Source organism: Protopterus annectens, chromosome 8.part0 (assembly GCF_019279795.1).
Source record: "Protopterus annectens isolate FY-2018-M chromosome 8.part0, PAN1.0, whole genome shotgun sequence".
NCBI classification, from domain to species: domain Eukaryota; kingdom Metazoa; phylum Chordata; order Ceratodontiformes; family Protopteridae; genus Protopterus; species Protopterus annectens.
This window is the reverse complement of record NC_056741.1, coordinates 507,513,910-507,802,267: the sequence shown is the minus strand read 5'-3', so window position 1 is coordinate 507,802,267 and position 288,358 is coordinate 507,513,910. Positions and strand designations below refer to the sequence as shown.

Sequence of the window (288,358 nt, the reverse complement as noted above, 5' to 3'; positions counted from 1 at the left end):
GACTCCACAGAGAAGGCTGCCTAGCTGAGAATCAAACCAGGAAACCTCTTGTTGTGAGGTGACAACACTACTGCTGCACCACTGCACGGTCCAAGGTTGGAAATATTCACACATTAGACCACTTGGCAATCAAAAAAAATTATATACTGGCATCCAGAAAAAATACATTGTCCAAAACACGGGCCAGGATTCAATAAACTCTATGTAGGCTCCATGCAGAGCCTATACAAATTGCATCATTGTACATGACCACAATCAGCGCCCGGCAGCATACAATGCATATTAATAAGGCACTGTGCATTCAAACAGGGTTTCGCAGCATGCACTAGCATATCTTGCCACAAAACTTCTCAGTGAATGTGGATAGCACTTCTGCATATTTCTCAAATATACAGATTTTTGCAGAATGTCCAGATGTTTGCTTCATATTTGTGGCCTGTAATCCTCATAAAATCTTGGAGGACTGAATTCAGAAAATAATGACAGACATTTGAGAGTCAGATTTCATATTCCTCAGAAATGTCATGCTAATGCAACACCTATTATTCCATTAATTGTCTATGTTTGTTAGAGCAATATGTAAAATTTGTCCCTGTATTCTGACATTTCTTCCCCCATTATTTATTGCTTGGTCCTGATGTCTTACTCTAACAGGTTGAGAGCTATACACTTCTGTATGTTTGCTGCCTGCAACAGCTTGATTGCAGGGCAAGTTCTTTTCCCTTGTTACACACACACACACACACACACACACACACACACATATATATATATATATATATATATATATATATATATATATATATATCTTAGGATTATGCTTAATATTGTATGTGTAATTCTTTACTGTTCTCTTTTTCTTTTTTTTTTAATTTCCCACTTTTGCGCAATGCGCAGCTCATTTGCATGACTGGACCACCCATGTAGTGGACATGACTCAGACATCCAGAAACTGGATGCATTCAGTTAATAGTGGCGTGCATCGCAAGAACCCAGTAAGTGAGGTTGTGCTAAGCTAATACCATGAAGTTAATAATGAATAATAGTATAGAAGACTTAATGTAACTAATCTTGTGGTAACAACTGATGTCTCAGATTGAAGTGCATATGGTCCTGGGTTCTACTATGGGGCATGCAAACCTTTCTTATACTGTTGTGACATTACAACTTGTACAAATAAAATAGCTACATAGACAAGTGTTACCTCAACATCCTTGTGACAAGAGCTGTAAGTATAGGACTGCTGTACAAATGGTCCTGTGGTCAAATACTGCATATTCCAAACAAATCTTTCACTTGTTCCACATTAAATCATATTTACTCTCACTTAAAATACCTGACATAGTTTTGCTGACATGACAAAATGTTGATGAATGAATATTTCTGCTTTACTTCCACTTATAATACCTGACATAGTTTTGCTGACATGACAAAATGTTGATGAATGTATAGTTATGCTCCTTCAGTTGAATACCAGATTTGCATAAGTGGTTGGACATAAACTAAGGTTGGAATTGCATTGTTTGAAAGTACGCACTATAAACTGTTTGCTACATTTGAAAAAGCTGACGTCCACTTATCATCATACATACAAATGCACGTTTTACCATGTTTGCATAAGGATAAGCAGAGTGCAGCTTTTACAAATGTAGCAAAATGCAGACAGTGTGCACTTTCAGTAAGTGCAATTGCAGGAAAACATGCTATTTCAAGTGGAATTCTTGGGAAATGCACATTAGATATTGAGATTGATCTTGTGCAGACACGGCTGGTGTCATTGGTAAGGGTGCTCACTTCCAGGTGCAATGCTGGGGTGTGCAGGAGTCCAAGGTCTTATTGGGCTCCTGATTAAAGAACATGGCCCCCTACTCCTGCAGGGAAATTATGCAGGCTCGCAATACAAATCTGAAGCCTGATATAGTTTAACAAGTGCTCTGTCATGTGACACTGGTATCCCATGCACTGGGGAACAATGTCATCGCCATTTTGATGACCTCCAATGGAGGAAACAGGAAAGCCTTGATCATTGGATCAGGGACTGTCAGATAGGGAACACCCCACAGATATGAAAGTATTCATGGCATTATTAATTGTAAATATTAAAGTTGAAAATGGGAAAAATTGACATTCATAATACATTTTTTCTCTTTCCACAGCTGCAGAACAGAGGGCCTCAAATACGCGGTGTCATGCCAAGTGAATGGCCAGGATAAGAGAAGCTTTTGGTATGTATATATTGTTTCACTTCATAATCTCGAAATGCTGAAATCTTGAATTTCAGCATTTCAAGACCATGAAGCTGAAAGCATCACAACACTGAAACTTACAAATCCGAAATCAGAACACCGAACACACAGTACAAACCACACCATACACAAACCAAAACACCCACACCACAAAACAAATAAACACACCAAAACACTGCACAGGCACACACCTACAATACAGAAATGTAATTCAAGATTTCAGCATTTTGAAATTATGAAGTGAAACCGTATATAGACACTTATAAAAGTACAACATACACCTGTTTTCAAACCCAGTACCATCAACCTCCAACAACACCTTAACACCTGCTGCCACAGATTCAATAAGTAGCATGTCTATTTCATAAAATTAATAGGCAATGCACACATTTTCTGCAAGATTTGAATATGTTTGTCCCCCTGCTTGCACTACATGTAAACACAGTCCTATATTCCACATTTACTTTCATGTTTAGAAAGCAATATTTACAAAGTGTCCATATTTGGTGCATTTACCATCCATTATTTATGACCTTCTACAGATTAAGTATTGGGACATCTCAAGTTCACTGTGCTTTCTCTCCATGTTACCATTGTCATATCTTCCCCATTTATTTTCATTAATGAATTGTTGCATGCTGGTGTGCTTCATGCCACAATGCACAAAATTAATAATGCAGCTATAATCAAAGCCAGTACCATTTGGTAAAAAAAAAAAAAAAAAAAAGGACTTATCACTGTTTTAACACACGGTGCCACACAGTCAGTTGAACAGCAACTATTTTCTAGGATACTCAATACAAACTGTTAATTGGTATATAATCAAATACATACATATATATATATATATATATATATATATATATATATATATATATATATTTATATATATATATGTGTGTGTGTGTGTGTGTATGTGTGTGTGTGCGTGTGTGTGTGTGTGTGTGTGTGTGTATGTGTGTGTGTACCTTTTGCTTCATTAACTCTGTTGTGGGGTGTGCTCATGCATTTAGCTCATTAATGCATGATCACACTCCATTTTTTGGTATAGATTGTACCAGGTTTGATATTAACATCATGTAATGATGTACATTTTTTTTTTGCATATGTGTAGGTGGGTTGAAATAGTGGTGCACGTAGTACTTTTACAAGTGCATATGAGCATCTAAAGTACACCAACAAACATTATCGCATTTGAGTATTGACGCACATGGTTGGGCAATGTACATCATCAAGTGGTAATGCTATACAGAAAAGAAAGGTGGAGATAGGAAAGTAGTGAAATGTAGATCAAGTAGGGTGAAAAATATACTGAAATTTTGTAGAAAATATGTGACGTTGCCTATTAAGTGTATGAAATACACATGCTTCATAACTGAATCTGTGACAGCAGGTGTTAAGGCATTGTTGTTGGAGGCTGATGGTACTGGGTTGGAATACAAGTGTATATTGAACTTTTTGAAGTGTCTATAAGTAGACTTAAATGTTTTGTTGATTTTCAACATTGCTGCGCATTGTGGCATGATGCACAGCATTGTGTAATCTTTCTTTAAAGAAAGGAAATGGGGCAGATAGGAAAGTGGTGAAATGGGGAGCAAGCAGGGTAAAAACAAATTGATAGGAAGGTAGGAATGTTCAGGAACGGTGTAGGAAAGAACCATAGCTATCCATTTCTTCAACAGTAACAAATGAGCACATGTACACATTAGCTGAATTTGGACTGCCACCTCCAGAGACAAGTGTGACAACAACATAAATATGTAGTGAGGCCAACTGGACCAAATAAAGTGTGTCAGGTAGACACATGTGTGAAATGGAGAGCTATGTATGGGACTTTTTTTGTGGTGGGACAGGTGCCCTTTTTTTTTAAGGAGAGAATGAAGTATTGCAGAAAGGACATAGGCATGTCTGGAGCAGACAATTTGAGAAGGTGAGGAAGCATTTGCTGACAGACAAGACATACAAGACAAGAGACAGGGTTGGTGATGGACACAAAATGGGGGTGAATATCATGGTTGGGGTGACGGTGAGGGTATCGCAAACTTATGAACGTCAAGTTTGGTGACACTGAAAACTGAGTCCTCATCCACTGGACTGTCATCACTGTCACCTCACTGCTCCAATGGCTGCAGTGTCTGACATCTGCATATCATTGTGTTGTTCAGGATGATGATGGAGAGCAATGTCTCCACTCGACCTAGGCATGCACCAAATGTTTGGTGCACAATCCTATGAACCAGACCTTGCAGTTCAGCTTGGGTGACAAAATCACCCCAATTGACTCACAAATCCCAGGCCAAAGTATTCCATGTACCTGATTTGTAATGGGATGCATGATAGCACTCCTGCAACAGTCAGGGACCATACTCATTTACTGGGAGTCCAACAAACACTTTGGACTCCTGCACACCTCACCTTTGAGACCAAAATCTCTCCATGAACGCCAGCCATGTCTAATGCAGGTGAATACCAATCTGTAATGATGTTTCCTGCCAATTCCAGTTATAATAGATACTGAGAGCATGCACTTTTGGATTTTACAACATTTGAAAATGGTGCGTGATGCTTAGCATTGTGCAAACACAGGTAACTTGCTTGCAAAATGGTAACCAATAAAGTGATGTTAACAATACAGATATTAATACATAAGTACATAACTGACAATATTAGTGTTTTAGCAATCAGGAAAGTAATTATGATATAAGAAATACTAGGTCAAGTAATATAATTGAGGGCAACTATAATGTGAAGAGGGAACCATTGAAAAAAGACAGATGTCTGCTGTATTAGAAAGCTGGAGCTTATTTATGAAAACCCTATACTCCCAACAGTTGCCAGTAGAAGAATGAAAGAATATAAGTCTATGTTTAATTTCATTGCTATGTAATGCAGTCACATTAGTAAAATACAAGCTGCAATCCTTGTATTCAAACACAGAACCATGTGAACTTCAGCCCAACACTTAACATTTGCAGCCACAGGACAAGTTACAAGATCATCTAATACAGTGGTATTCATCCTGACATTCACGCTGTTAAACACAATGCAACAGCATCTAGCAGGTATGCTGTGTGCAGACTTATTTTAATAGAATGCATCCCAGGTTTATTTTTAGATGTTTGAGTCCTGTCTTCTACCTGGGTGGTCCAATTGTGCAGTTTGGGCACTGCTGCTGTGTGTGCAAACCAGGTGAGCTAAGTGCAGCACCATGCAAACAGTGGCCCAAAGATTAAGAGAAAAAAAAATTAAGTAATATCAGGTAGAAACATAAGTCAATGTATGACATACACAGTATACTATCTTACTACACAGGAAGTATGTCTACATAGGTCTAGAATCCTATTTACCATCCAATGCACATTCAGAACACAGGATGGGTGCCTTAACCTTATTTTCCACACTTACACCTTTGTAGCAAGCATCAACAGTCATGCAGCATACAAACAAAATGAACAGAATGCACAGTTTTATTAAAATATTACATGTCACCTGCACACGCAGTGAAGTAGCTCTGTTTTAAAATACTGCACTTAGTGATGGCACACTCTGTTATTATTTTTGGTTGCAAATATATGCAGTGTTTTACCTGTCTGTGTTCCTTGGTCATTCAGCAGTTACCTGCCCAGTACTCTGGGATATACAGTGTGTACAACATTCTATATCATTGCATTTACAATGTCAAATGATACTAATTGTGAATAATATGACAAGCAGTTGCCAAATTAGGAAAGCCAGTTTGGGTGTCACATACAAGCACTGACTGTTCGTATGAGTTTGTGGGAGCAAAGTTGTGTTCCTGCTATAGCACTAACAAGACTGTTGGTCTGTCTGTTTGACATCCTGCCTGTTGTCTGATTTAGGCAGGGTTGTGAAGTCCAAAACTGCAATGTTTGCTCTTACTGTTGAACTGTTATCTCTAACGCTTCCCTAGTACTATAGTATAGTGATGTAGAAGGATGGTTTTAGGCTCCTAGGTGGTGAGTCAGTGTACTATGGCTTGTCTCATAGCCAAGGCAAGGACATACAGAGCATGCCTATGTCTGCCTACAGCAACACCTGCTGCTAGGTCCTCCTCTGAATTATAATCGGCCTGTGGATGTGCTGACCATGACATTTTGGTAGGATTTGTTCTTCTTCCCCTTGCTCATCCTGCTGCAGCTGTTTCCTCTAGATTAACTTGGGTAGCAAAACACATCTTGTGAACACTGAGGGACATGTCAGTAGACTGTAATGGTTCTCTTGGCCAGAGGTATGTAGACACTGGTACTGTGAGTGCAGTAGCTGAAAAACAGGCTCTATGACATTACAGTTTGGACTGTGTGTCTCATTAAGGTGTTCCTCTGTGTGTGTGCATTTCTGATGGGTTTCATCAGCCATTACTAGAGTGCATAGCATGCATCTACCCTAATTGAGCCTGTGAGATATTACCCATAGCAAACTTCTGATGCAGTTTGCAGATGTGGCATATATGGAAATCATGTAAATTGAAAGGGTTGCCAGCACACATGTTCCATATGATTCCCATGCCATTGCATATGGCTTGGAAGTTGTTCAAGTGATTTATGTAGACCCTACCCTGTTCCTCGGGTGTTTGTTTCATGTGTACATGACAGTGATGTATGACACACATCACTTAAGGGTAGTGTGATACAGGGTACAATTGTAGCATTTTTGTCACCATCTCCAAAGGACTAATGATAAAATATATGTGCTGTCTGTCTTGTTGTAGTATAATATGCAAGATTGTTTGGAACATCCTGGATGTTGATGCTTATTACACACCAAACATGTCCCCTGGTAGTCTATGAAAGTTACCTATGCTAAGATTCTAAGTTCAACACATATCTTACTTTCCATTGTGATAGGTTTCCTGCATTTGGCTCTGGCTGTGAGTCAAGGTTGTCAGAGGTTGCACACTTCCTGTACTGTGTCCTTGGCATTCAAATTCTTCACCATCTTTGTCTATGGCTATTGGCAGCAGCAGCAACAGCATTGTCTTCAGCCGGTTGCACAGACAAATGTATTAGAAAAGCATCAGCCACTAACAAGCTGTCAGCGATTACTTTGTGTCTGCATGCCATTATTTTTACAATACTCATAAAAAGCCAACATGGAGTCTATATGGATGCTTTATATCTTGTTGACTAGCTCCAGAAGATTGGTTAATTAGCATGCAGTTCAGGTGTGTATGCTGTAATTAGCATTTCTGAACCACAGACTAGGACAGATGATGCAATAAATTACTAATCTACTCCATTATAAAAAGCCAAATGTGTAGGTAGGCAAATTGATGTGGATGAGAGTTATTGTATTGTTGAACTCAGTGACGCATTCATTTTGAATATTAAATCTCATCAGGGGGTATTGTACTCCGGCAGGTACACATCCAATTTGCTATGTAATGTGTATGCTGGAATGTAGTTAAGGATAATGTGCCGTAAATCTGTATGCATGTCTTTGAACTGTAATCATGGCATGGCTTTGTTTTTCAGGCCATATCAGAGGTATGCTAGATGTAGAGTAGGCTGAAAATATAATGCTGTGTGATAACAATGTACACATGTTTCAGTGAAATTATCCTTGATAGCACTTTTAGCATGTCACAGTTGTTTGGTTAGCAAAATTGTATCTAAGTCTGTTTTTTTTTTTTTCTTTGCTTGTGGGTGGGGACAACAATGAGTTCCTGCTATGGCACAAACTACAATGGACTGTTATTTTGGGTAGGTGAGCATAGTTGAGCATCTGTTATGGCACAAACAATGATATGTTTTTCTTGTTACTCTCCTTGTTTTGTACCCTCCATCATTATTTTTTACCCCTATTGAATATTTATAATTTACCAAGTGGGAAATACTAATAGCCTTCATTTACTGCTGTATCTGTAAATGGTTTATTTTTAGTTATGTAATCCTTATATGTGTCATTATTTTAATGTTTTTCAGGACACATAATGCCTGTTAGATGTAGGCTCTCATTTACAGAGGTTGAGAATGACTTCATTATCGAGGGACTACATCAAATTTATGCAATACTGCTCTCCAGAGGGCAGGCCAATATGGCACAGCGGACAGCCCTGTGGGAAGAATTGGTACCCAATATTAATGATGTTGGGTGACAAAGTCCCACCGATGAGCAGATTTGTCACTGAGCAACAGGCATGATGACAACTGCAAGAAGGCATGTGGCTGCAGTGGCACATGAGCGTCAGAAAAATGGTAGTGGATCTGCTGCATGACCCCCTCTCACTGTCAAACAGGAATTCCTGGCAAACATTGCCACACAGAACAACTCCCAACATTCAATGACATGGTACATGCTTGATGTGGGTGCTACTTCTGTGTCTCAAGAGGAGCTTCCAGGTATACTTTGTTAGATCATCATTAGGGCACTGTGGCATTCTGACATGGTGTCAATAGTTTATCTGTGTGTGCAATTTATTTATTTATTTTTGGTGGGGCTATTTAAGATAGTTGCAGTTTTATGCTTATTATGCCACCTTTTTGTTAGCAGTTGTGTTAGTGGAGATATATGAGTAAACCTGTTAACCTCTATTATACTGTTAAATGTGGTTCTGTTGCCATCACCTCTTTTTTTACTTATTTCATGACCAGCATGGATTCAGAGACATAGGGCTCCTGCAGTTGGTAAGCATAGTAAATTTATATCATTACTATTGATAAACACCAATATATCTGCTAATGTGTCCTCTCAGGCTTGCTGTATGCATTGCTGTACTGTCTGCATTGCTGTCAACTGTACACAATTTTGCTGAATGTCCAGAATTTTGACTCATATTTCTGGCCTGTAGTTCATATAACAGTGATTTCCTGCAAAATTATTTACAAATCATGAAGGATTGCAGACATAAAATGATTTACTTATTTTGACTTTTGTTAACTGTTTATGTCTGCCTGAGCTAAACCCATTTTCAGTAGATGCCTGGGTGAAATTAATTACACTGGTAGGAAAATAATATACCAAGGTTTTAAAGTGCATGTATGAGACATTTAATTGTGATTAACTCCATGACAAGATATATGACACACATAGCATTTTATGGTGATCCATCAGTGGGAGGAGAGGAGGGTGCAAGTAGCAGTTTAATGGTGGTAAAAAAGAGAAAATATCAGGTATAGAGCTGAAGTAGGAGAAGTGCAGGTAGGAGGTAGAAGGGCAAGACTAATTGTGTAGAGAGTAGTAGACAGTGGACACAAAGATAGAGCAAGGGAGAGTGGATGGAGAGGTGGAGTTAGTGTTAGTTAGGGTTTTGCATGTACAGACCCTAGTTTTTAGTTGCGTTTTTGTTAATGCTGTTTTGAAGCTTTGAGTGTGGGGCAGATTTCTGATGTCCACTGAGAGTTTGTTCCAGGCTAGGGCAACTGAGTGGCTATATAAACTTTATTCAATTTTTATTTTTGGCTTATGGATTGCTAAGATAAACCTGTCAGTGATTCTAAGAGAGCAGGTGGGGGTGTATTGGGATACAAGAAAAGATGTGACAGGGCAGAAGGGATTGTTTAGGAAGGAGTGAATAAGAGACAGTTGGGAGAGTAAGAATAGTTGGTAAATTCTAGCCAGTATGAAGTTAGTAGAGAAAGGCCATGGCGAGAGTTGTAGGGTTGGTTTGCAGAAAATCTGACAACTTTGTTTAAGTGAGTTCAAGCTTAGCCTTGACAGGGGATTGTAGGTTTGTTATGACTGGAGAGGCATAGAGAAGGATCGGTAGAAGATAGGCATAGGCTAGAGAAAGTCTAGAGTCTTTTGTGAGGTATTTTTAGTTCTATAAAGTAGCCTTAGTTTTTGGTGTATCTTCTTTATAGAGTTTAGTATGTGCAGATTGAATTTAAGTTGGTCATCAATGAGTGTGCCCAATAATTTAATGCGTGAGTCAATGTTTATGACAGTGTTGTTGAATGATATGATGGTGAATGATGATTTGTGATGAGAAAGGGGCTTAGGTAGAAAAAGGAGAAGTTTTTTTTGATTGAGTATGAGTTGATTGTTGCTGAGCCAATTTTCTACTGCATGAAAGGAGTTTTGGATTAGGAAGTGGAAGTCAGAGAGGTTGTCTCAAATGGATATGATAGTACGATCATTAGCATATTGTATGAATGAGGAGTGAATGCAGGAAGTCTGAAAAGAGTTAGTGAAGATATGGAATAGTATGGGGTCCATGGATAGAGCCATGCGGTACACCTGTATTGACTGGGAGAAAGGGGGGGCATGTGACAGATTTTTGCCTATTGGAGAGGTAGGTAGAGAACCATGTCAGGATAGGGTAGAGATATTAAGGTTGGGCAATTTGGTAAGGAGCTGTGGATGGGAGACAGAGTCAAAGGCCTTGAAGTGGTCTAAGAATAGAGTGGACATGAATTTATTATCTTTGGCTTGTGCGATAGTATGTGTGAAGGAAATTAGAGCAGTAGTAGTGCTATGGTAAGGGCTGAAACCATGCTTGTGGGGTGTGAGTAGATTTTCCTGTGAGAGGTAGTCAAGGAGTTGTTTATGAGTACATTTTTCTAGTAACTTAGAGAGAGGGGATATAATGGCTATGAGGCGGTAGTTAAAGAGGTCTGTGGAGTGACCTCTGATGTGGATAGGAATAGTCTAAATTTGTTTCCATATAGAGGGAACACTGGATTCTTGGATAGATTGGTCATTAAGGATGGAGATGGCATAGGCTAAAGAGCTAGCTGTGAGTGTTAAGAAGTAGGGAGGTAGGTTGTCTACTAAGGGAGAGCATGGCATGAGTTTGCTGACAAGATATTTTATGTAGGAAGTGGAGATGGGTGTGAGTGAGAAGGTGGCAGTATTGGCAGAGGGAGGAGGTATAGGAGAGGTTAGTGGTGTTACTATTGAGGGTTTGTTTGCAGATGGTCTCTATGAAGTAGGAGTAAAAAATGTTGGCTGTTTCCAGAGGACAGCTGTTAGGACAAGGGTTTGGTGAAGTAGGGTTGCCAGAATGGAGAATTTTATTAATACTATTCTAAACTTTTTGGGGTTTCCTGTGATGATTAGATTGTGGTTTAAGACAGTATTTTTTTTGTCTGTGGTGATCTGCCTTTTAGTGAGGTTACAGCTTTTCTTGTAGTTTTGGAGGTGGATCTGGGATTTAGCTTTTAACCAGTTTTACCAGGTGTTGTCTCTTTCAAGCATTAGGGACTGGGTGGACTTTGATAGCTAAGGTTCAGGGTGAGATTTTATTCTAATTTTCTTGGAGGTAGCCAGGGAGTGGAACTTCATCAAGGGGTAGGTAAATAAGGAAAGGCCAGTTAATGACAGAGAGGCAGTCACTTAATTGCACAGGGTCAAAACTGTCCATGAAACATTGTTCTCTGTATTAATATGTTTTGCAGTGTTGTAGTGTAAGTCTTTGGATACATATGGGTAAATGTTCACTTAGAGAGTCTGGTAGTTTTTGGGGTTATGGTATAGGTTAGGATTGAAGACAAGGATCCAGTCCAAGATAGTGCCATATTTGTTTGGCTTACTTAAATAGGTAGGGGGCAGTGATGAGTTGAGTGAAGCCATGAAGGTTTATAGCACAGTTAGGAGATTCAGGTGTGATGGCTTGCCAGTTGATGTTGATGTCACCTAGTATCATATTTTCTTGAGGTGTAGAATGAATTAGCTAGGAGAGAAACTGTTCAAGTATGGGTATAGTGTTGCCTGGGGGAATGTAGATAGCATAAATGGTAAAGTTTTTGTGGCTGTTGAGTTTGCAGTTGACCATTAGGAGTTGTGCTGGTTGAAAGTTAGAGAGGTCGAGTTTGATAGGGGATATGTTGAGTTGTTCAGAATAAAGGTATAGCTATGTCTCCGCCTTTTTTATGGAACTTGTCTAGGTGGAAGATATTGTATCCAGGTGGAATAATTTCATTATCAGTTTTGTGGAGTTTAAACCATGTTTCTGTAAGAGTTACTATATCAGGTGAGTAATGGGCAATCCAGGAGTGGAATTCACTGACTTTATTGAGAATGCTGTGTATGCCCAGGGAGTATAATGTTAAGAATTTGGAGGGGGACATGGGGGATGGGAGAGTGTTATGGGAGGTGCTATTGATAAGGCAGGGTTTGTGTAGATATCGCTTGATAGAAATAATCTTTTAGAATTTAGAGTTAAAGTAAGGAGTTTGGGGCATATGATAATAATGACACAGATCTGAGTTTCACACTTCATATCCTGCAGAGATGTCACACTAAAGCAATACCTGTTGTCCTATCAACTTTCAGGGTTTGAAAGAGTAATATTTCTAAATTGTCCCTATTCTTGGGCCTTTGGCCAGCCATTACTGATGGTTTTGTCTAGACACCTTACTCTAGGAGCTTGAGAGATATGACTGTCTGTAATAGTGACAGCAGTGTAAATTGTTTAGCATATATTGCAGCATAGTAGTGCAGGTATTAATGTATTCCTGTGTTTCTTCCTTTTATCACAGGTAATCATGGACGTGGATCTGTGTAACCTGCACCACCTGATATCAGTGTCTTATCTGACTCTGATGATGATGCTTGCCAAGGTGAGGCACAGCCAGGGGTTGCAGAGTCAGAATCTGACACAGGGGTTGACACTCAGTGACCACCCTCATTGTCCTCATACATAGCCAGTATGGCTATGCATTCCTAGTCCACTAAGGCCAAAGGTATTGGACAGGTGGAGGGCAAGGACATTGTCAAAGGAAGTGTGGCTACCGCTGCTTCAGAACCACACAGGGGACTCAATAGGGGTGCTCAGAGGAGGCCTATTGTCCATCATGCACTTGGTGCAGGTGTATCTTCATATGAAGTCCAATGTATGAGTAGGGTCATCATGGAGGCACATGCATGTTCAGAAAGGCGTTCTAGAGAAATGCTCAGGGTTCTAGATGTGGGGCAGTCTGACATCCATGATTGCCTCCACTGTGTTGTTAAGTCCATGCATTGGATAAATAGCACATTGGAACAAGGTGTGTCTGTGATGTAGTGAAGAGTATCTGTCATGGAATGCACATTTTCTGTGATGTAGCATCTTCTGTAAGGGGTATGTTGGCCTGGTGGTCATAGGTCAGCAACTACATCTGCTGAGAACCAGCATGGCCATATCCGATCATGCTCCCATAGTGGCAGTACTTTAACTGCTTCATAGGGAGTGTGCTGTCCTCACCCAGGCTTGGCAAGTCATGGGGTCATGGTCCTGGGTGTTCCAGTGAAGGGAGCAGACATCTGTCAACTGCACATAGTAGCCCCGGGTCTGACCTTGGGCATGGAGCTGCCACTGGTTTTGTGGTTCTGCAACTCCCGTCTGTGGCAGTTCTCATGGTCGTGGACAACAAAAATGAACTGTCAACTTACTATGCATGGCTGACATCTATTCAACATACAGACATGTAGAGCTAGCACTGAGCTTGGCTGTGTGCATGCAAACACTCACACATCGATGTTACCTTGAGGGCACCTACAAATATGCACACAACATTTTCATGGTCCATCTTGCCTGCTTTGCTTCCTTACTGACATACAGTCACACACCTTATGTGTCAGCCTATGTCTCCTGCAGCCCCACATAACATCCTGTGTAAGTGATGATAACTGTGCCATATCCCTGTTTTCTATCTTTTGGATTTGGGGATAGTAAAGCTATGTGTCTGATGCACAGGGTGAACATTTACGTAAAGGATGATTACATGTGCATGTGTGGTGTTGAACTGATGATTGCACCTGTCAGTTATATAGCACTTGGCCAGTTAGAGGGATGCTACCATTATTCTTTCACTACTGTACAGTGGATGCCCTCATAAGGGTTGCAAAGGTAACAACTGAAATATGTAACATACAAGCTGAAATATCCCCTGTACTTATTTTAATTACTGAGCTTTGGTGCACATTAGATGTCACAACATCAGATTGAGTGATCAGGATTTTAGGTATGCATTGTACTCAACTCTCATCTAAACAAGTAATACAGTATATCATTATTTCTGGCATGTACATCAACATAGATTCTAAGGTGCATAGGATGTTGCAAGGCTAATGAGCTGATGGTGTTTTGAAGCCTAGCCATGAAATCACAATATAAAAGTCGATGTTAGACATCATGTATGGGCAAGATTTGTCTAGGAAGGACTACACATGTCCATGTGAGATGCAGGGGTACTGCAGGGCAGAGATTGACAGTTTCACATCAGCTCATCCAGGCTGTGATAAAACAGTGGTATGGAGGTGCTCGGCATGACATGGTTTTGGACACTACTGCAGAGGAGTGGCAACTCATGGGAGATGTAGCTATCTCTTGGGCATGTTTATATAGCTACATTGATGGCCTTTTAACAGCTGACTGTATTCTCAAATAACACATGTAGGGGCATCATTTCTATCACATGTGGGTCACAGATGAGACCGCAAGGCACTGTAATCTTGAAACAGTCCATATCATACTGAGGAGAGTGACATCTACATCAGTTTGTTCATATTAGATACCTGTTTGATAGCCTTATGTATATTACTTGTAAATCTCTGATGTCTGTCAAGTTTCTTAAGATATCTGTTACAATACATAGCAAATGGAGCATTATATTCAAGATTAGGATGAGGAAGGATGGCTATAGGGGATACAAAAATGAATGTGATACTGCTGCAATGGCTTTGCTGATCTGATGAAATATGTATAAAACCTTCCTCCCAACAGTGGAAACATGTTGCAGTCTACTTGTGTTCCAAGGTCTATCAATACAGATTTGGTGATTAGGGTATTCAGGGTTATGTCATAATAATAATCCAAAATATTGTTACTACCAATAGAAATGATGATGCATTTATCTGACAGTCATTTAACAGCACAGAGTTGTCATCATTCATTGGTCTGTGTAAGCCCTTTTTGAACAGCACTCATATTGTTAGGGGATAAAATGATAGTACCTTGGTGTCACTCAACGTCAAACCTGGCTAGCCACAGACACTCAGTTTTGGTCTGAACTTCTGAGATGTACACGGTGAACAGGAATGGACACAGCAGTGACAGTTGTGGTGACCCATGAGTGATGGTTCTGCTCCTGCAGGTCAACTCTCCCACTTTGAATGAATATTGCCTGTGAACCAGTTTGAAATCCACTAGACAACATATCACTTGATAGTTGCCTGGCTTCACTTCTCACTGATGCACAAATGTGAAATTGTGTGGAAGGCCTTGGCCAAGTCGAGTGACAATATCATTGATGTGCACACATGCAATGTCTCCGGTCAAAAAATTGAATACCAACAGTTTTAACATGAACAACCTTTCCTAGGGAAAGCCATGCTGGAACAGATGTAATGTTTGGATGTCAACTTTTGTTGTTGTATCTGGCATCCATGAAAATCCTTTCCATTGTCTTACAGCTGAGGCTTGTGAATTTTAAGGGACTATAAGTACACATGTATGTTGCTTATCCACCCTTGTGTAGGGTGAAATAGGTTTCTGATTTCAAATCAAAGTGGATAAAGGTAGTACTCTGACTGTGATTGAATAGGGTGCCTAGTGCAGTAGTTTGTTGGTTAAGAACAATAAGAAGGCATGTTGAAATGCCATCTTGTCACATGGATGCTGTGCTCCTGCTCTTGGAGAAAGCAGTGCTCACTTGCTTGTAGAGGGAGGTTGGAGGCGATATTAAAGATGTATGTGTGTTAAGCTTGTGGGTGTGGGTGTGTGGAGGGATATTTTTTCTGTTGGCATGTCTGCTAACTGGTTTTCAGTTTATACAGATTCAGTGTATGCAATACCATCCACAATTAATTCAGTACAGATTCGAGTTATACCTTTGATGTTGCAGATGTAGCAGAAGAAAGCTTTATTGTTATCCTTGGCTAAAGTTTGATATATTTTTCATAGTTGTGTGAGGATTTTGCAAGGTGTCTTATTGTCTTGTTTAGGCTGGGGATGTTAGTCTTCCAGTTTGGGATTTACACTTTTGTATTTGTATACATCAGCCTCCTTTGCTTACTGTATACTGTAAGCAATGTCAGTCATCCATTAGCATGGTTATGATTTTACTAAGGACCGTTGTTTGATCCTATCAGTTACATCTCTGTCTATACATTTGTGTAGATGTTTATACAGGCCATCATTGCATACTTTACTAAAATAGTCAATGTTTTCTGTGGAAACTGGAGTGTGGAAGATGATTACACCATCCCTTAGCATGGTGAATTTTCATTGGAATATTATGTTCTTTTGACCTATCATTTTTAATTCTGCATATATTACAAATCATTAATAAATACTTTATGGCTGGATTGAAACAGTACAGCTGCTACACATGAGTGTACATGAGTGGTTGCATTGGTCAATACTATTTGTGAAGGCTAGATCTAGAATATTACAGACACTTGTGGAGTGCCACAGTCTTAGTTCCATGGCATATGAGTTATCAAAGTCCAGGAATTTTTGTGCAAATGTATTTTGCCTCATATAAGCTGCACAATAAATGTAGTTGAGTTATCATAGCTGAGTAGGTTGTTGTGTTCAAATTTGTTACAAGTACTTATAACTTTGCTGTGTGTCCTTTACTGTTCATGGAAGTGGACATAGCTGTTGATAACATTTATGGTTTCTTAGCCACAATAAGTTGGAGTCACATTCACTCCATAGACTTATGTTGTCTAAGGAGATAACTCACCTCCTGTGGTTCCCAGAGATTCAAATTGTAGCCTTGCAAGCCCAGGTTACCTTTTTCAGCCTCGAATCAGGTATCTGTGACTGGGCAGACATCCACCACTTTCATTGCAACAAATTCTGACAGAGGGTACAGTTTCTGATGTGAACGCCTACAGTTTAGCAGCATGAGCCGTACGTTGTGGTAGTTACATATTTTCACATAGTAACCACTGTTTTAGTGACATTGCCTAATGAAGGCATTATGGATAAGGCACATGCCACAGTCAGCAAACAAAAGCCTATAGGTTCCAGGTGAAGTCCCTGTCTTGCAATAGCAGCATGGTCTATCAGCAATGTCATTCCACATTGACAGGAACTGGAGCCCCTTAGAATGACACCAGATGCAACCAATTTCAGATGACTGTTTGTTCTTGATACTGCTGTGTTATCCTAGGTGAGCTTGTAATGATGTTCACACATAGTAACATACATGGCTCGGCAGACATTTAGTGAGATCAGTCATGCCTGCCTCCAAATAATCCCTAAAGATGCATCTCAAGTTGTGCATACCAACAACAACTATGATGGATTAATAGTGGGACTTGTTGTGGAGAGGCTTGACATGTTTGGTGTGACAATTACTTGTGATACACAGCTGACTCTACATTCCTCCTTTTTTAAGCTGAAGAGTGGGGAAGGTGTACATCACATTGTAGAGTTAACTGGAAGGACAACCTTTGCAATAGATAACTATTGTCTCAGGCACATCCTTGTTGATACACTGCTGCTCCTTTTTTATGTGTATTGTGTATTCTGGGTTTAGTGTTGGGTGTCCTATGCTTGTGTTTTGGATGTCTCTGCTATTTCTGTAGGGTGCTGGAGACTACCTTTGCACATCAGGGTACTTCATTGATGTTGTAGTACAGGCCTGAGGCATTATCTGCCCTAACTCAATAAAGACATGTCAGCTAGGCTATCACATGAAAAAGTGGGACACAGCTTATGATATGAGATGTGGCCCTGGTATCTGCATAATGAATGAGCAAAGGATGGTTGTATGTGGTATTTTGCTAATTTGTGGGGACTAACATATGTGGTGAACAGTAAGAAAGCTATCAAAAGTGTGATCTATACTTCTGTTGTGGATAGATTAGGTGTGACACTGCTGCTTGTTTAACTGATATTTGGCCTGCTATGTTGAGTTGTAGAAAACCTGCTCTGCTAGATAGCATCAGACAGTTGTAAGGTAAAATAATTTAATTGTTGTTTCTGCATCTATAACTTCAAGGAGTTAAGCTCTCTGTACACACAAGAAAAGAGGACAGCAGCTAAGACAATGAAATAGTGTTAAAGCTCAACCATATTCCAGAAACAGTTACCTTAAATATATAGTCCTACTGTACACACAGGCACAAGGGCACAGGGACGTATTCTCAAAAATCATGTGTCATGATTTTTACTTATCAATAGGTGAACTGAACTGGGTTCAGGAAGTGTGAATCCAATGTATAGTCTGGGCAAAACAACTGCAACAGAACAAAAGCAACAAATGATTATTTGTTTGCTCATAATATTACATAGGCAATGGAGTCAAAAGCAGCACAGTTTTTTAAAGTAATCATAGTAACACAAAGAACACTAACTAAAATTTTTATTACATAACTAACAGCAGAAACTGCTCATACTGCATGGCTTTCATGTCATAACAATCAGTAAATAAAACAGCATGATGACTGTGCATGGAACAGTGTTCCATAGGGTGCTACAGGACACTCTCTGTGCAATGTCCAAAACAGTCCTGACATACACACACACACACACACACACACACACACACACACACACACACACACACACACACACACACACACACCACATCCCCACAGTTGACTGCTTTTAGAATTAAACCCCTACTTATCCATGTACAAGACTACAGAACACAATACTTAATGCACACACTGCAGCACGTCTGTTTTTAACAGGACTATCAATGATCTTATAGCAGATGACATCAGCAGGCCATGTGGTTGACAAGAGGTTGGAGGCCTGCTAGAAATGGATGCTTGCACAAGCACACAAACAGTGCAAAACAATGCCATTGAAGACATCATTTTAGGATACACACTTCCACTCTCTTTTGTACACACACACACACACACACACACACACACACACACACACACACACACACACACACACACACACACACACACACACACACACGCACACACACACACACACACGCGCACACACACACACACACACACACACACACACAGTTGACTGCAGTGAGGATAGAACCCCTATTTATCTAAATACAGAGACTACAGAACACAGTACTTAATGCATGCATGAAGGCACAAGTTTGATTTTAACAGGACTGCAAGTGTTCTTATAGTAGATGGCACCAGCAGGCCATGTGAGAGACAAGAGGTCAGAGGTCTGCTAGAAATGGATGTTTGTACAAGTACAGAAACACTGCAAAAGCATGCCTTTGGGGATGTCAAATTGAGATACACAATTCCACTCTCTTTTATGGACATACACATACATATGCCCACTTGACTGCAGTGAGAATTGAACCCCTATCTATCTAAATACAGAGACTACAAAACAAAGTACTTAATAAATGCATAATGCACAAGTCTAATTTTAACAGGGCTGAAAGTATTCTTATAGTAGATGACATCAGCAGGCTATGTGGGTTAAAGAGTTTGGAGGCCTGCTAGCAATGGATGTTAACAATGTCATTGGAGATGTCAGTTTGGGATACACACTTCGACTCTCTTTTATGGACACACAAACAACCATATGACTGCAGTGAGAAAAAACTCCCTATCTATCTAAGTACAGAGACTACAGAATACTACTTAATGCATGCACCATGGCACAAGTTTGATTTTAACAGGACTACAGGTGTTCTATAGTAGATGACATCAACAGGCTATGTAGGGACAAGAGGTTGGAGGATGCTAGAAATGGATGCTTGTGCAAGCACAAAAACACTGCAAAACCATGCTATTGGAGATGCCAGTTTGGGATACCCACTTCCACACTCTTTTATGGACACACACACAGTTGACTATAGTGAGAATAGAACCCCTACCTATCTAGATACAGACACTACGGAACACAGTACTTAATGCACATGCTATGGCACAAGTCAAATTTGAACAGGACTGCAGGTGTTCCTATAGGAGATTACATCAGCAGGTCATGTGGGGGGTCAAGAGATTGGGGGCCTGCTAGAAATGGATTTTTGTGCAAGCACAAAACCACTGCAAAATCATGCCATAGGGCATCTCAGTTTGGGATACACACTTCCACTTTTCATTATGGGCACAAGCACACTATCACACAGTCTACTGCAGTTACCTATCCAAACATAAAGACTACAGGACACAGTATTTAACTCATTACAGCCGAGTGACGTCTCCAGGCATTTCTGCAGTTACTGCCTACTGCGCCTCTAGGCATCAAATATTGCCTGTTCATATTTGCATTAATAATTCCAAAACCATGCTACATACAAGGTATCAGAATATTTTATCTTGAAGCATACATGATGGCAAACACAACTGTACTGCTATATGGCCTCTGTCAATGACTGTTTGTTAGAACTCTAAGGTAATAACTTCATTTTTAAAGGCTGAAGCCACACCCACTGGGAGTTAAAGGTACACACTCCAAAGGGCTGTACTGGAGGGAATGGGTTAACCCAAGCACCACAGCACAAGTCTGATTTATATGAGACTGCAGGTGAACTTATAGCAGGTGAACTTATAATAGATGACATCAGCAAGCCATGTGGGGAACAACAATTTGGGAGGCCTGCATAGGCACATAGCTCCTTAGTTTCATGGTGAGGCTAATACTCTAGTAGTAGTATACTGTTTAGAAACCTATCTGTGTAACAACACAAGTCCCCTTATTGAGCATATTTGACTGTTTAAGTTCGGCAGTGCACGCCTGTGTGCACCATTAAATTACTCTGTCCATGAGGGAGCACACAACATTATATATTACAAATTTTGTTTTGTGTTTGATATACCTGTTGTAGAATTAAGGAAACCCCAAGGTAGTACTGATTGTTGGTGTGGTTGGTGGTGAGGAAGCAAATGGATGGATATCAAATGTATGTTTGCAATATTTACACATGTAGTCTTAGGTCAGACAAAACATCTGGGAAATATAGAACAATAAGAACACAGATCTATGTATGTAATGTAATTGTTAGCCGTAGCACAAATGCAATTCTTAATGTGCTAAGTGTATACACATTCTTATTTGCCTCTTTTATGCATTTGCGCATAGGTAAGCAGTGGCCAAACACGAGGCACATTGCAGATATCTGACCCTTCCTATTATGTAATATATACATACTATTATAGCCCACTCCTATCACTACTCAAGGCCGAGATTTCCATTTATGAAGGACAGTAATTGAATGTATCCAGTTTCTATTGCTGGCAGTCTAACATAAATCTTATCTGATTTTTCCCTGTTTCTGCAATGCTACACATCACACAAACTAGCTAAGCCTTATCCAAACTGCTTTTAACTTATGGTGCACCATGCAAATGTGGAATTAAAACAAGACAAAGATGAAAACAGTATGGGTCACAGAGTCAAAGTCTGTACAACGTATTACCTATTGCTAGAACACCTTCAAAATTTCTACTTATATCAGGATTAGAACCCTCATTAGCAATACAGCTTCAGAAAACAGTATGGCTGCCTTAGTCTTTTTGGTCACAGAAGCAGCTTGCTAGAACAGCACTAGGATCATTCATCACACAACCACCTGCTTAAAAATGCACAATACTATCAAAGCATGGAATGTATATTGTACAAGTACTTCTCTGAATTATATTTGTACATAGAGCAGTTAGTAGTCACACACAATCTTTCATAAATATGGATACAAATATACATCTCTCTGTCTTACATGTGTGTGTTTTCAGTTAATTCCACAGTTACCTAACACATACAATGTGTAATTAAGTCTATATAATATTCCAGAAAATGTGATGGGTTATTAACTGTGACATAAACACACATATACTGGGGGTTTGGCGGTAGCATAACTGAGTTATTGTTAAAGCAGTTACAAGGGAACACTCCTGTTTTGGGAGTGAGGGAACAAAGCACAGTTACTGTTAGGATACAAACAAGTCTGAAGTCAGAAACTACAATGTGTAGCCTCACTTTCTAACTTATCTCTTGAATGATGTACCAGTATTCTGTTGGGATAGGACTGTGTGAATACTTCATGCCAGAGGCTTGCTAATTATAAATGGACACATATTAGTAAAATAAGTGTCTGTAGTCACATTAATTTAATTTCTGTACAAATCTACCTCAGTTTAGTTGCATACTGTAAAAAGTTAATAGTTACAAGGATATGTCATAATACTCTTCAAGAATACAGTCTAGGTTCAGGATTTACCGTGCAAATGCAGTGGTTGACACAACTTTAGTTCACGGCTGACTAAGTCTGATGCAAGCAGTACACAGCCAGTACATAAATAGATACAGGTTGTGTGAGTTTTAGTATATGTATGTGAGTAGGAGAAAGGTATTAGTCCCTAGGACCCTTGGTGGTGAGGGAATGTGCCATGCATTGTCTTTTAGTCAAAGAAAGGGCATACTGAGCAGTCCTACATCTGCCTGCTGGGACAGCAACTGGCGGGGGGTCCTCCTCCCAGTCCTCATGTGACTGTAGCTGTGATAATCTAAGCACTGATGGCTGATGTTTGTCCCTTCTTCTTGCTGACCCTACTGCAGTTATTTCTGCAGGATCAGATTGTAGAGCATAGCAATACTGCAAATATTTGTGTGCATGTGAGTGGATAATACAGCAAGGCTCCACCAGATATATCTAGGCACCAGAGCCTTGTCTTCAGAAGCCCAAACACAGGCTCTATGAAGTTTCTAGTTTACGCTTGTGCCTCATTGCGGTGTTCTTCAATAGGTGTGTGTGCATTTCTGATAGGTGTCATTATCCACAGTTCCAGGGCATAGCCAGCAACTCCTAGTAAATGGCCCTGTGGGATGTCTCCCCTAGAAAACATCTGGTACAGATGTGATGTGTGCCAGATATAGGAGTCATGATAAATGCCAGGGTTGCCAGCACACATTCAAGATAATCCTCTGTGCATTTCACACAACTTGGCAGTTGATGGAGTGGTACCCCTTGCAGTTAATGTAGATTTTCCCCTGCTCACCAGGTGGTGCCTTGATGTGTACACAAGTGCAATCTGTGACAACCAGTACTTCAAGGTAGTGTGCTATATGATAGAACTGTTGCATATTGCTGTCACGCTCCTCAGAAGTAAGGGGAAAATATATGTGCTTACTGGCATGTATAAGCATACCATCCAGGAATTGGTAGAGGATCCTGGATGTTGATGCCTGTGACAAACCCATCATATTCCCATTTGGTCTCTGAAAAGTACATGTAGCTAATATTCTTAGGGCTACACGTATCTTAGTTTCCACTGGGATGGATTCCCCTTGATTAGCTCTGGCTCTGAGTTAAGGGTGGCAGAGCTCACAGAGTTCTTGTAATGTGTCCCTCTCCACTCTGTAGTGATCTACAATTTCCAGCTTATGTAACCCCTGAAAGGTTACCCTGGGCCTGAGCAATCTTCTTCTTGGCCTAGGCCTATTGTCAACAGTACCAGCAGCATAGACTTCAGTCTCTAGCACATACAGATGTAGAATAACTACAGCAGCCTCTAGCATTATCTCAGTTAAAATTTACAAGTCTCTACTCCAATGGTATGGAATTATTGATGGAAAATAAGAACGTAGGCTACATGGATACTTTATACATTTTTCAATAGGCCCACCATGTGGGATTGGGTAATTAAGATGTAGTTCATCTGCTTAGGCTGTAATTAGCATTATTTAAAACACCTGCTTGAGTGCTCAGTAATGTGCTATGAGCAGCTTAGCACAGCTTTGCACAATATCACATAAATAAGATAAAATAAGCAGCATTTATGATTTTTATCTCTGTTTTCCTGATAGCACAAAAATGTGCTTCATAAAATATGGAGAAAAGCTTGTTCATCCTAAACTTGAAACCAGGACCATCGACACTGTAGCCCTACACATACAGGTGCTGCCACAGGGACAGTTACAAGCCCCCCTTAGGGATAATGTAGGGGAACACAGTTCCTTATGCTAAATAACTGGCTTTAATAGAAGGACTAATGATATTAAAAATATTATATCTAAGCACTGGACATTATTAGGGTCTATGCCAGAGCTGAAACAACTGGTGGGGGGAACCCTACTTTGCCTACAGGAACTGTGTAAGCTGGAAAAATATCTTTGTTATAAGGCTATGAAACAACACAATGTTAATCTGTCACATAAAGTAGGTACCTTCCCTTGTTATAACTGCTCCTGTTGTAAAAACATCATAAATAGTGTTGAGTTTATACATCCATTAACAAATGTAAAATATACATTTAAATGTTGTGCTACGTGCTGTACTTCTAAAATGGTGTACCTTGATACCTGTATAAAGTGTCCTTCCATGTAGGTAAGTGCACAAGAAGAATTAGGGATTGTATAACAGAACATAAATCTGAAATACATAGGAATGTTAAAACCAATGCACTTGCAAAATACATGGATGAAAAGGGAACAGACCATGAATTTAAGTTTAGAGTTCTAGGTATTGTGCCTAAGAGCATAAGAGGAGGTGATTTTCATGACAGACTATAGACTTTAGAGTATGAATGGATTGTGAAACTGAAAGCAGACCCTCCACCTGGTATTAATGCAGCAGTGAATTTGAAACCTATACTAAAGAAAAGACAAATACTATTGAACTACTGTAAATGATTGATTTACAAAGTTTAATATAAAAATGTGTGTGTGTGTGTGTGTGTGTGTGTGTGTGTGTGTGTGTGTGTGTGTGTGTGTGTGTGTGTGTGTGTGTATTTTATATATGTATACATTTTTATACTTTTTATAATTTAAGAGTGCAAGACAACTTGGAGGAAATATATTATGTTTTAAAATGTGTGTTATGTCTTTAAATATGAACCTGCAGTTAATTGTTCTCTTCTGATTGGGATGTGTCATGAAGATTTTAGTTTTGTTCTTTGTGAATATTTTGTGTCAGGCGTGACAGTTAACTTTAGAGTTGGTCTTAGCTGTTTTTCCTTACACATCATAGCTGTACCAGATATCTGCTAGGGGGGGACATTCCCACATGGCCGTTTACTGGGGGATGCTGGCTATGCCCTGGAACAATGGATGATGACACCCATCAGAAATGCACACATACCCATGGAAGAACACCATAATGAAGCACACACACAAACTAGTGACATCATAGAGCATGTGTTTGGGCTTCTGAACTCATGGTTCCAGCGCCTAGATATATCTGGTGGAACCTTGCAGTATACTCCATGCACATGTACACAAATATTCACAGTTTGTGTTATGCTGCTCAATCTGATTCTGTGGAAACAGCTGCAGCATGATCAGCAAGGGGAATGGACACATCACCCCCACTAATGCTGAGGTCACCATAGTCACAGAAAGACTCAGAGGAGGAACCCCCAGCCATACCTCTCAACATGGAAACATCAAAAATCTGGACAAGGCCCATGAAAAATAGGTACAAATCTGTACCCTGATTAACATAACATTTGTATACATAATTAAGTAATGCCACCCACTCCATGGAATTGTGGGATACCAACTTTCAAGCGCAAACTGAAGAACAGGCAACCAAAATATGTCACCAGAGTCCCCCTGCAGCCATTCTAATGACCCATTACCTGGCTATTTCACCCCATTTACCATAAACACTAATCTGTGCATAATGTGTGCATATTGCTTTGCTTCTATTTTATTTTTACATTTCATAGCACAATGCACACAAACACTAACAGATATATACTAAACAAAGCAACACTGTCTCACAATGAAAATATGCTTGGCATTAAAACTTCTCTGCACTTGAAACTCACATTCATTGAAACAACATTGAAACCCACACCACATCCAAAGAAAATTAATCTGGCCAGTGGTGGCTAAAGATTACCTTTCGGTGGTTTTCAAATCACTGGCCCCTGGTTTGCACACAAAACAAGAAACATACATGCATTCTTTGATATACCTTCCTGACTTTATTAAATTATATTCCTTGTATAATACAGCATACTGGTTAGGCTTAAGTTAGAGCGCATTTAAAAATTTATTGTTTGAACATTTTTCCAGTAGGCAATGAAATAAAATGCATGAACCAATAATGACAAAACTGCCCAATTCAGAACATTTCCATCATAAAAGTCTACTTCCACACACAAACAATATATATATATATATATATATATATATATATATATATATATATATATATATATATATATATATATATAGATATAAAATATAATATAAAAAAATAGAATGACAGTAGAGTAAGCCATAAGTATCTTACACGAGTCTACCTGAAAATGCCTAAAGTGCACAACACCGACAACGAGAACACCAACATCGGAAGATCGACAATGGAGAAGACCAAAAGTTGAGAATCCCGATTAGAACACTGACATGTTAAGGTAGGTGTGCGGTAGGGATGGGTGCTAGGGTCACGGTGTGGGTAAGGTAAGTGTGTGATAGTGATGGACGTTAGGGTAGGGTGTGGGTCAGGTAAGTGTGCAATAGTGATGGACTTTATGTTTAGGGGCGGGTTAAGTGAGTTAGGGTTAGGGTGTGGGTAAGGTAAGTGTGTGATAGTGACAGACTTAAGGGTTAGGGGCAGATTAAGTGAGTTAGGGTTAGGGTGCGGATAAGGTAAGTGTGTGATAGTGACGGACCTTAGGGTTAGGGTTTGGGTTAAGGTTAGTGCATAGATAGTTGTGTATGTAAGGTTTAGTGTAGGTTTGTAAGGTTTTAATGTGCTTGTGTTGTGTATGTGTGTTTTCTGGGAAAGGTATTTGTTGTGTTGATTGTCGGGATTGTGGTTTGTTGGGCATGTGAAGTTTCGTGTTTTTAAAGTTTTGGTTTTGTCGTGTCGGTTATTTCATTGTTGGTGTTTTGGCATGTCGGTATTATCAGGTAGACCCATCTTACACAGCTTCTCCTGCTTATTTTCAATTTCAGTTTTTTTTTTTTTTTTGGGGGGGGGGGGGCAAAAGGCCAGAAACCAAGGACACATTTTAAACATTGCTTGTATAATTTTAGAAAGTTGCTAGAATAAAATGTTACTACCATGTATTTCACTGCCAAGTCTTGAACCCAGAAGAACCCTCTGCACTACAGTCAGAGAAACATGCCACTATGCCAAATCAGCAGTTCCCAGAAAGACAGCAAGACTGAAACTTAAATAGCCATCATTTAGTGAATTCAGTTCTCTCTTCTCACCATAGCTCTCAACCTCTTAGCACAAAAAACCTGGACAAAGCCAATAATGGGGGAAACACATCCCCAAAACAAGGACAAATTTCAAATACTGATCTTATAAACATAAAACCTGCTAGAATAAAATATTTTGTGTTACCATTTATTGTCTGAAGAATATGAAGTCTGAAATTCAAATTTTATTTATTTTATTTAACATCTACTTTACCAGGATAAGTCCAACTGGACATCATGTGTCCTTTTCAGTGGAGTCCTAGGGAGAAAACCTCCAAAGAAATAACAGTGTACATACATGTTTTAGATAACAATAAAACTGGCATACAAGATAAGAGAAACAGTGAAGTACAAAAACAATTATGTAGAACAATAAGATACTCAGCAGTAATACCATTATTTACAATATATACAAAAAGTAAATTTCAGGTGAGAATATAGTGTATTGCATTAAAGTCTTCAACGGGTCACATACATATGGAAAAGTGGGTCTTCAAGGGGGGTGTTTGCAGTTGCAGAGAGGGTTAGTACTGAGGTGTAATTTAAGAAGGCCTTTGAAAATGCCTGTGTGACTTTGTAGCCTGAGTTCAGGTGGGAGGGTGTTCCATGCTTTGGCAACATCATGGGAGAATAAGGCCTCCCCAGAACTGTTATTGCATGGATTAACTCCAATCAGGTTTTTGAAACATGATCGTAGCTCCATTTTAGGATTGTGAAAGTTTAGCATGTCGGCAAGGGCAGAGCACTTCTCCGGATGGAAGAGAATTTGATGGGCTATGATCAGTTGGTGGTAGCATAGGAGGTTTGGAAATTCTAACCAGTGCAGTTTAGTTAGGGACAGACAATGGTGGGAATGTGATCTATTATTGGCAGTGGACCTAATTATTTTATTGTAGCATGTAGAGAGTTTGTTCAGGTTGGTGTTGTTAATATTGGTGAGAATTGGAGAGGCGTAAAGTAGTGTTGATAAGAGATGAGTTCTGGCTATTGGTGTTCTAGTCTCAGGGGTTAGGAATAGTTTGCAACAATATAGGCAACCTAGTTTTTTATGGACTTTAGAGATAGTTTGGGATATGTACTTGTTGTATTTAAGTTGATGATCAATAATGATGCCTAAGAGATTAGCCTCAGTTACTGGAGTGATGAGGGTGCCATTGGTAGACATGATGGTAAAGATGGCGTTGCAGTGTTTGGTTGGGTAGAATAGTATTAGCTGTGTTTTTTTCAGGTTTAGTATTAGTTGTTAGTTGTTTAGCCAGTTCTTTACCTCAGTAAAGGATTCTTGGGCTTTACTTTGAAGTAATTGGATGTTTGTTGCTGAGCAGATTAGGGTAGTGTCATCCACATACTGGACAATGTTGGCTTTAGTGGTAGCTAGGTGGAGATCATTTGTAAATATGTCGGGGGGTAGGGAGTTGCCCAATTTGACAGATTGTGACCGGTTGTTTAGGTAACTATTAAACTATTGTAGAGTGGGGTCATCAAGGTTGCGTTCTGCTAGACAGGTGAGGAATTTGTTATGGGAAACAGCATCAAATGCCTTGGATAGGTCTAAGAAGGTGGCAGAGACCAGCTTTCCTTGGTTCCTGTGTGAGTTTATGGTATTGGAAAAGTTAATTAGGGCAGTGTTGGTGATATGGGAAGGTCTGAATCCATGTTGGGTTTTAGTTAGAAGGTTGCTGGTTAGCAGGTGGGTAAGGAGTTGGTTGTGGATACATTTTTCTAGAATTTGTGAGAGAGGTGATAGGATTGCAATGGGACGGTAGTTGGAGAGGTCAGTAGATGAACCTCCCTTGTGGAGGGGAATGATATATGAGGTTTTCCATAATGAAGGAATAGTATGCAGGGCGATAGATCTGTTAATAAGTAGGGAGATGGGGTAAGTGATGGCCTTGGATACAATTTGTAGATATTTAGCTGGAAGACTGTTGGCAGCTAGGGTGGTAGGTTTGAGTTTAGTTAAGAGATTTTGAATGGTAGATGTTGATACTGGGGTGAGTGTGAAGGGGGTAAAGTTAATCTGGTAGTTTAAGGGTTGAGGTTGGGTTCTGGGTGGTATTGCACTTACCAGGTTCAGTACCGAAGAGGTAAAGTAGTTATTGAAACTAGAGGCTATATGCGAATCAATACCTTTGATATCTGGGGGTGGTGTGGTGACTTTTCCAGGCTGGAGGATGTTGTTCACTGCAACCCAGAATTTCTGTGGGTTGTTGTTATATTTCCTTTGTAGGGAAATATAATGGTTTATCTTGCCAACCTGACCTGAACTTGGCATTGGTGGTGGGATGTGTATCCCTTCTCCTTGTTGATCCTGCTGAAGCTGCTTTCTCAGGATGATGTTGTGTAGCATGGCATATACTGTAACTATTTCAGTACATGGATGTGGACTGTACTGCAGGGCTCTCCCAGATGTATTCTAGGCACTGCAACCATGACTTCAGCAGCCAAACACAAGCTCTATGATATTTCTGGTTTGAGCACATGCTTAATTGTGAAGTTCTTCAGTAGGTGTGTGTGTGTGTGTGTGTGTGTGTGTGTGTGTGTGTGTGTGTGTGTGTGTGTGTGTGTGTGTGTGTGTGTGTGTGTGTGTGTGTGTGTGTGTGTGTGTGTGTGTGCATTTCTGATGAGTGTCATTAGCCATGATTCCAGTGCATAACCTGCATCCCTAGTAAATGACCCTGTGGGGATACCCCCCACACAGTGAACCTATGATACAGTTGGAAAGTGTGCCAGATATGTGAGTCATGTTAAATGCCTGGGTTGCCAACACACACATTCAAGATGATATCCTTGGCATTACACATGACTTGGCAGTTAATAGAGTGGAAGCCCTTTCTATTTATGTACACCAGGTGGTACCTTAATGTCTGCATGTGTGCATTCTCTGGCACCCAGTACTTCAGGGTAGTGTGCTACAGGGTAGAACTCCTGTATATTTCTGCCCCTGCCCTCAGGAGTACTGGGAAAATATATGTGGTCACTAGCATGTTGGAGCATAGCATTCAGGTGTTGATTGACGATCCTGGTTGCTGATGCCTGTGGCACCCCCAGAATGTCCCCTGTTGGTCTTTGAAAGGTATCTGTAGCTAAAATTCTAAGAGCTACACAAACCTTTGTCTCCACTTGGATGGGGTTCCCCTTGATTTTCCCTGGTCTGAAGTTGCAGAGTTGCTGCAGTGTGTCTCTATCCACCGTGTAGCACTTTACAATTTCCACATCATGTACATTGCAATAAGTTACCTGAGGCATAAAAATGCTTCTCCTTCTTGGCCTTGTTCTATTAGCAGCAGCACAGACTTCAGCCTGCTGCTCATGCACATGAATTAAAGCAACAACAGCACCTAACTTTGTTTATGCGTAGACTCCTTTCCATGGCTATATTCCAATAGGTTTTGGAATTCGCAGGGATAACTAGCACTGAGTCTACATGGTTGCTTTATAGCTTGTTGAATAACTCCTTCATGTTAGATTGGCTGATTACCATACAATTCAGCTGTTTATACTGTAATTTGCATGAAAGGTGTTTACCTTGCTGCTTATTGAATGCAAAACAGTGCACTACTGTGTGTGCATCATGCCACAGTGTGCACACGGAGTAAACAGACTGTGTAGGCTTTGTTGAATCTGGCTGGATATCTCAGTCACTACACAGACACCAATGTCAACTAAGATGGGAAGGGCCCATAGGGAGTGGAGTTTCTAGTTTAGCCTCCTTGCATTGATCAGTGAGACTTTCATATTTTTCTGTGCTTGTTTCATTCATCTGATAGGATTATCAGATTGTCATTGCTTAAAAAAGGCTTTTTTGGGGGAGGCAATTTCTTTGCCAATAATTGTAACTTTAGAGTGGTCTGACATAACAATGATAACAGATGATGATCGATGATGGACTTTACATGTTTCTTTCATCACTGGAAAATGTTTGACCCTACAGAGATTCTTTGTGAAATGCTTTTCTAAACTTTTTAGAAATGAAGGCTGATTCTTGTAATTACAAAATCTGTCATTATACTCTAAAACTGGTCATTGCAATGCACTATAACTCAGAGTCAGAAAGTTATTGTCCCTAATGCTAAATTTCTTTAACATTGCTCCAAGGTATCACACAGCTCTACATTTAATCACATCAACATGTTCACTAAAGGAGGAATTATTAGTGATCAGGTCCCCAACTCTTTATAATGCTTGACATACAAAATAAATCAGAAGTGACATATGGGGTAATTAATCATAGGCTTACCAAAGTACATTACCAAACATTTTTCTGTACAAAATTTTAAACCAGTAGAGTCAGCCTAGAGGCTAATAGCAGATATATAGTTATTAATGGTTAACACATCATTGCTATTAGTGAACAAAAGAGCCATCTTTAAGTCATTGGCATATTTGTTAACCCAGCAGTGATTATAGCTAGGGAAAGTTAATTAGATAGTATTGAACTGAATGGTGCCCAACATGGAACCCTGAGGAACACCAATACTCCTGGAAGACGATCATATTTTTTACCTTGAATTATAACAGGTTGTGTTTTATCAGCCAAGTCATGATCCACCTCCTACTGTAGGGGTCAGTGTCAACTTCAGTCATAGCTCTGAACATCACCTGATGGAGTGAGAAAAGTTAATGCCTTCACTATGTCCAAGTGCAATGCCTGATGAGATTCCTACATTAAATGAAAGAGATGTTTTGATAGAATTCAGTGAGATTGGCCAGGGTAGAGTTACCATTTAAACAATGGTTTTCATATGGCTCTAACATCTCAAGATTACCATAACAGCATATAAGTAAAGAAATGCATCTCTCAAAATATTTATCAATAATAAATGTTTGACATATGGGTTGATAATTTTTCATATTGTTTCTCTTTTTATAAACTGGAGTGTCATGAGAATTCCCAATAACTGGGAACAGCTCCAGAGTATAACAAGTTCAAGTTCTTAAGCATAAATCTCAAAATTGGTCCAATGGTATCCCTTAGATTACTTATAGCTATCAATGAAATCATATCAGGTCCAATGGAAGTTTACTGGTTTTATGCAGTGATTTCTTTACGATGTCATTACTGAAATTGAGACATAAAAAGCCCAATTATGCTGCTCCCATTTTTCATCTTGAGTCTGGATTTGCTTACTGATACTGTATGTCTTGACACATAATTTAATAATTTGTTTTGTCATAACTGAAAGGAAATTTCTTGCAAATTCTAAAAATTTTCTTTTTTAAATAATTGTTTCAGGTTGGATGACCACCAGTAAAGAACAAGGAGTTTAGAACTAATCAGCCTCCATTTAGCATTGCATTTACACTCTACTTTCAGAATATGTGGGCATTTAGAGATGCCATATTTACTGTCAAAGTGAACACTATCAAATGGCCACTCTACATTAGCCAACAGCAGATGTAATACATTATACTTAACTTTATTACAATTATATTTCTTGAAACGTTGTGTGCTACGAAAACTAGATAGCAAAAAATAATACAATTATGATCAGATGTAGCTAGGGATGGAACGTACTGCTATAATACCTAAAGTGTTGTTACCTGTACTATTTTCAAGCACTAGTTGTTGAAGACCATGATATGAAAATATACTTAAAATGGTTAAATAATTACTTCTGGCAAAGAGAGCATAACAGTTTGCTATGAGGGTAACCAAAGTCTCCTAGAAGGGCAGTATCACCCAGACTTCTGATTTCATCTAAATTCCTGAGAAAATCCCAGTGCGATGTTTTATCCAGAGTGAGGGTACAGTAATGTAATGTTATTCCTTGGAATTTATCTAAGTAAACATTATACAGTAAATATCAATGACAGACATTCATATTTAGTATTGGCTAAGACAAGATGAGATTGCATACGATAGAAGAATTTCACTTAGAATAATCTCCCAACATTTTGATTACAGTAAGAATAGCATTTTTTATATGTTTGAGGGGTGTTGAGTTAAGGTAATTTGTATCTACAGTACATGTATTATAATGTCATTATAAGTTGGTTTCACTTTCAGTAGTCTGTGCAATCAGTTCTTTTTATAGAATCTGTTTGAACGCTGTAAGAGAGCATGGTTTTGTTTTATTTTTGCTTAAATTACTTAATGTCTGTCTATTAATAGAGTCACATAGAAGTAGAATCTCATAGTCATTATCAGTCCTAGTAAGCGTAGTATTTAGTGAGGTGTTTTTCATTATGGGAGGAGAATCAAAGTCTAGTCCTAAGTGTGTGACTATCTGTGCAATAGTATTCACTGACTCACTTAGTTTTGCCTTTTTTTTTGGTTAATCAGCATTTCTGGGTCTTTCATCTCCTCCTTACTAAATATTCTAATTATTTTTGAGTTTTTAGTATTCACAAAAAATATTTCCAGATAGAGTTCAGTATGGGGACACTGAGGGGAATTGTGATTGTTAGGTATCTTTAAACCTATTTCAATACCATTAGATTGCTGATATAGAAGCAGTTACTCTGCTATTTTGAACTCACCATCAGCTTTGAAATGTTTTTCAGTTCAGTTTAAGGAACCCAGCATGGTTAACACAGTCAAGTTATTATACTGAGCTGCTGTTAATATACTCCGTGCAGCTTGTAATTAATTAATTTTTGGATTTCCATCAACATCAGTACTGGATGCACATTGTTGGTTACCACTTAGACCAGTGATACTTTATTTTGCAATTAAGGATTCTTCATAAATGTGATTATATATGCATGCATGCATTTATTATATATATTTGTTATTTATTTATTTATTTATAGTTTGTTTGCCAGGATTGTCCTTTGTGCCATGAGGAGCCTGTTTTCAATGGAGTCCTGAGGAGAAAAGCTCTAGAAAATTACAAATTACAGATTTAACACAAGAATAAGTTATTAGAGAAATGTAATGTGCACAAATGAAGCAAAATTAAACAGACAGAAAAACACATATTAGTAGAGTGCACATATTAGTACAATGCAATAAGAGTAATATTTATAAACAGTCAAAGTTTTTAAGAGTTTAACATATTAGCACAATGCAATAACAGAAAGTCTAATTTTTTAAACAGTTATGCAGATTCATGCAGTTAATTTCTCTCTCTCTCTCTCTCTCTCTATATATATATATATATATATATATATATATATTATTCCTGTGTCTTTCCTGCTATCTTTCATTTTTTAAGGGTTAGGGTTGGAGCATACCATGATTTTACCTTTCCTATACTTCTTATTAGAAGCACTTTTGGACTTACTAAAAGAATATCATGTTCTTTGTTGTTTATAATATTTTTTTTCTTTTTTTTTCTGACAGTTATATGTTACTATCAATATTTGTTCTCCAGTTGACATTAGTTACAAGTTTAGAATCAGTGTTAATACTATAAATAGTGTCATCATAAGGTATAGATTGTATAATGTCTTTAAGCTATGTTGTCACTAGCTCAGAAACTATTTTAAAATAAGTACTTTTATTACGTAAATATTCATGCGGTGATATTCATTGAAGCCTACACAGTAATTTTTCACCATGTGCGCTTCTCGGTGAGATCTGCACTCTTCCACAGAAACATTTAGATTCAGTAAGTGCTTGTAGCGGTGTACACAAGCACACAAGCATGCAAATAAGGTAAACCCCATGGTATGCTAATTACACATAAACAACTGATGTACATGTTAATTAACCAATCTAACATGGTGGAGCTATTCAACAGTCTATAAAACAACCATGTAGACTCTTTGCTGGTGTTCCCCCTGAATTCCAAAACTTTTGGAATACAGCTATTGAAAGGAGTTTGCAGGGACAAAATAAAAAGGAAAAGCTGTCAGATTTGTTCAGAACTGACCTTAACATGTAACAAATTTAGATATAGGCTGGATGCAACAAAAGGACAGTAATAATACCAACATAATCCTTTTTTGTGCCATAACAGATATGCAGCTTTGTTCTCCCACCCCCAAATGAACAGTACACTTGTAAGTAATGCAGACAGATAAAAGTGCAAAAGTGTGTGCAAGTCAAAATAAATATAAAAACCATTAAACAGACTATTCATAGTTACATGTCAGCATATTCAATATGTAGCTGATGAAATGCAGGCATATCATCTTAAAATCAGTACTCCTCTGTGCAGATATATCCAAAGTGATATTCTCTCTTCTGTGTTCAGCACATAAAACAATTTAGCTCCCATCCAGTTTCCCTAACTACATGGTTGCTGTCTGGTGTAGATTCAGGGCCGTCAGCTTGGTGAATATGCAAATGAGGTCTGACCTCATTAGAACTGCTAAATCCCAAAAATTGGATCCATATAGGGATGTAAACATAGTGCAGGCACTCCTTCAGTGTTTGTGTTGAATGGATGGCAACTGTGAATGCTAACATCAGGTGGGTATGTCAGGTTAGACTTATAAAGTGCCGCATGTACATCTGTCAAGGCTGGAAATGCATGTAAGCAGAGCACAATTCACAGAGTCTGTTTCATTAACATCCAACCATCTCTTCATTTTTTTGGCAAATTGTGTTCTCTCTGTCAGTTTTTTATTATTATTTTATTATTTGTGGCCATTGTTTGGCGATTTGGTGCTTAGCTCAATCACAGGAAATGGAGGAATGAATGGAAGTTTGACTGTGCTTATCTTGTTTGTGAGGCATTGCATGATGGGCAAAAGAGAGACCTTAAGAATGATTAGCAAATACAGAATATCATGTAACTATTCCAATGTCAGCATTGCGAATGTATGACAGTTAGTATTGAGCCTGTGAAATGCACCACCTACTTTACTGACTCTGTGGCAGCAAGTGTTAATGCAGTTAATGGAGTAATATATTCCTTTTTGGGGTCAGATGGTACTGGGTTCAAATATGCATTTATTTATTTATTTATTATTTTTATTTTACATTTGTTTACCAGGAAAGTCTGACTGGACAAAATGTCCTTTTTGAGCAGAGGACCGTGGAGAAAAACTCCACATTTATAAATAACTGTAAGATACATATACAACATACAGATACAAATGCTGATTTAATCTCACATACAAGCACAAATTGAAAAATATATGTTATACATTTCACTAATACAGTCATACAGTCTAGGTAGGAATACAGAGAATAGCAGCACTGTAATTGAAGGTAAAAAACAAGCAAGTTAAGTGTACCTATGCTTAGTAAGGTATACTAGTCAAATACAAAAATAACACGTTGAGTTCTTTTAGCTGCCTTAAGACATCTATTTTCTAATCAGGGTTTGTGCAAGAGCGGGTCCAGGATTTAGACAGGTGTGCTATGAGAAGTTTTTTAAAGTAGGAATTGTTAGCAGTTGTTCTGATATTTAATGGCAGGGAATTCCAAGTTTTAGCTATAAGGATTTGTTAGTGGAATGAATACTCTGTTATTGGAGTAATGCATTAGTAGATTTTGAAGTACTGGTGTTTTTTCCGGCTGATTTAGTATTTAATGGGGAAAGGGGAGTTGATTATAAGCAAGCATATTTGGTAGTTCAAGCCAAAACAGTTGTTAAAAGCCAAACAATGATGGGATCTGAAATTTGATTTTTATTTTATTTTATAATAAAATCAATTTTATTATAGCAAGTTTCAAAGTTTGCTAGAATAGAATGCAAACTTATGCAATACTCGTAACTACTTTTGCATTACTGTTGCTGTGTGTTGGTGCATGATGTGCACTGTTGCACAATAATGCATTAAAGAAACAAAACGGGGAAGATAGGACAGTGGTAAACTGGGGAGCAAGCAGGAGGAAGAACAAATGGAAAGCAATAAAGGAATGTGAATGAGGAAGGTAGGTGTTAGAAAAAATGTGTATTTGAATATATGAGAAATGCTAGTTTAAAAGCAAAGTAGTATATAATGCATTTTATTCTATTAATCATATAATAGTAAGGATTAATTCATGTGTAAATGTAAGTAGTTTTGAAACTGCAGTGTGGCTTGAAGCAAAGCTGACCTTCGACCCTGGCAGATGCTAGCTTAGCAAGTTTTAATGTTTATGCTTTTCACAAGTGATTATCTGCTGGGTCAGGAAATTAAATGTGTGAAATAATGAAATCTTCTGCTCTTTCCTGTTGGAATGATTTGGCCTTGTATATGTGTTATTGAGATAAGCACGCAGCTGGTAGGAAAGTGTAACAGAGAACAAAGAAGATTATTAAAAGACTGAAGCTGCTATTGTATTCGAACTGACATGAAACCTTGAAGAAGTAACTTTACAGAAAGACATTATGTCTGACCAGCTGGATAGCAAGGCCGCATTGTAACTAGAGTAAAAGTTTTTTAAATATACAGCATCAACAGCCTTATGAATAGAAGACTGTAAGCTAAAGTGATGTAGATGCCCTGTGACATATCACGTCAGTAAGGTGGGCATAGCTTGAATGTTAAACCTATATAAGATTGTGTGCTTCCTGTTTCATGTCAGACAAAATTCTGTACTTGTACGTTTTTTGCCTCCTGGTGTACACTAGTAAACTTTTTAACCTGAACCTCCTGTGTATTGAAATCTTATTTTATTTAACAGTTTGGTCCTACGGACTGGAATTCCCTTGGTAAGCCGCAGATCAGAGTGTATCGGTGGTCGAATACTGCGCAGGAGAAGTTACCAAAATGGTTCTTCTTGAGTGAAAAGACCTCCGACTGAATTGTCATGTAAAGAGGCTGGCCACTTTCTGATCTGTGGCTGAAAAGCGGAACTTGGACTTTCTTAATACCGGTGGCTCAGGTAGGAAGAATTTGCCTTTTTTCTGTTTTAGATCAGGGACTAGGCTACAGTATATTGTTGTCAAGATTTGTTTTGCAGGTCAGAGACAAAAGGAAGTACTGTATATTTGGTCATAGATCAGGGTACCAGAATAAGGTAGGCAGTTATTCTAGATAAACTGTGAACAGGAACTGAGAACTTGATATCACGTGATAAAAAAGGGTTACGTAACATTTTCTTTGACATGGGTAATCAGTGCACTAAAACATCGTGAGATCCACCCCTAACTGAAGACGCAAAATACATGCAATCACAACGTTCCGATAACGTTAGGTATTATACGAAATGGGTTAGTAAATATAAATTTGATGGTAAACTAGATAAGACTTCACTAGTTAAACTCCTTAAACAGCTTAAATCTGATGCGGTAGGTCAGGCAAAAAAGTGACGCCAATTAGGCATTCCTCAGGCACACAGGTGGATTGAGGAAGCAAATCGTAGAGAACAGAAGCTTAAAAATTCAAAAACATTGTTTTTAGACAAAGAGGATAATAACTTGGTAATAGCAACAGCTCCTCCTCCTCCTCCCTTGCCCCCTCCCTTACCCTTTTCAGGATATGAAGCGAGTGGACAGGCTGGTCCACCTCCGCGTTATCCTGAAGTTTCAGCAAGACCACAACCATTTGTTAGAGATCCTATTGAAACTAGGTACCGAACACGTAAAACACATAGGGACACAGAATTATATCAAATAGAGAGAAATCTACAGGATGAGAGTGAGGAAGAAATATGCCCACTTATAGAAGTTCCAAATCCTCAGGCAGGACAGGAAGGGAAGGACCCAACACTCTTAGTATATAGACCATGGACACCGGAGGATAACCGGAAGGCTACTGAGGGAATTCCCCATCCGAAAGTTAATTTTACGAATTTTTTAGAAGATTTACAAGGCATGAAACTGAGTTACCACTTGAATGGGGAAGAAGTAGAAAAAGTAGTAAGACAAATTATAGGTCCAGATTGGCACATGATTTGTGGCACCTGGAATCCTCGTAAAGCAGAGCTTAGACCACTCCCACATAGTGACGCAGAGTTAGACAACAGAGTGAAAGGTCTAATAGACCGAATCTCTGAGAAATGGAAACCTAAAGCAGACTGGACTTGCATTAATCAATGCATACAACAGGAAAATGAGACAATAGATGGATACTATGCTAGATTATTAGAATGTTTTAATAATCATAGCGGTATGTCGGTTCCTGAGAACCAAACAAATGATTCCCCATATGAACAACAATTAAAAAATCCATTTTTGAAAGGTTGCATTGCACCTATTAGTAGCTTCATTACGAAGCATATGATAGACCATCGAACAGGGAGGCTACAAGCCTTACTTGAATATGCTAGACATGCTGAAAGACATTTTAATAGTAAAAAGAAAAAGAAGGCGCAAGTCTTCACTATTGAAGATGGAGCTGAAGTATTTGTATTACAGTCAGGTAAAAAGGGCAAAAAGAATGCCCAGGGAAACAAACAGTTTGACAAATGATCAGAAGATTTTGAAGAAAGAAAAAAGAGAGATGAATGCTTCAAGTGCGGGAAAAAGGGGCATCTAGCAAGGGATTGTAGGCAAAACAAAAAGGTAATTACAGAAGATAAGGGAGATGAGGACTGACTATATGATAGTGAAGATACATCATGTCAAAGTCAGAAATCATCAAGAAAAGTTAATAAACAGAAAACAGATGTAAATGTGATAGAAGGAGTAGAGGAAGTGCAAGTAGATATGGAGGATGAAAAAAGTGAAATTTTGGACTTAGCATTATTGAGTTTAGAGCTCTACTTAGCAGATACGAAACCGGAAGTTACACTTCTGGTGGAGGGAAGGGAAGTCAAATTCCTATGTGACTCAGGAGCATCACGGACTTTGATACACCCCTCCAAGTTACCAGAACATTCCGAATCACCTGATTATATACTAGTAAAAGCCGCAAATGGACAGCTATACAGGGAACCACTTTCCCATGATATAGCAATAACTGACCCTGTTTCATGTATGACCCAGAGAAGTAAAATTGTTGTTTCTGCAAAGTGTCCAGTAAACCTATTGGGCAGAGACCTTATGCAAATATTTGGCATAGCAGTAGTTCCAACTGTACAAGGTATGGAGGCACAGAGACAAATGGATACCTTTGTAGTGCAATCGGAAGGTGAAACTTTTTACTGGTACAGCCAGGACCTAGTCATGACTGGTCCAGGGGCAGTAACCAAGGAACTGATGAACATAGCCATCAGTAAAGCCCCCTCCCTCGACACTGATCGACAGCATTTGTTACACTGTACTCTATACTACTGTACTACACCAGGACCTGATAGAGATTATGAGCAAGAATTGTTTAGAAATCGTGCAACTAGATTGGTTTTGCATACTTTGTACTGGGATACTGAGGGGAACCGTGTAGTTAGCTGTTCATTACCTCAAGAATTCCTTGCATTGTATAGATCAAATCAGTTACCACATGTCAGCTTGACAAAGAACAAAACTGTCAAATGGGCAGACTTAGGAGAAAAAGTAACAAGATGGGAAAAACAGACTGATTTAGAACTATCAGAACAAGGGATACAAAAACAAAAACTGAATTGGTTGACACAGACACATCCAGCTGTACACTTGCAATCTAGCGAGGACAGCTGATTAGCGTTCTTATTAGAAGAAGAAGAAAAGGCCTTATGTGAAATTCCAACAACTCTTTGGTCAACAGGCAAGTCAGGTGTAGGACTTATTCGAACAGCAGGACCAGTTACAATAACTCCAAAGTCAGCTTTTAGACCACAGAAAAGACAATACCCTTTGAGAAAGGATGCAGAAATAGGAATTAAGCCTATAATAGCAGCATTACTCAAAGAAGGAGTACTGGTAGAATCTCCTGATTCACTTTGTAATACACCCCTATTTCCTGTTAAAAAAGCAAATGGGGAATGGCGGATGGTACAAGATTTACAAGCTGTAAATAATGCAGTAATACCTAGAGCACCTACGGTGCCAGACCCACATACTTTGTTAAATGATCTTAAACCACAACAGAAGTATTTCTCTGTGGTAGACATCAGCAATGCTTTCTTCTCGATACCTATACATCCTGATAGTCAGTATTGGTTTGCATTTACATTTCAGGGTAAAAGGTATACATACACTCGACTACCACAGGGATATTATGAGAGTCTAACAATATTTGCACAAGAAATGGCTAGCAACCTGGCAGGGTTTACCCCACCGGGAGGTAGTCAAATTCTACTTTACGTAGATGACATCTTGCTAGCAGCCCCCACCCAGCAACAGTGCAGGGAAGATACTGTGGCGTTATTGAAATTTTTAGCAACACAAGGACACAAAGTAAACAAAAGTAAGTTACAACTTTGGAGAAAACAAGTTAGATACTTGGGATATGTAATATCCAATGAAGGTAGAATACTAGATGAGGAAAGAAAAACAGCAATTTTGCAAGCACCTAAACCAGCAACCAAGAAGGAAATTATGTATTTCTTGGGTACAACTAATTTCTGCCGGAGCTGGATACCAAATTATGTTTTGGAATCTGCTCCACTGACTGACTTGATATATAAGACACCAATGACAGCACAAGATATTTTACAATGGACAACTGAAGCAGGAACGGCTTTCTGCAGGTTGAAGCAGTTGATAGCTTCTTCATTAGTTTTAGGACTTCCAAATTATCACAAATGTTTTTTTTCAGATCGTAGATTGCAAACAAGGATATATGACGTCAATATTGACGCAACAACATGGGGACAAGCAACGCCCCATAGCCTACTATTCATCACAGTTAGACCCAGTGGCGCGATCTTTGCCTCACTGTGTACAAGCAGTAGTTGCAGCTGCAATGGTAGTACAGGCTTTGGCCTCAGTGGTGTTATTCCACCCTCTCACATTGAGAGTGCCTCATGCAGTTGCAATAATTTTACTGCAAGAAAAAGTGGCATACCTTTCTCCTGCTAGACATCTTTCATGTATGACTATACTGCTGAGCCAACCTCATATGACAATTGAACGATGTACAACATTAAATCCATCAACATTACTCCCAACTCCTGCGGATGGCACACCACACAGCTGCCTGCAGGAAATTGAACAGTTAGCTTTACCTAGACAGGATCTCACAGATATGCCCTTGGATAATGCCGAGGTGACAGATTACATGGATGGCTCATGCAGAAGGGGTCCTACAGGGAAGAATCTGGTAGGGTATGCAGTAGTTACAGACACTGAAATTCTAGAAGCCCAATCCTTACCACATAACTTATCTGCACAAGCCGCAGAATTGATAGCTTTGACGAGGGCATGTACTTTAGCAAAAAACAAGTGTGTAAACATATATACTGATAGTCAGTATGCTTTTTCTATAGTACATGTATTTGCACAAGAATGGAAAAATAGAGGAATGATAACATCTAGTGGAAAACCTATTAATCATGCACAATTTATTTTGGAGTTATTAGAATCTATTCAGTTACCTACCAAAGTAGCTATTTGTAAATGTGTATCCCATACAAAACAATAGGATAAGATTTTGAAAGGCAATGCACGAGCTGATGCAGCTGCAAAGCAAGCAGCCTCAGACTCAGAAACTTTACTTTTAAATGAGGAATTACAACCCTCTGAGATTTTAGATTTAGACATGTTAAAAACAATGCAGACGCTTACTACAAAAGCAGAAAAACAAAAATGGGTAAAACGAGGTGCAATTCTTGAGAATGGACTGTACATTTCCAAAGAAAGAAAACCGATATTGCCATCTAATTTATGCAGCTTTGTTGAGCCATGGGCAGTGCCATGTCTCAACAGGGGGGATGGTACAGTTAGTAAATCGAATATTCCAAACATATGGATACACAAACTACACAAAAAAATTTTGTGCAGCTTGTCATACTTGTAACAAGCACCATGCACAAGGAGCATTTAAAACCAAGCAAGGAAGTTTTCCTGTACCACCATACCCGTTCCGTACTATTTGTATGGATTTCATAGAATTGAATAAATGTGAAGGGAAGAAGTTTTGTTTAGTTATTGTAGACATGTTTTCTAAATGGGTAGAAGCTTTTCCAACCAAAAACCCGGATGCAGAAACAGTGGCGAAAGCCCTGATAGAAGAAGTAATCCCTAGATTTGACATTCCGGAAAGGATTTATAGTGACAACGGCACACATTTCGTAAACCAGACAATCCACCAACTTGGGAGATTTTTTGGTATCTCCTTAAAGAACCATTGTGCCTACCACCCACAGTCAGCAGGATTGGTGGAAAGGTACAATGGTATCCTAAAAAGTAAACTTAGGAAGCTAGTTGAGGAGACCCTAAAGAATTGGATACACTGTCTGCCTTTAGCACTGCTGAGTATGAGAACGGTTCCAAATGTAAAGGGTTTGACTCCATTTGAAATGTTTTTTGGGAGAGCATATTATGTGCCTCAGTGGAAAGCTCTCATGCCTGCAGAGCAAGAGGCTGACAGTTCATTAGCTAGTTACATGAGGAAACTGTTAACAAATAAATCTGTTTTGCAGTTTAACTCTTTTTCAGATAAGGAACAGACCAGACTGGTGGAAGCAGTCTTGGCTCCTGGGACATACGTTTGTCTGAAAGTGATGAAAAGGAAGAATTGGGCGAGTCCAAAGTGGGAGGGACCATACCAGGTTCTGTTGGCAATGCCTACTGCAAGTCAGAGTGGCCAAGAGGACGTCCTGGGTTCATTTGACACATTGCAAACCGGTAAAGAACTTTCAACTTGATAAAAACTTTGTGACTGATACACAACCAGACCAAGATGGCCAAAAACAAAGCAAATAGAAATTTATATCAACCCCAGAGATGTTGCATAATCATTTTGTTGAGTGTACATTTTTTGACTGTAATTGTGACAATTTTCCTCTTGTTGTGGTTTATCCTACATACATCCACACAAGTGAAAGTGGGAAGGCGTGATGAAACATCTATAGACTGGCATCCAAATTTTAACACATACCTAGCCATGAAATGTGTATATGCAGAGACTATGAACATTTCAAATTGCTGGGTTTGTACAGCTATACTAACAGCATATGGAGGACTGATAATGTCCACTGTCCCTTTGGGGATAAATGAGACTTAGGAGAATTTACTTTTTGATACAGGAACTGTGAGATCACAGGACAAAATAGCTTTATTTTTACCTGTCACACAAAAAGGAGTTGTATGTTTTTATAAAAATGATACCCTCCAGGTGGGCTGGAGCAATTGTAATATAACCATATCTTACCGATGTTACATTAAGAATAGTAATGGCAATACTTTTTGCAATACTAATTATGACTCATATTTGAACTCATTGAAAACAACTATGAATGACATTCGCAAAAATCCAGTTTTGTTTAAACAATTGTCAGTTATAGATCAGAAAATGTTTCATGCAGGGCTGATGCGTATTAGTACTAAAGTAGAAAACTGTTATTTTATTTGTGGGAAAAAGGCGTATAAATGGTCACCTGAGAATTGGTCCGGCAGTTGTTTTTGGGTTATTTGGTTCCGGCAATAAGACATACTGCAGAATTACCTTTGGGTAAGATACGAAACATGGGAGAAGCAGCCCGATAACCCGAAGGTCCAGTTGAAAAACCTGTGAATCCAGTTGGAAAGATCGAAGCTGGCTGGAAAGACCATAATTCAGCAAGTATCAGCCATGACTGAACCAGGTCCAAACCCACTAACGGACTTTTTCCAGAATCTATTTGGAGGGTGGGGTTGCATCCTAATGAATATTCTGATTGCCATTTGTGTGGGTATACTCCTAATAGGAGCATGTGTTTGCTGTGGAATTCCCTGCATGAAAAGATTAATCAAAGATTTTATTGATGTATCTGTTACTGAAACTTTGTACCAAGATATTGAAATTGAAAAATTGATTTCAGATGACATTTTTTCTGAAGTATAGATTGAATGACTCACCTAGCTGAAAATCCTAAGTGGAAAAGGTTAGGAGATGAAATGACACTATGCATACTTCAAAATAGAATAAAAAGTATTAATAGGGGGGAAAATGTTAGAAAAATGTGTATTTGAATATATGAGAAATGCTAGTTTAAAAGCAAAGTAGTATATAATGCATTTTATTCTATTAATCATATAATAGTAAGGATTAATTCATGTGTAAATGTAAGTAGTTTTGAAACTGCAGTGTGGCTTGAAGCAAAGCTGACCTTCGACCCTGGCAGATGCTAGCTTAGCAAGTTTTAATGTTTATGTTTTTCACAAGTGATTATCTGCTGGGTCAGAAAATGAAATGTGTGAAATAATGAAATCTTCTGCTCTTTCCTGTTGGAATGATTTGGCCTTGTATATGTGTTATTGAGATAAGCACACAGCTGGTAGGAAAGTGTAACAGAGAACAAAGAAGATTATTAAAAGACTGAAGCTGCTATTGTATTCGAACTGATATGAAACCTTGAAGAAGTAACTTTACAGAAAGACATTATGTCTGACCAGCTGCATAGCAAGGCCGTATTGTATCTAGAGGAAAAGTTTTTTAAATATACAGCATCAACAGCCTTATGAATAGAAGACTGTAAGCTAAAGTGATGTAGATGCCCTGTGACATATCACGGCAGTAAGGTGGGCATAGCTTGAATGTTAAACCTATATAAGATTGTGTGCTTCCTGTTTCATGTCAGACAAAATTCTGTACTTGTACGTTTTTTGCCTCCTGGTGTACACTAGTAAACTTTTTAACCTGAACCTCCTGTGTATTGAAATCTTATTTTATTTAACAGTAGGAAAGAAGCATAGCTATCCATTTCTTCAGCAGTAACTCTCGTTAACAAAGTTCGCAGATGACTGCAAACTGGGAGCCATTATTGAATCCCCAAGTGATGTCGATACTCTACAAAAGGGCTTTACAAAAACAGATGCTTGGTGCCAGAGCCATGGGCACAAGCTCATTGCCATGAAATGTATAGTTATCCCCTTTGGGAAAAAACATGTACCCGTGAATTACCACATAGGTGGCAGTACACTAAACACTGAAAGTGTTATAAGAGACTTAGGGACACAGGTGGACTGTGGTCTCACCTTCAATAACCACATTGCCACAACAGTCAGGAAATCCTTCTATGTGGCACACCTCATCACTAAGGGCTTTTCATCCAGAAAAAAGGAGGTCATTGTCCCACTGTACTCATCCCTCATTAGACCCATTATAGAATACAACGCCCCATTTGGTATGTACCTCTCAAGACATCTGCAACAACTGGAATGGCTGCAGAAATACCTCACTAAAAGAATCACAGGCCTAAAGCAGATGCCCTATGTTGACCGCCTTAAAAAACTCCATCTATACTCTGTCGCATATCGTCTACTCCGAGGCAATCTCTGCTTAACATACAAGACCATGTCAAACCCAGAGTTGTTGGACATACTGCACTTAAAGAAATCCCAATCCCTCAGAGCAACACGCTCCAGGGATCTAAACCTTGTCATCACAATAAACAAAACATGCTGGAGGGATAGGTTCCTGACCCAGAGACTCCCCAGACTCTGGAATAGACTGCCCATACATGTCAAGCAGAGCACCTCTTTTGCCCTCTTCAAAAGGAGCCTTGATGACTGGATGGGAGAAAGGAAATTCACCCCAGGGATCATGTTAGTCGGCCCTCTAGACAGGGGTCTAGGGAAGTAAATAGTGTAGGAAGAAATAGCCAGGGAATTGTTACGGCTAGGCTTATATAGGCCCAAGGGCCGATAGCCTAGTACCAACCTATGAACCTATGAATCTATAAAAGATGATAACACAGGCAGAATATTAGCTGAATTTGCACTGTCACCTCCAGAGAGAGAGAGGTGACCACAACACAATTATGTTTTACAGCCAACTGGACTGAATCAAGTGTTTCAAGAAGATACGTGTGTGAAATGGAGAGCTACGTATGACATGATTTTTTTTTTTTTTTTTTTTTTGTGGGAAAGGTGCCTATTTTTTTTTTGGAGAGAGAGGAATATTGGGGAAGGTATGTAGGTATGTGTGGGTCTGGTTAGTTGGATAGGTGAGGAAGCAATTGCATAAAGACAAGACAAACAAGACAAGAGACAGGGATGGTGATAGACACAAGTGTTTGGTGGACACCATGGATGGGGTGAGTTTGGGGAGATCCAGGACCCATGGTCATTAAGCTGGATGACAGTGAGAACTGAGTCCTCATCCACAGGACTGTCATCACTGTCACCTCACTCAATCATGGCTGGAGCATTCGACATCTGCTTCTCCTCCTCCTGGTCCTATGCAAAATGAGGGAAAGCAGCCACTACATCTAGCATAGGCATGCACCAACAATGTGGCCCACAACCCTATGCACCATCCCTAGCTGTTCAGGACAGGTGACAAACTCAGTACCTCTTCCACTGCTCCTGGAGGGAACCACTATACTATCCTCCAGGGCAGAAGTACCTGAGGGGCAGGTAGGGCAGGGTATCACAGGTAGTGCTGCCAGGTTGCTCCCATATGTGCTGAGCACTAGTGCCAGGGTTGGTGGAGTGCAGGAAGGTGGACCCTGTGGGGCAGACCTACCCCACTGTGCCACTGTGCTGTGGAGCATTAAGTGAAGTGGTACACATGGATAACAGGGACACATTTTGATGACATGTAATAAAATAAAACATAAACAAAAATACATGAATAAAAAAGAGAGATAAGGTTTGGGGTGACAGAAAAAAAAAAGATAAGGTTAGTACCTTCATATAGTGCAATAATACAATGATTTGACTCAATTATCTTAACCTTTACTCTTATGACTACCACCCCATAACAGATAACTTTTACCTTTAAGACTACCAGCTCCTAACAGATGCACACTATACTACAGATTGCAGCAGGTACTCTTTTACATGTGCATATATTGCACATATACATCTTACAATTATACTGATTACAGTTAATAGCAGGGCAGGTGTGCCTCTGGTATAGATCTTTTACTTTTAACTTTTAAATTATACAGAACTGAAGAATTAACCATATTGTATACTTGGGAAGTGTGGAATATGAACCCACAACTTCTGACAAATGCTTATATTGTACTCTTGGTTTGTGCTATAGACTAATTCATGCATACTTACTTTTACAGTTGAGCTATGCATGCTCAATTTGATACAACTGCATAAAATACGAAAAAAGCTATCTTTAACTTTTAATGTTTCAATAACACTACTCTTCTTCTGCATACATACCGCATGCCTCCCTCATCCTTTCCAATTTATCCCAGTGGATCTTAACATTCACCTCCCTTTCCATGGCAGCTGTGAAGAAAAAAGCAGAGCAGAACAGAACACCATTATATATACCAGTATTGCCTATATTTAACTTTTAAGCCTTACAAGTACTCTCTGTAGTTAATACTCACACATCTGCGGGATGTCCTCCATCCTATATTCCTTGATCCAAGCATTGAGGGTATCCCTCCTCCTGTGACATATGTCACTAAAGTGGTGCCTACATTGGTCACCAGTGCAGGGGGATACCAGTGGTAATAGTTACAGCCTGGGCCAAACTATCCCAAGCCCTGACTTATACTAGGACCCAGAATATTCCCCTTGCAGTATCCTGGCACTGTACCACTGTACTGTTTTGTTAGGAGTCCAACAAAATTCTTGGACTTCTGGACAACCCATCTCTGAGCCCTACATCTCACACCCTGTCAGTGAATGCAAAAAAGAAAAAAAAAAAAGAGAGAGAGAGAAAGAGAAAAGAAAAAAAGGAGAAATAGTTGAAATGAGGAAAATCTATGACATACACTGTAGTAAATGTTAGTACACATGAGATATTTCTACGCAGGTCTGGATTCAACTCTCACTCCCATGCACATTCAGAAAAAAGGATGGATACCTCATCCCTCTTTGTCATGCAAACAGCTTTGCAGCAAAGAACTGAAATCATTCTTCACACAACCAACTGCAATAGAATGTACTCTGATATTCTGATATCAACCATAAACTTTTATTTATACATTTATTAAATTTATTTTATTTTGACAAAGTGCACTTAGTGATCACACAACATGTTATGATTATTGCTTGCAAATGTACAGCCCTGTATTACATTTCTGTGTTTCTTGGTCATTCATCAGTTATCTGACCAGTACTCTGTGACATGCAGTGTGTAAGCCATTCTATATCATTGGTCTTAAAATGTGTGAGGATATTAACTGAGTATAATATATGTATTTGCCAACAACTGAAAGGCAAGTTGGATGGCAGAAACAAGCATAAAGTGTTGCTTTGGGTGTGAGCAAAGTTAAGTTACTGTTAAGGCATATGCAAGGGCACACTGTTCTTTTATGGGGGAAGCTGAGTTACTATTATGGCACACACAAGCATAGAATGTACTTTGTGGCATGCAAAGGTGCACTACTGTTATGGCACAGACAAGAATGGACTGTTCTTTTTGTGGGGAGCAAAGGTGAATTGCTACTATGGCAAAAAGAAGAATATGCTGATCTTATTACTCTCCTTGTTTTGCATCCTGCCTGTTTGATCTTGTGAGGGTTGTGAAGTCAGAAACTGCAATGTGTATCATTACTTTCTAACTCCTCTCTGTAATGATTTTCCAATACAAATGTATAGTGCTAAATTGAGGGATCAACAGTACTTTTGAGAGGTATGAATGTGAATTTGTGATGCCTGAGGCCTACTACTTACTAATGGACACATATAAGTCAAATTAAGTCTCTGCTGTCACACGCTAAGATAATTTTTGTACAAGTCTCCCACCTTTTACTTGCTTACTGTACCAAGTGATGAAATACAAGAATATGCCTTAATATTATTAAACAATGCATTCCCAGTTCAAGACTTGCCTTGTAAATGCAGCAATTGCCATAGTGTTAGTACAGAGCTGACTGTGTCTGATACAAGCTTACAAGCAGTACACAGCCAATACATGGGGAGGTAAATGCTGTATGAGTTGCCTGGCATCAAGGTTACTATATGTATGTGAGCAGGAGGAAGGTATTAGGCCCCTAGGTGCTGATTGAGTGTGCTATGCATATCTATGTCTGTCTACACCAGCAGCAACTGGTGGTTCCCCTCTGACTCCTCATCTTCCTGTGGCTGTGGTGACCTTGACATTGGTGGTGAGATGTGTGCCTCTTCCCTTTGCTGATCCTGCTGCAGCTGTTTCCTCAGGATTATGTTGTGTAGCATGGCACATACTGTGAAGATTTCTGTACATGTCTGGGGGTTGTACTGCAGGGCTCCCCTGATGTATCTAGGCACTAGAACTGTGACTTCAGCAGCCCAAACACATACTCTATGATATATCTGGTTTGAGCATGTGCCTCATTATGGTGTTCTTCTGTGTGTGAGTATGCAATTCTGATGGGTGAAATCAGCCATGGTTCTAGTACGTAGCTTGCATCCTCCAATAAATTACACTGTGGGATATCCCCAAAGCAAGCATCTGCTACAGCTGGCAGGTGTGCCAAATATGTGAGTTATGATAACAGCCAGTGTTGCCAGCACACACGTTCAAGATGATTTCCTTTGAAATACATACGACTTGGCAGTTGATAGAATAGTAGCCCTTTTTGTTAATGTAGAGCCCACCCTGTTCCCCAGGCAGTGCCTTAATTTCTACATGAGTGCAATCTATGGCACCCAGTAATTCAGGGTAGAGTGCTACCTGGTAGAATCATTGCATATTTCTGTCTCTTTCCTCAGAACTACAGGGAAAAAAAAAAAAAATATATATATATATATATATATATATATATATATATATATATATATATATATGTTCCCTGGCATGATGAAGCATAGTATACAGGATTTGGTGGAGGATCCTGGATGCTGATTTGACATCCCCAGAATGTTTACTATTGGTCTCTGAAAGGTACCTGTAGCTAAGATTCTAAGGGCTACACATACTGTAGTTTCCACTGGAATGGGTTCACCTCAGTTTGCTCTAGCTCTAAGTTGAGGCAGGAAAGGCTGCAGAGTTTCTGTAGTGTATCCCTGTAGCTCTCTACAATTTCCACATCATGTAGATTGTGAAAAGTTAAACAGGGCCAGAAAACTGTTCTTCTTCTTGGCCTACACCTATTGGCAGCAGAATCAGCAGCAGCATTGGCTTCAGACTCTTGCACATACAAATGGATTAAAGCTGCAGCAGCGCCTAACATTCAGTCTGTGTAGACATTCTGTGTCTGTACTCCAAAAGTTTTGAAATTCACAGGAAAAAAACAGCATGGAGTCTACATGGATGCTTTATAGCTTGTTGAATAGCTCCTCTGTGTTGGATTGGTTGATTAGCATGCAATTCAGCTGCTTATGCTATAATCAACATCTACAAAACACAGACAAATAAAGATGCAATCCATTAGTAATCTACTTCTTCTTCTTCTTTTGGCTTTTCCCGGTTAGGGGTCGCCACAGCGGATCACCTGTCCACTCATGATTGGCTGTGGAGTTTTACGGTGCCGAGTTGCCAGCCCGGTGTCCAACCTTCCACAGAAGGCACATACACGCACAAAATATGTAGTTGTAACTTCGGGCTTTTCCCCATTAGGGGTCGCCACAGAGGAACTCTGGTCAGCTAATGATTGGCAGTAGATTTTTACATACTGAGTTGCCAGCCCTGACGCACAACCTTCAATGAAGGTACGCCCATTCACGCATGTCTCCACACAGAAGACGTTTTAGCTGAGAATTGAACAGGACAATGTCTTACTGTGAGGCAACAATGCTACCACAGCACCACCACCACTGCAATCAATTAGTAATCTACACCATATAAAAATGGAATGCTGTCGCTAGCCAAACTGATGGTGTGGAGAGTTGCATATGTTTTAAAGACTGCAAAAACACTTTTTCTTCAGGATATATCTGTGAGGAGTACTGAACTTTAGCAGGTATGCGCTCATTTTATCAATTAAGTGCTGCATATGCTGGAATGTATTTAAGAATATTGTCAAGCAAAGGCTTTTACACTTGTATCCTTATGCATTAGATAGAAGTGTACTGATGCCATGGACATGTTTGTCAAGCCATTTCAGAGCTATATATTATTGCCAATACATGAAAATGGAATGCTGTTTGATAAATATGTATAAATGTTTCAGTGACAGGTCCCTTGATAGCACTTTTAGCATTTCAAAGATGTTTTGGTAGCAAAACTGGTAATTTGCCTGTTTTTTGTGTGTGGAGGGGGCAACGATGTGTTACTGTAATAGCACAAACAAGAATGGATGGTTCTTTTTTGGAGGGAGCAAAGGTGAGTTACTGTTATAGCACAAAAAAGATATGTTGCTCTTCTTACTCTCCTTGTTTTGCATCCTGCCTGTTGTTAGTATTTCAGTAAAATTCAAACGTTTTTAATTAAGCACTCTTCATTATAACCAATGTTGTAACTTCTTCAGATCAGAGTAAATTTAACCATCCACATTCACATGCATTATTTAAAAACACCATGTGACAGAAATACACCAACAAACTAGTTGTGCATTCAATAGCAATTCCCAATTAAAGCAACAATGTATATACATTTTAAAAGAAATGTTACACCTAAAAAATCATTTAGTAACATGATACTCAAACTGTTATATATATTCTAAACAACTTTGTTAATAGATATAAAGACAAATAATCATATACTAATTTACCTGTTTAAACTCTTCAGTTGCAACAGGCATAAAATGTTACAAGATTCATTTAATCCTAGATTATTGAATGCATTTAATGTGAGCTGCCAGAATAATTCTAGTTCTTCTAAAAGTAACGATGTGGGGCCACCTCTTGTATCCGTTTGTATTTGGTCTATAGCTTTAAAAGTACATGTATGTCCTCCAGTTACCTGGGAATGCCTTGCCAATGCATTGTTAAATTTATTCCTTTACACTCTCCAAACATCTTAGTCATATTTTTATAGAGACTGTCGCAAATTACCCAACTTCAATCTTGATTTATTCAACTCCTTACTTTCACAAGTTAACTGGTCAGTACTCCAACACCTCCTTCTCAGCGAAGCTGTATCTACATTTAATCAAATATTTCTTGACATCCTTAACACCCTTGCTGCAATTAGGAGAATGAGAATTAAAGCCAACTATGCCCCCTGGCTAACTAAGTAAGCTCGATCAATTATGCACAAATGAGAAGGGCAAAGAAAGCTTGGCGAAAAAATCAAAAGACCATACCTTCTCCAAAACTACAGACAACTCTGAAACCTCTCCAAACAATTAGTCAGTAAAGACAAGAAAACTTTCTATTCCACACCTCAACTTAATAGAAAATCTAATCCACAAAAATACTGGTCTACTGTAAGCAAAATCTTTAATCTTGGAAATCTGACCACATCCTCCCCCTATCCAAGTAATACCCCTCAAGAAACTGCCAACCTCCTCAATAACTACTTCACTGATACAGTTCAAAAGCTAACACATAACAATCACATCCCTAGTTCCCATCCTACCTCCCAATAACACACACAGCACTAACCAATTCTCTGTTAAACCTGTCTCCACTATCTATATCAAATCCCTACTCCTCAAACTGAAACCCGGATCTCCCTCTGCTGATAACCTCCCTCATGCTTTCCAAAAACTTGCTGCTAATTCTATAGCCTTTCCTGTCAGCTTATTAATCAACAGATCCATTCAAAAGACCACAGTCCCAGATATTTGGTAATCCTTTTACACAGTCCCCCTGCACAAAGCCGGAAACTCATCTGACCCCTCTAACTATAGACCCATAGCTATATTTTCCTCCTTATCTAAAATACTTGAAAAATGCATCCACACTCAGCTCATGAAATTTCTTCTCCAGGAAAACCTGCCTACACCCACACAACATGGCTTCAGACCCCACCATAGCACTGCCACTCCACTACTATCTCTCTCCCACTTAGTAGCTGAGGCCAGAGACAGTAATCAACTAGTATCCTGCCTTTTACTTGACCTCTCTAAGGCCTTCAGTACTGTCTCTCATCCTCTACTTTTATTAAAACTATCCAAACTTAACCTGTCTGTAGCGACTTTTGACTGGTTTGCTAGTTATTTATCCAATAGGCAACAATCAGTCAGATGGCTCTCTTCCTCTCTATCTATCAAAACAGGAGTTCCTCAAGGCTCCATTCTTGGACCTCTACTCTTTAACATCATTATCAATGATCTCCACACTGCCTGTAGACAATCTTCCTTTATTCAATACACAGACAATTCAACACTCCTTACCTTCTCTAACTCCATCTCTCACACACCCAACAGTCCTTCCTTTCTATTGAAAAAATGGCTCTCGGACAACCAACTCATCCTAACCCCCCCAAAGAAAACTCCTATGATTCCTACCTCACCCTCTAGCACACCACAAAACCACCTTCTTCATTACAACCCTTAATAAAACTATTATCGAAGCAGAGCCCCATACCAAACATTTAGGGATCATAGTTGACGACAAACTGAAATTTAACCTGTACATCTAACAATGTATTAAAAAAACACCAACAACTTGGGCTATTAAATAGAAATAGAAAATTTCTTACCCCTGACACTAAGCTCTCCCTTGCTTAAGCACTCCTAATTCCCTCCTTCCCTTATTTATTCAACTGCAATCTTTACTAAACTTCAATCCACACTTCTATCTAAGCTAGAACAAACATACCATAAAATAGCTTGTTATGTCACTAATTCACCACATCACTCACACCACTGTCTTTCTCTCAACAAACTCCAATGGCTAGAATTCACCCAACAACTTAAATTTGCTCAATTCTGAATCTTACATTCCATTCTATATAAACCCACAGCCTTCCCTTCCCTCTCCTTCCTTGTCACCTATTACACTCCCAATTGCTCTCTTTGTACATCAAATCAACAGCTCCTTACCATTCACAAACCTAACAAAAACATAGGTAAACTCCTATACAAACACACTGTAGCCCAGGCCTGGAATAAATGTCCATTATGCATAAGAAACATCTCCCACACCCTGCTCTTCAAAAAACAACTAGAACAATTTCTACTCGACTCTAGAACTTGTTCTTATCATCATTCCACCTGATCTTGGCTTAATCTTCTCCTGACTCTCGTACCCATTTGAACTGTCATCTGTCCTCCACCCATGCAGCACAATAATACTATTTGCTCGCTCAACTTACATCTTCCCATTTACAGCCCCCATCCTTTGCCATCCCTATCTTCTTTCCTCCACACCTATAAAAAAAAAAAAAAAAAAAAAAAAGACTAACTAGGTTGATGTTACATTTTAAAATAATTGAATTGCATTTTCATATCTCACATTATATATTATTTAACTTTGTTTCATCTGTTTCATTATGTAAAACCTTGCTCAGTTGTAAATTCTGATTTTTTTAATGTTTGTCTTTCTATACATTGCATTTTGTATCTGTACTGGAGCTTTTATCCTTGGGTCTCCACTGAAAATGGACTTTTCTGCTCAGCTGAACCAACCCAGTTAATAATGTCACATAAATAAATAAATAAATAAATAAATAAATAAATAAATAAATAAATAAGTCACCCTCAGTGAAGGTGGAATGCTGCTTAGGGCTATGGACATACCTCTCTGGGACACATAATCTGAGAGCTCAGCTATATCTCTCTTCATATAGTCCAGTGAGGTGTGTCTCAAGTCATTTACTCCAACAAAGAGTATGATAGAGGTGTAACTATGCTTGTTCTTGAGAGACTTGAGTGCGTGCATGACTTTGCGGATACTGGCACCTGACAGGCAGATGACTGCGACTTTCTGCTTGTACAACCTGGTGAGGGGGATATATGTGTGTCTCACTATGGATTTGTCTATGACAAGGACATTGGTTTTAAGGTGTTTTGCCTTAAGGGCTTTATGGGTGACACACTGATAAATTTGCTTTTATGTGTAGTCAGTTCTGTTGGGACTGTAATGTGTGCAGAAGGTTTTCATTTGTGAGGTCTCTGTTCTTTTCATAAACTTCTAATGAGTACCTCTGTGTATGTGGGGTTATGTGTTGTGCATTCAGTTTGTTGAGGAGGTGAAGTGTGTTTGGTGACAACCTGTTTGACATCTGGTTTGCTGTTACCTGAGAGAGAGAGACAGAGACGGAGAGAATTTATTCCAGATTCATTGTATAATTGCATCTCTCACATACAGTATTTGTAAGTTTTAGGAGTACATGGTTGTCAGTACACATGAGATAATAGAAGCCTAGCTGTGTAAGAACACAAGTACCCTTGTTAAGCATATTTTGATGGTTGTTGTTAGCTCAGCAATTTTGTGCGCAACAACAACTGGACTTGTCTATGAGGGACATAGTTGCCAACCCAGAGGTGACCTTACAATCATCCAACCAGTAGTGAAGGTTGTGCTTGGACAGGATCATTGGGAAGCACTGCTTCACATGCAGTGGGAGCCTATCACAGAGCAGTGTGAGTGGCAGGGGGATGCATCTGTTTCCCCATCACATTCTGTTTATGTCACAGGCTAGGTTGAGAACCCTGGGCCATGTTATTCCTGTCCATTTGATTTGCAGATGTTCAGCATTTCCAGTAGACCAGGGTCTGAGACTCTTTTGTAGGTCAGGCATAGGTCACCTCTCAGCAGCTTGCAAGATACTGAGTACAGTGACAGGTATTTTAGTCTTTCCATGTATATTATGTTTAAAGAACCTACATTCTCCTAGTCACAAACCTCTATTTTATTCCCCCAAGTTGCTGCAGTTGCTGGTGAGGTACAGACAGAAGGGACCCTTGTACGCAATTAGTGGTATGAGAAGGTTGGAGTACAACAGAGCTATGACCTCCCTGGTCTGGATGTGATGTTTGCATGTGTGAGGGTACAATGCAGAATGTATGTCTCAACACTATGGACACATAGTGATGAATGTATTGATTGCTATGAACGTGTTCACAAGTTTCACAACACTGTGTTTGAGCTGAGAGGGGTGCTATATATATCATTTGTAGCTGTGGTTCTTCATTGCCAAAGGAGACAATGAGGCATTGTTTGCTGTAAGGTCAGTCTGTGAGTTTGGCAGCAATCATTTGTCTCCATCAGCCCCTTCTGTAATATGTTACCATCACTGGGGGAATCTATATGAGTGCTTCTGATTAACAGTCATCTGCAAATGTGATAAACCACAGGCCATCTACCATTGCCTGCACTTCAGGGAAGTAGTTTCCACACATTTCAGGGCCTAGCACAGGTCTCTGGGGTATTCCTTTGGTAAGTATCTAGAAGAGGGTGCAGTCCCTAACTTTGACAATGTGTGCTCTGTTGGTGAGACAGTTGGCTATCCAGCTAGTACTTTATGGCTTAATTCCTAGATGGGGCATTCCCACTATGAGACATGAATGTATGATATTTACAGAGGCCTGTTATCTGTCATTCGCATATTCAGGGTCAGTATCAAAAAACACAAATAGCAAACTTCACACAGGCAGAATCACAAGTTTTTCTTCACCACTTTATTTGTTTCCTCGGCCTTTCACCTTCAAAGAATAATTACATTGTAGTGCTCCATTTCATGATACCCCATTCAATATACACTCATATAATTAATCAATTAACTTTTTTAAAAGCATATGCATCTTCTTCTGTGTGAAGCTTGCTATTTGTGTTTTTGGCTTATGAGACTGTGAGCATTTCTATTAGTGTTGTGGCTATGGAGCAAGTTTCAGTGGCTGATTTTCCTCCCCTGGGAAGAGTGGAGGATATCAGGAAAACTGAAGGTGCGTTATTGTCTGACCTTCTATGAGAGAGAGAGCTGAAATTAGTGAAAGATGATCTGTGGGGGACCAGTAGTGGTGACAATGATAATATGGAGAAGTTTGTTCAGCTGGAAAGGTTGCTGTCTAAAGAGGTGACTGTATTTTTTGACATAAAGTTGCTTGAGAAATACATTGCTCTTAATATAACCCCGAGGGGTTTGCGTATTTACCAACTTCCTGCTGGTGATTTTTTGGATGAGGAGAACGATTTATTGACTGAATGGCAAGATGCTTCTCTGAAATGTACTTTAACCTGGCTGCAGATTTTAGTAAAATGAAATCTGTGGCATATTGAGCTTAGAGAACAGATAACAGTATTGGAAACCTCTCTGTCTGGTTAGGTTTCAGGAGAAAAATATGATGAAATGATGGCTAAGATAAATAAACATATAAGTGATGTTGAAAACAATGTAATTATTGAGAAAAGAAAAAGTTGGAACATGACATGAATGATTTTGCGAACAAAACTGTTTATATAAGTCAGTACAAAAAGCAGCCGAATAATTCATTCAAAAAATGGGGCAGGACTTCCTTTGCTTGGAGAGATCGTGATTCATCCTGCTTGTCAGCAGAAGTGAGCCTTGGTAGCAAAAAGAGTGTCTCGTTCGAAGAAGTGAATGCAGGAGAAGCCGGAGGTTGTACAAAAAAATGCAGTGTATTATTCCCCCAAACAAACAAGAAGCTAAAAAAGGAAGGGGAAATGGGGGATTCGAAGCGAATGGTGGTGACAACAGCAACTACAGGAAAAAGTCGAGAAATATGCTTTTTTGCCCTTGACCAATGGGGAATGTATGAATCCAACTGTGAGCACTAGTTTCCTGCCACAACACAGTATGAACAATGCTGATAATAACTGTTATGAACAATATACCTGTGAGAGTGCAAAACAAAGCTTTAATGTCTCTTCTTTATAGAGTTCCAATGCAAATTTTGTGACCGATTCTGTTTCTAAACATGTTCAAGTTTATTGTGGAAGTAATAAGAAGGGTTCCAATGTGTTTTTTTTTTTGTCAAACCCTGATGCAAATATTTATGATGGTTTAAATGTTAAACACATGAAGCATGGAAAATTTGGTAGAAAATGTTTATGGGAGTAGGTTGTTGGAGAAGGGACGGAATGGGAATGTGGAAACAAATTTGTATGTTTTGAGTAATTTAAATGTCAAGAACATTTGTGAACTACAGGTTTCTCCATTAAACACTATAATTGAATTTGGAGTATTAACTGAGGAAAATGCCCTGTGCGGGACACATAATTACATGATACATGGTGATTTAGATAGTAGTGAAGCAAATGGTGTCATGGATGTGGTTAATACAACACTGTTTGTTTTAGGAAATGAGAAATTAAAAATTGTGAATCTGTCTGGCTGTGAGTTATCTGCAGAATTAACCAGGGTTTTAGAGCTGGGCCCAAAATTTGTGCCAACTAGATTTCCAAGTCTGGCTGATGTTATAATTGATGTTCATAGGTTCATAGGTTCATAGGTTCATACTAGGCTATCTGCCCTGGGGCATTTATAAGCCTAGCCCGAGTGTGTTTGGCTTTCTCCACCCTTTGATTTGAGTTTACTGTGCCCTTTTTAAGGTTAGTTTACTGTGCCTCTGTCTAGTAGTGACACAGAAGTAATCCCCGAGGTAAACCTACGATACCCCATCCACTCATCAAGATTCCTCTTGAGGAGAGTCAGTGAGGAGCTCTGCCTAACATGGACTGGGATTCTATTCCAGAGTGAAGGGAGTCTCTGGGTTATGAATCTGTCCTCCAGCATGTTCTATTTATTTCTGTGCTAAGGTTCAAGTCCCTCAAGCACGTGGCTCTAAGGGATTCGGATTTTCTGAGGTGGAGCATGTCCATTAATTCTGGGTTGGACATAGCTTTATATGTCAGGCATAGATCGCCTCAAAGTAGGCGGTATGCAACTGAGTAGAGCTAGAGTTTTTTTAACCGAGCAGCATATGGCATCTTTTTGATTCCCTTGATCCTCTTTGTGAGGTACTTTTGGGGTCTTTCTAGTTGCTGCAGGTGTCGGGTAAGGTACATCCCAAAAGGGGCATTGTATTCTATTATGGGCCTGATGAGGGATGAATAAAGGGGCACAATGACCTGCCTTGATCTAGATGTGAATCCTTTCATGATAAGGTGGGCTATGTAGAAGGTCTTTCTAACCACTTTGGCAATGTGGTTGTCAAAGGAGAGATTACTATCAACTTGGGTCCCCAGGTCCCTAATTACTTCCTCTGTACTTAATGGGAAGGAGATTCTGCAGAAAACTGTACCTATGGGCATTTTTCAGGAAAAATGAATTGAAAGAAAATGAAAATAAAAATATAATGAATTAAATTGAGAATGAAATTGAAGATGAATTGTTAAATGTAAGTATTTATGAAATGGAATTAATGTTAGAAATGGAAAAGTGGTTTGAAGATGATATACATGAAAATGATGAGAATGTTCATTTAAATTATGAATTTAACTCTGGGTATGGACATTTAGAAGTACCAAGTGAAGCATCTAAGAAAAGTAAATTTATTTCTCCGAAATCCCCCATGTGCATTAAGTTATATGAAACTGTGGTGTGTGGACAAACTGAGCTGGAGTTTGAGCAATTTTGTAAGGAAAGGAAGGAGTATAATTTGACCAAAGATGAGTGGAAGGAACTACAGGAGATGAGGTTGGAATCAGATAAAGTCATCTTTTGCCAAGCAGACAATGGGGGAAATTGGGTAGTGATGAGCTAAAAAGAGTATGAAAAAATGGTAATGGAATTGGTTGCGGTGAGAAGTGGGTATTTAGAACTAGAGGTTAACCCTAGAGTTAAATTTAATGAGAAGTTACTAGAAATACTGGAAAGGGGAGAAAGGTTAGAGTTCTTTACTAGTAAGGATGTTCAAAAATTATTTAGAAAAGAACCTGGAGACCCGAAATACTTTGCACTACCCAAAATACACAAGAATCTACATTGTCTTCTGGGGAGACCTATTGTCTCAATGATAGTTTCCTACATGGAGAATGTGGGAAGGTTTTTGGATTTCCACTTAGAAAAAGTATTTAAATAGAGTGACATCACATATAAAGAACACTAAAGATTTATGTGACAAAGTGAGTAAAATAAAGTGTAAAGAGGATTATTTTTGGGCCACAGTTGACATAAAATCCTTGCATACTAACACTGAGACTAAGAGAGGTCTGGAAGCAATGGGTAAAGTTATGGGGGGAAGGACCACATAGTTCCTTTCTGTTATTTTTGTTTAAATTTTGCTTAACCCATAATTATTTCAAATGGGGGGGCAAGTTCTTTTTGCAGAAAAAAGGTACGGCAATGCGAGTGGCATTTGCCCACCTCATATGCCATAATATACATGGGGGAATTTGAAAAGGAATTTGTATATCAGAATAAATATTTCATTGAAAATGTGATATTTTTCGGAAGATTTATAGATGACTTGATATTTATTTGCAAGGGTTATCAGGGAAAATTTGATGAGTTCATGGCAGATTTGAATAGAACCAGTCATGGGTTGGAATTTGTGTATGAGGTAGATTCTAAGAATATTAAATATTTAGACATAGAATTGTTTGTGACAGAATTAGGTCAAATACAATTCAAGCCTTATAGGAAAGTTACAGCTGTAAATAATTTTCTACATGCAGGAAGCATGCATCCTCCACATTTAATGAAAGCATTACCTTTAGGTGAGATGAAGTGAGTATCTTTGAATACTTCTGAGGAAAAATTTAAATTAGATGTCTTGCAGGACACAATATTGAGATTAGAATCTAGAGGATATCCAGAAGGGATTGTTTTAGATGCTAAGAAAACAATTTTGAGAGAAGGAAAGAAAAGAGACAGAAGTAGGTAGAGTAGGAAAATTTATTTTGTGGATGGGAATATTCAGAGAAGGACAGAACAGGAACAGGACAATTTGTTCTTTGTTACAAAATTTTCACCTTTTAGTTTAAGAATGGAGAAAATAATAAGGAATTTTTGGTATGTGGTCAAGCATGATGGTAATGTAGGGACCTTATTTCTGGATCATATAACTTTTTCTTATGGTAGATATCCTAACTTGAAGGAAATATTAAGTTGGGATGATAGACTGCAGGCTGAAAAGATAGGAAGGAAAGGGATGTGGCCATGTGGAAACTACAGTATATGTGATAGGGTTAAAAATCTGGATGGAAAAAAAATTAATGAAGGGTTATATAAGGCAAAAGAAGGGTGCACATTTAAGTTGCAGGGTATTGTTTATATAATAGGCTGTGGATGTGAGAGAGAAAATGGTACATTGATCAGACTAAATGAAAGGTGAGGGTAAGAATTTTGAAACATTTAAAGCACATCAAAAATAGAAATATGTTTAGTCCAGTAGCTGAGGACTTTTGGTCCACACATGGGGGAATAATGTCAGCCTGTTTTTTAGTGCTTTGGCACAACCATTTTTAGAGATGAGGGAAGTTTTAAGATGATCTAGATAAGCTAGAATGTAGATGTATTATAAATTATAAAACTTTGTAACCCAGAGGTTTGAATATTGATGGTAATTTTATGTATTTGATATTTATATAATAGAGAAATAAAATGTGTTAGAATGTATAGTTAGAGTGATGCACATGATAGTTACCTGATATCATAAGTTTGAATACAGTTATTTAAAAGAATGTATTTAAATGAAATTGAAGATGCATATGATTTTAAAAAAAGTTAATTGATTAATTATATGAGTGTATATTGAATGGGGTATAAAGAAATGGAGCACTAGAATGTAATTATCCTTGAAGGTGAAAGGCCGAGATACCAAATAAAGTGGTGAAGAAAAACTTGTGATTCTGCCTGTGTGAAGCTTGCTATTTGTGTTTTTGGCTTATGAGACTGTGAGCGTTTTTATCAGTATCAAAGAAGTCCACGAGGTTTAATAGGCAAGATGTATCCTTGACAAACACAACATGGGTTGACTTAAGTGTGTTGAAGTTTGCCTATGTCTCTGTGGATAAGGTCCATGCTGACCCCTTCCTAACCCTTGCAGATAAGGCTTGTTAGGCTTATAGGTCAATAGTTGTGGTTTTGCATGTTACCAGACTGATGTGCATTGTATACAACACAACATTTGATATTAATTTCGGTAGTGTAGGTGATGTATGTGTGGAAAAAGTACTGAGACAACAGGGTTACAGTGTCTGTGGGGGGGCAACATATGGCTGCATTGTAAATATGTGACATAGTGTAAGATAGGGCAGGGTCTTCATTTTTTATGTTTCCACATGTAATGTCATGTCATATACAAGAAATGGATAATAAACAGCAGTAATACTTAATAATATGTAATTTTCCATTGCATTACTGTTAGCAAAGTATATACAAATGCAGCATTGCTAAAGTCTAACACTTGCTAATGAGTCTATGTAAAACACCTACTAGTTAACTAATTCTGTGGCAGCAGCTGTTAATGCATTGATACTTTCCTTTTTGGGGCCAGGGGGTACTGTGTTTGAGTCCTTTTCTCTGTCTCTCTCTCTCTCTCTGTCTCGCTCACTCTCTCTTTTATTTTTTTCAGCTTAGCCCAAATATGGGAAATGGATAAAAATTAATGTCAGGTTTGGCTGTGTTTAACTGGCCACCCAGGAAACAGACAGGACCCAGACAACCAAAAATAGAAACCGGATGCATTCAATTAATACTGCTGGGCATCACACAAAGCTGATAAGCAAAGTTGAGCAACAATTAACAGCTAGACCTTAAGAATAAATCATGAGCTAGGGAATGTTATGTAACTAATCCCGTGGCAGTAGGTGTAAGTGTAGGGCTGGTGTACAGATGGTCCTAGGTTCTAGTACAGGGTGTGCAACCTTTCTTTTACTGTCATGACATTGCAGTTTATAGCAATGAACTACAACACAGACAAGTGTTTCTTCAACCTTCCTGTGTCAACAGGTGTAAGTGTAGGACTGGCATGCCCATGGTCCTATGTTTGAATACAACATATTCCATACACTTTTAATGTTGTTCCAATTCCCATTATAGTCATTCTCACTTATAACACTTGACATAGTATAGATGATATTAATTATGCATTCAATAGCTGAGACACTAGCATTATGTCAGTCATTTATTTATTTATGTATTATCCATTTATTATCAAATGTATGACAGTGGTTATACTGTGTACTATATTCCTGTAAGTATATTTCTGCTCTCTGAACTGCCATGGCCTTCACATTTGTCAATCAAATACATGCATAACTGCCTGTACATCAAATAACCTGGAAATTGCTTTGCCTGCCACTGTTATGCACTGCTTACCACTGAGCAAACACTTTGCTCAGCATTGCACAACCCTGAGCACCCTCTTTGTGCAGTGGCAAGCAGTGCACAACATTTAGAAACTGTGTGCACACACAATGCCAGGTTGTGACATGGGGACTATTCTGAGCCCCAGTATAAGTTAGGGGCTTGGGATAGTTTGGCCCTGGCTGCAACTAATGCCACCAGTATACCCTGCATTGGCAACCAATGTAGGCATCACTACAATGACATCCAGAGGAGGAAGAGGGGTACCCTCGATGCATGGATCGATGAATTTAGAAAGGATGACATCCCACAGATGTGTTAGTATCAACTATAGAGAGTACTTGTAAGGTTTAAAAGCTGAATATAGGCTAGACTGGTATTCATAATAGTATTCTGTCCTATTCCATTTTTTACACAGCTGCCATGAAAAGGCAGTGCAGTGTTAGGACCCATGGTGCTAGATTGGTAAGGATGAAGGAAGCATGTGGTATGTATGCAGCAAAAGATTAGTGTTACTGTAGCATTAAAAGTTAAAGATAACATGTTTGGTATTTTATACAGCTGTATCAAACTGAGCATGTATATGTCAACTGTAAAAACAAGTATGCATGCATTAGTCTGTATCACAACCCAAGAGTACAATATTAGACTATAGTGAGAGGTCGTGGGTTCAAATACCACACTTCCCAACTATACAAGACTGTTAATTCTTTAATTATGTGTAATTTAAAATTTTAAAGTGAAAGCTCTATACCAGTGGCACACATGCCCTGCTGTAAACTGTAATCTGTATAACTAGAACACACATACATGCAATACATGCACATGTCAAGGAGTACTTGCTGCAGTCTATAGTATAGTGTGTATCTGTTAGGAGTTGGTAGTCTTAAAAGTAATAGGTATCTGTTAGGGGTGGTAGTCTTAAGAGTAAAGATTAAGTTAATAGAGTCAAATAGTTGCATTAATGCATTGTATGTTACATATGAAAGTACTAATCTTATCTATGTTTTTTCCTCTCACTCCAACCCTTATATCTCTCTTTTATTGTTTGTTTGTTTTATATTAGTATGTGTCATCAAAATGTGCAAAATGTGTCCATGTCATCCATGTGTAGCACATCACAACATACTCCACAGCACAGAGTGCTAGTCCTGCCCCACAGAATCCACCTGCCCCCACTCCACTGGCTCCAGCACCATTGCCTAGCATGTCTGGGAGCCAACCTGGCAGTACCACCTCTGGTTGCTCCTGCACTACTTGTCCTCTTAGGTGGTTCTGCCCCGGATGATAGTCTAGTAGAGTTTATCACCCATGATGAACTTCCAAAGATGGTGTTTAAGGTTGTGTGCCACACTGTTGGTGCACACCTATGCCAGATGGAGGGACTGCTCTTCCTCATTTTACATAGGGTCAGGAGGAGGACAAGGAAATGTCAAGTGCTCCAGCCAGTGGTGGAGTCAGGTGACAGTTATAATAGTCCTGTAAGTGAGGACTAGATTCTCCCTGTCACCCAACTTGATGACCATAGGTCCTGGATGACCCAACACCGACCTCATCCATGGTGTCCACCGACCTCATCTGTCCATCACCATCTCTGTTTCTTATCTTGCTTGTCTTGTCTGTCTGCAATTGTCCAACTTACCAGACCCAGACATACCTATGTCCCTTCTCCTACATTCCTTTCTGTCTCTCAAACAAACAAAAAAATAGGGCACCTGTCACACACACACACACAAAAAAATCATCCCATACATAGCTCTAGATTTCGCATGCATGTCTTCTTGACACACTTGATTTGGTCCAATTGGCTATACAACTTAATTGTGTTGTGGTCACCCCTGTCTCTGGAGGCGACAGTCCAAGTTCAGCTAATATTCTGCATATATTATCAATTTTTACTATTGAAGAAATGGATAGCTATGTTTCTTTCTTACCTCCCTTCTGCACATTCCCTGTATCGATTTCCATTTGTTCTTTCCCCTGCTTGCTCCCCATTTCACCACTGTCCTATCTCCTCCATTTCTTTTCTTTAATACATTATTGCACAGTGGTGTGCATCATGCACCAAAACACAAGAATGGTAATGCAAAAGGAGTTAAAAGTATTAGATACAGTTGTATTAGAACCCCCATACCATCTGGCCCTGAAAATGAATGTATCTCTGCATTAACTGCATTAACATGTGTTGTCACAGAGTTAGTTAAGTAGCAGATGTATTCTCAAGACTCAGTAGTAACTGTTAGACTTTAGCAATGCAAGAGAAGCAATGGATCTCTTCACATTTTGAGCTTCATATTTACGTGGAGGTGGGCATTGTGCATCAATGGTGAACAGCAGCAAACAGGTGCATTTACTCCCACACAGTGATATTTAACACTGTTGCACTATGGCAGCACATAGCAACACATATCATATAAATAATTTGTGTCATTGCATTACATACACCTGTATTCAAACCCAGTACCTTATGTTTCAAAAGACACATGTATCAATTAAGCAGCAGGTGTATTTCATAGACTCAGTACTAACTTTCAGACATTATCAATGCAGCTAGAGGTGGTGAGTTTATCACCCATGCTGGACTGCCAGGGATGGTGTGTAGGGTTGTGTGCTGCACTGTTTGTGCATACCTACATTGGATGGATGGACTGATGTCCCTCATGGTACATAGCACCAGGAGTAGGAGAATCAGATATCGAATGCTCCATCCCGTGGTGGAGTGAGGTGACAGCAATAACAGTCATGTGGGTGAAGACTTGATTCTCACTGTAACCCAGCTTGATGACCATGCATCCTTGATGTCCCCACTCTCACCCCATCCATAGTGTCTATCAACTTCTTGTGTCCATCATCATCCTTGTCTCTTGTCTTGTCTTATCTGTCTGCAATTGCTTCCTCACCTACCCAACTTACTAAACCCAGACATACCTACGTCCCTTCCCCAACATTCCTCTCTCTCTCTCTCACAAAGAAAAAAAATGTCTAATATATAGTTCTATATTTTGCAAATGTGTCTTCTTGACACACTTGGTTCAGTCCAATTGGCTATACAACATGATTGCACTGTAGTCACCCCTCTCTCTGGAGGTGACAGTCCAAATTCAGCTAATATTCTGCATATATTATCAGTTTTTAGTGTTGAAGCTATACTTCTTTCTCACCTCCCTCCTGTACATTCCTGTATTGCTTTCCATTTTTTCTTACCCCTGCTTTCTCCCCATTTCACCATTGTCCTATCTTCCACACTTCTTTTCTTTAATGCATTATTTTGCGACAGTGTGCATCGTGCACCAACACACAAGAACAGTGATGGAAATGGTGTTAAAATTATTAGATAAAGTTGTATTAGAACCCACAACCATCTGACCTCAAAAAGGAAGACATCTCTGCATTAATTGCATTAACACGTGCTTCCACGGAGTCACTTAAGTAGCAGGTGTATACCTGAGACTCAAAACTAACTGTCAGATTTTAGCAATGCTGGAGAAGCAATGGATCCCTTCACTTTTTGGGCTCCATGTTTGCACAGAGGTGGTCACTGCGCACCAACAGTGTGTGTCAGCAAACAAGTGTGGTTACTCCCATGCAATGGCCCTTAACACTGTTACACTATGGCAGCACACAGCAACACATCTCATATAAATTATCCATGTCATTGCATTATCACTCTGTAACGAAAAGTATTTTAAGATATGACATACAACTGTATTCAAACCCAGTACTTTATGTTCCAAAAAATAAATTAATCAATACACTAACACATGCTGCTACAGAGTCATTTAATCAGCAGTTGTATTTCATAGACTCAGTGCTATCAGACTTTAGAAAATGCCGCTCACATTTGTGCAATGCTTATCAGTAAATAAACATGTGTATCTCACATGCATATTAACTTAGCTAACCATCGCACAAACTTGCTGCTATTCGCACTATAGGAATGTATATATTATGTGTATTACTTCTCTTTACTATCCATATCCTTTGTATGACATGAAATTACATGTAGAAACATTACAAACCATGTGCCCTATCTAAATATATGTCATATATTTAAAATACATTCATGTTTTGCACTCCCCCAAAGCATTACAACTCTGTGGTCTTTTTCCACACATATATTAATCACACTACAAAATGTAATATGAAATATTTTCTGCTATGCAATGCATATTAGTCTGGTAACATCCAGAACTACAACTATTAACCTAAACACCTAAAAGGCCTTATATGCTAGGCTATTGCAGTAATCAATATGGACAATATCCACAGGAACATAGGTGACCTTCAACACACTTGACCCTACCCATGTCGTACATTATGTCAAGGGTAGATCTTGCTTGTTAATCCTTGTGAACTTCTTGAATACTGACTCCAAAGACCTGGATGGGGGATAACAAGACATACTGCCTATGCTGAGTTACATAATGCCTTTGACACTATCCCCCATTCATGTTATAGTGAAGATCTCCCATCTGGGAATAAGGCCATACAGTACTAGATGGAGAACCAACTGGTTCAATGACAGAACACACACTTTCAGAGTTTGGGACTGCACCTAAACCACTAGCCCACTCACCAGTGGAATACCACAATATTCTCTGCTGGGCCCTCAACTGTTTGGGAAGTACTTCCCTGAAGCACAGGCAACAATATATGGCTTGTGGTTTATCAAGTTTGCAGATGACAATTAATTAAACACACTCATACAGAGTCCCTCATTGATGGTAACATATTACAGTAGGGGCTGACACTGATGATAAGTGACAATCTCATGGACTGAACTTTATGCACACAATGACTCTTTGTCACCTTTGTGAATGACGTGCCATTGCAAATTATGATGTACATTTGGAAACTTATGTTTATAGCAATCTACACTTTCATCACTATATGCCCATAGTGGTGAACTACACAATCTACATTGCACACATTATACATATGCACATCATATCCAAAACCAGGCTAGCTATACCTCTGCTGTACTCTGCCCTTATCACATGAATAATGGAGTACAATGCTCACATCTTTCTGTACCTCACCCGACACCTGCGACAATTGGAGAGAAAACTGGGTTGTGCCTGGGCGTCCCCAAGGCCTCCAAACATGACAAACATGGAAAGACTGACATAACTGTCACTGTACTCGGTTTCCTGCAGGCTGCTGAGAGGTGATCTATGGTTGCCCTGCAGAGCAGTCTCAGACCCTGCCCTTCTGAAAATGATGGACATCTGCCATTCAAATGGGACAACTATAATCTGCCCTAGCATTCTCAACCTAGCCTGTGACATAAACAGAACATGCTGGAGAGACAGATATATCCCACAAAGATTCATGCTCCTCTGTAATAGACTTCCACTAAATGTGAAACAGTGCTCCTCAATGACCCTGTTCAAGTGCAACCCTGACTACTGGTTGGGTAATTGCAAAGTCACCTCTGGGCTGACACCTATGTCACTCATGGTTGGGGCCATTTGATGCTGCTGACAAATATGCTCTACTAAAATTACCACGCAACTATAATCAATAAGGGTACTTGTGCTTTTACACACATAGGCTTCTAAATACTCTAGTGCTATTAGGCTAGTAGCCTCATATGAACCTATGAAGCTATGTGCCTATGCAGACCTCACAACCTGTTGACTCCCACATGTCCTGCTGATGTCATCTACTGTAAGTTCACCTGCACTCTTATGCAAATCAAACTTGTGTTGGGGTGCTTGTGTAACATATCGTGTTCTGTAGTCTGTGTATTTAGATAGGTAGGGTTCTGTTTCACTGCAGTCAAGTGTGTGTGTGTGTGTGTGTGTGTGTGTGTGTGTGTGTGTGTGTGTGTGTGTGTGTGTGTGTGTGTCTAGACAGCAGAGTAGACATGTGCATCCTACAGTTACTTCTCCAATTACACCGATTGCCAGTATTTTGATCCTTGCTCATGTCTACATATTCATTTTATACAGGCCTCTGAAACCCTTGTCTCCCACATGGCCTGCTGATGTCATCTGCACTCTTGTATAAATCAGACTAGTGCCGTGGCACTTGTATTAAGTAGTGTATTCTGTAGTCTGTGTACTTAGACAGGTAGGGGTTCTGTTCTCATTTCAGTTAACTGCGTGTGTGTATGTGTGTGTGTGTGTGTGTGTGTGTGTGTGTGTGTGTGTGTGTGTGTGTGTGTGTGTGTATGTGTGTGTGCATGTGCCTGCACAGCAGAGTAGGTGTGTTTATCCTACAGTTACTTCTCCAATTACATGGATTGCCAGTAATTTGATACTTGCTCATGCCTACATATCCATTGCATACAGATCTCCCATCCTCTTGTCTACCACATGGCCTGCTGATGTCATCTGTGATAAGTTCACCCACACATCTGTATAAATCAGACTTGAGCTGTAATGCTTCCATAAAGTATTGTGTTCTGTAGTCTGTGTAGTTGGATAGTTAGAAGTTCTATTCTCACTGCAGTCAGCAGTGTGGGTATAGATATGAGCTGTTGCTTGACTTTACAGAGGGTATTTTATACCAGCATGTGAGACACTGTTATCTTCTCCTCAACAGACACTGCTGATGTTATCAGCTATAAAGTGTAGTCTGACACATTCCAAGTTGGACTTAAGCTATGACGCTTGAGTTAAGTACTGTGTTGTGTAGCGTGTGCAATTACATAATTAGGGGTTCTGTTTTCACTGCAGTCAAGTATGTGTGTGTGAGCTGTTGCTTCACATTTCAGACAGTATTTTATACCAGCATGTGGGACACTGTCATCGTCTTCTCAACAGATGTTGCTGATGTCATCAGCTATATAACATTTTTGTATATGCAGTACTCCAACCAGGGTAGGGTCCAAGACTGGCCTGGGGGCCAGTCAGAAGTTACCTCATCCTAAACAATAAAGTTTACAGTGACATGTCTTTTAATATATCCGCGTACATCATGGCATGGTGTGTAGACCCTGTGTTATCTTGCTGAGAAAGCCCTGTGGTCTCTCCAGCTGCTACATGTGTCTTATGAGGTACATGTAAAATATGCATTATATTAGTGCTGTAATGAGGTTTGACTACAGTGTTGTCATACAATCCTAAGATCTCAATATGATGGCATGACTTATGATGTGCACAATATAGGCTTTCAGTAGCAGTGTGGAAGCTTGGTGGTCAAAGTTCAAATTAGCTGTCTAAATGTGTTCCCAGTGCTTGCATCACTGGGTGTCTGCATAGCAGTACTGTTGCCAGTGCTGCAATTAACACGTAACTCCACTTTTCAGATGGACAACATTGCAAACACACATTTCTGCATTGATTTGTAAGTTGTGTGTCTTTGTCATCATTAATTTGTGTGTGTTAGATCCTCCTGTACTATGTTATCTCCATTGTGGGCTCAATGATTGCACTCAATATGCAAGAATCAGCAAACTTGGTAATCCAAAGGTCACATACTTTAGCCTGAACTATTGAGAAATACAGTTCAAACAGTGAAGGGCCAAGCACAGATTTCTGGGGTTTGGCAATGGTGACAGCTCTACTGGTACAGGTTGATTCATCAGCTTTTCACATGTTTTCTTTCAGAGAGCCAAATGTTTATCAATCAACTGATATAAGGTTTAATCCCCAGCTTGGGGGTTTCTTCAATGATACCTGCGAGTGTGATACTCTCAAAACCTTAGGCCAGATCACAATAGGCTGTATGCACTGTCTTACCATCATCCAGGCCTATCACATGGAATCCACGTGTTGTGACAGCATCACAGATAACCTATGACATGACCAAGAACATACACCTTCCTGATATGGTTGAATACACAGTTCAACACACCCTCCACATGGCCTATGTTCCCATACAAGGGTGTACATCAACATCCATCCACCTGAGGTGGGGGGACAGCACCTGATGCATGCATGTATATGGACGTCCTGTCTCTCCTCGACTGTGAGGTAGATCAACATGTCATCATGGACCTCTTCTACATGTACACTAGTAATATTCCAGGTGTGTGCAACAGATCTGTGTGACTTGTTACTGCTAGATCAGGTCTATTACATCTGATAGATGTCCTCAAAGAAGTCATTGAGAGCATGTATGATGACAACAGTATCATCTTGTGGAACTTGAACAGGTAAAGGCATTTGACAAAAATCTACACTGAGGTATGCAATCAATACTGTCATATGTGGCCATGAACAGCTATATCACCAAATGGGTAAACCAGTGTATGACATATGTGGCACCTCACTATGTTGAAATGTGTGATGTGACATATATCTCAGGTCTAGTGATCAGGTCGGTACATCAGCGGTGTCTGCTAGGCCCTTTCCTGCCATTTAGTTAAGTGATGGACATCAGAGATGACATACACATGCTGTGTCCAAACACCTGCCTGAAGGACTACACTTTGTAGGCAATCATTGACTCCAACTGTGATATTAGTATAATACAGACAGTATCAACACATCCCAGAGACTTCTGTCACACCAATGACAACACCTGCATTGATGAGACACGTGGAGGGATTTGTTGATTCAGGAAACAGACACACCACCCAAACATAATATGGACATCACACCCTATAATCAGACAGATAGGTATGTGATCTGTGTCTTGGGGTAGAGGGTAAGTGGTACAGCTACCAACATGTGGTCACAGTGCTGACTACTCCCTTGAATGTAACACAACTATTGGGTATGTGAAGGACATGCACATCAGAGGCCATAATAACTTCATGGTTCCCAGCCTTCATCACATCAATAACTGAGAACAATGCATCATTCTGCATGTACCTCCCTACACATCTTCCAATGATGTGTAACTGAAGTGTACCACTTCTGTCACAGTGCACTGCAACACAGTTTATTGGCCATAACTAGGTAATCTTTCTGGGGAATATACATGACTGTTGGATGATGCAGAACACCAATAGGCTCATAGATTCATATGTGTTTACTAGGCTAACAACCACAAGGGTCTTTTTAAGTCTGGCCAATCATCCTAAACCTCTGACAAGCTCTGATACCATTGATAAGTGTAAGCAGGGGTTTGGAAGATGAAACATTTAAAGGTTGCCTGTGTCTATTAGGGATGAGTTTCCTTTTTCCCAGCCAATTGTCCAAGTTGCACTTGAATTGGGTTGGGGGGAACTCTGTTCCACAAAGATGGGGAGTCCATTCCAGAGAGATGGGTTAATCTGTGGGATACATACCTGTCTCTCCAGCAGGTACATCACAGGCAAGGTTTAAATCATTAGCACATGTAATTCTGCTGTTTGTTTTTCAATATGCAGGAGGTCCATCATGGGGTCTGACAATGCCTTGTATGCCAGGCATATATGTCCTCTCAAAAGCCTATAATAGACAAAATACAGGGAAATGGACTTCAGGCAGTCTGCATAGGACATTTTACATATGCCCTGTATTCTTTTTGTGAGGAATCCCTGTGAATGTTCCAGTTGTTGCATGTGCCTGGTTAGGTATATACCAAGGGGGCATTGTACTCAATGATAGGTCTGATAAATGCCAAATACAGTGGAACAATGGCTTCCTTGGACTAAGATGCCATATCTTTGTTTATAAGTTGCACAACATAGAAGGATTTCTTCACTACTGTAGACATGTGGTGTTCAAAGGCTAGATTACAATCTATGTGTATCCCTAAGTCCCTGACTACTGGGTCAGCACTAAGGGGTGTGTTTTCAATATGATAGTTGCCAGGAGTGGATGACTTCCCAAAGGATGCTATTATGAATTTCTTGGCATTTAGTTTTAGTCCATGCCTCTAACACCAGTTGGTTGTCTGTGCCAGCCCTTCCTGGAGAAAATTTGTGCCAGGGTGGGATTCAATGACAGCTCCTAATTTGCAATCATCTGCAAATTTAGTCAGCCAGAGGCCATTGACATTGGTCTTCACTTCAGAGAAGTAAATGCTAAAAAGGAGCAGTCCAAGGACCTATCCCTGAGGGACTCCACTTCTTTGTAGAGGTGAACTCCTCATTTCTAACTTCTTTGGTCCTGTATGTCAGCCAGTTGGTTATTCACTGGGTGTCATGCGTGTTTCTACCTAACATCTTGAGTTTGCAACAATGCCAGGATGGGGTATTGTGTCAAATGCCTTGGCAATGTCAATATAGGCAGTGTGAACCCTTTTGCCCTCATCCATTCCTTTGGTAACCTTCTGAAAGACAGAACCACAAAAATCAGCAACCCAAACTAGTAAACCAAAATGAGCACAGCAGTGTTTAGAATTCCAGGACACAAGCTTTAATGAAAATAAGCACTTTCATCTGAAAGAAGAACACCAGGTTGAGTAGGCATTACCTGCACTTGATGAAACCAAACTGGGTTGGGTCGAGTATCTGCAGGTTTACTATATCACTGTTGATCATTTCCATGTCAATTCTTTCCATAGCTTTACATATATGACTAATGAGACTTATTGTTCTGTAGTTTCCAGAGTCTGTAGATGGCCTATAGTTGTGCAGAGGGATGACTATTGCTCTTCTTCATTCATAAGGCACAAAGCATGTTTGGAGGCAAAAGTCAAACAGCAATTCTAGAGGGCATGATAGGTCATGCTTCTTGCTATTTAGAAGACATCCTGGGATACTGTCTGGGCCCATTGATGCAGTGTCTTTGGCCTTAGAGAGTTGTTACACCAGATGCATGAGTAGCAAAGCAAAACTTTGTACAAACAGTTTTGTTTGTACCAACACAGAAATGTAACTTGACCCCCCACACTCCAAACAACAGGCAAATGACACACTTTGCTAACAAACCATCAGTGAATTGCTAAAAGTGCTATGAAATAAACTGTCCCAAAAACATGTGTACACATTTACAACAGAACATTCAGTTGTATGCAATTGCCAGTCACCTCTACCTGTAGCTAGCATTCCCCTAGAGGTGTCTATTGGCAATTCAAGAAGGCTAACTGCCCTGTGTCATTGACAATATAGGACATTTACATTTCACTAAAATAACAATAGAAGGGTGTAAAGAGAAAAACATTTGCAACATTAGCATTTAAGATGATGGTTAATAAGGTTTTGTAGCTGAGAAAGTAAAATGCCCTGACAAAAATGCCCATCCCATCAGTAAACATCTGGCAAATGCATACAGATAAAAGTAACATTTGCTAATGCATATATATATATATTTTTTTTTCTTAGTGACATGTGAGTATATCCAGCATATAACTGAAAAATACAATCAATCCTTATCAGGATCAGTAGTCTTTAATATCCTTACACATTTTGAAAACAATTATAAAGAATGCCTTACAGAGTACATGTCTCAGATTACTGCTCAGATGAGAGAATAATGAGCAACAAACACAGAGAGATAAGACAGAGATGTATTTCTGCAAGCAATAGTCATAAATGGTTGTGATCACTCAGTGCACAGTATCTTAAATTAATACATGTACAAACAACTCAAAAGTGTACAAATGTCATGTTTTGTTAATACTGTGGATGCTGTTGCAGTTGCTTGTATACACAATGAATTTCCTTCACTGCTGCAAAGCTGTTTATGTGGCAAATAGGCATAAGACTCCCTTCCTGTATTTTGAAGGTTCATTGGAGTGAAAGTTCAAATCCACACCTGTATAAAAATATTTCATGTCTACCAACATACATTTTGTAGTGTTGTTTATTCAAAAGATTTCTTTTCTTCTCTTCTCCTAATATTCTTTTCTTTTTATTTTATTTTTATGGACAGTATTTACACAGTTTGCTTAGTGCAAACAGAGCAAATGGAGAAACAGAATAAATGTCATGTTCAGCTTTGTTATCTCGTTTGTGTGACACTTAGCACACAAACCTGGACTAATGGCCCACGCAGGAAGCAGGCAGAACACCTGCAGACAGGGCATAGACATTCTAAATGTCAAAAAGGATACATTGTTGCATTTTTATTTTGCTTTCTATCATGCAACACTGCTAAGCAACACTGAGCAGCAGTTAGCAAGGTTCCCCAACACCTACAGCCATTGAACACCTGCAGAGAGGAATCAGACAGCCAACAATTTCAAAACTGATACATCATATCAACTGTGTATTGGGCACCATGCAAACATGGTAAATGACCTGTGGTGGTTAACACACAGAGGTTAATAATGAATATGGAATATTCAAATGTTATTTAACTGTTCCTGTGTTAGGAGGTGTAAGTGTAAGGCTGAAATGCAGCTTGCACTGGGTTCTAATACAGGAAGTGCAACATATTTTTATTGTTTATAGTAATGAACAGAAGAATATCAAAGTGGTATTTCAATCTTCTTTTTGCAACCGGTGTAAGTTTAAGGCCATACATGTGATTTTGGGTTCTAATGTAGGAAATTCCAGGCATTTTTACTGTTGTTCCATTTCACATTGTATTAAATATTACTCATAATTTATACATAATTATAAATAGTGGAGCTGATACGAATTATATGTATGAGGAGTTTTAAAGGTTTAGATGTCTGACTGAGGGTATACTGCCTACTATGTTTCTGTAAGTATAATTCTGCTTTCTGTTTTTGGGTGGCCTTCACACATAAATAAGACACATACACAAATGTGTATACAAGGACCTTTTCAGGTCACGCACATACATAGTTGACACCTCAATCTGTTTTCTGCATTTATAAATAATTCCTGACTATATTTCAGAAGCACTTCTGTGGCAAAGATAGAAACTCACTGCTGTGGAAGGAAATGGTTGTTCCTTATGGAAAGGTTTAAATCTCACACTGTAAAAATCAATTTAAGTAGAGTACTAGACCAAACAAACATATGTCAGGTCATGAAATGTATGCCCCCAGTGCATGTCGCAAAGTTAATTCTCCTAGGAGTTACAGTAGCACACACTTCTCAAACTAATGTTAAGTGTCAGATTAACCTTCCAATTTCCAAAACTTGTTTCCTCTCTGTTTGGCACTGATGCTCTGTGCTTAACATCGCACAGATGTGGTAAGCATTGTTGCTCAGCTTTGCCCACTACCAGTAAATGTGATAACAGGAATTGGTGGGAAATCATTGTTTACTATTGCACTGCTTTACAATTAGGCATGTCTGGTGTTAGAGGGGTGTAGAAGAGTCCAGAATCTTTACTAGACTCCAGGTAAAGTGTCACAGTCAAAGGCTTTTGCAGGGAGACTCTACTGGCTGCCAGTACAAGTCTGAGTCTTGGAATAGCCTGGCCAAGGCTGTATCCAGTGCGACTGGCATCCCATGCACTGGACAACAGTGTAAGCACCACCTTAATGACCTAAAACAGCACAAGAAGAATACACTAAACTAGTGGTCAGATGAGTTTCCAACTAGCAACATCCCATAGTTTTGCAAGTATGCTAATAAAGACAGCTTTTAATATATAGAAAGCTAAATATAGACAAGACTGGTATGCACAATGCTCTTCTGTTCTTTTCTTTTCACAGCTAATTTTGAATTAGAAATGAATAGGCAAGCCCATGCTGAGCATCTATGGAGACACTGAAGGAAACACATGGTATATGTGCAGCACAAGATAAGTATTATTGTTGATTTAAAGAAAAATGTTTTCTTTTCTATACAACAGCAACAAAATAATCATGCATATCCTAACTGTGAAAACAGGTATGACTGTATCAGTCTGTAACTCAACCCAGCTTTAGGAGATAAGTGTAAGACTGTAGTCAGAGGTTGTGGGTTCAAATAGCACAAGTAAAAGGTGTGGAAGTACTGCAATTCTTTAATAAAATTACATAAATTAAATTCTACACAAGTGGCATAAATGCCCTACTATTAACTTTAATTTGTATAATTTGACCTTGCATATGTGCAATATCTGCACATTGCAAGGATTACTTTGAGCAATCTGTAATTATAGTTTGCAATTGTTAAGAAGTACTTAAATGTCATACTTCAGATAAAATAGTTATACTATTGTGATAATGCATTATATGTCACATATCTTCTTCTTCTTCTTTCAGCTTTTTCTTGGTTAGGGGTCGCCACAGAGGATCACCTGTCTGCTCATGATTGGCAGTGGAGTTTTACAGTCTCGAGTTGCCAGCCAGTTGTTCAACCTTCCACAGAAGCCACACACATGCACACACTCACACCTAGGGCCAATTTAGAGTGTCCAATCCACCTACAACATGTCTTTGGGATGTGGGAGGAAACCGGAGCACCCGGAGGAAACCCACGCGACCACAGGGAGGACATGCAGACTCCACACAGAAGCATTATATGTCACATATGATGATACTAATTTTAACTTTTTTTTCTCTCACTCCAACCCTTATCTCTTATTTTATATTCTGTTATGTGTTGTCAAAATGTCTCTATGTCATCCATCTGTAATAAATCACTAGATGGTTCACAACACAGGGAAATGGGCCAACTCCAGTGGTTCAGTCTGCCTCCACTCCACCAGCTCCAGCACTGATGCCTAGCACATCTGGGTCCAACCTGGCAGCACTTCCTCAGATGCCCCTGCACAACTTACACCTTCAGGTAGCACTACCCCAGCAGCTGGTGCTGTACTACCCTCTAGGAATACTGGTGGAAGTGGAAATTTGCTCACTTGCCAGGAGATGCCAGGGGTGTTGTGTAGTGTCATACACAGCATCACTGGTTTACACCTATGTCAAATGGAGAGGCGGCTCTCCTTCATGGTCTGTAGGAAGAGAAGACATAAAGCACTCCAGTAGACAGTGAGATGGTGATGACAGTCCTGTGGGTGAAGGCTAGATTCTCACTGGCACCATGTTAGATGGGCATGGGCTTACATTGCCTCCCCCCAACCCAATCATGATGTCCCACAACCTCACCATCCCTGTGCATTGTCTTGTTTGTCCAGTTTGTTTATATTGGCTTATTTACCTACCAAACTTACCTGACCCAGAAATAGCAATGTCTCTTAGCCAGCATTCCTCTCTTACTGGATTTAAAAAACAAATAGGCACCTTTCCCACACAAAAAATTGTCCCATACCTAGCTCTCCATTTTGCACACTTGTCTTCTTGACATAATTGATTTGGTCCAATTGGTTATACAACATGATTACATTGGTGCCAATCCTCTTTGTGGATGTGACAGTCCAAATTCAGCTAATATTCTGTACAAATCTTTATTTTACATTGTTGAAGAAATGGATAGCTATGGTTCTTTCCTACCTCCCTTCTGTGCATTCCTATATTGCTTTCCCTTTCTTCTTCCTCTGCTTGCCCCCATTTCACCACTTTCCTATCTATCCCATTTTAACACCTATAATCTGGTCAAAAATTAGAATCACAAACAGCACATATGTTTGTTTGCGTCTTTCGGCTTTTCCTGGTTTCGCCACAGTGGAACTCCGGTCCGCTAATGATTGGCAGTAGATTTTTACGTGCTGGCTTGCCGGGCCTAACGCACAACCTTCAATGAAGGAATGCCCATTCACGCATGTCGACACACAGAAGACGCTCTGAGAATTGAACAGGCAACGTCTGACTGTGAGGCGCTAACACTACCACAGCACCACCGCCGCAGTACAAACAACACATATAAATAACAAAAAAAAAAAAAAAAAAAAAAAGCAATGCAGTCCTTCACTTTTTGGCCTCTATGTTTGCGTGGAGTTTGGCCTCACACTCCAATGCCAAGCGATGGTGAATGGCTCTTCTGTACAGCAGTTATCTCCATGCAATGCCACTTTAACATGTTAGGTCAACACACATTAACACATGATGAATGTAGCATAAAAAATGATTTCATTGCATTATCACTACTTATTTAAAAGTATTACATACACCTAGAGTTGAACACTCTGGGCTCTAAATGAAATGTGTCTATGCATTTACACCTACTGCCACAGCGTCAGCTAAGCAGCAGGTATGTTTCATTCACTCAGTACAGAGAACTATCATAGTTTAGCAATCAGGCTCACATTTGCACACTGCTTAACTATGCACAAACAGGGAAAGCAATAGAAATGTGTATCTCGCATGCACAAACATATTGCCAACCATTGTACAAAGCTGCTGCTCAGCAGTGTGTCATGCAAATTGGACAATAGCATGTATTTCTTTTGTTTATTTTCTACTTAGTCTTCATGCCATGAAACTACATGTGGAAACACAAACTAAATGAATGTACTAAGAAAATAACACATATTTACAATGCAGCCATCTGTTACCTCCCACCATGCACTGCAACCTTGGTCTCTTAGTAATTGTTCACTAATATATCAAATACACTACAGAAATAAATAAATAAAATAATGTCTTATATACCATGCACATCTTAATAATGGCAGTACATATTCAGATTTTCCAATACTTGTAGTAATGTAGACACCTGTTTGTATATAGTTTGTAAAGCTGTCTCTTAAAGTATATCTGCATGTTGGAAACATAACTACCAAATACTACACTTTGCACACTCACCATTCTGGTAGCATGCAGAACTATTATTTTGACAGTTGGACATGGCTAGTTATCAATTTCATGCAGTACTGAGTTCTCTAGTCAGTGTAGCTAGATAGGTGGGGGCTCTGTTGTCACTGCAGTCAACTGGTGTGTGTGTGTGTGTGTGTGTGTGTGTGTGTGTGTGTGTGTGTGTGTGTGTGTGTGTGTGTGTGTGTGTGTGTGTGTGTGTGTGTGTGCATGTGTGCATGTGTGTGTACATGTGTGTGTGCATGTGTGTGTGCGTGTGTGTGTGTGTGTGTGTGTGTGTGTGTGTGTGTGTGTGTGTGTGTGTGTGTGTGTGTGTGTGTGTGTGTGTGTGTGTGTGTGTGTGCACTTGCTTGACATTAGAAAGAGCATTTTGCTCCAGTCTGTAGGACCTATTACCATCTTCTTCTCACCAGAGTCTGCTGATGTCATCAGCTATACAGTAACTGATTTGCAGATGTACAGTATTTCCATCAAGGCAGGGGTCAGAGACTGGCCTCTAGGTCAGGCAGAAGTCATGTCATCCTATACAATACAGATTACAGTGACAGGTCTTTCATTCTATCCACATACATCATGGCATGGTTTTTAGGCCCTGTATTTTCTTGGTGAGAAAGCCTTATGGTGTCTCCAGCTACCGCAGGTGTCAGGTGAGGTACATGCAAAAGGGAGCATTATACTCTCTATTAGTGTTCTGAGATGGATCAAGTACAGTGCTTTTATAACATCCTCAGATGTGAATATGATGGCATGAGTTATTAGCTGCATGACATAGCCTTTCCATACCACTGTGGAAACTTGGTGATCGAAGCTTAGATAGCTATCTACCATTGGGTTTAAGCACAGGGTTGGCATAGATAATGCTGTAATTAGTGGGGACTTCCACTTTGCAGAATGCAAACATGATGACACATGTTTGCATTTATCTGTACACCATGTGGCTTTGGCACCCATCATTTGTCCATGTTAGCCCTTCCTATAATATGATAACATCATTTGTGGACTCAATGGTTGCATCCAATATGCAATAATCAGCAAAGTTGGTAGGCCAAAGACTATATACTTTAGCCTGGACTGTCAAGAAATGCTTTCCAAACAGTTAAGGGCCCAGCACAAATCCTTGGGGTACAACAATTGTGACAGCTCTACTGGTTGAGGTTGACTCACCAACATTCACAGTATGTGTTCTGTATGTAAACCAATTGTTTAACCATCTAGTAACACAAGAGTTAATCCTCAGCTGTGAGAATTTCTCAATGATACCTTAGTGGGGGATTGTGTCCAAACCTTAGGGCAGATCAAGATATGCAGTATGTACTGTCTTGGTCTACTTCTAATAATCGAAAGACCACTTACCCAAAACTGAATTTACTGAGACAACACTACTTAAATTGCTAATTTATTGAACGGTCACGCTGCAACATTTTTTTAACAAAGAAAGTATGCACTTGGTTGACATTGAATGAAGAAACACACTTTAGTATGTCAAACCCACCCAGGTGGGAGGCTACACCCACTACACCCCTCAAATGGGGGGACTGTGCCCTTCACATGTGGGAAAAGGGCAAATTTCCAGTTGACCAAATGCATAAGTTTCCTGTTAAAATATTCAGTAGTGTGATTGTTCCGTAAATTAACAGTTCGGTGTTGTTGTCTCGGTAAATTCAGTTTCAGGTAAGTGGTCTTTTGAGTATTAGAAGTAGATACACTATATTACCTTTGTCCAGGCCTATCACACAGAATCAGTGTGCAGTGACAACATCAGAGATCACATATAGCATGAATCAGAACATATACCTACCAGACATGATCGGATACACACTTCAACATACTCTTTTGATGGAATATGTGCCTGTAGTAGGGTGTACATCAACACATATCCATCTGAGTGGGAGGAGAGGACAGTAATTGGTGCATGCATGTATAGACACATCCTGACTCTCCTCATCTGTGAGGTAGACCAACATGTAATCATGGACCTTTTCGAAATGGACACTGGTAGTATCCCAGCTATGTGAAAAAGACTTGTGTAAGTTCTTAATGCTACATCCATGTCTATTGCATCTGTTAGATGTCCTCAAAGAGGTCATTGAATACACACACAATGACAACACTATCATCCTGTGGAAATTGGCTAGTCCAAGGTATTTGACACAAATCCTCACTAAGGTATTCAATCAGCACTATTGGAAGTGGTCATAAACACCTATATCATCAAGTGGGTAGACCGCTGGACACATACGTGGAATCTAAATATGTTGAAATGTGTGAAGTGACCTATTTCTTGAGTCCAGTGATCAGGTCCATACATCAGGGCTGTCTGCTAGGCCCTTTCCTGTTAATTATTTAAGTCATAGATGTCAAGAATGACATACACATCCTGTGTCCAAACAGCTGTATGCAGGACTACAGATTGTGGGCAATCATTGACTCCAACTGTGATACTAGTATAATATAAACAATATCAACACACACAAAAGATTGCTGCCACAGCCATGACAACATATGAGATGAACCAAAAACATGGGAGGATTTGTTATGTTATGAAAACAAATGCAAACCCAGTGATAATGAAGGCACCAAACCACTATAAGTAGACCAAGTGGCATGTGACCTGTGTCCTGGAGTAGATGGTATGCGGAATGTCCACCAGCACATGGCCACAGTGGTGGCTAATCCCTTGTATGTAGCACAACTACTGAGTATTTCCAAGACATTTTCATTAAAGATCATAATACCTCCATAGGTCATATCCTTTATCACACCAGTAATTGAGTACAATGCACCCTTCTTCATCTACCTCCCTAAACATCTTCCATTGATGTGTGACTGAAGTGTACTAGCTTTGCCATAGTGAGCTCTCACACATCTTATCACCCATACCTAGGTATTCTTTTTGTTGCATAAACATTACTGTCTGATGTTATGGAACCCCCATCAAGGTATTATACTACCAGATGCATGGTTGATGGTGATGTACACAGTACATACATAGCTGATTGACAATATTGATGGCATGAGTTACATTCATCACAGTGTGGATTGTGCCATATATATGCCATGCACACCAGTCAACTAGCCTGGACTTATAGTAATGTCACATACAGGTATAGCAGTATCCCTACTAACACCTCGACCAGATGTTACAGTGTCAGGACAGTGTGCATGTTTACCCTTGTAGATTGCTGACATGTCATAATAGTTGTACAAGTGTGTTCATGCAGAAACATCTACAATCACTCAGAATCACATACATTATGTCAGAGACATGGAATTACTAGTTTCAGTATTCTGACATTTTCTATGATTGTGCATGTTCTGCTTACTGTTGTCCATGAGCCCATAACTGTGTACCACCTGTTGGAGACCTTTGCTGACATTACATTCATATTCAGGCAAATCAGTTTGCACAGCTTCACAATATGCACCAAACCTTGATTGTATTTAATATCCCTGATTGATGTGCTCTCCATTGTTCATGTCAGGATGCTTATATCGCAAAGACATCATCTCCATTGTTATGTCACCTTGTCTGACAGTCACATAATATACATTTTCACTGTGCAGTCTGTACTGTACCATGTCAATATGTGATTAGTGTTCCTGCTACAACTGTCTTACATTATCATCTGCTGTACATTACAATGTTTCTACTGCCCTATTTCCCTGTGTTCAATCCTACAATTCTTCTGCATGTCCCTACTCAATACACACACTTCCTCTGACTGTTTATTTTAAATGGCAGTCCATATACCATTAGGTCATTTACACAACTTTTGTTCAGAATGCCTGAAACGGTACTCCACAATACTCTGCACTGTAGACACTCTCCTGTACTGTGTTTGGGCCATATACAGTGCTATATTGTTAACCCTGGTAATCATTGTGGCATTCCACACAAGCCTGCAGACCTAGTTTTCCATAAGTAAACAGTTCTCTATATCTGTTGCCATTCATGTTGCTTTGCATGGTTTCCTGGCCAGCAACACTGTTGTCAGCCTCAAAACTGTGCTTGTTTATGTTTAAACATGGTGCGAGGCATGAATATGTAATTAGCCGTGCTATTCACCACATAAACATGTAAACTCCATGTAGGCTTCGTGCAAAGTCTACATGGAGTTTATTGAATCCCAGTGTATGTGAGTTTATAAGTATTTAAACTCTTTTAGGTACAGTTAACAATGTACAGTATATGATGTATAAAATACAAGCTTATATATACACTGAAGTTGATTCAGACCCCACACAAAAGCATTTCTTCTATTTCCCTCTTCTTAAGTCTGCTGTATACATTCCTGCCCTTTTTCTGCGCATTCCCTTAATACCTTCCTAAATACTTGCTGCTGTTGCTCTCTCACAATTTCCTTAATTCTTCTCAGTCTTACCTTGGCTTTCAAAAATGTATTTCTTCCTACTTTCATTGTCTTCTCAGTGTTCTAAATGCATCATCTCTTCTTATTATTGTCCTATATCTTTCACCTAATTTCTTATTCTCCAGCTGTGCCAGCATTTATACTATACTAACTGCCACTGCAAGTCTTATATCTTTGGTGTATTCTGCATTCCTATTTTCTGCACCTTTATTCTTTCATTCCCTGTACTACCCATCCCTTAAAATCTGTCATACACCTTCTGAATCTCCTGGAGTCATACTGCTTTTGGTTTAATGTATACATGCTTTAACAGATAAAGTCCCATTCTTCTTGCCACTCAGCCAGCCAGCACTGGAAGGCACAATGACCCTGTTTTTTTTTCTTTTCTTTCTTTTTTTCTTAACATTGAAGTCTGTAGTTTTTATTCTAGACCACTATTCTAGGTTATTGATAAATTCCTGCAACTTAAACTGATCATCCAACTGGTAATCTATCCACATTATAATTGTCAGCAACTTTTCTGATTCAGATCTTACTAAAGATTTGGAAGTGAGACATAAAATGGTAAACAAATGTTCTAATACTAAACAAAGTGGAAATCCTATTTCCAGATTTTTAATAACCAAGGAAGTATTTCTAATGCTAGTACTTAGCAATACTTGCACATGACAATGTGAGTGTGGTGTTGTGTTTTCTCATGTAAAGAACTGGCCATAATAATTAATTCTGCATTTGTGGTTATTATTACAAATACTTCATTCAGTTTTCCTTTAAATTCCTCTTCTAGCTCGTATACCCATTTGATTTCATCTTTATGACAGCATATTACATAGCATGAGCAACACATGCATATGCATATGTATATGTAGAATAACAATTCTTACTCTGAATTATGTTCTCAGTTAGAAAGTAGCATTTATTACATTTTAGCAAGACTCCTTATACTTATGAATTTAAATACATTACTGCCCTTCAGTTTTATCATTTCAGATGGATGATGCAAACGCACATAGTGACAGGAGAATTCTTTTGTACTCATCTCGAAAGTTTTGATTGAGGACACCATAAACAATACCATTAAGGCAGTTATTGAATGAAGCAGTGAAGTAGCCAAACATATAAAGCCAACTAGGCAATTCAGAAGCCATTCCTGTGGGATTTAATCCCATTATTAGGGCAGGAATGCTAAATGGACTCCAGCAAACTGCAAAAAGAACAAACACTGCAAACATGGTAAGGAAGTTACGGACTTCAGCTGGTTTTAGTTTCTGTTTGTTTTCCTGTCTGACACGGTACTTGACCTGAATAACCAAGACCCATATCCTTGAATAACAGAAAATGACAATAATTACAGGAATGATGAAGTGCAATACTGCCAAGGAACTAGTTAAAGAAGGATTTACAGTAAATATAAAGGCACAGAAATGTACTCTTTCATCATACTGTAACACATCAAAGGATATGGTTGGTATAAGCAAAATAAAACTGAAAGTCCATGTAATAAAGACATAGCAGTAGGTGTTTTTCATGCTATAGAGCTTGTCATATTTGAGACTGTGGCAGATACAGCAGTAGCGATTCATAGCAATACCCATGATGCTGTAGACAGATACAAAGAAACTCAGAGTGTGAATCATTGCAGAAATCTTGCACTGAGTATCTCCCAAGATCCACTTGTTATGTAAAGTAGCAACAGAAACTAATGGGTAGGAATACACTCCAACTATGAGGTCTCCAAGTGATAAACTAATCACAAAGATATTGCCTGTAGGGTGAAACAGAGAACAATTATTTCTGCATAGAATATGAGTCATTTCAGTAAAACATCAAAAAAGAAACACATTGTGGCTGTTAGTACATGGGGATTAAATATATATTTTAAAGGATGCAGTGATGCCATAATATTTATTTTCAGTACAGATCCATCATCACTATCCTATTTTAAAAATGCATTAGCTCTCTGCTGTGTATACTTTGGTTAAGAAATGTCTTGTATTGATTTATGTTGTATTGATTTATATTTTTATTCGTATCAATAGATTGTCATCTTGTAAGTGAATAATATGCACTTTATCAATGAGTGGGATACCTTTTATTCCACTTTTCATTTAACTAAACATAGTCATTATAGGAAAAACAAACAGGGTCACAAAACAAAGATTGAAAGAGGTCCTACAACGTTGTCTACAGTAAGAATTAGTATAAACAAAATTTGCCAGTGCATCACTTCAAGCATAAATAATGAACACAGTCTTCTAGTATAGATAACAGCAAGTCACCACAAAGGTAGAGAAACAAAGGATGACTCCAAACAACCCATAGCTGAGTATCTGACAGTTTAGTAGAAACTCTATTTAAAAAACAAGGTAAGCACTTTGGCAGCAATATTCCTTCTTCAGACCATAAAACATGTTAAAACAAAATGTTTAAATAGTCAGTACATCCAGTCAGACACTGGAGAAAACCTAATAGCAACGAAGTCATCTAACGCAAAAAAAAAAAATTCAACCAGTAAACTAGCTTTAAAAAGCCAAACCTTCAAACAGTAATACCCACTTAGTGCTTCAGTGGACGACTCTTAAGAAAAGGCTTAATACGCATTTTATCATTCAAGCCTGGTTCACAATAAGATTTAAGCTTCAAAATCCACTTCTGTTCATCTTGGTCCGTTACTTTTCTAGTATCACCACCCCTGTTATTCAGACTAACTAATTGTAAAACAATGAACTTAAGTGAATGTTCAGTGCCTCTTGCTCAGACATGCCTTGCCAAAGCATTGTTGTCTCTTTTCCTTTGAATATCATAAACATGCTCTAAAGGCCTGTCCCTAACTGTACAGTTCATCTTTCCTGTATAGAACACATCACAGGTAGTGATAGCCATATAAACAAGATCAGAGTTTCAACAATGTGCAAAATGATCAAAATAAAAACTTAGACCAATAGGCTGATGACAAAGGAGGTACAGGAAAATATAAATTTGCAGCCCCTAGAATTGATACAGCAACCACTCATGCTTTTTCTACAGATTTTATCCTGCAGGGCCCTTTACCGATAGACAACAGTCAAAGGAAGGGTCTGTCATGGAGCAGAGCACCAGGGGGGCGTATGTGCTACCAGACCACCAGCAATTTGATACAGACACTGAGCAAGAAATAGACAGATTGTTTTTTAATATTTCTTCTTTTTTTTAACAGATCAGTTATCAGTTAGAATTACTTTACAAAGACTTTTCTATCATACCTTTTCTTAAAGGAGTACCACACACACAGACTCAAAAAACATGTTTAAAACATCATGGCATGATGTTTCCTACACTTTAACAGCACTCTGGGATTATTTACAGGATTTTAAATATTTTTATATGTATTTCCAGACTCTGACCACCTGCAGGCTGGCATATTAACATGGTTTGGATAAATCAGGTTGCCATCCAGTATCGCAGAAATCATTGTTTGGCTCAAAAATGTTACATCATGCAGGCCTCCGTTTGCCTAAAGTTCCTGTCATTTCATAGATGTTGCATGCGTACAAAGTCTGAGTAAAATAGAACAGTGTAAGTAACATTCCCTGCTGCTGGATGACTACTTAAAACAGAAACAGTGCAAATGCCACAGAACACACTCAAAGTGCTGTCTATTGCTGCCTTTTTTTCTAATTTAGTTTAAATGGCACTAATTTGTGAGACAATGAATTCCAGTCCATTTACTTCTCACCTCCCCCATAACACTTAAATTCCCTAGCTGTCAAAGTCCTGAGGGTAATTTGACCTGGTAATTCCATTGATTGGCAGATCTCAGCAGGGTGCTTGACTCATGTAATTTAATCTTTGCTCTAGCATTTCCTTTGTTAGACTGGACATTTTTTGCTGCACTATAGCCATGGCCTTACTTGACTGCAATCACATCCAGTAAGGTCTTGCACCAAGGAGCTAAATAATAAAACATTTATACTATTAACCAGTTTAGATCTTTATTAATTTAAGTGTTATGGTATCACTTCATGCTTCCACCTTATTAAAAATTGAGATTTACATGTGCAAAGTGTGTTGGTATGCAGTGTTTGCCTTCATATGTTTTTACTCCACTGGTTGGTTTGCAAAAAAAACTTTTGCAGTGTCCCTGGATTTGTCTTTGTACATACAAACCACATTGCTATATTTTCCCCTTCCTTTTTCTTGTGTCCAGAAGTCACTTATAACAAAGTAATTTTTTTATTGATTTTTTTTTAAATAAAGGACATCAAGGTTAATTTACCTTGAATCAGGTAATGGATGCCACTGCAAAGAATCATTGTTGAAATATTTGTGCATGCACAAAATCCCTTACTAAATCTATTTGCCAGCCTCCAGTTCAATTGGTGCTATGGCTTTAATATACTGGTGTGTTTGCTCATGCCTTCCAAATATCTCCACCATTACATACCAGTTTTGCAGTGTAGTAACCACCTGACATGCCCATACACCTTTAGCCATCAATATGCAGCTACTCCTGTTCATGTGAGTATGTGAATTAATTTTCAGACTTAAGGTGTGGAAGCTGCACTGAATAATTCTAGGTGCTTGTTCAGGTTTCACGTGGTGCTTGCATAGAGCTACTCTCATGTTAAGCCACTATGAATATGTTGCACTGCCACCTCTGATACCAGGGTAATGTTTTAATCTTTCTATTCTCGCACTGCACACTAGCAGAATCTGGTGCAAATACAACAGAGAAGTATGCAAGCGATACACCACCTAAGCTTCATTTGCCGTCCAGAATGTACAAGTATGCATACCAAATTTCTGGTATTCCAAACATCAGTGTTACTACACTACTACTGAATAAAATGAACAGCACTCAGGCTGGGGGAAGGATAAGGGAGGCATGACATCACAGAATGGGTGGGTCTTATTATTTTAGTTAGAGTCAGATGACGGCTGTGGTGATGTCACTTTGGGGGAGGGAACTGATTAAAAAAAAAAAAAAGTACCTGCACTGCCTGGCCTCAATGATGTCAGTAATTGGGCAACTCCAGCAAGCTTTATTCAAATGTGAGAGAGAATCATTTTGTAAGTGAAACCATCACAGTATGAGAAGGTAGGCTTCTGTTACAGAAGTAAGGGGAATTATAAAAATTGTAAATGCTTTATTGTTGTTGCTTTACAGAGGACAATGTAAATAGGGAGAAAAAGAGCCCTGAAGTTGAGGAATACATTAGAGAAACCTGTTGTACTCCTTTAAGAGTTGCCCATTGAAGCACTGAGTTGGTGTTACTCTTTGCAGGCTTGGTTTTTTCAAGAGAGCTTACTGGTTGAATTATTTTTTTCTGTGTTAGATGACATCATTGCTAATTAAGTTTTCTCTACTCTCTGACTGGTTGTACCAACTATTTAAACTCTTTTTTTAACATATTTTTATGATCTGAAGAAGGAATTTTGCTGTAAAAGCACTTACCTTGTTTCTTAAATGGTGTTTCTACTAAACTGTTGGATTCTCAGCTGTAGCTGTTTGGAGTCATCCTTTGTTTATCTACAAGTTTGCTTTGTGTGCCTACAACCATTGCCTGTGTGCCATTTGTTTGTGATGCATTGTTACCATAACAGTAACCATCTGAAATCTGAAGACTAAATGGCTGGAAGACTGGACCTATATATACTAAGACCGATAAGTCTCTCCCACCAAAAAAAGAAGTTTAAAGGACAAGAGAGAGTTTCAAGATTTGCTCTTCTCCCATATTTTCAGTCTTTTTTTCTTTTGGTTTGTTGGTACTCGACATTTCAGTAGGGAGCCCACTGTAAATTCTATTTCTGAAGGTAAGTGTATTTTTGACACAGCTGCATTTGTCTTGATAGTGTTGCAGTATCAGAGGGGTAAAACAGGTTATAGGAAACTGTATTTAACAAAATGAGGTTATCTGCATGTTGCAACCATGTTTACAATAATCATATGAACAATAAAATGTGTAAGGGGATATAGTCAAGATTTTCAGACTGATTTACTAAGTACAGTTCTGAAAATATGATTTTTCTTTTTTGAAGTGAGCAATGTAAAATAATACATCAGAAAAGGCTGGATCAAGGGAAATTTAGCAATAGCAATGGAGTTTATCAACTTACTTTTTTATACTGTGGTTGATCGAACCCAAATATAAAAAGCATTTATTTGTTACATTTCTGAAAATGGGCTTTGCTTATTCCAGAATATAAGTGACTTTGGGATTTGTTAACCATATAGTAGGTTAGGGAGCAAGCAAAAAAGAGAATAATTCAACATGTTTAATACAATAGCACTTGATATATGTTTCACTAAATCACTGTATTCCCTTAGGAAATTAGTAAGTCAAAACGTTAAGTGGCGATGAAAGAAAAATGACAACATGACAATTGTTGTTAGTGCTTCTGCATTCATATTATTCATATGTGCAGTTTGGCTTTATTAAGTGGTTTTATATGTGAGCCACCAACAAAATGGAACATCCCCCTTTGCTTGGTTTCACATTTAAGGAGACAGGGTGACTGAATAAAAAAAAAGTGGTTGTAGGTTGACAAAATCTGTGTTTACTGAATTACAGACATGAATCATGAAGCAACATCAAAAACAGAACAATAGACAATGAAATGAAAAAGGGTGAGATTTATTTATTGCATTTGTTTACCGGGATACTCTGACTGGGCATAAAACCTCACCTTATCACCATGTGCCTCGACAGAAAAAATTACATTATATAAAAAACATAGTAAACAATGATATACAAGTAATCAACAAATACATAGAAGTCAAACAGAGCATAGTTAATTAGTAGTCACATCATGTATAGAGCTATGTAACATATTTAGAAATGAACTTGTCAGAATGAGAGAAAAGGGGAAATAGAGGATTAATATTATGAGGTCAAAGAGAATGTTTTAGAATTGGTAGAAGGAAGAAAGGGGACAGGTACTGGACAAGTATGAGAATTTGGACCAATTACTGAGGATATAGTGCTTGGAAAGAATAGGAGAAAATAAGGAGCAGGACATCTATCATCCAGGAATTGTTCATGTACAGAGATATGTACTAGAATATAGGAAAACTACCCAAGTAGTTAGATTCACCACCTGGCTGCATTATACACTGTAAATTCATGTATTAAGAAGACAAAGTACTGGAAAAATAGAGGATGCCATATTTAGTCCACAGTGAAAAACAGTCTCAAAACTATAGATTTGTGATTATCTGCGTAATATAAGGGAAAGTTGCTGAACTGAAAGTTATTGATGGGATAGTTTGCTATATCAATACAATCAAATAATGTCATGGAAATGTATAAATTTGCAAAGGTAAAGAAGTATTGAAGAAAGTAAATCCAATTGCATCTACCTTTTTTTTGCAACCAGCTTATGTGAATGATTGTCTATCCTGTTTGTGTTTTTGGACAGGTTTCTGGTGTCTATTTGGAGAAGTGAATACTTACAAGATTTATGTAAGCAGGAAAATAAGTTTGAAATGATAAATTCCATAAAATTAGTAAAAAACTCTGAACATGAAATTAAAGCACATGCTGATGGATAGAGACAAAACAGGCAGAACAAGAAATGGAAATATGATCAATTTTGTTGTCATTATTATAAATTATAAATATTTAACTATGTTGGAATAGACAATTGGACAGATGCAATTAAATATAAAAGAGTTTTTCATGATGAAAAACAAAACATTATATAGTGGGAAGAATATAATGATGGTCACAGTCATAACAAGGTACCTTGAAGCTTCTGTGACTCATTTTAAAAAGACTGTCAGATAACTTGCCAGGACAAAGCAGACAGCCAGTGTATTGATTAGGCACATCCTAATACTGGGATTAAATAAACTCTGTGTAAGCTTCTTACAAAGCTTACATGGAGATCACAAGTGTGCACAATGGTGCATGGCGAACAGCAGCGTGCAATGCACATTCATTCCGCATACCATATTTAAGTGAGGTTTTGTGATGGTCAACAGTGTTGCCAGCCAGGAAACCATGAAGGCAAACATGGATAGCACTCCTGTTTAAGTCTGAACATTGCTGGTCTGCGGTTTTGTGTGGAATGCTACAATGATCACCAGGGCTTCATTGATCCTTTTCTATTTCTAAGTGCAAGACATCTGGACAAAGGCCAACATAATGGGGGGACAATGACCCAGAAATAGGGACATATTTGACATATTTGCCCTATAGAAATGTGGTAGAACAACCGGGGGGTTGTGTTCTGAAGGATTTGAAGTCTGAAACTCAAATGTATGTAATAAAGAGTCACATCAGTCCTGAGATTATCCTAGTGATATGGCATAAAGCCACAAATTTGATAAGGAGCACATCTGGACATTCTGTAAAATTGTGTACAATTGAGAGGTATGAATGTTAAGTATATGGTCCAAACACAATACAGGAGAGTGCACAGTATTGTGATATACCATTCCCAGCATTCTGTACTGAAGCTGTGTAAATAATCTGTAATGGTACATGGACTGCCATGTAAAATAAACACTCAGGGGAAGTGTGTGTGTGTGTGTGTGTGTGTGTGTGTGTGTGTGTGTGTGTGTGTGTGTGTGTGTGTGTGTGTGTGTGTGTGTGTGTGTATTGAATAGGGACACACAGATGAGTTATAGGAATGAACACAGGGAAAATAACAGGTGAAACAATCTAATGTACAGCAGATGAGGGCATGTCAATGGAAGATGATTGTAGCAACAACACCAATCACATATCTATACGGTAGAGTAAGGACTGCACAGTGGAAATGTTTATTATGTAACTGTCACATAAGGTGACATATCAATGTGAGGATGTCTGTGTGAGATAAGCATTCTTACATGAGGAATGCAGAGGACATATATCAGGGATCTGACATATAACTGTGGTATGGTGCATTTTGTGAAGCTGTGCAAACTGATTTGCCTGAATATGAGTTTAATCTCAGCAGAGGTCTCCAGCAAGTGGGAAACAGCTAAAGGCTCATGGACAACATTAAAAGAACTAACCACAATCATGGACAATATCAGAATAATACATAGGTTCATAGGTTCATAGGTTCATACTAGGCTATCTGCCCTAGGGCATTTATAAGCCTAGCCAGAGTTGTGTGGCTTTCACCACCCCTTAGGTTGAAGAATACTATATCCATTAGTTTGCTGTGCCTCTGTCCAGCAGTGATACAGAGATGATCCCCAGGGTAAACCTACGATCTCCCATCCACTGGTCAAGATTCCTCTTGAACAGAGCCAGCGAGGTGCTCTGTCTCACAACAGTAATCTCATGCCTCTAACATAACATATGTGATAGTTATAAGAGATGATTCTGCATAAACACGTGTACAACTATTATGATACGTCCACACTCTATGAGGGTAATTACACACACTGTCCCGGAACCGTAACATCTGCTGGTGGTGTTAGGAGGGTCACTGCTGTACCTGTATGCAAAGTTATGATGAATGATGAATAATGGCTAGTTGACTGGTAGGCATGGCACACACACACACATATATATATATATATATATATATATATATATATATATATATAGTGTGTGTGTGTGTGTGTGTGTATATATATATATATATATATATGTGTGTGTGTGTGTGTATATATATATATATATATATATATATATATATATATATATATATATATATATAAGGTTCCTATCAGATTGATGAAAAAGAAAAATCTCGAATACTCATATGAGCGGAAATGCAGGTAATTGTAATTAATATTGTGAGATTGCAGTACAGTGAACATTGGAAAATTTGCCTTTTCCTCACTGTAGGGTGATCTCGGAGTTGGAATATATTTTAGGGGGGTGTGGGGGTGCAGCCCCCACAATAGCGATTTCGATTATCTACATTTTCACTCGTCTGAACGTTCGTGATTTTGATTTTTCATCTATGTAATATAGACTTTATATATATATATATATATATATATATATATATATATAGAGAGAGAGAGAGAGAGAGCACAATCTACACTGTCACAAATGATATCCATGCCGTTAATGTTGTCAAACAGCTATGTATGTACTGTGTGCATCACCAGAACAGGTAGCACACATGCAGCTGATGTAACAACTTGATGGGTGTTCCGCACTATCAGACAGTCATGTTTATTCCATAAAAACAATGCCTAGGTATGGCCAATAAGCTGTGTGACAGCTCGCTGTGACAAAGGTGATATACTCAGTTACACATCAATGGAAGATTTGTAGGGAGGTACATGAAGAGGGGTACATTGTATTCAGTTATTGGTATGATGAAGGCTGGGAGCTATGGTGGTATTATGGCCTCTGTTGTTGATGTCCTTGACATACTCAGTGCTTGCCCTACATACTAGGTGGTAGTCAGCACTATGACCACATGCTGGTGGATGTTCCACTTATCATTTACTCCAGGTCACATACCTATTGGTCTGATTTTAGGGTGTGATGTCCATATAATACTTTGGTTATGTGTTTGTTTTCTTGACTACAAATCTCCCTATGTTTTCTTGTCATTGCAGGTGTTGTCATGGCTATGGCAGCAATCTTTGGTATGTTTCGGCACTCTCTGTATTATATTAATTTCACAATTGGAGTAAATGATTGCCGACAATCTGTAGTCCTTCAGGCAGCTGTGTGGATTTAGGATGTGTCTGTCTTCTGTGATGTCCATCACTTAAATAATGGACAGGAAAGGACCTAGCAGACAGTGCTGATGTATGGACCTGATCACTGGACCTGAGATATAGGTCACTTCATACATTTTAATGTAGTGAAATGCCACATATATGATACACTGGTCAACCCACTTGGTGATATAACTGTTTATGGCCACATCTGACAGTGCTGATTGATTACCTCAGTGTGGATTTGTGTCAAATGCCTTGGGCTTGTCAAGCTCAAAAGACTGATAGTGTTGTCATCATTCATGCCCTCATTTATGCCTTTGAAGACATCTAGCAGATGTAACAGACATGATGTAGCATTAACAATTCACACAGCATTGTTGCACACAGTCGGGATATTACTGTGATGACATATTGATCTGCCTCACAGTTGAGAAGAGTCAGGATTTGTCTGTTAATGCATGCATCTGGTGGTGTCCCACCCAACTCGGATGCATTTTGATGTACACCCTTCTAAAGAAACATACCCCATGTGGAGGGTGTGTTGAAGTGTGTATTCAACCATATCAGGAAGTTGTATATGCTGAGTCATGCCATAGGTGACTTGTGATATTGTAATAACTCATTGAGTCTGTGTGATAGGCCTGAATGAAGGTAATACAATGAATACTGCCTATCTTGATCTGGCCTATGGTTTTGACACAATCCGCCATGCAGGTATCAAGTGAGAAACTCTCCCAGATTGAGTCTAACTTGTACGTCAGTAGCTGGATAACAGATTGTCTCACTGACAAAACACACACTGTGAAAGTTGGTGAATCAACCTGTACAGGTAGAGCTGTCACCACTGATGAACCTCAGGGATCTGTGCTTGGCTCTTTACTGTTTGGAGTCTATTTCTTGACTGATTCTTGCATATTGGGTACAGTTATTGAGTGCACCAAAGATGATAACATACCACAGAAGTAGCTAACACAGACAAATGTTTCTTGACAAAGCCACAAGATCTACAAATAAATACAGAAATGTGTCTTTATTTTGTCCATCTAAAAAGTGGAATTCCATGCTAATTACAACATTGACAACAGTCTTGCTTTGCTGAAACCCAGTGATACAATGAATGGGAACACACATACTGTACATAGCAATCTGAGCTTTGGCCACCAAATGTCCAGACTGGTATTGAAAGCCTATGTTGTGCACATATAAGTCACACCATTATATTCATATCACAAGATTATATAACAGCACTGTAATCAAGCCTCATCAGAACAGTATAATGCTCTGTTTTGCATGTACCTCACCAGACACATGCAGGGGGGGGTTCTCATCAAGAAAACACAGTACCTACAAACCATGCTGTTATGTATGTGGATAGACTGAAAGCCATGTCACTGACCCTGACCTGGTGAAAATTGTGCAGATTCACAATTCAGGTATAGCTGATAACATTAGCAGTATCTGTTGAGGAGAATATAGAAAGAACAGTGTTCCACATGTTGGTGTTAAATTCTCTGTGCACTGTCAATCAAGACCACAAATGCACACACACACACACACACACACACACGCACGCACGCACGCACGCATGCACGCACACACACACACTTGACTGCAATGATTAGAACCCCTACCTAAGTACACAGACTACAGACCTCTATATTTAGGGCAAGCACCACAGCTCAAGTCTGATTTGGAGTGTCTCAGACAACACTTTATACCTGATGACATCAGCAGTGTTTGTTAAGAAGAATACAGCAATAACAGTGGCCCATATGATGATGTAAAAGGCTCTCTGCAGTGTCAATCAAGAGCACAACCACACAGACACACAAAGTCAGTTGACTCCAGTGAAAATAGAACCTCTATCTATCTAAATATCCTGCTCTGGTTATATTATTTTCCTTCTCTGTTCCTTAATAGAAGCAAATGTAAAACGCTAATTGTATGTAACTGCTATTTAAAGAATAACATTTTCTCTGTCAGGTCAATTTTACTTTATATGTAACTCTTTATCAAAGTATCGGTTCTTTACCAACCACATTTGAACCATTCTGGAGACTATTTGTATGTGTTTACTTACAATTAACCTATTTTTCATGTTTGTATTACCTGTATCATGACTATTTTACTATATGTTAATTGTGGAGCTTTTCTCCCCGGGTACCCACTGAAAATGGACTTGGTCCAGCTGGATTTTACCAGTTAACAAATGTAAAATAAATAAATAATAAATAAATAAATATGCAGACTAAAGATCTCTGTATTTAAGGCAAGTGCAACAGCTCAAGTCTGACTTTGAGTGTCTCAGACAAAACTTTATAGCTGATGACAGCAGCAGTGCCTGTTGAGGAGAATATGGCAATAACATTGTCCCACATGCAGGTGTAAAAGGCTCTCTCCAGGGTAGTGTGCTATGGGGTAGAACTCATATTCTGTCCCTATCCTTAAGAGTAAAGGGAACATATATGTGGTCATTGGCATGTTGGAGCATAGCATTCAGGAATTGATGAAGGATCCTGGATGCTGATGCCTGTGATACCCCCAGCATGTCCCCTGTTGGTCTTGAAAGGTACCTGTAGCTAAGATTTTTAGTGCTACACATACTTTTGCCTCCACTGGGATGGGTTCCCTTAGTTTTCCCTAGCTCTGGGTTTATGACCACAAAGGTTGCAGACTTCTGATTGTGTGTCTCAATCAACCCAGTACTGCTCTAGAATTTCCTTATCAAGTAGGTTATGATAAGTTACCCAGGCCCTGAAAATTCCTCTACTTCTTGGCCTTAGTCCTTTAGCAGCAAAGCAGCAGCATCATAGACTTCAGCCTGTTGCACATTCACATGAATTAAAACAATAGCAGCCCCTGGGATTGTTTCTGTGTAGACACCTTTCAGTGGCTGTATTCCAATATGTTTTAGAATTTGCAGGGAAAACCAGCACTGTGTCTACTTAGTTGCTTTATAGCTTGCTGAATAGCTTCTCCATCTTTGATTGGTTGATTAGCATACAGTTCAGCTGCTTATGTTGTAATTAGCATGCCACGGTATTTACCTTGTTTGTGCTGTAGTGCAATAGCTGATGATTTTAGTGAATCCAAAATGGTGTGCTACCATGTACGTGTCATGGTCCGATAAGCACATGGCGTAAACGACCATGCAGGCTTTATTGAATCTGGCTATAAGAGTTATAACAACCAAAGAATGATAGGTTATTAATTTTATTTATTTAGTAATTGTTCACTGAGATAATCCCACTAAGCAAGACCCCATTTATAAATGATGTCCAAGTAGAAACATTACTAAACAGAGAAACTGATGCTTTATGGTGTGAATTATTAAGCTAACAATAAATCGGCAATCATTTCAAAAGACCATACAAAACAAGTTAATTCACAGAACCTTCATTTTAGCGGCTTGACAAGACAGAGGCAACCAGACTCACATCAGAAAATGATATGCTTGTAAAGAAAGTATAAAAACAAATGAGTTACTTATAAATATATACTCAAACATACCACGTAGAGATTCAGTGATAAGAAAACATTCATCTGTCAGGAGCAAGTCTGTCTCCATGACTGCACAGCACATGTACTAGAAAATGTGAGGATGTGAAGAATGTAATTTTTACTGCTCTATAGAAAACATGTAAATAATGACTTTTCCTAATGTCTTATAGTATTTGAAATTACAGCTGTTATGTGTAATTTCTGATGATACTTATAACCCTATTTTGTTACTGCTTGAAAGAATAGATCCTCTGCAATAGGGAGCCAGACTAATTTTTTAAAGTAGAAGAAAGAAAATAAAATTAGCAATGTTCAATAATGTGTTATTAAATACTAATAAACAGAATCCAGAAACAAATTAAGAACTCACATTATTCCTTATCAATTTTTGGCTTCATTGGTAGATGCTATATTTGAAACATTAATCTGAATTTTTTTCACTATACTCTTAGAAGGAATGTGCTTTTACATTTTCCTCTAAAATAATTCTGAACAGCACTGACCCTTTTAAGTGCGAAGGTCTTATCAGTTCTGAATTCTTCAGTACCAAATACAGTTCCCCAAATTAATTTTAACCCAGCCAGATGGAGTATCCCAAATGCTTACAGACATATGACAAATGTGGCAATCATTCTCTTTTAATCACTAACTGAAATTTGTTTAGACTGTTTTTCCCTCCCTTTCTGATTCTCTGCCAATTGATAAGTCCTGTTTTAACTTTTATCACATTGTCTTTTTAATGGTGAAAATGTGTTAATTATATGGCATGGCACTGTATTGTGAAAGAGCTATCTGTAACTGACTCCTACATTGCCTACATTGTACTTAACAAGGAAATTTCTGTCTCGTCCTCCAGGTCACTTGTCAATTGAATTCTCAGGAGATCATGCCATGTGCCTCAGCACTTGTTCAGGCAAAGGAAATTAGTAACATAATTAATATGAAGAGAGCTATGAGAAAGTGGATGAGAATTTCCATCCAAAACATGAAGTATAATTATTTTTCTACAACTAGTATCTTAGCGTTCGGAGTTGAGCTCTGAGAATTTATTTAAACTGAGAAAGAGATAGCTTTACATTAGCTAAGTAAGATATATCAAATGTTTCTTCATTTTTCTTTTGTCAACTTCCTACACATAAGAATCTGCAGGTCTTGAGGACATCTGTTTTTATGATACTTTACACAGTTATCAACAGCTTTTATGTTCAGCAGTATACTATCGTGTTCTACCACAGGGTCAGATTCCTGTTTCCTAATTTTGAGTTAATTTGACTGATGCTAAAACTGAAATAACATATATTTCTTGTTTCTAGCCAGCATGAAAAATGTTATAAGTTATATTATTTTGCTTGCAAAGGGAATGTAGTTTTGTAACTCTATATCTGTTAGAGCTCTGCATCTGTTGATGATTATCCTGAATTATTAAAAAGTATCATTCACCAAACAGCGTCTAGAACCAGGGATAAAGCTTTATATTCAGATGAAAGTAACATTTTGTAAGTGCAAATCTTTGTATCTAAGCTATATCCACATTTATTCTACTGTGCCTGTCATGTTACCTACTCAATTTATAAATCTGTAGTCTCTGACATTTTCAGTACGGGGCAGCACAGCTTAAGTGTCAGCCTTATGCAGAAAACATAAACAGAATGAAAATTGCCTTGGTTGAGCTACAGATAAGTTTAATCACTCTATTTCACTGATAAAAATATAGAAACAAATTCAAGTAGGTGCCATCAACTTATGATAGAGTAAGAAGGTTTCTGCTTTGTAAAATGAGACCTTTTTTTCAGCATTCTTCATTCAACAGACCATCAATATGAAACAGATGACTTTTAAGGCAGTGGCAAAGAATGAGACACTAGAGGTCAAAACTTTTTTTTTTAATATAGATCCTCTGAATCAGAAAAAATAAACACTATCAAATGACTTGTTTGATCTTCATGCTTTTTCAGAGCATCCTGCCTGCCACAGCCCCTGCTTTCCTCAAAATATTCCTCTCACATGAAAGGCTGTTTTAGGGATGGTTAGAACACCAGTGTTACTTAGTAAATAAGACATTAGTTCCACAGATTTGTAGAGGTGTTGGAAAGGAGGTACCACATTGATGCTTTTCCACAAAAGATGTCATGTCTCTTTCTCCTAAGTTATGGATTCTTCTGCCATAGAATTTGAAGAAAATTGTGAAGAATTATAGCTAAGTCTTTACGTTTGATGACAGCCCCCACAGTATCACCTAAATATCTTGCTTTAGCAATAGTACCTTTCAGAGTATGAGACATACAATTTTCCTTTGTCTGAACAAATCCCCGATTTAAGGGCAGTCAGAAAATTACTGTTTTAGTGAGTACCACACATATAGCTGTAGTCTATAAACAGACAAAGGATTTATTAGAGGTCACTAGAGCTAAAATTATCAAAGTACTGCTGAGCAAGATTTATTTATGCAAAATTAAATAAATTCAGTTGTTTTAAGGACATTGCCATATCCCTTACCACTGACCTTGAGATGTGTCACTCAATATACATTTTTAAACATATAACTACTTTGACATCTCACCACTGTGGAGAAAATTGGATGAATCTTGTAAAGCTGAATCTATGTATTTTCAAATGGCTCCAAGAAAAATAAAAATAAAAATAAAAACAAAGAGAATATAGGGATATTTAGCAGTACAGACAGTAAACATAAAAACACAAGTTGCGGTATGATTTCTTGTTTTTACTGATATTCAGTAAGGGTGACATTCCAGGAAGTGATCTACAATATAAAGAGGCAGTGCAGAGAGAAATGGAAGGAAAAGGTCATCTCCCAGTTTAGAAACTTCTGAATAATAAAGCTTCAGAAATAAACTGTTACTGCACACCAAGTAGGGAGATGATGAAATGTACATATGCAGATGATATCCATATGATGAATAAGAATGGAAATGTAATCCAAACACACTAATGTTATGTACTCAGGCTGCATATATAAACTGTGTTATATAATAGTTACACACATTTACAAACAGAGGGAAGTTTACTGTACTCATACTGAAGCACTGCTTATGATCCCCTAGCCACTGCCATTCTTATAATATACACGCATGCACATGCACACACAAACATGTGCATATACACGAGCATGCACACACAGGCATTTTTGCTTGTGCAGACCCACATGCACACAAATAAACACATACATAATATTTCAATGAGAATTGCATCTGTTTTCCATCATACCTTCAGTATAAAGCTATCACTGCTGACAGAGCACAACAACATAATAACTCTCATTTGTAGATACGTGTGTGTGCTTGTCTGCATAAGTTTGTATGTGTGTACTATTTGCATATGTGTATGTTTTGTTCAAGTGTTGGCACTGATAACCTCACCCAGCTGGGTATCAAATGATATATTGTCAGGTGGGTTGCAAACTGGCTCACTGATAGAACTCATGTGGCCAAAATAGGGGACTCCACCTCCTCCAGCAGACTTGTAACAAGTGGTGTTCCACAGGGATCAGTTCTGGGGCCCATACTTCTCAGAATCTACTTCTCTGAAGTACAGGCAAAAACTAAAGGACTTTGGCTGACAGCATTTACTGATGACTGCAAACTGGGTGCAATCATTGAAACCCCTAGCGATGTCAACATCCTGCAAGAAGGTCTTACTCAGATTAATGAATGGTGCCAAAGTCATGGTCTTAAACTTAATGCAAAAAAGTGCATTATGCTCTCCTTCAGCAAGAGTGATGTTCCTGAAAACTACCACATAAATAGTAATGCCCTAAGCATACAGTCAGTGGTGAGAGATCTGGGTACACAGGTTGACAGCAACCTTAACTTAGATCATCATGTCTCCACAGTGGTAAAAAGGGCATTTTATATGGCTCATCTTGTAATTATGGGCATTGCCTCTAGAAAAAAAGAAGGTTATAACCCCCATGTACTTTTCCCTTATCAGGTCAATAATAGAGTAAAATGCTCCCTTTGGTATGGTCCTTTCCAAACACCTGCAGCAAAAAAAAAAGTTCCTTACAAAGAAAATTCTGGGTCTTCAAGATCTGTCATATGTGGATAGACTGAAATCATTGTCACTTTACTCTGTGTCATGCAGACTGCTCAGAGGCAACCTGAGGTCTACATATAAAGCAATCTCTGACCCAGCTTTAATGGAAATGCTGCACATTCACAAGTCAAGTGGCACACAGATCACTCACTCAAAAGACCTTAACCTGGTATGTGACATCAACAGAACTTGCTGAAGAGACAGATTTGTCTCACAGAGGTTGCCCCACCTTTGGAACAAGCTTCCTATTCATGTTAAACAAAGCTCCTCATTGGCTCTGTTTAAGTGTAATTTGGATGACTGGATGGGTAACAAGAAATTCATATAGGGGTTCCACCTGTGTCCCTTTTGGATAGAGACAATAGCTGCTGATTTTAGTGTATGCTTGAACCAGACACCCTTGGGAACACGAGTTGAACTTTGCTAGGCTTGTAAGGGCCCTGAAGCCATTATAAGTTCATAGGTAAATAGGTGTTTACTAGGCTAACGACCACAAGGGCATTTTTAAGCCTAGCCATGCATCCCAAATCTTTGACAAGTTCTGATACAATTGATAAGTATAAGCATGGGCCTGGGAGATGAACCATTTACAGGTTACCTGTGTCCGTTAGAGACATACGTGCCAAACCAGGGATGAATTTCTGGTTTCCCATCCAATTGTCCAAGTTGCACTTGAAATGGATTAGGGAGGAACTCTGCTTCACATGGATGGGGAGCGTGTTCCATAGACACAGTAGTCTCTGGGATAAATATCTATCTCTCCAACCGATCCTATTTATATAACAGGGAAGGTTTAAGTCTTTAGAACTGGTATTTCTGGTGCTGTTTGTTTTGTGGATATGCAGAAGGTCCATCATTGTGGGGGGCATTGACAATGCCCTTTATGCCAGGCATAGATCTCCCCTCAAAAACCTGCAGGAGACAGAATACAGGGATAGGGCCTTGAGGCAGTCTGCATAGGACATTTTACTTATACCCTGTATTCTTTTAGTGAGGAACTTCTATGGACGTTCCAATTGTTGGATATCCCTAGTTAGGTACATACCAAAGGGGGCATTCTATTCAATGATAGGTCTGTTGAATGCCAAATATGGTAGAACAATGATTTCCTTGGACTTAGATACCATACCTTTGTTTCTAAGTTAGGCAATATAGAATGATTTCCTCACCACTGTAGACACATGATTGTCAAAGGCTAGATTACTATATACGTGTGTCCCTAAGTCCCTGACTACTGAGTTAACTCTAAGGGACATGTTGTCAATATGATAGTTGCTAAATATGGATGACTTCCCAAATTATATTATTATGCATTTTTTGGCATTTAATTTTAGTCCATGATTCTGACACCAGTTGTTTGTCTGAGTCAGCCCCTCCTAGAGAACATTTGCATCAGAGTGAGATTCAATGACAACTCAAAATTTGCAGTCGTCTACAAATTTAGTCAATGAGAGATCACTAACATTGGCCTTGACTTCTGAGAAATAAATGCCAAAAAGGAGTGGTCCAAGGACTGATCCTTGAGAAACTACACTTGTGACTAGCCTCTTTGTAGAGGTGGACTCCTCAATTCTAACTTCCTGGTCCAGTCTGTGAGCCAGTTGGCTATCCGCCAGGTGACATACGGGATTGTACCTAACCTCTTGGCTTTGTCAACAATGCCCGAGGGGGGGTATTGTGTCAGATCTCTTGGCCAGGTCAAGGTAGACAGCATGAACAATTTTGATCTCATCCATTGCTTTGGAGACCTTCTCAAAGCAGTCCACCAGGTTGAGTAGGCATGCTCTGCTCTTAACAAAACCAAATAGGGTTGGGTCCACTGTCTGGAGATTTACTATATCTCTAGTGATCATCTCCATGATAATTCTTTCCATAACTTAAGATATAAGACAAGTGAGACTTATGGGTCTGTAGTTTCCAGGGTCTGTAGATGGTCCACCTTTGTGCAGAGGGATAACTGTTGCCCTTCTCCATTCATGAAGCATGAAACCTGTTTGGAGGCTACAGTTAAATAATATTTTCAGAGGCCCTGATAGGTCATGTTTCATGCTATTTAGAAGGCATCCTGTGTTATTGTCTGGGCCCATTGATGCAGTGTTCTTGGTATTAGAGAGAGCATTGAGGACTTGTTCCCTAGGGATAGTAGGGGGCGTTATATTTGAGGATATTTCCTGAGGGGAAGTTGAGGGGGAAATAGGGGTAAAGTTGGAGCTGAATTTATCAGCCAGGAGGTTTGCTATGTCTTCTGGCTCAGTATAGGTGGCTCCATTTACAATGAGTTCTGCACACAGTTGCGTATTGCCTTTGAGGTTGTGGCCATAGCTAAAAAATGCTTTATGATTGCCCTTGGCCTGGGAGGCCAAACTTATCTCAAATCTGGCTTTGGTAGACTTTATTTGTCCTGTGAGTTGTTTCTTTAGTTTGATGAGAGTGCCTTTATTCGGCTGGGTGCTGCACCTCCTAATTTTTGCCATGATTTTTTTTTCACCTATTATACAGCCCATTGATTTTGTGATTCCACCATGGTGGCTTGTTTTTTGAGTTATTCTGTACTTTTTCGTGGTGGGTACAGCTGCCTTTATGTAGCTATTAACATGCTTGTACAAAGTGAACAGTTCTACATAGGCAGCAGTGTTCTCAGGGTTTATGGGGGCTTGAAATTTTGCCAGGTTTTCACTTAATAGCAGGAAGTTAGCCTTAGAATAGTTCCTGAATATTCCAGGTTTATCTGGGGGGTCCAGATGTTATTTTTACTTCAAAGGAGGCCATTGTGTGGTCTGACCTTATTAGAGAAGGCATCGCAGCATACCTTCCAACTGTCCCGAATTACTCATTTTTTACCGAGTTTTTTGGGTTCAAATAAAGGGGTGCCACGATTCCAGATTGGCACCCCATCATTTCCGATTTTTCCTTGATATTTTTTATTTTTTGTGCTTTTTTTTCATGCTTTAGCTGACGTCATCGCATGTGCGATGACGTCAGCTTGCCAGAGCTAACAGCCTGTCCAAATTCAGCTCACAGACCATGTATTTTCAGATTTCCGGCTGGTTCAAATGCTTTGCGAGCGGGAACGAACCAGCTGGAAATTATTTATTTAGAAGGCTCGAAGAGGCTCACCTGAAGGTGAGAACACATGTTTTGCTGCTCGCTATTTATGGCAAGAATATATTTAGAAGGCTGGGAACGGCTCGCAGGGATGTTTTGCTGCTCGCTATTTAGGATTTATTTAGAAGGCTGGGAACAGATGGCTCGGGCTTGCTGCTCACTATTGGATTTAGTTAGAAGGCTGGGAATGGATGGCTCGGGTTTGCTGCTCACCATTGGATTGGGAATGGATGGCATAAAACATTTATTTATCATCAAGTAAGCTGAAATGGTGTGTGTGTGTGTGTGTGTGTGTGTGTGTGTGTGTGTGTGTGTGTGTGTGTGTGCTGCTGCTGCTTCTGTACAGAGTTTTAACATTTGACTTTTAGGAGATACTGGCATAATGATACAAACTGTTTGACTCCTACATTTTAACACAATTAAAAATCTGAAGCAGAATAGAAGTAGCAATTTAGTGAAATTATTAGTGTGTTCATGCTACATAACTTAAAACATATCAAACTGATGAGTTGCAATGTGTGTAAAACAGAATAATTTATGAAGTACAGAGCTGTCAATTTTTGGTTTATTTCAGAAGGCTAGGCAGATAGCATTTGTTTCATACCAGGTTTGCACTAGTGTTCCTGTGTGGCAAAACAGATTGAGAAAATGTGGAATATGTACTCCCTGTTACTGTGACAATTTATGAGCTATCTGATTGGCTTAGAGAGTGCATTTGCCTTTTAAACCTTCATGCTGTAGGGAATTGGAGTGGCAAGATTCAATGTGCCATATAAAGGATTTACCTTCGAGCTGCATCAAGGCAATGTTTGCTCAGCTTGATGGTTAAAATATTCACATCTGTTACCTCTGCTCTGAATGTTTGTTGAAGATCTCCAAAGGATGTGCTGCAATTTTCAATTGAATTTCCTAACTGAAAAACGAGAATGGTGTCTTGGAAAGTCATAGGTAATGAATACAGATATAATTCTCATCTGGTGTGTGAAGTGAAGCAGCTGACTCCATTGTTTCTTTTTTTACTCTTCTCAATATTTGAAAGATAAAAAATATGTCTTCTTAAACCCTAATATTGTGCTGAAGACTTATTAAAATGAATTATTTTGCATCTTTTTATGAATAACTGGTCTTGCCAGATATCATTCCCATCTATAATTTTCAAGTTTAGACTGGTGTTGAAAACCTTTGGATCTTGTTCACAAATATTTCCATGCACCCAAGAAATCACAACTTCTATGTTGTCTTAAATCTCAACGTTGGATTGTATGTATTTTTTTTTTTTCATATATATGAGCAGGGCAGGCTGGAAGAAAGGGATAAGTCTTTTTTTAATTCTGTTTCTTATTTTTGTTTTGCTTGGTGCTTTGTTTTCTTTCTGAAGGCCCCTGGGTCTTAAAATAATTCAGCAATTCCTTCTCTAACTTAGTATGTTATACCACCTGTTAGTCTCACACACACACGCACACACACACGCATTTGATAAAGATGTGGGACTGATAATATGAATAATATGGTAGATGGCTGCAGGGGGACTCTGGTGGCATATTTTGCTTGCCTGTTCTTCAGTTTGCATTTGAAAGTTGGTATCCCACAATTTCATTAGAGTGGGTGGGATTACATAACCATGTATGCAAATTTTATGTTAATCAGCATGCAAATTTGTGCCTATTATTCATGGGCCATGTCCAGATTTTTGATGTTTCCAAGTTGAGAGGTATGCATCACAGTAGGGGTTGTGCAGCACTCTCCCATATTAGTGAGGACCAGATTCAGTATGGTTGCACCCTTGGCTGGTGTATTGACTATCTGGTCCTGGGAGTTGTGTTTATAAAATCCAGGAATCTCTGTGCATGTATGTCTGATGTTGTACAGGAGTCCCAGCTAATAGTGTGGCAATTAAAGTCAACCATGAATATGGTATTGGGTTGGATGGTTAGTGTTTCTAAGTTTAAATACATGGTATGGGTTTCTTAGGTCATAGAGGAGGACCTATAGCTTGCAAGGAAGTGGTATTGGATTTTGCCTATGGTGATTTGAACATGGAGCTGCTCAAGTGCATTGTCCTGTTTGACCAGCCTTGAAGTATATTTATCTTTGATGTAAACAGAGACACTTCCACATTTAGTCACTGCCTGTGAAGTAGTTGGCCTAAATGTGTGGAAGGCATTATAACCTAGCACTGTTTGTGTGCTCTCTGCAGCTTTAAACCATGTCTCATTGATTGCACAAATGTCAGCATTCTCTAGGGTAAAGAGAGCTTCTATGGAGTGGAGTTTTTTGTTCAGGCTTCTAGCATTGAGCAGTAATACCTTTATATTTTATTGGTTTTGAGTTGATATGTCCTAAGAATTTTTAGTTTGGCATTGCCTAAAAAATGCAATATGGGGAAGACAATGTTTTAGCTAATATTCAGAAGTCTAGAGGGGAGAGGTGCAAGCCATCCCTGGCAAAGCAGTACCTCAGTAACCTCCTATGTTCCTATGATCCTATGTCTATTCTACATTAAGGGTGTGTGTGTGTGTGTGTGTGTGTGTGTGTGTGTGTGTGTGTGTGTGTGTGTGTGTGTGTGTGTGTGTGTGTGTGTGTGTGTGTGTGTGTGTGTGTGTGTGTGTGTGTGTGTGTGTGTGTGTGTGTGTGTGTGTGTGCTTCAGTGAGTGTGTAGGCAGAGAGAGAGAGAGAGAGAGATAAAGGTCAGCAATCATACCCATTTACCAGCTTGATGCAGTGGTATATACACATATATCTCACATCCCTACATGTGCAAATGCAGTGCACAAATTAGTTTAAAGATAATCTGACATGTGTGACAGTCACAGCTGTTCCTTCTATTATGGCACAACAGCACCATGTGTAATCTATATTCACGTACACCAGCAGAAAAATATAGTTATAAGGAAATTGATGAGAAATACAGACAGATAGATAGAAAGACAGATAGACAGATAGATATATAGTTAGATGGATAGCTAGCTACAGAGCATTGTGCTCATTGATCTCACCCCCCCCAAAAAAAAAGATAGCACACAAATCATTTCAAAATTTTTCAGACATGTTACAATTGCACTGTTGCCATCACTATTACATTACACTCACGCCATACTGTTATCATCTGGTTCTGGCAGGATGTACTGAAAGCAGTAAAGGCAATATAGTCCCACAACCTGTGGGCTTCTGAATTTTTATGACACTGAAAACAGACAGTATGAGCAGCAGTAAATTTCTCTTCGCTTGAAACTTACATTTATTGAAATCTGTATCTAATAAGACCATAAACTACAACAGACATGCTGGGATTCATAATCAAATAGCGTATAGTGAGACACTAATTAGTGGTAAGAGAAAAGGAATTCAAAGTCAAGGTGTAGCACATTTGCTAACAGCTCTATGCAGTCCACTGAGCACAAATTTTCTCTTTAAGGGGGAGACCAGGAGCACTGTATGTTAAAGTGACTTTCTAACCCAATGCAGTAGATAAACAAAGGCTGAAGAATTTTAACTGTGGACTCAGACTATGTGGCAAGAAAAGACCATAAAGTTATTTAGAAAATATATGACAGTTAGGAGGTTATCAGTCTTTGGCAACAAGCAGAAAATGTATTTGCAGGGATTTTATCAACAGACACTGACTATTTTTTAGGTAAGAGTGCTATTATTAAATGGAATTGAGGGCAATGCAATCTAGGTATTCGGACCATTGGACCTTTATTGTTAGTGCAGGCAGATAGGAGATTCACAGTACTACCAAAAGGGACTATAAACACTGAACATGAATTCAGATTATGAGTAACTATGGGTAAAAGTCCTAAATATGAACTCAGGGAGCAGTAGAGGCAGTTCTGGACAAATGTGCAGTGGCATGAATTTGGAAGGTGGTAGTAGTAGTAGGAGGAGGATGACCACAGGCAGCAAGCACTGAAACTAAATTCAGGAGTTGGTGAAGGTTATCCTTGCCAGTGACCACAAATTTCTGGATTAGGAATTTAGAAAATAGTTTAATAGTCTGTGGGAAGATCATTTGCATATAAGGGAATTCCGCAATGTTAGATATTGCAATAGGCTGGGTTTAAGCAGATGTTCCAAAAAGAACACGGGGAAACAAGATGAGTGGACTTACATTCAAGAACTGCATGAAGTTACTCAGAGAGGCAGAGGGGATGAGGTGAATCAAAATTAAAGATAGTTATTTGTGGTGAGGTAGTGGCAGCTGTGTATGATGTTTCTGAGACAGTAGTTTGATTGCTCATTGTTGTATGAAATGCAACAAAAGGTGCATCCACAAAGAGGACCATCCTATTTGAACTGAGGCTCAGCAATTGCCATGCAAAATGTCTAATATAAAAATGATGAAGTTTAGTGCAGTTTTTAGGGAATGGTCACCCAGTTTAATGCACATACATCACATTGATAGATTAATAGCATTGGAAAACTTTTCTGTATTTTCAACTTAAAGGTATTCAATGTAAAAACTACAGTTTCATCTCAAATGATGCTGCTGATTATGATGATGATACATCTTATGCTTTTTTTCTTCCTGTTTGAAAACACTTACAGGATGTAAAAATAATGCAGTAGCTCATGATGTGAAAATCTATAGGTGGCATTTCGAAAATTTGTAAAAATTTGAACTTTTGCAAATTTATGAGGAAATGTTCACTCGACTGGTTATGTACAACCTCAAAACTGCAAATCAGCATCTCACCCCCCCAAAAAAAAAGAAACAAAACAATCATCAAGCCTGTTTACACACTGTAATCCACATACTGTGCTGACCCCAAATTAATAAGACAAGTATAAGGGCAGGCAGGACTTTCTCTTTCTTATAAGAGTTTACGTAAACTCATTTTCTAATAGGAAAACCTGGATCTATCATACTACCTTGCCTGTGAAACTATTCAGTCAACTCTTTTCTGAACCTACCCATTGATCATTTGACATTCTTGAAGTGGGAATCCAACCACAGAACCAGTTTGTGCAGTGTCCCTTAACTTCTTTTAATAAAGTGTAGGTAAAGTCAAAATGAATTTAGGTGTTAGGTGTAGTTAAAACTGCTCATAGAAAACTCCACATCTATTCATAGGACTAATTATTAAGCAAAGTTATTAACCTGATAAATGTTACTACTTGCTGACAGTTTAATTTTTTTATTTTGTAAGTAGTGCGTCAAATTGTCATCGGACATTAATAGGACTTGTTAGTGCTGGTAGCTGCATGTGCTTAAACTTATCAGAAGGTTATGACCTGAAGGGTTTGTGATTTGATCTGGTCCTAGTCAACTAAAGATTTTGGAGTGGAATGTCTAAGTTCCACCTTAACTTATTTATTTATTTATTTGAGGGGAATGATGGTGCTGCAGATTCCTTCTTCAAGAAACATATACTGATTGGCTGCTGTAATAAATTGTCCCTGGGTGTGCATTCTTATGATTTTCTTATTGGTTTTCCTCATCAAGGAGACACTGGTTAACCTAAACTAATCCACTTAAGAAAATAAACAATAAATAAATAAATACTAAATTGATTCAATCTTTACATACAAAACTATCGGTATACTTATTTTTGACACCAGAATATGGTTATGCGGTGTGAGGTGGATGTAATATACTTTATTACTATGTCTAGGTATATCTGTTGTCCATAGTTAAGTGGCAAAATGGATGAAAATGGTGATGTATGTTTTGCATGTCTATTTCATGGAAACTTTATACTGGTTATGTCTCTATGCCTTGTTTAATTCTGCTTCAGATTTTTTGGGGGTGGGTACTTGTTCAGTAATAATGATAGTTTGCAGAAGAGTGATTGTGATTTTAAAGTCACTCAAGTTCTTTTTTATTACAGCCTTTTCCTATGTGTGTTTATACTGTGATGTTTCTGATTTTCAATATATTTGGTAGGGGATTCACATGCTTAGAAAATTATGGTTTCATATGATTCGTTGTGCAGTTTTTATAATTGAGTATACAGTTATTGCATGCATAACAAAAAAGAAACACAAGGAAAACAAACATGGCATGGTTCTTTTTCCTTTCTAATGATTTTGGAAAGCATTCAACGAATGTGATGAATTTAGACTGAGCAACCTGAACTTAACATAACACCTGCATATATGGTTTGTGATGTTTTTATTCCTTGAGCAAGTTTAAGTTTATTTATATTTATTCTAAGTCTAGACAGGGTTAACTAGACAAGTAACACTTAAGTACATATGCTCAAGAATTCAGAACAAAGACAAAAAAATGACAATTTTAAATATTAATCTAATTGACTTAAAAGGTTAATAGAACAACAGGTTTTACATCAACATACAATTCCTAAACAAAATAGTACGAAACTTTATAGTCTGACTTACTTGACTGAATGTAATCCTCAGTGATTTATCAAATAATCAAAAATTTTATGAGAGATGGGGCAAAAATATGAGCCAAAATATGGGACATTCTGCAAAATCAGTGGCAGTTAAGAGGTATGCTAGCAATTTAAGTGGCATGTATAAGTCAGCAGCATAGTGATTGCATTGTTTTTGGTATAGTTAACTTCTAAAGTTTTTAAGGCAAACCTTAACAGATTTGCCACAGGTACTTATACTGTTTGGTCTAGCGTTAATCAGGCTGAACATTATTTCTTTTCATTTTAATGTCTACAGTCCTACAGCTATAGAGAGCAGAATGGATTGACATTTTTACTGTAATATGAAGAGGGGACTTATTTTTATTAATTTAATTTTCCTGATGAAGTGATGCCAGTGCAAAAGTTATTATTTCTTTTATTTTTTCCTGCGCAATGCAGAAGCAAAAAAAAAAAAAAGATATCTGTGTATTGAATGCAGACACATACCGAATGAAAGCATTAGATTTATAATTACTATACATCTGTTCATATGTGAGCAATATATTATCAAATATAAATATACATTGTGAGTAATCCATTGCAGGTAATAAGATAATATTTGAGTTAAGAGTAGGGCTTATTTATAAGATTTACAGCAAAAGTATATCTATATCTGTACCTATATATCTATCTGGAAAATGCTGACGGTATTGTGATTGCAGGTTAACAATAGCTAAAGATGCACTTACCGGCATTTCTCAGTTTCTTGTTCTTTAAAATAGAGACAATGACCAGGACATTTCCAAGGACATCCATAACTGTTATAAAAATCATCACACTAGTTAAGAAGATGGTTAGACTTTTTGAAAAGCTCTTTGAAAAAGCAGTAGAGTTGAAATCTGAGAGCAAGAAATCACCAGGGGTGTAGTTTTTAGCTATTCCCTTGGCAGAACTACTTATCAAATGTTTCCTGTTAAACATCATTTATACCCATATAACTCAGTTGCACAGATTTATATCTGCAAGGCTTGTCTGTTAATTAAATATTTCTATGAACTCAGTTTTCCATATCTCAACTCTTAAATGTAAATGTAGATCATCATCATCAGCTTCTTTCGGCTGTTCCCATTAGGGGTTGCCACAGCAGATCATCTGTTTAAATGTAAATGTACATATAATATTCTAATTGTGAGCAAAAGTGATTTGGGCAAATACTGAAAATCATTTATACTGAAAAATAATGTTTTAGCTTTCAAGAATACTTTTCAGTTACTATACTATTACTGCTTACAGAAGATGCAACAAACGCATTATAATTTTCTTATTCAGAAAGAATACTGGATTCTGAATAGTAAATATTCCATACAACATCCTTTTTTCCAGACATTTAGAATATCATGAACATGAAAGATTATGCATTGCTGCTTAGCACAGATTTCAGAAGGTGCCACTTTACAATGTCTTTATAACAGCCTGCTGTAGTCCCAGGAGCCCTGAGATATATTATTAACTCTGTAGGATTAATGAATGCCAGGTGCCGCACATCATAATTATCCTTGTGAAACCACTGATTGTAGATGCTAATTTAAATTTGTGCATTTATGCATAACATTGTTCATACATTGATTGCACTTTATACTGTGTTGCATTGAAATCATTTAAAGTATTGACCTTACCCATTTAGAAGATACAACTTAATTTTCTTTGAATGCAGTCATTCATTGTTTCGTGCTTTTTCATTTGATTTACTATTTTGTACTTCATTGTCAAGTTTTAGTAGCTTTAAAAATGCAGATGTGTCTGGTTACTGCAAGAAGTGTTATGATGCATATGACAAGTCACAGTAAGTAATAACAATGTAGCATAGTGCTTCACTATAATGCCTCACACCTCCTAATATGTGCCACATTAAAACAATTTAAAGTTACAGTTCTAGTTACTTATCAACCCATACAATACTTGTTAAAATAAGACTATTAAAAAGTCTGGCCATTATGGTAAGTCCTCATAATTATGTATAAGGTATAACAATGTGATAAATTATGTCATTGTACAATAACATCATGCCTAGTGTGGGATAAACTTGGCATTTGGTATGGGATAACTCATTCAATGTAATTTATTTTTCCAATTATGTTTACTGCATTTGATAACTGTTAGTTCTGTTGCATGCTCTGCACTTAGAATTTATATTTATTTTGCATATATACAAATTTACTACAGATGCTAATGAAATTATTGCAATGACTATACAATGCACTTAAAATCATAGGTAAATATTTCCATATTTCATATTATGAAAATGGAATGTTATTTTAAGTATTGTAAATCAGTCTCTCGGATAATATCCAGTTTTATGAAGTTGCTTAGAAACTCTACTCAAAATTTTAGATTATTTTATTATTTTAATTTTAATTTTATTTTTAATTTGTACTTACAAGAAAACACAAATGTCTGCCAAAGTTGTGCTTTTATTTCAATTATTTTTATGAGTTTCACATGTTGTTGCAACACAGAGACAACATATTCTACTCGCAGTACCAAGTTTCAGATGAAAGTCTGGAAGTTGCATTAAAATTATTGCAATTTATTAGCAATGCTTTAGCTTTGGGCAGCCACGGTGGTGCAGCATTTAGTGTTACAGCCTCACAAAAAGAAGTTCTCTGATTCAATCCTCAACTGGGGTGCCTTCTGTGCAGAGTCTGCATGTCCTCCCTGTGGACGCATGGGTTTCCTCTGGGTGCTCCGGTTTCCTCCCACATCCCAAAGACATGCTGTAGGTGTATTGCATACCCTAAATTGGCCCTAGGCGTGAGTGTGTATGTGTGCGTGCCTTCTGTGGAAGGTGGGGCACTGGGATGGCAACTCAACACCGTAAAAACTCCACTGCCAATCAAGAGCAGACAGGTGATCTGCTGTGGTGACCCCTAACTGGGAAAAAGCCAGACGAAGAACATTAGCAATGCTTTAGCTTTCATTTTACAAAGCAGTAAAACAAGATAAAACAAAATACAGTTTATTTTACCAAAATACAACCTTGATATCAGCCTGTAAGATTTATTTTATTTTTTACACTTTGTTAATTAGATTGAGGCCCATTTCAAGTGGCAGTCTGGGGGCACTCTCTGTTCATACAGTTGACAAATAGACATTGATTGGCTCAACTTAAGACAACAAGATAAATGTAATAAGCAGCAGATCTCTTAATGGTATATACTTGGTATGCTGGCAAGAACTGAAGACAGAATAATGCAGATCCAGACATACCTTGACTGTCAAAACATATTGGCACCATGCCTGTGTTATGTGCTGTTTGTTGTATATAAAAATGTTATGTTTTCTTTATTTGGGTGATTGCTGTAGAACACTAGCCTATTTCAGTAAGCATCAACAAGTAAATCAACAAATTCAGGATGAGATGGTAGGGAATCATTGGATGCACAGACACTCAGATATGGTCACTTTAGAGGACTGGAGTTATAAATTCAGAACACATTTCAAAGTATTGAGAAATACACAGCAGAAGACAGAACAACAAATATTAAATCAGATGTGGTTTGCATAGAAACAGAAGGCAAGTGTGTAACTTATTAGTTTGAATGCTTTTATGCTGTCTGTTATTAAGAGAGCTAACCTTCAGAGTAAGTGATTATAAGGTAGATTGACTACAGTGCAAGGAAGCAGAGCCACCTAGCATTATAAAACAGAGGCTCTTGATTTTCTGCATCTCCAGGTACAGAGTGTTTGACTGCCATGTTAGTCTACTAAAGTGTGCAACAAAGGTGGGTTCCATGTATAAAGCCTTTTGAATTTAGATAACAACTAACTGAGCACCTAGATTTTTATTTCTAGAATTATTGCATAAAGTCATTTCTTCATGTGGCTAATTGCACAGCCTTCTCTTATAAAAGAAAATCTTTTAAATATGCTATGAATTAGAATTCATAAAAGTTACCACTAAGTGTGCACTCAGTGTAGCCTTTCTGAGTGCATAGACAGCACAGGCAATGTGGTAGGGATGTTTCTGAATATAGAAAGAGTACACTAAGTGTATATTTAGTATACACAGAGTGATAACAGGTGGCGCACTGGTGCAGCAGTAGCGTTGTCACCTCACAGCAGGAGGTTCTCTGGTTCGATCCTTGGCTGGAGTGCCTTCTGTGTGGAGTCTGCATGTCTTCCCTGCATTCGTGTGGGTTTCCTCTGGGTGCTCCAATTTTCTGCCATGTTGTAAAGACATGTATATGGAGCATTTCTCTTCAGGCCTCCACTGAAAATTGGCTTTGTTCCAAGTTGGACTTTCCTGGTAAAACAAATGTCAAATAAATAACAAAAATGCCTTTATGAATCCCATGGTCTTTTACCTTAGACCTGTGCACTTCCATGACACTGTCTTCTTTCACTAGTGTTTGGTTGTTATGTGGGTTTTACGTCAAAAGATGGGAAATATCTCAGGTGCAGCATATTACTTCACTTTTTGACTTTATAGCCCAAACAGACTATTTAATGGCAAAGTGCAAGGTGGATTGTAGACATCATTTAAAAAAATAATTAATTAAAATAACCAAAGCAGAATAATGGGAACATGTACACCCTATCTCTAGGGTAATTATAACCCTGTGATGTCATTGTTTAAACTTACCATACTTTCATGCTGTCCAACAGTAAACTGGCCTGCATACTGTGAACCAGTCCCCTAAAATAAAATACTGAAATGAGCAAATGGGCATTATCTCTTAAGTCTACCACTTTTATATGTAATACACTTGAACAGTACCTAGATTTCAATATTTCTCAGCCATTACTACTGATAAATGATCTAAATAATTGTAATAATAGTACATGTATGTACTACCTTCTAAAACAGTCAATTCCTTATTCAGGTCTACATATTTTCCTATATCTAATACAGACATGTTTTTCCTTGTTGTTCCATACAGTAGGATTTGGAACCAGATTAGTGGTGTAAAAGTGCTTATCAAAAGAACAAGTAAACCAAAAATAAGCACCCTGGTAGTCATTCTCAAGTCTGTTTATTATATAAAATCAGTTGAGCACTTTCATCAAACACAGTTGATTTCATCAGAACAAAGAACTTTCTTAAAAAAACAGTTTAAATAATATTAAAACAATCATGATTGGTAGAAAAACAACCAGTAAAAACCCATAAATTAGCATAGGTCATAAATATTAATATTTAAAATAAATCAGCAAAAAAACATGTGATCAATATGATTCACTTTCATGATAGTCTATTGAAAAAGGGCTTAGACTTGTCCTGCTTTTTCTTTTAAAACTGGCAGGATAGTCAAGTAGTCATTCAACCCAGGGTATATATTTGCAGCCAACCTTAACTGCCACAACAGATCTTTTTTACCCAATGCATTTTGCCAATCCCCCCTCTAGAATCTATCTGCACAACATCCAAAATGGCAAACTTAAAACCAGAAAAGCTTTTACAATGTAAACTATGTCTAAACAGCGCATTAGTTTTTTTTCTTATCTTTTACATCATATAAATGCTCATATATGCTGGATTTGAGAATCCTCTCAGTTTTTCCAACATAAAATGCAATACATGTGTTGCATTTTGCAAGATATACTAGTTTGCTAGAAAAACAGTTACCTTTCTTAAAAAACAAAGTATTGCCATTTTGGTTAGCCAAAGTAATAGATGTAGCCTGTAAAATGTATTGGCAGTAAGAACATCTGCCACAGGGTCTGGTTCCATTTAGGTTCCTATTAGCTCCACCATTGCTGATTTTCCTCTCTAAAACCAATTTTAAATTAGGTCCTATTTTAGTTGAAAAAGTGGGTTTTTCATCCAAAACTTGATACACTTCATCGTTGGTTTTAAAAATACTCCAGTTTTTGTTAAGAATGTTCTTAACCCCACTATATAGGGGACTGTATTGAATAACGCAAGCTTGTTGAAAATCAAAATTAGCCTCACCATCTACAGCTGTGCCAACCTGAGGTGTTTTAGTTAACTCCCCTACCTAGGAGTGAAGTATATATTTTTTACCCTATTCATCCAAAACTTCACTCACTGTTTCTGTAGCAGTCGTCTCATATTGCTTATTCCAAAAGATACCTTTTTACAAATATCTCACTGTTTTGGTGTGCTTTGCAGTCAAGTTTTATTGCGTTTTTACTCTCAAAGCATCATTAGTCAGAAAAAGTTTTTTATACTTGTGGATTGTATCTGGAAGTAGAACTCTTCTACTAGCTGCTGGCTACCTTAGATGTAATAGGATTCCATTTAGATGTAACAGGAATCCATTTCCTTAGACTCCCAAACTTCTGTAGAAGTACTATTCACTAGTCCTACTTTCATTTGTGCTGCATTTTTGTCATCACTTTTTTTGACTGTGTTTCTTTAAACAAACTTTGATAAATTCTCATACATGTATATTATTAGCAGCGGTTTCATTGTTTGTCTGACACCATTGTGTGATGTGACTGATTCTTTTTCACTGTTCACCATAGTTGTCTGACTGCGGAATTGATATTGGGGGTTGCCAACCAAATGAGGGTTGGAGATAAGCTTCCTCATCAAAATTTCTTTTCTTTTTGGTATTCATCCAGGACTTTTGAGATGTTTTATCTGCTACAGCAAAAATTACAAGGCTAGTATGGTAACAGATTGCTTTGTTCCAACATCTACTCCATCCCTTTACATTCCTAGTTAGACAGTCAATGCGGAGGGTAAAGGCTAGGGAAGACTGAGGTGCTCTTATCAAGGTGGCCAGTTTTGGAAAGACTATGATTGGGTAGCTCAGGAGACCTAGTGGATCAAGTAAGGCTGGTACATTTTGAAAGAATTCTATTCACAGAGAAGTGAAATCTTACTAATAGTGCATTATTGTGATATTTTACTACACTATTTGTTGATACTTACATAGAGCACTCCCAGCCGAAGTTTGTGCAGGTTTTGGAGTGTTCATTAATGATGGATAGCAGTGATTGATGCATATGCAAATATCAACTTTGTTGCCAGTGTTAATTGATAAGTATTTAGTTTTAAACTGTGTGATGGTATTCTGTCATGAATAGTGAGCATGCAGTTAAATATCTGATATTGCACTCCACTTTTTGGCATTCTGATAATGGTAACCAAATAAACGAACGGCACTTCAAACCAGGAAAATCAACAAATAAGACCAATCAATTTGCAAGACAGTAGTGATAAAGATTTAATCAATGACGAGTCACAATACACAAGAAGTTTTAGCTGCTTTTCGACTAGTAACAGACTTCTTCAGAACATAAAATCAGACAAGGAGTGCTAAATTTATATCAGTGGGAAAAGCAATTAGTGTTTAAAGATGTACACAATAAATAAACATAAGTTCTTACACATAAATGCAGGTAATTTGTATAGTATTCACATAAATAAAACCCACAGTTTTTTTAAAAACCTACAGTTTTCTAAAAAACTTATGATTCACCTCATAAGGCTATTAAGTTTTAAAATACTCATTATAATGAATTTTGCTCTATAATGAGTATTTTAAAACTTAATAGCCTTATGAGGTGAATCATAAGTTTTTTAGAAAACTGTAGGTTTTTAAAAAAACTGTGGGTTTTTATTTATGTGTAGAATACTATACAAATTTACCTGCATTTATGTGTAAGAACTTATGTTTATTTTATTGTGTACATCTTTAAACACTAATTGCTTTTCCCGCACTTTTTGATATAAATTTAGCACTCCTTGTCTGATTTTTTATGTTCTGAAGAAGTCTGTTACTAGTCAGACGAAAAGCGCTTAAAATACTTCTTGTGTATTGTGGACTCGTCATTCATTTGGATTAAATTCTTTTTATCACTACTTGGTCTTGCGCCTAGGTTTGGATTGGTCTTATTTGTTGATTATTCTGATAATGGTACCAGAGCTAGCAGCTGGTGAACAATTTGCAGACTTTATAATGAAGGCGTATATGGTTCAATACATGCTTTATATATGTCAAAATACTGAATAACATATACAAGAAAATAGAAAAAAATCATTCTTATAACTCTAGGTTACCATGATACCTCAACTACTGTTGCTTGATGTTGCAGGTGAGGTAGTGGGGAACAGGTGGTGTGCAGTTCAATACAGTATTGTTTCACATGTTCACAAGTATACCTCTCCAGAGTTTCATAACAGAACTTGAGAAATGGTCTGTGATGTATCCTGACTTAGGACAAGCATAAAACGAACAAATGGATAGTCCTGAAAAAGACTGTTAGGAGGCTACATACCTTAAAATGTTGATCTATTTCAATTGGAGTCTTTAAAATGTAGTAAAGTAATCCTATGGTGATGGCTGCTTGGCTTTTCTTAATAAAGCATGGAGATCATTTATGAGTTGAAGTCCAGATCCTTTCCTGATGATGCTGATAGATAAGAGCTTTTCCATACTGTAGCAAACCAGTGAAATGCTGGCTTATGTACACATAGAATTACTAAGTTGGGGCTTGTGACTGGAGGAGGGTTGTGATTGGCCTAAACCTGTCTCACCAGCTTCTGCCAAATTAACATGGGATCTATGATTTGCCTGAGCCTTTCTTGCATCAGTCTGGATGCTCAGTTTTCTCCTGGCAATTAGCAGAGATTGCTGTTTCAGCCAAGCAAATATGAGCAAGTCTATCCTCCCTGTTCATACACCCAAATAAGTGAACAAAAGAAAGAAATAACATTTTAAATTTTAGATAACTAGCAAGTGTAACCAAACACATAACATTCATTGTGATCTGTAGTGAGAGTAGGGAACAGGTGGAGGAGACCCTGGAGAGGTGGAGATATGCTTTATAGAGAAGAAGAATGCAGGTCAGTAGGGCTAAGACAGAATATATGTGTGGGAATGAGAGGGAGGATAGAGGAATGGTGAGGATGCATTGAGTAGATGTGGTGAAGGTAGATGAGTTTAAATACTTGGGATCAACAGTTCAGAGTAATGGTGAGTGTGGAAGAGAGGTGAAGAAGAGAGTACAGGCAGGATGAAATGGGTGGAGTATAGTGTCAGGAGGGATTTGTGACAGAAGAGTACCAGTAAGAGAGAAAGGGAAGCTCTACAGGAGGGTAGTGAGACTAGCTATGTTACATGGGTTGGAGACAGTGGCATTGACAAAAAGGAAAGGAGTCAGAGCTGGACGTGGCAGAGTTAAAGATGTTAAGATTTGCCCTGGGCGTGACGAGGGAGGACAGGATTAGGAATAAGTATATTACAGGGTCAGCCCAGGTTGGAAGGTTTGCAGACAAAGCCAGAGAGGCAAGATTGCATTGGTTTGGACATGTGCTGAGGAGGGATACAGAGTATATTGGAAAAAAGATGCTAAGGATGAAGCTGCCAGGTAACAGGAAAGGAGGAAGGCCTAAGATAAGGTTTTTGGATGTGGTGAGATAGGACATGCAGGTGGTTAGTGTGACAGAACTAGATGCAGAGGACTGGAAGAAATGGAAACAGATGATCTGCTGTGGCGACCCCTAATGGGAGCAGCCGAAAGAAGAAGAAGCAAGTGTAACCAAACATCAATGTACAGTTTGAAACCACTGTTAGACACCTTTACTGAATCCATCATTCTGAGAAAATATTTAAAGTGACCGTATACAAAATCTAAAAACAAAAAATACAAGAACAATTTAGCATTTACCTGCTTCTATAGGCAGCTGACTTTTTTGCTGTGTGTACAGTTATCTTAAGCTGGTAGTAGCAGAATTTTAAATACAGCATATATATTTATTATTGCTGCTGTTAATCCGAATATTTATTTTTTCCTGGAAAAGAAATGAAGAAATACTTATGTGTTTTTATAAGAGGAGTGTTACGCTGTTGAGAATATATGCAATGCTGTATTTTTGAATAGGCAATAGACAGAAGATATATGAGAAACAAAAGTCAGGGAAGTGGAAGAAAATAGAAGTAGCAGATTTCAAATAGAAAGTTGTAGTTAACACAAGGAGCCTGGTTAGATTGTTTAGTGGACAAAACTAGAATTTAACTGGGACTATGAAGAACTATATTGAATAAAGCTAGTTTATTATTATTATTGCACCTTGTTTAAAAGTTATCATCATATCAAAATAAGATTTATTTCTAATCAATCAAATTTACCCTTTACTTTTGAAGATAAACTTAATCAGTTAGGAAATTATTATTATATTCAGTATGGCTACCTGTTGAACCTAGAATATCAATGAAAGATCATATTAGAAGATGAAGTAGTGGTGACTTCTCAGATACACCTGGCTTTGCCTAAATATAGTGTGCAGACTTGTAGTTACATACATGCTTTTTCACAGTATGCTTATTACCCTGTTCATTATTTTGATTTATAGATATGGTGCACGTTAGGTGGCACAATGAAGACTATCCTGCTCTACGCATGTATGTTACAATGGCGTGAACCAGGTCTACACAATGGGGGAATAAATGCTGGTAAAGAAGCACTAAACAGTACATCAGGAAACTGCTATCACATGGTGTATAAGTAAATCAGTTATATACGTTGCTATATAGCTGTTTTCTGCCATACTGTTCTCTGCCATCATTCCATACAATGCCTTGTAAACATTGTTCATTCATTAGGCATGATGACAGGGTTGACATAATGGTTAAGGTGGTTACCTTATAGACACATGGTGGAGGGCTTGATTTTCACATGGGGCAATTGGTTAGGCTGAAAATGGCCCATAAGGACAATTAGACTAGTGCTAAAAGAGGCTTGTTTTAAATAGGGTCTGCTGAGGTGCATCATCTCTGGGATGTTTTACAATATTCCTGAGACCCCACGACAAATCTAAGTGCTTTTCATTTATTTTCACTTATTTTATTGCATTTGCACTTGCCTATTATTTTTATCTGTGCCTTATAGCTAATTTATCACATTTGCAGTGCACTAAAGCCATTTACTGATTAACTGCATTTCATTACTGTTTATCTGAATTTCATTGCTATTTACTGCAATTCATTACTGTTTAACTGTATTTTGCTACATTTCTTTACTTTTTAACTGTATTTTTTCATACTGTGAGTCCAGTTTTTTTGTCTGCAAGTGGTTAATCTGTGCTTTTTCTGTTTTGCTTTGTTCTTAACCCTTAAATTAAGTAGTATAGTCTGGATACAGGTTTGCGGCATTCAGAGCTGTTTGTTTTTGTCTTCTTTGTTTCTGGTGACCATCTTGTGTTTGCCTTCTGTGTTTCTGACAACCATCTTGTGTTGGTAGGGGCCTATCTTCTCTGCTAGTGAGAGTAGCAGTGCTACATGGACCTTGTCTGGCACAAGCTGATTGATAAAGAAAGCAAGGGTTAGCAGGATTGGCTAAGTTTCTTTGTTATTAGAATCCTCTATTTTTTATGGTATTTAAATCTGACATTTGAGCTAGTTTGGGCTTGTTTGAACCAGGCTCTGGTGAGATGTATCATCTCTTGGACATTTTACAAAATTCACGAGGCTCCAAGACCAATCTAAGTGTTTTTTCTTTTATTTTCATTTATTTTATTGTATTTGCACTTACCTATCATTTTTATTTGTGCCTTATAGCTAATTTATCACATTTGCACTGTTTCAAAGCAATTTACTGATTAACTGCATTACATTAGTAACACTAATGAACGAAACTCCAACGGTTAAAATACAAAAAAGCAATGAGTCCCAAATGGCAGTAGTGCTTCCAAAGGATTTATTCACACTTCCAGTGCCACGTAAACAGAATAAAAAACAGTATTAAAAATACTAGCACGTACTAGTAGTAACTGCAAAACATACAAAACAAGACCATAAATGTTAAGCGCTTTTCATCCGGATTCTATCCGGACTTCTTCAGACAACAAACCGACATTTAAGTCATGTTTAAATAACATCTTATACAATTGACCTATCAGGTCACAATGTTCTCCATTTAAAAATGTTTAAAGCTATATTTACCTTCGCTCAAAATTAGTGCAATTTCTACATAAAATTATTTAAAATATACCAAATAAACTGCATTGAATATGCTACCCTAATTAGCAAAAATCTGTTCATGTTCTAAATCAATTTTACAAAGATATATACAGTTACAAAATGTCAGTAGTAAATAATAAAAGATTATTAGTATGATCGGCAACCATGTACTGTTACAGCTTTATTTGATGATCTCTACATTAGCATAAGTGACATCTAGGTGTTAAACTACATTTTTTTTTATTATTCAATTCCTAGCTACTTATAAGATTAATACTATGACTACTAAGGTTCAGTTTAAATAATAAACCTTATGTACTGTACTCTACAGTAACCCATTACTTCTATGTTAACTTCTACTTGACCTGTCTTCCGCCACATGCAACTCCTATTATATTGTAAAAATCCTTACTACAGACTATCTATCTAAGTTGGAGTATATAATGTTTATATTTAATATAATAGATGAATTAGAAGTGGTATTGAATCTATGAAATTACTTGTGAAAAGTCAAAAAAAGTCAAAGTGTGGTATGTGTACACAATATAAGACTTGCTTTCAAAGAAAGGAATTCCATTCTTAAATGGTCCATTTTTACTTTCACTAACGAAGGAGGATTTTTTTGTCAGTAGCATATTATGTTTACTTGTATTCATATATAGTTTAACCTCTAAAACCTAATTCATCAGTGAACCCCTTTTATCTAAGCGAACTCCTAAGCTTCAGTACACATGCTATGGAGCACATTTCGTTTAGTCCTGGTTCGTTACTAGCTTCTAAACGTAGTTGCCAGTTGAGTTCACTTCTTTCTAAAAGTAATTTAACTAAACTGTCATCTATGTATTTTTATTGTAGTTATTTTCTACGTTGTGGCCTACTTGGGAAATTATCTTAAATTTAAAACAATGTTCAACATTTTGATCACAATGTCTTGCTAAAGCATTGTCAGTTTTCTTCTTTTTAATTGCATATACATGTTCATAGATTCTATCTCTTAATCGACAGTCAGTTTTACCGACATAAAATGCTGGACATTGTTGACATTGGGCCAGATATACAACTGATCTTTTATTACAGTTGTATATTTCTCGAATATGAAATTTTTCTTTTCTAATTATGAAATAATTCAAACTATCCATATAACTGCAATATTTACACGCTCCACATTTATGTGTACCTGCATTATTCTTTTTGACTTTATAAGATGTTTCTAATAAATTATTCATATTAAAACCCCATCTAAATGTAATAATAGGGAACTCACCTATCTTGTTAAATATATCCTTGTCTATTGACAAGTAATACCAATATTTTCTTACTGTTTTCTGGATATCTAATGCTACAGGACTATATGTGAAAATAAATGAAAGGGAAAAGTTCTTATTTTTGATATTCATAGATTGTTCAAAAGAGGTTGAAATAAATCTCTCTTCCTGAACCGTGTCTCCTGCTTCAGTATTAGTGGTGTTTCCCAATGTCACCATACAGTTGTCCAAAATTGGTTTGTAAATGCCTGATTTCCTTTTCTCTTTTACTTTATAAAAGATATCTGATAGGAACCATGTAGGATAACCTCTATGTGTAAACATTTTAAACAATAATTTACATTCCTCCTCAAATTCACTTTCTGTACTTATCATTCTAGCTGCATGTAAAGTTGTCCCTTCACAACTGATTTTTTCTGGTGTAGGGGGTGAGAACTGGTAAAGTGCAAGAAACAATTTGAGTATGTGTTTTTTCTATAAATTTTTGCAGTATATCTGCCTTCTTGTATATTTTACATAGTTCCACATCTAAAAAGTGGATCTTGTGTTCTTGGAAGTTTTTAGTGAATTTTAGAAAAATACTTGTTGAATTGAAAAATTTGAAAAAAATGAGAATTTGAGGAGGAATGTAAATTATTGTATGAAATGTTTACACATAGAGGTTATCCTACGTGGTTCCTATCAGATATCTTTTATGAAGTAAAAGTGAAAAGGAAATCAGGTATTTACAAACCAATTTTGGACAACTGTATGGTGACATTGGGAAACACCACTAATACTGAAGCAGGGGACACGGTTCATGAAGAGAGATTTATTTCAACCTCTTTTGAACAATCTATGAATATTAAAAATAAGAACTTTTCCCTTTCATTTATTTTCACATATAGTCCTGTAGCATTAGATATCCAGAAAACAGTAAGAAAATATTGGTATTACTTGTCAATAGACAAGGATATATTTAACAAGATAGGTGAGTTCCCTATTATTACATTTAGACGGGGTTTTAATATGAAAAATTTATTAGAAACATCTTATAAAGTCAAAAAGAATAATGCAGGTACACATAAATGTGGAGCGTGTAAATATTGTAGTTATATAGATAGTGGGAATTGTTTCATAATTAGAAAAGAAAAATTTCATATTCGAGAAATATACAACTGTAATACAAGATCAGTTGTATATCTGGCCCAATGTCAACAATGTCCAGCATTTTATGTCAGTAAAACTGACCGTCGATTAAGAGATAGAATCTATGAACATGTATATGCAATTAAAAAGAAGAAAACCAACAATGCTTTAGCAAGACATTGTGATCAAAATGTTGAACATTGTTTTAAATTTAAGATAATTTCCCAAATAGGCCACAGCGTAGAAAAAAACTACAATAAAAAATACATAGATGACAGTTTAGTAAAATTACTTTTAGAAAGAAGTGAACTCAACTGGCAACTATGATTAAAAGCTAGTAACAAACCAGGACTAAACGAAATGTGCTCCATAGCATGTGTACTGAAGCTTAGGAATTTACTTAGATAAAAGGGGTTCACTGATGAACTAGGTTTTAGAGGTTAAACTATATATGAATACAAGTAAACATAATATGCTACTGGCAAAAAAAAATTCTCCTTTGTTAGTGAAAGTAAAAATGGACCATTTAAGAATGGAATTCCTTTCTTTGAAACCAAGTCTTATATTGTGCACACATACCACACTTTGTTTGACTTTTTTGACTTTTTACGAGTAATTTCATAGACTCAATACCACTTCTAATTCATCTATTATATTAAATATAAACATTATTATATACTCCAACTTAGATAGATAGTCTGTAGTAAGGATTTTTACAATATAATAGGAGTTGCATGTGGCGGAAGACAGGTCAAGTAGAAGTTAACATAGAAGTAGTGGGTTACTGTAGAGTACAGTACATAAGGTTTATTATTTAAACTGGACCATAGTAGTCATAGTATTAATCTTATAAGTAGCTAGGAATTGAATAATAAAAAAATTTTTAGTTTAACACCTAGATGTCACTTATGCTAATGTAGAGATCATTGAATAAAGCTTTAACAGTACATGGTTGCCGATCATACTAATAATCTTTTATTATTTACTACTGACAGTTTGTAACTGTATAAATATCTTTGTAAATTGGATTTAGAACATGAACAGATTTTTGCTAATTAGGGTAGCATGGTCCATGCACTTTATTTGGTATATTTTAAATAATTTTATGTAGAGCTTGTACTCATTTTGAGTGAAGGTAAATATAGCTTTAACATTTTTTAAATGGAGAACATTGTGACCTGATAGGTCAATTGTATAAGGAGAGGTTATTTAAACATGACTTTAATGTCGGTTTGTTGTCTGAAGAAGTCCGGATGGAATCCGGACAAAAAGCGCTTAACATTTATGGTCTTGTTTTATATGTTTTGCAGTTACTACTAGTACGTGCTAGTATTTTTAATACTGTTTTTTATTCTGTTTACGTGGCACTGGAAGTGTGAATAAATCCTTTGGAAGCACTACTGCCATTTGGGACTCTGCTTTTTTGCATTTCATTACTGTTTAACTGTATTTCATTGCTATTTACTGCACTTCGTTACTGTTTAACTGCATTTTACTGCATTTCATTGCTGTTTAACTGTATTTTTTTCATACTGTGAGCTCTGTTTTTGTGTAAGTGGTTAATCTGTGTTTTTCTGTGAGTTTAACTGTGTTCTTAACCCTTAAATTGAGTAAAATAATCCAGATAGATGTATGCTGCATCCAGAACTGTTTGTTTTTGCCTTCCGTGTTCCTGTCAGCCATCTTGTGTTTGCCTTCTGTTTTTCTGGCAGCCATCTTGTGTTTACTTTCTGTGTTCCTGACAGCCATCTTGTGTTTGCCTTCTGTGTTTCTGGTAGCCATCTTCTGGGTGGTGGGGGCCTATCATCTCTGCTAGTGAGAATAGCAGGGCTTCCTGTACCTTGTCTGGCACAAACTGATTGGTAAAGAGAGCAGGGGCTAGCAGGATTAGCTAGATTTCAGTGTTACTATACTCTTATATTTTTTGTGGTATTTAAACCCCATGTTTGTGCTGTTTTGGACTTTGTTTGCAAGTTTCACACTGCAGCTGCACTGTTTTTAACCAATTGCAAGGTATCCCAGCTGCAAATGTTTCCATAGTAAGACTTGTGTGATCACCTAGTAGCACTCATCTTAGGATTTCCACCTTTTACCTCCTTAGCTCTCTCTAGCCTCTCTCCTTCAGATTCTGACAAATATGGATGGCCAATTTCCTCCAGTTTCTCCTGCCAGTCTGGTTGATATGGGCATCTTGACTCAGTGTAGCAACTGCCTCATGCACATGAGCAATCTTCTGCTACTACCACCTAGGAATACAATTTGTGAGAGATGCAATTACATTAAGAAGCTAGAGTTTATTCTCTCTCCCTCACAAGCCAGTATATCTGGCATTGTGAAGGTTGTCAACACAAGCATCACACCTCAAACATCACCCACACCTACACAACACACATCCATGTGCAGAGGTCCTCAACAAAAATATACCCTAACAAAAGATACCTCTGAGGCAAAAACACACGTGAACTTCACAGCCCACCACAGCACACACCACACATAGTATGCAAACCTGTGTCTCACACCACTAAGGCCTAGCCATAAACCCAACACATTAGTCATATGAGACTCCATTGCGAGGCACACAGATGTGCCCCTCACCAGGATGGATAAGGAGAAAGTCACAGTTAGTTGGTTTGTCAAGTGCCAGAATTCACCATATTACACATGGTCTCAAGTCTCTCAACAACAGGTACTGTTATGACTCTGTCATAGTACATGCTGGTGTGAATGACTTGAGATGTACCACCCTGGACTATATGAAGAGAGATATATGATTGAGCTCGCTGAATGTGTGTCCCAGGTACGTATGTCCCTAGCCTTAAGAAGCATTCTACCCTCACCCAGAATGATGACTCAATACAAACAGAAAATGTCTAACTTTAACAATTGGCTTAGTTTCTGTGTCATTCCAAGGGGATCCAGTGCCTGACAGCCTGAGAAGACATGATCTACAGATCACAATGCTTTACCAGAGATGGCCTGCATCTGTCTCCCTTGGGCTTCAGGCTTCTGGCAAAGGCTTTTTCCTCCCCCATAGTGCCTTTTTTAGGCAATGCCATGAGATAAAAACTACAAAAACGAAAATTAAAGGTCATGCAGTTAAATGCTAGGAGTCTAAACATGAAACTGCACTCATTGCAAACATTCATAAACCTGGAAGATGCTAACATTTGTGCAGTAACAGAAACCTGTCTCAAAGCTGTGGAGAGCAACCCAGCCATACCAAATTACTCATCCTATCATACATTCAGACCCCAAACCATGGGCAGCAAGGCAGAAAGAGGTGGAGTTTCAATATATATGTTAAAGCCATACACACCTCCAGGGTGGTCAAACAGTATGATGCACACAAGACACTCCAGGTGCAGTTAACCATTGACAAGACCCCTGTTCAAATCATAGTTAACTACAGGCTCCCATCTTTGACTCAAGATACCCACTCCACCTATCTGGACCTCTTTGAATCTATCAAGATTCAATCCTTTACCCTGATCCTGGGCGACTTTATCTATCCAACCATAGACTGGAAGAACTACTCATGCCAAAACACAATTGCCTTAAGATTCCTTGATTTCATCAATGTGAAGGCCTTTGATCAGCCTATCAACACTGCCACAAGAGGTGATAATATCTTGGACATGGTATTAACAAACAAGAGTAACCACTGCAGCATCCATACAGTGTCATCTTCCCTGGTAAAATCCAACCACAAAGTGGTCACTTTCGCAGTCATCATCTCACCCAATCCCCCAGCTAGCGTCAAACAAAAGAACTTCTCCAAAGCTGATTACAACCTCCTGAGGGAAGGTATAAACAGCTTCACAGCCCCCCCCCCCCCACTGTAGGAACTGACACATATGTTCAAACCTACACCAAAGTACTGTGTGAGTATTTATACAGCTGCATGGAATCAGGAATACCCAACAGGAAAAAAATTGTCCGCCTCAAGAATTAAACCTGACTGGTGGACATCTGCAATAAATAAACTGTGTAATAAAAGGAAAAAAAATTGCTGCCCAGAACCAAGAAGTAGCAGGTGCCTAATTGGAAGCAATCTCTACTTAGCCTGAACAAGCAAATAAGAATGCTACTGAAATCCTCTAAAGCAAACTTTGAGTCCAAACTGGCCACATCTACTAAAGACAGTCATAAGGCCATCTTCACATATGTCCATATTCTCAAAGGAAGCATTCAGATCTGCTTAGATCTGGTGGTCAAGGACACCACATACACAAATGCCATAGATGGCTCCCTATCAGATGATCAAATTGCCATTTCCACGAATATGAAATGATCGATATGTATTGCGCGAACTACATAAACGCCGAACATCCAAAACAGCGAAATCCAAAATGTCGACGTGTTTTGGTTGGCCCGTCTGTGGTATAGCTCCGTAAGGTAAGTGTGCGATAGGTATGGACCTTAGGGTAGGGTGCGGGTTAAGGTAAGTGTATAGATAGGTAATGTATGTAAGATTTAGTGTAGTGTTAGAAGTAGGGATTTGTTAAATGTATTTATGTGTATTATTTATTTTGTTAGGGTATATCTCCATAGGGGAAGTGTGTGGTACTTATGGACCTTAGGGTTAGGGAGGAGTTAAGGATAGTGCATAGATAGTTGTGCATGTAGGTTTAGTGTAGGGTTAGAAGTTGGGTTTTGGTGCCTTACTTTAGGGTTAGGAGTAGAGATTGGTTAGTGTATGTATGTGGTTTATTTATTTTGTTTGGGTAGGTAGTATGTAGTGGGTGGTGGGGTTGGCTGACTGTGACCATTCGATGTTTTAAATTTTGCGGTTAGTACGTTCGGTCTATTCGGGGTTCAATTACTACGTGTCGCTCTTTTGGTATTTGCTGAAATGGATTTTCATGGAACTGATATAGACCCGCCAGACAGGTTCAGTTAAAACTTCACCCCTCTGTCCCCCATCAGTAAATCAGGACATCCCCAGCACTTTTCCCCCTCTTCTTATCTCTAGGGAGCAAGTCATCACTGCCCTCTCAAAGGCAAAAAATATAGCCTCCATGGGACCCAATAACATCTTAGGCTGCATCCTACAAAAACTCAGGCAGTCACTTGCAGCATCATTAGGGATCCTATTCAACCAAAGCCTGAGTACTGGCTTTGTCCCAGCTGAGTGGAGGACAGCCACTGTCATCCTTTTGCACAAAGGTGGGGCGTCCACTGATCCAGGAAATTATAGACCCATCGGCCCAACTAGCCTGATCTGTAAGGCCATAGAAAGGATTATCATGGACCTCATTAACACGGACATTGGCAAACTCCAAACACTCAATCCCACACAGTTTGGTGTCATCAAGGGGAGGTCATGCCTGTTAATTTGGTTGAATTCTTTGAGACAGTCACTAAAGCAATGAAGGGAAGATGGGCACACACCACCTACCCTGACCTGGCCAAAGCCTTCGATACTATTCCCAACTCAGGTATAATAGATAAACTCTCTCAACTAGGCATCAATCCATATGTTACTAGATGAGTAGAAAACTGGCTCACTGATAGAAACCACCTAGTCAAATAGGGGAAGCCACCTCAAGCAGTAGACCCGTAATGAGTGGTGTACCCCAGGGATCGGACTTGGGGCCTCTGTTGTTTGTGATGCACTTTTCTAAAGTGCAGGCCATAACCAGTGGGCTATGGCTGACCAAGTTTGCAGATGACTGCAAGTTGGGCACTGTCATCAATTCCTCTAGTGATGAGGACATCTTCCTAGAGTGTCTCACTCAAACAAATTACTGTTGCCAGAAACATAGCCTCAAATTGAATGACAGAAAAATGCATCATCATCCCCTTTGAAGATAGTGACATTCCCACAAATGATCAAATTGATAACAAGGTCCTACTCACGAAATCAATCATGAGGGACTGGAGCACTCGGGTTGATAGCAACCTGATTTTTGACAACCATATTGCCTCCATTGTATGGAAGGCTTTCTACATGGCTCACCTCATTAGAAAGGATATCTCATCCAGAGACAACGAGGTCATAATATCCCTGCATTCTTCACTTATAAGACCCATTATTGAGTGCAACACCCCTTTCCGCATGCATATCACAAAGCCCATGCAGCAGGTGGAGAGACCACAGAGTTTCCTCACCAGGAGAATCCAGGGCCTCAAACATCAACCCTACACAGACAGGCTAAAAGCTTTACCCCTCTACTCAGTCTCATACAGACTTCTAAGAGGTGACTTCTGACTGGCATACAAAGCAATCTCAAACCCCACCTTGATGGGACTGCTGCATATCCATAAGTCAAGCTCCACTCGATTAACCCGCACACACAACCTCAACCTGGTCTGTACATCAATAAGACTTCTTGGCAAGACAGATTTGTTTTCCAGAGACTCCCCCTTCTGTAGAAGAGACTCCCTCTCGATGTCAAGCAGAGTATCTCATTATTCCATTTTAAGCGCAAACTGGATGGGGAACAGAAAATGCACCCCTAGAATTCCACCTGTGTCCTTGCTGGACAGGTGCATTGGGTGCTGCCTTGTTGGAACATGGGCAAATCTGTTGGCTAGGCTTGTAAGGGCCTCAGGGCCAATAGCCTAGTAATTTCCTATGATCCTATGATCTGGTGCTTGGACATCCCACTTAAACGGAGCTGAGAGCATTACTGCATATTATCAGGAACATCTGTAGGTATAGGAAACAGGTTTACCTGTATCACATGATGAATGAGTGCTAAGGGTTTTATGCTGAGAAAAGTGTTTACATTTTTTTTTACTTGACATAATGGCTTGTTTCTGCTGACTGAGCAATACATCAGCAAGGCAAATAGATCTTTGCATTTGCAAACATTACACAATCTATATTCATGACGTTTTAGTCTTGTGAGTTGCTCATATAGGACCAAAAATAAATATAGATGCTGCAGTATTTGTGAATGGCACTCAAACTTATGGGTAAATACAAACAAATAAAAAAACTGAGATAACTGAAGCAAAAAAAAATAAAAAATACCAGCACAATGATGGCAAAGCCAGCCTCACATTTTATTTAACATCAACATCTAGATGATTACATTGTAGTACTTTATAAACTGTGTGTTTCACTTTATTGTCCTCTAACTAGGATTTTTTGTTTAATATGCATGTATGTTCAAGCAGGAAATACTATCGGGGGAGTCAATAAACCCTACATGGTCATTTTCTGTGTGCGTGTCAAATTCAGATTTAGTAAGTGCTGTGTAGAGGTGCACACCCCCAAACAAACAAGTTGAACACTGTGGCATGCTAATTGCAGCATAAGCAGCTGAAATTAATGCTAATCAACCAATCCAACATGGCAGAGCTATTCAACAAATTATAAAACATCTGTATAGACTCTATGCTGTTTTTTCGTGTGAATACCAAAACTTTTGGAATACTGCCATGGAAAGGTGTCTACATGGACAGAATGTTAGGGGCTGCTGCTTTAATTCATTTGTATATGCTACAGGCTGATGCCAAAGATGCTGCTGCTACCAATAGGCCAAGAAGGAGAAGAATTTTCAGGCCCCGTTTAACTTTTCACAACCTATATGATGTGGAAATTGTAGATCTCTACAGAGTGAACAGGGAAACTGTACAGAAACTCCATGACCTCTGCCGTAATGATCTCAGAGCCAGAACCAACTGAGGAGAACCCATCCCAGTGGAGACAAAGGTATGTGTAGCCCTTAGAATCTTAACTACAGGTAACTTTCAGAGACCAATAATGGACATGTTGGAGGTGTTACATGCATCAGCATCCATGATTCTCTACCAATTCCTGAATGCCATGGACCAACATGCCAGTGACCACATATATTTTCGCAGTAGTTCTGAGGAGAAGGCCAGAAATATGCAGGAGTTTTACCATGTATCACATTACCCTGAAGTACTGGTTACCATAGATTGCACACATATAGAAATTATGGCACCACTCAGGGAACAGGGTAGCGTCTAAATAAACAGAAAGGGCTGCCACTCTATCAACTGCCAAGTCATGTGTAATGCCAAGGGAATCATCTTGAACGTGTGTGCTGGCAATCCTAGCAGTTACCACAAATCACATATCTGACACACCTCCCATCTGTACCAGGTGTTTGCTAAGGGAGATATCTCACAGGGTCATTTACTGGGGCATTTAGGCTATGCACTGGAACAGTGGCTGATGACACCCATCAGAAATGCACACACACCCATGGAATAACACCATAATGAGCCACATGCTCAAACCAGAAATATCATAGTGCATGTCTTTGGGCTTCTGAAGTCATGATTCTGGTGTCTGGATATCTAGAGGAGCCCTGCAGTACAATCCATGGATATGTACAGAAATATTCACAGTATGTGCCATGCTACACAGCATCATCCTGAGGAAACAGCTTCAGCAGGATCAGCAAGGGGATGTGGCAGACATCTCACCACCAATAGCAAGGTCACCACAGCCACAAGCAGATGAGGAGTCAGAGGAGGACCCTCCGGCTGCTTTGGGTATAGGCAGACATAGACATGCTCAGTATGCCCTTGTATTAGCTAAGAGATAATGCATAACACCCACACTCATGACCTAGTGGCCTAAAACCTTCCTCCTACTCACATATATATATATATATATATATATATATATATATAGCAACACTGAAGCCGGGCAATTCACACAACCTTTAAGTCCACATGTACTGGCTGTGTACTTCTTGCATCAGACAGAGTCAGCCCTGAAAAAGTGTGGCAACTACTGCATTTACAAGGTAAGTCCTGAACCAGCAGTATATTGTTTAATAATAAGACTGTGTGGTATGGCCTTGCATTTCTTTACTTGGTATAGTAAGCAAGTGAAAAGTGGGAGATTTGTACAGAAATTACCTTAATATGGAACAGCAGAGATGTATTTGACTTATATGTATCCATTACTAAGTAGTAGGCCTCAGGCATCAAAGATTCACACAGTCATACCTCTCAAAAGTACTGCAGGTAACTGCATGCCATCAGTTTAGCACTATACATTTGTATTGGAAAATCATTAAAGAGAGAACTTAGTAATGATGCACATTGCAATTTCTGACTTCACAACCCTGACAAGATCATTCACTAAAAAGTTGGGAAATTCTGATGCTATCAACTTGTCTAACTTTCCAAGGCCAATATAACTCAAAGGTACAATTACCAGTTCAACACCACATATGCAGGCATACTAAGCAATAAGATAGCTCTGCACACTGAGCATCAGACACAAAGCTTATGTGTCCCTGAATTCAAAAGGTAGAAAACAGGGATATGGCAGAGTTCTCATCACTTGCACAGGGTACTGTGTGTGTGTGTGTGTGTGTGTGGGGGGGGGGGGCAGGAAGCCTAGGCTAACCCAAAAGGTTGGTGAACGTGTGTGAGTAAGAAAGAGAAACAGGCAGACATTTGGATAAACCAATAAAAGACCAGTGAGACAAAACGATTAATTGTTGTGTGTGTGTCTGTAGGGGTCCTCCAGGAGAATTTGGTGTGTAAGTGTCTGCATGAACACAGCCAAGCTCTGTGCTGGCTCTACATCTTAATATGTCAGACAGGTGTGAGCTGAGCATGATGGAGGTGGTAGTTCATCATTGTCATACCTGACCATGAGAACTGGCTCTACAAAGAGTTGCACTTGCACTTTTACACCCACCGTCAGATGCACTGCTGTTACGTGAATGTGACTGATGTCTGCTGGATGAGTTCCCTTCACAGGGATGGCCAGGACCATGACTCCATGGCCTGCCATGTCTTGGTGTGGACAGTGCACTCACTGACAGATCAGTGGAAGTACTGCCACTATGAGCGTGTTCAGGCACAGCCACATTGGCTGATAGAAGATGATGTGGCTGACCTACATCCATGAGGATGCAGTTCCCCTCCCAGTAGACATTTCATCACAGACAATGCTTTTTCCATGATAGACATCCCTCATTCCATCACAGACACCCCTCCTTCCAATGTGTCATTAACCCAATTTGTTGAATCGGTAATTTAGTGGAGGTATTCACGCATGTCACCCTGTGCCACATCTACAACCTTGAGTATTTGTCTGGAGCACCTATGGGAATGTGCCTGTGCAGCCATGAATTCTTTAAACTTATGTTGAGTGGCACAGAAAGAAACACCTGCAGCAGGTGGAGGAGAGACAGCAGGCCCCCTCCGAGCACCCCTATCAACCCTCCTGAGTGGCAGCCTGCCCACATTTTGGCTATGACCAGTGTCAGCAGGCACTGAAGCCACAGTACCCACACTTCCCTGATCAATGGTTTCACCCTCCACTTGTCCAGTATCTGATGGCTCACTGGAATGAGTAAGTGTAAGTCTACTGGCCGTGTCCAAAGTTATTGCAGGGGATGGCTGTATGTCAACCTCACTGTCATATTCAACCTCTTCACCCCCAAACTGTGCCTCAGTTTGGACACCATCATCATCAGCATTTGCTAATACACAGACATCAGGTGGGAGAGGGCCCACACTCCCACTGTCATAATCACCTGTCATAACAAGCAACAAACACAGGAAAAATGAATACCTACAGTACTATAGTCCAATACGTGCTAACAAATTAACATTGCTGCCACTGTTACAGAAAGTACAACAATACACACATCAGGCCTGATATCAACAGCACACACTAAAACATTTCTTTAAATTGCTCAGCAGTACTGACATAAAAATTTTGCCTTACCATCTGCAGATGAGATTTTCCTCTGCAATCTAGATGATTCTGGATGAAGTCAAGCAAGAGATAAGGGCAACATCATCACAATTATCAGTGACACAGTGGGGTATCACTTTTACCCTTTTATATGTCCATTAACTATACTTTCAAAAGAATTTGTCTGTCAGCTCCAACCTAAGCTAATAACTGTAGCAATCTCCAACCATCCCCCCAAAATACATGTGACACAGAGTCACTTATTGATTTCCATTGTTTTACTATACAACAGTATTTAACAGAAGCCAAAGCCTACCTGGAAGCTCCTCCTGGCACGTGCTTGTTGTCTCTGAAATTGTAACCCTGATAGCCAGGACATGCCATAGTGCACTCTACTGGGTACTGTCTGGATCACTGATATTGACCAGGAATTCCTTACTGGTTGTAAGTGGTCATTCCCTAACATGCCCTACCCTGGTAGCCATCTGGTCAGGGCCCACTGAAGCTGCACTTCTCTCTGCAGATGTGATCATGTCAGTGGCCCTGTGGTGCACCTGCTTGTATGTCCTGCCATGGCCACCCACAGCATTCACATTGTCAACTATCTGTTGCCAAATTTGTATGCTATGTACCATATCTCCTTATCCTCTTTCCAGCAGAAAACACCATGTTGCCTAAAGGCATCCACTATCAACTGGTTTTCAGCATCAGTGAAGGGGGGGGGGGGTCTCCCAGGATTGACATGCTTGGGTGGCCTACTCCTAGTATCCTAAAAGACAGCAGAAGGATAATACACATAACTACAAAATAATTGTTTCTAGATAAAATAGAAATGGCAACCATTCAGTAGTATCCCATGGAGACACATACAACAGTGTACAGATGTGAAATACAAACAGGCATGATGTAAAATTAGGAGAGTAAAAACAGCAACATATAATTGTTTGTGTCATAACAGTAATTAACCTATGCTCCTCCCAAAAGGAACAGTCTATCCTTGTTTGTGCCATAACAGTAACTCACCTTTGCTCCCCCCAGATAACAGGAAACGACACATTTTGCTAACAGACCATCTTTGAAATGCTAAAAGTGCTATCAAGGGAACTGTCCCTCAAACATTTATACATATTAATCACAGAGCATTCCATTTTCATATATTGACAATCATGTATACATCTAAAATGACTTGGCAAACATGACCATGCCATCAGTAAACTTCTAACTAATCTATACAGATAAAAGTGTAAAAGCATTTGCTTCAGATTTTTGTTAAATACATTCCAGCATATGCAGTATGTAGCTGACAAAATGGAAGCATACCTTCTTAAGTTCAGTACTCTATACAGATATATTCTGAAGAAATAGCATTATGTGCAGTATTCCCAACATAAACATGTCTTCTCACCACTTGTTTCCCTAGGTACTTAGTTGCCTTTTTATATGGTAGAGATTCAGGGCTGTTAGCACAGTGAAGATGCTAATGATGTGTGAAACAAGCTCCTCAAGGAAGAGCAAACCTGCCTGATGGACAACTACCATTAACAGACTTTACAATAAGAGGAAGACATTGCTGTCTAAGAGTAAGAGGAAGCAAGCCCTAAACTGGAAACACTCCCTCCTCAGCTTAAACAAGCAAATAAGACTTCTTGTGAAGTCCTCCAAAGTGAACTACGAATCCAAATTAGCTTCCTCAATGAAGGACAACCATAGGTTCATAGGTTAATAGGTAGGTACTAGGCTATCAGCCCAAGGGCCTACGTAAGCCTAGCCAACAAGATTCCCTGGCTTGCGCTACCCAAGAAAGTTGTTTTCCTATGCCACTGTCGATCAGAGACACAGAAGTGATCCCTGGGGTGTATTTCCTATTTTTCATCCACTCATCAAGATTTTTCTTGAAGAGTGCTAATGAAGAACTTTGCTTGACATAGATGGGTAGCCTGTTCCAGAGTATGGAAAGTCTCTGGGACAGGAATCTATCCCTCCAGCATGTCTTGTTTATTGTGGTGACAAGGTTTAGGCCCCTAGAGCATGTAGCTTGGAGGGATTGGGATTTCTTTAGGTGTAGGCATGTCCAACAGCTCTGGGTTTGACATAGCTTTACATGTTAGGCAGAGATCACCTCGGAGTAGGCGATATGCTACGGAGTAAAGCTGGAGTTTTTTTGAGGCGGTCAGTGTAGGGCATTTGTTTGAGGCCAGTGAACCTCTTTGTGAGGCACTTCTGTGGCCTTTCCAGCTGCTGCAGATGTCTTGTGAGGTACATTCCAAAAGGGGCGTTGTACTCTATAATGAGTCTAATGAGTGTCGAGGAGAGGGGAACAATGACCTCTTTTTTCCTGGATGAGAACCCTTTTATGATGAGGTATGCCACGTAGAAGGACTTCCTGACTACTGTGGCGATGTGAGTAACAAAGGAGAGACTACTGTCCACCTGGGTCCCACGGTCTCTTATCACACATTCAGAGTTAAGTAGATTGCTGCCTATGTTGTAGTTCATGGGTGCAGAGTTTTTACCAAAGGGGATGACACTGCACTTTTTGGCACTGAACGAGCTTGAGGCCTTGGCTCTGACACCAGGCATCTGTCTCAGCGAGGCCCTTCTGTAGGATGTCCACATTATTTGAGGACTTGACTATGGCTCCTAGTTTGCAATCATCTGTGAACTTCGTTAGCCAGAGGCCTTCTGTGGTAGCCTGTACGTCAGAGAAGTAGATAACAAACAGGAGAGGTCCCAGGATGGAACCCTGTGTTACTCCACTTGTCACTGCTTTGAGGTCACATTTGGAGTTTGCAACTTTTACAGTGTGGGTTCTGTCAGTGAGCCAGTTGGCTACCCATCTTGTGATGTAGGGATTTATACCTAGTTAATTCCAGAATGGGGAATGGTGTTGAAAGACTTGGGGAGGACAAGATAGGCTGTATGAACCATCATACCCTCATTTACAGCTTTGGTGACTGCCTCCAAGAAGTCGATCAGGTTCAGGAGGCATGATCTGCCTTTCACAAACCTGAACTGGGTGGGATCCAGAGTTTGGAGGTTACCAATGTCTTTGTTTATGAGTTCCATGATGATACATTTCATGGCCTTGCAGACCAGGCTCGTCAGGCTAGTAGGTCAATAGTCCCCAGGATCAGTGGTGGCTCCCCCTTTGTGGAGTGGGATAACTGTTGCTGTGCGCCATTCAGTGGGCACAAAGCTTGATGCGAGGCTATTATTGAGCATGATGCTTAAGTGGGGAGCCAGTTCGTTCTGAAGTTCGTGTAAAACGCAGCCTGGAATGTTGTCCGGTCCCATGGATGCTGTGTTTTTGACTTTACAGAGTGCAGCTTTTACCTGCGTAGTTGTGATTACAGGGACTCTGCATTCTTCCTGTATAGATATGGGCCCTTTAGGGGAATGGGGGGGGGGGGTAAACTTAGCACTGAACCTATCTGCCAGGATGTTGGCAATATCAGCTGGTTCTGTAATTTTCGTGCCTTTGTGCTGTAACTCAGAGCAGATCTGGGTGTTGCCATCGAGATTCTTGACATAGCTATAGAATGCTTTGTGGTTGTCTTTAGAATTAGTGGTGATTTTGTTTTTCTAGCTAGCTTTGGAGGATCTTATAAGGGATCTCAGCTTCTTACTTAGGCTGACCAGGGTCTCCTCCACATATGGAATTCTACTCTCATTTGCAACAGTTTCTTCCTTCTGTTGTACAGTTTGTTTATGGCAGGGGACCACCAGATTGGCTTCCTTTTTTTGGAGGATAGCATCTTGGTTCTGTTTGGGATAGCACGATCCATGCACTTGTGTAAGTGCTTATTGAGTGCATTTGTGTAGGATTCAGCAGTTGTAACTGTATTGTCCATCTGCATGGGTGTCATGAAGTTCACCACTTCTGTCTTAAGAAGCATGACGTTGGCTTTGGAGAAATGTTTTACTGTAGTTTCCTTAATGGGGGTGGGGGGTGGGGGCGGGATGTGGATATCAAGGGTGATTAGCTTATGGTCGGATCAGACCAACGAGGAGTTAACTTCAGGTGTGGAACAGTGGTCACTCATGTTGGTAATGACTAGGTCTAGGATATTGTTGCCCCTGTTGGGGGTGTGGATAAGTTGATTCAGGGCATTGGAGTTTATGAATTCCAGAAAGCGTTGAGCTAAGGAGTTGGTACATGAGTAGTTTTCCCAGCTAATGGTGGGGTAGTTGAAGTCACCCATTATTAGGGTGTTTGGTTGAACCCTAATATTTTCCAGTACATCAGGAAAAGAGGAGTGGGAATCCTGGGGCATGGTGGGGGATTTGTAGCTAACTACAATTTGGATTGCAGTTTTGCCCAGAGTTATTTGCACTTGGATAACCTCGGATGCATTATGCTGAGCAACTGGCTTGGAGGTGTGTATATCCTTAATGAATATGGACACACCTCCACCTTTGGTGTTTCGGTCCAGGTTACATGGCCGAAAAGTGTGGCATGAGTTATAGCCTGGTAGTGCAGGGGTGCTCTCTGGAGCCTTGAACCAGGTCTCAGTCACTGCACAGATATCAATGTTCTCCATTTTAAAGAGTGCCTCAAGTGAGTGCATTTTGAAATTTAGACTTCTAGCATTAAGTAGCATTACCCTCAGTTTTTGCTTGCCTGTTCCTGTTACGGTGGTGAATTCATTATTTGAACCTTGCCTAAAAAAGGCACTATAGGGGCAGCAAAAGCCTTAGCCAGTATCTGGAATCTCAGGGGCGACAGGTGTAGGCCATCTGTGGCAAAGCATCCTGGTCAGTCGACCATGTCATCCCAAGCAGACAGATAGTGGATCCCCTTAGAATGACACCAGAAACTTAGCCAATTGTTGAAGTCAATCATTTTGTCCTTGTACTGCAGTATCATTCAGGGCGATGACAGAATGCTACTCATGGCTAGGGTCATACCTGCCTGGACTACAAGATCGAAGAGCTCTTCCATGTCTCTTTTCATGTAGTCCAGGGAGGTACATCTCAGGTCATTCACACCAACATGGACAATGACAGAGTCATATTTGCACTTGTAGTGGAGTGACCTGAGTGCCTCAGTTATGTGGTGGATCCTGGCACCCAACAGGCAGCTGACAGTAACCTTCTCCTTGTTTAGCCTGGTGAGTGGGACATCAGTGTGCCTGACTATAGAGTCACATATGACTAGTGTGTTGGGTACGTTGTTTTGCCTTATTTTCTCTGGTTGAGTGGCACACTGAGTCTGTGGGCTATGTGTCATTTGGGTTGTGTTGTGGGATGGCGGTTGCTTGCGTTTCTGCTTTGGAGATCTCTGTTGCTTAGACAGATTATTATTGAAAGCCTCCGCGAATGTTTTTGTGTTACTATGTGTGGATTTTGGTGGTGTAGATTTAGTGAGACTATGTGATGAGTGTGGTGTGGTGCAAATGTTTACCTTCTCAACATGACTGTCAAGTTCAGTCTTGGTTGGAGAGAGCTTTACCTCCAGTTTGGCTAGATAAGTGCATCTCTCACAGGTTGCAGTGTTGGGTGGTAGGAGGAGAGGGTTGTCTGTGTACATGAGGCAATTTCTACATTGCCTCAAGATGCCCAGATTCATCAGACAGACAGGAGAGAACACTGGGAACTGACCCTTGGACATGCCTGAATAACAAACTATTTTCCTCTAGATAAGTGATGGAAGTGAGTACAAGAGCTGTTTTTCTCTAAGCAAGTGAGAAAAGAAAGTACAAAAACTGTTTTCCTCTAGGTAATGAGGAAGATTGAGTGCTATAGTAATTAGTAGCTTTTTAGTGCTTACAAGTTCTGAACAAGTGCTGAGCATGAATAAGCAAATTTAAGTGCTAAAACTAAGAATCTGTATCTGCACTAGATGAGTTACAGGACAGAAACAAGTGCAAATGCAGGCTTTCAAATCAGAAAGTTGAGAGAGATGGAAGCGATTGCCCAAATGGCCAATAACTACAATTTCTGAACCAGAACCACTCCTTATGTTGTAGACAGGTTACCTAGTGCTTACCACTCCCACTGATAAGCTAGAAGGCTTCCCTCCAACACAGAAAGTCTTGGGGTGCTCAGAAGCTTACATACAGTCCTGGATACAGAAAATCTGTATCTGGAGCACAAGTTACAGGAAAGGTAGGGAACGGGCTTACAGTTTTTTTTTTTTTTGTTTTTTTACAGAAAAGTAGCAAAAATAGTAGTAAAATCAATCCACATGCAGTGCAAGCTCGCACACTTGAGTATGTAGCAATATTAGACCAAAAACAGTTTAAAGAATTGAATTAAATTAAAAAGGACTAAAAGCAAGTGCAGAAAGAGTTTATTAGGTAGAATGTGATAAAGAGATGGGACTGGGAGTGTCTCAGATCAAATCTACAGTGGGGCGGGCAACTGCAAAAGCCACCAAATTTAAACTACAAACCAAAATTAGGGAGGGTGGGTGAGACAAAACAGAGATCTAAGCAACAGCTAACAGTACAAACTCTAAAACCAAAAAAATATACTCGGCTCTGTATATTTGCACATCAGTCTCTCAGAACAGGGAGACAAAAGTTTCAACAGAGATCTAAGCAACAATTAACAAACTCTGAAACCAAAAAAATATACTCAGCTCTGTATATTTGCAGATAGTCTGGAAGGCAGTCTCTCAGAACATAGGTTCCAGCAATTAAATGCAGGCTGTTAGTAACAGGTCAATTTTATGCAAGTGATCCTTGAGTTAGATAACATACAAGCTGTAAAAAACAGTTATACCAACTGAAGACAGTGCAGAAAATAGGGGGAGGGGCATTCTTAGTTACATCCGTAACCTAAAGGGAATGGCTCATATTTGTTTAAAACTGGTAGTTAATGATACCACATATGCTGAGCCTGTGGACATAGCTAACCTGTTGGTCAACAGGTTCTGTGAAAACTTCACTCCTCAGTCCCTGCCACATGTACCCCATGACATCCCTACCACCTGTCCCCTACCTTGTATCTCTAAAGAGCAGGTTGCAAATGCCCTCTGTAAGGCCAAAATAAAGTATATATGGGACCTGATAACATCCCAGGCTGCATCCTATATGAGCTCCAACAAGAATTAGCAACACCACTGGATACTTTTTTCAGTCATAGTCTAAGCATTGAATTCATCCCAGCTGAATGGAAAACAACCATCATTATTCCTTTGCACAAAGGTAGTGCTTCCACTAACCCCGGGGACTATAGACCTATTAGCCTGATTAGCCTTATCTGCAAGGCCATGGAGTGAATCATCATGGATGTTATCAACAGAGATATAGGTAATCTCCAAACACTTGACCCTACTCAGCTTGGATTTGTCAAAGTGAGATCATGCCTTTTAAACCTGGTGGTCTTCTTCAAGACAGTCAGCAAGACCAGGATGAGGAGAAATATGTGCATACAGCCTACATAGACTTGGCTAAGGCTTTTGACACTATCCCCCACTCAGGCATCATTGAAAAACTCACCCAGCTAGGTATCAACCCTTATATCATTAGATGGGTTGCTAACTGGTTCACTGACAGAACACAGGTAGAATCTGTAGCCAAAATAGGGGAATCCACCTCCAACAGCAGACTTGTATCCAGTGGTGTTGCACAGGGATCAGTCCTGGGACCTCTACTTTTTGGAATCTATTTCTCCAAAGTACAAGCAAAAACTAAAAGTCTGTGGGTGTCAAAGTTTGCTGATGACTGTAAATGGGGAGCAGTCATAGAATCTCCAAATTATGTCAACATCCTACAAGAGGGTCTTACACAAACAAATGATTGGTGCCTTAAACTCAGTACAGAAAAATGTATTACTGTCCCTTTTGGTATGCTCAATGTTCCTGGTAACTACCACATCAATAGCAGCACCCTAAGTATGCACTCAGTGGTCAGAGATCTGTGCACACAGGTTGACAGCAACATTACCCCTGATCACCATATCTCCACAGTGGTAAGAAGGGCATTCTATATTTCTCATCTCATAAGTAAGGGCATTGTCTCCAGAAAAACAGAAGTTATAACCTCCCTATACTCTTCCCACATTAGGCCAATAAATGAGTACAAGGCCATTTTTGGTATGTACATTTCCAAGTTCCTTCAGCAATTGGAGAGACCTCAAAAGTTCCTCACAAGGAAAATCCAAGGTCTTCAGCATCTGTCTTATGTGGATCATCTGAAATCACTGTCATTTTATTCTGTTTCATACAGACTACTCAGAAGCAATCTCTGCCTTGCATATAAGGTAATCTCTGACCCTGCTTAATTGGAAATGCTGCATAGCCACAGGTCAAATGGAACATGGGTTACTTGTTTTAAGGACCTTAACCTAGAATGTGACATTAATGGAACCTGCTGGCAGTATAGATTTGTCTCACAGCGGTTACTACACCTTAGGAATAGACTCCCACTTCATGTCAAACAGAGAACCTCATTGACCCTCTTCAAATGCAATATGGACAATTGGATGGATAACCATAAATTCACCCCAGAGGTTCCACTTGTGTCCCTCTTGGACAGGGGCAATATGTTCTAATTGTGGAAATAAGGGTAGAACTTGGCTAAGCTTGTAAGGGCCCTAGGGCCATTAGCTTAGTAAATACCTATGATCCTATGAACTCATTAGAATTGCTGAATCCCAAATACTTGGATCCATGTAGGAGAAAATAGTGCAGGTACTTCCTCAGTGTTTGTGTTTAATAGATTGAAATTATGAATGATTACTGGTTGGGAGAAGTAAAACATAACAGCACTGTAAGCAGCCTTACTTCAACTGGGTGTGTCATGTTAGATCTCCAAAGGATTAGATGTAAGGCTGGAAATATAAGTAAGCAGCACACAATTCACTGGTTATGTTCCTTAACATCCAACCTGCCCTTCATTTGTTGGCAACTGCATATGTTATTATTTCCACGTAATATCCTCACACATTTTAAGGCTAATGATATAGAATGGCTTACAAACTGTACATCTCAGATTACTGGTCAGAAAACTGGAAGAATGAGCAGCAAGCACAGAAATGTAAGACACAGCTGTATATGTGCAATCAAAAATCATAATAGGTAGTGGGATCCCTATTTGTAGTACATCCAAAAATAATAAATGTACAAATAACAGTTGTATGGATTGATATCACTGTAGATGCTGTTGCAGTTGGCTGCATGCAGAGTGAGTTCACTTCTTTGCTGTAAAGCTGTATGAGTGGCAAAGAGGGCTAAGACACCCATCCTGTGTTCTGAAGGTAAATTGGAGTGACAGTTTAAATCCAGATCTATGTAGACACATCTCATGTGATCTATTATTTCAGTGTGTCTGTGTCATACATTTATTTCTTCATTTTTCAATTACTTGCCCCTTTTTTCTTTTTTTTTCCTTTCTGTCTTTATTTGTCTAATATTTTGATTTGATAAGGCGGCAATATTTGCACAATGTGACACATAGCAAATTCACTGGAACGGAAGAAATGAATGGCAAGTTTGGCTGTGCTTATCTCATTTGCATGAAATGAAGCAGTGTGCAAAATGGACAACTGGACCACACAGGAAGCAGACAGGACCCAGACATCCACAAATAGAAACCAGATGCATTCAATTAATACTATTGGGCACTGAGCAAACCTGCTAAGCGGTGTTGTGCAGTGGTTAACAGTGAGACCTTAAGAATGATTATTAAAATACTGAATGTTATGCAACTAGTCCTGTGGCAGCAGGTGCAAGTATAGGGCTAGAATACAGATGGTCCTGAATTCTAGTACAGAAAGAGCAATATTCTTTTCACTATTGTGACATTGCAGTTAATAGTAATAATCTGCATCACAGACAAGTGTTATATAAACCTTCTTGTGGCAACAGGTGTAAGTGTAAGACTGTCCTACACATGGTCCTGGGTTCTAATACAGATATTCCATACACTTTTACTGTTGCTCCACTTCCCATTATTGTCAAGTCTCACTTATAACATTTTAGATAGTGGACCTGATATTCATTATATGTATGAGGGATGAGACACCATTATTGTGTCAGTTATTAATTTATTTATCTAGCTATGTGGACTTGCATGGTCTTCACATTTGCCTAAGACACATACACAGCTGTCTGTACTTCCAATAGCATTGCAATTGTAATTATAATTATTTAATTCAGCATTGCTTGGCACTACTGATCTTTGCTTAAATGCAATCAGAAGTGTGCACTCCTCAGCAACATGTTTGCATGATGGTAATCAGATAGCAGCAGTGCCAAGCAGTGTGCACTCTCTAGTAAATGTGATAACTGGAATTTCAGGAAAGCATCAGTCTCCATTGCTCTAGATCCATGACAGATATGGGAGGCATTTGTGGGGAAAGGTGCCAGGTTTAGGGCACAGAGGTGGGGCATCCAGGAGTCCAGGATATTCATTGGACTCCTTGTTAAGAACCACAGCCAAAGGCTTCTGCAGAGAGACTATTCTTGCTCTGTCTGAGGCTTGGTATAGTTTTACCTGGGCTGTATCCCTTGCCACAGGCATCCTGTGCACTGGAGAGCAATGTAGGCATCATTTCAATGACCTACAGAGGATGAAGAGGGATACAACCAAATGCTGGATTGAGGAATTAACTCTTTCACTCCAGAGCAGCTCAGAAAATGCTGTCTGCTTACTTCCACCATAGAAACAACAGTGCAGCCTGAGCTCATTTTCAGATATTCCATTTGTAATACCATACAAAAAATAAATGTTCATAATTTTTTAACCATAAGAGCGAGACTAAAAATGTAAATGCGAAAGTTGTTCAGCAGACACTGACCTTTCCAGCAGTATAAATGTTGATAATGTAAGTCATTATTAAATATTTGTCAACAAATGCTGATATTATGCATATGTTTTACCTTTATGGTAAAACAAATCACAATATTTTGGTGAATGTATGATGTAGACCCATACAATTTGTAATTAATTTGTGTATATGAATCTCAGCCTTAAAATGATACATTAACCATTACTGTGTGATGCTCCTTTACTGAGATATTCACAGAAATATGCTTAATATTATATTTCTCATAACTAATAATTAAACAAAGAAAATTATCTCATCATCTGTAGCAGACAGGGACTACATATCAGTATATAAGTTGTGTGGCTCAAGTCAGCTTCAAAACAATGCATCATGTGTGTTGTCACCATACTCCCTTGCACAGATATGGGCATAATAATGAGAAATATGGCAAATGCATAATACATGTATAATTTTCATAATCCTGCAAGACTAAATAAACTGTGATATCTGTACATGTGTACAGCACACAGACACAGTTCTTCTACCATTTTGTAAGGACTAATACTGTCTTTAAAATGAACTGTGTCCTACATCATGATGTACTGCATCCAGTATTCACCGTACATGATGCAGCTCGTCATGACCCACAGAGCCCTGTGGTAGGCTCAGGTGGTTGTAGTTGTAGTGGAATTATTGCTGAATTTTTTCAAACCTCTCTTAGGTCATGTACTCAGCTATTGGGAAGCAACCATATACTTGGTGTGTTTCCCAGAACTGCCTGTATTCAGGAACATGTACAATAGACATGTACATTTTGACACCTAGAAATGAGTGTATTTCTCCAAGACAAACAGACCTCCACCACTTATCAAACTTGCCTGCTGTGGCCTGCCTTTGTGAAGCATAGCAATTGGTTTCATTGGCAATCAGGGTGTACAGCTCCTCTAGAAACATCAAATTCATGAAGTCCATCTCTGTGCTGTCTGAGTCCAAGTTGGTTACAGGGCCTACTGGACCCACAAAGTGATCAATGTATACTGCTGTGAGGCATTTTTCTCATGTATCTTACTTGGTGGGCATGCTTGGCGTACTTTACTGGGTAGCCTGGAACACTTTGAAATGGAAAGTCCTGTATGGTTTAGAGATGGTGCTCTCTCATCAGTGTCAGTACCAAATGTATAGCACGAACTTGTTAGTGAAGTACTAACAGGCATTCCATGCAGAAGCACAATCATATCCTTGCTTGACAAAGAGATACTTTAACTCAGATCTAGTGGATATTCTAAATCCCAATCCACATACTTTGGACTACTCTGAACCTCATGTACAGTGGGAGGCACATCCACATCCTTGTCAGCACTTGCACTGTCATGGACTGTGAAGGACTTCATAGGTCTGTTAGTGATACCGTGCCCATTCTTGAAAACAGCTAAAGGGAATTCATCATCTGTGTTAAAATCAGAATGGACTGAGTGACCAGTGGTGTGTGTGCAACCCTTCCTTAGGAGTGGTGCAAGTGGTACCTCATCCTCACAATTGTGAAAAGTTTCACAATTAGTGGTCAGGTCTGCTGTGGCAAGTTTCAGTGGTCTGTCTGGAATGGCTGGGACAGGGGCTTCATCTGTATCACAGGCAACGGCCTTCTCAAGTACATGTGTGAGTGGAATTTCATTGTTTGTGTCAAAATCTTCATCTTCACTCTGGTTGGCATTACATCATGGCTGGATGTCCATACTGATATCTGAACCACTGCTACTACCATCAGAGTCTGTTTCCTCACCAAACAAGTAAATGTTAATTAATTTCTCCTCAACAGATGACTTCACTGGGATCTATATTATAAACTCAAAGGTACAGAATGTTGACAACCTTTTCATCGACACATATGTGTCGAATATTCACTTCAACGAACAGCCACATTGTCGATTTCTTTCCAAGGGAAATAAATCTGTTGGCCATTGTTTTAAATCTGCCCATTTCCCCGCTGTAGTGCAATCTCAGAGTTAGTATATTTAGTTAGGGTGTGTGTGGGGGGCATAGCCCTCCACATTAGGGGAGTGTAAACCCCCCACTTCATAGTGTTTATTATATTGTGTCATGCTTATTTGGCCTACCAATTTCTTTCCCTTGGAAATAAATTGATGATGTGGTCGTTTGCTAAAGTGGATGTTTGACACATATGTGTTGATGAAAAGATTGTCGACATTCTGTACCTTCAAGTATATACTATAGACCATCTTCACTGGAGGACATGTTGCTTTTCACCTGAAATTACAGTTGAAAAACACAACAGTATAGAACATGCTGATGTTATTTACCCCTGAACAGAGGCAGTTGAAAAGCAACACAGCAGTACACTATATAGTGACTGTGTAATGCAGGAAATTACTACATAATATGAACTATGCAACCATAATGGGTATATTAATGTGTATCTTAAAATACAAAAAAATTGTAAAAATTACAGAAAGAAACAGGTGTGGTGGGGGGGGCTTGAAATGTCTCCACATAGACAAAAACCCAAATTTGGCTTGTGTCTTCATCAATGTGATAATGACTTCTAGTTATATGAATAACACTAGCAGATGCTGAGAGTTTTACCTGACAAGTGAGAATGACTCACTGTTACACTGTAACTGCACCTATTATTAAAATGTGATAATGACCTGCATTTCATTACTTTAAGATTCTGCATGCTCAGACACAGGTGATAATTGCTGCACATAACTTGTTGACTAAGCATTCATTATATTACCTGGTCTAGATATTATGTAACATGGACTCATCACCATCTGTTAGGAGAAGACCAGAGTAATTCAGTAAAAATAGTATAGCAGTTATATATTAGTGAGCCCTCCCTCCCACAAAAATTCCACACATGACTGACAGAGCCAGGAATATTGCCCAAAATATATGGTTGCTCCATACTGGTACTAGTGTGCAAGTAATAACATTTATCTCACTGAGCCAACCACTGAGTAGAGTCAGAAACAGAAATAAAGTCAGAAATATCTAAATTATTTGATTGATTCATGTAAGATTCCAAAGACATGCATCTGGAGCATTTCTCCCCGGGCCTCTGCTGAAAAAAGGCTCTGTGGAACCTAGTCGGACTTTCCCGGTCAACAAATGTTAAATAAATAAATAAAGATTTACTCCAAAAGTAGTAATTCATTTTATCTCACCTTACCATCTCTCTGGTTAGAATGAGACACAGAAGTGAGAAAGGCAGAAATACTGTCCAACATATCTGGTTGAGCAATGCCAAAAATCTAAGCCTTTTGTCCCACTCACACATGTTCTGACTACATGCTCAGTACTGTTTCTTGACATAAATGTTGTAGCGTCTGTAAGTACATATTTTTTTATCATATCTTTATATGTAAAAATCTGTTTTGTTCATGTCTTATGAACATGTATTATGTGATCCTATTCACCTGGGCTGTGTCTGCAAATGGTCCATTGAGACCAATGTACTAGCTTGGTAAACATAAAGTAAATAAATAAATAAATAAAATGGCCAAATGGCTTGTCCAATTAAACAAAAGCTTTTCCTCTGACACACTAATGAATTATTTTCCCCAGTAATCCCTTAGGTTGTTTGTGTTGTGTATGCGCAACCACCAAAATGATACAATAAACTATTTTGCCCAGCGGTCACTTCAGCAGTCTGACCATGTATGCACAAGCACTTTCCTGATACACAATAAATTATTTCCCCAAGCAACATCTTCATTAGTATGTCCAGGTATACACATGCACCAAAATGAAACATTCACCCAAGTGACCCCTTCAGAAAAATGTTGAGGTATGCACAATGACCAAAATGAAACATGTCCCTAAACAACCATTCAATAACATTTCCTAGTATGTGCAATTACCAAAATGAAGCATTCACCCAAGCGACCCCTTCCATAAAATGCTGATGTATGCACAAGCACCAGAATGAAATATTTCCCCAAACGACCCTTCAGTAACATTTCCTGCTATGTACATGCACCAGAATGAAACATTCACCCAAGCGAACCCTTCAGTAAAATGTTGATGTATGCACAAGCACCAAAATAAAACATTTCCCCAAACAATCCTTCAGTAACATTTTCTAGTATGCACAATCACCAAAATTAACAATTCCCCCAAGCGACCCCTTCAGTAACATTTTGCAGTCTGTACATGCACCAAAATGAGACATTCACTCAAGAGACCCCTTCAGTAAAATGTTGATGTATGCACAAGCACCAAAATAAAACATTTCCCCAAACAATCCTTCAGTAACATTTCCTAGTATGCACAATCACCAAAATTAACAATTCCCCCAAGCGACCCCTTCAGTAACATTTTGCAGTGTGTACATGCACCAAAATGAGACATTCACTCAAGAGACCCCTTCAGTAAAATGTTGAAGTATGCACAAGCACCAAGAAACATTTACCTAAACTACCCTTCAGTAACATTTCCTAGTATGTGCACTCGCCAAAATGAAGCATTCACCCAAGCGATCCCTTCAATAAAATGTTGCTGCATGCACAAGCACTAGAATGAAATATTTCCTGAAAAAGCCCTTCAGTAACATTTCCCAGTATGTACAATCACCAAAATGAAGCATTCACCCAAGCAACCTCTTCATTAAAAACTTGATGCATGCACAAACTGTAAATTCACCCCAGGAGTTGCACTTGTGTCCTTCTTGGACAGGGGAGATAGGTGCTGATTGTGGAAATAAGGGTAGAACTTGAGAGCCCTAGGGTCATTAGCCCACTATCCTCCTCTTGTGATCCTATGTTTTGTAAACAAGACAATGCATCTGTGTGAAACAGCATCTTGGTTACCTGTCTAGAGCTAACTAGCTTAGTAGCACAAGGTACACATCACTTCTGAAGATAGAAAGGTGAAGATAGTGCACTCACACACAGCTAGGGTCGCCACCTATCCATGTTTTTTCCAGACTATCCAGAAATCAATTGGATTCTCTGGTTGTCCTGAAAAACTGTACAAATTCCCATATTCTGTTTCAAAAAGGAAACAGACTATCAGAGTTTGTTAAATCAGCTGATTTACTATGCTTTTTTACAGAAAAGCATAGTAAATTGGTTGAAAGCAGGCATCAGGAATGGAAAAAAAGGACATTCCCATAAGCTAATGTCATAGTGAAGCCACAAAATGGACAGAATGTGCAAGGGAGAGGTGGTGAGAATGGGGGGTTACTAGTGATGTGAGGAGTCTGGCCTTAGTCTGGTTTTAGCACAGCAAAAGATGGCAACCCTGCACTCAGCCACATGCCCACGCCACCTAATATAATAATCAACTTTCTAAATAAAGCAAACTATTGCCTTATAGTTGCCAAGAATATCACAGGCAACATTCAGCATGTCAATCTTTTGAGCTTTTTTTCTGTCTGTACTGTCTTCTGGCATCAATCCATAGCTCTCAGACTCCTAGCACAAAAAACCTGGACAAAGCAAAAAATAATGGATTGACAAAGTCCAAAAACAGGGACAAATCTTAAATATTACTTTTATAAATTGACAGTTGCTAGAATAAGATATCTTTTATTACCATGCATTACCATCTTCTCTCTTCCTAATACCCTTTCTTTTTCCTTTTCTTACTTTATCTGAGGTCTTTTGCTCCTCCCTTTCTTACTTTATCTTAGGTCTACCCTCTTATACATGTATACAAGTCACGACAAATATCCAGCATTTCTCAGTAGAAAAGACTGTTTCAGTTGATATTATTCAGGAGAATGAAAACATGCATGCAGAACCTTTGGATATATTTATCAGCACTGTTATTGTTATCCAGCATTCCAACATTTTACAGACTGCTGTTATCAGCAGTGTTTTTGAACACATTATTTGGATATTGTTAACATCTGATCATCACAAGTTTTGATATTAATTCCCATCTCATTTAATTTTTTCCAGTTAATTCAAGTATACGCTTGAAAGCTGGATACATAAAAAAAAAACAAAAAAAAATCATAACCATCTCTGAAACCTGAGCCAAAGATAACTTATGCTGTTTACACCGTATTTGCAATTAAAATATTCTAATAAATAATAAACTGGGACAGAGAACAGGTTGTGGCACCATGCCACCACTATGCCGACAAATCTGCATTATAACATATAACACAGCCAGCACTCAGGACAATAAAGTGCCCAACTGGATAGTCTTTTACAACACATTAGGTAGGCACCTTTATTTGCATACAGTATCAGTTTATATACCCCCCCCCTTGTAGCACCTTAATCCATCAAATCATGCAAAATATTTTCATTTCCCTAAGGCATCCCAAAAAACTGCTTCATATTTTGTGACAGCAGTGACTGGGAGTTCAGTATCCATCAAGATTCCTCCCCATGCTAAACACCATTTTGGCTTCTTTGTCATCAAAGATAATCACTGCTATTTTCACTTTGATAACCTGCACCTCTGCTGTTGTATACAAACTTCCTCCACTCATCCATCTTCATAGCTTTATTTATCACGTTAATAATACGGCTTCAATAAGAGGCTTTTTTATCTATATTTTATATTAATCCTAGATTACTGCATTAGCACCTACTCCATCTGCAGAGAAGAAAGATGTAGCTCCTAGCTTTAGGTAAAAATAAAACCACCAACTTATTATGGACATCATCTAATAATTAGACCCAAAACTTTCTCTATCAAGATTATCTAAATTAAAATCATGTGCTACTGCTAACATAAACATACCATATATATTTGAATTTCCCTTGTCAGGTGAAATTCAACTAGCACAAGTAACAATATTCATACAAATCAAGCTATGTTAATTCTGCTGATGACTTGAAAATCAGAATATTTAATATCCTGATGGTCTGTTTATTAGGCTCTGCGTAAATGTTTTAAGCCTTTCCAACAGTTTTAAAGAAGTTTTAATAAAGGTTTTCAGTTTGTGCATTGTTTTTAACTGTTTGGCATCCTAAATCACAAGTGGATTGTCTATGGTAGTAAGTCTAGTGTTTCATCTACGTGTGTGTGTGTGTGTGTGTGTGTGTGTGTGTGTGTGTGTGTGTGTGTGTGTGTGTGTGTGTCTTTCGGCTTATCCCGGTTAGGGTTCACCACAGCGGAACTCCGGTCTGCTAATGTTTTGTTATTGGATTTTTAGGTGCCGAGTTACCAGTCCTGACGCGCAACCATCAATGAAGGCATGCCCATTCACACAGGCCTGCACACAGAAGACGCTCTTGCTGAGAATCGAACGTGACAACGTCTTGCTGTGAGGCGACAATGTTTCATCTACGTAAATATTTAATATTGGTAACATTATGGATACAACTCAAAAACTCGGCTTATGATAGCAAATCCTGGCATTAGTTCTGTTTCTGCAACCTGGTTAAAAAAATTACTTTTGTCTTTCAAACTATATCACGGAAAAGTTCAACATAGCTATAAACAACATGCCTGGATTAAGAATAGGCAGCAGTGTACATATGTTAATTAAAAATAAATATATATGTATTCAGGAAATGCATACTGCTAGTTTTAAGTATTGCAGTGCTCCTAATTAATAACAAAATAACACCAAACACGCCAGAAAGAGGAGGATAAAACTTTAATATTGAGCACTTTCATCCTTAGAATACGGACTTTTTCAGTGTTCTTGATTGACTAAAATCATGCATGTCTTAGGAATACAAAATAATAATCACATTGCGGTTGCCTGCATCCTACATCCAGCCAGCCTGGCACTACCAGAGCAAACTCTTACAGAGATATTCTGTATTAGACAAGATAAAACTATCATACTGGGTGACATCAATTTTTATTTCTTTTACAAGAAGCCTCACTACCCCATCTTAGCAAATCGGTTGGCCATATGGGCTTATTGACTGATCTTGTTGTTTGCCAAATGGACAAATATCCCAAATGTAGCATCAGCCAATGTTTCTCCTATCACATCAGTCAGCCTCACCAAAATACTCCTATGGTAGATTCATTTCAGAAACAATGGAAAGTAAACTGCTCTTATACCTTAGTTCCACTGACTGTTCACTCCTTTACTAGTTGAAATGGTCACCACTTGCAATGCTAATTGTTATGAAGCAGTTGTTTTTAATTCAAAGCAGATGCTTTTTTGTTAAATGCAGATTTGTGTATGCAAATGATGTTCACAGCTTCCATCTAAAGCTTAATAAGACAAAATGAGAACATGAACCCTAATCTTCAACACAGAACAAGTTATATTTCCAAGTACTTCAAAATCCAAAAGATGTCATGACAGTCCTTCACTCCTAGTGCTTACTTTGTCAATAATTACTAGTTCTTTACACCTTCTAAGCTAACATTAGATAGCCATCATACATATACTAACACTGTAGCACCTCACCACAGGTAGATAACAAATAGAGCAAAGTGAATATTGTTATTTCAGTTTATGGAAATAAAGTTTAAAAGTATTTGTAAAATACTTTACAATCTTAGCAAAAACAGTTGCCAAACTGCAACCTGCACCCATCATTTTCACCCCCTTTCCTATCTCTGTAACCTGTCCCATTCGTCAGAAATTGTGTCATCACATGCCATTCCTTTACCTTCCCCTTCCTCATCACATAAATGTAGGAGTTTAGGCTGTATCCAATCTCTGAACCATTAGTAAGAGGTTGAATACAATAGTCTAGCTATACATTAACTGTAATAACAAATAATGCCTACCGGTTGATGCTCAACATGGATTCCATAATAGATGTGATACTTTGACAGACATTTACATGGCCACAGACAGCATCTACAACAATACGAATAATTGACTTCTAGCAGGTGGCATCTTCCTCAATATAGAACCAAGGAGGGACCAGCACACATGACAGCAGATGTAAAAATAATGATTTTATTCCAAGGTAGATAAAAAGCTGCCTGTCATGAAAGTAACAGACCGGTTTCGGTTGTTATAATTTAGAATTTAGTTAGTATCTATTTTTCTAGTGCAAGCTAATTACTATGGTCTTAATTCTACAGTAGTGTATTATTTGTTACTAACTATCATATCCTTTAAATGGCATTTTGACTGCAATAACCTTTCACACTGGTGTTCTTATAATTTAATATGTATATTTAGTATCTGCTTTTCTAGATGAGAATGTTACTATAAGTACAAACGTGTTTAATGCTCACCTGGTTGTTATAAAGTTGCTAGACATTAATAATTGCTCTCTAATATTTTTCTCCATTTTTGCCTTCTATCTTCCTCTCTCTCCCTGCTATTTCTACTAGTTGACTAACTGGACCCTGCAATCACCTACACAAGTGACTCTACCCTCTTGGAAGACCAGCATTTGGTGTCAACTAAGCCCCAACCCTGTTATCTTCGGTGGTTTCATACAAAAGAGACTGTAAAAGTATGTTACTTATACATGTTTAAATACAAATCTTCTGACCTGAGTATCTTACTCTAGCTATCTGCCCAGGACTGCCAACAGCCAACAGCCCTAGTTCTTAACTCTATACTTCTCCAGACCTTTATCTATTACACCCCCATAGTCACCAGTGTAAACATCCTCTCTTTTTCCCCTAACACTTCTTTTCCCTTACTATTTTTCCCCATTTACTCCTTTCTTACCTGCATAACCCTAATTTATACCTGCCAGCCACTAGGTGGCATCCTTCTATGACTTGGTTTACTGCCTATCTACTTACTCCTTTACTCTTCAGTACCTTTGTCTTGTACCTGGATCTCCTAGCTCTTAACTGCTCTTTTCTTTCTCTCTGGCCCCTGCCATATCTCTCTTCTATTTTACTTTTCTTCTACAAACCTGCACTTCACCACACCTTACATTTATTTCATTCACAATACCTGCTACAAATTTACCTGCTTGTTTCTCCACCTTACTGATTGTCTTCTCTGTACATCTACAACTCTGTTGTGTCTTCCCGCTCCGTTCGCCCTCCGGGCTCACTCCGCTCCCCTCCCTGCCCCCAAATCCCACCTGCCCCTGCAACCTCTACATTTATCCCCACATAGACATACCCCTCCCTTCTTCAGAACCAATCACAACCACTTCCTGTCCACACCCTATCCATAATACTCTCCTCCCCCCCTCTAGATCCTGTCCCTACCCCATCTATAATACTCTCCTCCCTCCCCCTTCCTCTTTACTCTCTAGACCATATCTTCTCAAGACACTCACTCCAAATCTAATTAACATGCCTAACCATTACTACCCTCTACTACTACTAACTCTTCTAACTACTCTCACCTCTACCTATCTCTCAACCTCCTACGAACATCCCTTACCCTCAACTCTTACCATCCCATGTAAACATACATTATCTACTCCCCCTACTACATCCATAAACTATCTCAGTGCCATCTACAAAACCTCATATCTCCAACCTAAATATCACCGTCTCTCTCACACTAAATACTTTATTCATAACCATAAAAAACATGATATTTACTACTGCAAACCCCCTCAATTTTATAACCTTATATTAATTTGCTCATTGATAGATGGAGACATACACCCCAACCCCGGCCCTGTCCCATCCTCACTACCAACTAACTCACAACCAGTTAATACAAAGCCAACAGTATCAACTAAACCCCCAAAATCACTCTCTATTGCCCATCTAAACATACGTAGCATTTGTAATAAAATTCCACTAATCCATGCTCTTCTAGATGTCCAACAGTTTGACATTCTCTGTCTAACTGAAACATGGCTCAAACCTTCAATAAAAGATAATGAAATAGTCCCCCCTGGCTACAATATCATCAGACAAGACCGCTTAAACAAAAAAGGTGGCGGCGTAGCTATATTTCATAAAGCCGGATTGCAAATAAGTAAAACAAATCATACCCTCCCAACTGACACTAATGTTGAAATTATTATTTCAAAACTTCAACTCAACCCTCACAAAACTATTAATATTATCTGTACCTATATTCCCCCTTGCAAAAATCTTACCATATTAGAAGACCTACTAAACTGGCTTTCACTTAACCTCCTACAGGAAACTATACTCCTAGGAGACTTTAATATTGACTGGAACTTATGTAATCATGCTAATCCATCTAACCTTATTAACCTCCATGGCTTCACACAAAACATAACCTCCCCAACAAGAACAAACAAATGTAATAATAAAGAAACCATACTTGACTGGATCTTAACGAATAGTCCCCAGGAAAAATATACAACAGGAACCCTCCCAGATGACCTCAGCGATCACTCCCTAACCTATATTATCAGGCATAAAACTAGTTTTTCTATCCCAACCCAAGTTCGATTCTCCCGTAGTAAAAAACATTTTGACCCCAATCTGTTTCAGAATGAACTTATGCAAGTCAACTGGTCACCTCTTAAAGCTCTCCCTATAGATGATGCTGTTAACCATTTCAGTAATACTTTTCTCAACATCCTTGAACACCATGCCCCCTTGCGTTCAATACGAATGAAAGCTAAGACAGCCGAATGGCTCTCAAACACAACTAGACAACTAATCCTTTATAGAAACAAAGCCTGGACTAAATGGCGAACCACTAAAAACATAACTGATCATCTCACTTTTAAACAAAAAAGAAATATGACAAAACAAGCCATCCTAAAAGATAAAAGAAACTTCTATACTCAGCTACAACAATCTTCCCTTCACCAACCACATAAATTTTGGACCGCTATTAACACACTGCTATCCCCTGCCAAAGCTGTCACACCTAATCCACTAGGCTCTAACCCTGACTCGCCTTTACAAACAGCTAATGCCTTTAATACCTTCTTTACTTCAGCTATACTAAAACTAGCTAACCAACAAAACCCTGATACCTCCAAAATATTAACCCCTAGCTCCACCCCCCATTTCATCTTAAACACATACCCACCTCCTATATATTGTCCTTACTTCAAAAACTTTAACCAACAACCCCTTCAGCTGACAAATTACCAGCAGAATACCTCCAACTAAGTGCAAAAGCTATAGCCTACCCCATCTCTGTATTGATTAATAGGACCTTAAAGGAAAGTACTATCCCCTCAGTATGGAAAATCTCACATATTATCCCCCTTTTCAAAGGAGGTGACTCTACGGAGTATTCTAACTTCCGCCCCATAGCTTTACTATCCCCTCTTGCAAAAATAATGGAGAAATGCATCCACAAACAGTTACTTAACCACCTACTAAACTTCAATCTCCTAGCTAACTGCCAACATGGCTTTCGACCATGCCACAGTACTACCACAGCCTTACTATCCTTCATAGACTCTATAAACAAAAATCGCAACAATAATACTCCCTCTTCAGCATTCTTTGTTGACCTGTCAAAAGCCTTTGACATGGTTAATCACCAACTCCTCTTACATCGTTTAAAATCCTCTCTCTGGACAATCTTGCATTAAGCTGGTTCACATCCTATCTCGAAAATCGCAAACAGGCAGTTCTCTGGGACAACCATCTCTCTGATCTTCTCCCCACCTCTATAGGAGTCCCTCAGGGCTCCATCTTAGGTCCTCTTCTGTTTTCCATTTTTATAAATGACCTTCATCTATCCACACCTCTATCTACCTGTATTCAATATGCAGATGACACTACCATCATTTGCTCTGCCTCAACTCAGACTGAACTTCACTCCCTCACACAAAATACCTTCACCACCATAGAGCAATGGTTTGCTAATCATTGTCTCCTCCTCAACCCCAAGAAAACCAAACTTCTCATCTTTCCACCCACACACCTGTCTCCCTCAATGGATTTCACACTCACATCCAACAATGGCACCCTCATCACTCCAGACCAAACAACCAAACTCTTGGGTATTACTATTGACAACCAACTAAAATTTGACTTTCATATTAACTCAACAATAAAACAACTAACAGAAAACTAGGTTCTCTCTACAGAATCAAATCTTGCTTAACTCCTGAAGCCAGATCTAATATAGCCAGAACCCACTTAATCTCTACCCTATTATATGCTTCCCCCATATACACTAATCTTTCTAAGTATAATCTCAATAAACTAGCCACATCATACAACAACATTGCCAGATTTGCTACAGCCTCTCCATATAGGACTCACCATTGCTTGAATCTCACAAAACTAGGTTGGCTGGAACTACCCCACCTAATACAATACTATCAACTTACAATTGCCCACAAAGCCCTTCATCACCTAGAGAACACACCAATGCTCTCCACCCTTATAAAACCCTATACCAATTTGAAGAACCTTCGCTCCTCTAACAAAATACTGATTCAAACTTCTCCATCAAATAACATAGCAGGTGACTCCACATTTTCCAACTCAGTTGGCAAAATTTGGAATCAACTACCACCAGACCTCACATCCCTGACCTCAATTCCACTATTTAAAAACAAACTCAAAATCTTCCTAACCAACCACTGGCTATGCTCTTGCTATAACCCTGGCTAACTTATTTCTTTTTTCCCTCCTTCCTTTCTTCTGACCTCCCTCTCCTTCTCCTCCTAACTCTAGTATACCACAACTTCCACCTCTTAATTATTCCTATCTCTCTCTCTATTAATAGACATAAATCTAATTTTGCTTCTCACATATAATGTAGTAATACTGTAACTAAGTAAAATATCTAATCGTATTTACCTGCTAAGTCTCATATTGTACTCTTGTGTCTATACATTCTGGAAGAAATTTAAAGCAAATGTTTTCTTTTTATTGCATAATTCTGTATATTTTTAACTTGTTAAGTAGTAGTTAGCGGAGCTTTTCTCCTCGGGCCTCCACTGAAAATGGACATGTATCCAGTTGGACTAGCCCGGTTAACAAATGTAAAATAAATAAATAAAATAAAATAAAAAAAGCCTTTATCAATGTTATATTTTCATTTCAAAAAGTTCAATTCTAAAACAACATCACATCCTGGTACTCTTTATATACATTTCATTTAAAGTGGTATACTCCTGCCATAGGAAGACAGGCTGATCTGATACAGTCAAAACTTGGATCATATAAACACCCTTACAATTGAATATAAGAGATTTATTAAGACATAGAGATCTTAAGAATATTTTCTAAGTCCCTATTAAAAATAATTTAAAGTAATAATTAATTGCAAAAATGCAAATATAATATATTATGCAAAGCCAAGAAGAGCCTTGTATCTGGCCAGGACTCAGCTATAAATCTCTCATGTAAGATGTCATGTATAATTTGGGCTTGAATGAATGACCATGTGTAACATGAAGTGTGTCTCAATACCATGAATGGTACAAGTACGTAGAACTAACACAAAAATATTTTGAAAATTAATAAAATTATTGCCTAAATGTACCTTCATGTACTTCGCATTCATTCAATCCTGGTTTGAAAAATGCACCAAGATTTGTAATCCACTTACTTTCCATATTGTTTAATCTAGTGTGCCATCCCATCTTGAAATTCCTGTGGAGTTGAATTTTGTCTATAATAATAAACCTGAAAGAGGCACCTGTGTGGTTTTTACTATGTTTGTATAGAGCATTTGTTATTCGTCTATTTCTGATGGAGCTTAAATGTTCACTGATTCGTATTCTGATGGGTCTAGAGGTCTGACCAACATAAAAGGCAGAACAGGTACAATAGGCCAGATAAATAACCCAATCAGAGCTGCAGTTTGCAAAAATGTTAATATTGTATACCTTGGAAGTGCTTTTGCTGGTAAATTCCTTTGTTTTACAAATGTGCTGGCATGCACAACAATGTCCACAAGGATAGCAGCCCACTAGAGGGTGTCCAAAAAGTGTTGTTTGTATTGTAGAAGGTGGTGTGAATCTTTTATAATGTGTTAAATGAGAATGGATGGTACACCCTCTATGGTAAGAAAAAGCACATTCATCTGGGAGAATGTCATTAAGAAAGGAGTTTGATTTTAGTATGTCCCAGTGTCTACTAACGATCTGTCTAAACCTAGATGTATTGTTGCCATAAGTGGTGACTAATCTAATGGGTTGTTGACATTGGATTCCATCAACCTCTTGTGATCTGTTATATTTCAATAATTCCGATCTTCTTTTGGTCTTAGTTTGGGTCACCGTGTTATTTAGATGTTCCAATCTATATCCTCTATCAATAAATCTAGCTGTTAAATCCTGTGTTTGTGCAGAATATTCTACATCAGAGGAGCATATTCTTTTAAGGCGCAAAAATTGAGACTTTGGGATGTTGCTGATGATGTGGCGAGGGTGAGAGCTGGTAGCATGAAGTAAAGTATTATATTGTGGAAATTTTCTGTGTATGGATGTGGCCAAGGTGTGGTTAGGCAATCTTTTAATCGCAACATCCAAAAAGACTGTTTCGTGATATCCAGTATTAGCTGTTAAATGTATGTCAAAAGGGTTGTTGTTAAGGTATGCAACAAATTTAGATAATTCATCCATACCAGCCCGCCACACCAACCAGCAATCATCCAGATATCTCCACCACATATCCAAATTATCAATATGAATATTGTGTTGAACATCATATATGAAGGCCTGTTCAAAATATCCCATAAACAAATCTGCGTAAATCGGGGCGAAGGATGCCCCCATAGCTGTACCTTTGATTTGCCAATATGGATTGCCTTCAAAATAAAAAATGTTTTTTTGTAGTACATATTCTGTGAGTTTAATCAAAAAATTATTGAATCCAGTGGGATATAGATTGGATTTGTTTAGCCAGTAAGTCACCACCATTATACCAGCCTTATGAGGAATACTAGTGTACAAAGAGGATACGTCCAATGTGCATAACAACCTATCCTCTTCCAACTGAGAGTCTTCAATGATGTTCAGAAACTCTGTGGTGTCTTGAATACGTGATCTGACCATACTAAGTAGTGGTTTCAGATGTTCTGTGAGAAAAGCAGATAAGGGTTCTGTAAGTGATCCTTGACCTGATACTATGGGTCTGCCTGGTGGATTGTGTAGATATTTATGTATTTTAGGTATAAGATATAAGTATTGTGGCATTGGTTCATTCACCTTAAATTGCCTGGCAACTTGTATAGTAATGATGCCCTCCTCTACTGCCAAATCTAAAAAGGAATCAATCTCAGATTTGAAGTTAGGTGTAGGATCAACTACCATCTGTATGTAAAATTGTGATTGAGATAATTGTTTGAGTGCCTCGTCCTTATATTTGAAATGATCCATTACAACAATGCCACCACCTTTGTCCACTGGAGTGATGACTATGTCCTTATTCTGTTGTAGTTGTAAAAGTGCTAGTCTTTCACCCTGATTAAGATTGCTTCGATTGAATGTATAGTTGTTGGAAAAATGTAAATCTTTCATAACACAATTTTTAAATATGGAGACATGCTTATCCATAGGGGGTGTGAAATTGGATTTCCCAAATCGGAAATCAGTTCATCTTTGAGAATTAGACTGATCTGAAAAAAATATCTTGAGATTAAGAGTTCTACAAAAGTTATTAATATCCTCCATTAAAAAATGTTCAGGAATAGGTGATGTTGGTACAAAATTTAAACCTTTATTTAGTACATTGTATTGTACATTCGTAAGCTCAAAGGAAGAAATATTAAGAACATTATTCACTGTGTTGTTATTTGTTTCAATAAAGTTTGAAGGTTGGTTGTACCCATATTTTCTCCTATGTTTCCTCCCTGCCCTGCGTGTGTTAGACCAAAAGGTGTAGGTTGCTTCCTTTTTGCAACTGGGGACGCCTGGTTAGAGGAAACCTCACCATCTGTAGTTGATGAATAATCATCATCAGATGTAACACTGTATGTTGTGTCATTCTTTTTTAGTATCGGTCTGGATCTCTTCCTCCCCCTTTGTGGTTTGTATGCCCCTTCACTAAACCTAACACTTTTTTGTGTTACGAACGGTTTGCCTTTCTCATAGTCAGCTAGGTCTCTGTTAAACTTGTGTAATTTCTTTTTCTTAAGTTTCTCTTCTATGCTAGCCAATTCTTTAGCTAGTTCCAATAAATGCCCCTGATAATAATCTGCAGTGGAGAAGATTTCAGCTTCCGAACAAGTAGTTTGTATATCTGTGATCAATGTTTCTATAGTTCTTTCATAATATTTAGAGAGACTGTCTACAAAAAACATTGATGCCTGATGCTGTGCAGTGGCCCAATCTTGTGTTAATTGGTTATCAATGTTAGCCACCAATGGTTGCAGCCTAATTCGAAGCCCTCTGGGTGTAATATCTTTTATTTTGTACACTGTAAAAAGCGTCAGGTGCCATATGTTGGTTCTGAGAGTTTTCATTTGTCTACTAAGTTTAGAAAAAAACAGAACCACGTTTGTCTCTGGTATCAGTTGGGGCATTATCTGACATAAGGGACTGACCTACATTAAGTCCAAATACATCTAAATTGTCCTTATCCGCTGAGAGTCCCCTAAGAATGTCAATCAAATCCATACTTGGGACAGTCTCTGAACCATTAGTAAGAGGTTGAATACAATAGTCTAGCTATACATTAACTGTAATAACAAATAATGCCTACCAGTTGATGCTCAACATGGATTCCATAATAGATGTGATACTTTGACAGACATTTACATGGCCACAGACAGCATCTACAACAATACGAATAATTGACTTCTAGCAGGTGGCATCTTCCTCAGTATGACACACACATTTGAATCATCCATTCCCTTTCGGAACAGAAGTAAGAAAAAAAATGTTCCAAGATCATTTCTAGCTTCAAGTTTAGATCCTACTAGGTTTGTGGGGGGTGACTCACAGAAATAATTTACTTCACATGCAGCCCACCCTAGTATGATTATCTTTTCACTATTCATCGTTTTTCATTCATTCCTCACTTCATTAATATCAGAAGTGCAAGTGATCTTCTTCTGTTTGCAAACTGATTCAATGTTCAAGTATAAAAACAAAAGATGACCTGAAAGGCTACAGGACCTGTTGCGATACTCATGTGTAATTTTTATTTATTTAACATTTGTTTACTGGGAAAGTTCAATGTGGAACGAGTCAATTTCCAGCAGAGGCACACTGGCAGAAATAATGCACACAGTGGAGGAAACCAGAGCTCCCAGAGAAAACCTACACAAACATAGGCAGGACATGTAGACTCCTCTCAGAAGGCACCCTAGCTGTCTTTTACTGCAAAATCTCTTTACCACTTACTTGCCCTTTGCATGGCCAGAAGAACTGCCTGTCTTACACTACCACACCATTACAGACATGCCCATTATCAATCTATAAATAGAATAGATGACCAGAGTCTTTTTTTTAACAGTATCATAGCTAGGATGGGATGAGACAGGTAATGTTTATGATTAATACATTGCTGCTGTCCAGCCATAAACTAAGTATAGCAAAGATGCTGGGATATGAGACCAACTTACCTGATTCTTGAACTTGGCAGACACATAGGGGAAAATGGTCCATTGTTGAAGTAAGCCATGGTATTTTCACAAAAAGAAAAAAGATCTCTGTTGCAGCTGCAAGACCTTCTTCCAAGACCGTGACAGTGGCAAGGCTTTCCCGTTTCATTAACTGATCAGCACAGCACATAAATAGAGGGATCCAGTAGTAAATTCTGGAAAAGTCAGAAAAAGAAAGGGGGCATCTACTGTTGGGCCCTCTATTTATTTAGACAGAACAGAGTAATATTAGGTCAGGGGGTGGAGGTGTTAAGCAGTGGTGGCTTGGATTGCAAAAATCCCAATGGCTGCCACCACTTGCTTGATGAAAGGCATACAAATTCGGCTTGCTGTAATGAGAACAAAATAGAGTGCATTGCAGACCGATTTTCTCTGAAAAGTCAAATATGACCAACATGTAATTTCACACTGAAACCTACATTGAGAAGGTAACTGACAAACTTCAGTTACTTTTTCAACTTAATTTAAAGCAGTGGAACTAAAATTGGACTGCAGTTATCTGCACTTGTAGAAGGCACTTGGGTGTATCAACATGCAATTCCTACATTCTTGCAGCTAGCTTGGATTTTAAGCATAGAGGCAGCATGAGATGGTAGCCAGAGTTAATGAGTTAAGATCTGAGGAAATTCCACACTTGTCTAAATAGCAACTACACAGAGTGCTTGTAAAACTTAGAAAGCTGAATATAGGCAAGACTGGTATGCATAATGGCATTCTGTTCTTTTCTGTTTTTTTTTTCTGCAGCTGCCAGTGATCAGGAGTGCAATATCAAAGCCCAAAGGGCTAGACTGGTGAGACTGAGGGAAGTATGTGGTATGTATGCAGCAGAAGAGTAATGTTATTGTAGCACTAAAAGTTAAAGATAGCTTTTTTTGGTATTTTATACAGTTGTATCAAATTGAGCATGCATATCCCAACTGTAAAAGCAAGTATGCATGTATTAGTCTGTAGCACAAACAAATTGTTAAGTGCCCAATGTTAGACTTTAGTCAGAGGTTGTGGTTTCGTACACCACACTTCACAACTCTACAGTACTGCTACTTCTTCAATAATATTTTCATTAAAGTGAAACTTCTAAACTGTAATCTGTATAATTGGGGCATGCATGTGTGCAATATATGCACTTTTCATGGATTACTTGCTGCAGTCTATAGTATAGTGTGCATCTGTTAGGAGCTGTACACTTAAATTTAAAAGTTAAGATGACAGTGTCAAATAACTGTATTAATGCATTGTATGTCACATATGAAGGTACTAATCTTATCTTTTTTTTTCTCTCACCTCAACCCTTATAGCGCTATTTTATTTTTATTTTATTTTCTATTGTATATTTTAATAATGTTTGTTTATTTTTTATTTTATTGTGTTTTCTGATTAATTTTTTCTTATTTTTATTTTATTCTGTTATTCTAAAAAATAATTTTTACTTTATTTTATTTTTATTTATTTTTTTTTATTTTTTTGTTTTATTTTTATTATGTGTTATCAAAATGTGTCCATGTCATCCATGTGTACCACATGCTCCACAGCACAATGGGTTAGTCCAGCCCCACTGGATCTACCTGCCTCTACACCGGTTCAAGCACCAGTGCCCAGCACATCTGGGAGCCAACCTGGCAGCACTGCATCTGCTGCCCTTGCACTACCTGCACCCACAGGTAGTCCTGCCCTGGAGGCTGGTCCAGTGATACCCTCTGGGACCAGGGGCATAGGTGGTGATCACCCACAGTGAGTTGCCATGGATGGTGCGTAGGGTGGCCTACACTGGCTGGAGGGGATGCTCTCTCTCATTTTGCATAGTACTAGGAGGAGGAGGAGACATCAGGCTCTCCAGGCACCAGCAGAGTGAGGTGATATGCATGACAGTCCAGTGGATGAGGACTCAATTCTCTCTGTCTCCCTGCTTGATGACTGTGGGCTCTGGATGTCCCCACCTTCACCCCAATCATGGAGTCCCTCAACCTTTTGTGTCCATCACAGTCCCTATCTCTTGCCTTGTTTTTCTTGTCTGTCTGCAATTGCTTGCTCACCTACCCAACTTACCTGACCTAGACAGCTTCACTTCATAATCTCGAATTACTGACATCCCGGATTTCAGTAACCCGAGACTATAAAGTCGAACCATTCACAATACCAAAAGCCACAATCCTGAATCACACAATCACGGACATACATACACAATATACCACATAACACACACACACCATTCTACCTACAGCACACAAACCACACAACCCTACACTACATATAAGCACACCCCCGTACTTATATATAGCAACTCCGAGGTTGCACATAATATTAAAAAAAAAAAAAACCTCACACCACGCCATCCTCCACTAGCATGCACACAAATACACATCACACATACACAAACACCAACAAATCCAACACTCACACTCCCACTTACACCTCCCTACCCTTACCCACACATACAATGTACAAAAACACACACAAACACTTACTCACCTGGAATCTCAGGCACCATAACACTACACGTGACCTACTGGAAATGCATAAGCGCAGATTTGAGATATTCAGATTCGCTCTTTTGCATTTTCGGCATTCTGGTTTTCGCCTTCATGGTTTTGGGTTACTGAAATTTGGGATTTAAGTAATTAGAGATTATGAAGTGTAACCAACTTAGACATACCTGCATCCCTTCGCCAATATTCCTCTCTCTCTCTCCCTCTCAAATAAAAAATAAATGGGCACCTTTCTCACAAAAAAAAAAAAAAATGTCCCATGCATAGCTCTTCATTTCAAAAACATGTCTTCTTGACACACGTGATTCGGTCCAATTGGCTATACAACATGACTGCATTGTGCTCACCCATCTCTCTGCAGGAAGCAGTCAAAATTCAGTTAATATTCTGCACATATTTTCATTTTACACTGTTAAAGAAATGGATAGCTTTGGTTCTTTCCTACGTCCCTCTTACACATTCCTGTCTAGCTTTCCCTTTGTTCTCCCCCTGCTTGCTCCCCATTTTCACCACTTTAATCTGGTCAAAAAATAGAATCACACATAACACACATAAAAGCTGTAAAAGCAATGCATCTCTTCACTTTTTGGTTGGATGTACACATTGTGTACCAACATGCTGCAACAGGGATGCAGCAGAGAACTGCAGTTACCCACACACAATGCCACTTAACACCACTGTGCTATGCCAACACAGCAACACATTTACTATTTGATTGCAATATCACTCTATAATTAAAAGTATTTCAAAATATTAGATACACCTAAATTTGATCCCAGAACCATATGGTCCCAAAAAGGAATGTATTAATGCATTAACACATGCTGCCACAGAATCTGTCAAGCAGTAAGTGTGTTTTATAGACTCAATACTAACTGTCAGACTTTAGCAATGTGGCTCGCATTTGTGCATTGCTTAGCTATGCACAAACATGTGCATCACTTGTGCGTATGCACTTTTTTAACCATCGAGCAACCCCACTGCCCAACACACTATGAAAAACTAAATATTATTGTGTATTACTGCTGTTTACTGTCCATTTATTGTCTAAGACATGACATTACATGTGGAAACATTACAAACTGAAGACTCTACCTCATACTATCTCACATGTTTACAATGTAGCCATCTGTTGCCACCCTACCAAGCACTGCAACCCTGGTGTCTCAGTACTTTTTACACACATATATCAACCACACTACAGCATATAATATCAAATGTTGTGTGATGTGCAATACACATCAATCTGGTAACGTGGAACTACAACTATTGACCCATACATCTAAAAAAACCTTATTTACAAGGCCAGGGAAAGAATCAGCATGCATCATATCCATAGAGACATAGGTGAACTTCAACACACGTGATTGAAACAATTGTTTTTGTCAAGGGTAGATCTTGCTTATTGAACCTTGCAGGCTTCATTGATACTGACCCCAAACACCTGGATGAAAGATAAGAGGACATACTACCTAGGTCTTTGACAGTATCCCTCATTCATGTTTCATAGTGAAGATCTTCCATGTGGGAATTAAGCCATACAGTAGTAGATGAATAGCCAACTGGCTCACTGACAGAGCACACACTCTCAAAGTTAGGGACTGCACCACCACCACCAGCCACTTACTATTAGAACACTACAGTGATCTCTGCTAGGCCCTCAAATGTTTGCAAACTACTTCTTTAAAGCACAGGCAATAGCAGATGACCTGTGATTTACCAAGATTTCAGATGAGTCAGAAATGGATACACTCATATAGAGTCCCCCAATGATGCTAACATAATGATTGGTGGCAAACTCACACACATAACCTTAAAGCATGCAATGCCTCCTTGTCCCCTTTGACAGTGAAGTACCCCTGCTAATTATGATATACACAGCAACCCTCTAAGCTAAAATACATTGTTGTGAGTCTTGGGAACACATGTTCAGAGCAATCTACACTTTCATCACTATGTGTCCATAGCAGTGACATAAACATTCTGCATTATGCACATCATATATATGGAAATCACATTCAAGACCAGGGTGGTCATATCTCTGCTGCACTCTACCCTTATCAAACAACTAGTGGAGTACAATACTTCCTTCTGTCTGTACTTCAGGAGACACCTGTAGCAATCGGAGAAGAGAAAGATTAGTGCCTGGGAGAATCCAGGACCTCCAGATATGACATACATGGAAAGACTGACAGACTTGTCACTGTACTCAGTATCATTCAGGCTTCTGAGAGGTGATGTATGACTGGCCCTAAGAGTAGTCTCAGACCCTGCCCTTCTGGAAATTCTAGACAGCTGCAAATCAAATGGGACAAAAATAACTTGCCCCAGGGTTTTCAACCTAGCCTGTGACATAAATGGAACATGCTGGGGAGAAAGATATAGCCCCAAACAATTTGCACTCCTCTGTAATAGGCTCCCACTGCATGTGAAGCAGTGCTCCTCAGTGACACTGTTTAAGTGTAACCTTGACTACTGGTTGGGTGATTGTAAAGTCACCTTTGAGGTGGCACCAATGTCCCACATGGACAGGGCCAGTTGGTGCTGCCCACAAAATCGTTCTGCTAACAATGAACATCTAACTGTGCTCATTAAAGGTGCTTGTGTTATTGCATGGCTAAGCTTCTAAAAAAACTAGGGCCATTAGGCTAGTAGCCTTCTATGAGCCTTCGAAGCTATGAATCTATGCAGCCAACACACCATCTTGTCTCCCACATGGCCGGCTGATGTCATCTATTATAAGTTCACCTGCACTCTGGTAAAAGACAGACTTGTGTCATGGTGCTTTCATAAAGTACTGTGCTCTGTAGTCTGTGTACTTAGATAAGTAGGGGTTTTGTTGTCACTGCAGTCCACTCTGTGTGTGTGTGTGTGTGTGTGTGTGTGTGTGTGTGTGTGTGTGTGTGTGTGTGTGTGTGTGTGTGTCTGCGTGTGTGTGTGTGTGTGTGTGTGTGTATGTGTCTAGATAGAAGATCAGAAATGTATATCCCAGAATTATTACTCCAATGACATGGACTGACAGTCTTTTGAAACTTGCATATGCCTACACATCCATTTCATGCAGCTCACCCAACATCTTGTCTACCACATGGCCTGCTGATGTCCTCTACTATAAGTTCACCTGCACCAAAAGTCAGACTTGAGTTGTGGCACATGTGTAAAGTACTCTGCTCTGTAGTCTGTGTACCTTAGATAAATAGGGTTCTGTTCTTGCTACACTCAACTGTGTGTGTCTAGACAGAAGAGCAGAGGTGTATCTCACAGTTATTGCTCCAGTGGAGTGGACTGACAGTATTGTGTTACTTGCAGATGCCAACACATCCATTTCATGCAGCCCAACATATTTTCCTTAAAGGCCTACATCCAAAATTCCAGTCCCTCCTTGTTTTTTGAGCTTCCCCCCTTTTTCATCATCATATCTTTCCAATTTGAATTACAGTTTTGTACTTGTGCTATGTATAGCAGCCTTAACTGTGTAACTGTGTAGCTCTGCCCTGTTCTGCTGGAAGAATCAGCTTATCCCATTTGACCTTGCCATCTTCCCCTCCCAGATAAAGTTCTTCAGCTCTTCAATAATTGCTATCCACAACTTCTCTTGTGTCTGACCTGTGTATAAGACTAATAGAACTAAAAACATGTATCTACTTGTATCTTACTATCCATATCCATATAAAAAATATTCCATTTTCCCATTTTCTTAGTTTTATATTATCTTTTTAGTTTCTTCCCACATATCCTTAGTTGCCACACCACTGTCATTTTTAATCCATACTCCTAAAGACTTCATTTTATCATGTCCCTATAAATATGGATATCGCTGAACCAATTCATATGTGGGTAGATAATTTACTGTTATTGTTTTTATTTTAGCTTTATTAATTTTGTATCATGAAAAGATTTAAATCTGTCTCAAAATGTTCTACAACACAGTAATGTCTCTTTCTGGTTTTGTCACATATAAAATTATAAAATCTACAAATACAGCCAGATTTTCTTGACTAATATACCAATTATATCCTTGAATTTTTGAGTCCATTGTTTTCTTTGCCAATTATTTTTAATATAATGCAAATAACAAAGGGGAAAGAGGACACTCCTCATCTTGTCTCCCACATGGCCTGCTGATGTCATCTACTATATGCTCACCTGCAATCATATAAAGGTCAGACTTGGGCTGTGGTGCTGGTGTAAAGTACTGTTCACTATAGGCTGTGTACCTTAGATAAGTCAGGGTTCTATTTTCACTTCAGTCAAGTGTGTGTGTGTGTGTGTGTGTGTGTGTGTGTGTGTGTGTGTGTGTGTTAGCTGTTGCTTGACATTACTGAGAGCATTTTACACCACCATATCGGACACTATCATATTCTTATCAACAGACACTGCTGATGTGATCAACTATAAATTGTTGTCTGAGACACGCCAAGTCAGACTTGAGCTGTGGCACTTGCATAAAATACAGGGTTCTATATAGTTTATGTACTTAGACAGGTAGGGGTTCTATTCTCACAAAAGTCAAGTGTGTTTGTGTGTGTGTGTGTGTGTGTGTGTGTGTATGTGTCTAGATAGAAGATCAGAAATGTATATCCCAGAATTATTACTCCAATGACATGGACTGACAGTCTTTTGAAACTTGCATATGCCTACACATCCATTTCATGCAGCTCACCCAACATCTTGTCTACCACATGGCCTGCTGATGTCCTCTACTATAAGTTCACCTGCACCAAAAGTCAGACTTGAGTTGTGGCACATGTGTAAAGTACTCTGCTCTGTAGTCTGTGTACCTTAGATAAATAGGGTTCTGTTCTTGCTACACTCAACTGTGTGTGTCTAGACAGAAGAGCAGAGGTGTATCTCACAGTTATTGCTCCAGTGGAGTGGACTGACAGTATTGTGTTACTTGCAGATGCCAACACATCCATTTCATGCAGCCCAACATATTTTCCTTAAAGGCCTACATCCAAAATTCCAGTCCCTCCTTGTTTTTTGAGCTTCCCCCCTTTTTCATCATCATATCTTTCCAATTTGAATTACAGTTTTGTACTTGTGCTATGTATAGCAGCCTTAACTGTGTAACTGTGTAGCTCTGCCCTGTTCTGCTGGAAGAATCAGCTTATCCCATTTGACCTTGCCATCTTCCCCTCCCAGATAAAGTTCTTCAGCTCTTCAATAATTGCTATCCACAACTTCTCTTGTGTCTGACCTGTGTATAAGACTAATAGAACTAAAAACATGTATCTACTTGTATCTTACTATCCATATCCATATAAAAAATATTCCATTTTCCCATTTTCTTAGTTTTATATTATCTTTTTAGTTTCTTCCCACATATCCTTAGTTGCCACACCACTGTCATTTTTAATCCATACTCCTAAAGACTTCATTTTATCATGTCCCTATAAATATGGATATCGCTGAACCAATTCATATGTGGGTAGATAATTTACTGTTATTGTTTTTATTTTAGCTTTATTAATTTTGTATCATGAAAAGATTTAAATCTGTCTCAAAATGTTCTACAACACAGTAATGTCTCTTTCTGGTTTTGTCACATATAAAATTATAAAATCTACAAATACAGCCAGATTTTCTTGACTAATATACCAATTATATCCTTGAATTTTTGAGTCCATTGTTTTCTTTGCCAATTATTTTTAATATAATGCAAATAACAAAGGGGAAAGAGGACACTCCTCATCTTGTCTCCCACATGGCCTGCTGATGTCATCTACTATATGCTCACCTGCAATCATATAAAGGTCAGACTTGGGCTGTGGTGCTGGTGTAAAGTACTGTTCACTATAGGCTGTGTACCTTAGATAAGTCAGGGTTCTATTTTCACTTCAGTCAAGTGTGTGTGTGTGTGTGTGTGTGTGTGTGTGTGTGTGTGTGTGTGTTAGCTGTTGCTTGACATTACTGAGAGCATTTTACACCACCATATCGGACACTATCATATTCTTATCAACAGACACTGCTGATGTGATCAACTATAAATTGTTGTCTGAGACACGCCAAGTCAGACTTGAGCTGTGGCACTTGCATAAAATACAGGGTTCTATATAGTTTATGTACTTAGACAGGTAGGGGTTCTATTCTCACAAAAGTCAAGTGTGTTTGTGTGTGTGTGTGTGTGTGTGTGTGTGTGTGTGTGTGTGTGTGTGTGTGTGTGTCTGTGTGTGTGTGTGTGTGTGTGTGTGTGTGTGTGTGTGTGTGTGTGTGTGTGTGTGTGTGTGTGTGAGCTGTTGCTTGATATTACAAAGAGTATTTTACACCACCATGTGTGGCACTGTTATTCCATATTCTACTCAGCAGACACTTCTGATGTCATCAACTATATCAAATTTCTGGATATGCAGACCTCCCACCAGGGCAGGCTAAGAGAATGGTCTGGAGGCCAGACAAAAGTCACATTATCCTATACAATAAAGATTACAATTACATGGATTTTAATTTATCCACATACACCATGGTATGGTTTATAGGCCCTGTGCTATCTTGCTGAGAAAGCTCTGTGTTCTCTTCAGCTGCTGCATGTGTCTGGTGAGGTACATGCAAAAGAAGACATTATACTCTATTAGTGTTCTGATGAGATTTGACTACAGTGCTGATATACAATTCTAAGATGTCAATATGATGGCATGACGTATGATGTGCACAACATAGGCTTTCAATACCATTGTGGGCACTTGGTGGTCAAAGTTCAGATTGCTATCTGCATGTGTTACACACACACATTTCTTCACTTATTTATAGATTCTGTGCCTCTGTCACCATTCAGTTGTCTACATTAGCTCCTACTGTATGATGTTATCATCACTGATGGACTCAATGATTGCAGACAATATGCATGAATCAGCAAACTTGGTAAGACAAAGGCCATATAATTTAGCCTGAACTGTCAAATAGTGTCCAAGCAGTAAAGGTCCAAGCCCAGATATCTGGGGATTGCCAGCGGTGACTGCTTTACTGGTATAGGTTTATTCACTAACTTTCACAGTATGTGTTCTGCCAGAGAGCCAACTAGTTACCCATCAACTGACATAATGGTTAATCCCCAGACGGGAGGGTTTCTCAATGAAACCTGTATGGGGAATTGCATCAAAACCCTAGGCCAGATCACGATAGGCAGTATGCACTGTCTTGCTTTCATCCAAGCTTATCAGATGGAATCAACTGGTTGAGACAACATCACAGATCACCTATGGCATGACTCAGCACATAAACCTTTCTGATACTGTAGAATACACATTTCAGCAAACCTTCCACATGGACTATCTTCCCATACAAGGGTGTACATCAGCATGCATCCACGTGAGTTGGGGGTACAGCACCTGATGCATGCATTTATAGAGATATCCTGACTCTCTTTGACTGTGAGGTGGACCAACATGTCATAATGAACCTCTTGTGCATGTACACTAGTAATATTCTGGCTGTGTGCAACAGACCTGTGTAAGTTGTTAATGCCACATCAGGTATGTTACATCTGAAAAATATCCTCAACGAGGTCATTGAGGGCATACATGATGACAGCAGTATCATCTTGTGGAACTTGACCAGGTTAAGGCATTTGGCACAAACCCACTCTGAGGTATTCAACCAACACTGTCATATGTGGCCATAAACAACTATATCACCAAATGGATATACCTGTGTATCATATACATGGCATCTCACTATGTTGAAGTGTGTGACATGACCTATATCTCAGTTCTAGTGATCAGATCCATACATCAGGGCTATCTGCTTAGCTAAGTGAAGGACACACAGATGGCATATACATGCTGAGTCCAAACAGTTGCTGAAGGACTACAGATTGTTGGCAATCAATTGACTTCAACTGTGATATTAGTATAATACAGACAATATCAACACATACCAAAACTGCCGGCTACAGCCATGATAACACCTGCATTGATGAGAAACATGGAGTGAGGACTTGTTGATTCAGGAAACAAACACACCGCCCAAGTATAATGTGAATGGCACACCCTATAATCACACCAACAGGTATGTTACCTGTGTCCTGGAGTAGATGTTAAGTGGCACATCCACAAGCATGTGGTCAAACTGCTGACTACTCCCTTGAAAGTAACACAAGTACTGGGTATGTAAAGGACATACACATCAGAGGCCATAATGCCTTTATGCTTCCCAGCCTTCTTCATACCAATAACTGTGTACACCACACCCTTCTTCATGTACCTCCCTCCCTACACATCTTCCACTGATGTGTAACTGAAGTGTACCACCTTTGTCACAGTGCATTTTCATACAGTTTATTGACCATGCCTAGGTATTCTTTTTGTGGAATATACATGACTATCTGATGGTGCGAAACACCAGTCAAGTTGTTAAGCCAGATGCGTGTGTGCTACCTGTTCTACTTATGCACACACTACATACATAGATGTTTGACAGCATTAATGGTATGTATATCAGGCATGACAGTGTGGATTGTGCCATATATATATATATATATATATATATATATATATATATAGACAGAGAGAGAGAGATGCCATGTACACAAGTCAGCTAGCCTGTATTGCCCATGCTATCGCACACAGGTATAGCAGTGTCCCTCCTTATACCTCTAGTAGATGTTACAGTGCCAAGACAGTGTACATGGTTACTCTCATAGAGTGTGGATGTATCATAATAGTTGTTCAAGTGTGTATGTGTCTGTCTGTGCAGACTTATCTCTTATCACTCTACATCACATATGTCATATCAGAGGCATGGGATTAGTGGTGGTATTATTCTGATAATGTCTATGATTGTGGTTGGTTCTTGTAATGTTTTCCATGGTTCTTTACCAGTGTCCAACTTGCTGGAGACCTCTGCTAAGAGTACACTCATACTAAGGCATATCAGTTTGCACAGCTTTACAATATGCACCCTACCCTTATTGAAGTCAGAACTCTGATAGATATCCTCTGCATTATACATAGAAGGATGCTTATCTCACACATTCGCCCCATTGCTATATCACCTTGTGTGACTCACATAAAAAACTGTACTGTACAGTCCTTACTGTCCCATATATATATATATGTATATATATATATATATATATATATATATATATATATATATATATATGTGATTGGTGTTGCTGTTACAACCATCTTCCATTGACATTCCTCTGCTGTACATGAGGCGGTTTTGCCTGTCCTCTTTCTATGTGTTTATTTCTACAATTCATCTGTGTGTCCCTATTCAATACACACACTTCCCCTGAGTAATCATTTTACATGGCATTTCATGTCCTCTTAGAGATCATTAACACAGCTTCAGTACAGAATGCCAGGAATGGGATATCATAATACTCTGCACTGTAGGTACACTGTCCTGTACTGTGTTAGGACCATATACTTCACATTCATACCTCTCAACTGTCCAGATATTCCCAAGATGTCCAGATGTTTTCCTTATCAAATTTGTGGCTTTTGGCCATATTACTGGGATTATTTCTGGACTGATGCAACTATATATTATATACATTTGAGTGTATACCTCTCAAGTTTCCTGATATGTGTAGAGTGTCCAATTTTTGTTTCATATTTCTGATCTTTTCCTCATAACATTTTGGTTTTATGGCAAATCGTTGGCATGCCTTTGTGGAGTTAAGTCAGAAACTGATGACAGATATTTGAGTTTCAAACTATATACTCTTCAGAAAGTTCATGCTACTGAAAAACATTATTATTCTATTAACTTTCTAAGTTTGGAAGAGCAATATTAAAAATCATTCCCAATTTTTGGGCCTCTGACCCCCCCCCCCATTATTTATTGTTTTCTTCAGATGTTTTGCTCAAAGAGGTTGAAGGATGTTTGAGTTTCATTCTACCACATTTCTATGTAATGTCCATGGCAAATATGTTTCTATTTCTGGTTATATGGCCCCACATTATGTTGCACTTTGTGCAGATGTGTTGCAATGACAGTGTGACAGCTATCAGTGAAGCCCTGGTAATCATTGTGGCATTCTGCGCAAATCTGCAAACTGTAGGTGCTCTACTTTAAATAGAATTGTATCTGCATTCACTTACACAGCTTCCTGGCCAGCAACACTGTTTGCAGTCATGAAACCTAGCCTAGACATGCTGTGTGTCATTAATATGCATTGCCTACTGCCGCTTGCCCCTCACCACTGCTCAAACATGTAAAGTACATGTAGACTTTACACAGAGTATACGCAGAGTTTATTGAATCCCAGTGGATGACGAAACAAGTTTGTATACAAGCTCATATCCAACTGTGTAGCAAAGCTTATGAATCACAATGCCTTGGTCACACAATCCTACTGTGTACTAGATCTTCTCCATGAGGGAATACTTCTCACTACTGCCCATAGATTTATATTTATTGGCATCAATTCATAATTAATTTGTCATTGTCTAGATATCACTCATGATTTTGCCTGGAATGATTTATAGCTATTCTTTTGTGAGAATAATACATTTGAATTCAGTAATTCCCAATTAAGTAGTGCATGATAAAATTAATTACGTTTTAATTATATTAAGTACAATGTTTTTTTTTCATTGATGAAGTAAGATAATTTTTTCTAAGCATTATATATTTTATTTTGCAGATATCCAGTTTTGAAACATTGTTTAATTTATATCTATGCAATAAATAGTACTTTGAGATTTATAGTCCCTGTGAATAAGTTTAGGAAGAGTGTATGGGGAAAAGGAATTATTTGGCTGGTGTAATTGTTTAAATGATTTTCTGAATTATTACCTTAATATTAAAACAAAGGAATACAAGCACAGGAATACAAAAATCAAAACATTTAGCTGGATTCAGTAAACCTGAACAGCTTGCTAAAGCATTGTGTATGTCATGGCACAAAGCACACATGGTAGCTTGCGGATTTCTGTTCAGTAAATGGCTCTATTGTGTAGAGCTGTGCAAACATGGTAAACATCATGATATGCTAATTGTAGCATAAGCAGCTTAATTCTATGGTAATCGACTAATCCCAAATAGAGGAACTATTCAACAAGCTGTAAAGCAATCATGTACACTCAGTGCAGGTTTTCACCTCGAATTCCAAAAACTATTGGAATACAGCTATGGAAACTACACTAGAGGGATAGAATGCTACGGCTGCTTTTGCCCTTCCGCACATGTATGTTCAACAGGTTCCAGTTTATACTGTTGCTGATGATGATGATAGACCTCAGGTAAGAAGCAGAAGGGTGTTTACACCCAGTTTAACTTTCATAGTCTGCATGAGGTGGAAATAGTAGAGTGCTGCGGGGTAGATAAAGACACACTCCAGGAACTCTGCAGTTTCTGCTGTCCTCAACTGAAAGTGAGGGCAAACCAAGGGGAATCAATACCTGTGGCAACCAAGGTATGTGTAGCACTCAACATTTTAGCTACAGGAACCTTTGACAGACCAAAAAGGGGCAAGCTGGGGGTCTCACAGTCTTTAGCCTCCAGGATCCTACCTCAAGTCCTCAATTCTATACTACAGCATACCAGTAAAATATATATATTTTTCTTATATCCCTGAGGACAGAGCTGCAACTATGCAGGATTTGTACCCCAAAGCACCCTTCACTGAAGTCGTGGGTGCCATAGACTGCATGCACATTGACATCAAAACACCAACAGAGGATCATGGAAGGATCTACATAAACAGAAAGTTTTTCCACTCCATTAACTGCCAGGTCATGCATAATGCTAAGGGAGTCACCCTGAATGTGTGTGCTGGCAACCCTGCCAGTTACTATGACTCCAATATCTGGCACAACTCATAGGTGTACCAGAGGTTTTCTGGGAGAGTATCGCACAAGGCCATTTACTGGGTGATGCAGTGTATGTACTCAAACCATGGCTGATGACTCCCATCAGAAATGTGCACACACCCACAGAGGGATGCTATCACAGAACATATGTTTGGACTGCTGAATTCATGCTTTTGGTGACTAGCTACATTAGGGTCCTCTGCAGTATGATCCCAGTACTTATGCTGAAATTATCACTGTCTGTGCTTTCCTAAACAATATCATCCTGAGAAAATAGATGAAACAAGAACATCAAGGGGAAGGAGCACACATTCCACCACCACTGGCAAGGTCACCATAGTCACATGCAAGTGAGAACTCAGAGGGGGATCCACCAACTGATGCGGGTGTAGATAGACATAGGTGTGCACAATATGCTCTCATTCTGGACAAGAGGTAAAGCATAGCACACATGCTGGCCACATAAGGGTACAAATTCCATCCTATGTACATACATACAGCAAAATTAATGCCAGGCAACACTCACAACATTTACTTACCCATTTAATGGCTGTGTATTGCTAGCATAAGACAGAGTCAGCCCCAAATTATGACAGTTGTAACTGCAGGACTATTAAGGTAAGTGCTGAACTTGGAATAGGAAAATAAATGGGTAAGGACACAAATGAATGACATATATTTGCATACTGTTACTTGAAAATGTACCTAAGTAGAATGTGTGTGATTTCTCCAACAATGACAGCAATATGTGGCAGGACTGACTTGTGTAGATAGATTCCTGCTATTTATCAACTAACATGCATCATGCATCGACAATACCTACAATAGAAAAAGCAGTCCAAAGTCTAATTATCCCTACATTCTCACAAATGGAGCAATAAGCCTCACTGATCTACCAACAATTTCAAGGTAGTAATAAACACAGTAAAAAGGGTGTAAAAAATCAGTAATTGTTTTAAAATAGCATCACCAATACATATAGAATGTACTCAGTTAGCTATGCACCCTGTGCATCGGAAAAAATATATATGTATCCCTGAATCCAAAAGATAGAAACACAGTGATGGTACAGTTGTCATCATGTGTACAGGGTGGGATGGGGGGTGCAAGAGGCTAAGACTGACACAAAAGTAGTGACTTTGTTTGAGTAAAAAAGACAGGCAGAAATGTAGCTAATTCTCAAGTGCCCACTGAGACTGAATGACCTGCAAGCCTCATGAATGCCTCATGTACCTGTTATGTGCATGTGTGCGAGTGTGTGTGTGTGTGTGTGTGTGTGTGTGTGTGTGTGTGTGTGTGTGTGTGTGTGTGTGTGTGTGTCTCCGGTCTGTGTGTGTATCTGTATGGGAGATCAATGTGAAACATGTGTGTGACTGTCTGCATGAGCACAGTCAAGCTCTGTGCTAGGTGTACCTCTCAGCATCTTGGACAGGTGTGATCCATGCATGGTAAAGGTATCAGTTCATCATCAGAGTCAACTGGCATTGAAGTCTCAGTAACCACACTTCCCTGATCAAGAGTGTCAACCTCAAACTGTCCAATATCTGACGGCTCGGTTGATTGGCTGTGAGTTGGCATACTGACTGTGTCAGAAGGGAATACAGGGGATGTGTGAGTCACAAACTCAGTGTCAGATTCAACCTCTGCACCCTGAATGTACCTCCACTTGGCCACCACAATTATCAGAACCTACAGATATTGCAACATCAAGTGTTAGGAGTCCTACACTTCTACTGTCAGGATCACCTGTGATAATATGTAACAAACATAGGAATTAAATTACTACTACACTAAATATTAAACCAATAAAGATGATAAAAAAGTAATACTGGTCACACAACTGCAAATGGTACAACAATACAGACACTCATTACAACCTCTTCACACATACAGATAATTATGTATCTAAATAATGGTTAGTAATAAACAAATAGACATTTGCTTACCACAGAGGATGGACCTAAAGAAATGAAGCAAGAAAAGGAAGGCAATTAACTGTCATAATGGGAATAACATCGGGGGAGAGTGAATATACAATTGCCTATATGTCCTGTAAGAAATAGCTGTAACTGAAACTTGGCTGAGACATGCACCCACACCCATGTGTACTGAACAACTCCTTTGTATAACAATATAACTTATCAATAGATATAGATAGAAAAAATGTATCACAAAAAGTAGTAGTCAAATTGTGTATTTTATTCTACAAGCAAATACAAATGTTGCCATATGTGAGCTTACCTGAAAGCTGCTCCTGGGACAATTTGTCCTCCCAGCCACATCAGCATTGACATCAGGCAAGCAGTGCACAGTTTCCACTGAGCTATCTGAATCTCTGACAGTCAACAGGAACTCCTCATTTGTTGTCTATGGTGGCTCAGTAGCAGGACCACCCCCATAACCAACTGTTCTTGGGCAACTGCAGCTGCCCTCCTTCAGGCTAATGAAATCATATCAGTGGCACAATGACATACCTGATCATAATTTCTGCTGCGACCTCCAACTGCATTGGCATTCTTGAGTAACTGATTCCAAATCTCCTTTCTAGCAGCCGGATCCACATGTCGTCTCTCATGCAGAAATACTCCACGATGCCCCAGCTCCTGTATTATTACCACATTTTCCACATCACTAAAAAGGGGTTTTCATGGCTTTGTAGGCTTGGGTGCTATAATCCTATGTGACATAAAAAGAGAAGGGTAAAAACAGATACATATCACATAACTAATGTATTATTTACAAAAAACATTTAGTCTGTGTACACTTGTAAACATTAACTACTTGAAACACGCTTTTCCATTAGTACAACTGAAAGTTAGGTGGTTTTCATACCTCCCCCTCACACAAAAAACAAACGTTTGTACATATCAAGGAATACCACATAAGTTATGTATATATCTTTCCCACAGAAATATCAGGATGCCTATACATTTTCAACAGAAAAGTACTTGAAACACAATTTTCTTCTTGGACAAAGAATGGTAGTTAGCTCCTCCACCCTAGACCCCAAAAAGCACCAAACAAAGGTTTGTGCAAACCAAGGAATACCAAACCAATAATGCATCACTCTTCAGTGTTATCTCATGTACGTAATGTAAATATTGTAAATAGTTTGCTTTCCCTTTTCTCCCTTCCCTAACATTTGTACTTGTTCTGCCAAAGCTGCTATAACAAGACTCATGTGCTATGTAAAATCCATGTCAACATATGACTCACTTGCTATGTAACCAATGTACCACATCATGTCTCTGATTTGTAATGCATCTATATCCTAAATATTAATTTTAATTTGTTGTTTCTTAATGTATCTGCATCTTTGAATCTTAACTTTAATCTGTTAAATTTCAATGTTTACTATGTAATGTGGAGCTTTTCTCCCCGCGTCTCCAATGAAAACGAGCTCCTGAGCCCAGTGGACTCCCCCCCCCCCCCAGTTATCAAATTGAAATAAATAAATAAATATATGCTTTCCACACAATTATCAGGATGTGTAGACATTTACAAGAGAAAAGTAAATTTATAAATGGCAGTCACTTCTCACTGTGCCCACCACTCCCAAAGAGGCTGCCCTGGACCATCTTAGAAATATAATGTGAAGTGTCGGTGATATGTACATTGCATTTCTCTTCAATAACATAAAATATTGTAAAATCAAATTTCAAAAATAAAAATAATATTTTTGTTGAAAGTATAATCTGTCTATCTCAGTAATTTAATGACTGCCAAAAATAAGAAGTGCATAGGAAAATTACCTTCAAATGAATAACTATTCTGTTTTGTCCAAATACATGTCTCCTTACCTTCAAGTTCCATAGTTACATGGTTACATTTTATAGTGTAGATTTAGTTCTCTGAGCACTGTGAATATGCAAATGATGTCTGAACTCATTAGAATTGCCGAATACCAAACGTTTGACATCTTGCAGCATATGTAAACATAGTGTAGGTTCTGGCTTACAACTATGAATGGTTCATGTGAGAAAGAAGAAAACACAACAGCAAGTCAGACAACCTTCACTGCAGTGAGCATATCCATGAAGATATACTTACAAAGTGGGGAACTAACTTCAGCAAGCTTTGCAGTTAAGCAAAACATCACTCATTTATCATTATCCAATACTAATAGCAAAACTGTTTTCACTGTAATGCATTTTTATCACACATTTAAAGGAAAAATTATATAAAATGCACTATAGACTGTATGCCTGAGATTACAGCAGAGATGAGGGAATAATGAGCACAATACAAAGAGAAGACATAGCTGCATTTGTATAAACATATTCATAAATGGTTGTGTGATCACTCATTGCATTAAATATGTGAGCCACACATGTACAACCAGCTGGGAATATACAAGTGTGTGTTCTATTAATACTTTATAGGAAATGTGAATTGCTTGTATGCACATGATTTGATTGCAGTTGCAAATTTGTGTCTGTGACAAAGAGAAATAACACATTCCAGCTGTGTTTTGTAATTTAATTACTCTGACAGTTGAAATCCAGAGCTGTATAACTGTGTAACACGTGTTTAACTGTGATATTTTTTGGTATTTAACATTTACATGATGTACTACTTATTGCAACCAAGGTCAAATATGTAAAAAATTTTAAATGAATGTCATTCGGCTTAGGAAGTACAATCATGCTTGGTGGCATTGTGTGGCAGTAAGCACCTTGGATGATGATGACAGCAGATATTACACCAGTGACCCAGCTATGTGTATAGCATAGGTATAAAGACATTGAGGTACACAATAGATAAGATAGGTAGACCGTGGTTCAAGTTCCAAAGTATTTTTTTTACTTAGGAACAATCATATTGAGTATTAACAAAACTAGTATATAGTCACGTTTGCCTCTGCCATTTCCATATTGCTCACCTGTGGACAAAAAGGTTTACTGCTAAAAAAAAAAATTAAACAATGTTACTTGCTTTGCCTTCCTTCATACAAACAGGCTAAGCAGTGTCCATCAGCACTTTGCACAGTAGTGAGTGTGAAAAAATACACCAGCTACCTAACTTTCTATGTGTCACCAGGTGTAAGTTCATGGCCAGAAAGCCTTGTGAACCATGGTTCTAATCTAGCACACTTCACTTTTTATTAATGGTGTCACACTTCAATTTTTAACAAAAATAATATTATAAAGATACATATATATATAACAATAACTATGTGTAACAGGCTGATTGAGATTACACATGGTACCATTTGTATTTTATGTGTAACTTGTGTAGTATAATCTGTAATTATAACTGTATTTGCACACATAGGATAGACATCAGAGTTTACTGACAGTCATCTGCACACCTCCATTAATGGAGTTTCAAGTGTAAAACAAAATGTATTATGTGGTCTGAACCAGAACTCAAAAATATTCTCTGAAAGTGATATGCATTGTTACACATTACTCCTGCATCACACCTGAAAATGCATAAACCAGGACCTTGTCAGGTCACACACATACATGTCTAATTAAAGTATAGCACCATTACCTCTTTAAGGTGTATATCAGCAATGATCATGGTTGGCAAACATTTTTATGTGACAATGAGGAAAAACATGTGGAAATATGTGTGTTGTCTATTTTATATAGGTTCGAGTCACACATTGTACAAATTACTTTTATCAGTGTTTAAGGTCCCAAAAAAATGGGTCAAGTCATAAAACTGATTCCCCCAAATTCAGATCTTAAAAGCCAAGTTATTTAACATATCACTGATGACCACTAGACAAGCTGTTGTCAGGTATAGTAGCACACATGTTATAAATCAATGCCAGATAGCACATTATTATTCCTGTTTCATCAAATACGTCCCTCTTTGATTGGCAATGTTGCTCGCTGCACAGCACTGTACAAATGCAGTTGTTATGTTTGCACGGGTTTGTGTACTGGCCGTATTAGATAATATCACAAATTGGCAGCAAAACACTTTACTGTTGTTGTAGGACCTGTGCAGACATGGTAGGAGTTGGGAAGGATGCTGCACAATTCATTGCTCAAAGATGGGGTGTGGAGGTGTCAGAAATATTTATTGCACTCCTCGTAAATTGCTACAGCAGTAGGTTGCTGCAGGGGTACTATACTGGGTCTCGGTATAAGGTTTAGGCTTGTAACAGTTGAACCAAGATTGTCTCTGGTGCAGCTGGCATACCACAGAGTGAGAGCAATGCAGGCACCATTATAATGACCTGAAATGGTGTAAGGAGGCATAATTCATCCAGTAGCTGGATCAGTTTAGAACTGATGATATCTCACAATTGTATAATTATACAGATACAGCAACTTTAAATGGCATGGAATGCTGTAGATAACCAAGACTGGTGTTCATAATGTTTTCACATCTCTGTTCTCTCCTTCTTTGTTTTACAGCTGCTCAGGAAGTTTCAGCAAAAAGTGAGGCTCATGCTGAAATATTAAAAAGACTCAGAGAGGGAAGGGGTATGTATGCAGCACAAATGAACATGGTTGTATTTAAATTACTGTTCTTCTATCGTTACTAGAAACATAGGCATGCAGATCTTAATTGTAAAAGCAAGCATGCATGCTTTATTCTGTAGCTCAGGGAAACTGTATTAGGCAAGTGTAATAGTATATTCAGATTTGGTGGGTTAAGTTCTCACAAGTTACAAATTCATTCAAATTACAAAAATATCATTTTTTTATTTTAATACCAGCAAAATTGGCTTTAATGCCATGTTGTTAACTTGATCTGTTTGATATTTAAAAGCATGTATGCATATTGCAGTGATTACTTGTTATAATTCAGAGTCCTATTTTGGATTTGAAAAGTTAAGTAGATAATATAACAAAATTATATTCATGATAATATAGATTTCATGTGACATATGATGGTTCTATTTATCTCTTTTCTTTTTTTGTCTCATCCCACCCTTTATCTCTTTCTTTTTTATTTTATATATGTGAACACACCATTCTGATGTCATTCTTTTCTGCCAACAAACCAAAATTTTCAGCACAGGGAGGTAGGCTCAGCCTCCCAACCCTCCACCTGCTGCTGCATCAATACCCAGAACATCTGGGAAGCAACCTGGCAGTGCTGACTCCACAGCTTCTGCACTACCCGGCCCATCCATATCAGGCAGCACTGCCCTATTGCTGGTGCATTAGTACCCTCTGGGCGTATTAGTGGAGGTGGGGATTACATCATCCACCAGGAGCTGCCAGGGATGGGTGTATTAGATATTATAAATACCATTGGTGCCTCTCACAGCCGTCTGGAGAAGTCTCTCCTTAGAAAGCAAAAAATGACTCACACATTAAGCAATCCTACAGGGAGCTGAGGAAAGGGACAGTGATGACAGTTCTGAAGGGGAGGACTAGATTCTCACTTTTTCCTTGCTTGACAGACATGTGCTTCCAATGTTACCTACCTATCCTCAATGATGGTGTCCCTCAACATTTTGAATCTATCACCATCCCTGTGTCTGTCTTGTTCATCCCTTTTGTTTGTACCTGCTTCCTCAACTACACTACCTACTTGACCCTGACATTCCTATGTCCCTTCCCAAACATTCTTCTCTTCTTGAAATTCAAACAAAAAAAAAATGGGCATCTATCTCAAATAGAAAAATTTGACCCATACATAGCTCTCCACTTCACATATGATTTATTCCAAATGGCCATACAACATGATTGCATTGTTGTCACACATCTGTGTAATGGACACAGTCCACATTTATCTGATTTTCTAAATATGTTTACATTACAGTGTTAAAGAAATGGATGCCTATGGTTCTTTTCTAATGTCCTCCTACTTGCCCCCCCCCCCCCAACAAATTTCAACTCTTTTCTTATCTACCTCATTTTCACACCTTTAATCTGGTCAAAAAACAGAATCACACACCACACACATGGCCAGAAATGACACATAATAAAGCCTTTACTATTTGACGTGTGCATTTGCATTGAGTTTGGCATCATACACCAATGCCAAGTGGTGGTGAATGGCTCTTCATGACCTGGTGAGGTTTGCTATCAGCTGCACTTGTCCGATTATCTCCACATAATGCTGCTTAATCTTGCTGCATTAAAGAAACATACAGTTAAACCAGAGTAAAGTCAGTACTTTGAAACATTTACTTTGATAGTTATTCAGACTGCTGAATGTAGCAACATGCAAATTTCTGTGGAATTTTGACATAAATCAGTGGTCTGAAGATTTTTTTTGCAATATTTTCAAGGGTTTGACTCCAGATTCATCTGTCATTATTTATTAGTGTGGTGATGTGTGTGCATGATAAAGTTAATCATCCACATACTAAAATTTGCAACAGTTATGATTTTTCATGTTAATATATTGATTATAGACCAAAAAATGAATATCTAAAGTGACCTGCATCCTCACTGCTCTCACACTTTTAGCTAACCTTGGTCTGCTTGTCATAAGCCTGTTGTCCGTCTCTGAAGCCTTCTTTACCCTAAGGTCAGTCCCTCCACATTACACAGCATGTATGGTTAATAGTGACAACAGACCAAAAAAAATTACCATTAATTTTCAATTAAACAAAACACTGTTAGGTATATATTCATATCTCCCTGTTGTCATCCTATCACACCAACTCCTCAGTATGTATATGTGCATCTATTAGGTTGTTCAATGGTGTCTGCAGACTGACTTGACTGTGATGATGGTTAATGCTAACATGTTACCTTAATTCAAAATTTTATCAGTGCTCCTGTAATGTGCAATGGTTTAAAATCATCTATAGGATTCCAATTTTGACATGTTCAGGTGATGATGGATGAAATCTTACTCTAATGTGATGTGCAAACTGTCCTCACTGTGACAAAGTATGCTGCACACACTTTTCATGTCATATGGCCATAAAGAAATAGTTATTATATCTCCTGAGTCATAAATATTATTTTCAAAATGCACACCACCCCTTGTCATTTCTAGAAAGCTTTACACGCAATTAAATTGTGATTTGCAATGAGGCCTGTAAAGCAGCTAATAGTTGTACCACTGTGTAGAGGTAGGCATTAATGATAAAAATTATTAAGACACATACTTTACTGTAGTCATTGTTTGTCACATTTGCCAGTGATGATCACATTTGCTTAGGTATCGCCATCCTAACACCATCTGTATAATAAGTGAATGATATGGATTTGAATCCTGTGTTATCTGTGTTCTGACCAGCAGCTTACTGCTTTCACACAGTTACCAAAGGGAAAGCTAGACAGCAGGTGTATTTTTTACACTCAGTACTGTTGAGAGTATTGATGACTGTGTATTGCCACTTAGCCAGTTTGCATGAAGGAAGGTGAACCAGCAAAAATATTACTATTTTGTCCATTTAAGGAGAGAACCATTTGCTCATCACTTAACTCCATGCAAACAAGGTAGGCAACAGCAACAGTTCTTAATGTCAAAAAAGTTATGACACATTTGCAATATAAACTGCATTATGAACAGCATAGGATCTGTCAGCTATTTCTCACATAACATATATTCCTAGCTAATTCTCAAGTTCAAGTTTTATTTAAGAAATGGGAATCTCACATGTGCTAACAACTTGTGCAAGTTATTTTCATGGTGATTCGCGACGTAAACAGGTGTTGGCATGTCTTACTATTCATATTGTCCAGTAATGTCATAAAAAAACATTCATTAACATAACAAAAGGGAAGGGACTTGTTTTTCACCAAAGACATACTTATTCAGACTCATTTGTGCCCTGCAAAAATGCACCTGCAAATGCTGTCTCATTAACAGGTCCAATGTCAACTACACTACAGAAATAAAGGGCATAGCTGCATTGTTATATTAGTTATGGGTTTATACTGACACTGGCCTTAGGCCATCACTGATCAAAACACACTAATAATGTCAGAAAAATCTAGTACTGTAGACATTAATTCATTAGAATATGAACACACATATGTCAACACTTACATTCCTGTTGTTTCCAAAATGTGTGTGTGTGTGTGTGTGTGTGTGTGTGTGTGTGTGTGTGTGTGTGTGTGTGTGTGTGTGTGTGTGTGTGTGTGTGTGTGTGTGTGTGATTATGTTATGTAAACAACATATTCAGAAACAGGTACATCTATGTCTCAGTTCTGCAACATGCATCCATGACAACTTATTTCACCTAGGTTAACAAGATGACTTTTAAAGTATCTTTGCATGTTAGAATCATGAAAGCAAATCTGAAGTCCAGGCTTTACACACAAGTCTCATAACAGTATATGTTACCTGCAACATTATGATGATGTCATCCTCTATAAAGACTACTATGACAATGAAAATATTAGACTTCTGTTTTGGCATGAATGTTAAGTACTATGTTCTGCAGCTGGACTAAATAGTTAAGGATTTGAATTGCATAACAGTCAACTTGTGTGTTTACCTGTATGTGTAGCTGTGTGTGCATAGTTAGGAGATCATGAGTCTATGGCCTAATATTCTCACTCAAGTCTCATTGACAACAAAACCTTACAGTGGTACAAGACTACACAACAGTTTCATACAGACCTTAAAACATCTTCTCAACATACACTGATGATGTCGTCTCGTATAAAGTGTTCTCTGATAATAAAAAAAGTCAGACTTGTGCTGTGGCACTACCATTAATTACTGTGTTCTCTAGCTTGTGTTACTATGTAGGTAGGGGCTGTAATCTCATTTCAGTCAACATGGGTGTGTGTTCAGTTATTTCTCATTCGGGAGACCATTAGAGCAGTGTGTTAGTCACTCCTACTGGCAACTTCTTCTCACCAGATATTGATGATGTCATCTGCAATAAAGTGTTCTCTGACAATATGAAAGTCAGACTTGTGCATAGCACTTGCATTAATTACTGTGTTCTCTAGCTTGTGTAATTAGGTACAGAGGGGTTCTAATCTCATTGCATTCCATGTGTGTGTGTGTGTGTGTGTGTGTGTGTGTGTGTGTGTGTGTGTGTGTGTGTGTGTTCATTTACCTCTCATTCCAGAAACCATTTTAGAGTAGCATGTGAGACACTCCTACCAACATCTTCTTCTCACCAGACACTGATGATGTCATCTGTTATAAAGTGATCTCTGACAATATAAAAGTCAATCTTGTGTTGTGGCGGTAGCGTTAAGTACTGTGTTCTGTAGCTAGTGTAGATTGCTAGGTAGGGTTTTTAATCTCACTGCAGTCAACTTGAGTGTGTTTGTGCATGATCATTCATGTATCAAAGTGGAGATAATCTTAAAATGGTATGCAAGACCACAGATATGTCATTCAATCTATCCCACTTCTTCTTCTCAACATACGATGAGGATGTGATCCCCGATAAAGTGCACTCTGACAGTATTACACTCAAATGTCTGTTTTGGAATGAGCATTTACCACTCTGTTCTTTAGCTTGTACTGTTAGATAGCTTGTGCTACTGGTCTCACAGCAGATGACTTGTGTGTGTTTCAAATATGAATATGGAGACAATTTTACACTGAGATGTGACTTCATACACTCCTTCCAACTTTTTCTTCTCAGCATACAATGATGCTGTCATCCTGTTTAAAGTGCATTGTGACAATGTAAAGTCAGACATCTGTGTTGCTTTTCTTGCATTGTATGGGGTCTAATTTGTATACCTACGCAGGCCTTATGTTCAAATATGATTTCAGTCAACTGGTGTATGTGTGTGGTAGGTGTTATATTATTGTCAATATTGATCTTTTGAATCTCTTTTCTTTTGACTGCCACTCAGAAGAACCTTTAAGATACCCCCATGAATCCAATATCCCCTTTATCTCTCTGCCAACATAACAGCCTCTCTCCAGAAAACCGGTGGATGTCATTATTTCAAAGATGCTTACACACATTGTGAAACAAAGCCCTTCCATGACCATCTGCAAGCCATCTCTAGACCATTGGATCTATGATTGCTAATGCTGTCATGGGATGGTGCACATCACATAGCAGAGGAAGTGTGCGATAAAACAAACACATACACATATAGTCACATACTCCTACTATCTTACATAATACAGTTATATTTATTTTGGTTTTAAAGATATAACAATGGCTATGATTTTATGTGATGTTGGCCATTAGCATAGTAAAGTCCCATAACCCTATGAAGATTGCACATGTCAGTATTGCTGTCATCCACATGTGCTGTGTTGACGTGTGGATGTACATTAGCTCTACAACAGTGCAGTCTAGTCTTTGATTTGATGTAATGTATTGATGGCCACTGCTGCCATTTTTTTACATGTTCATTCCATAACAGCTATAGTAACATGCTAGCTGAGGACTGTTGACATAGGATGATGCTATGTATATTGCTGCCTTAGTAAGGTGTGTGTTTATGTAGTGGAATATATTAACATTCTACACATTTCTCATTCAACCATATCACAGTGACACTTACAGTATGGCATGTGCACATATGTTTACCTATCATCATGAAATGCTATGTGATGTAAAGCAAAATTACATCATCCTAATTACATGGGCACATGTGCCTTGTTTCATTCACATATTGTAATACTGGTCTTGTTTCATCCACATATTGTAATGCTGGTATATACACAAACATATAACCAGTTCAGATTCACCTGCAACTGCGGTACATTCAGTCTGTGCCCAACTGTGTTGAATTCACAAAGATTATTCAGGTGCTGCCCAGCAGCATTGGGTGACTGTCCACATTTGTGTCATTACCTGTTCTGCATGAACCACATCCACTTCAAATGTAATGTGCCCATATATGGCATCAGAGTCCTCACACACACCTTTCCAATGATAAACATATAGGCATATGATGTGCAAGTGAAGTAATGACGTGAAATAGGTAGAGTTGTATGACTGTCTAAACAGTTGCACTGTGTGTCATGTGATTCATACCCAAGGTTCTATTTGGAGGTGCTCTCACAAATCTTTTATTTAGTAAGCCTATAATGTTATGGGGAATACCCAAAGTATACATACAAACATTACTCAGCATATTTTCTCACAAAACAGCTCTTCTGTGTGCTATCTAAGGCTAAAAACATGGCATGAGTGACCCCGATTACATCCCAGGTTGCCTTATCAATAATTAAAACATGACCCAGCAGACACAGTCAGATCCTCACTTAACCACATCCTTCCGCAGGTTATTTTCGGACTGAATGCTGAACAGCAACAGTTTTCTGTCCGAACAAAGGGGGCCCATCAACCAGCACAGGAAATTATAGACCCATAAGCCTGACTTGCCTCATCTGTAAGCCAATGGAAATAATCATTCTCAACTATATATTGAACATAGGTAATCTACCAACTGTGTAACCAAACCATTTTAGATTTGTTAAGACTAGATCATGTCTGCTAAATTTGGTAGACTTCTCCAAGAAAGTCACCAAGGCCATGGATGAGAGAAAGAATGTACATCCTGCAGCATTTGGCACAATTCCACACTCAGGTATTACAGAGAAACTGTCTCAAGTGGCCATTGAGCACTATGTCACTAAATGGGTAAACCAATGGATCACCAACAAGACATATACTGTCAAAGTATTTGACTTCACCTCCAGCAAGGGGCCAGTAACCAGTGTATTACCATGAATACTAAGCCCTTTCCTGTGTGGTATTTAATTACAGAAGTCGACAAAATCAAACAGACTTTGTGCAATCAACTTACCTAATGACTGCAAATTGTAGGTGATCCTTGGATCCAGTAATGGTATTGATATACTGTAGAAAATAGTAGCACAAACAAATGAATGGTGCAAGAGCTATGGAGATGCACTAAATGTCCAAAAAAGCATAATTAATTTCTTTTGTAAAGCAAATACCCAACCTAATTGCAATACAGACAGCACACCCCAATAAGTACACCCAGTGGTACATGATCTGGGTACTCAGGTAGATAGTAATTTTAAGTTCAATCACCATGTGTCTACTGTAGTGACCAACCCCCTTCTATGTGGCACAAGCCATAAGTGTGGACATGGCATCCAGCTCAAAGGGTGTTATAATTCCATTGCAGTTGGCCCTCATCACAACAATAATTGAGAGCAATGCATTCTTTTGCATGTAACTCACCATACATGTGCAACAGGTGGAGAAACATCAGAGATTTTGCACAAGGAATATACACAGTGCTTTCTACAAACCCTACATGGAAATATTGAAACCCATATCACTGCAGTCTGTCCCCTACATACTACTAAGAGCTGATTTTTTTTGTCTGGTCTACACAGAAGTCTCCAATCTGGCCCTGATGGAAATGTCACACATTTATAAAGCAAACTGCATGAGCATCACACATTCAAAGGATGATAACATAACATGTGCTATAATAAATCATGTTGAACAGATAAATGCATCTCTCAGATACTACCCCTTTTCTGGAACAAACTTCCCATTCACATAAATCAAAGGCCTTTCCTGACCATATTCGAGTGCAAGCTATGTCAATGGATGGTTAATGGTAATTGTAATCCCAGTGTTGCACCTATGTCCCTCATGGATAGAAGCAGTTGGTCTTAGATAACATAGCACAGGCTAATAAATTTGTGAACTTTGTTCACATAGATATTTAAAATTGTGAAACTTGTGTTAAATATGTCAAGGTTTTTATGTCATCTTGAAACATTAGCCTATTGCTCTCCTATGAACCTATGAACTCCAATTATTTCCTAGGTACAGCTAGTGTGATTGTACAGTGTCAAAGACATAACAGTATATCACATCAGTATTACCACTTCTTAGTTTTCATAAACACATATGCATGCATGTCAAGATTTCATACCAATATACATTTTCACTGACAGTGTCAGGGGGAAAATCATTGTGTGGCACATGTTGAGGATTGACATGTACTTACAGAGTGATCCATGCATTGTTTTGTATGTCAACAAATTAGCACAGTGACAGCTTCCTTCTTCATTGATGATAGACTTTGCACTGCTGTAGTTTCTGTGCACATGGCCGTAGCTGATGCATTGCCATCAGCCTCACACACTGTTGTACCATTCATTATAACACACCAGTTCTTAATTCAAACCTCATTTGCAGATACTTCATAAAATGTATTCATTGTTATTAAATGTGGCAGATGCATGCAATACTCAGCTGTGTGTAGGGAGTCCACTCATAATAGTGTGTTGCTCGTAAGCATTGTTAGCTTTATGGCCAATACCTTATGTCTACTATGGATGATTTAGTCAAGTGTATTACATTTGGTACAGTGAGCTCCCACACATCTTGTTGCAAACAGAACTACTCTTTGGTATGCTTACCTACTAGGAATTGACAATGCAGACTTCCCTTCAATGTGTTGCACATTATGCATATATGATATTTCTTTCTGTGTTGCATCCAGTAAATACGGAGGTCATTGACAACATTGATGGCAAGGGTTCAATTGTTGCACATTTGGCTTGTGGGTTATGTGTCATAACAACCTCTCAAATGACCAAGACTGCCCCTGAATTCAATTCCAAGTTTAACACTGTCCCAAATAACGCCTCCAAAGACAGATGATTTTTGGAAAAGGGGTAGTGAATTCCCCTTATAGAATACTGATAATTATTATAGTAGCACACATCTGTTCACATAACATGTATAGTAGCTTAAACTCACATAGTCTGACAATGTAACAGATTAAAGTTGTTGATATTTTTAAATTGTTTCTGATTGTGCCTGCTTCTGACATCAGTTGTCCATGAGTTTGTTGCTATGTCTCCATGATTGTTTGTGAGATATGCAGATGTTCCAGTCATATTCAAGAAGTCATTGTGGAGATCTTTACAGCATGCACATAACAATTGTCTGTGATATATGCTGACGTTCCAGTCATATCCAAGCAAGTCATTGTGGAGATCTTTACAACATGCACATACCTCCTGTTCTATATACCACCGTTGGTAAATGTTTTCTCCATTGAAGATGTCAGTGATGTTTATATAACAGCTGTTCATCTCCATTGACATGTAACCTTGTGTGACAGTCACATATATGTACAATCATATGTAGTGATATACATATACTTGCACAGGAGGTGTAAACAGCAGTACGTACTGTGCTCTCTACATATGTGCTTCATGTTATGCTACTGACTTGTCATGGAATTGTACATGACTTGCCATATTGTACATGCTAACTTCACTTTCCTCATTGCTATCATTCATGCCTGTGGCCTTTTTATTCAGCATGCTTTCCCTGCCTAGCAGAGGTAATCTCCCGACTCAGTAACCAACCCATTTTTGATTTGTTAAGGCTGGATCATACTTATGTTGTATTGTATTTGCCCTTGCTGATCACCCCAACATCTGTTATTTCAAGTCTGCAAAAATGTGTTGTAGTGTACATTGCACAGAGTACACTTTTCTATTATGCGTTAATACTGCAGTTGTTGCAGTATTTTCACCCCTGGTAATCATTGCTGCTGTTCATGTGATCTCAATGAGCAGGTTTGCCCAGCAGAGCAGGTTTGCCCATAGAAAGCCTTGTATGCATGTTCCTTCTATGGTCATGCTGCTCTGCATTGTTTCCTGACCAGCAGCACTGTTGCTGACCATGAAAAGTTGCTTGTACCCTTGTAAGCACAATGTGTGGCATGCATATGTTCATCACGCAAACACATAAACTCCATGTACACTTCATGTGAAACCTACACAGAGTTTATACTGAATCCCCAGGATTCTCGTTCTGTTATTCTTCACAATATTCAATTTCCTTTGAGGATGGACTTCCCTAAGCTACATTCAGTATTATCTTGAGTTTTAATTGGTAATGTTACTGCAAAATCATATCTATCTTTAAAAATTATTCTTGATATAAAAATAGTTATACCAGACCGTAACTGAGGGGGTTATGTAAATAGTTCTTATCCTGACCTAGATGTAAAGCTAGAGTGATATGTTTAGAGTTCCTTCCAGGACATGTTTATCTTTTTTGTTTATTGGGATATTTATTCTTAAGGTTTTTATAACCCTGATAGAAACAATAAGGTGTCTAGGAATAATAATAATATCATTCCCTGCCACAAAGACAACTACCATACAGTAACATATCATTCCTTGCACCACACTGTTCTGTTGATGCTGCAAAAGAAGTTTAGCTCCCTAGACTGAGCATTTTAATGGAATCTGACTTGTTGATGTTTAGTAAATCTATCACTGATGGGTCGGAGAATGCCTTTGTATACTAGACAGAGGTCACCTCCTAGTAGTTTGTAGGATACCAAGTATATAACAACGATTTGAGTCGGTCCATGTCAGTTACTCCATACTTTCAAGGCACTGAGCTGAGGCACTTAGTCATCATGGCCATGTGTGTATAAAACAGATTTTTTTTATGTTGTTGTTGTTGTTGTTGTTGTAGTTGTTGCTGCTGCTGCTGTTGCTTTTTATGCTTTTGACTCCATTGTGTGTTGTTTAGTGTTATTCTCTAATCTGATGACATAACCAAGGAATGATTTACGGTCTCCTACAGAAACTGTAATGATATGAGAATGAGAAGATGAAAGTCAAATTTTAAAGATAATTGAAACATATTTTTATTACTGTTAATATTTGTAAAGTACTAACTTGATATATAACATTTTTGTCAATCTCTTTTAAATGACACTTTCATTTTATCTACCCAGTTTTCAATGTCTCATTATCTATGTATGTGTTGGTTGGATCGAGGGCACTTATTATGCAACTTGGACAATCCTTTTCCTTCTTCTGTGGAATGACTTTGACTTTGAATTCTCAGTTATGAACAGAATAAAATTATTTTCTTGGTCTGGGTCTTGCCTGAAAAAGGCATTTTAAGCAGTGCACCTATCTGGTTAACAAATGTAAACTAAACACATTTTTGGTGATATATTTAAATGTTTATAACTCTTATGTAATAATGTTGTTTTTGAGCTTCTTTTATCTGTTTATATTCTTTTTTGCTATAGTTTATTTTCATTTTCTGAGATTCAGCTAACCAGTCTAAAAGCATTTATATTCCATTGATTCTTACTTATTATATGATTACTTCATGCCTGGTTTGCTATCTCAAATGAAGTTGATAAAAAAAAAGCATAACACATAACTGAAGCTACTGATCCATAAACATTATACAATAATTATGACTGTAAATTATATCACATGCACATAACATGGAATGCCCATTTTTAAAGAACAGCATTTATTACAGTTTGAACAGTACAGAGAAATTAAAAATAATATAAATATGTTTATATTTCCATTTATGAACTAAGCATGTATAAAAGGGTTAACAGCATATGTATTTCAATCTAATGTTGGGTCACCTTGAAGATACAGCAGTGAAAAGAATCATGAGAATTCTCTTGTACTCCTGCCTGAAGTTTTGATTAAGGACACCATAAACAATACCATTCAGACAGCTGTTGAATGAAGCAGTGAAGTACCCAAATATGTACAGCCAACTGGGGAGCTCAGAAGCCAATCCTTTGGGATTTAATCCCACTACCAGGGCAGGAATGCTAAATGGACTCCAGCAAACTGCAAAAAGAACAAACACTGCAAACATGGTGATGAAATTACGCACTTCAGCTGGTTTTAATTTCTGTTTGCTGTCCTGTCTAACACGATACTTGACTTGGATGACCAAGATCCAGATCCTTAAATAGCAGAAAATTACAATAATCACAGGTATGATGAAGTGCAATACAGCTAGAGTCCCTGTTAAAGTTGGATTTGCTGTAAATTTTATAGCACAGAAATGTACTCTTTCATCATACTGTAATGCATCAAAGACTATACCTGGTATGAGCAAAATGATGCTGAATGACCAAATTAGTAAAACATAACAACACGTGCTCTTCATACTGTAAAATTTATCATAACTGAGGCTGTAGCAAATGCAACAGTAGCGGTTGATTGCAATACCCAGGATGCTGTATACAGATATGTAGAAACTTAAAGTGTGAATCATTGAAGAAATCTTGCACTGAGCGTCTCCTACGATCCATTTATTATATAGAGTGGCAACAGAAACTAAGGGGTAGGTATATAAGCCAACCATTAGGTCTCCAACTGCTAAATTAATCACAAAGACATTTCCTGAAAGAAAAAAAAAGACATTTAAAGAGTATGGAAGTAAGTTGTACAGAAATTTAAACTGATATGATTTCTTGGCTCTTGGTCCAGGTGATGTTAATATTGAAAAGGAAACAATGATACATAAAAGTCATGATCCTGATTTAGTTCTGCCATTAACACACAGCTGTAGAAAATGCATTTATATGTGAGGGCAGTTGTCACCTGTCTCTGTGCTCTGTGCCTTTGCCTTGTGTTATATATATTTATTTAAATAATGTCTTGAAGTATAATATGTTTTACAGTAAAAGACTAAGATCCTGCAAGCTAAAGATGCTGACATCATCAATGATCAAAATAGTCTGCATGGAAATGGCCATTAGACATCGAGTTTTTATCATACTGGTTCTAAGTCAGTGGCAGAACATAAAGTTAACTATATATTGTACTCTGTAACAAATGTTTTGTGATGGTCCCTACATGAAGGAAATGAGAAATAAAAAAGTATAGTATTGTGACTCACGAACCTTACATTTTATTACACTGTGACTGTCAGAAACCGGATGTTGAAAATTGCATTTATTAAATTCCAACATGTGTGCTGTGTCTGTGGCTCACATATGTGTGAAGACCCTGTCTATAAATAAGAAGAGAAAGTATACAGGCAAAACTGAAAATATCACAATGTTCTAACTTTAATAACCATGTTTATAATAAGCTGTATGATTTTACAAAGTTTATGCATTACACGTCTACTGGATTGCAGTCTGGAATGCTGAGTGGCATGAAGAAAAATTCTGTAAAATTAAGATTATCAATGATGACTTGATATGTATGAATATGAAATAAAAATATTAAAACTTGGAATGTTTAGTGGAATTGATCTTCATGTCATACAAACTTTAGAGCAGGATGAAGTATGACAGAAGTAGCATATGACAGGCTGTTACTCATCCTTGATTAGTGGTATACAGTATGCCAATACATGCAGCATATGACAGGCTGTTACTCATCCTTGACTAGTGGTATACAGTATGCCAGTACATGCAGCATATGACAGGCTGTTACTCATCCTTGATTAGTGGTATACAGTATGCCAGTACATGCAGCACATGACAGGCTGTTACTCATCCTTGATTAGTGGTATACAGTATGCCAGTACATGCAGCATATGACAGGCTGTTACTCATCCTTGATTAATGGTATACAGTATGCCAGTAAATGCAGAATATGACAGGCTGTAACTCATCCTTGATTAGTGGTATACAGTATGCCAGTACATGCAGCATATGACAGGCTGTTACTCATCCTTGATTAGTGGTATACAGTATGCCAGTACATGCAGCATATGACAGGCTGTTACTCATCCTTGATTAGTGGTATACAGTATGCCAGTACATGCAACATATGACAGGCTGTTACTCATCCTTGATTAGTGGTATACAGTATGCCAGTACATGCAGCATATGACAGGCTGTTACTCATCCTTGATTAGTGGTGTACAGTATGCCAGTACATGCAGCACATGACAGGCTGTTACTCATCCTTGATTAGTGGTATACAGTATGCCAGTACATGCAGCATATGACAGGCTGTTACTCATCCTTGATTAGTGGTATACAGTATGCCAGTACATGCAGCATATGACAGGCTGTTACTCATCCTTGATTAGTGGTATACAGTATGCCAGTACATGCAGCATATGACAGGCTGTTACTCATCCTTGATTAGTGGTATACAATATGCCAGTACATGCAGAATATGACAGGCTGTTACTCATCCTTGATTAGTGGTATACAGTATGCCAGTACATGCAGCATATGACAGGCTGTTACTCATCCTTGACTAGTGGTATACAGTATGCCAGTACATGCAACATATGACAGGCTGTTACTCATCCTTGATTAGTGGTATACAGTATGCCACTACATGCAGCATATGACAGGCTGTTACTCATCCTTGATTAGTGGTATACAGTATGCCATTACATGCAGCACATGACAGGCTGTTATTTGTCCTTGATTAGTGGTATACAGTATGCCAGTACATGCAGAATATGACAGGCTGTTTCTCATCCTTGATTAGTGGTATACAGTATGCCAGTACATGCAGCATATGACAGGCTGTTACTCATCCTTGATTAGTGGTGTACAGTATGCCAGTACATGCTGGGATAAGCTCCAGCAATCAGTGATAAAACTCTGACATTTGCAGCAGATGACCTGGGTTCAGCTAGTGGCACATTTAATGGAGAAGCTAGCACAAGTGATATTAGAGAGAAGTAACAATTGTTATTAAACCTACCTTGGGAGAGGGGGTCATAGGGTTCATAAGTGATTACTAAGCTAATAATGTGATTACTGGCAGTGCAGTGGTGCAGTGATTAGCATTATCACCTCACAGGACAAGGTTCTCTAATTTGATTCTCAGTTGGGGTGCCTTCTGTGCGGAGTTTGCATGTCCTGCCTGTGTTCCCATGGGTTTCTTCCAGAAGCTCTGGTTTCTTTCCATATTCCAATGATATGCATCTGGAGCTTTTCTCACTGGGCCTCCATTGAAAATGGACTCTGTCCCAATAAACAAATTTTAAATAAATAATGACACCAAGGATACTTTTAAGACTAGCCATTCTTCCCAGGAATCAGTCCCTGTACTTTCTGTCTTTGAGGTAAGCACCTTAACCATTATGTCAACCTCCAACCCCTATTCTAACAGGCCGCACTTGCAAGAACTAACTGATATCATAACAGGATCAGCATGTATGAAAGCACGCATGCACACCATGAGAGCAACCTTTAGTAGAATTCAAATAAATGCTGTAAGGGTAGATAATTAGGAACATATTTAAAACTTCCCTACGTCTGAGAGGAAATGATGGTTGTGATGTTTTAACTGACTCTCACCTCCAGGAAAACAAACAAGATATCAGGTTTTCACTCTTATGGGGATCAAATATATCAATGGAGAAGTCAAGCAGGAAGTTTTATAGCCAGTGTGGAGGGCAGGGAACCTAAAAAATTAAAACAAATAACTAACACAGAGCAAGTTCAAAATATATTATGTAGCATTCTCTAAAATAATGGATTCTCTCCAGTAATGGAGATTGTCTTTAGTTTCCGCTGACTAAATGATAAAACTAACAGCCAAGTATAACAATTAATCTTATGTTATTAGCTAAAATTAATGTTATCCTTGTACTCTTTGCTGAATTGCTCTACTATACTTTTAAAGTGTTGCTTTGTATCAGTATGGTTTATAAATCAACTTATTTTTAGCTTAGCTATGTTTCATTTACAGGTCTAGGACATTTCATTCTTCTTATAATCTGACTTCTTGTTTGGTAGCAGTGATTTGTTAGAAATGCATTTTGATTGCAAATTTAAATAACAGAATGATGACAAGGAAGGAATAGTGCATGTGAAGCAGAGACTGTATCTGTCTCTGCACCAGCTGAGGGGAAGGGGTTATGCGGAAGATACTTTTGTAATAAAAAAGGAGTGATCTGTAGGAAAGTCCATGAGAAAAAACAGCACATTTGTCTAAGTAACTGTAAGGCAGGAAAATAGAGTATGGGGTGTGTTGGGGCACATTGTTTCAGAGAATAATTTCTTATGTTAGACCCATCCCAATTTACTAAGTAGCTGTTCTGTGCTGATTAACATGATCTTGCTACATAACAATTAACTCTGTGGTACTTCTGCACATAGTGCACAGTTCAAAACATAAGGCATTGTTCTGATTTATTTGCAACACCATAGGGTATTAATAAATACCATAAAAGTCACAACATGATCTGACCTGATACTGCTTAGCAACATAGCAGAATGAGTACAGCACCAGTATTTCACTGAACTAGAGAATCATGTTACTAGTACTGATGATGCAATCCTATGGAACTAGTGCAGTAACCATGCTACAGTCGGGCTCATGACCAATGTGACAAGAGCAGTAAGGCAACATGCCTTTTAGAGTATGTGTGTTCACACGTGATGATGTGAATCATAGCAGCAACATGAGCACTGGAAGCAGGCCAGAGAGGGACAAAATAGAAAAATGCCAGCATAGCTTATCATATAAATGGGGAAAATATGCATAGTAAGGAAAGGCAAGTCTTAGTCTGCTAGCTACACTAGGCAGGAGCCCTGCAGTACACCACAAATGTAGAGGTTATGTCTACCCAATTGACCAGAATAAGGAGTAAAGTGTTAGCCATCTTTGCATGGCCAGATCTTGTGAATACCAATTGGTGCACATGAATGGGCAGCAACAGTGTCCCATGAGATGTAGAGCTATAAATCTGTGGTTTATGTGCTCAAGCTTAAAGTGCAAATGTCCTGCTTGACCAGAAACAAACAGAGATGTGCATTATAGCACTGCCTGTATGTGACAGAACAGTGTGTTACTGTAGCATTTCAGTGTCAGTCACTCCAAGTTACCATACTGTAGGAGATTGCATTAGGACAAGCATCACATGAATAGGAATTCAATGGAGAATACTTTGTACTGTGATACAGCAAGAGTTCAAGAAAAAAAAATGGTATTGTACCTTAGCATGCTCTCCCTGGTGCATGGCAGTATACCTTTCAAACCTCTTTGAGTAAGACATCTGGGCAAAGCTATAATAATGGAGGGACAAAGGTCGAAAAATAGGGATAATGTTTAAATATCACTCCTACGAACTTAGAAAGTTGATAGAATAACAGGTTTTGTATTATAAATTTTCTGAAGGGTATAAAGCCTGAAAGTCAAATGTCTCTCATTATATTCTAACTTCAGTCTTCAATGATTTTCCAGTAATTTGCTAAAAACACAATTTTATGAGAAACAGACCTAAAATATAAGGCAAAAATCTGGACTTTCTGTGAAAATCGGGACTGCTGAGAGGTATACATGGCAGCAATAGGGACAGATTGGCAAGAGTAAACTGGGTAAGCTAACAGCAAAAATTCATGACAGATTTATGTCTGGTTCTGTGCATTTTGGGGGGTGGCATACTGACAAAGAGCATTAAACAAAGGAATGCCATGTTACTGCCCATTTTGTGGGTAGAGGAGTCACTGTAACATAGAACATGGCATAAGGGCATAATACCTTATTGCTCAGCCTGAGGGTTTCACCCTAGGAAAGTATGTAGCAAAAGTACATGCCAAGTTACTGACCAGCTGAGGAGGTGATTACTTTGCCAGAGAGCATACTATAAGGACATGGCAGGTTACTCTCATGCGGGCTTTACACTATGGCCTATGAGTAACAGCACGACATATGTCAGGGGGAAACAATTCCCACCTGTACATAGAGGAAGATATGGCCAAATGTAGAGAAGCAAGTGAAAGGCACAAGATGTGTACAGCACCACTGTCTGTCAGTGGAGTGATGTAAGAATAGTTAGTGGTAACATGCCCATTGCTGCTATCAGTATGGTACAGAGTAATAATAGTCACAGCACAGTAACAGACAGGTATGTGGCCACAAAACTATGAGGGGAGGAAGACAATGCTGATACCTGTTATACTTCAAAGTACTCTCACACAAACACACACACACACACACACATATATATATATATATATATATATATATATATATATATATACACACACACACACACACACACACACACACACACACACAGACCCATGTATTTAACTATATTGAAGTGCTTGATATGCTTATTCATATAGACTGCAATGTTGTTCTCAGTGGTTTATAATAATCTGTTTGAAATACTGTAAATATATGATAGGATGCAATACTGTTAGTTCCTGCATTCATGAATATACTCTAGTAACACTTGTGACTTAAACAAAAAACCTCCATTATGGCAGGAAAAAAGGCCCACATGGCTTTCAAAACTTACCGTAGTAATAAAAAGATCCATATGACAATACACAGTTACTTAATGATCTTATCAAACCTAAGTATGAGCACTATTTGTTCAATGATCAGTGGGGTTTTAGGCCCTCATACCTCATAAGAGGTTAACTTGGAGCTTCTATCCAGTAATCTTGTACAAACACACTGGAACCATATGAAGCACCAACTTCCTTTTTACTACTAGGTAAATTAATTAGCCTTCCAGTAGTCAAAGTCAAGATAATCCAGGCATGTTCACATCTTAGGAAGAAAAACAATGCTTCTTCAGTGCAGTGTTATACAAATTCATATCTATTAGAAATGTATTGCTTCTGACATTAACATACCACTTATGAATCTCAAATCAATAGGCAGTATCAATAATTAACTATTAAGACATTAGTAAACAAGAAATAAATCATGTATTACAAGTCTATAGATGATAGAGAATAACTGTATACTTTACTAATGTGAGCAGTGTGTCGTATATTTTAAACTAATAAATCGTGTAGTGAATGATTTTTGACATGTAATTTATAGGCCTTATAAAATCAGTATAGAAAGAGTGACCCAGCAATTTCAATGTGTGCTCATATCAGCACCCTATATAGAAGGAGTAAGACATCACCTTGCCTTGTTGTTTCCTGTATTACCTATTTTGACCGCAGCATTAGTTGTGATATTACCCACTCAGATGTTTTCTACAATACTTGTCATATTGCTTGGGTGATAATCAAGCTTTGATCCTCTTCATGGAATTCTTATCCTATTTGTTCTCACCTGAGGTATAGTTACTGCTAGGGTAGTGTGAAGTAAGCAATTAAGGCAAGAAATAGCTCTTGTGGATATTCTTGTTAAAAAGGTAAACACTGTACTAACCAGGACTAGCTGTTTAATTAGATCCGATAGCTTTCAGTAACTTTAAAACAATGTATGTCTATAACATAGGATACACACTCTCAATTTTGCTAATATTGAAAGTTTTAATGCTTGATGTGATGAAACTGTCATTAAAAAAGGACATAAAGTTCAACCACCTTAACTTCATTAGTAATAACAATATTGTCGACTTCAAGGCAACATTTGAATAGGCATTATTTATCTTTACGTTTTAGTACCTCAAATGTTTTAAATAATTTTTATTATCCTTAGTTTAAGCCAATTTCTTTTTGTGATTAGATGTAGCTTGTTTCAGTTTGTTTAAAGCACCTATTTCTTATCTAAGCAAATTGGGGGAGGGAACTGTATGAGCCTATGATGGCATTCTTTGTTTACTAGTTATAGCAAGACCCAATTCCACATTAGATGATTGTTACAAATTTGCTTTGTAACTTGGCTGTGGGAACATATATTTAACTGTTAAGTTTGTTATAAAAACATTCACAGCCATGATCATCCTTGCATGACTTATACACGCATACCATAATTCTAGGCTATAAAGTGATGCATGATTAAGCAGTGCTGTAGGACAACTTTGTATGTATTTTAATTCATTCATTATTAACTCTCCATGGTCTGGATAAACCATTGGAGATCCAAGTTTCCAAATAATGGTTCATAAAATATTTTATTTCTCAAACTGCATCAAGTATGGTCCCCGTTTTAGTGGTATAATTTATAATTTGTTCAGATGTCAGTTATTTTTCACAGATCTTTCTAGTATATATTTAAAATGTCCTTATTATTGGATAGAAACAAAATACCCAATTAATATATCAGTGAGGTTTATGTCTCAAGCTACTACTGCATACTGCTGTATAAAGCATCTCCTAAGTTATTCACTGAAGACCTTTATCTCCGATGTTATTTGAAGCTTGTTCAACAAAAATGTAATATCAAGAATTTTGTAGCTGTCACTGCAAAGATGAAGCCAAATAAGCATAATTCCCCCTTATATAATATGATGAACCTCTGTTAATAGCAGAACCTCTGTTAATAGCATTGTAAACTGATGGAACCTCTGTTAATAGTGCTCTATCTAAAGCTGTGCAAGTTCTACTTTGCCTCTAGCAGAATTACTCCTTTACTGGTATATCTTATCATATTAATACTACATTCACTGTGCTTGTTAGCCTGTCACACTGGTAATCAGTCAGGGGTCATTAGCCTATCAAACTGATAATCAGACAGGAGTTATTATAGGTTCATAGGTAGGTACTAGGCTATTGGCACTCGAGCCTATATAAGCCTAGCCAAAAATGTACCCTGGCTTTCGCCACCCAAGAAAATTATTTTCCTGTACCCCTGTTGATCAGAGCCACAGAGGTGATCCCCGGGGTGAATTTCTATTTCCCATCCAATCATCAAGATTTTTCTTGAAGAGTTCTAATGCATGCCAAACTGGTAATCAGACAGGGGTTGTTAGCCTATCAAACTGGTAATCAGACAGGAGTCATTAGCCTATCAAACTGGTAATCAGACAGGGGTCATTAGCCTATCAAACTGGTAATCAGACAGGTGTCATTAGCCTATCAAACTGGTAATCAGACAGGGGTCATTTAGCCTATCAAACTGGTAATCAAGCAGAGGTTTATAGCCTATCAAACTGGTAACCAGACAGGGGTTATTAGTCTATCAAAATGATAATCAGAAAGGGGTCATTGGCCTATCAAATGGTAATCAGACAGGGGTCATCAGCTTATCAAACTGATAATCAGATGGGCTTGCTAGCCTATCAAACTCTTAATCAAACAGGGGTTGTTAGCTTATCAAACTGTTAATCAAACAGGGGTTATTAGCCTATCAAACTGTTAATCAGACCAGGGTTAATAGCCTATCTAACTGGTAACCAGATAGGGGTTATTAGTCTATCAAACTGATAATCAGAAAGGGGTCATTGGTCTATCAAATGGTAATCAGACAGGGGTCATCAGCTTATCAAACTGATAATCAGATGGGCTTGCTAGCCTATCAAACTCTTAATCAAACAGGGGTTGTTAGCTTATCAAACTGTTAATCAAACAGGGGTTATTAGCCTATCAAACTGTTAATCAGACCAGGGTTAATAACCTAACTGGTAATTAGTCAGGGGTCATTACCCTATCAAACTGGTAATCAGACAGTGGTTGTTAACCTATCAAACTGGTAATCAGACAGGGAATGTTAGCTTTTCAAACTGGTAATCAGGCATGGATTGTTAGCTTACCAAACTGTCAATCTGACAGTGGTTGTTAGCCAATCAAACTGATAATTAGACAGTGGTTGTTAGCCTTTCAAACTGGTAATCGGACACGGGTTGTTAGCCTATCAAACTGGTAATTAAACAGGATACTCTTATTCATATTCTTTGTTTCAATTGTTGTATTTACAGTGACTGTTTCACTAGTGATAACTATGCATATCCTAAATCATCACTATTATGATATGGCTAAAGTGGCTCTGCTAAATCTGTATTACAGATTTTGAGCTAAAATGATAAAATTGAGCAGCACACAAAGAATTTTAACTGTGGTTATTATATATATTCTTTTAATCTCCAGTGTTGTAGATCTCTGTATTTTATTGTTAGCAGATGACAAAGCTAAGACCAAGCCGTCAATGTCTTCTTGTCTTTACCTTTTATTGTCTGATCTGTTTCCTGTCAAATTCGCTTGTTGAGGCCCTTGTGTTACACATTTTCAGATTTATGAAGTCCTTATGATTTTATCTAATTATGTACAAGAATGAACAGATTTGCTCTTAATACATCAGGTGGTACTTCCATGGTTGCAGTGTAGGTATTGTTGCCTTCATTATTAGTTATTACTAATGTGAGTATGTTGTCTTTTATGAGACTGCTTCTTTCTACACCTACATTTGTTATCTTACAATGTATATCAAAAACATCTTTCACTTGTTTAGGAAAAAGTTAATGTGATTTTATCCAATATATACTAAAATAATTGTATCTCTAGGTAATATTTGTTGTCTGGTAACATTAGAACATGTTATTAGGTATAAACAAGCATTACATTTTGACACATTTGATTAGGTATAAACATGTTACATCTCTGACTGTCTAGTTCATTATTATACACTCTGCATGTCTCAAACTGCCTTAAAATGTCTCGCCTATGAAATCTTTCAGATAAAATGTAAACATCTCCAACATCCTCATCACTTTCATTTCAGAGGGCATTTAGTTACTCTGATTAAGGTGTGTGTATTTTCATCTGATTTAAATTTGCAGTAATAACCATATCACAATCCGTATTGTTATAAAGCGAAACTATAGCTTAACAGTAATAAATTAAATTAAGTACACTGAAGAGTAATTTATTATGTTAGCCTGAAAGCACAAGCTCAAACAAACATTAATCACAGATTAGCTTACATTCTTACAGTAGATATGTTGATCCTAATTACTGTGCCTGAATCAGTTGATGAAATATTGTATAATCTTCTTGACTGTAATATATATATATATATATATATATATATATACATGTGTGTGGGTGTGTGTGTGTGTGTGTGTATAGAGGGAGAGAGAGAGATTCTACAATATACGGCATGCAGTTGTTCACCAATAAATTAATAACAGCAACATGAATTAAATCCATGTGAGTGTGTAAAACATAGCTTTGTCTGTATATAGGACATGCAATTATAGTCACATCTCTGACTCTAGCAGACAAAAAAGCAGATAAAATAACTGCCTAAATATGTTTATAAGTACTCTGTATTAAACTTGCTCCTTAACAAACATGATTATAATTCTGAAAAGTATTATAGTAAAATAGCTTTTTCTTTAAATAAATTAAATAACTAGCCATAGTACATAGTAATTAAATAACAGAATGAGCAAAGTGTGAAATCCCATATGAAATTGCATTTTGTCTGTACTAGTCAACAGTATAGGAAAAAGCATTGTAGCAGGTATTAATGGTCCTATTCTGTATATCAAGGGTCCATGTCAACTTACTAAACAGCAATATACAGAACATTATAATGCTGCATATGCAATGTTAAAATGCTGAAATATTAAAATATTGAAATCAAAATACCTCCTCCCCTGCATGCATAGAGATCTGGATTTGCACCCCCCCCCCAAACACACACAGGACCCATGTTAGCACCCATTTTTGAATTTAACCAACAGGCGAGTAATACAGTTTGTTGACTAAGTAAAAATGTTACTTGCACCTTCTAAAAAATCATATAAACTCAAAATAAGTTTATCAGTGCTTTCTCAAGATAAAACATTGAATGTGCTATTGGCTATAGATTCTCATTCCCAGCCTGATTAAATCAAAAACACCAGGAGCAGAGTGTTTTTTTCCAGACTTCCAGAAGTCTGATATATATTCATAATCACACTATTCTGCTGTATGAAAAATGTACATGCACCTTCAGAAAAATATGAAATAAAGTTAGGCAAGTCCATCAGTGTTTTCTTTAGGTAAAAACAGACTTCCACATTAAAATACACTATCTAGTAGTCTTAGTCTGTTTCTGCTAGCCTGAGTAAATCAAGAAAACCAAGATCAGAGCAGTCCATTGGATACCACATCACTAATGAGCAATAAGAAAATGAAAACTGACAAAAACAAAATAAAAAAAATAAGACCAAATAAGTTTATCACTGCTTTCTTCAACTAAAACATATACTTTTGTACTCTGTATCCTTCTAAAACACACTCACAAATGCCTCCTGAGATTGGATATGTTTTGTATGGATTACAATTTGCATTACATGAAGTCACATGATAATTGTGGAATTATGGTAGAACTATGGAGATGAGATAGTAAGTGATGAACTATTCACTGATACCTTCTTCATGGAAAAGTACAGTTATAAATTACAGACAGTAAAACACTATTAACTGAAAAGACATATTAATGACCAAGGTAACCGGAATGCTGAGACCATGCTTAATGACCTGGACAAAATCTTCAGGAAGTCAATCCATTTATGTTAATCATTAGTGGAAAATGAATTTGGTCATTGTTGGGGAAAAATGGAATTTGAAGAATTTAGCTGGGCAGAAGGGTATCAAGGAAAGTATTAGATAAGGTATCAACAGACAGTTCCCAAAGAAGTAACAAAAGACAATTAAAAAGGCTTTTGTGAATGTGTTATGTTTACTTGCACTGGAATTTGAACATAGTAATATGTTAGGAGATAGCATGAAGATGCAGGGTAAATTAATTGTACCATAGAGAAAACACTCCAGTACAAACAGGCTATATGAGTTTCCCTAATCAAACATTGAATCAAGTATTCTAATGTTGTTTCTTGTCTTCATTCATTTGTAAATTTATGAATGAACTCAAAAGTACAGAAAGGAAAGAAAGCTACAAGTATTTCAGGTTTATATGGAGATCAATATACTTAACTATTTATTGAATATAAATCTAATAAAAATGAAATGTGAATAAAGCCATCTTACACTGAAACAAACTAATGACCAAATAAAACTCGATGCTCACATATGTTCTATAACATCACAAGTGTCAGTTAGTCTCTTGTTAGAGGAACATTTAATTTGATCTGCAATTGTTTCTATTTAAAATGCAAGACAAACTCTTAGAGCCAAACGGCATGCTTAAATATTTCATTAATGCCTCCATAATGTAAAGATTTATTTTTGTACCCCTATGAATAAAAGAAAAAGTTTGCTACCTTGATAAAATCATTACTACAGGTATCATTTGAGAGTCATCTGGGAACACTGCCTAGTTAAGGGACTTGTTTAGGGTCACATAGCAGGCAAACTGAGGTTGTTTGAATCAAATCCAGTACTGCTGGACAGCATAGCCATCATCCAAATCACTGCCTTAGTTTCAATGGCTTGTGATTGTACTTGCTCTGCATGTTTTATATATATATATATATATATATATATATATATATATATATATATATATATATATATATATATATATATATATATATATATATATATATGAACAGTTGGACTTAAAGTACATGTATCAGTCAACAGATAATTGTTTATATTGCTGATACTGTATGCAAATTATTTTTTGTCTTGCTATGCATTAGGGAGCTGAAATATCTGTATGTAAACTTGTAACATGTAATCTGTTCATGACAGCCTTAACATATTTAGCTACTGGGACAAGGTTTATCATGGTATTCATTTCTATTCATGCTTACATCATTCCCCTCCAAAAAGGTGGCAAAAATACTGATACCACCAACTTCAGGCCTATTGCTATCCTTCCCCCTCTTTCTAAAATACCAGAGAAAACAATACAAGCACAACTCATGGCAACACTAAACAATCACCTCTCCCCTACCCAACATGGCTTCTGCCCTGGTCACAGCACCATGACTGCCCTTCTTTCCTTTCTTGAAACCATAAACCTCACACACGACTCAGGCAAGTTCATTTCCACACTATTCCTAGATCTGTCAAAGGCCTTTGACCCCATCTCACACACCCTACTTATATCCCAACTCTCAACCCTACACCTCTCTCCCACCACCATCGCCTGGTTTTCCAGCTACTTTTCTGACCACCAACAAGCTGTCCAATGGAAAACTTCAACCTTCCCCTTCCTTCCCACACCCACAGGAGATTCTGTTTTTGGCCCTCTTCTCTTCAACCTATTCGTTAACAACTTTCACCAATCCATCCCAGACTCATCTATCATCCAATATGCAGATGACTCAGCGATCATCTGCTCAGCCTTCTTCCCCCTCCGAACTCCTAGCAAAAACCCAACTAGCCTTCTCCAAAACAGAAACCTGGATGCAGTCTAACCATCTGGCACTAAATGCAAATAAAACCAAACTGATGCTTTTTCCCCTACCAAAAACTCCATTGACAAATCTACATTCAACATACACAGCCAAAACAACACCCTCTTTGAAATCATTCCCGACACCAAGCTTCTTGGCATCATTATTGATGAAGAACTAAAATCTAACACCCACATCTGCTCCACAATCAAGAAAACCCACCAAAAGTTAAGTCTCCTCTACAGGCACAAACACTTTCTAAGTGGTCTATATTATAACATCGAAATCTACAAAGATCGAATGTTATAATATCGAACCCTAAACACCGAAATCTGCAAACATTGAACAGTCAGAATAGCGATTTTTTTTTCCCAGGGAAAAAAACTGCTATTCCGAGAAACATACACACAACACAAACACACAAAAAAAACAGCAATCCACACACATACACTAAATCCTACACCTAAACCTAAACTAAACTTTACATACACTACTAGCTATCCACTTGCCTTAACCCGACCCTAACCCTAAGGTCCATCACTATCGCACACTCACCTCACCTGCGCCCTAACCCTAACTCACCTAACCTGCCCCCTAACCCAAACCTACACACAACTGCACACTTACCTGACCCGCTCCCTAACCCTAACTCACCTAACCCGCCCCTAACCCTAACCTAGACACAATCGCATATTTACCTGAACCTGACCCGTAACGCTCCAACATATCGAACACTGAAAACAGCAAAGCCACAGCAATGGCCCACCAAATTCTTTCCCTGGGAAAGAATTCAGTGTCCTGCACCTTTGCTGTTTTCAGAGTTCGACAAAACTGGTTCGATATTATAACATTCAAACTTTATAAAATTCGATGTTATAATATAGACCCCTTTCTAAGCTCTTCTACCCATCAAACTCTTGCATCCACCTTCCTACTCCCCTCCCTTATATATGGTGCCCCTCTTTTCACCAAACTCCATCTTGGCCTTTGGTCCAAACCTGCATCCTGCTACGACAAGATCTCCAAATTTGCAACCATTTCAAAAAACTCATCCCACCACGGCCACTCCCTCCTCACCCTCAGCTGGCTTGAACTACCCAACTACCTCAGTTACCTACAACTCATCATTGCCCATAAGTTCATCTTTAAACCTGCCAACTGCCCAGCTCTCACTACTTCCTTAAAACCTTACATTCCCAACTGCTCACTCAGATCCAAAAAACAAAATCTCCTTCAGGTCCACAAACCTGCATGACCTCCTGGCCATCTACTGCTGTGCCACTCCTCAGCTAAACAGTGGAACTCTCTCCCCACACACCTACACAACCTACCTAACCACACAAATTTCAAATCTCAGCTACTCTCTCATCTTTCTTCCAAATGGGAATGCCCTTGTCACGCTCCAACTTAAACCCCTCCCCAACCTCATTCCGCCTTGCACTGACTCATCCAACTACCTCTACTATTACTTCATCCAACCTAAAACAATTCTTCTCCTACCAAAAACTAATTTTCTCTCTAATATCTATTGTACTATGCTCTCCAATATCAACTATACTATTACCTTCTCCATGCATAATATTTTCTGAACCTACTAATGGCTAGTAGCTATATATTTTGAAATGTTAAACCTGAAATTGAGCTTATAACAAAAATATTCATTTTATGTAAATGTTGAAAGTTCTGTATTGAATTATGTCTTTTCATTTTTGTAACATTATGACAAGCCAATTGAAAATTTCATAGAGCTTATCTGTAAATGTTTAATTAGCTGTATGAACTATGTCCTTTTGTAACATGCGAAATGTAACTTGCAATTATTGTGTAGCTTTTCTCCTCGGGCCTTCACTGAAAATGGACTCTTCTTGGCCCTGTGGGCTTCCTCAGTCATCAACTTTAAATAAAAAAAAAATAAAAATATAAGTGAACCGATCTTTTTCTCAAACCTGACAGCAAAGCAAAGGCAAATGTTATATGCACACAGAATTTAGAGTATTCAATATAGCAGGCAAGATTTTTGAAGATGGGAATAAACCAAAATATTTGGAAGAATCTTAGATGGACAGAAGTAGAATGTGAATGCCAGAGGGACAATAACTGAGAGACACCAATAGTAACCATTGTGGTGATATTTAAAGAATAAGTAGTGAACATGGATTCAGAGGTGGGGGTGAGAGAGAGTAACCCAAGACCTTGCACTATAACCAATGAACACACATTTGATGATGGTGGCTGAATTTGGACAACAAGTGCAGAATATGAATTCAGGTTGTAGAGAACATTTAACTGGGAACAGTAAGCACTGGCATATGTTTAGTAGTTTGAAAATGGTAATGTAATCCCTGATAATGATTAGAGAATATCATTTTGGGGTGGGGAAGAGTAAACATGTGTAGTTTTGGATAAAATAATTACTCAACTACTTATTTTGTGGGTATGCATCCTTATGATTCAGACATCATTTTACACCCTCAGCTCAAAATATGATTTCACAATAACTATGCCTTGTTTACATCCTTTCTGTAATTAGCTCCGAGGATGGAAGTAAACAAATGACGTATAATAGTAATGAAATAAGTAGGTATTGTAACTTATTTATTTTTACATGAATACAAAACGCTGTTTTTCCACATAAACATATGCCATTAACATTTGCATGTAATAATTCTGGCTGCATATATATTTCATAAGATAATAATTCACTTAAATTGAATCCCTATTTATACTAAAATATAAGACAAATAAATACAAAAAAATTCTAATTATTTCCTCAAAATTTAATCAGCAAACAAAATGTAGTGATTTTTCTTTATAATCTATATTTGTACAAGTAGTATATTTTAATGCACCAAATATTTTCTTGTTACCATCTTTGAAATTGCCTTCCAGTTCCAAATAGTCATTTGTAACTACTATATGATATGCCAATCTATCCATTACATTGTCCCAACTACAAAATACTTTATCCTTTGCTTCAAGTAATATTTCTTATGTATACCCTACATTTTAATCTAATTTCCATTTCTGCTTTAGCTTTGTAATATCCTGTTCTTTTGATATAATTATTTTAGTCCTTAAAAAATTCTTATGAGTAAGAGATTTTAAAAATGATGGAGATAGGTACTGTTGGCATCCACAAAAGTGTTTGCTGAAGTATTTTTTCTAAATAATTTTTCATTTTTTTAATTACCAGCAGATGCAATTAATAATTATTATTATAATAATAATTATTATTGCTCTAGATTTTTTCATGTACAATAATGAATTCCAAATCACTAACAAACTTCATTACTCCTAAATTCTGCTGCTAACAGAGAAATCACAAATAATTAATCCAACACATGTGTAATGACATTGCTCTTTAAAAATATATCTGTATTCAGAAAAGTACTAAGGGACTCCACCACTTCTACATAGACTATTCTTCATTCTATCTAAATATATTGTGAGTCAAGCAAAAGTTTAACAAAGAAGTGCTCGCGTAATAATAAGTTATATTCTTGAATAGCTGTGTTGTAATGATTTTGTGATAAAGCCATTTAAAAGTAATTTATTCAAATGACTACCTCCTGTAGCCCTGGTTCAATTCTATGTATTTCTTAATTTAAAATATGTGTTACTATATGTTCACAAACAATGAAATAGTGATATCACATTACTTATTATGATTGTCTTTGAAGTTATGTGAGCTAAGAAAAACAAAACTCATGCATAAGGTGTTTTACAATTTTTGTTTCTAGATAATGAACAAAGCTTTCAAAGTATTGATCAGTTCAGCCTGACCAAATAAAAATTACATCTTAACAGCTGCATAAATGTATGTAAACAGTGTCCCTGTGTGTGTCTTTTTTAATTTTCTTAATAAATATCTTAAATTTTATTCCACAGAAGAATTAGATGCAAAGCAATTCATTATCATTCATTGAAACTGTTTATGCAGTTAGCAGTGCAAAATATGATTTCAAAACAGTTTCAACTGCTAGTAAACAGATTTTAACAGACTTCTCAGATATGCTTCATGTATCTTGGGGGTTATACCATTTGAATCTCACTTATTGTCTTTTTTCTACAATCAGTCTTTTTTTTTAATAAAGTACTCACAGTGCCATCACTGTTGTGGACAGTATGGTAATGACCATCGTATCTTAAAAATGGATGAAATTATTGTCATTCCTCAATCATTTTTTAACAATGTGGGTCCAATACTAAGTTAACTGCCTTTGGAATTACTCTTCTTGGATAGTACCAAAGTAAAATGATGTTTGGCTTTTATAGCGGCACTTTGTATATAATAATATTTCTAAATTACATTAGTTTCAAGTCAGATATGAACAATCATTACCAAATCTAAATGCAATTTAAGAGACATTTATTATGAAGCAAAAGGTAACATATCTTGTTTTGCTAACAAATTTCACTTAATGCATTAGTTACATTTTTCTATGTTGCCTAAAATATAAATATGTGCGTGTGTATATATAAATATATATATATATATATATATATATATATATATATATATATCATGTGTGTGTGTGTGTGTGTGTGTGTGTGTGTGTGTGTGTGTGTGTGTGTGTCTGTATATATATATATATATATATATATATATATATATATATATATAGATGTAGATATATTCAAAATACTAAAACAATGCATTATTTTCAAATCATAGTATATTAGATGACTGATAGAACACTGACTAATTATCATTATGGAAATGTACTTACCGGCATTTCTCAATTTCTTGTTTTTCAAGACAGATGCAATAACCAAGGCATTTCCAATGACATCCATAACTGCTATAAAGATCATCACACTAGTTAGTAAGATAGTTAGGCTTTCTGAAAAGTTATTTGAGAAATCAGTAGTGTTAAAGTCTGAAACCAAACAACCAATACATGTGTAATTTTCAGTCACATCCCTTACACCACTACTCAGAAAATGTTTATTGTTTAACACCATGGCTTAGCTTAATGCTGAATCGAGCAGACTTTTATCTCTTAGGTAATTTTACATTTTAATACATATTTTTGTATAATTACATTTTTAAAATTCACCTTCCATATGAAACTCAGGCCTGAAGAATGTAAATTCATTATTTTAGTAGTCAGCTACCTATAGTACATAAAATCTACATTTATTCTGAAAAGCATTATTGTAGCTTTTAGGTGTATGTTGCTGCATTATATACTATTATTGCTGAATGTATTTTCTAATAGTTATTTTCACTATGATTGTATTAATGTGCCCAAGATGGTTTACATTTACTAAGTGTTCTAGATGATTTGCTCATCTCTTTTTTCCTGATGTTCCTACTTATTCTTTAGAAATGTAGTGAGAAACAACAAATGTGAATCACAGCTCAGAGCAGCTTTCAGACAGTGTTTTGTTAGAGTGGATTTATAACATGATGCTGCCCCAGAAGACCAGAGTTATTTTTTTTTAAGTCTGCAAGAGTTCAGGTGTGCTCCAGAATTTTAATTGCCTTAATGAACCATTGGCTAAAGATGTTTTTACAAAGATGCACTAATATGTGATGCTGATTATCACTTTTGTTATGATATCTAGAAGTGATTAAAAATGTGAGGGATATTCATTTATTGGAATCTGCTTCTTGATCTTCATGTAGTCTTTGAATAACATTCATCAGTTGGCTCATTAATGTTCATTGCATTCATTGTTTAGCATTTCAGACTCAAATTTAACATTTCTAATAATTAACAAATACAGCTGAGGTATCACTTCACCTAAAGAAGGCTTTTAGTGGGTACAGCAGCTTATGCGTAGTGCAAAGTTATCTGGTTTACCTGTAGTATCAGGTAAAATTTCTCATGTCTGATTAGCCGAATACAATTTCATTTATAATTCAAACTGCCTGTCAAGCCTAAATGTAGTCCCTTACATGAGAATGCTGAAAGTACAGTTCTGTAAAGTCAAAATAACCCTTACTATGGTTACCTTAGTGATGGGAGTATTGGTTTTTCATGCTTGATGAAATAGTCATACCTTCAGAACACAACTGCACTACCTATCTCCTTTTTACATTATTAATTATGAGCTTCGCAGAACAAGTAAGTTACAGAGGGAAATTGTTGTTAGTATTGGCCAATTAATTGAAAGAGAAATGATAACTTTGCCACTGCATGGAGTTCATACTTTAGAGGTTAAAGTGTAGAAAACAGATAATTCCATCTTGATTTTCATTTAGAATACCTGATTGTTTAGAAAAGAAGAAATCACACATATAAACAAGAAGAAAAAAGCAGGAGCATTAAATAAGTGCACAACAGCATAAAAAATTCTTCACTTTATGCTGGCATATAACCAGAAGGGTTCAATGCAGTGATATCTATATAGACACATTTAAAGTACCAAATACTCAGTAGAGAGAATGCGTGACAGATCACAGTCATAACCATTGGCATAAAAAAAAACATATTGCAAGTTCTAATTGGTGACATGATTTGATTTAAGTCACTAGGTTAGAAAGCACTTGTGACAAAAACAGCAGAGTATAGGCTTAAATTTAATTCAAAACTTAAATGCCTTTACAAAATCCTTTCTGATCTTAATGATTAACAGTGGTGTTAAAAATGCCAGGGATAATTATGCTAAGAAAGGCATAGGTGTTAGCACTTCTGATACAGAGAAGAAAAGAAAAGAACCCAAATCATGACAAGAAGGTAGAAAAGGTAGAATCTTAAAAAAAGCAAGTAATGTAATGTATACAGTGATACATTCCAAATGAAGCTCTAGAATATCAGATAAAAAGCGTTATGAATCACCATTCATAAACATTAATTAATTCATTAAGTAAGTAATTTATTGATTTATTTATTATAAATGTGTTAATTGTGTAAGCCCACTAGAGACAAGTGTTCTTTTTCAGGGGCAACCTGGTGTTGTTGCCTGGTCAAGTGACTTGCTCTAAGTCACACACTAGACAAGTGAAGTTAGAAGGAATCAAACCCTATGTCCTTATTACAAGAAGCCACTCATTAACAGCTCAACATTTAAATCATCTCAGATAATTGTCAGATTGACCTACCCATGTCTCCTACATTTGCTTGCCAACTGATTTACATAGAAGTTGAAGTGCATGTTTCCTGAAGGTGTGATAAAGACAATATCTTAATATGAAAAAATATCTTCAGCAGACCCGAAAGAGGACATCAAAATGCATTAATATCAGCCAGTTATATGAAACAGATGGACGATCTGTGTGCACCACAGCTTTATGTCATACAATGTTTAGCAAACTATCCATCTGAGAGGATTTACAAGATCTTCAATGAAGACAAACTACACATGGAAGGAAAAGTGGTATCATGAATGGCAGATGTGAAAAGCCATGGAGTAAGAGGTCAATGAAATTTGTAATAAGAAAGTAGACTAAAACATTTATATATACCAAATTCTGTCTGTTTATTTTAAGTTTGGTTGCTTATTGCATCATGTTAAACCCAAAATGTTTTCACTGGGATTGAATGACCCTGAAGCTGAATTTGCTCACAAAAATAATATAATAGAAAAGTATATGTATGGATTTTAATATATAATGAACCATGGTATGTGTAAATGGATTCAAGTCTTGACATTCAATGTTTTGAATGCTGAGTGATAAAACACTGACAGTCACAGCATCAAATCTAGAAGAAAAAAAAAACACACAGCTGAACCCCTCATAGCCCTGTTAATTGTATATACTTAATGCAAGATCCTAGTGGGAAAGGGCCAGATCCACAATCCCTGCTGTACCAGGATCACACACTGCAGTCTTCTCATTTTTCTTTTTATATTTACATTTTCAATGTCAACATTTAGGATCCTATGTTGCGTCTCTTGACATTCATGTCCGTCAAGAGATTGTCATACATCCGTGTAAAACATATGGTACCAAAATAGTAATGGAAACAAACAATGGTGATATGTGTTGTAATGTACAAAGTACCAACAGAATATGCAAAGTGTTTTCATTCAGGAACCAGAATCCCTTAACAATTTTTGATAAGGTGCACAAATCCACACAATTCTAAAGCAGAAAGGGAAACATTAACATGAATCATAATGTTAATTGTCTTAGTGATAGCATGCCAGTAATATGTTATGTGATCTTTGCACATAAAGAAAGTAATAACTGGAGGTTTTTAGCCATCACAGAAAATGTAGGTATAAAAATACAGTGAGCATTAGTTCTTAAAAATAACATGGACTTGTGAAATGTGCACTGTCTTAGAAAAACATGAGGTTTTATGGAATTTGGCATTATAAGCCAGAGAATTCAGTATAATTTGTATTAGGACTTGTATAATTTACTGCTTGCAAAACCATCATTTTTTGTTGTTTTATCCATTGTTATGAAATTAGAATTTGCTTTATTGTCCCTATATACAGGAACACTAAAATTATAGTGGAATTCTGGTAATGATCAGAAGTTGCATATAATGCTTACTGGTATAATCCCCAGGATTTAAGCTCATGAAAATGAAATTTCATTGTTTTTCAATATTTGTTAATTAACATCCCAAACAACACAGCAGTCTACCTTTTCCAAGTTGAAGTGACATCTCTTGTTAACTGTGTTTGCCAAATCTGTCCATAACATACTTGAAGAAGAAATTTAAAGAGGCCTTGATATATAAACCTTTGAGATCTGGAAACAGCAAGAGAAACTGTGCAATATTTGAAAGATAGCAGTATTGCCTACAAAATTGTCCACTAAGGTATCATCTCCAGCTAGTACACCAGACTGCAGTCTGTCATTTGTACAGAGACAGCAGTAATGGAGTATATCTCAAGCACATCTTTAAATTATTCACTATGAATTATGTAACGTCTCACCTCTAGCAACCTGTTCTTAAAAACTGCTTCCTGAAATGTTTCTGAAAAATTAAGTAAAGACCTAAAGGAAGTATATCTAAATATCATGTGAACAGTAAATGCTGTTAGAAAAGGTAGATACAACAATGTTAGTTCATAAAAAGCCTTTATGATAATAATCAACACATTCGTAATCTTTGTATTGAGACTATAATATAGTATAATGTGAAAAATCTCTGAATTTTATTTTTCTCAGAAATTTCCCAGACAGCTTTCAATGTCTCAGAAACTGTGTTACCTAGGCATTTGCCTGGGGATTTCTTAATGCCACTTACACATTTTGCTGGACCTAACACAAACATCCTTGTGTGGATTATGATCAACATTGCTAATCCTAAATGAATATGAAAGAATTCAAGCTACTGTACATGTTGAGCAGCCTAAGCTCAGGCCCACAATACAGGCTTTTGGCCATGTTGAGGTAAGGCAGAGCTAGCGTACACAGTGTAAACAAAGGAGTGCAGACAGACCTGAGTAATTGAGTGCATGTGCACAGCACACCAACAGATAAGCCAATTAGAAATACATAGAAGCAAGGGGAAGCTTAACAAATAAGTGTACAAGGAAGATACAGTTGTACACTGCACTGAATGCAATAATGCACATATGGAAACTTCCCTGACATTGGCATGTACATTAAGAAAACACAAGCAGTAAACATTCAGAAGGAAAAACACATTCTTTGAAAATATGTACAAGTAACAAAAGGTTATAACTTCCCATGGTTGATATGTATCTAAGTACCAATGCAGAATACTAGAAAAAGCACCCACACAAATGTGTGGATGAATTCAGAAAACTTAGGAAGAAGTGGACATATCACCCATACAAGTACTGATGGAGGATACAGCAAATAATTGTTGCAGTAACATGTATGTTGTAAAGGGTAGAAAGTGAGACAGAGATCACATCATAACCATCATGCAGTGCAAACCACAAGGGTATGTTACAGAAGCAGAGCTGTCCTGTTCAACAGAAAAAAAAATATAGAAACATCAGCTGCACTAAAATATTGTTACAGATTTGTAAAATACAACAGATGAGTAAATGCAAAAGAGAGATGTGGGACATGTAAGCAAAACAGACTGTTTTAAGATGGAAATCTTAGCAAGCACAAGTCACGTGGAGGCACTGTGTGTGTATGTATGTATGTATGCATGTATGTCAGTATATACCTATAGACATGATTAAAAGTGTGATAACAAGGTCAATCCTGAGAGTTATCCCTAGGTGAAGTAATCACAAAACAAGCTTGTCTGATGCCATTATTATGTAAGATTAACTACTGCATGCACTGTTTCAGTTTATTTTATGTGCCTGGAGTGGAAAACATGTATGACCATGTAAGCATCATACTACATGTGTATTACTGGTCACTGCTCTGCATGCACAGTTAGTATACTATGACAAATTACATGTCTGAAGGATTTTTAATATCATGATGTAAATAAAATGTGTACGGAACTGAGCATTGCACAATACTTAATACCTGGATGACAACACACAACGCACCTCACAGCAGCAACATTACTATCAGTTTCCAAGTGAAATGTGGAAACTGCTAGAGTTTTACAAAAACAACTGCTGTAGACTAGCCTATATCTATGTTCATAATCTCCATGCATTGGCCACTGTCTCTATTGTACAACAGACATTTAAGCCATACTGCCTGAAGCAATTTCTCAACAGTTTTTGACACATTTTAAATGACAATAAGCAGTCCTCACCATTGATTACTTATTGTGCTTTGTGCTAACCATCAAGTAACGTAAAATGCAATATGTACATCATTATACTGGGCATGGTCATTACAAATTACAGCAATTACTGAATGAAACATCACCCACCCATCCAAAACATGTAATAACTATCATAACAGAGATTTACGAAAATTTGGGACCACTATGTAACATGTTATACATCAATATCTGTTGAATAAGCCAGTCTTGCCTGTTACCACTGTATTGTAAACAAAATTATCAAAGGCACATGCCACTGGATTTGAACATATACAAGGTACACCCAGCTTCTCCTGACCTGTACACTAACTGATGACTCCACACAAGAATTCTTGTCTCACTTGTCAGATAAACACACCTGAGAGGAGAGACAGCATAGAAAATGTCATAAATGTCATGTGATTGTAATATATCCCAATCCATTCACATCTCCACATAAATGTTTAGATTTCTAACATCTATGAATAAATGAGAAGACATACATATGTGTTAATGTAAAGCTTAATCTCATCAATATTGTACACATTATGCAAATACTGTGACTATAGGACAGATGCTTTATGCACTACAACTCATGAAATGCCTATATGAACTAAGTAAAATGTTATTCTTAGTTATTAACTGCAGAATAATAAATATTAAGCAATACAGACTCCACAGACATCTACATTTGCTGAAACATTGACTAATGCAATATTTCAAAAGCTATTTATCCAGGTATGTACAATTTGTGTATCTAAAGTCTGCCTACTCATATATTACTATGTCAAATATTTATGGAATGATGTGCCTAGAACTGATAACATATTTTTACAGCCACTAATAATAGCAATCAGTCACACCTGACCCATGCTTAACCCTTGATTCTCTGAGGCATTTAAATCTTTCCTGTTTCACCTCCCCTATTTCCTTGAGTCTCTGCAGAATCTATACATAATAAATAAAAAAAATAATGAACACCTGTTTCTGTTGGAAAGTCCTGGCATTGTATTACTTGGTTAGCCATTATATTTACACAACTGAAGTAGGTTGTGGCTCTAATAATTTTCCTCCTATGAATGAAGGAAGCCCTGATTTTACCTTTGTTAAGTCAAGACAATGGTGATAGCATGTTTCATTGGTGTGTGGGATGCCAGTTGCACTGGTAACAGCCTTGGCTAAGCTATTCCAAGCCTCAGCCTTGTGTTGTGGCTTGATATAGTTATCCTGCAGAACTGTTTAATGAAGAGTCCAACAAAAATCCTGGACTCCTTCTCACACCACCTCTGTACTCAAATCGTATTGCTACTTTCACCATTGCCTCCCATGTCTTCTCAAAGATCTCTGGAAAAATGACAAGGAATTGGTGCCCAATATAGATCGCACATGTACCAGTTTGTGCAAAGTATTATTTTTTCAACATACAGCATAGGTGAGAAATATGGCATATGATATATACAAATGTTCCACAGCAATTAAGGTAATTGTTGGTCAATGTTGAGATCTTAGTTAGATTTCAAATGATATATTGTTGCCTCTGGACAGGTAGTCAAGGCAGATTGACATAATTAATAATGTGGACATTGTTACAAACAAGTATATGAAAATCTTTGTGATTTTGTTATTATTCAGCATTGCCCTTATGTAAATACTGTTTCAGTGTTACAAAAATGTGCTGGTGGCACATAAAAAGTTAATAACTGAGAGTAATATCACCTTGGAATTGAACCCATGACAACAAAGAACATGAATTAATAAACCCTGTGCATTAACTATTAATAGGTTCATTGGTTCATAGGTATATAGTAGGCTAATGACCCTGGAGCCTATACAAGACTAGCCCAAGAAAAAATAAGTTTAACACAGGAAAATAAGTTGCTTCTCTTGGGACTCGAACCATGAGTGCCTGTATGGAAAGCCGCAACTCTAACTAGTACACTACCTCAGTTTTTAAAATGGCATCAGCCAAACAGGATATGATCTTCACCCAAACAGTTGCCAGTATTGAGATGAGAACCTCTACCTATCTAGTTATTTCTACTACAGTGTTACACAGTTATCAGATGTCCCATGGAGCTTATCTAATACCACAGGGGATCTGACATTCCAAGGGAGTAAGATGAAGTGTACAATTTTGAACATGAGTGGAGAGATACCTAAGTGCTGCAATATGTGGTGTTCCTTTTTATGGAAATTTTGCCATAAAATTTATTTTCGTAGTACCATCAGTCTTACCTGAATCATGCCGAAGCCATGGTTATTTGCTCAAATAACTGCAAAGTCTTAGCACATGTGTAATTATTTTAGGAGTATTTCCCATATAATGAGAAGTGACAGTTCTCTACAGTCATTCTTGCACACTGACAATACTCCATGCTGATCAACACAAAGAGTAATAAACAATTTTACAATTGTTGACTTTGCATTTGATGTTCTTTTGGTTTCATTGACATTATGATGTGTTTGTGGTTTAACACATATTCAGGAAAGGTCCATATTGTGTTTACATGAGGTGATGTCCTCCACAACATATATAAGTGCAATGTACACCTGGGATAATTAAAAATGTATTCCACTGAAGTCATATTCATACATATTTTGAAAACTATGTTGCTGTGCTTTTCATATTTCACTAATTCATTATCTTGCTAAATTCACTATGCCATACTTTTATACATGTAGTATTTTTCTACAGCATGCATGCAGAAGTGTACATTTTAATTTAATCAGTGATATGACTATTGTAGGTGATGCATATCACTTTTCTATTATTTAGCCACCATAGGATACAGCTGTATTGGAACATTTGCAATATGCATTTCATTTGTATATCATCATAAAGAAAAACAAGGATCACATATGTTAAGGTAAACTATCCCTAATGAGGATACAAACCTTGAAACACTTGTGCTATTACTTGTTACATGCATTATTAGCAAGTTGAGACATTGAAAACGTTACATGGCAGATGCACAGCATTTTGTGCATTCAATAATATCTGAACTTCTGAGTAAGGTGCACTGCTACCGGTCCCATTTGCATGAGTGATGGTGAAAACTTTGTATGTGAGAAATTAAATGTTGAGTTTATGCCATGATAAGTGAACTGTTATTCAATGAAGGGCATCTGCATGTCAACTGTCGCTCAAAGTATGAATCCAAAAAATATATATTCATAAATCAGTGTGATGATATGACAACTTTGTGATCCTATACATATAAAATGTTTATAGTAAGAATTCCTACCTTCACAGAGGTGGCACCTTTACTAGATTTGAATACTGCACCTATGGCATTACAATAAAATATCTACAAACAAAGATAGAGAAAGTCAAGCATAGTGCTTAGCATTGTACTTCTTGGCATTCACATTTACTTGTACTAGACCCATATTAGCACACAGTTAATGTTCTTCACAGTCAGTGCTGCCGTACTGACCCTTGGGATCTTTGTGCTATGTTGAAGCCCATGACTTGCCCAACTTCCAGAATCTTTTCATTATCCGTAGCTGACTAACATCTAATGGCCAAAGTTCGGATGTCAGGGAATAAGAGGGGGTCCATCAGCACAATCTTCAGTTCTTTCTAGCTTTGCAGTGTGGTGTGCTTCTATGATGCCAGATGATTGCTGTTCATTGACTGGTTTGCTTTGTCCCAGAGTTTCTTCAAATTAATTTCAGATAAGTGACCCATAGTGGAATTCTTTCTTCTGATTAATGTTCAAAAATGTAATAGCTGCTTGAAGTATGGAAAGCAAATTCCACATGAAGACTTTTTTTCTTGTTGTCTGTTTTGTTAGCAGCCCCAGGCCGACATTTCCAGTTGTCAAGATTGTACTAGTTTTAGGGCTAAGACCCTTAAGCATAGGGTTGATTTCCTTGCGACATGCATGGGCTGCTTGGACCCAGTTCCTGCCACTCTTCTACCTTCATTGTTTTTTGCTGCTACTTTACCAAAGAAATGAAAAGACAAAAAGCCACAAGAAAAGGACATTATTTGCCCTGTCACAGTATGATTACTTGATTGTGAGCCTTAAAGAAGTGATGATAGTAAAGCATGGGAGGTTAGAAACAGCTGTCTGCAAGCGAGGAGTTCCTGATTTCAGTTTGTGTACATTACCTTAATGCATTGCCTTTGTACCATGGATGTGTTACATTTTCAACACTTTGATTTTTTTTTCCTGTCTTTATAAGTTTTATATATATATATATATATATATATATATATATATATATATATATATATCTATATATATATATATATATATATATATATATATATATATATATATATAATTATATATATATATATATATATATATATATATATATATTATATACTTAATGAGTTCCAGTAATTTAAACGACCAGTGAATTACAAATGAAAGGCATTGCCTAGCCAAAACTCTTAATACTGACTTTTGAACTGTTCAGCTGTGTGGACATTATCATGTAGGAACTAACACCATATTTACCTGCCAATTAAGTCTGAGGAATGGTAATGAGCTGAGACTTTATTAACATATTCATTACGCCGGGGGGGGTATGCACACCATATTAGCAGGGCATGTAGCTATGGGACTTTGATCATGCCAGAGAAGACTGCCTTGTTTTCCAAGTCCTGCCAAACCAAGAGGTGACAACATTTTCAGTTATGACTGCAGAGTCTATTACTGGTGAATTTTCAAGGTATGTTTGTTAAGCAGACATACTTGAGTCTTTTAGTAAATAACTGAAATGAGGGCTGTGCAACTACAGTGCTTCAATAATTCTGTTGAATTTATCAGACTTGTATTTCATGGGGGTCAGGAAATATGCACATTCATGTGAACAGTGTTCTGTGGTATTATTGTCATAAATACTTAAAAACTGCACTGTCACTGACTTGGATGAGTTATGTATGTTTTTGTAACACTGCTGAGTACTTGTCTGCTTTTAATGTAGCTTTTTACTTAGCAGATAAATGTTATTGCATGTGCTATCATTTGTTTCCTTCTGTGGTTTATACAGTTTTAAGAAACAAAGTAAAAAAGCACTTCAGGAAGGATGACCAGGATCCACAACTCCAACACACTCCAACTCAGAGAGCGCTTTAATAGTAAATCCAACAGTTAAAAACACACACTAATACTTGAGTTCACAATGTGTTTTTGTCTTATAACAAATCTTCATCAGATGTGAGCGTCCACCATATTATCACTTTATATATCAGTTGAACCCACCAATAAACCAATCAGCAGCACGGAATACACATGCAAAAAATAAATAAAATATATGGTTAACTGTTAATAAAATGTTAATACATAACCATTTAAAAATATATAGATAATATATAATAATATATAGAGTCTAAAAACACTAATGGTCAGGGAGACATAATTATTAAAAATGTATTGAATAATATACATAAAAAAAAAAAATATATATATATATATATATATATATATGTGTGTGTGTGTGTGTGTGTGTGTGTGTGTGTGTGTGTGTGTGTGTGTGTGTGTGTGTGTGCATGTGTGTGTAAAAATACATCTTGTCCAGTGCTACCATCTACTGGCCAAATCATGAACTATCTAAAGTTTAGCTGATCTAAGCTTAAAAATTGGTGACAGAAAGAGACAGAGGGCCAGATTCAGGAAGCCTCCGTGTAAAAGTTATAACTCTTACACGGAGGCTGCAGTTAAACGGTGTGATGTCAGCATGTCATGCATATGCATGAGGTGCATGAGGCATGCTGAATCACACTGTAACTCTTACACGGTCCGTGTAAGAGAGTAGGGGGCGTGTCCGTAGGCTAAGCCCTGCATGCGGACACGCCCCCGTAAGTGTAGAATGGCTGAAAGTAAACAGCCACGAGAGAGGCCATGGAAATGTAAACAAACACACTACACAACACATTCCCTCACAGACCATCAGTGTACAAAGTGAACAGAGGCTATAAAATGAAAATAAAAACTGTTTTATTTTTTTTAACCCCCGTAAATATTTGCTACTGTGTGCGCTCGTGTGCGCGGGTGTGCTACTAGCGCAACTGCAGTTAGCAATCAGTGGAAAAGGATATGAGAACTAAATATGCAAAGTAAGCCAAGAAGAAATAGCTTAGCAGTAGAGTTGCCGGCTTAAGAGTAGGCAGGCAGGGTGCAAACCCACACAACAACCTTTTTTTTTTGTAAATAAGCACTAAAAAAGCACCTGACAGTATTGTCCAAATGTAAAAGTATACCCTTTTGTAAAATGGAATGAAATGGAGCATATATATTGAAGTAACACAATAATAAAAATAATTAGAAATGTACTGATAGCTAAGCTGCTGTGAGACACAGTGCCCGTAGCTGCGTAGTGTTTAAAAAGCTGCAATTGGTATGCCCGTTGCTAAGCACCGGTTTAACAGGCTGAAACTGTTTGCAACTAGCTGTGCTTAGCTTAACATGTGTGTCACTAGCCAATTAAGGTTTATCCTAGCGCACACCGTTTGCGCGCCGCTCCCACAAGCTAACTGGCAGTGCGCATGCGTTAGCTCCACGCAAACGAGCGCAGACCTGCTTTTAAGTGCTTAAAAGTGCTTATGGCATGTTTGATTGACAGGTCCTCAACTCATTTCTGTCAGGAAAATTAAAAATCAGTGGTTAGATTCGAACCCAGGATACCATGCACTAGAGTCAAGGTACTAAACCACTAAGCTATGACAGCAATACCTAGAAATGCAGAAATAGCATATATATGGGATAAAATCCAGAATGGAGTATGATAAAGCATTTCCAGTGAAGTAGATACAATTCCAAAACGGCCAATCAGAGAAATGTGCGGGAAAAGCAGCATATATAAGCCCCATAGGCGGGAATACACACCAGAACCGATTGTAGAACAGACCTGCAGTCAGAATGAGTGGAGTAGGTGAGGGATGTTGCTTTCGAGCACAGCGTTGGGGCGTTGAGGAGTCCAGATACATGGTCTGGCTCCTTGTCCATCATCACGAGGCCCAACTCATGCAGGGCCAGGTCTCATGGGGAGCATACAGGGCGGAGGCATGGGACCAGTTGGCTCATGATCTGACCAGTGCTACTGGCATTCCATGCACTGGTGATCAGGTCCATCACCACCATGCGGACCTGAAGCGGCGTAAGCAAGACCAGTTGACCCAATGGATCCAGGAGGCCCGGGATATGCCCAACACCCCACTACTGAGTAAGTTACATTTTACTCATGTATGTAAGGATTTTAACTAGCTGATACCATGGAGATGTGTAGTCCAATATTACCTCCTTTGTATTACAGCTGCAGGTGTCCGCTCTGCGAACCGTGAGACGCATGACCGTAGGCTGGCACGGCTGCGCCACCATGCAGGTTAGTAACCCCATCTAGTACTTGTAAATAAATATTATAGTGTAGCATGTATCAGAACACAGCAGTGTATTGAGTAAAAGTAATCTAATGTGCAAGCAAGAATTGAAAGTTTGCATGTATGGCTGCAACAAGTTCATCAGTATGCAAGTGTGACTGGAAAAATAATTTATAGAAATAAATAGTGCTGTAATACAGATGTCCCACCATTAATTAAATGTAGTATAACCTGCAGTAGTCTCCAGAGTACAGCTTCAGAATCTGAGGTAGTCAGATGTGTGATTTATCCCCTGTTGAAATGCTGAATCATGACAGAAGTGAGGCTGTTGGAAAGTGTTTGAATCACCACAGGTCTAATATGTGAACAAAGCCTAGAAGTACCAACCTGAACTGTGAAGTTGCAGGATGTGTGAGAGTGACAGAAAGGGTCATGTATGAATAAATAAAGTAGTAATAACCCCTGAATATATTAGCCCCAGTGTGTTTCCACAGAACTAAATGCATGTGGGAAGTACAAATTAACATCCCAAACTGATCTCAGTGTGTCTGAATCTGGAATGTCTAGGCCAAAATCTGTATATGGTGATAACAGTAAACAATTTGCAGATAGAATGAATGATTATCTGACAGACTAAACAGCCATAGTTGTCCCCTGTCCTGTCATCAAAGTGTAGCAGGATGATGTATCTGATCAAATTAAAAATAAGTAGGATAGTGATGTATTTGTAACAGGTGTAGCATGACAGTCAAATAAAAATCATTTTGAAACATCAGCCTCAACTTAATTGTGTACCTATTACAAATTTATATCAATGTGTAACTTATGAATGTGTCATCACTTTCTATCTCCACCCAACCCTATAATTCCATATAACAACACCCAATAAATATTGGTATGTGAATATTTCATTAACCATGGACATTTGTCCGTTTCAAAAATATATGCATGTCTGTTCGTGCATGTGCCCTGTTCATACCTGCAAATCTGATGGCCTGTTGCCATTAATCAACCCTGCATGTTGTTTGATTGTGTATTTCCGTTCAAATAATGCATGTGATATTGATATGCCCCTTGTTCAATGGTGTTAATATCTGGATGTTTGTTTAATGGGAATACCAATGCATGCTGTTACAACTAATCTGAATGGAATAATATGCCACTAACCCAAACTAACATAACTACTCACAAACCTAGAACGCTTGGGAAGGCAGGTCCCAGCGGACGCACCTCTCCCATCTCAGCTGGCGACTGCACCTGGCACTAGTGCCCAGGCCGGACCCTCCTCCGGTGGCCCTGTGCCACCTTCGGGTGGAAGCACTGCAGGGGATGGGGCCGGTCCCCCCTCTGCAAGCGTGGCCGGAGGGGTTCGTCCACTCACCCTCCAAGGTGTCCGGTCTGTGGTGCGATGGAGATCCAAGACTCCGTTCTTGGGCCCCTACGCCAGCTCGAGGCTCGTGTGGCACAGCTAACGGCCCTGCCCGTTGCCCCGCCTACATAGCCCCCAGCACAGCCCCATCATGGGCTGTGAAGGAACAGTGGCAACTGCCTATGGGTGGAGATATCAGTTCCACTGTTGCCATCTGTGGGCTCATGCATCTTGGATATCCCAACCTCTGTCCCCGTCAATTGTGTAACCCCCCCACGTGTGTCATACACCGCCCCTGTATGCGTCTTGTCTGTCTTGTCTGTTAACCTACCCAACCTACCTCCCCAGCTATACCGACTTCCTTCACCTGACATACCACTCTCACCTGAAAAAAAAAAAAAGGCACTCTGTACCCACAAAAAATTACGCCCCATACATAGCTGTCCATGTCGCACACATGTCCGCTTGACATTGAAACTGTTAATTACAATTGGCTCTACAACAAACATTAATGTTGTCCTGACACCTCTCTCAGGGGTGGAAGGTTTCAAATGTCTCACCAAAATACATGGAAATGCACAGCTGTTGCTGCTAAAGACATGGGCATCTATGGGCCTTACCTACATCCCTCCTGCAAATTCCATACTTGTTTCCCTACATTCTTACCCTCTTTGTGACCCCCTTTTCACCACTTTCCTGTCACCCCTTTTTCTTTTCTTTCAAAGAAAATAGCGCGGGTGTGCGCTTGTGTTAGCGGAGCTCACCATCAGTGCGCATGCGTGAGCTCCGCGCAAACGAGCGCAGACCTGGTTTTAAGTGCTTAAAAGTGCCTTTATGGCACTTTGATTGACAGGTCCTGTACTCATTTTGAAAGTCTGGAAAGAAAAATAAATTCCTACTGCCAGTCTCAAACCCAGGACTTTGGTAACATTAGTCTGTATGACCTACCACAAAGCCATGACTGCCATACAAGAACATAGTGCTAAAATAAATATAACATGTAATAGTAGGAATCAATATAACGGCAATATAGGAGGTGTACTACCCAATATATTTCAGGTAGAGTTTTAATGGCCAAATTACTGGATTCCCACACTAGTTCAGTGTTAACAGAAACAGCCCTACTAATTGTTCGCTTGTACATAATAATGTGAGGTAATGTACACATAAGAAGATATGTAAATGTACACATACATATATATAAATATATAGTAATACATATGAAATATAGTCGTAGGTGTCCGTATCCATACACACTCACTACAGGAGACAGTGAAGATAAATGTAGCAGCCATTATCGACAACACAGCCTGACCCCTCTGAGACCCACTAACCCTTTTAACTGCTTAAAGGTGGCTTCAGCACTTTGATTGACAGGTCCTGTACTCATTTTGAAGGTTTGGAAAGAAAAATAAAGTCCCACTGCCAGTCTCAAACTCAGGACCTTGGTAACATTAGTCTGTATGACCTACCACTAAGCCATGACTACCATGTGAGCTCATCGTGCTAAAATAAATATAACACGTAATAGTAGGAATCAAGATAAAGGCAATATAGGAGGTGTACTACCCAATGCATTTCAGGTAGAGTTTTAATGGCCGAATTACTGGATTCCCACACTAGTTCAGTGTTAACAGAAACAGCCCTACTAATTGTTCGCTTGTACATAATAATGTAAGGTAATGTACACATAAGAAGGTATGTAAATGTACACATACATATATATAAATATATAGTAATACATATGAAATATAGTCGTAGGTGTCAGTATCCATACACACTCACTACAGGAGACAGTGAAGATAAATGCAGCAGCCAGAATCTGCAACACAGCCTGACTCCTGTGAGACCTACTAACCCCTTAACTGCTGGAAGGTGCCGCCAGCACTTTGATTGATAGACCCTGTACTCAATTTGAAAGCAAAATACAAGCATACTAGTAGGCCCTACCACAAGACCATTGTAACACTAGTCTGTATGACCTACCAGCAAGACATGACTCCCATACAGGAATACAGTGCTAAATAAGTGGAACATGTAATAGTAGGAATAAAGATAAAGGCAATATAGTATGTGTACTACCCTAAGCATGTCAGACAGACCTTCACTGTACCAATTACTGGATTCCCATACTAGTGTGTGTTAACAGAAACAGTCCTGAAAATTGTTAGCTTGTACCCAATATTGTCAGCTAATGTACATATATGACAGTATGTATATGTACACATATGTATATATAGCAATACATAATAAATATAGTTGTGGGTGTCAGTATGCATACACACTCACTACAGGGAACAGGTGGGAGAAATGCAGCAACCTGAATTCACAACACAGCATGAAGCATGAGAGATGTACTAACCTTCACACTCACCGAAAATTTTCCAACAGCATACCAGCATGGTCCACGCCCTTACAATCTGAAAGGGCAACGCCTATCTCACATACCTTTTTATAGCACTGTCCTGAAATCACAGTGAGACATGCAATCAGTACACAACTGGCTGTATGCAATTAGCCAATGCTGCCTTACAATTGGTGCAGAGGCCATCACATGGGCCTATGCAGATACCTACAAAAGCATTCAGTACCCACACTCCACACATGCAATACAATCATTGCACAAACCTGAGAAAGAGAGAGAGAGAGAAACAGAAATACGAAAATAAACAGACTGACAGCAGCAAAACCAACAGCAGCAGCAGAAAACTGCAAGCAGCAAGCAGCATCACTGATACAGCAACAGCTGCCACAAACACAGGTAATGCAAAGTAGCAGGTTAATACTGTGTTTACTGTGACACCTCCAAATGTATCATAGTTCACTATCTATAGGTATGTCCATGAGATAGGTTGTGTGTACATAGTCCTGAAATATATACATATGTAATATTGCTGTACATGTTGCCCATACTTAAAACTTCCATAGCTTAGAACACAAGGCCAGTTGTGCATATGATGTAGTAGTTACCAGGGTCAGTAGAGGTTACTCCTCATTGGTGTGGGACCACTGTGTATGTATGGCACTGTTCAGGTACATATTCCGTAGTATGGCCAGGGATTAATATCAGTCTGTCATGTGGTGCTATGTCCTCCAGGGGTGAATGTAGCATACATCCAGGGATGCCATTTCGTAACAGTCATGCTATGTGTTCTGCAATGATGAGGGTGGCTCTCACCTGGACATGTGAGAGGATAGGGAGGTTACAGTCATCTGGGATAACTAATACCACATGTGTAGGAGAATGGGGGGGGGGGCACCTGCACCTAAACTGTCTGCAACAATGTTGCCAATATCTGTGCATTTGGTGAATGTGAAGCATCTTAACACTGCTTACCACAGATGCCTTGCCTTCATGTGAATCTGCCCTGTGCTGCAGTAGCCTCCTACTATTGTTATACAATATGCCTGTATCTGTAGTCCACTGGACAGGATTAATAAGTGGTGTGCAGTTGTTCTGGGTTAGATATGTGTGTGCACAGTACATGCAGTATGTGGGATGTCTGTGGTAAGCATATGCAAAGGGGCCGGCGGTGTGTGTTGTTGCCTCCACTGGCCCAATGGGCTGCATGGATAGCATCACTGTCATAACTAGTGAATAACTGTGTAATTACATGCATACATAGCAAGGTAGTGTACTGTGCTTGTGGTGTTGTTCAGATATGTATATCCAGGCTGAGTAATGTGTGTCCACATCACAGGGTTGGATGGCAACACACATCCAGTATGTAGGGATGAACACCCAGAGTGTGTCAGACGTGTCGCCTGTGCAGACATATCTGGCCATTACCTGTGCATCCCCCACAACACACACACATGCAACATATGGCAGAAGTACTATAGCAGTACACACATGTTCATAGGTTCATACTAGGCTATTTGCCCTAGGGCATTGGTAAGCCTAGTAGAATGTGTTTGTCTTCCGACACCCAATTACAAGTTATGCTGCTATGCCCTTGTCCGACGTTAGTATACTGTGCCTCTGTCTAACAGTGACATAGAAGTGATACCTGGGGTACAACTATGATCTCCATCCACTCATCCAGATTCCTATGGAAGAGAGTCAATGAGGGACTCTGCCTAACCTGTAGTGTGAGCTCATTACAGAGTGAAGGGAGCCTCTTGGTTAGGAATATGCCCCTCCAGCATGTCCATGTATATCAGTGCTGAGGTCCAGGTCTCCTGAGCATGTGGCTGTATGGGACTCTGATTGCCTGAGGTGCAGCATGTTCATTACCGCTGGGTAGGACATGGCTGTATATGGCATGCACAGATTGCCTCTGAACAGGCAGTATGCCACTGAGTCCAGCTGGATCTCCTTTACCTGGGCAGCATATGACATCTGTTTGAGCCATTGCATCCTCTTGATGAGGTACTGTTGTCCTGTACCAGTTGCTGTAGGTGTCTGGTTAGGTACATCCCAAAAGGTGCATTGTACGCAATTATAGGCCTGATGATGGATGAGTAAAGAGGCACAATGACCTCCCCTTCCATACATGTGAATCCCTCATGATTAGCTGGGCTATATAACATGTCTTTCAATCCACGTTGGCCATGTGGTTGACAAATGACAGACCGCTACCATGTTTCTTCCCCAGGTCCCCAACTACGTCTTCTGTACTCAATGGCCTAACACCTATTTTGTACTTTGCCACCAATGTGGAGGCATGGGAATCTGCATTGAATACTGATACTCCCCCTCCCTTGTTCAAGTGTTGGGGCCGACAAGAATGGTAACAGCTATAACTTGGTAGTACTGGTGTGCTCCTGTGAAACCTGAAACATGTTTATGTTACTGCACAGATATCGATGTCCAGAATGCTAAGTAGGGTTTTGAGTGCGTGCACCTTGAGGTCTAGACTTCCGGTGTTGAGTAGCATCACTCTTACTTCCTCATCCTTTGTGATACAAATGGATGTGGGTTTGCCTTATGAGCCTTGCCTAATACAGGCACTATGGGTGTAGCAAGAGGCTCCGCCAAATTCCAATAGGACAGGAGTGACAGGTGCAAGCTGTCCCTAGCAAAGCATACCACCCCAAGATGGCAGGCATTGGCACACCTGTGAATGACACCAGTATGTCAGTCAATTGATGGAAGGGATCATCGTGCCTTGATATTGTGGCATTGTTCTTGGTGAGGGTAGGGTGCTACTCAAGGTCAGGGTCAAACTGTCTTGGGCTACGTGCTCAGAGAGCTCTGTACTGTCTCATGTCATGTAGTCCAGGGAGGTATGTGTCAGGTCATTCACACCAGCATGGACATTGACTGAGTCATACCTGCACTTGCCTTGGGGTTACCTGAGTGTTTGTGTTATGTGGCAGGTCATAGTGCCCGACAGGCTGCACACCGTTACCCTCACCTCATTAAGCCTGGTGAACGTGATGTTAGTGTGCCTGATGATAGAGGCACCTAGTACAGGTGTATGAGGTGTGTTGTTTACTGTTAATGGCTGTGAGTGTTCAGCACATTGGCTTTGTGTGATATGTGTTGCACGTGTTCGTTTCCGTGGTAGTGGTTACCTGACTGTCTGCTTAGGAGGTCTCTGCTGCGTAGGCAGACCCGTAGTCTGAGCCTACAAGAATGTTCATGTGTGATCATGTGTTATTTCTGCTGTCATGGTAGGTCTATGTGAGACTGGAAGTGTAGTGAGTGTGGTTTCCCTCGCCACCTGACTGGTTATGGTGGCATTGAGTAGACAGAGCCTAGCCTCCAGTTTGGTATATGGTTGCATCACTCACGTGGCTTTGAATTTGTTGTTAGGAGGAGGGGGTTGTCTGTGTACATGCAGCTGTTCTAACATTGTCTCTGGAGTACCACACTCACCAGCTGGACTGAGGAGGGAACTGACAACTGACCTCAGGACATGCTAGAATACTATTGTGAATTCCGTAATAATTGAAAACAATGTCCAGTGGGGAGTGAGGGTGTACTGATATTACCTACAACTGCTGACTGATATAAAAGCGTCAGTGAGCAAGTGCCAGGTAACCTAAGTGCAATGTGTCACAATTAAGTAAATGCAACAATGACAAGCAGTCACTTGCTGTCATGTGTAACATGGAAGTACGTACAGTAAGCAATGCAGATATCAGTAGTGAGTCACAGACGTGTTGAGAAGCTGTGTATTATGTGGAAGTAGCATACCAGTGAAATAACAAGCTAACAAATAACAAGCATATAAACAAAGGTAGATCCAGGAGGCCTGGATGTAGTGTTTGCTACAGCAAACAAAGTGTAGCAATGCCAGTAAGATACAGCTCAGATATGCAGGCACTATAAACCTGAAACCAGATGTCCCCAGCTATGAATGGCAGAGTACAGCCTATTGTCACACACGAGTGCAGACCATAAACCTTGTTAATGTTAAATAACTGGCCTGAAGGCCAACTGCCTATACCAGAACTAATACACTTGTACACTGGGCCCTCAATCAGCAGTTCCCAACTTCAATGGATGAAAGATATGTGTCCTGCCACCACAGTGCTTGCCACAAACCTCCCTAATGTAAAACAACTGGTCTGAAGGCCAAGTGCTTAGTCCAAATGACTTAGAATGATAGCTACACTGTATTCAAGTTACAACCAAGCAGTAATAAGTACAATTTAATACTCCCTGTATAGAATGTGTACCATGTACTGCTGAGATACTATGCTGATAACCTGTTTGTGTACCTTTCCAGATTAACATGGCTCCAAAAAGGAACTCAGCATATTCTGCTGCAGAGGATGACGTGATTCAGCAGAGCCTGGTGCGTGACTATGCCATCCTGTTCTCATGCACCACCCAGAATCAGCAGGAGAGGTCTGCACTGTGGCAAAACTTAGTTAGCAGGATAAATGATGTTGGCATGCATGATAGGACATATGAGCAGGTGAGACATCACTGCAGTGATTTGATTAGAAATGTCCACCAGCGTGCTGCAGATATCTGCAGGCAACAGGATGCCACAGGTGGGGGGGTGGCCACACATCCCCCCCTCACCAGACAGGAGGGGCTACTGCTAAGTGTTGTGGATCCAGCCCCAGAACAACAACAGCAACAGTCATGCATCATGATGGAGGTTGGATCCACACAGCAGCAAGACACCGAGCGTGCAGGTAAGATGCCATATTTATTTATTGTTATTACTTTTATATTTGTTGACCAAGATAGTCTAGCTGGATATATGTCCACTTTCAGTAGAGGCCTGGGGAGAAAAGCTCCACACATAACATCATAAATGCAGACAGACAAGTTGTTAATACAGACAGCCAACATAATAGAAATATACACCAGCCTGTTAATTAAATCAACATACATTTAAGGAACTCAAACAGTTTAGAGTCATACACAATGTACTGTCGGTTTCAAAGCAATTCTACCTAAAGCATAACAGTTATGCAATAAGGCAAAAGCCATATAGATAATACTTAGGGCTCAGAAGGGTAGAGAAGTAGAAGGAGTATGAAAGATAAAATAATAGGGAAGAGGCAGGAGTCAAGAAGGAAAGTGAGGAAAAGAAGGAAGACAGTCAAGAGGAGGTGGGAGGGATGGAGAAGTAGGTCAGAGCATAGAAGGACATCAAGGTGAAAGAAACAGGGTAGAAGCTAGTTTCTATGCACAATGAGGGGTTAAAGGTAAAGAGAGGGTGGGGAGAGGGACGTTAGCCTGGAGTCCAACAAGAACAAAGCCACTGGTTTTGGAAGTACAGTTTGAGTTGTCGTTTGAAGAGACGTAAGGGTGAGATTAGAGTTAACTCCTGGTATGTACATATGACTGTTCTGTACACTGTTACTTCATGCACGCATATGGTGTGCATGTGGTATGTATATGTCATCATAATATGTAATTGTGCATGTGTGATACAGACATTATGAGCAGCTGATGTGTATAAGGGAACTAGTGTACTACTGTACTGTATCATGTGCAAAACAAATGGCACACTTGTGCCCACTGACATTACTCTCTTCACACTTCCAGGTCCCTCCCATCTAGCAATGAGGCAGGCCATACATGCTGGTGAGTGTTTTTAACATTACCTGAAAAACAATTTATAATACTAGTAAGAGTAGTGTAACTCTGTAGTAGACATGCTGGTGAGTGTGTTAATAATACCTGTAATACCCAGTTGTACTAAATTAAGAGTAGTGTAACACGGTACTGATGTGTGTGTTTACTGTGGGGTGTGCATGTGTGTGAGTGTGCCTGTGCCCATGTGTGCATGTGTGTTAGTGTCCATGAGTGCATGTGTCCATTTCTGAATGTGTGCATTAGTATTGAAGTGCATCTCTGTCAAATATGTGTTGAGACTGTAATCTGTGTTCCCTGTTTTCCTCGCGTAGGTTCTGGTGCTGCTCTGGTGACCTGCAGCAGGGAACCTGAATCTTGTGCCCCAGGTACTGATGATGATGAAATGTCTGTAATGGTGCAGGAAGGTGTGTCTGGGTCCACCACTGGTCAGCCAATTGACAGTACACAGCTGTCAACCCCGTCAATGCGCACAGTCATCCTGCCGTTACATCCTTTGTCACCATTGTCCCTAGGTGATGGACAGTCTGCAGTGGGCATAGATCAGGGTAATGTGGTACCTGTGGTACATGCATCCCCACAAGGCAGCCATGAGCAGGGTCCTACAATGGTACCACGCAGACAGTCGCCCATGGGTTCTCGTGGGGGCATCCGTGGCCGTACTGCCTCTGGCCAACATGCCCAAGGAGGTATGTCAACCTCCACTATGTTTTGAACTGTCATGCAGGCACAGGCACGTATGGAAAGGTACACCAGACAGGGTCTGAGGGAGCTGAGAGTATGTCGCACAGCCATGACAGACGGCATGCGTGACGTTGCGAATGCTATCCGTAACTTCACAGATGTTGTTGACAGACGTTGTGGGGGCATAGAACAGCTGCTCCACAACCAGATGTCCATGGGCCAGGGCGATGGTGTGCGTTTGCGACGTCGACGTGGCCGTATGCCAGCAACAGCACCAGCTGGCAGTGGCCGCGGACGACAACAGGCCCACTCACGCACCTCAAATGCCAGCACCAGCCCCAGCAATGCTGGGTCTGCGCTGTCATCAGGACGCCCCAGGAGACCACGTGCACGTGGCTCTGGACAGTCCCAACAGGGAACTGTGTCCAGTCAACACACCCCTGCTTCTGACGACAGTACCCAGTCTGGGTTAGTACCGGATACGGCCCGTAGCACCCCTGCCAGGCATACGTACCATGTCCGTGCCCACAGACACTGATCTGGATGACCTGACAGGTGCAGTCTGTGGCTGTACACAAAACCCTGTACATGGCAGCCATTATGTGGGACTGTGTGCGTGCTTACACACATGCAGAAACCTAACACCTAGGGCAAACACATACACACACAAACTGCACCAACACTGATCCACCCTGTACTGCTGCCCCTCACAAACACACATACACACACATGTCAATTGGTGTCACCAGTGGCTGGCTTGGGCATACCTAACCCACACCCTGTGCATATGATGACACTGTGCCACCTCCTGCATACTACAACATTGGTGCAGGAAAAGGTAAACACGTTGCTGATGCACAGGGTGACTACATAGATGTGTATAAGTAGTAACATGTTTGTAACTGTTCACTGTTCCAGTATGATTGTGTGTATATCCCAGCAGTCCTGCTGCAGTAACTGTATGCATGTCCTCAATTGTTATCTGCACCCATACTACTTACCAAAGTGTACCAGCTGCTCACCATCACATGCTAACATTGACCATGGGAATGTGCATCATGTGCTGTTATGTAGAATCAGCTATATGTATCTGTTCTGTCACACATGCATTTATACACACCCTGCTACCCACACACATGCACACGCTCACCTGCCATTCCCATTATTTATTACCCTACATGAGTAGCTGTCGATACATGACAGGTACACATTTGAGAAGTGCACTATGTTGTTTACTACTGACTTCCTCTTCTCTACCTGTACTCACAGGGTGCAGGCAACCTCATCAGTTCAAAGATGTAATGTGCATCAGGTACTGTGGTACCCTGATTGCCACATCAAACATGTTTCCCATACGGAAATGCACACACAGACACATCCCACATCCACACACTTGCCACATTCAGGCTTCAAAACACTATCTAGGTATATTCTGGTACATGTGCATGTTACAGTAGCATGTAACACTATACTGAGTACTGGCAGTTGTCTGTTGTCATGTTGTTTGTATAGAATAAAAGAATTGTTTGATTATCCTACTTCATTTTGTGGACATTACTTGAAGAAGTGTTACCTTACATGTGTTATTGGTACCACCACCTTCTCTTTTGTAGTTTTGTTTGTATAGGGTGCTGTCAACATCACTGCTTGTTAAGGGTAATGAGCACCCTCCAGTGCATAGCCCCATGTGGCAAAAGCCACATCCCACCCCATCATTGTGCACACACACTAACCCCACCCACAGTAAAACACATACTTTCCATTTGCAAGATTCAAACCCATGCCTAACTGTGTTATGGCAGTAGAAACAGACACATTAGCAGAGTGTGCTATTTGCAGTAGTTGGGGAAATCCTTTCTAATGCTGTACTTAGAGGGTGCTGACATCCATCTGTGTGTAGGAGGAGGGATGTGCACCCTGTAGTGTGTTCTCCCAGTTGGCAAAAGGCACTTATCCCTCCCAGCATAGTGCACACACATAAACCCCACTCATACTAACACACATACATTCCCTTTGCAGGATTTAAACCCCTACTTAACTATGTTATGACACTGGAGAAAGACACATTAGCAGATCGCGCTATGCGAATTACTGGAGAACTTTAATACAGGTAATATAGTTATAGAGTCCTGACATCATCAGTGTTTCAAAAGGGGGATCTGCATCCTGTACTGTACTGTCACAGTTGCTAATAGGGGCATTTCCCACACACACATCGATGTGTTTGAGGTTTGCATATGTGGGGGATCCAGTTCTCCAGTGTAATTAGTATATGGTTTGATTGCAACAATGAGGGATATACTCCCAGTGGTGAGCATTTTGTACTCATGTTTGTGATGATCAGGTCTAGTATATCTGCCCCTCTTGTGGGAAGGTTGGTTACCTGTTCCATAGCTAAAGAATGTCTGATCTATGGGAACCCTAGAGCTTGGGTATTGTGGCTTGTGTAATGTTCACAGTCTATGTTTGGGTAGCTGATGTCACCCAGTATGATGGTGTTTGCAGAGAAATCTATACTCTCCTGTGTCAGCATGAAGGCTGTGTGGGAGTCCTGAGTTTGAGAGGGTGCTGTAAGAGCTCCTTTGTGTCTCTTTCCATGTGGTCCAGGGAGGTACGTCTCAGGTTGTTTGCACCAGCATGGACAATGACTGCCTCATAGTTGTACTTGCTGTGGTGTGACCTGTGTGCCTGTGTTATGTGGCACATTCTATCACCCGATAGGTAGCTAAATGTGACCCTCACCTTGCTCTGTCTGGAGGGTGGCACGTCTGTCAACAGCTCATGTCAAGCAAGTTCACACCCCTCATAAATGATGTGGAAACCTTCAAAGGCCCCAGGCCTGTTGAAAATATGGACCAGACTGCAGATACCTGTATAAAGGCATTCTATGGACACATTCAGGAATGCATGGATCATGACACCACATATGAAAGCATGACCCAATTCTCCAAAGGCAGATGTCCTGGGTGCCGGACACCAGCCATACACACACTATACAATAGAAGGATGACGCCACTACATGATACAACAACCTCCCAAAATGTGAAGGCACCACTGATGAGTATTGGAAGACAACTACAGGCACCCATACGATTGTCTAAGGCCATCTTTGAGAGAAGATTCCACAAGCCACTGAGGATAATCACAAGGCTGTCTGTAGTTATGTTAGGAACCTGGGTGGTACTACCCAGATATGCTCAGAGGTAATCCAAGATGTCACACAAAATACAAAACACACAGACATTGCCATCATCCTAGTGGACAGGTTCACTGCTGCCTTCTCCCCCCCACCACACCGAAAGGGCAAATATGTCTTGCGGCAGAGTGCTGCCCCCCCTGACATCACAGATGCTCAGGTAAGAGATGCCCTTCCCAAAGCAATAAACACTGCATCAATGGGACCAGACAGTGTCCCAGGCTGTGTCCTACATGAACCACAAGAAGAGCTACACCCAGACATAACACCACTGTTCAATCCCAGACTTACTACGTGATATGTGGCCAGAGAGTGGCGTACAGCAACAGTGGTCCCTCTACATTCAGGTGGTGCCTTCACGGATCCTGGACACTATTCGCCCCATATGTCTGACTAGCTTTGTCTGCAAAGCTATGGCAAGGATCATCATGAACCTCACATATCTAAATATTGTGTACCTACAGACATGTCACCATACACAGTTTGGCTTTGTTAATGGCAGATCCTGCCTCTCAAACCTGTTTGATTTCTTTGGAACAGTCACCAAGGCCACTGTCAAGGGGAAGGAGGTCTACACAGCCTACCTGGACCTTGCATAAGCCTTTGATACCATACCCCACTTGTGCATTCTAGGGAAGCTCACCAGTGTACATATTAACCCCTATGTCACTATGGTTATTGCACAGTGGCTCAAGGGCAGAACACACATGGCTAGACTTGCTGGAGCCATGTCAGCCTCCAACCTGGTGCAAGTGGTGTCCCACAATGCTCAGCCCTGGGAGCTGTCATGTTCATTACATATTTATCATAGGTACAGGCCAACATGGAAGTACTGTGGCTGAGCAAGTCGCAGGTGACTGCAAACCGGACGCCATAATCAACTCTCCAGCTAACACACGCATCCTCCAAAAGGGCCTCTTGCAAACACATGACTTGTGCCACAGCCATGGCCTCAAGGTGAATGACAGAAAGCGTATAGTCATCCCCTTTGTCAAACACAAAGTGACCACAAAGTACCACATATGTGTTAATCCATTAAGTGCAGACAAAGGAATTATGGACCTTGGGGTACACAGGTTGATAGCATTCTACCATTTGACAACAATATGGACAAAGTGGTTATGTAAGCATGTTATATGGGCCACATCATCATGATGGTATCCACATGTAGATCAGGGGAGGACATTGTGCCCCTTTACTCATCCCTCATCATGCCCATAATTGACTATGATGAACCTGTCGGCATGCACCTTACCAGACACCTGCAGCAACTGCAGATACCACATACGTACCTTGACAGGAGGATCAAAGGGCTCAAACAGATGCCACATACTGACTGGTTAAAGAAACAGCAGCTCTACTCAGTGGCATACTGCCTCTTCATAGGCAATCTGTGCCTGACATATAAAGCCATGTCAAACCCTCACTTAATGGCCATGCTGCACCTCAGAATATCCAGATCCCGTCAGGATACACGCTGGAAAGACTTGAACCTCAGGAGTGATATACATAGGACATGCTGGAGGGGCACATTCACAACTCAGAGGCTCCCTTCATTCCTGAATATTATCCCAATAGAGGTTAGGCAGAGTGACTCAGTGACTATCTTCAAGAGTGATATTAATGACTGGATGTGACATTGTAGGGTTACCCTGGGTATCACTTATGTGTCACTGTGAGACAGAGGCACAGTATACTAACCTTGGAAAAGGGCATAGCAAGACAGATTTACAATGCATGTTGAAAGCCACACACATTCTGGCTAGGTGGATACATGGCCTGGGCAGACATCCCTGTATGAACCTATGGACCTATGTATCTTGTTCACCATTGGCCCTATGTGCTGTTAATCACCAATGCAATCTCAATACTATGGCAGCATGTGCAAAGGTCAGTTGTCAGTCACCTCTATGGTACAGTTGTGGGATATGTGTGTCATGTAGTAATGTCACAGCTGCCACATGTACACAGTCAACCCTATCCCCTACCCATGGATGTACGACACATGTATGAGATGGAAACACATGGCCAAACTGTGGACTAAGCACTCTGAAACCAGTACTGGCATAACCCGTCTGGTGGCATGAAATACTACAGTGACAGCAATACCAATCTGATGTGGACCTACACGGACAGCAATACAAGCATGGAAACACACCAGGTCAGTTGTGGAGCCTAAGGATAGCATCCTGCATGACTGGCAGACATCTCTGCAGCTGGCACACAGGCATACATTAGGCCTGCACACAGCACACATAACACATAGCACACAAATCCTGTGTGTCAAACAAGCACAGTCTGTACAGCTATACAACACTACTGCCGCAGTTGTGTTAGGTACTGTTATTGTCCAGTACAGTGAGAACATGCTCACCAGGCTGGACAATGTGTAGGTCACAGTGATATGATCATGGGGCACTGTGGTCCACCACATAACACAAACATACAGGTCAGTCAGATGCATGGACACATATGACTCAGTCATTGTCCATGCCACCACAGCTGATGTGGGATGTCCCTCACTGGGATACAAGATAGGGAACATGGAAGGGATCACTGAGCAAGTGACACAGGCTGGTAGACCCCTGACCTTGGTTGGCATCAGACCCTCACCAGGGATTCTGACATATTACTGAATGCTAATGAATTAGTGTAGCTACAACACCCTAGCTGAATGGTTCTTAGCATGCAGTCACTGCATTGCTATGGAATAACGTCTTACCACTCCCACAACGGGTGGAAACATGCAGCACCTGTACATCAACAACATGTAGACTATATGCCCCAGACCAGGTGTGTATCCCTCACTACTAGGCTGATAGCATCTACATCTCACACTGTATATACACATCCCACATGCAGCACCTACACAGAAGACCACATTCATAATGTTACCCTGTGCAAATACCATGTATTCACATGTGGCAGGCATCACACATGGTAACTACTGAAGGTCACAGGTACATATGTGTATTTGGCAGACACATACATCATGTGTGCATTGCCATAACTGGTTTAATCAATGTCATGCATTATTGTGAGGGACAACCCGCACACATGGGCATTCTGTGTGGGCAAAACACACGTGGCATGTCTGTAATCAAAAGCCATACATAATTGTGATATCGTTTAGAAAGGGGTATGTGCATCCTGTAGTGTGTTTTCCCAGTTGCCAAAAGGGAGATTTCAGTCATACATACTTACCCCCCCTTCACACACACTTGCTGGATTCAAACCCCTACCTAACTATGTTATGACACTAGAGATGGACGCATTAGCACAGTGTGCTATTCGCATTACTGGGAATGTCCCCCACCTAAAGGATCAAGGAACCCCAACAGCTGTCATATGCTGCCAGATTGAAGACACTCCCACTCTATTCACTCACATACTGTCTGCTTAGAGGCGACATGTGCCTGACATGCAAGGCCATGTCCAAACAGGGATTAATGGACATGCTCCACCTCAGAATCGGCAAATCCATCTGAACCACTAGTGCAAGTGACTTACACCATAGCAGGGATGTACGTTGGACATGTTGGAGGGATGGAGTTATCACCCAGAGACTCCCTATGCTGTGGAATACAATCCCAGTCCATGTGAGGCAGAGCACCTTGCTGGCTGTGTTCAAGAGGTATCTTGACCTGTGGATGGAAGGTCATACGTTTAACCCGGGGATCGTCACTGTGTCACTGCTGGAGTGAGGCATGACAAAATAATGGGCACAGTACTGTTTCCATGTAAGGGGTGGTGTACGCCAACAAACTCTGTGCTAGGCTTATACCTGCCTTAGGGCAGATAGCCTAGTATAAACCTATGTACCTATGAACCTATCTGACCATGTTGCATTATGTTCAGATGTGAACTACTTACAACAGCCTCATCCAACATCAGTAGTGTATTCCACAACATGGGTGTACATTGGCAAACACTACCGATGTGCCCTAGGCCATTTCTAATGCTAGTCGGAGAGTGTGTTTGTCCGTCAACACATTGTAAGTGTAGTTTGCCATGACATATGTCTTGTTTAGTATACTGTGCCTCTGTCTACCTGTGACATAACATTGATACCCAGGGTAAACCTCCCATCTCCCATCCACTCATTAGGATTCCTGTTGAGGGGAATCAACGAGTGTCTCTACAGACAACCTGTACTGGTAGTTTACTCATGCGTGGGGGTGGCTTCTGTGTTATGGATAATGCAGTACAGCCTGTCCTATGTATGTCAGTGCTGGGGTTCAGGTCCCTCATGTGCATAGCTCCCTGCCATTCAGATTGTACAAGGTGCAGCATGTGCATTGATTCCAGCTTGGACATGGCTTTCTACATCAGGCACAGCTTGCATCTGGGTGGACAGCATGGCAGTGTGTGGAGCTGCACTCTGTTTAATCAGGCGACACATTACATGTGTTCCAGCTCTTTCATACTCCTGGTGAGGTACTGTTGTGGACTTTACAGGTGCTGGATGTGTCTGCATGAGGTACACCCCACAGGGGCTGTTGTGGTCATTTCTAATGCTGATGAAAGATAACTGCAGAACCACGATGACCTCCCCTTAGCTAGATGTCAGAAAGCATGGACCATGCAATCACAAATAAAAACAGGACCCTCTCCACAAAGGGAAAGTGGCCTGTCTGGTGGACCCCAGCCATGAACAAACTCTATGACAGATGAGGATTACTAATGCAAGACAGACCTACATCTCCAAAAGGGAAGACAGCTGTGATCAGCACTAGTAGAAAGCTACATTATCTCATAAAGACATGCAAGGTCAACTTGGGGACATAAATCACCAAAGACAATGAAGGTAACCACACTGCTTTCTTCAGTTATGTCAGATACCTTGTTGGGAACACTCAGATATGCTCAGAGTTGGAACACAACAACATATATTCCAGTGACCTGACAGATATTGGCAACATTCCGGCGGACAGCTTCAGTGCGATTTACCCCCTCCCTCACCCCCAAAATATGATAGTTATCACTGCTGTATGTAACCTCACTGTCATCTTGGATGTCCATGTGAGAGCCGCACTCAGCAAAGACAAGTACACAGCATCAATGGGACCTGCTGGTATCCCCGGTTGCATGCTATGTGAACTCCAGAAGGAGCTGGACCCATATATACAACTGCTATTTAACCTTAGTCTTGCTACAGGATATGTACCTGAACACTGGCATACGGCAACAGTGGTCCCACTCCACAAAGGAGATGCCTCCACAGACCATGGCAACTACCACCACACAAGCTTAACCAGCCTTGTCTGCAAAGCTATGGGAAGAGTCATTATGGACCTCTTACACTGACACATTGCTGACCTACGGACCCTTGTTCCCACCCAGTTCAGCTTTGTACAGGGCAGATCCTGCCTTTTGCACCTAGTTGACTACTATGAAACTGTCAGTAGGGCCATCGATGAGGGCTACGCAGTCCACACAGCCTACCTGCACTTGGCTAAGGCCTGTGACACAATACCCCACTCAGGCATCATAGCCAAGCTCAACAGCTGACATATAACAGCATATGTCACAGGATAGGTTGCAAAATGGCTAAGAAACAGAACCCATAACGTCAACATTGCAGGTGCCTTGTCAGATTCGAAGCCAGTCACAGGTGGTGTCCCACAAGGATGTGTCCTGGGACCCCTCTTAATTGGTATTTAATTTCAGATGCGAAAGCAAATATAGGGGGGTTGTGGCTGACAAAGTTTGCAGATGACTGCAACCTAGGCACCATAGTGAATACATCAGCCGGCACACACATCCTACAGAATGCCGTCGCAAAGGCGGATAGCTCGTGCCAGATGCATGGCCTGAAACTGAATGCAACTGATGTGTATTCATCCCCTTTGGGAGGAACAAAGTACCCACAGATAAATACATAGCCAGCAACCCACTGAGCACAGAAAACAAATCAGACACCTGGGGACACATGTAGATAGTGACAACTCTTTTGACACCCCTGTTGCCAAAGTGGTTAGGAAGACTTTCTATCTTGCCCACCTTATCATGGAGGGTTTTCCATCCAGATCATAGGAGGTCATTGTTCCACTATCCTTCTCCCTTATCAGGCCCATGATTGAATACAAAGCCCCATATGGTATGTACCTCACCCAGCACTTGCAACAGCTGGAGAGACACCAAAAGTACCTACCATGAAGATCAGGGTTCTTCAACACATGTCATATGCTTCCAGAATAGAGGACATCCAGCTTTATTCAGTGTCATACCACATACTTACAGGTGCCTATGCCTGACATAAAAGACCATGTCCAATCAGGATTTGGTGGACATGCTCCACTGCAAGCAATCCAAATCCACCAGAGCCATGAGAGCTGAGGATTTGAACCTCAGCACATACATGTATAGGACATGCTGGAGGGACAGAGTCATAACTCAGAGGCATCTCACACTCTAGCAGAGTATCCCAGTTCATGTTTGACAGAGTCCCTCACTGAGTCTCTTCAGGAGACATCTGGACAACTGCATATGAGACAGAGGCACAGACTAGACAGAGGCACAGTCATGTTATTCAATTACGTCAGGGGGTCATAATGTGTCACTACTAAGTCAGAGGCACAATATTCAGAATCTATTCTGTACACTTATTACCACTATAAGGGGTGGCAATAGCCACATCACTATGGCTAGGCTTATACATGCACTAGGGCAGATAGCCTAGTAGTAAACTATGACACTATGAAACACTGGTGTATGTGTAGGTATTGTCAGTCAAGCACTATGATGTGGTTTGGGGGGCTTGATATCTCCCTGTATTCCAACATTGTTTTGTCTATTCCTTCTAGCATGTCTAGGGATCAGTTGCTAGTGTCCTCTCCTGCTCAGCTGGTGAACCTGGGAATATTGAGGCAATGTTACACTTGTCTCATGTACACTGACAACCCTCTCCTTCTCCCATAAAACACACATACATGTGAGAGATGCAACTATATAGTCAAAGTGGAGGCTGAGCTCTCTCAACATAGGACTAGCAAGACCAGAGAGAAGGTGAAGGTAACCACACACATCACAAACCCAGTCTCACATGGCACTATCACAACTTAAAATCATACACATAGACACACAAAGACATACTCAGAGGCTCTGATCAGAATTCTACCAAAACGGCAGTGACCACCACAGCAGACACTCACACAACTGCCTCCACAGGGCACAGCACATGCAACACATTGACCACAGAGTCGGTGTGCCAAACAGTCACAGCCCTTAAGGCCAAACACAATGCCAGACACACTTGTCATAGGTGACTCCATAGTCAGACACACTGACGTCCCGCTCACCAGATCGAGTGCGGAGGAGGTCACAGTAAGCTGCCTATCGGGCACTGGAATCCACCACATAATGCAAGCACTCAGGTCACTCAACTGCAAGTACAAGTCTGACCCAGCCATTATCCATGCTGGTGTGAACGACCTGAGATGTACCTCCCTGGACTACATGGAAAGAGACATAGAGGATCCCTCTGATTATGTAGGCCAGGCAGGTATGACCCTGACCTTGAGCAGTATCCTACCTTCACCAAGTATGATGCCACATAAACAGAGACAAGATGATCAGCTGTAATAATTTGCTTAAACTATGGTGTCATTCAAAGGGGGTCCAATGTCTGTCTGCCTGGGATGACATGCTGGACAGGCCACGCTGATTTGCAAGGGACGGCTTGCACCTGTCACCCCTGGGCTTCCAGATTTCAGCTGATGCTCTTGCCACCCCCATTGTGCCTTTTTTATGCAAGATTCAGATTCTACACCTACCACCCTAGAACACAGTAAAGGAAAGACACTAAGGGTAATGCTGCTCAATGCCAGAGGTCTCAACCTCAAGCTGCACACACTCGATGCCCTTCTCAGTGTGTAGCACATTGATGTCTGTGCTGTGCCTGACACCTGGTTCACAGCTTCTGACAGCACCCCGGCACTATTGGGTGTTACCTCATATCATGCGTTCCGGCACCAGAATCCGGACAACACCAAGAAAGGAGGGTGGGTGTCCATATTCATCAAGGACACCCTCACCTCAAGGTTGGTGGCAACACACGATGCATCGGAGACCATCCAGGTGCCAGTAACCGTAGGCAAGACTGCTCTGCAGTTTGTAGCATGTTACATGCCACCCTCTCAAACTCAGGTACCTCACACAGCTGTCCTGCAAACACTGAAGGGGATAAATGTATCTCCAAACACCATCCTACTGGGTAATTCCAACTATCCAAATATAGACTAGGATCACTAATCAAGCCACAATACTCTAACACAAAGGTTCCAAGAGTTCATACACTCAAATGCCATGGAACAACTGGTCACCATCCCCACAAGTGGAGACAACATACTAGAACTCATCATCACGAACATGGGGTCACACTGTTCAACACCAGAAGTATACCCATCATTGGTGAGATCAGATCATGGACTAATCTCAGTGGGAGTCCACATCCCACCCACACCCCAGATAGAAAAACAAACAGTGAAGACATTCTCAAATGCCGACTTCACATTTCTAAGGACTGGTGTGGTCTCTTTCAAGGCCCCCAAGCCAGCGGACACCATTACCCTAGCCACTGTATCACTTACAAATGCCTTCTACCAACACTTCCAGGACTGCATGGATCAGGTAATCCCAAACAAAACAAGGACTCTTTGTACCACAGGCAAGCATCCAGTCTGGTGGACCCTAGCCATAAACAAGCTCTACAACAAAAGGAAGGAGCTACTACAAGATAGAGCGAAATCCGTAGAAGGGAAGACACCCCTGCTCATTGTGAGTAAAACACTGGGTTCCCCCATACAATCATCCAAGGCGAGTTTTGAGAGTAAACCCACTCAGGACTCAAGGGACAATCATGAGGCCTTTTTTACCTATGTTTGAAACCTGGGAGGGAACTCCCAGATATGCTCAGAATTAGTTTGGAATGATGTAAATATCACTGAACCTACAGACATTGCCAACATACTGGCTGACAGGTTCAGTGCAGATTTCTCCCCCCCCCCAACTGGAGGGGTATCTACACCAGAGGATTGTAGCCCCCCCAAACATCTCCAATGCTTGGGTGAGAACTGCTCTATCCAAGGCGGAAAACACTTTATCCATGGGACCAGATGGTTTCCCCAGTTGTGTGCTCCATGAACTCAATGAGTAATTACGCCCGCAGTTAGGGCAGCTGTGTAATCTTAGCCTCACCTCAGGATATGTGCCCAAGGAGTGGCATACGGCAATGGTGGACCCACTTCACAAAGGAGGTGCCTCCACCAACCCCGGAAACTACCATTCCATCAGCTTGACAAGCCTGTTCTGCTAAGCTATGGAGAGGATCATAATGGGAATAATAAATGAAGACATAGGGGACTTGCAGACATTGGATCCAATCCAGTTTGGCTTTGTCAAGGGCAGATCATGCCATTTAAACTTGGTTGACTTTTTCAAGACAGTCACCCAGGCCATTGACGTGGGCAAGGCAGTCCACACAGCCTACCTTGACCTGGCAAAGGCTTTTGACACAATACCCCACTCAGGTATCATTGAAAACATCACCAGCTTAATTGTGAACCCATACATCACAGCATGGGTTGCAAACTGGCTAAGTGACAGAACACACAGGGTCAAAGTTGCTGGTGCCATGTCACACTCCAGAGCTGTCACAAGTGGTGTCCCACAGGGCTCAGTCCTGGGCCCACATTTGTTCAGCATCTACTTTTCCAAAGTACGAGCAAACACAGGAGGATTATGGCTGACAAAGTTTGAAGATGACTGCAAACTGGGAAGCATAGTTGGAAACCCATCTGACACAGACATCCTTCAGAAGGGTCTCATAGATAACTGGTGCCAGAGCCATGGCCTTACGTTAAACGCTAAACAATGCATAGTCATACCCTTCGGGAACAACAGGGTTACCCCTAGTTCCCATCTAGGTGGCAATCCTCTAAGCACAGAAGAGGTTATCAGGGTCCTGGGCACCCAGGTTGACAGTAATATTTCATTTGACACTCACGTTGCCAGAGTAGGCCTGGGGCAGTTCCTGCTATTAGGACAGAGGTGCGACCTGGTAGTGTCAGGGTGCTGATGTGGGCTTTGACCCTGTTTTCTATTACAGCACTGATATCTACATTCTCTATACTGTGTGCATTTACACTGCACGCATTTATACTTCTGGCATTGGGTAGCATTACATCTAGGTTACTATAGCTTGTGGTACCTATGAGGTAGGTTTGTGTTTTTTGTGGTTTATGATTGGTGTGGGTGGATGTTAGTCAGGTCCTCAGGTGTGCATATGGTACATGGTATTACATTACTTAACACATGGCATTCATGCCTCAGGTGGTGCTGCAGGGCCGCCTCTGTCGGATGCACATACTACACTCCCTGTACAAGTTTGGAAGCAGGTTGTGTCATGTTAGGCATCCCTGTTACTATATGAGTGAGTCAGAGCGGGTATCAGTCCCAGTGTTCCTACTGACCAAGTGTATGTGCTATGTGTTGCCTCTTTGCCAAGGCCAGGGCATACTGGGCACGCCTCCTTCTGCCTACTGGGACAAGGTCAGGTTGTTCCTCCTCCGAGTCACCCTCTGCCTGTGGTGGCCTTGGCAATGGTGGGGGGATGTTAGGCCCAGCCTGTGCTGGTCCTGCTGCAGCTGTTTCCGCAGGATCATATTATGTAGCATAGCACATATCATGACCATTTGGGTACATGTAGTTGGTGTGTACTGCAAGGCTCCACCAGATGTGTCCAGACACCGGCCCAAACACACGCTCTATGACATTACGTGTTTGTGCGTGTGCCTCATTATGGCGTTCCTGTTCAGGTGTGTGTGCATTTCTGATGGGTGTCATCAGCCACGGCTCAAGTGCATAACCTGCATCCCCCACTAGGTGTCCGTGTGGGAAGTCCCCACTGGCAAATGATTGGTACAGCTGTGTCAGATGCCAGATGTGGGAATCGTGGTAGCTCCCAGGGCAGCCAGCACACACATTCATTATTATGCCCTGGGCATCACACACAACCTGGCAGTTGATGGAGGGGTATCCCTTGCAGTTAATGTAGACTCTACCCCGCTCACCAGCTGGTGCTTTGATGCGTGCATGCAGTCTATTGCACCCAGCACCTCAGGGTATCCTGCTATTTGCTGGAAGAGACGCATATTGCTGGCCACAACCTCATGGTCATTAGGGACATATATATGATCACTGACATGTGCTGACATGGCATCCAGGAACTGGTGCAGTACCCTGGAGGCTGATGCCTGTGATATCCCCATCATATCACCAGTTGGTCTCTGGAAGGTACCTGTTGCTAGTATTCTTAGGCCAAAACATACCTTGGTTTCCACTGGGATGGGTTCCCCTCTGTTGGCTCTGTGTGTGAGATGTGGCCTGCACAGCTCAACAATCTGCTGCAGAAGGTCTCTGTCCACTCTGTAGCGCTCTACTATCTCCAGCTCATGTAACCCATGGTAGGTGACCCTGGGCCTGTATACTCTTCTCCTTCTCCTCACTCTGGGTTGTCTGTCAGCATCTGCATTGTCACCACCCTCAGCAATTCGCCTATGCCTGATTATAACAGCTATGGCAGCCCCTAGCATTTCTGCTCTGAGTTCAGCTTTTTTCAGTTTTCAATTCTGATAGCTTACTTTCTTGCAGTATCTCTTGTGAGAAACACCCTGCACTGCTCTTTGTAGTGGTTTAAATGCTGGGTTGGGCTTCTAGTCTGCCTGCATAATTGCCTGCTTCCAATTGTTTCCAACAATTAACTGCAGCAGTATCCTCTGGCAGTTTCCGTGTATTTTAGTTGTTTCCTGTTTCCTCTCTGTTTCCTGAGGGGGAGCAATGTGTACACCAGCTTAAACATGCTCACAGTCACTTAAACACGCGCACACATCCTTACACGGTGTTACACGCGCACACACATCCTTACACGGTGTGAACTTGGCTGATTCATGTTAAAACGCACGCACACAGCCTTCCACATGTGCACGCCCGTGCAAACCGTTGCAAACGGTTTGCAACACGCTCCCATATGTTGAGCCTGCCTTACACGCGCGCACACGCGTGCATGCATGTATATCAAGAAACTTTGAGTGTAGGGATAGCGTAGACCTTCCATTTCTTGACTTTCCTAGTGTTCTGTTGGGACACACCTCCCTCCCTGAAGTCTGTCTGTCATCTTTCACCTTACATTGCCCTCCAGTCTGGAACATTTGTATCTATCCTTCCCCCCTGTGATGTCACCTACTTCTTACTCTGTTCCTCCCCCTTCTCTAACTCTTACACTACTCAGAAAGTGCTCATTATCTATGTGGCAATGTGATTCAGTATTGTAACCCTCATTTACATAGGATTGCCTAGTAATGACTAGTTACATGTCTTACACGGAGCTTCCCCCCCTTGACAACCACTAAACGGAGGCCATATTGTTTTTGGTCTGCAAGTCCCTCCATTGACATTCCATGTAATACATAAATCCCACAATTGTGGGCTTATAAGCTTCGGTTTTTAGTTTTAGGTAGTGCACCCCGTTTGTGCGGGTGTGCGCTGCAGTTAAACCTCAAAATCCCATGAAAAAAAAAAAGTTATATTACATATTTTGCAACACTTTTCATGCCAATGGCCACATATTTGGCCATTGGCATGCTTAATGAAACAAATGCACCCTTTATTTGAAGCTGACATAGCTCCATTTTAATTGCAGAAATGTACTCAGTTGTCAGCTGAGTACATTTCTGCAGCTAACACGTCCGTTACACGGACTGGTTTCTGCTTCGTGGATCGCTCAGATACCTCATTTGCATATCTTTGAGCTGCAAATGAGGTATTGAGCATTTCCACGCCCAGTCCGTGTAAGAGACGTGTTAGCTGTCTCTTACATGGAGATTTGGGCTGTTCCTGAATCGGGAGGCTTACACGGAGGCTTACACTACTCTTGAACTCCGTGTAAGCCTTCCTGAATTCGGCCCTAAATCTCTATTCAAGGAAGAATTTACAATCTCATTTTTTACATGCAATGGGAGGTTCTGAGAATGCAGTCAATCAATCCTCCTTAAAAATGGTACCAGTGGCCCTAGCCCAGGAAGAAGTATCAACAGGTCATACACCCACAGCAAACAATGAGTAGTGACCTGTAATAGAAGAACCTATTTAAAGCAAACTTTTCTTCACTAGCAGAAACTGTAGATAAAACATTCCTCATATTTTCATAATTTGTCAGAACAAACCTTAACATATAAGCCTGATAATTTAATATTCTGAAAGTCAAAGTTGAAGTAGTATAAACATTTTTCCCATACATTTTAAGAATTTTCTCATCATTATTAGAAATATTAGGCTTTGGTTAACAGTAATGGAGTCAACTAAGGCTGGGTCGGGTTTGGGAATAGTGTATACAAATTTTAAAGACTGAAGAACTTTAGACATCCTATCTGCATTTTTAGGGACAGCTGGCTGACTTTCGGAAAAATTGCAGTCAGTAAGAGGCACATCCTGTAAAGCAGACAAGACTGGAGGAATGGGTGTAGGTTCTAGAAAATCCTTCTATAACAACTCATAGTATTTTTTGAGGGGCTGAGAAACCTCAGTGTTCTCTCAATTAAAAAAAACTGGGGTATTCTATCAATAGTCTCAGAAAAAGAGAATCCCCTCACAAGGAGAATCAGAACCTGATCTTTCCTCTGAGTAGGAATCAGAAATCTGAGGGTAGAACCTCGAGTCCATCCTTGAAATTTCATGTTCAGATTCAGAATCTTGAATCTGTTCAGGACAAAATAGAACCCCTTTTAATTTACCAGAAACTACTTTATTAGATGGATCAATAGCCTGAATTAAACCTGCACCCATTCCTAGTAAACTACTCCTATTTAAAGAAGTTTGAAGAGAAGTAGATACGTCCATGGCTTGCTGTTTCTTTTTGGCAGGAAAAATGCAGGCAACTATGTTACTAATGGCAGTCATGGCCTCCCCAGGGATGGGCACAGCATTCTGACACAAAAGGGAAATCTTCCCTGCTCCCTCTCCCAGGACCAATTAAAGTGGATCTTCCTTGCCAACTGAGGGGACTCCAACAGTCACAGAGAATGTGGCTAACCCCTGGTCCATAGTGGCTGTAAGTGCTCCGCCAGAGGGATCCGGTGTAAAATGTAAACTCAAATTCAACTGTTGTGTTTTGTCAATGCACAACTTAGGTTAAACATAATCTCCTAAATATGGCTACTTGTTATGCTATTAATTCATAGCTCTATTTTAGTATCTCTACTTATATAATCCATTACTAGCTAATCCTATTTTCATTCTAAGTCATAGCTCTGGAATATCACATACAACATTTCTAAACTGTTATACTTTTTTACTATAACCAATTTAAGCAAAATTTATAACATTCTGTCAATATTTCCCATGTTTCATGTCCAGTCACAATAAAATAATATATGAGTGTTTTGTAAACCACTGCAGATTGCAGCTAATTAAGTCTGATTTGTTATAAATTGTGTACCTTTAAGTAACTTTTACAACTTCTTTTCTCAGATAATCAAATATTTTGTTCTGATAAACATGCTGCTGCCCAAATACCATCAGCTTTAATGTTATTTTTTTCTGTCAAATCTAACTTATACACATAGTATTAGTATTGTGGAAACAGCCTTTATTTTAAGGCTTCCTCCAAAGCCACCTTCATGCTACTCAAGTCAGAAGTGACAAACTTCATGACACCCATTCAGACGGGAACTGAAAGTTCGACTACTGAATCCTACACTAAGGCACTGTACGGGCACATCCACTCATGCATGAATTGTGCCATCCCCAATAGAACCAAGACGCTCTCCTCATAAAAAAAAGGAAGACAATCTGGTGGTCCCTTACCATAAACAAACTTTACAACAAAAGGAAGAAACTGTTGCAGAAAAGAGGAAAATCCCAGGATGCAAAAAACTCCCTTACCAGCCTCAGTAAAAAGCTGAGATCCCTCATAAAATCCTCCACAGCTAGTTACGAAAATAAAATTGCCAAAGATTCCAAAGACAACCACAAGGCATTCTATAGCTATGTCAAGAATCTAAATGGCAATGCTCAGATCTGCTTGAGCTACTACAGAATGGCATTAAATATACTGATCCCAAGGATATTGCCAATATCCTGGCAGATCGATTCAGTGCAAACTTCACCCCTCTCTCACCCCCTAAAGGGCCCATCTCAATAAAGAAAGATTGACAAATTCCAGTAATAATGGCCACACAGGTAAAAAATGCACTCTCCAAAGCTAAGAATGCAGCATCAGGTTCCTATTAGAATGACAAAAACACATTTTGTCGAATGCGTTTTCGTCGACATATAAAGAGCGAACAGGCAAAACAGCGAAGTGGCAGTTCAGCTAATTCTTTCCCTGAGAAAGAAGTCACTTGACCGCTTCATTGTTTTGCCGTGCTCTTCACTGTAGTGTGGTCCCTTGTCCGGTATTACTCCCGAGTGTGAATGTGCAATAATTACTGACCTTACGGTTAGGGTGTGGGTTAAGGTAAGTGCATATGTATGAAAGTGTTTACTGTTTTGTTTTGCATTAGATGTATGGTTGAGTTATGTGCGTATGTGTTTTCAGCTGTTTACTTTTGTTTTGGGGGGGTAGAATTAGGGTTAAGGTAAGTGTGTATGTGTTTGGAACTGTTTAGGTAAATGTGTAAGAGTTACTGACCTTAGGGTTAGGGTGTGGGTTAAGGTAAGTGCATATGTTTTAAAATGTTTACTTTTTTTTTTCTTTCGTTTGATGTATGGTTGGATTACGTGCATATGTGTATTCAGTTGTTTACTGTTTTTTTTTGGGGGGGAGTACAATTAGGGTTAGGATACGTGTGTATGTGTTTGGAAGTGTTTAATTTTTTTTTTTTTGATTGGAACAGCGATTTTTTTCCCTAGGAAAGAAATCGCTGTTCTGTGGTTTCAACATTTTCAGCTTTCGCTGAAAATATGTCTATGAAACATCATTTCGTTCGATGTTTCAATATAGACCCACAGCATCCATGGGACCAGATGACATCCCAGGCTGTGTACTACATGAACGACAAATTAACTAGCACTTCACCTAAGTGTTATGTTTAATCATAGCCTCACCTCAGCCTTCGTGCCCACTGAGTGGCACACAGCTACAGTTATCCCACTCCACAAGGAAGGATCCACCTTGGATCCCAGGAACTACTGCTCCATCAGTCTGACAAGCCTGATCTGCAAGGCCATAGAATGTATTATCATGGAACTTATAAACAAAGACACTGTCAACCTTCAAACACTGGACCCCATGCAGTTTCGGTTCTTGAAGGGCCAATCTTGTCTCCAGAACCTGATTGACTTCTTCAAATCAGTCTACAGAGCCATGGACAAGGTGGTCCACACAGTCTGGACATTGCCAAGGCCTTTGACACCATCCCTCACTCTGGAATCTTAGACAAACTTACTAAGCTGGGCATTAATCCCTACATCACTCAATGGGTTGCCAAATGGCTTACTGACAGAACCCACACTGTAAAAGTAGCCAACTCCAAATCCATCTCTAGACAAGTGACAAGTGGAGTACCTCAGGATTCAGTCCTGGGACCGTGCTTGTTTGGCATCTACTTCTCTGAAGTACAGGCCAACACTAAGGGACTCTGACTAACAAAGTTCGCAGATGACTGCAAACTGGGAGCCATTACTGAATCCCCAAATGATGTGGATATTTTACAAAAGGGCCTTACAGAAACAGATGCTTGGTGCCAAAGCCATAAGCTCAAGCTCAGTGCCAAGAAATGTATAGTTATCCCCTTTAGGAAAAAAATTTACCTGTGAATTACCACATAGGTGGCAGTACACTAAACACCGAAAGTGTGATAAGGGACTTAGGGACACAGGTGGACGGTGGTCTCACCTTCAATAGCCACATCGCCACAACAGTCTGGAAATCCTTCTATGTGGCACACCTCATCACTAAGGGCTTTTCATACAGAGAAAAGAGGTCATTGTCCCACTGTACTCATCCCTCATTAGACCCATTATAGAATACAACGCCCCATTTGGTATGTACCACTCAAGACATCTGCAACAACTGGAAAGGCCACAGGAATACCTCACTGAAAGAATCACAGGCCTAAAGCAGATGCCCTATGCTGACCATCTCAAAAAACTCTACCTGTTCTCTTTCGCATATCGTCTACTCAGTGGTGATCTCTACTTAACATACAAGGCCATGTCAAACCCAGAGCTGTTGGACATGCTACACTTAAAGAAATCCCAATCCCTCAAAGACACATACTCCAGGGATCTAAACCTTGTCATCACAATGAGCAAAACATGCTGGAGGGATAGGCTCATGACCCAGAGACTCCCTGGACTCTGGAATAGACTGCCCATACATGTCAAGCAGAGCACCTCTTTGGCCCTCTTCAAAAGGAACCTTGATGATTCAATTGGAGATAGGAAATTCACCCTGGGGATCACGTCAGTCACCCTGCTAGACAGGGATCCAGGGAAGTAAATACTGTGGGAAGAAATAGCCAGGGAATTGTTATGGCTAGGCTTATATAAGCCCTAGGGCCGATAGCCTAGTACCAACCTATGAACCTATAAGGAGGTCATGATAAGCCTTTAAATATATTACTTGTTGATGGGATTTTAAAGAAAATGTTTTGTGAATCTAATAATAATAATAATATCATTATTTTCAAAAGAAGAAGGTAAATTGTGCTGCGGTAGCGTTGTCACCTCACAGTAAGACGCTGTCTGGTTTGATTCTCAGCTAGAGTGTCTTCTGCGTGGAAACATGAGTGAATGGGCGTACCTTCGTTGAAGGTTGTGCATCAGGCCTGGCAAGCCAGTACGTAAAAATCAACTGCCAATCATTAGCGGACCGGAGTTCTGCTGTGGCTTTCCCTACCCAGGAAAAGCCAAAAGACACAAACCAACCTCTAGATCAGTGTCAAAGGGTCACATTCCAAAAGAAAGTTGCTCTAAGTGTAGCACACCAGAGTAGATCATTGGTGAGATAAGGGTGCAAGTCATTCCAAAACATTTATTTTATTTTTATTTTATTTTCATTTTGTTAACTGGGGTTGAACATTCAACAAAGAGTGTATATTATAATGATAATTGTATATTATAATTGCAACCACCACCAATGTATGTCTGATTCCAAAACACCGTGTATAAGCAAAACATAAAAGTGACCAGTGCATTAGGTGGGATATGTTGTTATTTTCTTGGAAACAATGGAGGACATTTTTTTTCCTGTTACATTTTAGAATCCACAGAATTTAGTAAGAGCATGGAGAAAGCAGATAATTTCCAGTAGCAGGGCTGGCTACTGCAGATGATGTTGGAAGAGGACCAGCAAATGCACCCAATTCCAAGATGACAATCAGCAAGGCAGTGAACCATTCTGCAGTTAAGTCAGCTCTTTGACCAAGAAATTATAGATGGGTATAGCCTAGACAGAGAGCTGGTGCAGGCTGTGTACAATATGTGTGTATTTCACGTCTTCATACATTCAGGAGGATAATCCAGTCCCAGGAGAAAAGAAAGTATGTCTAAGCTTCTAGAATATTCCCAGCAGCACATCAAAATGCAGTAAAGGTGATCCAGACAGCTACTTTTAATACACTAGGGCAGTTCCCGGCAGTCATGTGTGGCAAGGTGAATGAGTACATCCACTTCCCAAGTAAACCATGGTAGTGACAGACTACTGAGGAATGGTTCTATGCCATAGCTAATATCCTCCATGTACTTAGTTGAACTGATTCTACCAACATACCAATTAAAACCAAAACTAGTGTCGATGTATTATAACTAGAAATTGACTTCACTCATTTCTTAGGTTCATGCACGGCAGATAGATATTAAGAAACCTAGCTATACAATCCTTATTGCAGCACACCCTGATAGCGTTCATCATGCCAATATGTAGAAGTAAAGTGTCTTATGGGCAATGTTCATGGATGGTAACATCCCTTGGGTTACTACTTGGTAGTTTTAACTGTATGGGAAGCTGTGTGTGCATTGCAGTACTGTGTGATGATACTAATGTGTTGTCTTCTCCAAACTAACAGGTGACTGTAGTTATGCACTGGAACCCCAACTTTTATACACATTCTGAGCCACATTCACACCTGCTGATGACACATTTATTACAGCATACATTGTGACAAGTTACAGCACTGTGCAAGTGTTTGGCATGCTGAAATTCAGATTAAGGTGTTTGGATAAATCTACGGGTACATTATGGTATATATCAGAAAAGGATGAATAGATGGACACTGTATTTTTCATGATGTACACTAAGCATCAAAGCATGGTGGTCTGCTATCCATAGATGTAGGCGATCTACTTGAGAAACCTCAGGCATCTGAACAGAAAACAGCACAGACTTCATAAGATGCTCAGAAGGATACAGGTGAGTTATCAACAAGACATTGACAATGAGGGCTATGGTTTTATGTGTAGGCTGAGGAAACTAACAAGATTTGGCTGAGGACTTTGGGTCATGATAAATAAAATGTGCCATTGTACACATAGCAACAAGTGATGTACACCCACATCTCTCTGTAAAGTTATACAGCACTGACAAGTACATGAATTATATGTGATATGCACACAGGGAACATTCTCCATACACATATTTTAGCAATGGGTGGTATACTGGATAATGCACACACCATGAATGTACACATAGCAACAACATATGAAGCTGTTAGTAGTGTAGCAGGATATCAATAGGATCATATAGCAGACATGTTGTCTGAGTATGAGCTGTATGTGATCTGTGTCAGTTCAGTGATAGTGGACAAAATAATGTATATTCGAAATGTATGTGTATGTCTATGTTTGTGTGTGTGGAAATAAACACATCAGAGCAGCCTGCCAATGATACACTATGTAAACCTGATAATATGTCACAACTAATAAACAAAGTCACCAAAGTCACCATGAACATGTACTACAACTCTGTCAAGACTGCAGTACTGCAGGTCATACACTCTGCTAGTCCCACATCCTACATGTGCATACACCATGCAACAGATATATATATATATATATATATATATATATATATATATATATATATATATATATATATATATATATATATATATATATATATATATATATATATTTATACACACACACACACACACACATATATATATATATATATATATATATAGGTATATGGCATTTTCACATGTACATCAGTGTAATGTTACATGTTAGATCACAAATCCAATAACCTTGGAAGGTTATATAGATCACTGACTTTGGATATGTACACATATTAAGCATATCTGTGTACATAACCAAGAAATAACAATACTGCTACAGTAAAATGATGTGGAGAGTTGTAGAGACTGGTAGAAGAAATACTTTATTCAAACCAAGCAGTTAAGCCCTTTCATTCTATTTTTACAAGGACTTCATCGGAACTGTAAAAAATAGGATGAAAGCACTTAACTGTTTGGTTTGAGTAAAGTATTTCTTCTACCAGTCTCTGCAAGTCTCTGCATTGTTTTACTGTATCAGGATTGTTATTTCTTGGGTTTGTTCAGCCTTCCTGTGGTTTTCCTGGTTTGTGTTTTGCCATATCCGCGCAAATGTTTACACATACGTTATGTTCCATATACATGTGTAGAATGTGTTTATCAATAGGAAGCAGAGACTAGGATAAGCATACTCCTCTATATGTAAGTGACTGCATGGCATCATAAATGATGGTCATGCAAGACTATTATGTGCATATGTGGCATAACTGTTTTACATAGATTTGAAGAATGTTACACAATGGCTGTACATACATAAATATGAGATACAATAAGCAACACAGCTGTGCCTTATCATGCATGTCTGTGAATTATGTTGAGCTGCAAAATAATTGCATGTGTCTGAGTGATATTTCTCAGGTGACTTTAACAGCATGTTTTTGAAAGGTGTACTGAATGCTGTTGATGTGCACTTTGACCCTTGCCCTAAAGGTATCATTGTTGCTGTTGTAATTGTTTGTATTGTGGGTGCTGTACAAGTTCAACATATATGTCACACATGGTAACAGTATACCTGAAAGTATGGATAAATTGCTGTAACAAGGTTTGTACAGTGCAATAAAAAGTTGAATTCCTGTACATTAGGACAAATACCACAATTACTCACAACATGTTGTGGTAAGCAGAGCAGTCATCATCAGCGCATGTTGGGAAATTCAACAATATACACATAGTGGGATACCTAGCATGGTAATGTTAAATAGTTGAGGACAGATATCTGGCATTGTAACACTAACATTGATTATGTTGCCCATGTTTACATCTCATCCAGCATCCTTGGGCATCCCTGCTTTGAGGAAACCTTAGACATACTGTGCCCATGGTAGACCCCTGCTGCTGGAAACAAATGTTTAATGTTGTATGCTAGAAGTGTTAAATTTGGCACTTATTTTGCTCCATATATTGTTGGCCTGTTTGTGTGAGCATGGAGACCAACAACTGTTCTATATGCACTTTGCAGCACAGACACCTTGGATGACAAACTGATAGGGGAGACCATTCATGATGAGTTAACACTGAACTCGCTGGTGGCATACAGACCATATGGGTCAGAGAATGTATATACCTTAAATTACTGTGCCAGTGCTGTCATAATGTCAGTGTACACGCAGTCCTGAACCTCATGTATCACCTGGATTTGGTGTGCTTTGTGATCCGCTGTCCAGGCAACCTCATACACTTCCATGCCATGACTATGGTGAGATCATTCCTGTGCCTATAACAATTTATGTATACTATCAGAGATATGGCCATGCTTGTCTACCACATGGGCATCACCCCAGGGATCACTCCAGTGGCTCTACTTGACAGAGGCACTACGAACTAAAGTTGGGGGGGGGCACGATGCCAGGGTAATCCTATGGGCTAGGCTTGTAAAGGCTCCAGGGCCATTAGCCTATACACACCTATGAACCTATGAACCTAAGGACACCAATGTCCAATATGAGATGTGTCACCACCACTTTTCCCTTCCCTGCTTTATTCATTCCAGACATCCGAGTTCCTCATTTTTTGCCAGATCTACCTGCTTCTCCATACCTTGGACATCTCCAAGTGATTTGTTGGCAGCACGTATCGTAAGAATGTCATGGTGGTGTTTGGCAACCGCTTCTGCTGCTGAGAGGAGATATTATGACCTACCCTTATTTCTCTGCCACTGCCTCTGCATTCACAGACAACATCTGAGGGCTACTCCCCTCTATGGACCATGTCTCTCCTTAGGGAGAATCTTCTACAAATGTTCTTCACCTTGAATGGGCACATCCATCCATCACTGCCTAGCACCTCAGAAACCAGAGCTGCTACACAAACATGGGTTGTTTGAGCCATAGTTAGAACTTTATCCCTCTATGTCACAGTGCTGGCTTACATGTCACCATTAATTTTAGTGGCCTGTTGGAACAGTTGACCAAGGTCTTAATGTTGACCCTCAGGTGATGCTCCACTACCTCTGTAATAGTCAGGTTCATTGAGACTGCTCTTGAAGAAATACCCTGGTATGAAGGAATGTCCACCATAGAGCTGAACGATGGCATCTCAGTTGTAGTGATCTGTGCGTTGGTGGCAATTGCCTCTTTATCTGTCATATTAGACACTGTGTTAGAGTCAGCAGAATAAGCATGGAATAAGCATGGTAGGATGCAAGATGTGGATGAGTTTCAATGACAGAAAAAGAAATACAATCAAACATTCCACATGTCAACAGAATATAACCCATGTACCAGAAGAGCATCACAACTGTCATGTACAAGTCTAAAAAGTAGTACATCAGGAGGAATATGTATGTATCAGGGGTTCCTATCACCAGATCGCAGATGCAGTTTGTCAAATGCATCTTGATCGAACTGACAAGAGCGAAAAGGCAAAATAACGAAGTGGCTTTTTAGTGAATTCTTTCCCTGGGAAAGAATTTGCTTGGCCGCTTTTGTTACTTTCCTGTTTTTGGCACTGTAGTGCGATCTTGGTGTTGGTATATTTAAGTGTGGGGGGGTTGGGGGCACAGTCCCCACATCGGGGGGTGGGGGGGTGAAGCCCCACACATTATGTAGTGTTTTAATGTATATTTTTTTTAAATTTCCGAATACTGATTTTTTTTCACCATGGAAAAAAATTTGCTGTTCTGAGGTTTTGACGTTGTAAGCTTTCACTTACATGGGGTTGATTATTTATCATTCGCTTTTCTAAGCATGCAATAATATAATATAGACCCTATATCAGGTGGATGGCCTGAAAACATGTGAAAGGCCTGTAATAAAATATATGTGAATAGCAAAGCAACATAGGAAAGCTACACTGCCTCATTTGCATTTGGTAGCACTTACCTAGTCTTTCATTATTTAAAACTCCTGGTAGAATCCCTAGTTACAATAAACATGAACTTTCAGTTATCTGAAATAGGAATTGTATAAGTGCCTGCATCTATCAACTGAACATTTTCCAAAAATAGCATACCACTCTGTCTCGGTTCACCAACCTCAATGCTGTCACCTAGAATCATATGTATCCAGGCCTGCTGGTGGTGTGAGACTAATGTGTCCTATGTCTTTGATGGGGCTCGTGCTGCTGGACTACCTCCAATGACACCATACTGTCATCTGTATTCTCATACGTGGAATGCTGCATGTAGTTTCATGAAAGTACAACAGCAATGACAACACCTTCTGCCAACAGCATTCACAATGCAAGTGATATCCTCCCATGTGCTGTTCTTCTATATCGTGTCACCATGTCTAGCTGCTAGGTTACAGCCCATTAAGGATGACTTTATTTTCATATGTTGCAAAGATATCTCAGTACCAATGAGGTGCTGTCTCAGTACCAGTGAGGTCTACTCATTAACAAAGCAGACTTCTTACTATCATGCTATTCATAAACAATGGTTACTTGAAGAGGACAGCATTATCGGTATTCACATAATGTGCAAACACACACATTTTAATGCGGTCATACTGTTTGGTGTCCCTTGATGTTATTAACAAAAACTTCTGCATTGTGCATATGCATTCACTGCAAATAGAAGAAAAAATTTTACTCATCGGTATATAAACATACTCACTGCTACATTGCTATTAAAGGCATGTTATATTAATAATGCCACCTAAGTAATTACAAAACAACACAGACATTTACTCTGATCCTCAGATCAGCAGTGTTATCACACACCAAAAGTCCACTTAATCATAGCCATAACTACAATGAAAGATCAAACTGTACCTGCATTGCACAGTGCAACAATGGCCAGGTATGTAAGCCAAACTACACATTTACAGAACAGACATAACATGCAGATACGTGTCCCCAAAATATAATCACCTTGCAGACAGCTCAGCACACCTGTCATATAATTGTGTAGAATGTACAGATGTTTGAGCGCAATGTGCATTTAATGAAAAGATAGATTAGTAATGGTTTCCAAGCAGCATGTTTGTACTGCAGAAATTCATAAAAAGAATATTAAAAACTGACAATTTGTTGATTGATTACAAACACACAGCATATGCCTTCATAATGCTTTGTACAAATAATAGACATGAAAATAACCTACTTCCCTGCAGTGAACATTTGTAAACAAACAATAACATGGAATTTGCAATGCAGACTCTAACAAGTACCTTCAAAACTTGTAACATTCCATGACAATGTATGCAGTCCATGGTAATACATGGAAATAAAAATAGTAAGTGAACTATAATCAACCTAGGCTATTCCTAAAGACCATTGAGGACATACTGGACTCAAAGTTTCATTTAAATATGATTTGTAACAAAAAAGCAATAATGCCTGACAGGATGTGCGTTAATGTGTAATTGGGAGGAGGGCCTCTACACCCCTGGAAGGGCATTAATTTATTTTATTTATTTTTATTTATTTTATTTTACATTTGTTGACCGGGCTAGTCTAATTGGATGTATGTCCATTTTCAGTAGAGGCCCGGGGAGAAAAGCTCCAGGAAATAGCATACAATTTAACAAAAAATAGCATAGAGACAGTCTTATGCAGCAATAATTATAACATAAAAAACAGTTTTAAACAGCTGTACTTATAACAGAAAGTGTAAGCTAAAGAAATTGGTAAAGAAAATGATAAAATATAGAAGAATAATATATATATATTTTTTTTAATAAGGTATTCTTATTAGGAACAAATCTTAGTAGGTCATAGTTTACTAGTATACATGTATAATCTATATGAGAGAAAAGGATATAGAAGTATTTTAAGAAGTTATGTAATTGGAGAAGGTAGAAGATCAGAGACAAGAAAATGTTAGTCAGGGTTGCAACAGAAGCATAACCAGTGGTTATTGAAGTAGTGTTTTAGATTTCTTTTAAAAAGTGGGAAGAGAGGTCTGAGATGTAAGGTCAGGTGGTAATTGATTCCATACTTTTCCAACAGAGTTAGAGAACAAGGAATCACCTGCTAAGTTTTTAGATTTAGTAATATTCATAAGCATTTTGTTTGAGGATCGTAAATTTTTGAGATTACTATATGGTGTAATAAAGCTAGAGAGTATAGGAGTATTATTGGGCTGATTAAGGACCTTGTGAGTTATTGAAAGTTGATGAAATTGTATCAGATTTGGAAGTTCTAGCCAGCCTAGTTGTTTTAGATTTAGACAGTGATGAGTTCTATAAGGGGAGCTAGTAGCAAACCTGGCAATGTTATTATAGGATATAGCTAGTTTATTAAGGTTCTTTTTGGAGAGGTTCGTGTAGATAGGAGATGCATAAAGAAGGGTTGAGAGTAAATAAGTTCTAGCTATAGTGAACTTAGCTAATGGTGTTAGATATGGTTTTATTCTATAGAGGGATCCTAATTTTCTGTTGACTAGTTTTACTGTGGTATTTATGTGTGGATCAAAGTTGAGGTTATTGTCAATTGTGATTCCTAAGAGTTTAGTGGTCAGATCAGGGGAAATAAGGGTGCCATTATTAGATGTGAGAGTGAAGTGTAAAGGGGTCGTCTTTTGGGTAGGTGTGAAGAGTAAAAGTTTAGTTTTTTTGGCATTTAGTAAGAGGCAGCAGTTGGAGAACAAGTTTACTACTATATTGAAAGCTTTTTGTGTATGGGACTGAAGTTCATCCTGAGAGGAGGCTGGGCAGACAATAGTAGAATCATCTGCATATTGAATACATGTGGAGAGTGGAATGGCTGAGTGGAGGTCATTGATGTAAATGGAAAACAAGAGAGGGCCTAATATGGAGCCTTGTGGGACACCTAATGAGATAGGTAGATGATTGGATAGAGTGTTTTGCCAGAGTTGTGAGCCAGTTGTGAACCAGTTCATGGATAGTGGATTTAGTGAGTGGGACTTTAGGATGTGTAGAAGGACTTGGTGATTAACCATGTCAAAAGCTTTTGATAAGTCAACAAAGACTGCAGAGGAGAGGATATTTTTATTGCGGTTTTCGTTGATACAGTTTGTGAAGGAAAGCAAGGCAGTAGAGGTGCTGTGAAAAGGTCTAAATCCATGTTGACAGTTTGCCAGTAGGTTGTGATGGAGAAGATGGTTCATTAGCTGTTTGTGGACACATTTTTCCATTATTTTTGCAATTGGGGAGAGCAGTGCTATGGGACGAAAGTTGGACATTTCGTTGGAGCTTCCACCTTTGTGTAATGGGATAATGTGAGAAATTTTCCAGATGGATGGGATTATACCTTCATTTATGGCTCTGTTTATCAGTATGGAGATGGGGTAAGCTATGGCTTTAGATGCTATTTGCAGGAATTCTGATGGGAGTTTGTCAGCTGAGGGGGTAGTTGGTTTTAGCTTTTGGAGAAGGGAGCGAATGTATGATGTGGGTACTGGTTCTAACTTGAATACTGGGGGAACCTTGGAGGTGGGAGATTGTATTTTAGTAATATCAGGGGATAGGTGGCTGGCTAGAGTTTGGATAGTATTGGTAAAGAAAGAGTTAAAGGCATTGGCTGTTTGAGTTAAATTGTCAGGGTTAACACCTAAGGGGTTAGGGGTAATAGTCTCTCCTGGATGAATAAGTTTATTAATAGTAGACCAAAACTTTTGAGGTTCTTTGAGGGAGGATTGCTGTAGGTGAAGGTAATAATTCTTTTTGTCTAGTAGGATGGCTTTTTTGTAATATTTCTTTCCTGTCTAAAGGTTAGATGGTCAGTAGAGTTCTTAGTAGTTCGCCATTTAGCCCAGGATTTGTTTCTTTGGATGATTAGTTGCCTAGTTTTGTTTGAGAGCCAAGGAGCAGGTTTAGCTTTCATTCTTATCTAGCGCATAGGGGCATGGTGGTCCCAGATTGTTAGGAATGTAGAGTTAAAGTATTCAACTGCTTTGTTAATAGGGAGGGATCTTAGAGATGACCAGTTACATTGTTTAAGATCTGTTTGGAATTGTTCAGGATTAAAACGCTTTTTGCTGCAAACTGTTCTAATAGTGTTAGGGAAGGTCGGGTTGGTTTTATGTCTGATTATGTATGTTAGCAGGTGGTCACTAAGGTCATCTGGGAGGGTTCCTGCAGTATAAGTTTGGTGAGGGCTATTAGTTAGAATCCAATCCAAGGTGCTTTCTTTTTTATTTAGTTTGTTGATTCTGGTGGGTGAATTATTAGCTTGTGAGAAACCATAAAGGGTAATATGGTTGGAGGGGTTTGTATTGTTACATGAGTTCCAATCAATGTTAACGTCTCCTAGGACTATGGTTTCTTGTGGGAGTTGAGAGGAAAGCCCATTAAGTATTTGTTCAAGTATACTAATGTTGTTACCTGGGGGAAGATAGCTGCAGATAATATTTATAGCTTTATCTCTGTTGAGCTGGAGTTTTGAGATAATTATTTCACTGCTGAAATCTAAAGGTAGGTTAAGATTTATGGTAATAAGTTGTATGTGTGCTTTATATAGAATTGCTATTCCTCCACCTTTTTTCAATGTGCGCTCAACACGAAAAATACTGTAGCCTGGAGGTGTGATTTTGTTATCTTTTATTGTGGGTTTTAGCCATGTTTCTGATAAGCAGAGAATATCAAATTGGTGGACATCAAGGAGGGCATGAACATGAGGGATTTTATTGCATTTGCTACGTATGTTAAGATTAGCAATGGAGAGTGAATTGGGTGGGTTGATAAGAGGTAAAGTGTTATATTTGGTTTGGGAATTATTTATAGTGACAAGGATAGATGTTGGGCCAGGATTAGGATGAATGTCCCCATCTTTTACGGTGTGGATAAATATAAAGTATTTTGGTTGGAGAGGTTTACACTAAAAGTTAATTGTTTGTTTAGTTTTTAGCTTGTTATATTTGATGTGTACCAGTCTATGAAATTTAGCACTTAGGTAGGTAGGTTTAGACATACTAGTTTGAAAGTTAGGTTGTTTTGTTATTGTAGGTGTTAAAGTGTGTTTGGATGGGATGTGGTGGGTGTAGTTGAGAGGTTCTTCATAGGAAGACAAGAGATAAGTAGTAGATAGAGTTGTTAGAAGTGTGATAAGTAATGGTATTTGTAGTAGGTAGGGAATGATTGGGTGGGATTTGAGCATGATTGGGTGGGATTTGAACTAGTGTTACAGGTAAGTGTTTAGGTTGGAGGGAGGTATAGAGGGGTATGTTAGGAGGTGTTCTTGTAGGAGGGACTAATTGGACAGGTAGGAGAGAGGTGAGTTATTGTTGGTAGAGTTATAAGGTGTGAATCGGTGTGGAAATGAAGAGTGGACTATGATAGGAGTAATTTATGGTGTGGGTGTGTCTATTGGAGGGATAAATGTAGGAACACTGGGGGTGGGCTGGAATTAGGGGTAGGGTAGGGGAGCGGAGTGAGCCCGCAGGGTGAACGGGGTGGGTAGAGACAAAAGACTGGACTCTCAAGGAGAACAATCTGTTAAGTAAGTGAGTTCAACAGGTAAGTCACAAGTGAGAAAGGGTGGGAGTAAGATTGTGAGACTAGCAGGAGGCGAGAAAGGGTAGCAACAGAGCAAAAGTGTAGAAGACAGTATGAGAGGGAGAAAGAGTGAGTTAAGGAGTAGCAATGACTAAGAGAGTGGGAAATAGAGGTATGGTACAGCAGATGAGTGTAGGAATAGAATTGCAGATAGTTAGAGGAGAGGCACCAGTTAGTGTCTAGTCACTAAACAGCTTCAAAGATACACTTGCAGGGAGTCTGGTAATGGAGAGAGGGGGTATACTACTACCTGTGAGGGAGAGAGAGGTTGGATGTAGGGGAATGTTTAAGAGACCAGAGAATAAGTGGTTTGGTAGATTGGCTACTGGCAGTCCTGCTAGGGAAATGTGTCTAACCTAGCAATGTCATTAAACATTAGGATAAGCTCAAAGTTCTAGGATCTGTTGTAACACATACTTTCACTGTCTTGTATTGGGCTGGTTTCTCAGAGAGCTGATAGATGAGGTTCCAGCTCAGACAAATATGTTGAGGCTTCCAGTTGGGTGAGGTCTAGTGATTTAGTAAAGGGATGTACTTGGTCATAGGCTCATAAATGAAGAAAAATAAAGGTTAGTGAGGTAGCAGCTTAGTAATGAAGAGGAAAGCGAGACACATAAATTATACACAGTTATATGAGTTAGCCATATTAATCAATAGAAACCCTTGGTGTATATAGAAAGATCTAGAAAGTACAAAAATGCAGGTACCTAAGGATTCAGAGGACAATATTCAAATGCAATCAGAAAGCAACAATATACAAATGCAATCAGGAAGCAAGTATGTAAAGAACTACATTCAATATCTATTCAATTATATTCAACAATGGAAATTAGAATAAAATATATCAACAAGCAATATATTTAGAAAAATACAATTATGTAGCGAGGATGGAAAGAGCTTCATATACAACATCTATACAATTGTAAACCACAGCAGTTCTATTTAAGTAAAAGTGTATTAACAACAGTCTATAAGGACTCAGACACAGTGTTGTTTAAGCTGTTTATATACGTTGGTATTCAGAATACGTGACATGTAGACATTCTGCTTATCACCTCAGAGCAATTTAATAAGAAGAGGCCAGGCTATGTCCAGTAGCTTTACTGATAGCTTTTAAAGGGTAAATAACAGACTGTGTAGAAGCAAGTTAGAATATTCAGCTATAATCTTAGCTTTACTGAACATTTATCCCATTAAACATCATTGTTATCTCAAGAGAGCTTTTGTATTATGGTAATCTAAATTCTAAACGGCAACATCCAGGCAAAGAATGCATGTAAGCTAGGCTAACCTTAGATAACGCAGTCCTATATACAACACTATATTCGAGAGGCTTTAGACAAGCAAGTATAATCTTTGGTATGCGATAGGGTAATCCCTAGTGAATAAGGATCTACGCAAGCCTTATCTTTTAAAACATATTCACATGTAGAACGCTAAAGGAAATAGGCATTAATAGGATGCTATGTGGAAAGATGGGTGGAGGTATATACCTAGGGTAACACTAGTAGATAAGGTTCTATGCTTACATAGTCCTTTGAGGCCTATTCACATGTGGAACGCTAATGATAATAAGCGTTTAGAGCAGCAGCTTGAAACCATTTAAGAGGAGACAAACATCTAAAGGTCGGAACAGAGGAAGCAGATTTACTGCAGGTATATTAGCCTAATTGTAATAAAATTAGGCATTATACACACTATATGCCTAAGGTAGAAGGCGATAGAGTGAATTCCTACACTGGCTAAAGCTCTAGTAACAAGATCGCCTATACAGTGCAGTATGATAGTAAGCTTTTGTTGCGGAAGCTACAATCAGGTCTTATGGAGAGGGAAGGAAATTGTATATATTAAAACTAAGCAATCAAGGTTGAGAGAATGGTGCAAGTTCAATAATCAAGCTAAAAATATTAACTATATAGGCAATATAAATTAAGACTATTAGAGTTATACCTAGGCGAGCAGGTATAGAATCGCTAGATAAGTACCCACGTGCAAAAATGCTAACCAGCAGCGGGAGGTGCAACAAGGGAGAGGGACTCAGGAAACAACTATTAGCAGCAGTCAGAATTAGATTAAAGGCAGATAATGCACTATAACCTATGATCAGCTAGGTATATGGAGATAAACACTAGTGAAGTGTTCTGTAACTCTAATAAAAAAATTAAATATGGTAAAAGGAGTTCTAGGCGAGCAGAGATAGAGTCGCTAGATAAACGGCCATGTGCAGAATGCCAATAATTTGTGAGTGGTTACAGCAGGGGCGGTGGACCCAATAAAAAACTGTTTTGCTGCATATAGAAATATGTAAAAAACAGGTGGTACATCTAAGCAAATAAACAGTTAAGCATTTAGGGATTAAAGATTAGTAAAATTACAGCTAGGTTTAATAGAGCCTATATGCAATAAAAGTCTATCTAGGCAGCAGAGAGTGGAGTTGCCAGGTAAGAGTCTAAGTATAGCATGCTAACAAGTAGTGAGTGGGTGTTTTGCAGCAGTTAGAAATAGGTAAACAGCAGGTAATATATCTTAACAGAGAGCACAGTCAGGCCTTAAGGAATCTAAGCCTGGTAAACTGCAGCTGAGATTAGTAAAACCTATAAGCAGTAACAGTTTTTCTAAGCAGCAGAGAGAGGAGTCGCCAGGTAAACCCACGTGTAAAATGCTAACAATTAGCGAGTGGATGCAGCAAGGGTGGAGGACACAGTACAAAGCCGTTTAGCAGCAGGCGGCAATATATGAAAGGCAATAGCTACACATTCAAAAATAAGCAATCATGTACAAAAACATAAAAACATAAAAGCAATAAATGTAGCAAACTCACTGTTGGACAAGCACTGGGCAAGGTGCACAGCAGCCAGCTAGAGGGCAGGAGAGAAAGAATGGCCTCTCCGAGTATTGGGGTGTATTTATAAGTTGTAAGAGTACAAGGGGAGGGGTGTAACCTTCAAAAACACGTGAGAGGCAAGACACACGAGATAAGCAGAGAGAGGGTATTGGGCAGGTTGAATGGGTAGATGTAGGGGGAGGAGATTAGAAGTCAAGTAACAGGAGTGAGTGGGAGATGGAGAAAGCAGCTAGAGTATAGTCAGATATAAGGTAAGGATGCAGAAAATAAGGGCTGCAAAAGGAGAGGAAAGATTCTAAGGGTGCAGAAGTGGTAAGAACAAGTCAGTAGAGACAAAGGAGTGGACTTTCAAGGAGAACAATCTGTTAAGTAGGTGAGTTCAAGAGGTAAGTCACAAGTGAGAAAGGGTGGGAGTAAGATTGTGAGACTAGCAGGAGGTGAGAAAGGGTAGCAATAGAGCAAAAGTGTAGAAGGCAGTATGAGAGGGAGAAAGAGCGAGTTAAGGAGAAGCAATGACTAAGAGAGTGGGAAGTAGAGGAATGGTACAGCAGATGAGTGTAGGAATAGAATTGCAGACAGTTAGAGGAGAGGCGCCAGTTAGTGTCTAGTCACTAAACAGCTTCAAAGATACACTTGCAGGGAGTCTGGTAATGGAAAGAGGGGGTATGCTACTACCTGTGAGGGAGAGAGAAGTTGGATGTAGGGGAATGTTTAAGAGACCAGAGAATAAGTAGTTAGGTAGATTGGCTGCTGGCAGTCCTGCTAGGGAACTTGTCTAACCTAGCAATGTCATTAAACATTAGGATAAGCTCAAAGTTCTAGGATCTGTTGTAACACATACTTTTACTTGTAGTGGGCTGGTTTCTCAGGGAGCTGATAGATGAGGTTCCAGCTCGAACAAATATGTTGAGGCTTCCAGTTGGGTGAGGTCTAGTGATTTAGTACAAGGATGTACTGGGTCACAGGTTTCACTGTCTTGTAGTGGGCTGGTTTCTCAGGGAGCTGATAGATGAGGTTCCAGCTCGGACAAATATGTTGAGGCTTCCAGTTGGGTGAGGTCTAGTGATTTAGTACAGGGATGTACTGGGTCACAGGTTTCACTGTCTTGTAGTGGGCTGGTTTCTCAGAGAGCTGATAGATGAGGTTCCAGCTCGGACAAATATGTTGAGGCTTCCAGTTGGGTGAGGTCTAGTTATTTAGTACAGGGATGTACTGGGTCACAGGTTTTGGACAAGCACTTGAGAAGGTGTACAGCAGCCAGCTAGAGGGCAGGAGAGAAAGAAACAGTAATTAATACACACCCTGGAAGTCATTATTGAGCTTAGAGAATGGGTTCTCTGTAAAATTGTTGTGTTTTACTTACTTATGCATTTTCTTAAGTACTATTTTATCTTTTTAATATATTTTTGATGTACAATAGTTCTTCCTCCTAATGTTTCATACTTGCTGTAGTATATGTTAATGGTGTTGCAGGAAGCATTTTACATACAGACTTTAACACTTTAAAAAATCCAGGCATGTACTTTATATGTTTGGCCCCTTACAACTAAAAGGTTTGGTTTACTGCCAGTCATTGGAGACAGAAGTTACTAAATAATTAAGTATTTATGAGTTTCAAAGTTTTATTTCCTTCAGGTAATAACATGCATTTGAGTTTCAGATTTTATATCCTTCAGAAAATACATGCTAACAACACAAATCCTGTTCTTCCAGCAAGTTTCAAAGTTTTTAAGAACAATATTTAAAATGTTTTCCTGTTTCTTAGCAACTCCCCCAATTATGTTAAGCTTTGTCCAGATTTCTTGTGATAAGAGGTTAACAGGTATGTAAGAGATTAAGAGGTACTTAAAACTGTTGCTGCTGGCAGGGATCACTTTCACTTCACTCTCCCTAACACACACAGACGCACACACTTGCACATGCACGCACACACGCACACACACACACACACACACACACACACACACACACACACACACACACACACACACACACACACACACACACACACACGGCTTTTTATTTTACACTCGCTAAACAGGAAAAGCGCTGCTTAGCCAGTGTAAAATAGTAACTTTACCGATCTCTCACTCACACTCATACAGGCATACACTTTCACACACTGACACATACATACACTTTTATTTTATTTTACACTTGCTAAACAGCAAAAGCACTGCTTAGCAAGTGTAAAATAGTAGCTCAACCATCTCTCTGTCTCACACTCACAGATGCATACACTTTCACACAAATACATACACACTTTTTTTTTTTAATGTTACTTTTGTTTTATTTTATACTCACTGTTTAGTGAGTGTAAAATAATGCTGGACGTTCCATTTTCTCAGTCCGAGCTCCACGGCGGCTTGATATGCTGCCATGAAGTGGCAGACTTGTTCTTCTCAGCGGGAATTAGTGTACATTAATACCCTGCTGGACAACGTTCGTTCTCCAATCAGGGTACTGATGTACAGTAAGCCCATTGTCTAAGCATAATTAATGATGTTCATTAACATGGAATGTTACAGAATTCCATTGGGATGCATCTGCATAAAGTGCTCAGAGGACAATGGAGTACATCACAGCAAGTACGTATGCACTGAGGACAGCTTCTAATTTGTCAGCACATGGAATGAGTGTGTTACATACCTTCGCGAAATGCCCCCCCCCCCCAATTAGTACACAGAATTTAAAATGTAATACAAGTTATTTTCCATGAGATTCCATTCTGATTGGCAACCCGTTGGTAGTGCTACAGTTAAGCTTGAAAAATGGCAATACAGTGATGGCTGGGCTATTTGTGCACATGACTCGACCCTGAGGGGGACCCTGCATCTGCTCAGTGTGTATGTTGCATGTGAAACCAGGATGTGTGGACCAGAGCAAGTCTTCTTAATGATCAATATTTGGAAGATAAACACTGTCAAACTTAAACAAAGGATGGGAATCTACTGGCGTGCAGGCCAGGTCTGCCACTGGTATGATGAGCTCCACCACTAGTTGTCTGAGATTCTATGAGACTGGACCATGGAGGTTTCTCATGTACCGCCTGAGGACCGCAATACGTTTGACTGCTCCCTCTCTAAGACCTCAGCTATTTGCATTTTTATAATCTAACTACTATAGAAATATAAATAGTCATATATGTTAATCATTATTTAAGGATATTTGTTTTTGTGTCCACTTTACAAAACTTTTCAGCCAGTTGTGGATAACAGTGACACAGTAATGAAATCAAAATAATACTGTGTAGCTTAGATAGCTATGCAACAGACAGTTGTAGGTTTCATCATGTTGGAAAATATTCTCGTAATAAAATGCAAACATGTCATGAGAGAAGCATGTGTCTGTTACATACATTTCACATATGCAGGCTGTGTCTACTCCTTGCATGTACAACCAAGTTCAGATTGTACTTAGTACCACATGTTATCCATAGCCATTTAAAAGTGTATGCCATATAGCTGTGACTCCTACCAGAATATTGAAAAGCATTTAAGTATTTCTACTTTTAAATATACCCATTGCAACAACTTAGAGATATGTAATACCATATATCCATGCCTAGGAATTATGTCTTAAGCTTAGAAATATGTATGTGTATTTCAGTAATACACATCTGTGTGGATTCACTGATTATAGAATAAAATATGCAAATCAATAAACAAAGTAGCTATGAATTGGCTATGCTGCATTTATTTCTAAAGGTACTACTTATTATTACTTATATATGTAAGTGCTAAATTTGAAAAAAAAACTGAAAGTCAACATGCAAAATGTTGACAATAAAACAAAAAAACTGAACTCATCATAGCATATGCTCCAATAAACTTAAAAGTAATTCCTCTCTGACTCCTGGCTTTGCACATGCTACTTTCCCGGCTAAACGATTCCACTCCTGCACCTCTAATACCTATATACATGCTCTCCCTCTTATTTTTATTTCTGTAACACTAACTTCCCCTTACTCTTAATCTTGCATTTAATATTTTTTTTCTCCTGCCAAGAATATCTGCCCCACTTACTACCTCTAACAAATACTTATTTCATACTCTGCTCTCCTCTCCTTTTCCTTATCCACTGTTTGACTCTGACATTTACTGCTCCAGCTTAGTAATGGTTACCAACCTTAACCCGAATGCTGCCCTTCCCCCAACCCTAACTCTACACCTTCATGTCATTAAAATCTTCCCATAACACTGCCACTACACAAGACATAAGTGGATACACAGGCATTCACAAACACAAACAAACAATGCTACATCTATCTCCTAACCTAACCCTTACTCTAAACACACAAAATTGTGCAACAACACACAACATCCATCCTTCACTTATCCCTGACCTTAACCCTTACACACACACACACACACACACACACACGTACACACGCACACACGCACACACACACACACACACACACACACACACACACACACACACACACACACACACACACACACACACACACACACACACACACACACACACATTTTCTTCCCCCCAAACCCCACTTACCTGTACTGACATTCCATACCATCAACATGTCCACTGTTTAGCCATCTGTACCATCAACATTAAATCAACCCCCCTGTGTTTGATGAACAACCTTACAAACATACACTCGGTCAAACTTAGGAGACCCATAAATATATGTGTAGATATATATATATATATATATATATATATATATATATATATATATATATATATATATATATATATATATATATATATATATATATATATATATATATATATATATATATATATATATATATATATGTATGTGTGTGTGTTTGAAAATTTGGTTATTCTGAAGAAGCTCTTTCATCTAATAAGAGCAAAAGCAAAATTGAACTGTCTGGTGCCTGTGAGTTTTATTTACTTTATTTATTATTTTATTGTTTTAAATAGAAGAAGTTTTATTTATATATATATATATATATATATATATATATATATATATATATATATATACACACACACACATATACATATATTTAGGTGGATCCCTAGCACATGGTCGACAGGCCATATGATCGACTTTCATTTGGTCGACAGTTCATTTGGTCGAGAAGCAGTTTTATGTGGGGGGCTTTGCCCCCCACACCCCCCAAACACCCCCCCTAACTATATATATCAACTCCAGGATCGCACAACATTGGGGAGGGGGGCAGATCTGCCTGTCAACCAAATGAATTGTCGACCAAATGAAAGTCGATCAAATGGCTTGTCGACCATCTCAGGTAGACCCATTTAGGTACAGAGTTACACATACATAGTTATAAAAGTGTGTTATAGGGAAACTCTGTGACCAGTGCTGCATGCCATTCCCTTTTGGTTCAGTGGGTAGTGTTCTCATTTTTGGCCATGGAAATAGCAAAGCTGTGGGTTCTTTTCCTTATCCAGGTCATTTGGTCACTTTTTTATTTCTGCTAATACAGTGCAGCATATTGTGTCTGATTGGTGTTGTTAGTTTTCAACATAACATTTAGGGTTAGGGTAAAGGAAGAGGATGACATGGGCTTAGAGTTAATGTTAGCACACAAATGAAATCCACAAAACATGCTTTTGCACTGTAGGTATTATGAGACACATTTAATTGCACATAGTAATATACAAGTGAGATATTTTCCTTGTAGGTGTTGCAGGTATACATCATTTTTCCACATGGACTTGTTACACCTGACCTCACACATGTAATTCAGTGCAGTTGTCCTGTATTTTAAAACATCACATACTTATTTGAAAGATACATGTGCTTTTGAAGTCATATTTGTTGGATGATTAACATCATCTTCCACACAGACATGATAAAATTGCAGCATAGCGCAGAGGTTTCATTTGCACAGCACCATAGCATTGCATTGCCTTATTGACTAGTATTAGTAGTATTATTGGGGTGTACATGCAAGTATATGCATGCATATATATTTATTGGACTTGTTTTCCATGTTATCATACATAGCAACTTAGAGGACAGATAGTCCACCAGTGTAGCACTGAAGACGATGACAGGCCCATATTACAGTGACAGGAGAATAAAATAGAGGAGGAATGACCAGCTATCCTGGAAGTACCTGCACTGGCTGCAACACATGGCGTCATTCCCACTGGACTCCAGCTGTAACCCATCACCATGGATAATGCCACTCAAAATCAGATGAGGGACCTGGTGGAAACAAGCTATGTGACCAGATGCAAGGCATTATGCTGGAACTGTTTGGGGAAAATGGCCCATATGTTGCAAGGCCCTTTCAGGAAGGAAGTTTCTAAACTCATCTATGAGCTTTAGCCCAAATGGAAGGTCCCTCAGGAATGCAAATTTGACCCATGTTGCCCCTCGATGTTTGATGTGACTGGCATGGGAATGACATATATTTCTATAGTATAGATGACACAACACATATTTATGCATTGCTCAAGGTCATGTACTGTGATATGAAGGTCATAACACTGTGGTACTGGTACAGGAATATCATAGAATTGCATGTAGTGCAATGCCTTGCTCTCTGACCTATTGGCCTACATGCCATGTGTTTCACATTGCCTGAAGTATACATGCCTTGTGTCTCTTAAGACATAATTAACAGTGATGCTCCACTTGTTGAACACACATTATGAACAGGTAAACACAGTATCATTCAGCAGCAGTTTCATTCAAGTTGGCAATAATGTCACTTAGATTTTGACAGACTGTATGACATTTAGTGGGCTCTTTTGGTGGTTTTCATCAGCACTTATGGTAGCAGTTCTTGTCAGTTAACTATACCTCTCCTCCACATATCTTATAATAGATACTAAGAAATTTTATGCTAGTGGCACACCTTTTCACCATGCTTTAATCTGTGTGAAAACTCACATGTACTAATTTAGGACATCATCAGTAGGAATGTTGGCTATGTCATTCCAGTGATGTGTATATGTGTGCCATCTCTGCAGTGCACATCATTATGTAAAGCATCCAATTCCATCATACTCATTTCCTCTTTGCACTGTCATGCATGCCTATCTATGTTTGATTATTATTATTATTATTATGATTATTATTATTATTATTATTATTATTTATTTACATTTGTTGACCAGGAAAATCCGACTGAACACAGGTCCTTTTTCAGCGGAGGCCTGGGGAGAAAAGCTCCACAATAAAAACAACAATTAATTACTAGTTACAAGAAGTATAGGTAGGTTTTGTTTAACAATAGTAGTAAACAGTTATAGTTCAAAATGAAATTATTTATTTAAATGGTACAACACTTATATCATTGGTGCCATAAAGACTAACAAGTATTTTAATAGCAGAGCTAACAGCTATTACCCTTGAATAACAGTGGCTAAGATTACAGCTGAGATATAGGTTTACAAGCAATGTATTTGGTTGCAATCAGAGGTAGTTAGAAGGGTGGAAGAAAGGGATTAGAGAGGTTGGGGTAGAGATGTTAGAGAGGTTTGGTACAGGGGCATGCCCAGTGCTCTTTTAGATGAGATTTTAGAGCAGCTTTGAAGTTAGTGTGTGATTACACAGACGTTATAGTGTGAGGAAGGGTATTCCATAATTTTGCTATGGAGTAGAGGAAGAGAGCTTCACCAGAAGAGTTCCTGGTTTTAGTTACCTGTAACTGATTTTTGTTGCTGGAGCATAGTGGTCTGGTGACATGAATTAGAGGATGATTTAGTAGTTTGTGGGTGAGTGAGAGTTGGTACCATTGAAGGAGGAGAGGGAGTTCTAGCCAGCCTAGTTCAGTAAGTGAGGTGCAGTGGTGGCTACGGTAGTTTGCTCCAGTGGCAAACCTTGCTATTTTGTTATAGCAAGCTTCGAGTTTGCCTAACTCACTTTGCCTTAGGTTGGTAAATATTGGAGAGGCGTAGTGTAGGGTGAAGATAAGATGGCTATTTGCAACTGAAATCTTGGAGTTTTTGGTGAGGAATTGCTTATTTCTGTATAAGCTCTTAGTTTTTTTGTGTACTTTTTTATGGTTAACAAGATGTGGATGTCAAACTTGAAATTATTGTCAATTTCAGCTCCAAGTAGTTTAGTGTGGTCTGTTGGGGGGATAATGGTGTTGTCATTGGCTTTAATATTAAATCTGTGGGTGTTTAGATTGGGTTTGGTGGGTTGGAAGATGAGGAGTTTTGTTTTGTTTGGGTTAAGTATTAATTGTGCATCTGAAAGCCAGGTTTCAACTGAGGACAAGGCTTCCTGTGTGGTCTTTTGAAGTTCAGGTAGGGAGCGAGCTGAGCAGATGATGGTGGAATCATCTGTGTACTGTATGAGAGTGGCCTGTTTGGTAGCACAGGCTAGATTATTAGTGAATATGGAGAAGAGTAAGGGCCCAAGGATGGATCCTTGGTGAGCACCTATTGAGACACGGAGCTGGGGGGATATATCATTATGCCAAACAACGGATTGATGGTGGTCAGTCAGGTAGCTCTGGAACCAGTTTGTGACAGATTGAGCGAAGGATAGAGTATTGAGGACAGTGATGAGTTGTTTATGAGAGACCATGTCGAATGCTTTAGACAGGTCTAGGAAAGTTGCAGAGCTGAAATAACCATCGTTTTTATGTTGAAGGATTGTATTAGTGAAAGCAAGTAAGGCAGTGTTTGTGCTGTGGTATGGTTGGAAACCATGCTGTGTGTTAGATAGGAGGTTGTTAGCAAGGAGATAGCATAGAGCCTGAGAATGAATGCATCTCTCAAGTATTTTTGATAGAGGAGACTGAATTGTTATGGGCCGGTAGTTGGTGAATTCTGTGAAGGGGGATAATGTGGGATATTTTCCATTGTGAAGGGACATAGCTTTCAGATAAAGATCGGTTAATCAGGATTGCAAGTGGGTAGGCTAGGGCTTCAGCTGCAATTTTAAGGTACTCAGCTGGAAGGTTGTCATCTTCTAGTTTTGTGGGCTTTAGTTTTGATAAGAGTTTTTTTATGCTGGAGCTAGGGATAGGAGAGAAAGCAAATACAGTTGACAGGTTACTAGGTGTAGTTGGGGGGGCAGGGAAGAGGGGTTGTGATGTTTTGCTAGTGATAGAACGATTTGTGTCAAGTGAGTGTTGAAAGAGTTGGCAATATTTTCAGAGGAGTTTGTTTTGTTTGGTGGAGGGGTTTCTTCTTTTCTGGGTGGAAGATGGAGTTCATGGCTGACCAGAATTGTTTAAGGTTGTTTTGGGTGGAGTTCAGGGCAGACTGGTAATATAGGATTTTGTCCTGTTTTATTAATTTTTTGACTTTGTTACATAATTCACAGATTGATAGTGTGGAGAATTAAAATGGCAATGTTTATCTCCGTATTTGGAGCAAATTTGTAGGGTAGAGCCCATGTATTTCAGGACAACATAGCACAGTTTTGTTCCTTAGATGTTTCTGGGCAATAGTGGCTGGTTATTCACTGGCATTAGTTTGTCATGCATCCTTGTATAGGGGTCCATATTTATGTATCTTTATAATTTGTCATACCTATGTGCTCTGTATCCCTGCAGTTTAATATATTCCAAATATAAGTGCATTATGGTATTGCAAACAGTGCTATATACCCGGTACATGTTTTCCACATATGAGTGCATTTCTGTGTGCCCCTTATGACTAGTCCTGGATAACATCTGTGCTACACACATGTACACATCAAAAATGTCATCTGAATACTGATAACCTCTATATTCAATATAGTTGAATGGTTTCTACATTATTTACACTATTATGCCTGTATCTGCATGTGTGTGTGTCTGTGTGTGTGTGTGTGTGTGTGTGTGTGTGTGTGTGTGTGTGTGTGTGTGTGTGTGTGTGTGTATATGTATATGTGCGTGTGCACATGTGTGTATATGGCACTTGCACAAATAATGCAATGTTTTGTTTTGAAATAACACATCACAATGATGTGTGACATAGTCAAGAGTGTTTGCATGGTAAATCAAGCCCATGGACACCAGTTTCTGCATTATGTTTATGTGTATCACACACATCACTTTATTGAAGTTACAATTGACTGCCTATTTCTGTACATCCCTGTTCCTGGTCATTTTCAACACATATGAAAGAATGATGTGCCACACATATAAGCACCTGAGTAGTGTTGCAGCTTGCTTGCATCCATACATCTGCACATACACAACCCCTTTTCCTATTTTTAGACATGGGGTCGGGGTGCCACTTCAGCAGTGACAATAATCTAGAGTCAGGATTCACACCACCAGGTGATTAGCCATGCATGCATGACTTTATACATAGTGGTACAACACTGAAGTTGTTACAGGTAGTGATGCAGATCTGTATGGCACATGGGTGTACTGTTACCCTTACATATAAATTACCATCCCTGTATGCATGCATCACAGAAGAAGATAAGCATACAAATGTTATACACAGGCAGCCACTGTTCATACTGAGGATCCACTGGTTATGTATATTGTCCATAATGTGTCGATAAGTTTGCATACATGCCTGATGTCTGACTTGATATTTTTGTTACAGTAGGACATGCTAACTGCAGTGATACCTTTACATTACCTGCTGCTCAAATATTAGCAGATATGTTTTTCTTCGATACACTGTAAGTGACAATATTCTGCTGCTGTCATACAGTGGCATCACTTTGTTTATGCGTGGACAACTTTCCATGACCAACACATCACAGTATTAATCAGATATACTGTATGGTATAAACCCACATTACACATATTATTTCAAAGACACTTTATGCATTCTCCACCATACTACAGTGTAGTAACACATTACTATAGCATACACCAATATGCATGATATACATTTCACACTTGCTGTTCAAGATCAGTGATAAAACTAATCTATAATTTGACTATTGTGTACATGCTACATGCAGATTAGTGGACATGAATGTATTGTGAGCTTATTATATTTATGTAGCATTTTGTTGAACTGGTATGTATTCATACAGAGATGCAGCTTTGCTCATATAGATATGTTGTGTTGCCACCTTGCCAGAGCACAGATTTTTGATACTGTTGTTACACTCCTACTAATGTTGTCAGTTGCTAGGTCAGAAATATGACCATGTAGCCTTACAATTTGTATACGTAGCCATGGCTGACAGTGTTTGGCATGTTTGTAATTTAACATGTATTTTGCTTTGCAGTTATATCTTCCTGGAAAGCAACAGCTTCAGATACAATACCATCTGTAATGTTCCCACTCTGGGCCAGTAATCAAGGAGTCTGAATCCTAAACACTGACACTGAAAAGGGACATTCACTGGAATACAAATGGATACCCTTAGTATTTTCAGATGGAGACACCTCTGCATCAAGCACAATTACCCTTAAGAAAACACAGGGAACACAATCATCTTGGGATCTGGCTTTCTTTATATCTGTCTCCCACCAGGGCCCCAATGAGGCTCTCCACTGGCACAGTTGTAGAGTTAAGTCCTCAGCTGAGTGTCCAAGCCAAGTCCTCCAGCACCCTCTCTGTGAAACCAGTGCTTCATGTCCCTTTTCCAAGTAGCTGACACATACACACACTGTAAGATTTGATTTTCACACACACACACACACACACACACACACACACACACACACACACACACACACACACACACACACACACACACATACATCTGGGAAAGGTTGTCACAGATTTACCTGCTGTGCCCCCTTCTGCCTATACTGTAAGGTAGTTAATACTGCCACCAGACACTACAAAACCAGCTACCTAAGGCTCTTGCAAAGGTACCTAATTATATTGAGTGAAATTAATATTAATACAAATGGTAATGCTGACCAAACAGCCAGGGTTCAGGAGTGGCCACAGTGACACCAATACATATAAGTTTTCTCAAAGGTTAAAATATTCTGCAAAGAACCATGCAAAATAAAAAGTTTAAATATATTTAGCAATAAATAATAAAATAATATGAGAATATGAAATATCTATTTACAGTAAACACCAAAGTTTCAGAAACAAGAAATATTAAAAATAACACAGATGGAAAGATTCACACAGTTACAGAAAAACAATACTTAACTATTCACACTATATTTTTGTGACTGATCTAAAGAATTCTTGTCCCTACTTACTTAATAGAGCAAGGCAAGATGAAATAGGAGAGGGATCCTTGTATGTCAGGTTCCAAGAAACAGACTGCCCCAAGACTTCTGTCTCACTTAATATTAAAACATTATTTCTGTACAGAATGAAATCACATACATCTGGTTATCTGACTTCTAGTTCCCAAACAACT

General features: G+C 39.0%; 2 protein-coding genes across 2 annotated transcripts; both read right to left on the bottom strand.

Annotated features, from left to right (window-relative positions):
- Positions 1 to 85,750: 85,750 nt before the first annotated feature.
- On the bottom strand, positions 85,751 to 183,190 carry LOC122808293 (melatonin receptor type 1C-like). The gene is made up of 5 exons (XM_044079258.1): positions 183,102 to 183,190; positions 166,341 to 166,534; positions 136,911 to 137,159; positions 113,099 to 113,248; positions 85,751 to 86,529 (listed from the first exon to the last, which is right to left on the bottom strand). Exons 1-5 carry the CDS (start codon positions 183,188 to 183,190, stop codon positions 85,751 to 85,753), a joined length of 1,461 nt encoding a protein of 486 aa, XP_043935193.1.
- Positions 183,191 to 198,859: 15,669 nt separating this feature from the next.
- LOC122808292 (melatonin receptor type 1C-like) lies at positions 198,860 to 266,981 on the bottom strand. The gene is made up of 3 exons (XM_044079257.1): positions 266,765 to 266,981; positions 217,882 to 218,031; positions 198,860 to 199,638 (listed from the first exon to the last, which is right to left on the bottom strand). The coding sequence occupies exons 1-3, from the start codon at positions 266,979 to 266,981 to the stop codon at positions 198,860 to 198,862; spliced, it is 1,146 nt and encodes a 381-aa protein (XP_043935192.1).
- Positions 266,982 to 288,358: the final 21,377 nt, after the last annotated feature.

What these genes read in the sequence shown, in the direction of transcription:
- LOC122808293 (XM_044079258.1), bottom strand. Translation starts at nt 183,190, where the DNA reads ATGTGGATCCGGCTGCTAGAAAGGAGATTTGGAATCAGTTACTCAAGA. An exon ending in CTGCCAAGTTCAAGAATCAG is followed by an intron (nt 137,160 to 166,340) that starts GTAAGTTGGTCT and finishes TTGTTATGACAG; the next exon opens with GTGATTATGACAGTGGGAGT. An exon ending in CATTGATCAGGGAAGTGTGG is followed by an intron (nt 113,249 to 136,910) that starts GTACTGTGGCTT and finishes TCTTGCTCTCAG; the next exon opens with ATTTCAACTCTACTGCTTTT.
- LOC122808292 (XM_044079257.1), bottom strand. Translation starts at nt 266,981, where the DNA reads ATGACAGATAAAGAGGCAATTGCCACCAACGCACAGATCACTACAACT. An exon ending in ACTAAAATTAATGGTGACAT is followed by an intron (nt 218,032 to 266,764) that starts GTAAGCCAGCAC and finishes GTTTGGTTTCAG; the next exon opens with ACTTTAACACTACTGATTTC. An exon ending in CAAGAAATTGAGAAATGCCG is followed by an intron (nt 199,639 to 217,881) that starts GTAAGTACATTT and finishes TTTTTCTTTCAG; the next exon opens with GAAATGTCTTTGTGATTAAT.